The 263,273-nt window shown below is 41.6% G+C and overlaps 1 protein-coding gene across 1 annotated transcript; it reads left to right on the forward strand.

The window, feature by feature from the left end:
• Positions 1-47,262: 47,262 nt before the first annotated feature.
• Positions 47,263-237,089, forward strand: ADAMTS2 (ADAM metallopeptidase with thrombospondin type 1 motif 2; the record flags this gene model as incomplete). Its single annotated transcript, XM_082323849.1, is given in 23 exon segments — positions 47,263-47,292; positions 47,296-47,515; positions 48,494-48,855; positions 118,491-118,650; positions 179,915-180,117; positions 191,893-191,976; positions 202,548-202,704; positions 203,657-203,762; positions 205,420-205,563; positions 207,493-207,625; positions 209,093-209,206; positions 216,110-216,255; positions 217,592-217,767; positions 221,845-221,978; positions 222,806-222,929; positions 223,573-223,653; positions 225,107-225,270; positions 226,454-226,613; positions 227,304-227,436; positions 229,545-229,752; positions 231,055-231,184; positions 232,199-232,288; positions 236,626-237,089. Coding segments are annotated over 23 exon segments (3,723 nt in total).
• Between the last annotated feature and the right edge of the window lie 26,184 nt (positions 237,090-263,273).

Below are 263,273 nucleotides of genomic sequence, written 5' to 3' on the forward strand. Positions count from 1 at the left end.
GTCATTTTAATGGTACTATTTGCTAATTTTGATAGAAGAAATGATTCCTGTCAATTTTAAAATTACTTTTAGTAAATATGAGGTCATGGATTATCCCTTGTTACTGAATCTGTTTTTCTGATTCTGTTGAAAGCAGGATCCTGTTGATTTTTATGGGAGCAAACAAGGGTTCTTTCTGGCTGTTAAAAGGATTTTTCTATTGTTCACCATTGTTTGCAGTAGATGAGTTTTTTGATGATGGGTTAAATCCAGTTGACAACTTGCATTTTCTCACTTAGTTAGGGAAGAGGTGTAAGTGTTGCAACTAAAGTCAGTGGTTTCTGTGCTGTTCCTTTTCTCAGACATCAAAATAACAAGGTATCTGTTATAATGTCATTAGAACAGAATAACATTATCAGTATATTTTCTTACAGATCAGCTTTTTGTCACTTGCTTGGGTCATGTAGTTAGTAATGTCTTTGTTTTGTTGGGAAAGTAGCTAGGAATCCTGACACTGAAGAAAATGAGAGATTAATCTAATGCAAATATTTTAACCAGCTATCTGCTGAGACTGTGCCAAACCTGTCAAGCCTTATGCACCATGAGGCACATGGCTTGGCTCTCTTCTTGTGCCTTCTTGCAGCTAGTGTTGTATCTGACCCAACACTGAGGCCTCTTCATGGTTCTGTACGGCAGATTGGATCTGCTTGACCTGACTCAGGACTTGCATCTGGCTTGTGGGGTTGGAAAGCAGAAGAGACACTAAAGTCTTGCTTACATGGTGGAAGCTCAGGCTCCTAAGAACCCTAGTGAAAATTACAAACCTCAGCAGCAGCGGAGGGCTGCGAGTGCCTTCCTCCTCCTGTTGCATGACTGAACACATGAGAACGCTTTGAGAGAGATGAGTCTTTAGCAGTCTGCCATGTTTGCACATTGCTAGAGAGCTGTTTACCAGGAGCTGAGTCTGTTTGACGCATGTTCTTCCCTGTGTTCAGCAGAAAGTAGTGTTAGCATGAGTTCAAACTGTTAGTACAAGGAGTTGAGAGAACAAACCAGTAGCAGTAATCTTGGAATTGGAGCTGCACTTTCAGGCACAGAAAGGAAGAGACTGGGCTGCTGCTTCATACTTGCTTTCAGTTGATTTTCAGCTCACTGTAACTAAACAGAGCAATATCTTCAGCCCTTGTACTTTACCTTCAGCTGCATATGTCCACTGTTCTCCAGTGTCAGCGCCTGTAGAGCTATGCAATGATTTGGATCAGGGAGGTAATTTGACTAAAAATGAATATTTGGGAGGGTTTTGCTGGCTTAGTTTGCAGTTGCATCAGTTCCCTCATCATACTCACTGTGCAACCTTGGGAGAGCTAAAGCCAGCATTAGAGAGGCAATGAGAAGGAGTAGTTTCATAGTGAGGGGAATTTAGAAGTACCCCATTTCACTGGCAGACTAGATTTATGCTGGATTAAAGCAGCTGTGTAACCATGGCCACAGATCTCATAGGATAGCTAAAGGGTTTTACAGTTGCTCTCTGTGCTTTTCTGCAAAGCTTGTAAATACCTGCTTTGCAAAGGAATAGTGCTGCAAGAACCTTGTGTGTGAACTTCTGGAGGTTTATGGGACTTTTTCATTGTTTGTATGATAAAAGAAGAAGGAGTTTTGGGGAGATATCTTTGCATAAACCAACAGTATAGCCGTCAGCTGAATGTGTAAGTGGAAGAATCTTGCCTGTTCTCCATCACAGCTTCCTTCTTATTGACTTATTGCAGAACAGAGCTGGGAGGTCTTCAAGGATGCTTTCCATAGGGCACAAGAGCTCTCGATCCCCAGGTGCAGGAAATTGGGCATGGAAGGGAAGAGGCCGGCATGGCTGAGCCATGACCTGTGGGTCGAACTAAAGGGCAAGAAGAGATTGCACAGGCAATGGAAGAAGGGACTGGTATCTTGGGAAGAGTACAGGGATGCTGCCCGGTTGTGTAAGGATGGGATCAGGAAGGCCAAGGCTTGGCTGGAGCTGAACCTGGCGAGGGATGTGAGTAATAAGAAGGGCTTCTACAGGTACATTAACCAGAAGAGGAAGGTTAAGGAAAGTGTACCCCCTCTGATGCGCAGAAGTGGCAAACTGGTAATAACAGACGAGGAGAAGGCTGAGGTACTCAACAACTTTTTTGCCTCAGTCTTCACTGGCAACCTCTCTCCTCACACTTCCCAAGTCAATGGGCCATTTGATGGGGATCAGAAGGACAGAGGTCCTCCCACTGTAAGAGAAGATCAGGTTCGTGACCACCTGAGGAACCTGAACGTACATAAGTCTATGGGTCCTGATGAGATGCATCCCAGAGTCCTGAGGGAATTGGCTGATGTAGTTGCTAAGCCACTCTCCATGATACTTGAAAAGTCATGGCAGTCAGGTGAAGTCCCTGGGGACTGGAAAAAGGGAAATATTGCAGCCATTTTTAAAAACAGTAAAAAGGAGGACCCTGGGAACTACCGACCTGTCAGCCTCACCTCTGTGCCTGGGAAGATCATGGAACAGATCCTTCTAGAATCTATGCTGAGGCACATGGAGGACAGGGAGGTGATTCGGGACAGTCAGCATGGCTTCACCAAGGGCAAGTCCTGCCTGACCAACCTAGTGGCCTTCTATGATGGAGTAACTACATCAGTGGACAAGGGAAGAGCTATGGATGTCATCTATCTGGAGTTCTGTAAGGCCTTTGACATGGTCCCCCACAATATCCTCCTCTCTAAATTGGAAGGATATGGATTTGATGGGTGGACTGTTCGGTGGATAAGGAATTCACTGGATAATCGCATCCAGAGGGTAGTGGTCAATGGCTCAATGTCCAGATGGAGAACAGTGATGAGTGGTGTCCCCCAGGGGTCCGTTCTGGGGCCAGTGCTGTTCAATATCTTCATCAATGACATAGCGGGATTGAGTGCACCCTCAGCAAGTCTGCAGATGATACCAAGCTGAGTGGTGCAGTCGACATGCCTTAGGGACGGGATGCCATTCAGAGGGACCTGGACAGGCTGGAGAGGTGGGCCTGTGTGAACCTTATGAGGTTCAACAAGGCCAAGTGCAGGGTGCTGCACCTGGGTTGGGGTAATCCCCAGTATCAATACAGGCTGGGGGATGAAGGGATTGAGTGCAGCCCTGCTGAGAAGGATTTGGGGGTACTGGTGGATGAAAAGCTAGACATGAGCTGGCAATGTGCTCTCGCAGCCCAGAAGGCCAACCGTATCCTGGGCTGCATCAAAAGAAGCATGGCCAGCAGGTTGAGGGAGGTGATTCTGCCCCTCTACTCTGCTCTGGTGAGACCCCATCTGGAGCACTGCGTCCAGCTCTGGGGTCCTCAGTACAAGAAGGACATGGACCTGTTGGAGAGGGTCCAGAGGAGGGCCACAAAAACAATTAGAGGGATGGAACACCTCTGCTATGACAAAAGGCTGAAAGAGCTGGGCTTGTTCAGCCTGGAGAAGAGAAGGCTGTGGGGAGACCTTATTGCGGCCTTTCAGTACTTAAAGGGGGCTTATAAGAAAGATGGGGGCAGACTTTTTAGCAGGGCCAGTAGCAATAGGACAAGGGGGAATGGTTTTAAACTAAAAGAGGGTAGATTCAGACTGGATGTAAGGAAGAAATTTTTTACAATGAGGGTAGTGAAACACTGGCACAGGTTGCCCAGAGAAGGTGGTAGATGCCCCATCCTTGGAAACATTCAAGGCCAGGCTGGATGGGGCTCTGAGCAACCTGATCTCATTGTAGATGTCCCTGCCAATTGCAGGGGCGATGGACTAGATGGCCTTTAGAGGTCCCTTCCATCCCAAAGCATTCTATGATTCTATGACTCTCTTCTCATGTGCTCAAGTCAATATAACGATTAGGGATCAGTTTTAAATTAAAAGGAGAGAATATTCAACCCCTGGAAGATGAAAAGAAGGAAGTGCTTGAATGCACCTGCAGAACACAGAAAGCTAGAAGAAATGCTTCGGCAGTCATTGCAGAGGAGTCAAGGAAGAAGAGCACAGCAAATAACGATCAAAAAATGTTGACTACCACATTTTTAAAGCTGTGAGAGCTCCTTGAAAATGTTGACCCAAGCAATGATTACATGTAAGAGAAACAAAAGGTAATTACTTAGGAGCTAATAAATCCAAGAAGGAAGACAAAAATAGTATCAGGGGAAAGTGTTAAAATGATGTGAAAGGATGAAAGGATATTTTAAGTCCAGATGTTCCTTTATGAATTTATGGGAAATGAGCCTGCTTTTGAATAGCACTTTGAAAGCTCTCCAAGGAGAAAAAAAAATGCATTTTTAAATTCTGTAATTCTAATATAGCTGGGAGAAATCGTTTCATTAATCAGGTCTCAGAAGGATGCCCTCAAATACAACTTTGTATTTTTCTTTAAGAATCTGATTTCCAGTGATGCTTGTAAAAAATACTGGCTGCAATTAGGTCGTTGGTGTACTTACACCACAGTTTATGATACTAACAGGTAATATCTGTATCTGCTTGCTTCACTGTGGTCTGCTTGTGGTTATTTGTATTCACTTGTCTTCTGTTTCTTTGCATGGATGGTAAGCTCTCTCTGGACAGAGACCATTTTTTGATTCTGTGTTGCTACACACGTCACCTGGCTGGGTCCTAGCCCTTGGCTAAGAATCCTACTTAGTGGCACAACAAGGATAATGCCATTCAAATACAGCTAAACTTTGCCGTAAGCTTCAGAGCTTTCTAACCTCTAACCTATGCCCATTACAGTGAATTTATGCTGCCATTTCTGGGCTAAGTTTGTCTGCTTTGGACTCCTGACCCTCACTGACCCAATTTATCAGAGTGACAGTAATTCCATTAAATTGAACAGCTAGTTGGAGAAGAGATGTGGACTAAAAAGTGAACCATAAAGACTCAAAAAAGCATTAAAGCAAATGAAAATAACTCAATGTTTATTACAAAAAAAAAAAAATCAAAGATTTTTTAAGTCAATCTCTTTGTAAGATATTAAACATAAGCAAATGCTATGTGCTTTGCTGAATCATGGCAGTATGGGGAAAAAAAAAAGAAAAGCATAAATCCATGCAGTGGGCCTGAGAAGTGACATTGGTCACCTTCCTCAGGATAAAAGACAAAGTTTAGTATACTCTCTAGGTTCTAAAAAAGTGTTTACAAGCTGACTTGTATTTAGTTTCCTTCTTATTAGAGCATTGAAGGTACTTGCATATGGCCAAAATCTCAGTCAGCACCTTTCAAAAGATGACAGTTTTCCTGGTGTCATTTGTTTACATTTTCACATTATCACCATACAAAGTCTTGAAGAAAGACCCTGGCCAGTTAATTAACAATTTAGTAACTGGAAGAGTTAACTGAGAATGGATGAAATTTTTTTTTTTTAATAAATGAGGCTGTTTTTCTTTACTCGGTTGTCAAAGGGATTTGAAGCTTCTGGCATACTGATGCACAGCCTTCAGCAGGTCAGAAGAGGAGGTCACTAGTTTTTTCTAGTGTACTTCAGCTCTTATGAAATCAAATTGCATCCACTCAGCTAAGTGAACTTATGCCTAACTTAAATCATATTGCAAAGCATTCAAGAAAATATTTTTTCCCAATTACATGAAAATGAAGCTAGCAAAAGTCTTGAGTGATGAAGGATTTTTAATGATATGCTTGAAATTTCAGAATCTTTAATTCCAGTTTTTGAAAGTCACAAGTAGCTGTGAAAGCCGTACATCATTATCTAAAACAAACACTTCATGATTTCCCTGAGCACATCCTGGAAATAATGATCAGTTGCTGCCTACAGAAGATAACAAACAACAAATATTGTACTGCAGAAAGAATGAAATTTTGCACTGAAGCGCTTACCCTATGCCTCTTTTAATTTGCACATTATTCAGATGGTATCTAAAAGAATATTTATTTATACACCAAAAGTTAAACTCATTAAAAAGCACCACCACACAGACACCTCAAGATGTATATTTTTTTTTCCAAAATCTCATTAAGCTCAGGTACTTCTTCTACATTTCCTTTCATAATAATGAAGCACATACAGAGTTTCTTTCTGCTAACACTGAACAAGGAAATTTTTAAAACAAGGTGTACAATTCTTGTAGACAAAACTGTTACGACAAATGTATTCTTCCTCCCCTTCTGCTTTTGCTTTAGCAATCTGCCAAGGACTCCCTTTGACACCTTGCCTGGTCCCCTTCTTCAGATGTAAGTACAACTTGAACACCTTGTAAAAGTATACATTATTAGTTGTTGGAATGTAGCATGGGAAACAATAACAAAGGCTTCAGAGTATAAAGCTGCTCCTTGTATTGGTTTCATCTTAATGTGGAGTGTTTTGGGGGTTTATATAATGCAAAACAGCACTAGATCGCAGAAAGGCAGGTTGAAATTTGTCAGTCATGGTACTTCCTGAGCAACATCACCATTTCATTGCCCTGCCTGGGATGTGTGTGTATTTGTCCACGTGTCAGTAACTGCTTAGTAGTAAACCTGTACTAAGAGCGTTCCATCACACTGTGAGTTCTTGCAAGTGAGTAAATTCATAATTACTTAGCATTACACTGAATGGTCAAAGGTTCAGAGTTAAATTTCAGGGCCCAAAATCCTCATCCTCTTATTTGTGAAGAGTCCTCACTGATACAGCAATCCAGTTGAAATTGGAAAAGTAAATATTGTCCTGAGGAAGACTTCCAGATCCTGTCCCTTATTTTCTGCTGCTTATCTTCAGAAACGGTGAGACCTTAGTTTTAGACCTTCTAATTGTCATTTTAAGTATGCCTGTTAATCACTCTACCCTTGTAAAGTAAGACGGAGTTTAAACTGTGTGAAAAGTATAAAATTGTCTCTTTGGTTACTACATGTCCTTTACTCCCGGTGGAGTAAATGGAAGATAAAGTTCCTAACACATTGATGCACATGATTTTTAACATGTGGAGGATCAAAATTACATGGAGGAGATACTTTGCCTGGACCTGACTTTTTATCCACTGTCATCAATGGCAAAATTTCCTTAGCAGAATTGGGCCTCAGATTTCCTAGTCATTACTCTTAAATACTTTTTAAAAACATCATACAAATCCATTAGCAGTTGAAAAAATGTATGAACTTTACATACTTGACTTATCTAAATGCTTTGGCCTATCCTCAAAAGGCTCTCATTTTTCAAAGTTGTTTTAAGCTGGAATGATATTTTGAATTCTTCCTAGTATAAGTAATTGGGCTAAAGCCTGGCAAGTATTTGTTACATTGCAAAAAAAGATAAATAAAGGGTGCAGCTTCCAAAAGTTTTTTTTTTTTTTCTTTTTCTCTTTCTCTTGAAAGATTCTGTAATTTAATACAAAGACCAACATCAAAGAAGAAAAAAGTTAAATCTATCCTCTCCACTTTTAGGGACTTGTTAATATGACAGTAATATTTATTTTTGGCTTCTTGAATTCTCTGCAGAATCACCTTAGTGTTCATTTATGATAGTCTTTTGAACAGATGTTCAAAATAAAAGGACCTAGGACTGCTGGTCAACAGCTGGCTGAATATGAGCCAGCAGTGTGCGCAGGTGGCCAAGAAGGCCAATAGCATCCTGGCTTGTATCAGGAATAGTGTGGCCAGCAGGACCGGGGAAGTGATCGTCCCCCTGTACTCGGCACTGGTGAGGCTGCACCTCGAATACCGTGTTCAGTTTTGGGCCTCTCACTACAAGAAGGACATCGAGGTGCTGGAGCATGGCCAGAGATGGACAACGAGGCTGGTGAAGGCTCTGGAGCACAAGGCTTATGAGGAGCGGCTGAGGGAGCTGGGGTTGTTTAGCCTGGAGAAGAGGAGGCTGAGGGGTGACCTTATCACTCTCTACAACTGCCTGAAAGGAGGCTGTAGCGAGGTGGGGATCGATCTCTTCTCCCAAGTAACAAGCAATAGGACAAGAGGAAACGGCCTCAAGTTGTGCCAGGGCAGGTTTAGGTTGGATATTAGGAAAAATTTCTTCACCGAAAGGGTTGTCAGGCCCTGGCACAGGCTGCCCAGGGAAGTGGTGGAGTCCCCATCCCTGGAGGTATTTAAAAGCCAGGTAGACGTGGTGCTCGAGGACATGGTTTAGTGGTGGACTTGGCAGTGCTAGGTTAACGGTTGGACCTGATGGTCTTAAAGGTCTTTTCCAACCTAGACAATTCTATGATTCTATATTCCAAGAACACTTAATCGGGACCATTATGGCAGTTCCTGATTCTCTTTTCCCAGGGAAAGTACCACTAGCCAACATCACTTTCTGAAAAGTTATGGATAATTTTGTGTCATTATATAACATGAATGTTCTTTATTGTCACCAGCTCAGCATCTGTGCAGACGTCATGAAAGTGTACTTCAGCCAGTGAATTATACAGAATATGATGAGGCATCAGAATATTAACAGAGGAGAGGACTGTTACATGCACAGGAGATGGCTCTTTCTTCTCTGGATTTTACTCCCTGCTAGAATGAGAGTGACTATAGTTTTACAAAGATCATCAGCCTGTAATAAGGACTTACTGCGCAGGGCTCATGACCTTTGCTTTAAAAAATGCTATTGAGTTTCTTTCTAGTGATGAAGTAGTCACTGCTGAGAAACAATCCTGAGCATGATGATAAAATATTACAAATGCAGGAGATGTACATCTCTAAAAGTGGTATTTTCTACAGCTGAAATATGTTATGCTAAAATACTCCCAGTTGGCCTAATTAAAACTGAGAAGCAAGTGAATGCCATCTTTGCCATCTTCATGTTCTCATGCTTAACCTATATGATGTGCATTCATGCTTCAATAAAGTTCATTAAGGACCACAAAACTTGAAGATAAATGGCAGAAATGGTAATCATTGGATTATAAACCCGTGACAGTATTTTACAATAGTTATAATGAATTTCAGAAAACTCAGTCACTTTGCATTTAATCCAGAGTATCATAAAGCATTAAATGGTTTTTTATACTAACAAATATTGAGTTTTCTCCATGTTGTTGTACATGTGAGATACTGCATACAAACCACAGTAACTACAGAATCCTTTTCTCAAGACATTAGAGGGAACTAAAGAGAGAGTTAGTGATCACACATCTTCAGCTGTGTTTTTTTCTTAATCTGATTGCTGTCTGTTCATAAGAGAAGTCAATTTAGAGATGCGAAAGTTACTGTCTCCTCTGGTGTGTTTCCAGCTTCTTACGATCTCACAGAAACATCATTTAAATTTAGTTCTGTGACATCGCAGGAGCAGCATGGTGACACAGTTTTACTGGCCAGATGTAAAAGGAAGCAGAAATTGCTGTTGCAGTGCTATGTCATTTGATCGCAAGTGGAGAAAAAGGATGTTCATTCAACATTTCTCAGTAATCGGTATGTTTTGAAGTAAGGTGCAGTTGAACTGAGCACAACAGCAGCAATTTTTAGAGAGACTGAAGGGTCCAGAGGAGGGCACAGGACACCGTATAACAGTACTATCATCCTAAACAGATCCAACTCTACTCTTTCCCCCAGGAGGAATGACTTACAGGAGATTACATACCGAGGCCTTTCCAGAAGGGAAATATCCTTTTCCCTCTGTCTTCGGTGCAGGTGACTGAATGCAGTAATCATTGCTCTCCTGTTTGGTTTGAAATTGGCTTTCACATTTCCAGTTTCATGTTGGCTCTTACTGGATGGGCACACAAAACTGAAAGTCACCATCTTAATTTTTGTTATATCCCCTGTACGCGTTTAAGAAATTGCTATCGGATTCAGATCTCTTGCTGAAAGTATGGTGAGGTCTATCTTTCAAAGCTGCAAAACACTCATCAGCTCACTGATTTCCTTCTTAATTACCACCTCTTAGTTCTCAAAGAGCCAGTTCATACAAGCCTACTTTCCTGTTTCAGGGGGATCGTGCTATGGGACCAGGCAGCCATTGGGAAAAAGATGATTTCATTGAAGAGAATTGATAATTATTCAAGAATTAAAACTCAATGTTAAAAAGAGAAGCCTTTTAAAGACAATATTTCTTTGGATAAGGAGTTTTCTTAATTACAATTCTAAGGCCATCTACTCAATATCTTATTCGACCTTTAAGAACTTGTCATATTCCAATAGATATTCTTTATTTCTCTTGATTATTTTTCAATTTTCTACAGGACTTGTATATCAACAAGATTTTTTTAATGTTGATTTAAATAATGGCTTGTATCCTTACTGTTTTTAGGCTGTAAAATACCTACCCATTTGTGTACAACATCTTCTTAAAATGAAATGTAGCTAATGGTTATGCCATAAGCAGGACAGTGACCTCTAATGGTAAACAAGCAACTCACATGATGAATTGCTAAGACTTTTCTCATTATAGTTGTAATGAAGCTGCATTTTCTGTACCTTTCTTAAGGGCCCACAGGAGGCACAGGCAGAGCAGTAGTCACCTAAGGCAGCAAGATAATTAGGGGCAGCAAAAACCAGCCCTGACCCACTGCCAGAGCAGTGACAAGCTGGCTCTTCCTGCTGCCTAAGGAGAAGCCAGTGTATATGACAGTCACTTCAGGTGTGAGTGCAGGAAACCCCTCTGAAAAATCTGTCACCCTATCTTATATCACCTCATCCCAAGTTTTACTCCTTTTCCAGATCTCTGGCCAGTTTTTCCCTCCTTTCTTCCCCTTCCTGGGAAAGGTGTGACTCGGTCACTCTCCCTTCAGCTGCCAGTACTTCTTGCTTGTATTGCTGTGCTGAGAAGCGCTGGGCCAGTTTTGCCTTTACTAAAGAGGCACTGCAAGTGTTTTACAGGAGCAGGTACTGTCTAGAGTACAGCTGGCAAATGTGAGACAGACATTGAGCTGCTTGATGCCAAAGAGAGACAAGTTGGGAAACAGAGCTCTGACATCCTTTCTCTTTTTTCTGGTTAAACATGGCAAAACTTTTACCCTTCTCTGTGCAAAAATCTTTACTAACACAAATTCAACTCCGAATCTAATGTGTAGAAATGATAGCTTGGTGATAATTTTGAACTTTATATATAATGTTTCCCTTTAGTCTTCATAATACTAGATAATATTACAAATTTATCAATTGCTATTTGAATTGAGATAATGCTCTTATGGCAGATCACGTACAGATGTGCTACATATGGATCTTTCAACACCAGTTGTAACCTGGTGCAGACAGTATTTGGCAGTGCCAATACTAATGTGGTGTCTGTTTTGGACTTGCAGGGTATAATCATCAGGTCAAGATGAGAAACATTTGTTAAGGTGGAATCAGATCAAAGTAAACTAGCACATTACTTGCCCAATGTAATCATTAGCTTTCTGGGCAACAGAGTTTGAATTTTTTACTTTTAGCTGTGTGGGAAACTGGAAATGGTTTGGCCAGAAAATTTCCCAGAACACCCTGGACAGGGCTGCTCTGCTCTTCAACTTCGTTGGTGAAACTTACACTGTCTCTCAGGAATTTCTTCTTTTATTTTTTGCTGCAATTCACATCTTGATGATTCTTACAGCTGCTAGAGATCTTATTTTGTCACTTGGTGTATTACACAGATTATACACTGCAGATTTTGAAGGCTCCTAGGAACTCAGAGTTTTTTTCATGCCTATTTCCAATATTACTGTAATTTTGTGTGTTTCAGGGTTTGTTTGTTTGTTTGTTTGTTTTTATTTTCATAGTATTACTAGCTGCTTTGCTTTTATTTAATACCAGGAAGGCAGCTGTGACAAGAATATCAGTGTTCACACCTTCTGATTTCATCAGTGAGATTTTCAAAGTCAATCCAAAAATCTCAAATCTGTCACTGAATAATTGATTCTGTGCTGAAGTCAGAAGGGTTTTATTACTCCAGATTATTTTGCAGTTTGCAAATTTGCAATTTGATCTTGAAGATTTCTAGCATTCTGGGTCAAAATCTTACAAAAAAATCTGTGATTTGAGCCTTAATTTAAAAATGGATCTCAAAGAACAGACTGTTTCCTGCACACATCACTCTGTAGATAAGCCATTGGGAACAAGTCAAATGCTTGCAGTAATATTTAAGGCTGATATTTTAAATATAAATAAGGAATCTAGATGCATTAGGAACTGATAATCAGTAGACTGGAGAATCCCCATCAAAATAGCTAAATTTCTATAGTGTTTTATTTTTTTTTTCCCCTGCAGTAACAATGACAGTGTTATAGGTTGATGGCAACCTACCAAAAAGAAGAGACTAAATTATGTGAAATAATCTATGGCATTCCAGATTAGAATTATTCTGTTTAGCTTTATTGAAAAGGAATGCACAAGTGTGGTGTGAGATTCTGAAGGATGGGACTGAAATGTGGTGAAGCAGTCTAACTGTTCCAGTTTGGAGGAGTCTGGATGCATAGCCAGCCTCTTGTAAGTGTCCTGACCATGGAGTTTTAGTATCTTCTTATTGCTGCTGTTGGATTAGTATTGTTTGATTTCTTTCAAAGCACTCTGAGTCTCACCGCTTTTTCTCCTGAACTCTTCTGTCTGAGACTAAGGATACAAAGACACTGCTACTCTAAAATAATTTCTTATATGTTTGACCTGTTAAATGTGATTTTTCTTTCTGTTTTCCTCATTTTTTATATTTTGTGTTCATATGTTTTCATGGTGACTCCACTGCCACAGGCTTTATAATTGTTTGAGTAATTATACCTGCGGGGTGTTCATAGATGTTAAACTTCCTGGTGCCATAATGTTCTGCAAAGGGCTGATGATATAAACTTCCTGTATTTAGAGTCTTACTTACAGATTAACAGCTCTCACATTTAAAAATAATCTGAAAGCAATTATTTTATTTTGCATGTTTAATAAAGTTATTAAAAATTTCTGTAATAGGAACTTAGCATAAAACAAAATTAGCTAATAAAATAAATCTTCTATTGCTGGAAAAGGTAAAGGAAATGAACCATATACAAATAAATTTTTGGTGGATGGTGTTTTTGGAAGCAATGTTTGTTTAAGAATTACTTTATACGGTTTTAAACTGATGTATTCTACAGAACTGTAGCTGACTTAGCAACAGTAGCCAAAGGAGAAGGTAGCAGAGTTTATGACTTCCTAAATGTATTTCTTGGTGAAGCTGGAAGGTAAAATATTTTAAGATTCGTATGGTGGCAGAGAATAGATTGTAAGTGTGCTGAGTGTTGGACATTGGACCAGAAGGGATGGATAAAACCACATTTTTAAACTGTTTCAATAGAGTTCAAAGCAATTGCTGAATTACCTGTGATACAGATAATGAAAAATGTATTTTATTATTCTTTCCTGGTAGCTGGAGTATTTCTTTTTGTCAAAATTGCAATCAGACTACATCCCACTTCAGGCTAACATTATAAACTGAGATATAAGTTAAGGAAGCACAAGCCCTATATGAGCCTTTCTTGTCCTTGGCATAAGCATATTAAACTAGAGTGATTAACTCTGAGTTTTCTAATCTACATTAACTGGATCATATTAGGATAGAATTAAAGTTATTTGATATAATAATGAAGTCTCACAAATGTATTTTTTTTCCTGAAAACTGCTGGAAGACTTAATTTAACAAATAAACACTTTGTGTCAATTCCCCAATATTAAAAAAATCCAATTACTGTTTCATAATCCTGTAAAAAAATTGCAAAAGGTTAGGTTGTCAGACAGTTAAGTGGAGTTTGAACTTTAATATGAGCAATTACATTGAGTGCTCTTGTACAGTCAGTAAAAGAAGACAGAAATATTTACTATTGCTCAGCTGTTGTAATGTAGTTCCTTATAATTTTCTATGCTTTTTTGCCTGCAGGTTTCCATCTTTTTACATAGTGTATGTGTGTATTAGATATAAAGAAAATGTAATAGAATATAGGAATATTCTATTCTATGGAAAGTAATACATGTGTTTCTATGGTGCTGTTTCTGTCAGTTCATATTTAGTATGTCATGCTTTCTGATCTAAATACAGGGTGGACTTTAAAAGTACTTGCTGGAATGGACTATTTATACTTTGCCTTTAAAACCTGATGTGATACTTAGTGATATGGAGGATAATAATCAGTTTAATTAAAAAAAATCTAGTTTTGGTTCATAGGATTTTTTAGATGTGACATTTACAAATACATATTCCAGATTTGTGTTTTCACATCTCTGAAAATTAGAAATTAATATGTTTTATCAAGCCATAAACAGCTAATAACACAATAATAACACATTTCATCTATGTTTTGAAATGGCAATCAATGAACAATCTGAAGCTAATAACCATATAGTGTATTTGGAACTTCATAACGATTTGGGGATTTGTAAAGTACCCATGGGCTTCTTTGCAATCACTTCTGGGGACACCGATGTGTGCGTTCAGCAATGGCAGAATGAAAAGATAAGAAGCTTCCAAGTATTAGCCTGTAAAAATTAATATGCCAGAATATTACAAATATTGTAAGTGACCTGACCATTGAGGTGCAATTATACACTAACTGTGGTGGATTATTAGAATTTCCTGTGTGACTGTATCGATCCAGCTTAAAAGTGGGAATGGGAAGAGCAAACAGGAAAGCATTATCATAGATCTAGATATGGATGCATGAGTACATATTTGAAAGGCTATACAGAAATAGTTGGCTGCTTCTATCCTATCTCTGTGGTGCTGCAAGCCTTGTTCTGTGGAAGCTCAGAACCTGGAAAACAAAAAACCCCACCCAATTAACAGGTGCAATTAATGAGAGCCTTAAAGGGCTATAAATTTTCAGAAGGTATCTATATTTTTTAAGTCATTTTCAGGAGCTGCCACCAATCACAATGAGGTAGAAACAGAGTCTATGTTATAACTGCAGCGGCCTATCCAGGAGGCTAGCTAAAACTCCAGTGCACTCCTGGACCCAGTTTAATACATCCCTGTGCAACGGTGTGGAACACTGTGTAGAATGGTGGAGCACAGCCCCAGTGTTAAGAGTGTGACCCATGGTCCAGCTGCCTACAGGTCCCATCTATTCTCACAGCACACAAAGTTGGGACTATCATCTAGGAAGGTTTCCACAGATGAATTTACTACCCAATATCACCTGAATAAAAGCACCACAGGTACATATGGTGGGCCTTCAGTCTGGGGACACTGTGCCCAGGATATTGTCCTGTGTCCTCTGTAGTAGCATGAACACACAGTTTTCTCTCCCCACTTGAAGATATGGCCTGTTGCAGTGTGTGTACTGCAGGAAAGCTGCTTCCTTTTATTGGTTTTGCAGTCACTTTGATATTAATGATTGTTGTCTCTCATGGGTGGCCCATTCTTCAGTGCTTGGGGTGCGTGCAGCTGGAGAGCAGGTTGTGGGTGGTTGCCATACTGAAGCTGTGTTCAGGAACAAGCACTGGAGCTGTGCTGATGCAGGTTGTGCTGTGTAACCCTGATCTCTGGCTATGGGAAAAAAAAAACAGCAGTTGAATGGCCAAGAATACTGACAGTACCACGTCTCCTTCAGAGCTAGCTGCATGCCCACCTCCTGTCACCTCTTCCCTTGGTTACCTAAGATCAGCCATATGAAGATTTTCACACAGTTTGTAGGGCTCGCTAATTTGCAACCCTGGCTACAGTCTTCTCAGAAAAGTCTTCTCTGTATGGCAGAGGGCTTAAGCGTGTTTCTTCTGGATAGGCTTGTAGGGTGGTTTGGCCAACTGAGTGCCTAAGTCCACTGAATTCAGAGGAATCCTTCAAATTGAACTTTTCTTTAGTCTTTTTTGAAAATCAAAGCCCTGGTGAACATTTGTTGCAGACAGTGGTATCTGATTTTTTTAAATCCTTGCTATGAAAAAACTTAGCAGAGGAAGCAAAGTCTCCTGCATTTGTTCTATTAATACTAGAACTTCTACACATATCCCCAATTTTGTGACAGATGATGATCTCCTGTGAAGATTTTATAATGTGGAAGTTGAATTTTCACAGAAGGTATCTTCTAAAAGAAAGCTTTAAAAATCACCAAGAAATGTTATGACTTTTAAGATGTATTTGTAGCCATTGAATTATACAACACCCAAAGACACAAATTGGTCACACAAGATTATTTAGGCAACATGACTTCTTCTAAGTTCTTGAATTTGAAAGCCTTCTATATTGCAAGGATGGATATGCACTATTTAAAAGACAGAGAAAATTAATCTGTGATAAAACTTTTGTGTGGCTTATACCTTCAACCACAGATTCTGAGAACAGCATATACTTTTTATGTGAAAGGAAACGGAGTTCAAATTTAGGACACTAACCACTTGGAGCCTTAAACAGTTTAGATGATACAATGAAATTCTGCAATTAACCTTAAAATCTGCCTCTGTAGAACTGCAGATTAACCGGTTTAATATCTCAATCAACCATGAACAAGCAATATAATGCATTGAATAAAAGAACAGGAGATTTCAACATAGCAATGAGTTGGATTCTTAGTGTATCTGTAACAGGAATTTTAATCCTCTGTGTCACAAGCCTTAATCTCTAGGTCATAGTAAATGATCCCCATGAAATTCTTAATCTGTTTAAAACCCGTATCAAATAAGATGGACAGAAATGTCTTGTTTAACAAGTATATATTATTTAGAAACACTTTTTACTTAACTGTAAACACTGTATGGAACAAAAAGGAAATATGATAATAGCTGATTATTAAAGAGTCACTGGTGGGTTGGAAGAGCTGTTAAATTTGTCAAAAGTACTCTGAACCAGATTTTAATTTCTTTTATTGGTACATGCTTTAGAATTTCAACTGAAACTGAAAAAGGAACTTTATTTGCTGTGTCGTGGAATAGACATACATGCCGCATTGTTCCCACTTCAGTCATTACACAGGAAATTAGCACTGATTCACAAAGGAGCCAATAATTGTTTCGTTCCTCATAGTAACAGAAATTCAGGAATGATAACTGAAGACATTTGGAAAGATCTTCCTCATTGTTCCTATTCCATGATTTAAAAGTTGGTTTGAAATAAATGTGCAGAGAATAATGAGACTAACCAGACAAAGTTTTACATTTTTTCATTAATGACATCTAGATGCCACCTAGCATGAACTAAGTATAAAACAAAGGATAATAGTAAAATAGAGGCATTAATACAATTCTGCCTGAAATAAGGTGCTGATAAAGATGTCCCTGTCTTCCTGTGCATTTCTGGAATCCAGCTATGTAGTTCAGATAAGGCAATGTGAAGTGTGGTGTTGCAACCTGAATACAAATATAATGGCATTCTGTGCATGGCAAAGCTTTTCTACCAGTTCCCTCAACTGGCTAAACTGGTGCAGTTATGCCCATGGTTAGCAAATTATGCCTTTTAGCAAAAAGCATAGGTGTATGGCAAACTCTAAATGCACTAGTCTGCTTCTAGTCTACCCCATCTATTAGTACTTCTGAGAGCCCCCTTGACAAAACAAAGGGAACAGAACACCTAATAATCCAAGTAAATTAAGAAGGACAATTGACAAAACAGGGAAAAGATTTTTTTTTTTCTAAAATAATTTCCAGGAAACCATCATGGGAGCTGCAGTTTAAAATACATGCAGTCAAGAATTGCAGTTTTATATACCTTAACTTCAAAATTTTATTGAGTTTGGAGGTGATGTATTTAAGGGTTAGCAGTGTTCAGCACATCATGTCCACTGCAGCTGTGAAGTCAATCAAGTATGAATTTGTAGGTCTCATGCTGAAGGATAGGTGCGATGTGATGTGACTTTTTCTGCATTTCTTCTTGAAACAGTTGGATTTATTTGAAATGGGCAAGCTATTATATTCCATCTGTTCACAGTACCTCTCTTCCTACTTTCATACTTCACTGCCATTAACATTAACGGGAGGTATGCACAGAGAGAGGAAATTAAATGTCTTAATTTTCTTGCACCTGGTAGACAGCTGTACTTTAAAAGCACACCATACAGCAGAGTGAGTAAAGGATAGCACTTCCTTTTATATGCTGATTCCTACTGTCATAAATACAGGCTAGGGAATGAAGTATTACACTATCCAACTACTGCTGAAAATTTTACAACTAAACCCCTGGACAGCATGTTTGACAGAAATTAGCTGTATTGTATCCCCAAACTACTATTTTTGGTTTCTGTATGCAAATTACTGTTCAAAACTCACCATGGACAAATTCAAATAGTATGTGGCAGCTTGGGAACACCCCAAGCAAACAATCAGGCAGACTTAGTCTGGGAAAAGGTGCTCTTTCTCTAGTCTGTGCATATTTATGGTGAATCTGTGGTGTTCGTATTTTTTTCTGAAAGTGAAACAGCAGCATAATTTGCCTAAACCACCTCTGTACCCAAGCATCTAAAATTAGTTCAGTGTTATTAAGCATTGCCTGTGACAGTATAAGATTCATAGCACCAGAGATCAAGCCTGCTGGTTCATAGAGAAAAACAGGTTAAACAGTGAGTGGTGATACAAACTGTGACTGATCTGCCCACAGCTGGTTCAGAAACTTTGTCTGTATGCATATCCATGCAAACACATGTTTTATGACCAAATACATAATACAGATCACAATACAACAAGTTAACAGGGTGATCTAGGACCCATTGAAGTTAGTGTTTACTACTGATATTGGTGGAGCCGATGTTTTACTCAAGATGCATTTTCATGATCAGGTTGAGGTGATCTACAACGAATTGCCACTGATCTGTCTTATTCTTCAGCCAGCCCAGGGCAGAAGGTGGGACAGCCCTTTTCAGTGACAATGCAGTTTTAGATTGGCTTAAAATGATTATGAAACCACATGCTTACACAGCAATGACAGTGTAATAGGGATGTACAAAGTGATTTATTGCACTGCCATATGAAAGAGCAAATTATTTTATTCAATAAAGATACCAAATTTCAGTTTGTCCTAGCACATGTCTTTCCATGGCCTGCAGTCTACCATTCACTTTAGTACAGTTCCAGCGACATTCCTAACATCCCGGGTAGTATGGATGTATAATAAAACTTTTTCCCGAAAGATTCCAAAATCTGATTAGGAAAAAATAGGCTTTAACCTCAAATAATCCTTTCCTCTCAACTCCTCACTTAGATAAATATGCATAAATTCCCTCACAGAATCCCTAATTCCTTCTAATTTTTTCCTTCTGTGGACACAATTTTCTTTCACTTTTGTTTGCTGTGGCAAGCTCATTTTGGTGTCTGTATTTTCAGTATGCACAAATACTCCTTGTCATTGTTCAGTTTCTGCATGGTTTTGAAGAATGGCCAATTTACAAGTGGTCAGTCAGACTTTTACTTTAGACGGTAGTCAATGTGTGCTCTCTAGTTGACTGTCATCTTTTTTGCAAATTATACTATATGAAGATTAATCTAAAAGGGAAAGTGGTCACTGACAATTCCTCAGAGTGGTATGTGGTTATTTTTGCTTTGAACTCAAATAGGCTGGTCCCTAGCCACAGTGGCAGATATATCATCTGAGTTACATAATAAATTTGTCACTTTTAATTCTATTTGGGAAGATTTATAGAATTTAGGGCTTTATGATTTGGGTCTCATTCCGTACATAGTGTTCTTTTTGCACAGAGGGAGGAATAAAAGTCTTGTTTTATGACGTGGCTGGTTGTCCTGCCTGTGATAGTTTTCTCCACTGCGCGCGTTTTTCTCTAGTAGAATTATGGATGATAAAAGTGAAACAGAAGTAGCAAATTGCCAAATGGCAACTTGACTTTAAAGACCAGAACTGACCATGAATGAACTGAAAACTGTTTCTACAAGTGTAAACCACCTAATTCTTCTCTCACATGGGTGTCAATCAGAATAACTCCAGTGAAACTGTAGCGATTCAGATTTAACAAAAAAGTATGTAGCAGCATCAAGTTTTCACTGTTTCCAATATGATGCTGTGTTTGATGGGACACGGTAAGTGATCTGTCAGATTTAAGATGTTCAACAGCAGTGGGTAATCTCAAGAACTGAATATAAACAGAAGTACAGCCCAGAAATGCCTTGTTCCATTTGAAAGATGGGATTCTTAGTGCATTTAAACTTGCTGTGCAAAATCCAATTACTATTAATATTTACCATCACAATTTTGCTGAAGCTAGTTTGAGCATCTTTGAAGCAGGTCTCAGTTGACTTTTCTTCCTTTTCCTTGTTTGCATCATACATTTTATTGTCCAGTCTTGTTCTGTGCGTAGTCTGAGAATCACAGTCAGCTGACAGGGATTCCTGCTATAAACATTTTTTTTTTCATTGAGTTTCCAGAGAGTATATGGCTTCACTGCAGCAAGGGAGACCTTCCTAAAGAACAGGGCACTGCAGAGATCAAGAGTATAATTGCTTGGCTGCTGAGCACCTGAACATTTCTACAGAGATTTTGAATGCCTTGACATAAGGTGGGGTAAAACATAGGCCATGTTTACAGGGTGTTATTATTCCTCTGTAATGATGCCATTGTGCCTCTGTTTTCCTGTCGGAATGCTCTGTTCCAGAATAATCCTTTAAATCCTTTATTCTAACATAGAATGTCTGCAGAAAGGAGATACATGACAATACTTAGGGTCTGATACTTGTTAGTCTGCAGTTATTCTGGTCAATATAACCATGCAGACAAGATTTTAAACAGTGTGGAAAAGCCAGAAGGGTTTCTCTGTTTTGAACCTATATATCTGAATCTTACAAAGATTTTCTCCCCATGTTAGAATATGTATGTGATGTAGTAGGCAATGCTCTTTTAAAATATACTGTTCTCTCACATGCCTAATGATTTTTTTGGAAATCCTACTACAAAAGACAAAGTCACACCATTACAGCTTCCATCTTATCTCTCTTAAATCTCTCAGAGATTCTTTTCAGCCTTGATGTATCTTCTGGGCCATGAGATTCTTTTCAGAGATTCTTTTCAGCCTTGATGTATCTTCTCACCATCCAGCTGGTGAGCTTTGACTATCCTATTCATTCTTTGCCTTCTTTTACTTTTACCTCATATTATCCTAATTCTCCATGCCAGCTATTTGTAATACATCCCTATTAAGGAAACAAAACCTAACAGAACAAGAAGCGTACTTCTTACAAATATACTCTAACTTTTCATGCTGTTCATTTGCCTGCATGCTATCGCCTTGTACCTGCTTCTCTGTTCACACCTTGCTTGACGCTAAAGCCTTTTGAAGCAAGAATGGTTTTCATTCTGTGTTTGCATAGCACAGGGATAATCTTTCCTTGCACTCCAACTACTGCTATCACATGTATTTTCACAATAGTAGTGAAGAAAGGTTCTAATACTCCAGAGAATAAAGAAAGAGGAAAAAATGTAGTTAAAAGCAATGACTGTAGTGATGCAGGATTCATACAGACTGAAAGTAGAAAGATGGAAGAATATGCCGGACTTCATAAAACTCCACTGTTACATAACTTCATATAAATTTCAGAGGAGTGTGAATTTATGTCCATATCATTATCAGATCATTCTACTTTATTATTCACTTTTAATTAAAAAAAAAAAAAAAAAAGCTCCAGAAGGGTATGTTTATCCCTGCAGAGATCTTTCAATAAAATAAAAAGAAAGGTAACAGCTAAATCAGTATTCTGTATCTATCAGGTCTACTCTGGTCAGAAAAAGAAAAGGAAAAAAGGGATAGAGTAAAACTCTGTCTGATCTCATTTTACACTCAGACCTCGTTAAGGTTTTACATAAGATGATAAAAGGCACAGTCACTCTACACAAATATAATAAAGTTGAAGACTTCTTATGGGCATAATAAAGAGACTTTTAAATTTATATTGCAGTCAAATAGCCACTCTCACTAAAAACATCCCCCTGACTGAGATTCACTAATACCAGATTAAAATCTGAAGTACAATTAGTAGAAATTAAAATAAAAATCATGATTATTGTACTGGGATAGGACAAAACACAGTTCTTTTTTAAATGGATTGAAGCTGCTATCCAAGATAAGGTTGTGACTTGCTCTGGCCAGGAACAAGTGAGCAATGTTCATTTTCATTGGGCTTCACAAAACACATTGGGGAGATCATTTAAATCAGATGAATCCATCTGAACCCAGCTCTCCTTTTTATCCCTTCTGAAGTTAGTTAAAAAAAAAAAAAAGTAATGTATTGAAATGAAACATTTTCAGTACATTTGCCAGTGTGATTCATGCCCTCTCTAGAAGAGGCCGAGCCACAGAAATAAGAAAGCCCTTCTGCTGATCCCATCACTCTTTGGAGGCTGGAGGTAAAAGTCACTGGCCATGGTTAGCAAGATTCCCAGAAACTTCACTGAGAAATTGATTGGGTTTGAGAAGAAAAAATGAGGACAAGACTAATTCAATAGGAATTCTGTCACCACTTACTAAACCGAGCAAATAATAGGAGTCCTTCAGTTGACTTTCATTACATTTTATATCTGGCCTTACAAAAACATAGTGTTTCATCTGGGTATCACAAAGCACTTAAGTAGATCTGCCTTTGAGAGAGTGTTTATACTGCTTAAAATACACTACTGACAGAAATAGACTCTGAATTATAGCTGGCTTAAATGAAGAATTTTCTGTATCTCATCTCTTTCCTTATGGAACCATTTTACAACCTTAAGTGAAAAGCTAATCTCTGTAAGATTTTTGAAACATCTTATAAATTTTAGTGAGGAATTATATCCCTATCAAATTCCATAGAAAAGTTAAAAGGCTGACTACAAATGTAGAATTCTCTGGCAAAATCAATAGTTCTCCAAATATGCTCTACAGAGCCCAGTAAAATTTCCATGAAATCTTGCTGTTTCATCCTACTTGGAAATCTTTGGTTGCTCAATTAACAGAGCAAAACTGTTTTGCAATGCTGGTCATCCTTCTGGTAGCTGCAACCTGTAACAGAAATTGTTGAGCTCCAAGGCAGGAATAATAGCATGACATTCTAAAGGCTCTCTCTTACAGTGGCTGTCAGACTGCAAGCCTCAAGTAGCTTTGAAAGCTACTACTCCAGTCTTTAAAGCACATGTATAAACTGATCTTTCTTCTGTAGGAGCTAGACTCTACTCCTGATATATCTAATTCAGCATTTTTATGTGTTCTTCTGAAATATTTTTCACTGGCCGTTTCAGGTCAGGTCTCCTGGATCATAGGTTCTGATCCAACTATTTAAATTCTCAGATTTTCTTATGGAAAATTTATTTCTATTCATATAGCTTACCATTGCTAAGGTTGGAGATGCCAGCATGGAAGTAGAATTTTGCAGCACTTCTCCAGGTTTGATAGATGCTGATTTGCCCAGAACTGAAGCAATGGAAACTGTCTGCACAACCTGTTCTAACTGAAAAGGAAAGTAATAGAACATAAAATATAAAAAACTAGTCTGTGTTATGTTGCAGCTTTGAAAATCAGGCAGTAAAAATCTATTCTAAGAGACACTTCGAAAATGTGATTAAAAGTTATCTCATTTATTTAGTTTTTGTTCGGGGCCAAAATAGAGTTATACCTGAGTGTGACTACCTCTGCTGTGATACTTCCTGTAAAAATAGTCATGGATCAACTTGATCTCTGGTATAATTATGTGGTATTAAATTCTGTCAAATACGCTTAGCACAAACACGCAAAAGAACAGGAGGTCATTTGTGGTATCAAAGCTTTATAACATGCAATCCTATGCAAAGGGTTGTTATTTTATAAAAGTGATAGTTGTCACTTCAATAGCTCTTCTGTTTTCTAGACTTTTGGTTGAAGCATCTGAAGTAATTCCTTGCTGGGTTCAGTGCTGTTTGTTGACTGGGGGATTGAGTGAACATGCTGTTGCTGGGAAACTGAGAGTGAGAGGCAGAAGTAAAACGCGGCAGGTGGAAGCAGCATGTGGAAATGGTGGTGTTCCTTTTTGTTTTTAACAAGATTTCCCTGGTGTTTTTTTAATATGTACCTGTTGTAGCAGTCTATCAATAGACTGTTTGAGGAAGGAGGTGCTTGGCTGTAACTGGGAATTTAGAGTGCAGTCAAAGCACAATGAAGTGAGATTTCAAATAAAATATTGTATTATTGACAGAATATTAGGGAAGAAAAACGTGTTCTAAAAGCAAGAGAACTATCTAACTAGTGATTTTATATTTTCTCCGCCTATTTTGGGTAAAGATGTACCCTTTCAGTGGACTGTGATGTAGCAGAGCAGAAAAAAAAAAAAAAAGAATAGACTAACTTTTGGGGGATGGAGAACCTCAGGATTGAGCGGATTGTCAAGAAAATGTCATGACCATCTTTGCAGACAGAGGTCTGCGATGCTACTGGTGCATAAACAAAAAATAACAGAAAGATAAAAAAGAGGGACAGAAGATGTATTGAAAGCTATTTATATTGCCAAGAGGAGTGCATAGTGTTGGTGCATCATGTTTGTGCTAATGGAGCAAACATTTTTAAAAAGAAGGTAGTAGGAGATAAAGAAGACAAGAATTTTCTCTTAGAGTAAATATGTATACGATGGCTGGCATCTTGCTATGGACTAAATCAAGGTCCTTCAGAGTGAAAAAAACAGATAAATTTGCCTGAAAGACTAAAACACCCTGCATGAGGTTGTAGGATTTATAGTCTCTACAGGCTGGACACCAAGGGAAACCTTTAATACATATTCCTCAATGGCAGAACCCAACATAAAATGGCAAATAACATTTTTGGGTTAGAGCCAGCTGAGTTTTCCTCTCATACCCCCACCTAATGTAGGATCTACAGGGAGTATGTTAAACCTAGAAGTCAATACATTTGTTGCTGCATTTGGAATAAAACCAGCAGAGAACTGTAGGAAGGATGAACTTTAATTTTAGATATCCATTCCAAAGATAAAAAGCTTTACTATTTTCCAAGGGACAAACTGACCTAGGATGTTACAGAAACTTCCCTGCTTTTTTAGCACTTACATAATAGTGAATGAAAAGTTCCTTTTTCAGCGGTGGAGATTACAGTAAAATGCTGAGAACCTTCACATGGGAAGGAGTATGTTAGAGCAATTTAAATATACCATGACTTCCTTCATGTGCTGCCAAAGAGGTAGGCTGTTGTTTTTTGTCTTCTGAGAATTGACGATGTAGTATTGCATAAGCTGGCTGCTGTAACTCATTGCTATGGTCAGATGATCTGAGACAGTATTTATGCCAACAGGTACAATATAGTAGTATATAAGAGGTATACATTGAACTACATAATTGATACTGAAAATCAAGGATGTGACACGGAAACTGATTTAGAATTGCTTCCCAAATTAATATGTGCATCAGATGACAAAGACGAGTATACTTCTAGTATGGTATTAAGTAATAGTGGAGGTACAATTGACTATATAATAGGGGAATCATTAAAGCAAGGATCATAGCAGCAATAGATTTGGGATTAAAACAAAAATGAAAGTGAGGAGTGTGCTGCCAGAAAGTTAAACTTGGAAAAGAAGAAACATGCCCTGAAAACATGCTGTGTTTTATCCTGCAGAGCTTTATTAGAAGGAAATATTTCATTAATGAAGTCCAGGGCAGACAAATGGTGAAATATGTCAAAGATGACTATAGTAGGCAATAATACCCAGAGAATAAGGGCAAAACCCTGCCTTATGGAAACCAATGAACTTTTGCCATTGATTGAGTGGGATCAACATCTTCCAACAGAAGTCAGTGGGAAATAACTAGGAGAGATGTCCAGACTAGATGCACTGACGAGATTTACATTTGCTCTGAGAGGAGACAGATCCTCCTTTAAAAAAAAAGTTGTCAAACATGGCCCAGTGAATATAAATTAAGAAAGGAGTTGCTGTCCATCTGCAGTTGCTAAGTGGCCATTCTGCCAACCTTACTCTGAAATAAAATCAATAGGACTATTCAAAGGGGAAGGTACTGCTCACCATAATGCAGTAGCTTGCTAAAATACATTAGAAGCCATTTCTGGGGGCCTGTTTAATTTGTGCAAGGGTTGATGACAAATAACTTAGTGAATAAAATGTCATTTTACACACATTTGCTTGAAATCATTCTAGTTTTCAAGCTTCACTTACTACGTAGAGTTTCTATGATCCCCTTGGTGTATTACAAATATGACTATAACTTAGCTAGTGTAGGTACTCTTACTCAAACCTTCCATTTCTATATACTAAGAATAACTGCAAAACAAGTTAATGTCCAAAATTCAAGAAACCTTATGAGGTCATACATATTTGGAGTGGTGCCCAGCATATGTATTGCAAACTTTCAGTATGTTGGAAGTGCTAATACATGTAAAATATATTCCGTCAGATTCATCCAAGGCATGCCTATGAGCACAGAATGATGCAAAAAGAAGTATGTGCCAATTAAAGCTAGTAGTAAGTCACTTCAGTGTAGGCAGTGCGCTGCTTTCTTCCAGGTGAAAACCCAGCTGAACGACATATCCACAAGTCATCTGCTCGTTAGAAAGTATGGCAAGAGGAAATCTGGCTTGTGTTGTGTTTTATTGGCAAAATTTCTGCAGAAAGTGAATCAAAGTGGCATAGGCAAGCATTAATGGAAATGTTCTGAGTTTCCTTTGCTTTGGCTTCTGAAACAGTGCAGCCTTGAGCAATGTCAATGGAAGCATATCAGAAATATCATCATATGTAACATGGGAGTGGATGTAATGCTGCGGTACAACCTTTCTGTGCCATCTAGCAAGACCATTTGAAGAAGCTGTTCCAATAGAAGCTGCAGTGCCAGGTTCAGTGCTGTGTCCCCTTCCACGCCCTGTGACCCTGGACACAAACGTGCCTGGCAGATAAAGAATACATGGGGTCAGAGAGTGGGAGAGAGGCTGCAGCACCATTGCTTGGAGTTGCCCTAGCTATGGGAGAATCCTGGTGTGAGGCTCACACTCAAGTTAGGTTAGCTGGCGGATCTTGGAAACTAAATTATAAATTTAAATGGCAGATATTTGAATTGCAAATATTTGCACTCCATTTTGGGAATTGAAACAATAGTATACAACTTTAGCTGACTGCTTCCATGATGGCTGTTGTCCTTTTCAGATGGAGACAGCAAATACTTGTGAAGAAACTTCAATTATTCAGCTATAGGGAATCAGAAGAATTGTCCCCAAAACTTACAAACCATGGGTTAGAGAAAGTCATAATCTTTTTAGAGAATATTTTTAAGCAGTGGAATTTTTCACCATGGTGCATGGTCTCTCAGCCTTACATTATTCTTTTAACAGAGAATTCCACCTAGAAGCTTTTGTAGGTAAAAGGTGAGAGAGGAAATAACACTATCTACATTTTGTAAATGGAAAATTAAAGAATAGAGCTCAATGGCTAGATTTGCAAAGTTACTTAGTTAAAATCTCCTGGAGTCAGATGTCCAGATGCCCATAAAAATCTTGCCCTGAGTGACTTGCCTAAGGTCACGGGGGAAGTCTGTGGCAGAACAGGAATTCAAATCAGCTCTCCTGACTCTTAAACAACATCATATTTCCGCTGAATTAAGCCATACTTTTTCAGCTAAAGATTGCTGAGCATTTCTGGTTTTATGAAGACCCCAATTCTACAGTAAAATGCATGTCTCCCTCAGCTTCCTGTATGGCAAAAACAAGAGGTTAAGGTTAACCTACTCATACCATCCAAATGAAGATATTTAATTCAGTTGCCTGCAATAGGACCTCTGAGTCTGTATATAATCAGGAAATTATACTGTGAAGAGAGTTAAGTAGTAAGGATGCTCTGAATTGCCCTCTCCAGGCTCCATTGACTATATTGGGTGTCCATACTACTGAGGTTGCCTAATGTTAGATAGCTGCCTAAAATGAAGAGTCATTGGAAATGTGGGAGTTGTTACTGGGTCTCTAACGAAAAGTGAGGCAGAAAGAAAAAGAGATCTCGTAAAGTGAAATAGGTTTTTACTCAGCATGTTTTAGAGGAGCTGTCTTATCTGCCACAGTCACTATTTAAAAGGAAAAGAAAATCATTAATAATTTTTAAGAACTAAAAGAATTTTTTAAATGTCACTTTGTGAAGTCAGGCTAAAAATCAATTAAAAGTAAGGGCCCTGTTTATTAAGTAACTGTTCTTTTAGCTTAATACTGATTAGAGAACAATTCATTTCATATAATCACTATAGTAAATTATTGAATACAAATAATGGGAAAGAAAAACTCAGGGGAAATCCTTTTAATACTACAAAGATATTTATTCTAATATATAAATATATACATTTATTACAGATGGATCATTTTAGGAGTTGAGCTCTATTCACCATCTTTATGTATAGGTATGCCATACCATGTACTGTACTTTAATTAGGGTAGATGATTCAGTTAAGTGATCAGTCAGATAATTTATTTATAAAAGCTGTTATCCAAACTGTGAAAAAAGAAGGACATGAACAATTAGAGCTTTTTTTAGCTTTTCCTTAAATGCTCTATTTTTGAATGAGGACTCTGCTGTTAAGGGAATGGTATCATTTCCTCTATTTTGTCATTAAAGGGGACATTTTACACATAGTCCTCAGTTCTCAAGTAGTCTGATTCTAAGCTTATTGTTGTCAATGGATCAACATCTTTGACTAATTTACTCAGGCCATAATTACAGCCAGTGTAAAGAATAAGGGAGGGGCCCTGACTGCTTATTGCAGGGCTGAGAAAGGGCAGGGTGCAGGCTTGTCCATCACAATTACATGGTTCCGAAAAAAGCTCCTGACAGGCATTACTCACAGCAAATTCTGACACTGAAGTTTGCTTTTTATAAATCTAAGGTTTTCATATGGAAGAAATGGCAGCTGAAATTACAATTGATTAGAAAACTGATTCAGTAATTTACATTTCTGTTTGGATTAGTAAGATATAGAAAAGTGATATTAAAAAAAACCCTGATCATATCCTGAATAAAATGGACAAATGTAAATTTTGGGGGAGACATTTGTTCAAGGCAGTATTATGAATTCACTGAAAAGGCAGCTCTCTTCAGAGAGAGCTAATGTGCATGTTTTAAACTGAATGACTTTCCTCAAAGGTAAGCAAAATCACTGCACTGCCAGGTGAGCTGCTGCTTGCAGCTGGTTAGATAAAGTACCCAGTTAGTCACATGTATAGAAACTCAGTGCTCCCTGGAGGTAGCTGTCAGTATTATAATTTAATCACCCTGAGATCTGCCATGGGAAATAATAAGACATGAGGAGAATAGTTAATTCTATGTAAAATGTCATGGAAAAACTGAAAATCGGGCTTCAGATAAGAGTTAAAAATTCACAAAGCAAAAGGAATGTCTGTACTCAGTGTGAACATAATCTCCCAGACTTTTAATCCCTGTGCTTCCATTTCAGAGTTAAATAGCACTGGAATTCAGAATATCAATACCAGACTTACAGGCTGTTCCAATTTTTTAAGTCCTAAGTGTCCTGAAATGTTTTAATGTCTACAGAGAAAAGAAAAAAAAAAAAAAAGGTACACTTGAATCATGGCTTCAGGGAACTGTCTAGTAGTTCAGTGCTCCCCAAAGAGGAGGCAGTGGGAGGATGCAGAGGCCCACCTATGTTATGGGCATATGCCAACACCTGGCAGTGTTCCCTGGGTAATGACCAGGCTTCAGATCCCTCACATCTGTGTAACATCATACTCAGGCAACAGCAGCTACTTCAGACAAAATGATGGCAACAGACACTCTCCGTCTCTCTGAAGCAACACTGTACACCATTCATCTGCAGGCAGATTATTTTAAGCCCCAGCTCAGCTACACCTGTTCCCGGTGCTTCCTCTCTGCCATGGGTAAATTTCCAATAGTTTAAGACCCAGTATTGCTTGGAGTTTCCCTAGGGCACTGTGGCATTGCCTGCCCTGCAGCTGCCCTGCTTTCTAATGGTGCAATCATACTCTAAACTGACAGGTGTTGCAAACGTAAGCGAGCAAGGAGAAATAATAAAAAGGGATCTAAAGAGCTCAGAAATACGTGCAGGAAGCAAAATGAGATTCAAGCTGGAGAAGTGCAAGCTAATATATCTGGAGGAAATAATAAATTCAGTTCTGGCCAGCTCAAGAGCAGAAATATGAAAGGAATTTAGAGACGACCAACAAAAATGATTAAGAGGTGAGACAGAGTAACTTCTGCAGAAAGATGAATAGCACCAAGTGGGCAGTCCTGAAGCCCTTACTTAGCGAATGTTAGGGGATCATGGTATTCCAGAATCTATTCCTATTGTCAGCCCAATAAATAATATAATTAGTGTTCAGATGAACAGGTCATGAGGACAACCCAAAGAGAAAGAAGGTTGAAAGACAGGAACTGCCCGAACTCAAGTGCAGGAAGCCATGGGAAATGCACTATTTCCCATGGAACAAGCCTGCCTCAGCATCAGGACAGTCTTGAAAGAAAACCATAACATTTTATCTCTAATTTCTTATTCCATGGGTGTTTGGGCCGTTTGTGTGTTTATTACCTAGAATTTACTTTGTTTCTAATGGCTAGATGAGATAAAGGATTGTAAGTGCTCAGAAACGAATGTGAGGGAAGGGTGCGGTTTTGAAACAGAAGGTGGAAGGTTCTCTTGCACATGTGATCAAAATGGCACGTTTGTTTGAGTTTGATTGTAAGGTATTGCTTGTATGTGAAATGGTCTAAAGAGATTACTATGTTTATATTTGATCAGATTAAAATTTACATAAATTAATTCCAACTTCTCCTACTAAAGTTAGACTATATTTATAAAATGTTTAATAAAAATGAGCACAATAAACATTTCTATAATCGCATATATTGAGTAATTCCCTATATTTTAAAATTGCATATGGACAGTAGAACAGGTTATCTGCCATGGTCATTGTGTAATTCAAGCCAAAAACTTGGTGAATTGAAAGGTAACATTTTCCAGGGCACCTGAGCCTTGCGAGGTATTTAATTTTGAAAATTCATTTATAGCTGGTACTTTCAGTGTATTCTTCAGTATCAAGTGCATATATTTCACAATGATATATATTTTTTTCACTATGGCTATATCCTTTGTTCTTGGCATTTATTCTTGTCCCTTGTCATTAAAAACATCAGCAATTCAATATACTTTTCAGTAATTTCTTTACTAAGCACATAGATACAAAAATAACAATTGCTGTCTTGTGTTGTGAACTATTTGAATTTGTTAATGATTCCACTATCCACAGACAGCTAGATATAAATTATGTGTTCCTGGAGGATGATTTTAGGTGACTAGGAAGCTGAACATCTGTTCTGTAGGTGAACAGAATGGCAGCTAATCTCATATTGTCAGAAAGGCAGTGTGTTTATTCCCAAACTTTTCATATGATGCTTGGCTGTGTCTCAGCGTGGATGATGCAAATGACATCTTTTGAGAAGTAAGTGCACACAAGTATTTGAAACACAGGCATGTCTGATTTAAAATCTTTTGCCACAAGTTGATCATGCCAGCTGTTGGGAAGTGCCACCCAGTAACCATATGTTGCAATCAAGATAAGCAATCACTGTATGTCATACATGCTTTAAACTGAACAGGAAAAGCTTGTGTTTTTAAGGTAGAACTCCTCAGGAAAAGTACTATACCACTCACTCTATCTACGCCAGCTATTAGAGGGCTTCGTTGCTAATAAATACTACTTTGCAGTAATACTTCTTCGTTTGTGAGACCACTGAGCCAAATAACAAAAAGTCATTGCATACCCTTGGCTTACAATTCCATGCCTCTGCAGGAATAACTTACCCCAGCAAGAATTGGAAGGGGCTGTGTTTGTGTTATTATTATTTCCGCTTCACAATTGTTGTTTTAATTGTGACTGAGACCTCAGCCATTTGTTAACAATTTGTTTTTTTGTCAGAGGTGTGGCAGTGAATACGAGTTGTTTTGGAAGAAAACAGTTGGAACAAATTACTTTGATTGCTCTACAGAATTAATCAAGATGCCAATAAAAACAAGAGTCCAGATTCAGACTGTGCTCCTACAACAGTGGGAGGCAGGACCAGAGTCTCTTTGTGGAAGTTTTCTCCATGTTATTCTATGAATTTGGTGAGAGCTGTGTGTCTCATGCTGTTGCTCCACCAGCCTCCAGTAAAATGAGGCATAGGCTTGCTCAACAGTTGATTCCTGCTGTTTGTGAGCCTCTAATATCCTTTACCTTTATGTGAGTTTTAGGTTCCCTCTCTCGCTTTCCTGACAGCAGTGCACTTCTGATAGATAAAATGAAATGTTTTAGTTCAGAAGGAAGAAACTGTACACAAATGAAATCCAACTAAAAAGAAAATCAGTTTCAAGGGTGTGTGCATGTTTTTAGCCAGTCCTCACCCAGATCTCCCTTTCTTTTAATGCAGAAATGTAAATCAGCTTCATGATAATGTTCTGAAGGCCCTGAGCAGCCACTTGCAGGTGAGAAAATATGGGGAAAGTAATATTCTGCTTGCTTTTAAGAAGGAACATAGGATTTGGGATTGTAATGTGGTGTCCCAATCCAATGTTGGGAGAGGTTTTGATACGATCCCAAGGACGAGATTAAGACGCAAACCAAGTCAAATGCCGTACAACCTTTTGACTTTATTTTGGCGAATGAAGGGGTGAGGACCGGGTAGGGAGATGGGGGAAAAAAAAGAAAGAGAGAGAGAAAAAGAGAGAAAAAGAGAAAGAGCATGCTCAGGCGGGTGAGAAAAGAGCCACGTAGGGGAACTAGCTACCGCCACTCCGAGTCCGGCATTGTCCCGTCGATCAAAGGTCCAGTCAGTCCAGTCTCTGTGTCCGCAGGAGCAGCTTCCAAGGAGGTGCGCGGGGTAGGACGAGAAGAGACAGAGAGGGAAGAGGGTCTCAAAAGGCGCATGCAGTCCTTTTATAGGGCCATGCACATGTGCAGAACGGGTCTGCGTACATGCAGTTTGCGCTTCTGCTTTTCGCGCCCTGGTCTCTGCGCAGGCGTGCGTGCAGCCCGTGGCCCCGCCTTTCGTGTCCTGCTCTCTGCATGGGCGTCCTGTGATGGTTTCGTCGGGGGCTGGATGTCGAAACCAGAAGATGGCGGTAGAACGGCAATGTCGAGACAATTCTGGTTCCATAACAGTCCTCGACTTGTGGGATGTTCTGTATTATAGAGGATATCTAGCAACCTTCCCCATAGCATAATTTTTACAACAATAGCTTCCAACAAACACTAGAGACTCTATGAACAAATTATTTCTGTAAATATTGCAGTATGGACAATTCAGAGATTTAAGAATCACTTCTTGGTTGAATGCAATTGCTCACAATTGATGGTGAAAGTGGCTGTTCTTATCTTCCAACCATGTGCATATCTCCCTTGAGCTAAAGGAGAACTTCCTCTAGTTAATATGCAAAAGCAGGCACACTGCTGAGTTGTCCTTAATCTATCTATCTCGTGCAAGGCCATGGGTCTTGAAGAGGGTCAATTCAGTACATACTAGCTACCTTCAAAGAGCTGACTGACCATATGATATAGTTTCAGCTACTAAATTACGTTCAGAAGATGTATAGAAGGTGTTTTTATTTCTGTGTGTGTGCCAAGAGATGTACAAAATTACCTTAAAAGGAATAGTAGATGCTGATGAGACCTTGTGGTCCATGAGGAAGACTGTGAAACCTTATGACTTTTTATTTTCATAAGTGGTGAATATTCTCCCCTGCAATAACTATTCTTTGCATTTAGTGTATGGTAAGTTTGGGACTTGTTTAATAAAGAGCTCACAGAGCTGCTGAATTTTGTATTTTGCATTCATAGCATTTCTTCTTAATTTTGAGATAATCATCTTAGATATTCAAACGGATTAGGGAGGAAACAATTTCTTTTCATACAATCATACTTTGAATGTGTATTTTTACTGCAAGGGATTGTTTGGGGCTGTAACCAGTCAGCAATGCCTGGATTTGTTATATATTGATGAAAACGAATTGGATTAAAAAGCAGCTTGCCATTGCCTTGGAGAAGGCTGAGGACGTCAGGGTGCTGGACAATTTGGAAAACATGGCTATTCCACTGAGACTCTGAAACAGAAGCTGAGCTATGCTGAAAATCTAGCTCCGTATGTAGGTGCTGTGAACTCCTAGAAATCAGTTCCAAAAAAGTCCCCAGAATGGGGACACATTCTAATCACAACACACTGAACCCCAGCCATGATCATATTTGATACTTTTGAACTGTTATGTGCAGTCCTGTGCTACTGCATCTGATTTGTTTTGAGGCTTCTGATAAGCCATTGCACAACAGTTCAGAATGAGAGGCTAAAAATGCTTGTATCAGGGATATCTCAAAAGATTTTTTAGATAGTTACCGAAGAAATTCCTCTCCCGCCCTCCTGAAATGTGATCATTACAATAACATACATTGCAAAAGAAAGCATCTGTATCAACACCTCCTAACATAAATGAACGGAAATACTGACTTTGCCTATTATTATTATAAAGGTTGTTAGTACCGCTAATAAAATGTTTCTTAAGCTCCACAGCTAGATGGGTTTCCTGTGGAATTGTCTAAACCCTTCCAATGCTAACTGTTTTCAATATTAAGAAAAGTATTTGCAGAAGTGCTGTACCAGAACAAGGCCACCTTTCCCAGGAAATACAGCTCCAGTTACAGTTGTATTGAAAAAAAGGCTGAAAGGGCCAGAGCAGAGCACTTATAGACACATTTCCTTGTCATATGTGGAATGCTAAGTTACTGCTGACGTGCAGCACTTGTGTTTAGAATTGAATTTACAATGGAAGTTTACTGCAGCAGGACCAAAAGGATGCCAGCAAAAATGCATGAAGGCAGACTCCTACAAGCTTTTGCCACTCAAAACCTTTCTGCCCCACACATACTGAGCACTTTATTTGCTCTTGGGTTCTTGTCTCTTTTCCAAAGCCCACAGGCTGCCTCGCCCTTCATCTTCCTGAATTCTTTACCATTTTCTGGCAGCCATCTGCTGTGTCTCAGTCAGAAATGTCTGCTCCTCTGTCTTAATTTAAAAAACCCCAACATTTTCTTCCAGTTCTTTTGGAGAGGAGTGCATATCATAGACTTGCTCACAGTAAGCTGTATCTTTGTCTCAATAGCTATAACAGTGTGCACAGAAAGAAAACAGGCAGATGCAACATCAGCTTGCAGAGTAAAAAGTAGATGAGCCTCCAAACAATCTTGTGTTCAAACCCAAATTGATTGCTCAACTTTCAGCTCAATTTTGATTTCCCTTGATGCCATATTTTAAAATAAATATGCAGGCCTTTTTTCATTAGTATTATCCAGCTTTCTATTACTGCTGTTGCCATGATGTTCCAAGCAGCCATGTGGTGTCTATGTGAGAGGTCTCAATATCTGCAGATTGGTTACAATAACAATCTCTCTGGTCCCTCAGTTTAAACAATTTAAAATGTCATGTCAGGAATGAAAAATATTAATCACTGCACAGCTAAAAAGAGTTCCTAGGAAGAAGACTGAAATTGTGGATTCAGAAGCCTGTTGAATGAGATGGGGATGGTGCTGAGAAGGAGGTAACCTTTGCCTTGAAATCCCATGTCAAGTTAGCATGATGTGAGACTCTCTAGTTTCTGAGTGCAGGTCCATGGAGCTCAACTTCTCTTTTGTTTTGAAGAGAAACACCATGTAACATGTAGGAGCATTAGTACATAAAGTGGTAATATTTGGATATTTTGGGATAACTTAAATATAAAACTAAGCAAAATAGTTTCTTTTCATTATGACATAAGTGGCAGTTTGTCTAAGCAGCATTTAATGATTATAACAGCAGGGACTAACTTTTTTCATTTGTAATTAGCCATATTAGAGTGAAGACATGCACATGGTTGACCTTCAAACAAGAATCAATATTTTTTTTTCTTTTCTCAGTGTATAAGTATTTAGCATACGAGGGGTACATTTTCCCTTTTTCATTTCTTGCATCATTTAAAATACTGTTTGATCAACACCTAACATGAAGTAATATCTAAGAAAGGATTGAATACAAATGTTTAAGTTGCATGTTCTTTCACTGCTCTGATGTACCAAATTACCAAACCTTGTAACAGTGAACAAATGTTTATCCAAGTGTAATGCAGATTCATTAAGGTGATGTTAGGTTATGTTCTGAAGTAATGCTTGCATGGTCCATTAAGACTTGGGTTCTATTCTTGATTTTTCAGCTGCCCTGCTGTATGAATGTAAGCAAGTTATACCTTTAGTCCCTGCCAGTGATTTTCTTACCATGTTTATCATGTCTTGTTTATGTAAACTGTAAGATGTTTACAAAAGAGTGAGTCATTTACTGTATTTAATAGGATTTAGCACAATATGATCTGGTCTTGTTTGGATCTGTTTGGCATTTCAGTGATTCAAATAATTACTTATAATCATGGCTCTTAATTCACTGCAATCGCTAATGGCACATTTTATTTAGGGAATCTGTACATTAATCCTCTCTTACACTGATATTGCTGTAATGATATTAAAGTTGTAAGAGGTTGAACTGCAAAATTCAAATCTAGTTATCTAATGGCCTCAGTGAGCTTTGAGAACTATTTGGTTTAGGTGTCAGTAAAGGTCAGAGGAATGGGAATATCAGTTCATGTAGTAACACTGGTCACCAGTAGCTCAGGTTGCACTTCAGTCCTCCCTTCAGTTTGAGGGCAGAATTTTTAAGAACTTGCCAGATATTGCCCACCCTTTAGTTTCCATCAGATTTGCATTTTGTTTTGAAGACTATTTGCCTTTTCCCCTCCTGCTTGCAATGTCCAGTTGAAAATAGGAGAATATCAACTTCATGAGAAGCTTCAAGTTTGTACAATATCATATCAATGTCTGTACTAAAATTGCATTTAAAGGATGAAGCCAGGTAGAACACCATCAGTAAGCAAGACAGGTGTAACACTGGAATATGGAAATTTCTAAACAAACTTGGAGAAGAATGAAACAACTCTTTGTCTTAGTAACCTTGGAAAAGATAGCATTTTAGAAATACTTAGTCTGGTCATAAGGAGCATTTGCTTTTTTCTCTTCTCCCATGGAACGTGGCAGCTACTAGCTATGATACAATGCCAACCGGAGGAAGAAATACTGTAAATTTCTTTAATACACTAAAAACCAACTCTCTTTCCCTTGTCCTTCAAAACAAGAATTGCTCATATTTTTGATACATACATATCCAGTAGCAAATAATGTTTGAGTAATGACTTAGAGTGAAGAAATGAAGGAGTCATGGAGATGATATTCGCAACTCTCTAGGAAGAGATTCTTTTTCCATGTGGACAAAGTCAGATTCATGTATGGTTTGTGCTACAGCTGCATTTCCACTTTTGCTCTTGGTGTAATGTGTTTCATAATCAGCATAATTTACAGTCAGAGTTATTTCTTCTTCAGACAGTGGGCCAGGAATCTAAAAAACTATTCAGAGACAACCTGTAGTATGGCTCTGCGGTTAAGAAAAGAATTGCTACTAGTGGTACTGCCTGAATGGTCTGTAAGATCCCTGAACTACAATAAACTAGGGAGAAGATTTTTGAAAGTGTGTACTTTTGATCAACGTCTGTAAAATAGAATAGAGTTTGGGCTTTACCATTATTAGGAAATGGCTATAATACTGAAAAATATAAAGATCCTACATACATTTTAGCACTCTATATGTATATGAGAAGCCCCATGATTACCGTCATAATAAATTATTAATTTAACTACTGCCAGTTGACATGATAAATATGAGATTTCTATGGAATATTTCAAGGGTATTTCTAAGAGAGGATACAATTCAGAAGAATATTTGGCTCTTGTTAAAATATTTAACTGGGGTCACTTCTAGAACCAAAGGAGTTGATGCCTGTTCCTTAGTCTGTTCATCTGTATTTGTGTGTACACAACCAGAGTGAAGGCAGGTTTTACAAAAGGAAGGTATAGAGATTAAAAACTGATTAGTTTTAAGAATCCTCCCCAGTATCACTCACATCGGTACACGCATATTCTACAGAACATGTACTTCTTGCAAAACCTGCCAGGCACAGAATGAAATCCCTCTTACGAGGACAGCTGGAGAGTTATGCAACTTCAGGAGGATTATGCAGATGTGTATATGCTGTGAAGTTGCCTGATGGATTACGAGCCTGTGTAAATTTGATTTTAAAAGAAAAACAACTTAGTTCTCCTCCGTGGTGAATGGAATGTTTCCAGAGAGGGCCAGAAGCCTGGGATCTACAGAACTGATAGAGTCTGATGCATAGGCCTGTTCTGGTGTCTTCAGTCTGACCAGCAATGAGAGACTGACCATGTTTAGGCTGAAGGCATGTTATTCTGTACTCTATTTAATGGAAGTTGTGTTCTCAGTCTCTACAGAACTCGCCCAAAGCTCAGTGTAGAGAGATGATTTGTAATTTAGTCCCATTTAAATCCTTTTGTAATATGCCATCTAATGATGATGGATATTTTATACAGTTTTTATTAAACTGTAAAACATTGAATAGACATGTTCTATCAAGAATTGCATCAGGTAAGTAAGAGGCAGATGTCATTTTACCTACTGTTTCATTGGAAGAGTTTGATCATCTTTGTACTCGGGCACTGCCGTAGCAGAACTGCACGCAACAGTATCTTCAACATTTGTAAACAGGAATGCTAGGAGCAAATACACACAGTGAAAGGCACAGCTATTTCTGATGGCTGATGGCTCTGTCCACTCAACCAAAACATGCCTTCTAGCTGGAGAAAGCTGCAGGGAGTCCTGCAGGTCTGCCGTGCTGTTTTTAGGAGTGCTTTGGAGAAATGACCAGGCCTCACACTCATGAACACAGACAGATCAGAAATTAAAGAGTTGTTCCTGCTTTTAAAGAATTCGTCTTTGACATAGGCAAGATACATGGTCTGCTTTCGAAGTTCAGTAATTCATGTATAGCACTGCCTAAAGAAGACAGAACCCAGAAGTTATTATAGGTGGAAAAGGTTGTCAGGGAATGCAAAGCACATGCATTTTGGTCATTGATACAGTATCCCTTATGTAGTATCACATCATTACTGTGAGCATGAAAACAGATCGATAAAATACTACACTGCAGTTGGTTAACTATTTTGAAACTCAAGCAGCCCCCAAACCCCAGATTACCACACGATGGCTGACGAAATAAACTGTAGAGTATCACATTCAGTAGATATACTTCATGTTTTTCACCTGCTTCTGTGTTTAGGGTTTCTTTGCTATCTGACTATGATATGCACTTTAAATAATTGTCAAAAACTACTACTGTTAGAGGCTGTGACACTATAAGCACAGCAGGCTGGTATAATTCAAAAACGCGTTGCCAGTAGGTGATTCTGATTGTATTAACATCCATTTCACATGAGGGTCACAGCTCTGAGTTCAGTGAATTTACTCTTGATTTATATGTCTATAAAGGACAGGAACAATCATAAGATACTCCCTGTGATACTCTGAAATCAATACAAAGAACCAAAGAACAAGGAAGGCTGCTAACAAGCTTTCAGGTCATGGACTGAGCGCTGCAGTCTACTTGTCAGCCATTGGTTGAAAGTGGAGCAAAAGCCAGCTATAAATTTGCTAAACATTAGATATCTGTTTGAAAGTGATTTTATTACATTTGTGAAATGAAGAAGGTCATTAGGAACATCCAGATTTTCCCTTTATTTCCCTTGGGGAAATGCCTGACGCCTGATTTGCATTTGCTGCACCAAGCCAGCTTTCTACAGCTTTGAATTTTCAGGTGAAAGATGTTTCTTACTATGCTTTCTGAATGTGTTTCCTTAAATTTCCATTTCTGTGAACTTGCTTTATTATTCCCACTAAACTGGACTTCCTTAAACTGCAACAACTTTTTGTATAACCCAGGTTTTATTAGTTTATAAGGCAAACATACAGTGTTCCTACCCAAGTTAGAGCCATTGGTATTACAGACTGGATCCTAACGTGGCATTTGAAGAATAAGCTGAAGAACAGCCAGAAACATTCAGTTGTTTTACTGCCTGTGTTTCAATAACAGCCCTGGGCTTACTAGAGATTTTCCATGCTATTTTCCTTTGATGCTAGTGTGACACAATTTACAGTGCACTCTTAAAAGTGCCAGCTCACATTCAAGTAAGTTCTGTTCTGGGGTTAAAAAGAAGGTAGGGATGGGATTCAATTTCTGTGCTACAAAGGTGAATAGGAATTATCCTAGTCCTAGACCTTGTTTTGAGTTTTTATTAGTGACAAATGATGCAGGAGGCTTGCTTTCAAATATTCGTAAAGAATCCCTGTCCTCATTCCTTCATCTGAATGAGTGAAGGATTAGGTAGAGCTTCCATGGGCAATGTTGCGTAATTTGGCAGGTTTGGAGACTGGAGCTAAAGAAAATGCACAATTCACAGGTTCCACAAAAAACCTCCTTTTGTAAGGTGGAAAATGGACATTCCCAAAAGTTTTGCATCTCCTGACTGCCTGAGAAGTGTTTTTCCTTCTGTTAGGCACTGTGATTGTGACCTTCCCCCTGAGTTGGCAGTTCTCACTGACTCAAATTCCATGAACCTTCTGAGCTTGTTTGACTTGAGGCTGCAGATACTCTGTATTGGACAGGATCCCAGTAATCTGCTGTGCTTTTCCTTCTGTGTTATTTATATACTTTAACGACAGCTACAGAAATTATATCATTTCTGTGACTGATGAAAAACGTCTTAAAATGTAGGATCCTGGATAGTAGCAAATTTTCCTTAACATAATTTGTAAGGACTTCTCTGATCAAGCGTGATGCTAGTATATGAACTCAGTATTTCTGCCACTGCTTAAAGCTTAAACTCTTCTCTGAAGATGCAATTATTTACAGTTTTCTCCCTTTCAGCTTTATGGCTCCCAGAAAGCATGATTAAGAAAAAAAAAAAAAAAAAATGCATGGCATCTCTCGAGGTTGTAGTGTAGGTGGTGAGAAGGGAAATAGCTTGAGACTTCTGTTGTTAAAGGGAATAATTATTCAGATAAATTGTTTGTAAATGTAAAGAATAAATACTATTTGAAAAGTGTGTCTACAAGTAATAGATAAGGATTGCAGGGATGACTTTTTGAAAGATTATACCACCTGTCAGGATTTTGGGATGGGAATCCTTGTATTTCTACTTGTTTCACTGAACTGCTGCGTTGAACTTTATACTTAGGCAGGTCACTTTCTTCACTGTCTTACTAACTCAATAGACCTCAGTCTCCACTGGGCCTTCTAGGCATTACTTCAATACAAATATACAAATAATGATTCTGAGGTTGGAAAATCTCACGGTCTATTTTAAATGGGTATTTGTTTTTAGTGAAGATATAAATTACTAAGATGTCCTATTATCAGAGCTGCAGCTGTGAAACAGGCAACTGGACAGTAGAATTTGTTTTACTGGACGTGAGAATTGAATTTGAAGATCTTGATAAGGCTTAATTTTAAAAACTTCTCATGTTTCTTAACTCTCCTATTTTGGGGAAAATCCTGCTTCTTGTCTATACTCAGATTTATAAATAAATATTTGAGGCATTTTCTAGTAGTTGTAAAGAATACTTTCGCTTTGTTTCTTAATATATACTCTTTATGTGTATCCTTACTCACTAAAACAATACGTAGACTGAACAACTGATTAATGTTGTCAGCAGTGGGTGAATCAGTAAAACTGAGTGGTGTGGTTTTTCTGGAGGGTGAAGAAGTCTGCATGGCTGAAATGCTTCTGAGACAACTTCTTTCTAGCAGAACAATTTGTAAGTATGGCTGGTTGAAACTGCTTCATCAAAATTGTTTCTCAACAATAAATTAGTACATTGACTAGAAACATGTTTTCCCTCCAGAAATGTTTCTTCTGGAAGATGTTGATTCTTCTCTTTTTAAAAAGTCATGGTGCACAAAGCCAAAATATTTGGGCCAAACTTGCTAAATGTTTTTCAGGGAAAATTATGTATAGCTAGATTTGCACTGGGGAAAAAAAAAACTTGACTGGGGCCTAGTTGCCCTCAGCTTCCTTTATAGGTAAAGCTGACAGTGAAACTGATGCCCCAGAGGGTGACAGATCTTCGAGCCATCTAACTTTTGTTCTGTCTCCCAGATCTTGCACAAATCTGAACTTGGTGACTCACCCAAATCTGTGGCTTAACAAGATGTTAAATAAGGCCTGTCTTTCTGTAAGGACCGAAGCATGTTGATAGGCAGGATAGGAATGCTTTATTGCCACTGCCTGTGCATTTGATGTTTCTGAGATTTCAGACCTAGAAGAGTTATTTTGGAACCAGACTGACATAAACAATATGAAGAAGGGTAGAACAGTATTGAAAAAGTGTTTGGTTCATTCTGTGACTCTATTTTCTCCCCTCAAAATAGATATCTCATAAACTGGAAAGGAACTGGTTAGTAACAAATGAGAATTCTTCAAGAGGGAAATCGAATGTCCCAGTACTAATTAGTTGAAATTAAGATCATTCAAATATTTATATAGGGAAGGCAAGTATTCTGGGAACATGCTGGGATAAATCACATGGCTGGAATATTAATAGCGAGGCAATAAATCTGCACAGAAAGAATCAAGGTGAAAACGTAGGGGAGGTATTGTACTATTTATCAAAAGACAATTACACTAGCAGTTAAATACAGATGGTTAGTGAAAGAAGTGGTAACAATGAAATTTTATGTGTTATGCTGACAGAGAAAATGTAAAGGGGAATTAAGATGGAACATTTACTGTGGGCCACAAAATCAAGACAAAGTGGCTGAACCAAATACAGAAGAAGGTGAAGGAAGCTTGGATCCATCCCCCTAGTTCTGTTACTTCCTTTCCTGAATGCAAAGTCGCATGTGTGTACAGTTCAGCTGCAAGCCTGTGGTCAGGTGCTTTGGGCCATGTGCAGAAGGAATTTGAACCTGTGCTATCAATGAGCATAGACCCAAGAAGGTGTCCACAGCTGGTCCCTATGTGGCCAGCATCTGGCAGATGAACCTCTTGGCCTGTGCAGTTTGCAGGCAGCCTGACCATTTTACTGCCCAGGCTGCAAGTATCCTGCATGGGTAGCACTGACACATGGAGCGAGGCCGGGAAGAATGCCTGCTGCTCTGTTCTGTCTTGGAAGACTGTACACTTGAATCTTAGATAGCTAAAGTGAGAGTTAAGTCTCATAGTGCAACAGTGACAGGCTTCAAAACTACTGTCTAACTGCTTAAGTTTTTGTCAATAAAGTTCCTTAAGCCCCTGGAGTTCTGGGGCATGTCCTGTGCTGCTCCTGTCTCGGCAGAATCACCCAAGTCTTCTGAGGACCTGCCTGCCTGGGCAGTCCGAGTGTGTCTGGTAAGGGCCGAGGAGCTGGTTTTCAGAAATCTCAGGATGAGCAGGCAGAGGAGATGCTCCACTTTTATAGAGTCAGTCAGCAGCTCTCCTGTTGTAGGCTGGATTTTATTAGTTACTAATTAAAGTACATATTTTTGTAATATTACTTCCTTTCTTACTCCAGGAATCGAAGTGACTAGCCTGGGTACTTCTGCTTTAATTTAGTTTCTTGTCACTTTATTTTTCTTAGAATATTTCTTTGGCACTTTCTTTCTTAAAAAAAGAGTGGAAGTGAAATTATTAAAAAGAGCTTGATATTTTGGTAATTTATTAATTGTTTCATTGGTCTGGTTTTTTGTGTGACGGATTGTTTTGTTACTGTGCTGAGGTAAAGGGGGGAAAAGGCAGGACTGTTCCGGTTTTAGTTACTGCTCTTTAGCATATACTGCTTCAAAATCAGCATTTTTTTTCTAGGCAGTATATAATACTGCCATGTAATGGCAAAAGGGTTCAACCAATACAGAGTCTGGAAATGTCAAGTGTGGAAGAAATGAACTGGCATGCTATTTTCATTTTTCTTCTTTTTTATTAAGCTTTATAATGTTGCATAGCCACGAAGTATGCATACCAGTTAAGGGTGAAAGCAAAGACAATGATCTGTGTAAGAAACATAAAGCAGGCAATGTACAATCCTTTTGCAGAAAGGTATCATATTCCTCATAGCGAGGTCAGAAATGAGAACTCTCCTTTCTGGGGAGCCTCTCGCGTAAGAGCTTGGACCACTTTGGATCGTGACGGCTGTAAGCAGACTGTAAGTTACGTGCTCAGGTGATGGCATGCCCTTTGGAGAAGGCACAGTGCTGCAGCCCAGCATCTCCCCTCACAGCGCGACTAACATAGGGAAAAGACTGATTTTCCCTTGAAAATAGCAAGAGATCTTAGAAATCTCAGACACAAGGTTTTTCATCGCAATGTGCAGTTATATGTGTTTTGAGTACTTTCATAGCAGTAGCCAGTGATTTAAGCTTAGGATCTTTTCATTTTACTAAGCAAAATTAAATGTTGAGAGAACATGCCCACAGGGAAGGTCTGACTGCAGTTTATACAGATGTACCCTAGCTAGAACAGGAACTGATAGCACAAACTTGGTGTGGTCAAGAAGATCTGTAAATCCAAGTAAATATTCAGGCAGTCTGTGCTGAACTCCATATTGGTTCAGTTACAATGCTGTTCGTAGCTCAGCTAGCTTGTTTAAAGCTACTTTGGGTATTTCAGCATAAGCTGCTAGAAACCTTTCCTTCAGTCTGGATATTTGTTCAAGACACAGAGCATCATTTTCTCCTTTCTGTATGCCTGTCTCCAGAAAAGGCAAACATCTGTGTGATTGTAGTCATGTTTGGCAGCAGCATAGGCATACCCTGAGATCAAACTATCAGAGCACAGTTGCAGTATCTAGTCCTCCTCCCTTCATTCCAGTAAAATAAACGTGATGTGACTTCATTCACACCAATTAATTTAGAGGTTTGTGGACTGTGAGTAATGCAGCATACATACATTTCATGTTGAGTTTTTCTAGTTAATTCTAAAAAAAAATTTGAAGCATCCTGCTAGAGACAGCCATGGCAAGGCCCTACCATGGAAACCCAGGCAGCGACCTTGGCTGCCTGCATCAAGAATCCTGGGCAAATAGTTTAGGATATGGGGAAGAACTAGTTTTGAGGAGGGTATTCCCCTGAATTGCTCTGCTATAGTGGTGTAAGAACAGGGATGTAAGAACTTCTCTTCTTGAGTTTCACTCATTCAGACTCTGTGGTGGTCGGCATGCTTTCGACCACCTCCTCAGGGTCAAACATGGATCCGTTTTTTCTCTGGAAGGATAACCGGCTCGTTGCTGCACCATGTGGCGCATCCTTGGTAGGTCTAAATTGTCATCGTGAATCTAGTGCAGAAAATCTTGGCTCTGTTGAAGTCAATGGCAAAACTCTCACTGACTTCAGTGGGGAATCAGGATTTATTCCAGCGAGTTCAGTGGAAGCACAGTTTTTACCAACTGCAGATCTGGCTACATTGTTTGACACTTGTTCTCAGTTTGGTTTTGTTTAAGAGAAAATTTTAAAGAGGGTTGTAAAACAGCTCCATCAACCCCTGGAGCCTGTGGAGCTTTTGGGTCTTGGCCCCATGGGATAAGATAATAATGTGCACAGAGAACTTGGTTTTTGTATAGAAATAAACTTCTACATGAAGGCAGTTACTGATTCTTTTTGTTTATATCATTACTCTACAGTACAGCTCTTATCCATATTAAAGCACATTTTCTAACCTCCATTTTTTTCAAGAATAAAAATCCATCTTAATTAGTAGAACTGTTGGCTGAGTTGTTTTGTATTTCTACAATATATTGTCTCCTTATTTTTTTCTGGATGCATCATATACAAATAAGAACTTTGATTTCAAATATAGGGCCCACCCCTCTCCCTTTCAAGTTTATGAGCAGAAGTTATTTCAATTTGAGTAGGATGGGATGGATGGAACATAAAAAAGCCACATCATCAGCTTAAAATACAAGTCAAATAAAAATGAAGTTGGAACTTTACCAGCTGTGTACTGATGAAAGTATATGAGATTTTAAGTAAGAGAAACTGCTCAATATGGACTCACAAACAAAACAAAACAAAAAATGAGCCAACAGAAAAACAAACCAAAAGTAGGAACTGGGAGAAGCCCGGTGCAGACAGCAATCCCAAGCAGAGGTCATTTGAAAAGATAAGTAAAGGGATGTTTGAATGTAATGTACAAATTGATCTGCTCCATTATTCAGAATAATCTTTCCCTTTTTATCCTTAACCTAAAAAGTGGGAAAACCAAACCAGGACAACAAACCGAGCAAGCAGAAAATCATGTACTGCCATAACTGATCAGGCCTGGGGTCAGTAAAGCCCAGTCACTGGCATTCAGCAATACTAGCTAGCTGTTATTTTTCTTCTATACACTTCACTTGTGTCCATAATATAGGGGTGGAAGGTAATAATTGGACTCTTAGTCATACAAGAGCAAGAATAGTTAAGGATACCCAGGAAAATTCCTTGGCAGAGGACCAGCTTCCTGCAAGAAGCCATCGCATGCAAATTTCCAGAGGGGTACAATACATGCGGATAGAGCGCGAGCCAGTCTGCGCTAGGTCAGGCTGTGGACTGGTGAGGACAGCTCGAGCGCAAGAAGGGCTATTAGGATTCTGCAAGGTTAAAGAGTAAAGTGGTGAAAACAGCAAATGATCCCAATAATTTAACAGCTGAGTAAATACATACATTATCTGAAAGGAATAAGCGGTATGGCATTTATCCTGGCCATATGGAAACAAATATAACTTGTTTTTTTCCATAAAGGCCACTCTCGATTATTTAATTATTTAAAAAAATCTTGTTCTATATCATATTTATAGTATTCCTGAATGCTTTCAGGGTCTATCTCTCCATTTGCAGATATTTAATGTAAGATGGTTTTGCAGCAAGTAATTTCAGTCTTATTAGCAAATAGTCCAAACAATTTTTCCTGTGAAATGGCTGCTTAGAGTAATTTATTTGATCAAATGAAGATCTTTGATGAATGGCTTGCCTATGTTGGGGGCACATTTTCCATTTGGGTCCTTGCTTTCAACGGGAACCCAGGACTCCAACAAAACTCACACCGAGATGCCTTAAGTTTGCCTAGTGTGGCTCCGGTTCTCCTTGACCACCAGTTTCTATCTGCATCCACAGACGGGAGCCGGGACGGCGCAGCCCGCGGGCACCGACGGCGGGGCGCTGCCCCAGCGCCGCGGAGGTCCCGAGCCCGGCGCGGCCCGGGTTTCTTCTTGCTGCAAAACGCTTTTGGGCAACTCCCAGCCCCGCTCCCCGAACCCGTCCCGGCGCGGGGCGGCGCCCCCGGGGGCGGAGGGTCCCGGCCGGGGAAGCCCGGCGGCGGGGCGCGGCGCGGTGCGGTGCTCAGGGCCGCCCGGCGGGGCGGCGGGGCGGGCAGTCCCCGCGCTCCTCGGCCCGGCTGCGCCGTGTGGCAGCGCCTCTGTCAATCAGCCTGACTTCACTCCTGCACGCCCTGTGTTTCCAGTATTATACCCCCGCCGCCTCCTGGTGTCTCTGCTTCGCTGCGAGCCGGGAGCGCGGCCGCCACTGCCGCTGCGGCTGCGGCTGGGCGAATGCGCGGGCGGCGGGGCGCGGGGCAGCGCTGAGCGGCGCGGAGAGGCGCGGAGAGGCGCGGAACGGGGCTGCCGCCTGGCCCGCCCCGGCTGCGGGCGGCGCGGCGCTCGGCCGGCTGCGGGCAGCCCGGGCGCCGGCCCCCGCGTCGGGCCGGGGCCGCCGCGATGGACCCTCCCGCGGGCATCGCCTGCGTCCTGCTCTGCTGCGCGCTCTCCCTGCCCGCCGGCGCCCTGCGGCGCCCCGGCGACAGAGGTAGGTCTCCGCCGAGATGCCTCGGCCGCCCCGCCGCCTTTGGGCTGCTCGCTTTGCCCCGCCGCCGGTGCCTTGCAGCCGGCCCATCTGAAGTCGCGGCTCGTCGCCCCGCGGCTTTCCGTTCCCCTTGAACTTCTGCGGCTACTTTTGCCGGGTTTCCAGTTGTTTCCTGCAAGCGGCAGGCGGGGACGGGGGCTCCCGCGCCGCCGGCGGGGAACGGAGGCGGGAGCCCCGCCGGCAGTGACAGCGCTGCGCCGGTGCCCGCAGCCCCGCGGCCGCCCGCTGCCTGTCCCACGGAGGGGGCGAGCCCCGGCGGGCCGGCGGGCAGGGCTCGGCGCCTGGAATTCCCCGTGCGGGATGAAGCACATGGCAGCTCGTCTGCCTCCTCCTCCTCCTCCTGCCCCGGCCATCGCCGCCGTCCAAAACTCCCGGGGCTCCCGCTGGCACCGCTGCCGATCGCTGCCCGTGGCGTCCCCGTCACCGGCCGACTCATCCCCGCCGCATCGGGGATAGTTTGAGGGACGTGCCTTTCCCTTACAGGCTTGACACCTGCACACCAACCCCTACCCCTGCCGCTCTGAACGGTCCCGAAGTGGATCAGTGCCCTCTCGGCATCGCTGGCCTCCTGGGTAGCCCCAAAGTTCCCAAGACGACCCGGGCACTGACTGGGTGGCCAGGGGTGCAGGGTCCCGGCTGGGTGGGCAGAGGGTGCCGGGACCCTGCTGCAGGGGCAGGAGTGCGGGGTCCCTGCTGGGTGGGGAGGCTCACGCTGCTGTCTGGTGTTTTGGGGAGCAAAAGGCAAGTTTGAATGAACTCTGCACACTTCTGCCGGTGAATGAAGTGCCTGCGCAGAGTGCAGTGTCCATCTGTCTTATGTAAGTGTCTGCTGTGCTAATGAATAATGGAATAAAAATCCCACAGCATGAGGATATGTATAGTTCTAGTATCTCTCTCCTCTCTTGCTTTCTCCCTGTAAAGATCCAATTCTGAGGAATATAGAGGAGTACAGCCTTGTCATCCCCACCAGCACCGATTCAGAGGGCAGGTTCCTATCCCACTTGGTGTCTGGACCACCAAAAGCACGCTTCAGGAGAGCTGTGGAGGACTTGCAACATGAAGCAGCAAATGAGCAAATATTTTACAATGTCACTGTTTTTGGAAGAGAGTTTCACTTCAGGTTGCGGCCAAACTCCAGGCTCGTGGCCCCTGGAGCAACAGTTGAATGGCAGGAGGACTCTGACGAGACTCACATTGAACCTCTCTATGGGAATTGCCTCTATGTTGGGGATATCACTGATTTGCCAAATGCTTCAGTCGCTATCAGCAATTGCGACGGGCTGGTAAGTTACTTTTGTTATTATATCAAAGATAATTACATTAATTTCCTACAGTCTTTAAATATAAAATGTGTGGACTGTCAGAAACTCACACCTCATATGGTAACTGTGAATGCAAATTAACTAATGTTCCCTTGTGTGGGAATAGCTGCGCTGCACCAGGCGCTTCTTTACAGACAGTGGCACTAGAAGTTTGAGCACATGCTCTGTGGTAGCTACTCTGGAACAGAGCAGCTGAAGCCAGGATTTATGTTGATTTGTGGTAAAGTTACTTGAGGTGTCTGACGCTTTGAAATAGAGGATGAAATGTTCTCAGCATCCTCTGCCACTTTTCACTTCCAGTCTGCGAAAGGAAATTTTAGAAGAGTTAATCCCGAATAATGGGCAGGACTGCCCTGGAAACAAATTTCATAGGTAAAATATGTTTTTGCCCTTCAACGTTTTAATTTATTCAGAGCCTGTTTTCATGGATCTTTCACTTGGTGACTTTCATTGCCTAATCAAGTGATTGATGGAAAGTTGCAAAAGAGTTTGAGTTCTACAAGCAAAACAGCTCCCTGTGATACATTTTGCAAGGCTGTGTGTTTTAAAACTTGCTGCAGCTTCCTGTTCAGCAGTCAAATTATAACTGTTTGTCCCTGGCATCCTAAACTGTTATACTATCCTTTGAACAGTAATTACTGCACAGCAATTTGTTAAGTGAGAAAAGGGCTATATTTTTGATAATGAACAGTTTATCCAGCCAGTATTTTCTTGCTATACCCTTAAGAATTTATAGTTTTGAGTTTACTTAATTTTAATGCATTCTGTTCTCTGCGTAAAAAGCCAGTATGAGCCAGTTGTATTTCTATTTATTTAATCATAGAAAGTTGTTCATTTGCTGTGCCAAGAAGGTAACATGTACGGAGATAGTATGTTGGCTGAGAATGGAAGGGAATCAAATACTTTTCCCCTTACTCGTTCCTTTCCTGTGGTTTCTCCTAGCCATGTGCATTCCTGTTTTGAGAAGCAGGTTTTAATGTTGTGATTGTTTGATGTGGGCAGCTGTCTGAGGGCAAGAGAAACACCAGAACTGAGCAACAAGAGCAATTCAGAAAGCAGAATATGAGCCTGCAGGTCGGCCTCTGGTGGGGAAGCAGAAGTACTTGCTCTCCCCATACCTAGCACAGATCATTTTGTGTAAGGCAAAATTTACTTGCCCTGGGCATTGCAGAACTGCGGTGGAGCCAAAGCTGCTCTTCCTGTTCATCTGTGCTGAAAGGTGGAGGACGATCCTGTTGATGGCTGCTGCTTGCCTCGTGCTGGCTCTTCTCATCAGCACAGGGGTTGACTGTAAGGGCAGCAGGGGAGCTTCTTCCTTCTTCCTCCCAGTGTTAGCCAGAGTGTTGGCTCCTTATATTTGGGGAAGAGAGTTATGATAAAAGATAACAGGAGTTAAAGCCAAAGTATTGATAAGACTCTAAAGGTCCAAGGCCTCATGTTGCATGTGCAAATGACAAAAAGTGTTTATAAAATGCTGCTCTTTTCACATTTGTAACTTCTCAAATGCACAGGAATGAAGCCAGGCCTCAATTCAATGGCACTCAGAAATAGCTAGAATCCAGAAAGCTACCAAAAGAATTTTAGTTTTCAACCTGTATCCACAACCTGTGTGCCTGCCTCTTTCCCGCATTCTTGTTTTTCTTAGAAGAAGCACAAGAGTTGGTCTAGCATGGGAGCTGCCATATTCTAATCTGGATGTCATGCTGTTTCTCACATGGCACTACAACTTCTGTGATTCTGCTAATACATTTGGAAATGGCTTACTGTTTCCTCCAGTGTGTATCTACATTGTAAAGGTTGCAGGGCAGAGACCATGTTTGTTTTTGCCCAAGTCACTGAAGCATTCCTGCAGGAAGCATTACCTTGATACCTTTAAGCATCTGGCCATGATGATTCCCCTGAGATTGTGCAGTAAATCTGTTGTGGAACAACAAATTGAACTCCAGTCCCTTGGGTACTATGTTCCATCTCTACCCATTCCCTCCATCTCAGTTTCTTTCTTTCTTGTGGGGGGAGAGTTTAAAACAGATATCAATAGAATTACACAAACACTAAGAAATGATACTGGTGGTTCCCCAAAAGCCACTGGTCCATGGACAGCAATAATGAGCAACTAACCCAACGAAGTTAATACTGCGCTTAACTGTCTCTCGGTTTACCTTTTTATTTCTTGTGTTTGTAAGGAGTATTGATGAGTCTCTGGAGCAGTGTATTGCTAGCAAAACATTCTTAGAGACCACTGGGCTGTATGTTACTCTCAGGTTTATTGGTATTTCAGATGTGAATGAAGACATGGAGAAGACTATTCTCAACCGGTTTTCTGTTTTTTTTTTTTTTTTTTTTTTTTTCACACCTAGTTTACTTCAGTGTAAAAATTCCATAGTATCATGGATTTTCTTTTAGTTGCCTAACAATATACATGTCATGGCCAATGTTCCTAACATACCCCACGTATTTCCATCTCCTTTTCTAGATTACTCTGGAGATAGGGATGGTGGAGCTCTCTGACAACTGAGTTGTCAACTGGCAAGTGTTAGAGTTTTTTGTTATAAACTTACTTCATTTAATTCCTAGTATTTTCTTGAAGTGCTTGCTTTTGAAGGTGGTTTGACATCTGTCTATGCTTCTGATGGGCTTCCAGCTTTTGCATCCAGACATTAGGGTTGAAATAATATTTGAATTGAAGTTTCATAGTTTGATCTTTACATTGCAAACTTTTGTTGACTGTATCTGGTTCAAGTCAGTGAATGCATCTACCACCTTGCCAACTTCTGATGTTATTTCCTCTGAATATCCCCTTTGGTTTGCACTTTACTGCCAACTGTATCTTATTTTCCAATTCTTGTCTGAGAAGAGTCTGTCTGGTGGTGTCGGTATTGCCAAAATGAGAAGTTGTTGGGAGGCATTTACATGAAAATAGTAGATCTGCAAACAGATTTTTGAACTGTACTGTAAATGATGAAGGTTTTTAAACTGCAATAATTCTAGAAAATGAAAAGGTACAGTGAATGCATATACAAAATTATCTGCTGCCTTGATTGAGGAGATGATACACAGTTAGTTTGGGTCCTCCCAGTTTTCTGTAACAGAAGTCAGTGACAAAATTAGTTTTATTGACCTAAAAATCAAATCAGAGACAGATGAAGAGAACTTCTGAAGTAAGCAATCTAGGTGTGTTTTCAGAGCTGAAATGGGTCTTTACAAATAATTGGAAAGTTAAAGCTAATCAATAGCTTTTTTAATAGCTCCCTGAATTATGGATGTGATTTTTACCATATTAAAAAAAAATTTTGTGAAAGCTTTTCCACTTAAGGTAAAAACACTCTGGACAACGTGGTACCATCTTGGTTGGCCTGATAGCATTCAAACTAATTTTCCACTGAGTAGGCAGAACCAACACGGTCAGCTGTCAGTGGCCTGCAGACTGTTGTGGAAGATATTGAACTTTGAGTACATTCTTGGTCCTTGGCCAGATCCTTACTTGTGGACACAGTTGGAGGATGAGGGAGCTGGCTGTCCTCTCCAAGGGTTAGCTGTGAAGAAGTGCTTGGAGGCTGTAAAAAAAAACAATAAAGAGTTAGGATTATGGCAGTCCTTCCAGATTATTGCCTGAACTACGGGAACTCCATGAACCTGCCATTGTAGAACTCTTTGTGCATCTGGATTTCTTATTTTTAGAAATACTTCTGCAATGCTTGAGGCAGATGTGCCAAAAAATGTCTTCTTCTGTTTGACGGGATGGCAGTGCGTTGTGGTTTAACCCCAGTTGGCAACTAAGCACCACACAGCCACTCGCTCGCCCTCCCTGCCCCCCTTGCAGTGGGATGGGGGAGAGAATCGGGGAAAAAAAAAGTAAAACCCATGGGTTGAGATAAAGACAGTTTAATAGGACAGCAAGGAAAGAGAAAATAATAATAATAATAATAATAATAATAATAATAATAATAATAATAATAATAATAATAATGATGAATGATTATGATGATGATGATAGAACATATAAAACAAGTGATGCACAATGCAATTTCTCATCACCTGCTAAACAACGCCCAGCCAGTCCCCGAGCAGCGATTGCTGCCCGTCAGCCAGCTCCCCCCAGTTTCTATACTGGGCATGACGTCATACGGTATGGCATAGCCCTGTGGCCAGTCTGGGTCAGCTGTCCTGGCTGTGCCCCCTCCCAGCTTCTTGTGCACCTGGCAGAGCATGGGGAGCTGAGAAGTCCTTGACTGGTGTAAGCACTGCTTAGCAACAACTAAAACATCAGTGTGTTATCAACATTATTCTCATCCTAAATCCAAACCACAGTGCTATACCAGCTACTGGGAAGAAAACTAACTCTATCCCAGCTGAAACCAGGAGACAGTGTTTGGTTGTGGAACTTCAGAGACATAATCTCTCTCTCAGTCTCCTTATAACATTTCTAGTGTGTGGGCTAGGATGTGTGCTTAAACACAAGCAGTTACAGGAGAAACACAATATCAACACCACATCTGGTATGGGTAATGAGCACATGATTTAATTAGGCTGCAGTGCAGAGTCAAATTTACTGACAGGATCCTAAAAGACTGAGGATCACACCTTCATGTGGAATAATCAGTATGATCTAGCACCCACTGAAGCAAATAGAGGAACATCAGTTTCAATAACACAACATGCTCTGCTTCATTAATAATCCTCTTCCTTTTTTAAAAGTTAAAATATCAGCTGTCCAAAAATTTCACTATAGTATCATTAAAATGGGAAGTTACTAGAAGTGGACTTATAGAAAGCAAGCTATTCAGGACATTTATGGTTGTATGTTTTCTTATGGAACCGTAAGCATTACATTTCTTCTATGATTCTATTATGCCAGGGGCGGTTTAGGTTGGACATTAGGAAAAGGTTCTTCACCCAAAGGGTAGTGGAGTGCTGGAACAAGCTCCCCCAGGAGGCAGTCATGGCGCCAAGCCTGACAACATTCAAGAAGCAATCGGACAATGCCCTCAGACATACGGTGTGATTTTTAGGGTTGTCCTATGCGGGGACAGGAGTTGGACTCGATGATCCTTGTGGGTCCCTTCCAACTCAGGACATTCTATGATTCTATGATTCCATGTTTTGGGGTACCAAGCCGTAGTCACCTTACTAGTATAATGGACATAAGTGTTTCTTCTTATGTGGTGAAATAGGCAGGGTTTGCCCTACAACATTTCAGTCTTCACTGTATGCTGTAATAACCCTCACAAACTGTTTGAGAGAAGCCTTTCGGTTGGCTGCTTGCCCAGATGCTATTTCTTCTAGAAATGCTTCGGAAGCCAGCAATGCATTTTAGACTCATGCCCAATACTAATAGTAACTGTAGTACTGGGCTGACCTGGGTGGGTTTCTGGTGATACGTTCACTTTACTAGCCAGTCATGAATTTTCAGGAATTGACTGGTGCTTTGACTACTGTTAATGTAAGTGCACGTCTGTCAATTGTCCCAAGAATTTATTATATATTATTTGTATTAGTATTTTCCTCACTGTTTTAAAATCAGATAATGGAATATTTTTATTTTCTGCAGTCTTCATTTTACAGGGAAGTATTCATACAATCTGTTTTTAGGCACATCATGTAAATTCTAAATGTAGGAACCCAGGTTCCAGATTCAGTCAATGGTGTTTCCTGAGACCAATTCCAGCTACCCATGTGAAATGCCCACTTTTTGCCTTTTTGGAGGAATATTTCCCCCCCTTCTTCCTACCATGTTCTGTGCATTCCTGAAGACATTTAAACACCTTGTGAAATCTATCCTTGTTTAGGATAGATCTAGAATCTTGCTTCACTTTGAGTTTGAGCTTGAGCTCTTTGAAGTCAGTGAGTTTTAAGGTTATATTCTTAAATACCTTCTTGGCAGAGATGCTTTCTTGGAACTGGCCACAGAACTGAAGTTGAGTCTAACTCACCTTAGGTGGATCATGTAATTTACCTGGATAAGAGGGTGAAGGATCTGCTCACAATGAATACACCAGGAGAAGACAAAGATGCTTATATAACTGTGTTATTTTTCCTTTTAGACATCCGTCTCCTGCTTTCATATGGATTTACAATTTAGTTTAGTTTCTGTTTTATCTGTTTTTTGGATTACACTAGTTTGTGATGTAGCAAAAAAACAGAACTCAAGGTAGTACAGTATTGTCTTCAAAGTCTGGTCAGGTTGAGTGCCTGACAGTTAAAACAGATGCCTGCTATAAATAATTCCAGTAATTCTTTTTTTGTATTCTAAGTTCTTAGCATTTACATTATGATCAGGTTGCATCCACTTTTAGTGGATTAAAATTTGGCATATATAATCTCTTCATTTGGGAGCACTTTCTCTTTAAATTAAAACAAAATCAAACCAAAGTTGCCATCTGTTTTTTGTGTAATGGCAAAAACTACTGTAGGCCTTTTTCATTTTGGACAAGTAGAACTATAATACAATAGCAGGAGAAATTAAAATAATTCCTGTGACAGTACAGAACAAAATTTAAAAGCCATTCTCTTTAAGAAAACAGCAGCCCTTCCTCTGCGGATGATTAGAGTGGGATCTTCATTCACCCACATGGTCTTTTGAATTCAGCTGGAGTCTCTACATGTTTAAGCCAAGCATGTGTGTAAATTTTAGCACAATCAGAGCCTGACTGCACATCCACATCCGCACACATGATATAAAAGACCTGCATTGCCTGACAGAAAGCAATGGAGCCATTGATGCCTGACACTCAAGCATATCCACATATTTTCACAGGACAGAGAATTTGCTTCATAACCCATTCTCTGGGTTTCTACTGTTCATGTCCCTGGCCAACACTAGCCTAGTTGGACAGCCCCTTCTGCTGTGTAAATTGCAGAGACTTTCCCTTTTAAATGTTATAGTCTGAAACACAGAGAGTGTGAACACTATGATTCAGCCTCTAACTGGAGTAAATGATCCTCATTTTGCTGTCCTTAAAAGAGACTCTGTCATCAGTAACTACTATTTTTTTTCTTTGCATCTTCTGTGCATGGATCATCTCACCTACATTTTATCTGAGAGCAGAGTAAGTCTTTTCCTACATCATACAGGTGGCCACCATCTGGACAGAATATCCTCAGGCAATCAAAACCGGTATCTTTGTGGTATGTTATAGGCCTTTGGATAAAAGATAGGTATTTCCTTATGTCCTATTTGACCTTGTGTTGCATTGTCCGCATTGTGGTAGTATCTCAGCTGTACTATTCTCTTCGACCACACAAGAACTAATTTTCCAACCAGAATATTAAACCATGTACATCCAAGAAAATGTGCCTAATGGCTCCTTCTACATTCCATCTTGAAAGATCCAAATATAGTAACTAATTTTGATAAGGTCATAATTACTTTCTGGGGTAAGCAGAACATCTATTTTGAGAAGTCTGTCCCTCTTCAGCTTCCAAAGGTGTGTCCCTTGAAAAATGCTATTAGCTTACTTAGCTACCAGCTCAGTGCTTCGTCATGGTGCGGCATGGCGTTCCAGTATTCTCTGAGAATTTAACAGTACAGACTCCTGCCAATGGCAAGACGTTCCCACATTTTGAGTTAATTACATGTTTACCTTTTGCTACAGAAGGTTGGAAAATATTTTTTTGGATCAACCAGAATTCCAGCTGTTGCATGGAGCAGGATCTTTTCTCCACAGATCACAGTAGTATTTCATTCAACCTACTTCTGAGCACTTTTTATTAATGGTGACTGTTGCTTTGTAAGCAGGTCATGCCATTACTTAATTGCGCACTAGGACATTTCTCATACTGGGTCTGATTAAAACAGAGAATTGGGGAGCAGCTCTTCAGTCTCTTGTAGGGGGTTGCACAACCTTGCATTTGCTTCCCGTGAATAGCTCTGATGTGCACACCCTCTTTTTCAAATCACCTTCTCCCTTTATTGCTTTCCTTCTTCCAAAGTTTCAGTAAGTTCTTTAACACATCACGTCTGGTTTCTTTAGCCTCTTTATCTGTGTGTGTTTTAAATTCATCCTTGTTTGCAGAGTCTTGACACAGCGGGTTCCCAGTTTTAATAGTCTGCAAAATGAAAGGCCCACATTTCACATGCTATTTTCAGCACCGTTCTATTAAACTGTAACATTGAAAAGAAGAGTGTCCTCTTCAAGTGCTGAAGAGCATGTTGCTTCCTCATACCTTCAGTTCCTGGAGTCGTAAGTGTGAATCTCAGCATCAATTTCTTAACATTTTCTCCTAAAGTAAAGTGTTTTTAAGAGTTTCCCTCAAGCAAAAGACAGAGAAACATAAGTTGTGTTTCTTGAAGTCTCAAAAATCAGCAGGCCAGTGAAACTCATCCCAAGTATGTTGTTTTGAAGGTGTCACTTTACAGTACAGATGGGTCTCTCCTAACACCTCATTGCTAGTGAGAGGGGTAATCCTGTTCCCCTCGCTGCTCCCTGTGCTGTGCTCCCATTCCTCCCCTGCTCCAGCATCCTGCTCATCTTACTCCACCATATGTTAACCCAGTGGGTGAGTGGCCAAACCAGTGAATTGCTGCCTGCCAGTTTAGCTGCTTGAACTGGTTCTCTGTGGGGTGAGATGAACATTTGTATAGGCAAATGGATGAATGTGGAAACACCCTCAGCTGGGCTCGAGGAGAAAAGTGAGATTGCTCCTTCAGTAACAGATAGACTCAAGCTGTATTGTAAAACCACATCCTTATTCTCATGATTTTGAAATGGGTCTATTTAAGGGAGCCTGATTTGTGCCTTTGAGCATCCCAAGTTGGAACCGCAGCTTTGGACAAACAAACTGTTCTTCTCTGCGGATGATGGCTTTCCACTTTGTAGCTCTGCTTGATTTTTTATGTACTTTGCAATAAAATTCCACCTCCATTGGAGGGTAGTGTTATGGGATCAGAGAAAGGAATGGAGTTTGCTGCTGTGGGGAGGAGAAGAATCATTCTGATGGCAGAAGGGAGGGTGGGAGAAGCAGTTGGAAGCCAAAGGCAAGTTGCTGAATGGTAAAAACAAAGCAAGAGACGGGGATCTCTCCTGCCCTGCATGTACTTCTGAGAGAGTTTGTCCACTGGCATGTGTTATGTGGGCTGGCTGCCCCTCAAGTGGGGGAGATTCAGTCACTGAATGTGGTAACTTCGGTATCATTTTAGGCTCTCTGGTGGCACAGGGAGAACCTGCCCTGACCGCTAATTTATATACCTGCATTTTTTTTTTTTTTTTTTTTTTTTTTTGCTTCTTGTCCCTTGCAGGACAGTATCTACTAATGTGTTTGCTTTCCAAAACTTTGCCTTGCTAAAATTGAAGTCCCATTTGTACAACTTGCTGTTGCTCTTTGGTCTTGATATCCTAAGCATGTTATAGTTTGTCAGTGTTCCCTTCAGGCTTATATTCTTTCTTATTCCCTTTATATTGGTTTATATCAAATTTAATGTTTTGCCTCTTTATTGCTGCACTCATGACCTTTGTCTTCAAAATAAATAATTACAATTAATTCTTTACTTGCGCATCTCTCTATGGAGAATGCAGAGGTTAAAATTGCCCAGGGTCCATGGTGCTTTCTGACTCTTACACCTGCAAAGCACAATATTATCATTTTTCTTCTGATGTGGTGAACTATAAATAAAGCTACTTCAACTTTCTTCCTACTGTCATTTCCTTTATTTGTTCCTGTTGTTGCCACCTGTGTTTGAATTTCATTACATGGTCAGACCACTTTTTCGCAGCATTTAACCTCTAGCCCAGTGGACCTCAGGGGACAGATTACAATCCATTTTCTACTGAAATTAAGCATGAAACCTACTAATCCTGTAATGAGAAAGAGTCAGTGAACATCATTGGTATCTTTGTGGAGAAGAAGACCTTCTATCTGTAACTAAATAAAGCTAATTTAATACATATAAGTTACTTCTCTTCACTAGGTGTATTGACTATAGGTAGCTGCTGTTATTGCCCTTTAATGAAGGTGAACTATTTCTACAGGATTTTTGAAACAAGAAAACTAGAAGCAAGTAACCGGTCAACATTTAAACTGGTCTTTAAAGACATAAAAGCAAAATATCTTTCTGAGGTTTTAGGATGGCACAGTGCCACATCTTGATGTAGGCCCTGAGTCTTTTAAGCCCTTATTAATGTGTTTTCTGATTTACTACCACTGTAAGAATAATGAAGTTGACATGTGGAGGAGAAGAAACTGCATGGCTAACTAGCAGGCTGGCCAGCAGCTCTTCCTGACCTCTTTTCTTTTACCCTGTCACTTGCAGTGCTTACAAGAAGCAGTCCATGAAACGGCAGCAGTGACTGGGTTTTATATCCACTACAACATGTTTCTACAGGAGCCCCAGGTGTAGATCTCTCAGCCTGCTGTTGTGTCTGCTTGCCTCTGTTGCTGGGTAGTCCCTCTTTCATGCCCACCTCCTTGCTCTGTGCCTTGTGGGCTGCTGGGCAGCAGCAGCAGCTTCCAGCATGTCCGGTGGGCATGTATTAGCCACCTTCGGCAAACTCATCCAAAGGTACCTTCACACAGGGACTGCAGATTCAGTGCTACTCTTGCACAGTTTGGCCTGTAGGAGGAGTTTCTTTTTCAAGTTGTGCTTCTGAACATGTGTTTTTTGGCATGATATAATTAATATTGTACTCAGTATAGGATGGAGAAAGTCAAAATAATATAGCAAGTCCAACAGGAAAGAAAAGGCTTATTTTCTTGGGAGTAAAAATATTTCAAGAACTAAACATAGTAATAAATCATTCAAATTTTAATACAAATAGAGTAAAACGATATAATTTAGAAGGGAAGAGGGGAAAGCACAGATTTTACTCCAAAGACTTGCTAATTTTGCTGGTATTTACCCCACATGCAAAAACCAGAACCACCATCCAATACTTGCTCTAAGTAGATGCATCTTGCATGTTCTCCCATTGTCAAGTGTGTGGCTCCCAAGGCTGGTACAAGGGCCAGTGTCCATGACCATTACATCAGTTGAAGGGGAGACCTGTTTGCAGGACAGAGCCTGTAGTTTGGAAGTGGAAAAAGAGTCTGCAGAAAATGCAGAGATTAACTAAGGATAGGTGGCAGCACAGGCTGTGGTTACTGTTTTAATAGTGGTTTTATTTGTTTTAAATCATGGCTTTTGGGTAAACCCTGTTCATCCAACTCATATGCAGAAGAATATACTTCTTGATTCTTTAGAGTGTTAAAATTGCTAGGCTTATTTCTTTCCCCAGGCAGAGGAGCTGTGGAAGGAATGTGAGAGATGTTGTTTGGAAAGCATTCTGCAAACCAGAATGTATTTAAAAACAGTCTTTGAGAAATAATCACTACCTGATGATGAAGCCAGCTGAGCTGGGCCAAATCTTTCACGTGCCAGCGCTCTCTCACATGACAGGAGTTATATTGGAAGCTGACAGGCTTTGAAGCTTGCAAGGCTGAAAATGTCTAAAAATTTTCATATACTTAAACAAAGTAAGTAATAGCTAGATAAAAATATGGCTTTGAAGCTTTTCAAAACACCTCGCAGTAGAACAGTGTGAACCTACCTAAGGTCACAATCTTTTACCTATTGGGAACAAAAAAACCCAAAACCCAGAAGCACAAATTTTACACCACCTGAGTTCAATACCCATAAAGAGCTTAGGGATGAAGAAGTTTTAGGGATTAATTTGGATTGATTTCAGATTTATAGCAAAGCTTGATATCAGAGTTTCCCAATAGTTTTACATTTCATTGTGAAAATGGCAGATCCACCATTCATCAGTAAACCAAAATATTTAATACCCAAAAAAATGCTGGAGGTGTCTGTCAATATTACATTTGTTTGCAAAGTTATGGCACATTAAGGCTGACATAAACAGTAAGTGTAAAAATGTGATTAATCAAAGGCTGATTTACCACTCTGAAAGAGCAATATGAAGCTCAGTCTGGATAAGTAATAGACAAGCAAAGAAAGACAAGACAATTTACAAGATGTTTTGAATTCATATAAACACCTCAGTAGGAAAGGGTAATGAATTTACTATGAAAATAAAGTTTTTAATTCACTGTAGTTAAATTAAGGCCAACAATAATCATACGCATCTTATAAAATAGAATAAAAATGCTGAACCTATGAAAATATACTATAATCTTGCATTTATCTAAACAGAGAATCACACAGAAAAAACAGATATATGTCAATTTTTATGCCATGGTCCAGCATCATTTTGCATAAAGGCCTGGGAGGTCCCATGGCAAGTGGCTGATCTTTGGGTTTGTTCCAAAGCTGTTGAAGGGACTGTGTTTAATTTCACTGACTTCATTTGGCTTTGTATGGGCACGTTGATTAGCAAAGAATTTGGGACAAAAAGCAGGCCGCGGAGTATTCCACATCATAACCTTGTCTTTCACCTTGTTCTCTGTCCCATGGTGCAGTGGTGGTGGTGAGGGAGGTGAGTACGAGAGACTCAAGTGCAGCTTTTCCACTGCTGTTTATACCCCGTATGCTGGATGGAACAGGACAGAACTGCATGCTTCTAAAACTGAAATAGCTCTGCTAAACCTTCTTCCCCTTCTGCCTCACACCACATCCCCACCACAGAAGAGGTGATGCATTAAGCGAGGGGAGAGATCAGGAGAAACCCTCCTCTTGTCCATGCCAGGAGGATGAGGCAATTCCAGCTGCCTTGAATTTGCAGGCTCATTCTGACAGCTCTTCTGTCTCTTTATTCCTATGAAGATGGGGCCAGAAAGGAGAAAGATTTTCTTGCTTACTGAGGTTGCCCCTCTTTGCTTCTGCACTGCTGGAGGTGTGATGGCAGGAACAGCTTTCTCTGCCTATCCGAGATTATTAGCTCTGACCTCAATAAAACTAGCATCACTTGCAAAAAAACCCAAAAATGTCAATCCAACCCCCCAGCCAAAAAAACCCAAGTCATGAGAAAGAGCAACATGAAAAAACTCTAATTGCACATCTGCTCAGCAGACTTTTGTGATAATTCAGCAACAGCTAATTGAAACTCCTGGATCGTAAATATGCTTTCAGCCAAACTGGAGTTTACTTTCTCTGATGCAATCTCCTTTCAACTCCCCATTGCTCTCTGAGATTCTGGTGGTCAGGACTCCAACAATCTGTCACTAGATGGGAAAATTAGAAGTTGGGCCTATTCAATTATAATGAGTCAAACCTCTGCTAATCTGCATCATTGTGTCTCCATGGATTTCTGGGAGCTCTGTCACTTTGCATTAGCCAAGGACCTGGCCTTATGTAATTAGATGTTTTCACACTCTTCTGGTGACATGCCCTCCTCCAACAGTCTGGATTGCAGGCTACCATGGTTTGCAAAGAGATATGCTCGTTCCTGGGAGGCAGCAGGACACACAAGATCTGTGAATGCATATGCACTATTAACATGAGATTTTGTTAGGTAATATATTCAGGATTTGTTTACATACTTGGAAATAGCAAAATGCATTGGAAGAGGAGACCAGGGATCCCGGCATCTTTGAAGGTTCTCCAGGTCCTTCATCATGAATAGGTAGATGGGTTAAAGACACAGCTGTGAGCACTGTTTGTTCTCACGCAAAAGTGTGAGCTTACTGAAAGCCTCATGGCTTCCTCTCTCTGAATTACCATTCTGATGTAATTTTTGTGACATTTTCATGTTATCATGCAAGCCTTTAGAAATCATGACGGCACTGGCAAAACTATTGAATAAATACGATGTTAGTAATGTGAAATTCATCTATGGTGGATATACTTAGGTCTCTGAAGGGTTTAGCTGCTTCTGGCAATTTTTTGTTCTTTTGGGGTGATTGAAAGAGGTGTTTGCTTTGACTTGTGGATTTAAGAAGTGTTTGTGCCTAGATAACATTTTTATAGTGCACTACCAGAATGAACTCTATGCAGTCTTTAATGCAAAGATATAATTTTGGAATATTGAATCACTGCTTGCAAGTCCTATAGTATGTTCTAGCTATCCTACTGTGGGAAACTGCTCTTTTTTCTCTTTTCGTTTTATATTTGTTTACATTAAGACCACTTTTCACTGAGATTTGAGACCTATCAGGTCAAATTTAATCCTCTATATATCTCTTCTATGCCACTGAGGCCATTGCTTTGACTTAATACAATGTTGACATTTGCAAGGAGTCTACTAAATCCTTAAGTTTAAATTTTATTTTGTTATTAGGACATCACATTCTTAATTAAAAAAGGCAGTCACAGGCAGAACCTCATATATAGAGGCTGCTAAGTGACCTATATGCTATTGGTGACAAATCGTGAGATGCTTTAAAATATCCTTGGAAAGAATGATGAAGATAGACTGACCCCTCTCTCCTCTGAGGAAGTTCTGATCTTTCATAGGCTGCTTTATGGAGGAGTTGTTAGCACTCAAAGAAGGCAACTGAACATGGATTAGAAAGTGCTGGAACATTTTACCAAGCTGGAAACTCAGAGAAGTTTTGAAATTGCATTGAGATGCTTCTGTGGAGTTGCACTTCTGATTACTTCCAATTAGTAGAAGTGACCTTACAGCTTTGCTGTGATGCTGCAGTGTCATGAGGGAGCAGAACACAGTGACAGAGACACATATTGAGCATCTTGTCATAAAGCTTCCCATTTGGCTCTGTGCTACCTTGCCAGCCTTTTGTCCAACCTTCTAAAAAAGCACTAAACAAAGTTCTGTTAACCTTTGGTGAACCACCTAGTGAATATTGCTGGGGGCATTCTGTCATACTGATCAGAAAAATATCCATCACCACTGGCATTGGCTATAGGAGGAGTGCAGGTTGCCTGAAGTTTGATATAGAGAGTCCTGTTGTTATTCAGTAGCTGGTCTCCATAAGGTTCTTTAGCATCCATGCAAGTTGGCCCTGTTCGTGTTTCCCAGCCTTGTAAAGTGATGGCAGTGGGGGCAAAGCAGAGAGACAAAAGTGGGCAAGCAGCTACCTTTGCTCCAAACCCTTCACGTATTGATTATAGTTCGAATATCACTAAAAGAACCTGGCTTAATCCCTGATGAAAAGATTTCTTTTTTTTCTTCCTGGACTGCTTTTTCTGCTGCATTTGGCTACAGTGTCAGAGGACAGCTACAGAGAACAATATGGTTGATGCTGGGAATAGACTTACTCTGAGAAGAGTGCTGCACAGGTAATCCAATATACTATTTACAATTGTTGGTGCTTCTTGAAACATGAAAGCACTAGGCAGTGCCAGAGGGCAGCACGGTGCACTGGCTAGATTAGCCCTAATACTTGTGTTTTCTACTCTGTGTGGAGGCAGCTTTCTCCTTGTGATGATGTCCTCCCTGAAGCTGGTTCTAGGTGGTAGCCAAGCCTGTAGGTTCTCACTCCTTGCCTTCACAGAGCCAGGGACCTTGTCAGCATCGCTCCTTTGCCGAGGAATGTGGAGCAAATGGCCATCTTTGAAATTGCTGCCAAGAAGTGGTTAATGTGCTCCACCACAGTTAACAGGTTTGAATTCCAAAGCTCTACAGATTGTTTGAAAGTCTACCTTCCCACCGGCTGCTGTTGGGCGGGTGCGCAGTACCACTCTCCTTTTCACGAGCTGGCAATACTTCCTTCACTGGAGAAAAATGCACTGTAGTTGCTGTGGAGGAGCATAGTGTTCAGAGCGGTGAGATGGCTGTCTCTGGGTGTGATTTGGGGGAGAGGAAGGGATGGGTCCGAAAAAAGGCCAAAGGAAAGAGCAGTTAGAAATGTCTGATCAGTGTCAACAGGGCAAGATGCTGCACTGGAGTGCTGAGGTGACGAGAATACCTTATGAGTAGCGCATGCAGCAGGAATGAGCAGAAAACACCATATTTCTTGGCTATTCACAACAAAATCCTTGTTCAGTGAATATTCTCCTTTAACAAGTACCTCCAGAAGGGAGAATGAAGCAAGAAGCGATGTCCCCATTTCTTCTCAGTTGCTAGTCTGCAGGGCAGGGCTGGAATACTGACTCCATTTGAGAGCAAACTGAGTTTCTTGCACCTCACAAACCAGTACATGTGATGGTATAAGGTGAGTCAGGGCTGCCCAGAGGCACTAGGCAGATGGGAGCAGAGAGCTGGAGCCACGTGCGCACATCACCAATGTGTCCCACGTGCTGCAGGACAGTCCCCTCCAGAGCTGCTCTGATTAATTCCACGCGAAGGGTTCACAGCTCCAGCCCAGAAGGGACTAAAGCACCTCTCATCCTCATCCTGAATTTTCTTCCCTCTCTATTAACATTCTGCCAAAGCTGTTTTCAAGGAAAGTTGTCTCTTAGCGTGCTGTGCTGCTTGGCTGGACTAGTGTGAAATAAAAAAACCCTGTCCAAACCAACAGCACAGGTTTGGTTCTTCTGTTTGGGCTTTTGGGAATTTAAAAAGTATTCTGTGGCTCTGCTGCTGAGTCAGCACTGGTGGGATGTGATTTCTGAATGCGATTTCTGTGGTCAAACTTTGCAAAAAGCTTTGATGTTTAATGTGCTGGTCAATTAAAGCATGCTGCTATGTAAGAAATGATGCAGGGGATTTGAGCAGTTGGTCGGTGTTGCCAAAATGGGTCAAAAGTATCAGAAGAAGGTTTAATATCCCTGTTTACATAGTATCAGTTTGCTTGCTTAGTGGTTCATTAATTTCTGCGGTGACTAGGGTATAGTCTAAGAGCAGAAAGCCTCCCCTCTCTCTGTATGATAAAAATAGCTGGTGTTCTCTCCTGCTAATTTGATTAAAGTGGTTACGGAAATTCAGCTGTGTTACGTATAACACTGACTGCTCCACTGAACAGAGCCTTCTTCAGTCGAGCATTGACTGTCTTAATGGTTTGGTCCGGTTTGGATGTTGTCTGGCCAAATAGCCTTAATGGGTTAATCACATTGGTGAGTTTTCTTCAGAGCAGCCCAACAGATAAGCTGTATTGGCACAACTGAGGTGGTGCCAGAGAAATAACAAGTGTCTGGGGCAGGACCTTTTAAATACAGTTGTATTGCCAAATCTATCTTCCCACAGGGTGAACTCTCACATCCTTGCACAATGTAAGAGCCTCAAAAATAGCTTCGGGAAGATGTAACCTTTTGCTGTCCTAATCATGGGAAGGTTTTTCACAAAGAAGCAGTGCATATGTTTAGATTCCTTCTGATGCTCTAATCAGACTGGTAAAAAAGGGCTGTCCAGCTGGTTTTATGAGATGTTCAATAACGAGATTTACTTTAAAGCAAGTAAAAACCGTAGGAAGGTTTTAAGATTGTACTTTAAAGTGTAAGCTTGGTGTATCTATTCTTTTCCTAAGAGTGTTTTATTTGATTCTGGTACTAATTCAGGAGTTGGTCCAAAGCCCATTAACATAAATGAAAAGAGTTTCATTGACTTTGATGGGATTTGGATCATGCTGCACTAATTAAATAGTAAAGTATCCATTAGCAGTGAAGAAAACAGAAGAGAGAAGAACCAAATACTGTTGTGATGAACACTGTGAAGTTGAGTGAACTGCAGCCAAAGTCTCAATATCTTCACAGAGGAGCTTTTCCGTATGTCTCTGCCTCAGTCCTTTTGAAAAAGATAGAACTGTAGAATTTTCAGAGGACCAAATTTATAAAGATCCTTACATTTGTCCTGCCTATTTACAAGTTTCCATAGACACATTTATTCAGTGAAGGTAATAATAAGAAAAAAATGGGAAGTGAGGTGTGACAGAAGAAAAAGATAGGCTTTAAACAATATTGAAGTCAGGTGCTAATAATTTACATTTACTTTACTTGAATATTCTTGTAAGGTTTTTAAGGAACACAGAGTTTCTCAATTCCAAAGAAAAGAGAAACAATTTTTCAGTGCTACTGATGCTATAAGTAGAAGGTAAGGAGAAAAGTTTGTGTGCTACACATCTGGAAGGTCTACATAAAGAGAGGGTTACATTTAAAAAAAAAATTTTTTTTAAAAAGGCTATTGTGGAACTAGCCACACAATCAGTCATGTACAGACAGATTAAAAATACAGTAATAAATGAATTTATGGGCTCTGCTGGATGGATGCAGAAATGATCTGGCATTTAAAACTCAGAAATGCTGTTTCTCATTTTTTTGCTGTGACCCATTTTGCCTGGGTGGCAGCAGTAGCCCTTGAATTCAGTAGCCTACAGCACTGTTGAGACACCGAGGTCAGCACTCCACCAAAAAGCATTTACAGGGGTTTGCTTGTGACAATGGGATGGTTGGAAAAAAACCCACATTTTAAGCAAGTTGGATGTGTTGGAATGCAACTGTAACCATGTAAGCTGAAGTTCTGAGGAGACTAGGTGCCCATCTGTGTTTGGATGTCAGTTCTCCTTAGGCGTCTTTGAAAATACAACCCTAAATGAGAAATTTTCTAAAAACTTCTTTCTGGCATTGTTTGCCTGCTCATGCATTTATGATGAAGGGTGGTGCTCTCAGGCCAGTTCACAAGGTTATTTCCATTTCAGATGTTTGTCTTCAGGCTTGCTAATGTCTACTGAACATCCTCTCTCTTAAACTTAGTTAGCAAAAAAGAGTTTTTCCCCACCTTTGCTGCTCAAGTATTTATGAAGAAATATTGTCAGCAGTTTGTTTTAGATTTTTATTAAAGTTATCAAGAAAAAATGTTGATGATGACACCATGCTACCATGGTGCTATCTTCTGTGTTTGTAAGCATATCTTGGCCTCCAATTTGCAAAAATCATGAAGGTTGCATCAGCTGCAGATTGGAGATATTTAAATTGAATTGTAGTTTTGTAGATTTGTCACTTCTGTGGTATCCAAAAGTCCCAAACAAATAAATGACCTAGTAAAATGAAATTTCCTAGAGTACTCAAAATAGGAAAGGATAGAGGAATCAGTCTCAGGCTTAACAACTCAGACTTTATTCTCTGCTTCTAAAAATAAAGTGGCTGAAGTAGAACCCCACATCCCCTTTTTTTAAATCTCCCCTTTCAAATCCAGTGGTTACTTAATAGAAAGTTTCCAGAAAAAAATTCTTCTGGCTATATGTTTTATGTAGGAAATATTAATTGGAAAGAAGTGTTTTCTTTTGAGGAAACAGGTGTGTGGGAATTGTGTCTTAAAATCAGGCTTTTGATGGAGCCTGCAGACTGAAACTGTTGTTTGGGGCAGTTAAAATTGTTCTTGTGCTTGTTGAGAGGGCAGGGGAATGAAGCAGAAGAGATTGTCATTGAAGGATGCCACTGCACAGGGGTACCCCAGAAGGGCAGGCGTCAAATTGTAACAGTGACAGGTTTAAAGGGGGTTTATAAAGTAACTAAGAGCCACTTGGCTGTTCAAGGATGCAATTCTGTGCATTTGTGTTCAACTCTATTCCTATATTAGTTCTGTTGGCCAATGTAGGTACACAGACAAGTAAGGTTATAGAAGAGCTACAGGATTAACTCTTCAAAGAACATGACCATTCACTAAAGTGATTTCATTAATTATAAAAGGAAAATTAGATGGAGACTCCAGGACAAGGGTATATAGAGATGGATTTGCTGTATATGGACTGCAAAAGAAAGTCTTTCCATATAAAATGGCTTTTTGTTCTGAGGTGAGGGAAACAATCCAAAATATAATGTAAATGCTTTCATCATATTTAGCTTCATTGTTTCTAAATTAAAATATTTCTGTCTGAGAACAAATGACAAACTAATTTTTCCCCACGCAAACCCTAATTTGGCAACTGTTGGTCCAAATTTTTTTTCCTTTTTTAATGTAAAATGTTGCCTTATGTTCCAGGCAATACAGCATGTGTTTCCATAGCAACCTCTTCTCGTGTCTTGAACTTGTCAGCATCAACATATGACATTTTAAACTATAAAGCATTTACACATACTGCTACCTCTTTGGACCTGAGTGAGATTTGCCAAAAACTGCGTTCTTGCAGGTAGTTGAAGTTAGGGAAAGGTGATGGAGTCAGACATTCTTCATACCTCCTGCTTGTTTACAAAGAATATAAGAAGTCCTGTTTCACTAAACTCAAAATAAATCAAGCAATGGGATACAGATTCCTGCTCCCAGCTCAAAGGCTGGTTCACCCAACAGCTAATTCGAAGTCTAGTTTTTTTCCTAGGGCCGTTTGTCTGTGGGTTCCGTGTCTGATTCTCTGCACTGTGTGTTTTTGGGCTGTCTCCCTGACTTTTCTCGGGTACACCTGCTTCTCAAGCTGTACCATGTTCAGTGGAGTTGTTCTTGACCATGGACACACATAGGCTTTGGACAGTGATGTACACCAGATCTCTCTCTCCTGCTGAGTTGCTTCGTATTTTAAACCCAGTGAATGGTGAACCCTTTTCAGGTTAAGTGCAGTCTAATCCAACTGACAATGTATTTGCAAAACATTTATGAAATAAAAGAAGTGAGGAAGGGGGATGGAAAAGACCTAGTTGGCTGGGAGGGAATAGAAGGGACGGTATTCCAGTGAGCTATACAGAGGAATTAGTTTGACTGGCCAGACATAATTTTAAAACTTTCTCTCACAGGTAGGAGGGAGCACTAATAGAATTCTATGAGATGTGCTTTTACTGTCTTCCCTTTTCTGTATGTAGCATGGCTTGGTTGCTGATTTGAGTTTCTAAATTATATATTTGCAGATATGGGCAAGCTGCCAAAAATGTGACTAATAAAAAAATGCCTATTGATCTCTTTTTAAAGCCTATGTTAACATTACTCTTTGGAAGACAGTAATTAATTCTCTCTTATCGTAGTATTTATACAGACACCTTCCTGAAGGATAGCTCTATTTGTTCCAAACAGAGAGGAATACTGCTCTCCTGTTTTGGCTGTCAGTGTATATTTGTATTTATCTTTCACGTGATTACATAGGAGGGAGCTGATTTACCCAGAAGAACTTCTCATGGCCTTTAACCCTTACTCCAATGGTATATCTCCACATTAAAATAAAAACAGGTTAACGGCTTGTTTTGTCTTGATTTGTGACTTTACGGCTTGGAGCAGGAGACTCCTTTCATGGATGACGCTATGCATTCAGAAGATGTGGGTGTGGATTCTTTTCTGTGTATTTACTGAAAATACATATCGCAGTGACGTTTAACTATTAGGAATTGTGCTCAAGCACCCCACCCATACCCTGCTCCTTAGAGGGTGTCCCTGTGCCATTAGTTGGCCTGCTGGCCAACTGTGTAAGTTCCTGTGTAAGCTGGAGCCCTCCGGTCCTCATTAGAGGTGGTGGTATTTTCAGGTACGGAACAAACCTTTCCCCATGAGACCTAGGAAGAGAAGTGATGGTGTAATTAACTTTGGTGATTTATCATCTAGGACTGGACGTGGACTCTGCTCCAAAAGCAGAGCAGGTACTGTTTGTGCTGAACGAGTAACAGTGCAACAAAAAGGAGGTATAAAACTATCTGGGCAGGTATCTGGCCATATATTACATATCCAGCCCTATGTTTACATTCCAGGGTTGATAACTTTATCAGGAGAGATGAGAAGTAGATGCTTGAATTTCTCCTGGACTTTCTCAATAACTAAACTGGTACAGTATGTTCTTGGGCTCGTGCTTTGATCCAGCTGGGATACAGCCAGGGGGAAAACAATTTCATACTTTTAGTTTGCTAATCAGGAAATGAGATAATTCATATAAAAAGTCTTTTTCTGGAAAAAATAAAAGCCTTCTGGTCACTTTGCAGACATTAATTTTCAGATAAAGAATTTCTATTTTGCTTCTGACCCAACCAAACATTTAATACAAATAACATAAAGCTTTGTGTTCTCTGTGTTTCTTAAATCCTGTTTTAGACAAGAGAGTAGCCTTTCCTTCCTTTCAAAAGACAGCTGGTTGTCTTGAAATTCTAGGCGTGTAAATACACACATTGCTCTCTTCTGTTAGTTTTCTGCATCTTTTGCTCACTGAAGTGTAATCCAATAAATACCGCCTTCAAATCCTCTTTGGAGGACTGGGAAAGTTCTGTTTTGTTGTTGCTGAGGGAATTACTGAGTTTCAGTATTCCCTTTTTTTGCCCCTGGTTTGTAAGAAACGTTGCCTATTCTCCAGAGTTGTCCTTACATGAACTCTTCTGAAGCATTTACCCCTTCTTTGATTCGTGTCATTTCATTTATGCCTCTTCTGCATACTGAGTCCCAAACTAAATATAGCATTACCCACCACATTCACTGCTTCCGAGTGAAGGAAATCAGACTGCCTCTTCCAAAGGACTTAACGTGTCCCAGCATTTGTGTCTGTTATTGTGTGTCTGTTATGCTTTCTTGCTGGTACTGTCACCCTCTGAGCTGTTGATGAGCTGCAGTTCCCCAGGTTCCTTCTTCCCAACCAGCCGCGGTGCATGGCGGTTCCTTGCAAGGCCTCCTCACATAAAGAGGGGGTAAAGTTGGGGGTGTGGGAGAGAGAATTATTAGGTCGCAAGGGAAAGTGCTCCAAATGCAGCATATACACCTTCCTCCCTCAGAGACAGTGTTTTATCTCCCTCTTTTAAGCTTCCCCAGACTGTAGATATGAGCTGTTTGAGGAAGAGGTAGGTAAAGCATCTCTCCCTTTTCCCATATGTAGAAAATCAGTTGAAGTGGCAATGCAGTGCTGGCTCAAAAGAGGTTAGCTCGGCTGAGTTCAGCAATAAGTGACTGTAATATTATTTTACTTATATAAAATAGTGGTTGCATCAATTCTGAAATTGAGAATTGCTCAAGTATTTGGGCCAGTACAATTAAAAGCTAACAGATGAAAGTGAATGTAACAATAATTTTCTTTTTATCAAGTGTCAGGTTCATGTTTTTCTTCTTGTATTTGTGGTTGCCTTGGGTCACTACTACTCAGCTGGTTTTTAGAGAATGCTATCAGAATAATTTCACATTAAGAGAGACCGAGAAGGGCTTAAGAGAGCATAAAAGCTGCAATACAGCAATGTATTTGTGTGCATCCTTTATTTTAATCCTCTGCGTAGTTACCTTACCAAGTACATATTGCTCTTTTCTTTGGAAAAAAATAATCTTTTTGGTTTCTGGATTAAGATTTATGGAAGCTACTGGAAAAGAGAGGTTTCCTGGAGTAGTCTGTGTATATCATTATATTTCACTATACTTGTAACATTATATTGTATTTTCAAGATAATCCAAGTACCACCTTTTGCAAAAGACAGTTGAATCTTTTTGTGGAACTCACAGAAACTGAACATAAAATATTGATTAAATGAAATTTGGGCTGAATAGTTTTGATTATTGTACATTCAAAATGCCTAAAATACTTAAAAAATTGAGTAAATAATTGGCAAATGGTGCTAATGCACCTCTAGAGCATATGGGAAAAATGGGTAAAATAAGTAAATCTTTCTTAGTTTCAGTACTTACAGGGAGCATAATATCATTAAGAAAGGAAAATGTAAAACATGTGATAGCAGATGCCAGACTAACCACAGTGCTCAAGCTCTCATGAGGAGCCCCCTTTTCAAGCTGTACGCGGCTTTGGCCAAAGCATTCTTTTTGGACTGAGAGTTTTTCATTCCTGGTCTTAGGCCAAAGGTAAACTCTCCTCTGTGTGGAAACTTTCAACAAAATCGATTCAATCATTTTTTTGAATTCTTCCTCTCATCAGTGCTCCTGCCACTTTACCACCGCTGTGCAAATGGTACAACAACTGAGAGAGGTGTGGTGAGCATTAGCTTCTTCTGTATTGTTCATAGTCATCAGCTGAAGTTAGTTCAGTAGTTTAAATTGTCAGCAATGAATGTTTTTGCAGATCTTCACAAAAATATTGCTATGGTCCTTTGCCTTTTATTTTTGATATCACCAAGAATGTTTATGACACCGATGACTGATCTCTTGTACGACACAAACTGCATGTAGCTGTGCCTGTAGCCAGCCTAATAAAGTGTCTGAGACCCAAAACAACCTTCTCAGAAAAATAAGATTTTGAAACATCCGCTGATACCAAAGGCTATGATGCATTTTTCTGAACTACTCCGTATATACCTAACCTCTCCATAATCCAGTCCAAAATGCAAATTTTAGTAGAGTTATGTAGGGAACTAAAAAAGATACATGGCACCTAGTGAAACTTCACATGCACCTGAGCTATGGTTTAACTTGCTTGATCTCCCATGAGTTTAAAGTATCTAACCCACTGGGGCTGGGGGGCTTTGCATATTCTACTAACTGCCTCTTTGATATGTAAATACCTTTGGATATGTAACCCCACACAACTGAGTTTCTGAACTGTGAACTGTTGGCTTTTGTTGGATCTACTTTGTAGACTCCTGAGGAAGTGAAGATATTCTGGACTTCACTGTCCTCTTCTGAATTTGGTTCCAACCCCTTTCAAAATGTTTTGGAGTTGTTTTAATGCTTTTTAAAAGAATGATTTATGTTTCCCACGTGCAATAGCAGTGATGAGCATCCCTGGTCTAGCAAAGAAGGAAAAGTGGAGCCAAGGACTTTGAAGAGGCCAGAACTCTTGCATGAGGCAATGTGAACAGGTCAGGCAATTGAAGAGGAGCTAAAGTGCATTTCTAGTGCTGTTTGAAGGTAATTTTCAGTTTTATTAGGACTGACTTGATTGAAACACGTTCACTTGTGAACTTCCTTGAGGTTGGATGTTTCAGAGCTGTTTTCAGTTGCTCTTATTTGGGTGACTTGATACCTTGGTGTTGTCTTTCTGTTGCATAGACCTTCCCCTGCTTGCTTCTCTGAGATCTTCCTTAGAGGTTCAAAATGATCCTGTATCATCAAAAGAAATCCCTTTTGCAGTTTAACTTTTGGCCTTTACCTTTCTTTTGGCTTTTCTTGGCAAGATGCTGGCTTTATGTACCTGGATTTTTCTAACCAGGCAAGAATGGTGGATGCAGAATGGATCAGTTTGGGATCCTTGATAGGCTTAAGTGTGTATGAGGCTGAATCTAAATAGTCAATTGCTTGCTGTGGCTTATTTAATTTCATTCATTTTTTTCTCTCCTGATGATTTATAAGGTATTCATACTATGTTTTGCCTAATGGACTTAAGTTAACTAACTTTTCCAAAAGGAAATACGCCAAACTATACGGTTTCAAATGAAGACTGTAGTCACACTGGCATTTTTGCCTCATCTTGATTACAACATTTAGTAGTGGAAAAACTGCTGATAAAACTACAAGATAAAACGCTATCAGACTTCTAAGGAAGACAAAAGCTAAATGGAGCTGGCGGGAGACAAATCTGGCCACTAAAGCAGTTATATATCTCATGGCAAGTCTCTGCTGTAGTCTAGGTTTCCATTCATTGAATGGGTAATAGCAGATAAAGAATGATCTCTTCTTTAATGTAATAACGTGGGCATTCATATTTTTTTGAGAATTCAGACTCAAGTTCTGAAGAAACAAAGGCTTTATTTCAATTTGGCTGGGTACTTTGGAGATTTTAATTAAAAAAAAAAAGGAGAGCCTTTTAATGTAAAGAAATAAATGCTGTGTTTCTATTGAATACAGAGAGACAAATTTACTGTTTCTTTTTCTTTGTTTTTTTTAGTTTTGTTTTGGTTTTTTGTTTTGTTTTGTTTTTTTTTTTTTTTAAGTGCTTGTCTGCTGAAGGCTGTAATTGGCTCTGGAGAAGGCCTTTTACTTGTGTTTCCCAGTCATGGATGTCTGCACTTATCTCATTCTTGGCATCCTCCCATTTCAAGACGTGGCAGTAAAGTATTCTGAGGCTGTGCCAGACAGCAGATTGTTGTAGGGAAAAAAGTGTTTCTTATATGTTATGCTGAACTCTTAAGCTTCTAAGGAATTGGGCTAACCCATTTTCCCTATAACATTAAAGAAGAAGGTAGTTACCACCCAAATAACAAGTTGCTTATCGGTGCCTCCGAGTACAGCACACATATTTGGGTGATGGATGACTTTGGTCTGTTAAAGAATAACTTTACCTGTCCCATTCACAGAACCTGGCTCGGTTGTGTTGGAAGGGCTCGCTGTGGGATGCAGGGAGGTGTCTGACATCACCCATGTGCGGTCTGGTCTGCTTAGACTCTGAGACAGTTGCTGGTGTGAGAAAGGTGGTCACCTTGTAAGAAACCCTGTGCAAGTCAGATTTGCTTTTTTTTTTTAATTTGATATTTTTGTTTTTTGAAAGCTATATTTATGAAGTGGAAGTGAAAATGAATGAGGGGTAAAGGAGGAGGAAAAGCTGCTGATTCTAAACATGTGGTAAGTGTAGATCAGCCTTCCTTACCAGCAGGGTTTTGCAGAAAAAGAATCCTCTGCTAGTTTTCTGTGGGATGGATTAAGGCGTTAATTAATGAGTTTGGAAGTAACTCTTTTTCTAATGCAGTTCCTGTAGCTGAGAATGTGGAGTGCAGTTACAGAAAGAGAGGGCAAAGGCAGAAACTTCTCAAGCTAAACCTTCTATGTGTTGATTCATAAATCCACATGTATTAATCTGTGGGAATCTACTTTGGAAATGGAGGGGACTAAACCATATTTCGTTAAAGTGTTAAATCTGAGTTGGAACAGGAGAAAGTGGTGGAAAGTCTGTAGCTGGCCAAAGGAGATTGCTTTGCTTCAATGTCACGTGGACTAACAGCAGAGCTAGGTGTAATGCTGCAAGAGGGCAAAGGGGACCATCTACTCAGAATTAAAGAGATGAAGGGAGAACAGCATTTTTAATCATGTTTCATCTGAGGCGTATGTTCATTGTCTCAAGACAGATTTTGAGATTTTGTCCATATTTGAACTGGAACAAGAAAACAGTTTTTCTCAAGCTTTGGATCTGACTTGCATCCAAAGCAGATTTGGATGGGAGCCCCACCTGAATTGTTAAGGACTTGGAAGAAATGTTTTAGTCTTGGCCTAATTCTGGTTAAAATACATTCTTCTGCAGTGGAGCAAAAGTATTTTTTTAAAAAACCTTGAAACAGACAGGAGGAGGTTATAATCTCAAGAGATGAGATTAAGATTTTGAACATTTTTTAAGCCGATCTGCCTTTGGTAGGCAGATTTCTAAGACTTGACTGTTGGGCAGGTTTATTTAAACTCACAGTAGTATGTGGCATTGAGAAAACTGTACCATCTATGCAGGGTAACAGGAGTACGAACACAGCGTTTGCCTGGTTTACTTGAAAAATCTGACAGTGCACCCACTACACAAAATGGTTCTCCCTCTGATTATGTGTTTCCTGTTCTGTTAGTTAGGATGTCTCTGCTCTTCCATATCTCATTTCTTGAAGTAATTTCTTAATGAGTCAGTTGAAGTTTTTTCAGGCATGGGAAAGGATGGGAAATTTGGTGAACTGGCTAACGTTTTCCTCTGATATCTGTTTTGATATCAATTATGATTCAGCTTCCAATTAAGCAGGTCAGGGTGTGTTAGCAAGTCTCCAGTTCATGGCTAAATACTACATAGAGAGATGGCATAAGGCTAAATTCAAGATTATCCAAAGTAATTAGGACAGAAAATTATTTAGTTTGCCTTGCTGGAAATAGTCTGACTTATTGCTGAAAGTATGCCAGCCTTAGTTCAGTCCTGTGTGTAGTTCCAGGCAGAAGAAAGCCTTTTACAGCAGATTGTAATCTTTAATAAGGTTGCATTATGCAAGTGTGTAAACTAGGATGAGGAAAGACTAGAGCAGAACTCCCTGAAATAGTATGGACTTAAAATGCAAAAGAGACGAGCTTGCAACTAAAAGGCCAAAATTACAAATAATCTGTTGGACAAGATGCTCTGATGTCAAAAAATGGTGGATAAGAATACGATTTGGGGGAAGAAAAAGAGATGTTTCCTATACTATTGAGTTTACTTACATTGAGTTATTCATGTCCATGTTTTGTACCTTCATTTCTAGATATTTCTAGTAGCATCATAGGCAACATTCATCCTTGTCATATTGACTTGCCAGGACAAGTGAAAACGGTATCTGCTAAGCTTTATTAGACTATCTTAATTTGGCCACGCTGTGTAGGATGTGCTTGGAATGTAGCAATTTGTACACTAAGGAAAAAGATCATTTTTTCAAATCAAGTTATGAAATCTGGCAGCATTTCTTAACACAAAATGTATGCTGAGTTGGATCTAAAACAAAAACATTAATTTTAATTTGAAAAAATTGCTTTGCATTTATCAGAGGTGCTTCATACATCTGGTCACATTCAGAAATGATCAGAAAAAAAACATCTGAAAAGCAAAAGTTATACTGTAAAGTTCCAGAGTATCCACTGTCTTTTTTTCTTATTTTTGTGATGACTAGAATTCTGCAGGATCAATCATATGCATTAGTATTACTCTTAATAATAGTATTTATCTTTGGCTCAAGTTCTCCCAGAGTGATAGAGCTCTTCCCCCTCCTCCCATATGAAAAATGAGTTTTAAATCTATCTATCTGAAAGGTTGCTCCATGCAGAGTTCCTGTTCTTCCCTCTCACTGTACTGCAGCTCTTCAGACCTTGATCACTGATGCCAAGTGAGGCATTCCACAGTTGTCTCCAGGCTTTGGAGCAGATCCAAAAAAAAAGACAGTGAATTTCTTAACTACTTATATAGAGGTTTCATATGTATGATACCTCTTTTTTTGTGCATTTTTGAAAGCTGCCTTTTAAAACCATGGCCAAACATGTCCAATTATATTGCCTTAAAAGCTAAGGCCCTATTATGCCCATAGTAAATTACTGGATGCTGTTCTACCAGATCTGCACGCACCAATTTCTCCTTTTTTGGAGCCTGTCTTCCTGCACATCTGACAAAAATCTCTGGGCTCCAGCCATCACTTAGCACTTTGAAATCGAACCATCTTTCATTACAGTTGGTATTTCTGACCTTTAAGACCAAAATTCTGAACGTGCCCCCTTGTTGGCAGTGGGGTTTATGCTGTGCTCTAGGCAGTAATTTGCTGAACCACTCCTGTGTCTTCCAAAAGCCATTTTCCTTTTGTAATTAAAAAAGCCTTCAAACAAGATAGCTGCAAGGAAATTATAGTATACAGTAGACTCCTAAGGCTTTTGGCTTTTTTCTGAATTAGGGAAAGGTTTTGGAAAAACTTTGATTTCTAAGGCTTAAACAACAGCAATAAGAAGTGAGAGAAAATTTATGAAAAATTTATATAACTCATGAGAGCCATGTACTAAACAAGGTGTTATCCTTAATAAAGGAAACAGTTCCTATAGATAGCACAACCTGATGCTGTGTAAGGTCCTTGTTGCGTGTCACCACATTGCTTAATTTTCTTGTTCTTAAATGATGAAGGGATAGAGCTTTCTGTGGTATCCTGGTGGTCCTACTTAGCAGATATATTCATGCATAGCATACTGACAATGGATTTTGCTTGGTGTATGCTTTGCTGCGTGAGATAGGATGGCGTTATTTTACTCAAGGATAAAGTATCTAAGGTATCCTGAACCCCTTCTTTAATTGTCTTTGAATTAGAAGTGCTGCTTCAGATCAGGGCTGTAATCTCTTCGGGCTGATGATACAGGTAGCTGCAGTCAATGTAATGGCTAATCCAGCTTCACAATTTCAACAGAATGAAAGCAAGTTGGGTGTTCAAGCAGCTTTTAAAATTAGGTCATTTTTAAGTGCTCAAGTAGGGATTTGAAGAGCCAAACTTACACATGCACAGTTGAGTGTTCCAGTTTTAGTTTAACTAGGGGTGATGGTGTTTGTTTTGTTTTCCTCACAAGATGTGAAAGGATTTTAAACCATTGCTGCTTTTGTTAAGAGAGGAGTAAGGGATGCTCAGGACACAGGCATGCAGGCAGAAAGGAGAGGTGAGCAGGGATGTGTACAAGGAATATAATGTTCGGGGTAAAAGTCTTTGTCCTTTTCTCTAAGGATGAGCCCTTCTGGACTTAAAAGGCTCCTTTTTGTTTCTTAAGGCAAACCTTTGCTCAGATGGCAATGGTATATTTCTTGTGCTAATCTAAATCTTCTATGTCTTCTCCTGTGAGGTCTCTTTGCCATCGAATTTTTATGGCCCCCTAAGTAAAAGGGGAAATTAAAAAGCATCTATTTGTTTACTCTGGTCCTGTCATCTGGAATAAATGTCCCAATTTATCCCAAGCCCTGCTTACACTAAGGAAGTTCAGTTAACTCATGGTAAATGAACCAGGGTCATCGTTCATTAGTCTCCATTGCTGGACAAAGCTTTCTGCTCTACCTTTTTTTTCCTCTTACTTTGATATTTAAATGCTCTTACTTGGTCAGGATGGGTGTGTTTACTCTGTCCCCTGAGGCCTCTCATGAAAATGAGATGTTGCATCTTAGAATATCCTGTTAAGCAAAACTGCCTGAATAAAATACAGATCCATGTTTTATGACAATAACTGACTGTGCAGCAGTGGGGAACATGGGTCCCTCAGGACTCGCATGCTCCTTTACCTTCTCCTTTGATCAAGATGAAACAGATGAAAACTTCCTTTACTTTTAATTACCCTTCCCTTGCTCTGCTGCAGTTTGAAAGGAGATTTCAGAAAGACTTTGAATAAACGATATTAAAAAGACCACAGTGAGGCACTGCCAAATCCATGTGTCCCTCCCATTGCCTGGGGCTGTGGGGAGCATCTGTACTACTAGCAAAAGGAGCAGGAGAGCCCCAGCTCGGCAACCTGCACAGGAGGCACTAGCAACAGAGCATCGCTGGAGATCAGTGCTGGAATTTCTTCTCCCCTTGGTGTATTTTGCCGTTTGGCTCCCAGAGGCAAGGTCTGCCTCTTCTGTGATGATGATGCCTCCTGCTGTAAAAGCCACAGAGCAGATGAGAGCCATTTGCTCCTGAAATGTATTTGCATACCCTGCAGATATGTATATAAAAAATGGAACACCCAGGAGTGTGGGAGGAGCATGGGAACTGAAAGCCTGTTATGTTAAAACTAATTTATGGCTAGGGCAGAGAGTTGTGGTAGTAGGCTTAGGCAGTGGGCTTGCTGTCCCAACTAATGCATTTGTGGCTAGAGCTGTTTTGATATATTCTGTTGCTTCCATCATGATTATAAATGCACCGTGTCTTTCTTCACTGCTCCCAGCCTACAATTTAAGAGAAAGTCTGCCTGAAACTTAGGAGAAGATGATGAAAGAGGGAGGGATTCTTCTCTCTCCAGTTATCCATTTGTTTCTTGGCTTTATGCGTGAGTTTCTTTTTTTCCTTTCCTGTTGCACTGAGATTTGCAGGCAGTTTCTCATCCCAGTTCCTCCTCCTTTGATCCTCCTCCAAAAGCAAAAAAAAAAAAAAAAAGAGCCATGCTTTTTTAATGCTTATTTGTAATCCAATTGTAAGAACTTAATCTATCCGTAAGAATCACAAAGTAAGATTTCACAACCTCTAGCATTACCTATTTTATTGTACCTGCTAAGGCTTTCATCTCAAGATATTTTCCTTTGCTTCTGAATTTTGAAATAACTGCTGTTATGGCCAAATACTGCATATCACAATGCTGACATTCAGTCCATGCAGATTACTCGCAGTGCACAGAATGTACTATTGTGTTGGGTGTCATCTTCCAGCGTGACACATGGAGCTCGAATTTGCTCTGTGCAAAGGAAGTTTCCTTGTAAACTAGAAGAACTTCTGAAATTGGATTAGCCAAAACTGAAGCTGGCCCTGGCTTTTATAGGAGAGCAGCTGAAGGACAGTGTTTACCACTTTCTCTAAATTTTAACTTCTCTGCGTAGCTCAGCTTACTGCGATGGAACTTCACTGAAAACTACTGATGTTAGGAAAGGCTTGTGAATAGGTTGGAAGTGGCACCTGGAGTAACGATAGGTTGCATATATATCCATCTTGGGTTTGGTTTTTTTTATTAAACTGTAACTACAAAGTTAAGTTCTATTTTGTATGCCTACACTTTTCCAGTGCAATAGAGTACCTATTTTATCGGTCTGCTTTGAACAAGGTAAATGTGGATAAAGTTAGAATAGTAAGAACATTAGTCAGATTATATTCTTATTAATGTTTCCAAAAATTGTTTCTTTCCCCTTTATGCCCCATAGGGAACTGATGCTAAATGCCCTATACAAAGAGCTTCAGTTAAATGATGTTTTTTACTTAATGCAGGCAGTAACTCTGCTGTGATCAGTGAAATCGTTACATGAACATGAAGAGCCTAAGGGCCCATTTTACGATCTCATGTCTGTTTAGGAAGCATGGGGAGCTGGAGGATAGAGTTCTGTCTGGTAGACGTGAAGCCACAAGTCATTATGAGCTTCCTGCTCATTCAGAAACTGCAGTAACTGAAACCCACTGTTTCCAGCGCTGCGTTGGTTTTGCAGACTTTGTGCATTGCAAGAGTCTGACAGAAAGAGAAGATTAAATAAAAGTGGCATCCGTTCTCTTTACAGGTAAACTCATTGTTGTGAAAATAGCAAAGAATAAATATCCAAAGGCAAAGGAAGTGTTGACAAACATCATGGAAAGCTGCAGAGAATGAAAATGAACATGCAGTGATAATTACTGGCTGATGTCCTTTCAAACCAAGAGATTTACTTCTTAATTAGGAGGCTGCCTCTTGGGCTGGGGATAATTAGCAAATTTAAGTGCAAAAGAAGGGAGAGATAAGAATCTTTTGTAGTTCATTTGTTCAGTATTAGAGCTTTTGGAAAACAGCTGAAAATTATCATAAATTTTTGCAAAGCATTTAGTAAGTAATTTTTCTGATCGGCTTCTTTTTTGCAGCTAGTTTACCAGTATGTATATGCTCTTTTAACAGCAGTCAAAGCTATTGGTAGAGCTCCTGAAGGGTTATCACCCTGATTTGTGACTTTAAATGGATTGCTAACCTCTCAGCACAACACTTGAGTAGCGTGGAGTAGGCTAGAGGAATTTCCTTAGTCTCTGAAGGTATAAATGTTGACATTGGACCTGATTTTAGGAAGTGTAAAGCACTCTGAAATCCCATGGATGTTAATGGAAAAAATATGGAACAAAATTTCTTCTGTTCCTGCACAGTCTCCCTCTGCTAGAGTCGTGTGGAGCTGATTGGAAAAGGGACTGAAAGGCAGGGGGGAGTATGTTTGTTCTCCAGTATTCTCAAATTAAGCAAGATGCCTTTTCAGGTGGCACTGTGACACGGTCCTCTTTCTCGCCTGATATCAAGGTAAAAATGTGATGAAAACCATTGATCTTAAAATCCACTTGGATAAGATGGAAGTGACACTGAGGAATGAGAGTGTTTCATGTGGTCAGAAGGTAGGAGGTATGAGGAGAATGAAAAACTCTGGAAGGTGTTTGCCCTTTTTTTTGGGTTATGCAGCTAACTTTACAGAGTGGTTTGAAACTGTTATGGTTTCATTCATCAGTACTAGAGATGACATAGGAAAAAAGAGATAACGTTGCTGGCCGTTAAAAACACAGAAAAAGATGTCTTCTCTTAGGCTGATTTAACTCTGTTGAGACCAGGAGGGATGCCACTAGTGTAACTGATGGGATTTGGTTCTAGTAAGCAGATTAATGGCAGGGTGTGACTTTGAACCAGTCATACGATTTTGGAAGTGCAGTTGTGTGTATGGTTGGTCGTCTTGGCTTTTGTAGCCAGCACAGGCTTTCCAGATATTTCTCAGCTGCGTTTGCAATATGCAGGGTTTGGTTTGGTTTGACTAGTGAGGGTGATCCTGTTGGCTGTGCCTCCATGAAGAGAGAGATCTGCTTGGTCATATGTGAACTCCAGATCAAATCCATGTGTGCCCTATTAGAGTGTATGTCAAGGTATGCTTTCTATCAGCTACAAGACTGAGTGCAGTGTGCCACAGAAACTGTGTCTTTTGAGCTCTTTTCCATGATCTGATTTCACTTGCCAGTTGATTTTTAGTTTATGTCCCTCTGCGACAGTAAATCCGTCGAAAATCTTTGTTGTATATTGTAAATTCTAGAGTTTGGATAATTTACTGCTATTTTAATCTTAGAATGAAACCTGTCAGACGCTTCTTTCTATCAGAATTGTGCTGAGATCTGGTCAGGACCTGACCCCACTATCCCTCACAGTCAGGCATTTCCAGTATGTCTCAATTTTGAAAAATAAAATGTTCTCGAAGTGGAGCATTGTGATGTGGCTTTTTCGCTACTGTTTAACTGTGGCCCAAGCTTGCATTTCTGTATATCAAAATAGTATATAGGCTAATAAAATAGTATATAGCCTTTCCATTTTCTCTTAAATGCTACTGAGAAACTCTTGAGGGGTAACAAAACAACGAAAAAATCGCCAGAGGCTGGCTGTATAACACACACAAAACTGTTCCAGCTCAGCAAAAGCAATATATAAAATGAAGGGTGTGATAATTTATTTCAGATTTAGGATGAGAATTAGAGACAGCCTTCCTGAGAAGCAGTCACACTGAGAGGGTAAAAAGTAAATGTGGTTATGTCAGTATAAAGATGTTTCTTGATTTATTATAAAAGTGTTGGAGAAGTACATGTGTCAGAATTATGATGTAAGAGTATAATATACCTGTTAATGTATACATACAGTATAGTAAGTGGGTGGCATTGTCAATTCTAGGGCATATAAAATGAATTATCCCAGTGACCTAAATAATTTTCTGTCAGAATGCTTCTTTCCTCTTTCAAATAGTTTGTAGTAACTCTTCCATGTGTTTCACTGAGATTTATTCTTAAATCCTCACACTGTTTACCCCTTAAGGTTGAAAGCTTGAAGTTAAGACAAGCTGCCATAGAAAAATGCATGTTTCACTTCCAGACAAAGCAAGCTGCTCCTAACGCTTACCTGACTTTATGGAGAAGGATGTGGGAGACATGATACTTTGCCATTTAGGCTCCATTAAACATATATACTTAGTGCTATAAACAGGATGTTTAATATTGTTCTCACTGCTTGCAGTTTGTTGTGCCTTGGCAGGTGTATTTGATGGAGTTCTTTGTGCCGTAACCTTGTCACCAAGCAAGCGTGAAAAATAACTGATCAAAATTCCAACACAAATGGGTGTTGTGAAATAAGCTCATCATGGCATGCTGGTATTATTGGCCTATAATTAAATATTCTTTTAAAGTATGCAGTTCCATAGAGTAACAGGGGTCATAGACAAGAGCGAATTTCATGAGTATAAGATATTCCAGTACTCAAGCAAAACATAAAGGAAAAAAATATGCTAAAACAGTTATTATTTGGTTGTAAAACAAATGGAAAGATTAAGATTTTTCACATTTTATAGATATCATTACTGTTAACAGTTATTTTGCAGAGAATTTGGGCAGAACCTGGTCTAAGAGAGGTCCTGCATGTCAAAGTACAAATGCTTATGCGACCTCTTGATATCTTCTGTAGCCTTTGATCCAGACGGCTCTTGGGCTGAGCACCAAGGCTTCTGCTCTCATTTGCTGTGTTTAAATCCTTCTGGAGATGTGTTGCAGTAAAGCCAACTTAAAGCATTCTTGCTCAGTCCTGCTCCACCACCCCTCAATTACAGGATCATGTAGAAAAAATTTTTAAAATACCATTTTTTAGTTATTCACATTCTCTTTTTGTTTCTTGACCCTGAGCATACTTTTTCTGTTGTATTTTCAAGTTGTTGTTTACATATTGTGACTGCTTCTTTATTTAAATTTTTCTTAAAAGCCCGCTGTATGAATATGATCGTATATGTTTAAAGACAGGAACTGAAACTTGATCCTGTGAGGCTTCTGATAAAACCAGGAGAATAAACATACAGTTGCTTACAATTAAAAACACAATAGATTTCAAATACTTCAATAACTGGAAATCGATTTTAGGTCTGGGAGTCTATTAGATTCCTTCTGTACCATATCCTGGCCCACTGGGAACGGGAGAAGCAAGCACTCTGGTGGATACTCAGTTCCCCAAAAATACCTCTGTAATTTGAATAATCAGTAAGGGCTGTAGAAGAGTTCCTTCAATGTGATCTCCAGGGTGTGCTCCCACCACGGGCTGCCAGACACAGCTCAGTGCTGCCCAGTGCTCAACCCCGCAGGCAAGGTCCTTGCAGTGGGAGTTTCTTCTTGACATTGTGATCTGTCAAGCGTCCCAGAGCTGTGCTTTTTTAAGAGTCCATCGATGGACAGTGGCACTTCTCAGCCTGCCAGCAAATATTTGGGATATGGTAGGATTTTTTCCCCAAGTTCTCATTTGTTTGCTGTGGATGGACAATACACAAAACATCCCACCATAATATGTTGTTTAAATATTTAATGACATAGAGAGAACTATCTGCTTTTAAATATAAGTGTTTCAGTTCACATTGTGAGCTTAAGGTGAGAATCCAGTCTGACTTAGGATTTTGATTGCCTTCAAGATCTGGGCTTTTGGGATCTGTGATTCTGATCTATCCTGTTTTAAGCCTAAGATTTTCTTGTAAAATTTGAAGTGCTCAGAAATAGTGGTGTGTTAAGCAGCAAAACCTGACTTAATGGTGGGAGAATGAAATGGCTTCATACTTGGATCTATCCCATGAGACATAGAAAGCATGTTTTTTTAAAAAGCACTAATAAGTATTACCAGTATAAAAACGATTTAGAGTAGATAGAATGGAGCTGTAGGGTTATTAAGGGCTAGGCTCTGTGTCTAGAATTGTGTGGTTTTGTGAATGCACTGGAAAAGTCTCTCTCCCTGCGGTCCATCATCCATTGGGATCTGTGACCTGTTTTGAAGAGGTCCACAAAGGTACTAAAACCAGCAAACCTATGAGCAGGAAGGTTATTTCTGTGTCATCTGACCCCCTGTTTCCCTGGAAAGTTCTTAGATGCATGCATTGGAAAATATATTGGTAATAATGATAAAACAAAAATTAATAACCACCTCAGCCTTCACCAAACACTAAAATAAGTATTCTGTGCTTTCCACAGTCCTTTGCTTGTTGGAATTGATTTTCTGCTGGAGTGTGCTTGCTGCGTAGCATTGGAATGAATTCCTGTAGTCTTACAAATTGGCTAGATTAGAAAGTCCAGCTTTACATGTCAGGAGTTGTCACATTCTCCAGATAAATGGGGTACTGCCTGGCTCTGTTTTTCGGCTGGTTCTTAAGGCGTATGTGTGTATGGGGGTGTTGGGTTTTTTTCTTTCTTCTTTTTTACTTACTAAATGAATAGAAACTGTCAGGGATCATAAGTCATATATGGCCACTCAGGACAGATGTCTAGATTGCTTTGACTGCAGCTCATGCACCTACTAAGAGCTTCTAGGTGACGATATGCTGACACTTAAACCAAAGCAGTAACACATAGGAGTGTCAGTGCTGACATTTGTGGAAGATGGATGGGAGAACTCCTCTTCCTCTGGTACCTTCAGAAAGGCACACCAGAAAGTCTTCAGGAAAAGATATTCCTTTCCTTATCCTCTCCTACCAAGCAACTCCATGAACATGACATTCTCCTTCAGAAGGACCAAACAGGCTTTAAAGTGGTAAAATTGGAGAGTAGACTTCCCTTTCCAAATATCAATTTCCCCTTGACATCCTGTGGAAACACCTTCACGTGAACTCTGGGCTCAGGGAGTGGGTGCAGAGAGCAGCTGCAAAATGCTGAATGCCCCCCTTGTCTGCTGGAGAATATCCAAATGAAATGTATTTGACTGAATAAGTGTTGTACGACATAGCCTTTTATACTTTTTGGGAGCCTGTGATGGTATGAGTTTAGGCATGGTATGTCAGACTGAGGATCTTTTCCTTATATGAAGAACAGTATTTTTATATTCAGTTCAAGTGGTCTGGTAGTCCTGTTTCCTTGAAGGTGGCCTGTTCAGCTGAGGTCCCATTCTCCTGTACGTTTAGAAGCACACATGATTTTCCAGCAATCATAGGACCTGATTAGGGATGGTGGTGTATTGTCTATGACCTTACTTTATGAAGAACCAAATTTGAACAGTTTGTGGAAATTGCATTTAATGCTGCTTCTGACCTGCAGCATCCACTCATCAGCTCACTTGCTTTAGTGATATTTCATTCAATTTTTTTTTTCCTAGAGAAGTTATGGTCAGCTGCCAATCCAGCTTATATTTCAACATCCTACCTGTAAGTATGTATACCTAAAGACTTTCTTTAGGTTATATTACAAAAAATAAAGCAGTCTTCATCAAATAGTGGAAAGGCTTCATAAAGAGGTTGTTTTTTTTAATGCAGTCTTAACTGTTGAACATTTTGTGGCTTTTCCTAGTGAGCTGCGGGTGAGATGCAAATTTTCTGTACAGCTTAAAGAGCTGTTTGTAGGCTGTGTTTCCATCAGAGCTTTCTTGAGTCTAGGCTGTCTGATCAGTGAGAGGGCACTGATGTGTGTTCAAACACACAATGTTTAAAGTGAAGAAAAAAAAAAAAAAAGCCTTAATTTTTAGTGGAACATATAGAATGTAAAAGCCTGGTGTGAGAATAGGAGCTGGGCAGAGTTGTCTTCTGCCAAGTCACAGTGTATCTAGAGAAGGGAGACAATTAAAATAAGTGATGTGGGAGCACTGAAATGGGATCTGTATTTAAAAAAAAGGCAAGAAAAAAGAAAAAAAGAATTGCTGTCTCACAGCTGAAGTATTTCCTCAGAGAGCTACCTTGAAACATCTGAGGGAATTTCCCAGTAGCATTTGTGAATGCGTTCAGACGTGACTGGAAACCAGAAAATAAGCAACAGGCTAAGAGTTTGCCAAGTCACAAGCCAAAAACAAATTAAGAGAGCTGGGTAGGGTCAGTTCCCAGAGCTGGGCGTGAAACGTAGCTGGTGAATGTGCCGCTGATCTTGCTGAGAACAACTGTAGAACAATTTTGTAACACTGAATGTTTGAAGCTTTTTACCTTCAAACCCCATATTTTTTTCATTTGCTGTAAATAAGTTTTACAAATGCCAAGATTGTCAGATAAATGCCTGCTTGATTCAGCTAAACATGTATTTAGCTGACTTCTAAGCCATTTTGTTCAAATGAGTGCATATTGCCATTTATATTCTCAAATTGAGAAGATGATTGTGAAATCTGTCTCCAGCATAACTCAGTCCATGATTAAGTTTTCAGGACAGAGAATGTTCTTTGTATTATTTGTAAAATGATCTGTATGCTTTCAACATTGTATAAAAGCTGCTAATAATAATTCAGAGAAGCTTTTGAAAAGAAGATCTGAATCAAATGTAAACAAACTGTAAGTGAATACCAATTTCCTAGAGCAGCTTTTAGCATTTCTAGGTTCCTATCTTATGTGAAGCCTTAAAATATGCAACAATTTCATATAAACAGGCATGAATACATGGAAGTTGGATACAAACTACAACAAGAATTTCAGAATACATGTGAATTTATTTTGTAACTTGGTTCAATGTACAGAATGAAAAAGATGCTTCAGTTGTACTCTGAACCACGGAAAGCAGCGGAGGGAAGCGCTGAGCTGCTAAATCCAACCTGGGATCCTCCTGAACTCCATTTAGGTGCATTGCTCTTGAGTCAAAGGTATGATTACAGCTTGTGTAGACTACATATGCACTAGCTTTAAAATAACTGTGTTGAGAATTGGTAATAGTATTGCTGAGGCAGCAAGAGCTTGATGGTGAGGCTTCAACAAAACAACCTGTAACTGCAACTTCCCTCCTCCCAAAAAGGGTGATAAGCCTGAGCTGAACTTCATGGTGAAATAAATAACCAAGGAGCCTGTTTTAAACTTACTCAGTCTTAGCCTGCATGAGCTGTAGGCACAATGTTAGGAAGCAGGCAGACAATCCCTAGAGTGTAGAGGGAGGTTCATGCACTAAATCCAATTGCTCAGAAAATGAGATTTGGTTAAAAATCCTCAGATTTGTTGTTTAATTTCTCATCATGTTTGGGTTTATATCTGCTGCCTCCTCTGAGCTTCTAAGATTGCATTAAAGTTCAAACATTTCTTTGCAACCACAACATCTAGAGCTGTTTTGTTTTAAATGCAGGGAGAGAATCACAGGGAGTTATGCTCCTGCCAGAGTAGGCTTTAAAAGAAACCCCTGCTGGTATCATAACAACAGTGATAAAATTGTGAAATGAGTTTTTTCCTCTAAGCATGAATTGCTTGAACTTTATAATGGTAGAAAAAAGACTTCACTGGGATAGAAGAGACTGTAGTTGTGTAGGATAAACCGCTAATTTTGCTGTCTGTCACTTTTCATCTACTATAGTGTTCTGTCACCTTGAATTATAACTTGCAAATCTTGTATTCAGATTGGAGCTTAACCTTGAATTGAGACTAAACAAGTAGATGGGATCTTTGCAGTGAGTTTGCAGGTGGTATGATGTGTAATACCAAATAATATAGAACAAAGCTATGAAATGCAGCACTATTACAAAACTTAGCATGTAGACAGGAACAGCTAGTGAGTCAGAGTGATAATATGTAGCATTTCCACAGAACCCTTACTCATTCAAGCCTCTGGAAGGTCAGACAGTACAGCAGTATGGGAATGAAGTAAAACTGTGTTCTTGGACCCTGGGAGCAGGATGGGGACTACCACGTACCGGTCTCCTTTTAGGGCAGTTGACGAATGCTGCAAAGGGCAGAATTCCAGGGGAGGGGAGGTGGAAAGAGATATGGAGATATTGAGGTCTATACAATCATGAGTGGTCAGGAGAAGGCAAATAGGTAATCACTGTCCGCTGTTTCTTCCTACGTAACAACTAAGGGACATCAAATAAAACTTCTAGAAAGCAGTTTCAAACACAAGGAAGCCAACACAGAGCACAATAAAGCCATGGAACTACTTGCTGAGTGATACTGTGGATGCTAAAGTGTTGTGTGAGTTCAAAAAGTCATTAGAGATTCACAGAAGAAAAATTGATTAAGGGCTGGGAAGTATCCAGTCACCAGCACTGCTTCAGGAAATCCCTGGCTAGCACTTTGCTGGAATTAGGAAGTATATTCTGGAGAACATCGCTACTTGCTTGCCTTACTCATATATAGTTTCTTAAGAAGCAGTTATAGAACACCTTTGGAAACAGGATATTGAGCTTTTATCTCAGGGTCTCAGAGTACTGAGAATATATGTTCTCATGTTATTGCAACTGGGGACCCTTGGGGCTTCGCAGGCAATCAGTAGGCTCATGGACACTGCTGTCATATCTTTCTCTAGCATCCTCTGTTTAGACAGAAATACTTACAAACTCTGTGTCTGTCGTTGGTCCAGTAAGCACAGACGTTTGATCTTACTCATCATATATTATGAAAAAAAATAACGTATTTCTCCACAGTCCCATCAACACACCCCATTGTTGCTGCTACGAGTGGCTTGGAGCTTTGCTGTTAATGCGAAGTTTGTTAATGCAAATTAGTCAGTAGCTTTCCTGTATTATATTGTCCAAATATCCCATCATTCTCCATGTATTAACCTTTCTCGGTGTCTTATTATACTACTTCTCCCATCTTCTGTTAGTTGGCATCAAAGCTTTTCAGACATTGGAGAAGATGTTTTCTTTTTCTAACTCACCATTTGCTTTAGCAGAATGGGATTTGTGTTCGTTGTGATATTTTTAAGATGTTTTCTTGGCATAATGACTGATTTGCAAGAAGTTGAGAAGATGCAAAAAATCCCAAGATGGGAAATTAAATTTGGTTTAATTTCTTGGCAATGTGCAGATTCATTTCCCCAGTCCCTCTAGTTAACAGTGCAAAATTTCAGCCTATTCCCAAGCTATCAACATTCTTGGGTCTTTTTGTGGCTGAAAATCTGTTTCTCATGATCCATGTCATTGGGACAGGGCAAGAAGTGACTATGTAGGCTGCTCCATCCCATGCTTTTATTGGTGCTCTGACTAATGGATGTTCAGAGACCCCTTGCTAACGGGATGTTTTGCTTATTCATAAAATTTCATCAATGCCAATTTCTGAAGAAATTTCTTGGTCTACGTGCAGTGTTGTACCCAGAGGCATGAATTTGGCAGGCCTGATAATAAGTCTGAGTATTGAGAATTGTTATGTCTTCCTCACCAATATGTCTAAATAATGGTTCATAATTAACTCTGGCAATGTCTCTTGTCCAAGCAAAATTCATCATTTTGTAATTCTCTGGGGCTTTTGCCAGCTTTCCCGCGAGGAGTGTTTGGACTGTGTGTGAAGAGGTTGCAAGGTCAGCTAAAACAGCCAGCAGACGATTCTTCCAATTAGCATATAGCGAGTGTGATGCCCGTCCTTGCTGGGAGCGTGCCTTTTCCACTCTGGCAGTGGGGCAATCATCAAAGAGTCCCTGTTTGTAGTAAATAGTGCTTGGCCTCAGTGGAAAATGAAGCCATGAGGCTTTTCAGATCTTACTTGATTTTTGTGGCATGCATGAGGCTTGAAAATTTAGCGGAGATTGATATGAACATTTTCCTCAAGGAATACAGACCGTAGATTCAATTCCCAATATTGTAAGAATTTACTTCCCATCTTTCTTACCATCTTGTGGTTGCAATGTAGACTATTTGCCATCTGTAGAGGAGTCCTCCCACTTTTATTCTAACCCTTATGCTGGGAACAGAGTAGATGAGATCATTCACCATTCTCCAAGAGAAATACCAAGTGCTATGTTGCAGGGACATTGGCCTCAGACTGAGAAGATACTGTGTGTTTCTTAGGATGGTTCATAATAGCTATGTATTTCCATCTGGTCTGCATTTTTCTCAGGGTTGTTCCTACAAAACAAAGTTACCGAGGCAGACTAGTCCCACATGCCTTTAGAAGGGTGGATTGAAAAAAAGATTGCCATGTCTTAGAGTTTCTATCCCCCTTCCTGGAAATCGCCATTACAGGAAAATGCTGGGCCCAAGTTCTGACCCGGGATGGAAAATCCTAGGCGCTTGGGTCATATGCAAAGGATTTGTGAGTCACATGGAATTTACACGTCACTTGCTGAACTCAAACCTTGGAAAAGACTCATCTTCTATTAATTTATGTAAACAGGAAACTCTGTTCAGCCATTCAGATGTTCTGAAGCTGCATACTCTACCCTCTTATAATGTTAGTTTTCCCTAGAGAATAGCAATGTCCTGTCTGCATGCCAGTCCTACTTTATATTTCATACCTGTACGTCGACTTTGCCTGCATGCCTAATTCTCCTGCCTAGGTTTGCATTACTTTATCTTTCAATTTGAAAACTAGGTACATCTGTAAAAACAAAGTGTAATATATGGCAGCGGTATGCTACTGTATTCATTTGAATTAATGTCCCTTAAAGTGCAAAGGCTGCACAATTCATGTATCACAGGATAGTAGAGCTCTGTGCATTTAAAGAAAACAAATCCTGTTTTTATAAAGGCCAATTTATAACTGGCTCCAGCTCCAGGTTCATTTAATTTTGGTGGTGCAATGAGAGGAAAAGTGGTGGCAAAAACCAAGATTGTACAGTCTGTGAATTCAGACTGATAATCTTGGTTTTGTTGTCTCTCTACTAATAGGAATTCTGCGTGTTCGCATTCTTGATCCTTCTCCTCTTCTTTGAGGAAACACAGCTGTTGAGCAGGAGCCGTGATTCTAATGCGCTTCTGCAGATGGCAGGGGGAGTTGGGTTGCACTGTATGTAAATGAGATTGTGTCGTTTCTGTGCGTCAGGAATAAGTGCTTTATCATATCAGTTAACATCTGTTTTCCCATTAGTCAGTTTTTCTGCCCTGAAAATGGCCAAAGCCGAATGTCCCAGTTGCACATACATGAAGATTAATAGCAGGCATAAAGTCATCCCACTTTGAAGCTGTGAGTGGTTACTTTTTGCCCTGAAATCCGGTGATTTATTTACTTGGTGTAGTAGCCTTAAGATTTCTTTAACAATGCTTGTGGATTGTTTATTGGAAGAACCCAAAAAATTGATCAAAACTCACCAAAATTGTGAAGTTACTGGGGCTTAGCTAGAGCATATCAAGCCTCTGCCAGAATGGTCTTGTCTGGCAGTAAAGTGAGTGTAGTTGCTGTATGTTCATCTTCTGGCTAGGATTAGGTTATGGCTAGGAAATGCCTGTTCCAGATGAGCATATTCCCTAGGGCTTAATGAGCTTTAATTTATGTGCATCAACTTTGTGGCACTAGATGCATTTACCTCTGCTTATTCTGCTCACCCTTCTAGCTTTGGATTGTGAAGCCTCCTTATCTGGTAGGAAGCCTGCTAAGCTATAACTTTTCTCCAAACTACTCCAAGCACCTGAAACATCTCTCACATAAATTTTGCCCTTACACATGTTTTGACATCTCCTTTCACGACTGGTGCCCACAGCTCTGTTAAATCAGTTGCAGCAACATCTACATGGTGCCGTGGAGTGGTCCCCTTGCAATGCCTCCACACTGCCCAATGTCCACTGTGCCCCTTCTGTTGGGCTGTTGAGGCTCAGAGCCTGGTTAGCCTGGGGGAAGGAGGCACGGCTCAATCACAAATCGGAACACACAATTTTACTTTTTTCTAAATAATCTGGTTTACAAAAAATGCCGGCCTAGATGTGACTGATGGCTCTGAATGGGGTCACATCAGCCTCTCACCTCTCCGCTCCTCTGATCACAAATGAGAGGCTCCTCTGGGTTAGAAGCCTTCCCCACCTGCTCCTTCAGGTAGCACAAAACTCATTGCCAGAGAGGAGATAAGACCTTCATCTCTGGTCTGTGAAGCTTTCCAGGGAAACTGGTTTTGTACTGTTAATAATGTAAGTTGACTGTTACTTACAGATGGTCTTTTCCTCTGTCTCTATGTGAACAAATAAGCCATGGAGTATAATAACACCCAGAGCAGATGTGTGTTAGAGAGAGAATGGTGGCAGTGGAGAGTATTGACCTGAAGTTGTGAGTTCCAGGGCTGATACCTACCATGAGCTGGAGTATGTGATACACATATGGGATCCCATATGTGGTTTCAATTTACATGGTAATTTTCTTCTCTTTATGTATTTTTTTCCTCCTCTCCTTTTGCTTTCCATCACTATCTTTTAAAGTTCCTGGAAGAAGGCAGACAAACCGTTTTCTTTGGAGCCAACAGCAATACCACATTTTTTTACTTTTGGCAGTCTGCTAGCACTTTGGATTTTGATTTCCTTTACCTACTAGATATATTCATATATGTAGATATTAAAATAACACAAAATGTATTTTGTCTGTTTCTGTTCATCTTTAAAACAATGTGCAGCTGTTGAACTGCACATGAGTGTTCACTTGCCACGGGTAATTCTTGCTGGATGTGTTGTATTGCTGCACCCAGGCAATGATCTCAGAGAACAGTGCGATGGGCTTGGTTGTCTCTCCCTCTCCTTTAAAAAAATAAGAATAATCAGAAATAATTACAGGCATGTATGCGGTGAGGAAGAAACTTTGAATGATGTTTTTGGCTTGGTCATTTTTCATCACCTCATATTTCCTGTGATATAAGTTTCTTGTTTCTAAAAATTCATTGGTGGCAGCTGGATAGCAAACCACTTGTGACATTTCAGTTGAAACCTTGTTCTCCATCTCACTGCTCGATCCTTTTCTGTTGGACCTTTTTGCCCCTTACTGTAGGTTCTGCTTTCTCTTCTATTCTGCCTTTCCCGTCTCTTCTCTTTTCTTTCCTCCTCTTGGTGTTTTGAGTCACAGGCCTTCCCATTCCATCTTCCTTCTTCCTCAGAGCAAATAGATCCTCTATCTTAAGCGTTTCTCAGCTGCAGGTTTACTGAGACTCCAAGGAAAATGTTTTCTGGGCACGGTGTGGACAGAGCAGCAGGGACCAGGTCAGCAACTTAGGGGGCCTGTTTTCCTTTTGCTCTGCTAACTGCCTCTGCAGCTTGTCCTTGTTCAAGAGATGCATGACCTGTTGGTAGCTCAGAGCATGTGCTGTGTTCAGACTATACCATGCTACCCTGAGAGGTCACTGTCCAGAATTTTGAGTCATCAGATTACTCCTCCAGCATGTTAGTCATGTTTCTTGGATGCAAACTGGAGGCTGGGGCTGCGTAGGGTCAGTGTGGTGACATAGCAGAGGGAACACAGCTGTAGATCCATTAGGGTTAGTTGGACGTTTTTGGTCCATTTTTCCCTCTGAAAAGAACACTTCCCCCCTCCCCCCCGCCCAAACTGTAAATTTGCTCAGAAATGTCTATGTAAAATTTAGATTTTCCTTAAAAAAAGCAACTTTTTTGAGATTTGTAGAGAACTCAGATATTGAAAATGTCTTTATTTAATTGAGAACAGAGGTAATTTATTTGTGACATATTTCGCAGGAAGTGGATGGGGAGCCCCTTTCCAGCCTTTCAAAGAGCCACCCTTCCTCTCTCCTCTCCTCTCCTCTCCTCTCCTCTCCTCTCCTCTCCTCTCCTCTCCTCTCCTCTCCTCTCCTCTCCTCTCCTCTCCTCTCCTCTCCTCTCCTCTCCTCTCCTCTCCTCTCCTCTCCTCTCCTCTCCTCTCGTCTCCTCCATTTCTGCATGATGTATGCATAGAAGCACCGAGCACAGCAACATCACTCATCTCTCCTCTGTGAGCACAGGCTTCCCCCTCCGTCATGGTGACCTGGAGGGACAGAAGTCTCTCTGAGGTACATCACGACCTGTTCTGGGTCCTCTTATTTATTCTCAGGTAATGCAGAATCGTGTTTCTTTTCCTGCTTCCATGGGTTTCCTTGAACTACCAACAAACCATTGACAATCTGGCTAAGATTCTGGGAAAGAATCGAAATATTAGATTTGCATCATGAGTCTCATTCCTTCAATGCTGTCTGACCTTTGGGAGCAGAAACTTCTCTGCTGGCGTACGGTCCTGTCCTCTGGTATAGTACTGTATTTTGTTCTCAGGGCTGGGACTACAGCGATGCTCTGTAATGTGCTGATTTGCAATTCCCTGACATATGCTAGTTACAATGATACATCAGGTTTTGGGAAAACAGCCCTCCTAATATACTTGGGAGATAACACACCAGATGACTGCTATGAGAGAGATCTGAGACATCTTATTTAACTTAATATCAAACCAAATGGAGAAACTTTGCAACAATGACTGCCAGATTATCCTCTGAGGACCACAGCCTTGGCTGCCAATAAAACTACATATTTTTGTATTTACTAATGGGGGAGAAGTGAACTGTCCGTGGTGAGTAATACAGATAACAGCAGCTCCAGTTCCTCTTCATTCATCACTATACTGCTTTCCCCAAGCAAAGGTCAGTGAATATATTTGGTTTGCTTGCCTCCGTTGTAGGATTTACGTTCATGAATCACCGGAGGGTCTGTGATTGCATCCTGGCAGTGCGGACCAAGAGAGTTGCTGTTTCAGGAGCCTGTATGCCTCTTTCCTTCTCTTGCTGGAGGACAGACCCAGGTGGTGGTTTAGTGCAAGGGGAGGGTCAGGACACGGAAAGTTTACTCCCTTAGCCCTTGACTCACCTTACCTTAAGCATGTTCTTTCACATGGCAAGGGAAAAGGTCTGTGATCAGGGCTTCATCCCGAGATTTTCAACGGCCAGCTACTGTTAGGCGAGAGGCGACATCTTTTAAGTCTGCCAGTGATTGTCTTGAAGTAGGTCAGTAGGTCATGCCCAGATACCTTTGGTTTCTTTTGAAGGATAGTACTTGTAATCCAGGTGTTGATATGTCTTTTAAACCGCAGGTCAGATGATAACACGTTCTGCATTTGTGTAAAACAGGAATTCAGATGCAGAACAGTTGGTTGTAATGACTGATCCTTGTACACTTTCCTTCAGGGTTCTGTTCCGTTAAGTTTGTTTTAATAAATATGGTATTGAACTTTCCACAGTAGGGTTTAGTGAACAGATTGGAAATTCTGAAAAAGATATTAGAACTGAATGAATAATTTATAAAGAGTAATTTATTTTATGAATGTCACCTTTTTCTGTTTGTGAATTGCCTGCAAATAAAGCATGACTTGTTGAATTTAGTTGTTAATTAAAATTATGCATCAAATAATTTCTGTCAGCAATCCTTACTTTGTAGCTCATTCACAAGCAATTTGTTGTGAGCAGCCGATGTTTAGAAGCTCAGCTGTTACACTGGACACAGAAATTTCAGGATTTATTTTTCCATTTTTTTGATTAGATCATTGTAACTTGCTGATTTTTGCTTTGTTGAAAGAGTTGACTCAGATTCCAGAGTATACTGGTTCATGAGCATATAAGAATATTGCAGTATTTGCCAGAATTTCCTGTTCTGGCCAGCTGTTCTGCCAGAACATTATTTCATTAGAAGGCAGATGAAGAAATTGCATTAACAAATATAAACTGTCAAATTTCTTCCTGTCTTCTACCTACTCTGAAACTTAACTTCTGATTTTCATAGTAAGGAATATACAAAGGCTGTCTCCATCATGGCAACGTTACCGGACTCTACTGTTGACTTCTTTCAGGCCTAAGTTTGCAGAGTGAATGAAGAGGAACTCTGCCTTTTTTTCTCTGTTTCTCTATTCCTAATAATGGGTCAGAAGAAGTCCATGTCATGCCCAGAGATTATAAAATTTTATATAAGTAGATTGCTGGTGTGTGGTTTGTTTTTTTTTTTTTTTTTTTTTTTTTTCAACAATGTTGATGCAGTCACACAGTAGCAAGAATTAGTCACCTTCAAATATCTTTTCTGTAATTTAAAAAAAACTCATCAGCTAATGAGAACCATGTATCTTTGCACTTTTTCAAAACTGGAAGCTACTGTAATACTTCCAAGCACACTGATCTGTAGAAATTGCTCCAATCTTTCTTTTGCCCGTTATAATAGGGCTTTATTAATGCACCAGATAGATTGCAATATACAAAATTAAAGGCATTAGACATGTATACTGCTGCTTATTTGACAAGGTGCTGCATATTGCCTACGCCAGGTTTGCTGGCTGTAATCGCTCTGGCTGCACCTCTTTATTACACTGTGCTGAGGTTGGGGACTCCTGCAAGGTGGGAAGCAATGCTGACCTTATGAAACAACCTGTTTTGTTGCCTCTCTTTCTAGTCTGTCTCAGTGATCAAGTTGTCATTATAAATGCAATTTAAAATACCATAAGAACTTCAAGAAACATGTGTGATTTACCCCAACTATATTTTATGTTGTTGGATGAGCACTGAAAGTGCAACTCCAGGAAAGCACAGCCTGGCAGCCCACGCTCTCGGACTCGGCTGCTCCCCTGCCAGGTAGACGCTTCTTGAAATAGCATTGCCCACAGGGATCGTTTGTCGCATTTGAATTGATAATTGGCAGTCTGTTGTAACCCATGTTGCTTTTTCATCATTTCTTGCACAGTTATGCCCTCAGCCTGACATGTGTCTCCCATATGGAGTCAGCCTCTGGGGCTCTGTGCCCTGGATTGTGCATATTACAGTTGGACTTGATGATCTTAAAGGTCTTTTCCAACCTAAATGATTCTATGATTCTATGGTTCTATATGCAGACTGCAGCAGGTGGGAGGCAGGCGCCTGAGCTGCAGCGTCCTGGGCTGCGTAGCAGCGCGTAGCTGAATGATGCGGTCTCTGCCATGTGCACCTGGGTAACTACACTTGGCTTATGCGAGCTCAAGTTCTCCAGATGCTGCGTATTGGCAGATCAGAATTCTTTCTAATTACCTGATGTTTACCCCACTCCTGGTTTGTTTTTTGTATCTAGTCCTTTTGTGCAGGGTTGTAGTTTGATTGATTGTCAACAACTTGTGGGATGCATATTTGTGCAATGCCTAACTCTTTACTCCTGAGCTACTTCAGCAAAAATAAGTACTGCATGTTCAATATTTATTCTCCCTTTTCCACTGCAACAGAGTCAGAGCAATATAATAGAATCTATTTAGCATTTGCTCATTTGCTTTGCAGAACTCTTACTGCCTTTTCTCTGTTTATGTAGGTGTCTAGTATTGCTCTTAACTGTAGATTGCAATATGTAGGTTTTCACAGGGTAAACATATACTCAAATCTGTACAGAAGATTCTTGGTTAATAATAGATGAGATGAACATAACCTGTTTTGATTTGACATTATACATCCTTAAATAGGGTGTGTAGGGGAGGCACACTGCGGTGTCTGAAATGCATGAAAAGACAAAAATATTCATATCCATATATTTTTTTCAGTGCACAGTTCTTTACACTTGGGTCAAAGGAAAGAGGAAGCACAAATTCCAATAAAACCATGTGTATTATTAATGAGCATTAGTTCCCTCAAGAAGACCTAGATCTTATCTGTATTGCTCAACTAAAAAGATGCAAAACAGATCAGTGGAGAACAAACGGAAAAAATTCGGCCAATTAACTCACTCATCTTCTTCTGTAGGGTAGTAGAATGAGGTCAGACACCCATAGGTGTGTACTGCGTGAAGGGACGTGCTTTTTGAAGCACAGTGTCCAAGGTCTTTGTTGCAGCCATGTGTCTTGATATTAAGAATGTTGGCTATTCTGGTTTAGGCATTGCCAGCAAGAATTAAGAGTATGGTTAATGCTTTCCTTGCTAAGAAGAGTTGCAGGCTTAGCATGACTAGTGAGTGAGACAGGAGTTACTGGAAGAGAAGGTGGCAGATGGGGGAGTCCCTTTCTAGGCTTCTTTATCCACATGTTTTCCGTATGAATCAAATGCTTTTAAAAACATTGTAGGCACATTAGATAGTGTGATGACATGGTCTGTGCTGATCTGTATATGTATTTGCACTGCACAGTTGGTCTGATATTCTAAATTAATGATTTTTTTTTCCATTAAATTAGAATCATAGAATCATAGAATCGTTAAGGTTGGAAAAGACCCTTAAGATCATCAAGTCCAACCATTAACTTATCACTGCCAAGTCCATCACTAAACCATGTCCCTAAGCACCACGTCTATCCGTCTTTTAAATACCTCCAGGGATGGAGACTCAACCACTTCCCTGGGCAGCCTGTTCCAATGCCTGACTGCCCTTTCGGTGAAGAAATTTTTCCTAATATCCAATCTAAACCTCCCTTGGTGCAACTTGAAGCCATTTCCTCTTGTCCTATCGCTTGTTACTTGGGAGAAGAGACCAGCCCCCACCTCGCTACAGCCTCCTTTCAGGTAGCTGTAGAGAGCAATAAGGTCTCCCCTCAGCTTCCTCTTCTCCAGACTAAACAACCCCAGCTCCCTCAGCTGCTCCTCATAAGACTTGTGCTCCAGACCCTTCACCAACTTCCTTGCTCTTCTTTGGACACGCTCCAGCACAAATTCACAGGGGCTTCCTAATATCAGGCCCTAGCTGTCATTTTAGAAGTACATGCCAGATATCTGGCTGTGCTTTGCATGCGTGCTTCACTGAGGAAACATTAAGTCCAGGTTTGAAAAGCAAGTTTACTTACTTTGTTATGCATACAAATATTTAATTATATTTCAGCTCTTTTTTAATGAGGTGTGGTTAAAAGTCCCTGCATGTTAATTTTAGCCCTCTATAAAATTTGTACAGGTACTGAACAGAAATGTACAAATGCCCAAGTTTACTTTGGCAGAGCACAAAAAGGAATTCGAAAGTAAAGGGGTCTTTCGGCAATTTTTCCTCTATGAATCACTTGCAAAATAGAAAAACCCTCTGTTTGCACACATCTTTCACTTGTGCCAAGTGTCTTAATTGCTGTAGAGTCACATGCAAGTCTCGGAGAAGAACAGACTCCCAATTGCTGCTACCTGAATTTTATAGTTCTTGAGGTTTTGCATTTATAGCCCCATGACTGTTCCGGCACAGGAGCTGAGCACTGAGAGCTCTGGCCATAGCAAGTGAATTTGCTTTCCGAAAGGAAACGTTAGGAGAATTTTTAAGGTGTGATTTAGTTTCCCCCATGAGACAGAATCAATAAAAAAGGATGGTGCAGAATCTGAAGAAATGTTTGTTCCTGAATTGATTCCTTTCCAAGGAAGTTAAAAAGGAAGGAAATTTGAATAGCTGCTGAAAGGAGAGTTCTGTTATCTACTTCTGTAACCCTTATTTTACAAGGTTTGGCCAGTATTTATACATCTCTCTGCTGAGCTGTAATTTTGGCACCAAAATATTGGTTGTGGTTTGCATAATCATGTGATTCACTTCAGTAGCTGCCTACAAGAAAGCTGAAGTTATTCTTATTTTTAAAATGTGATTAATTTTAAAGCATTATGCTAATTTTTTAAAATCTCTGCAGGCTGTGGAAAAAAGCAAAATTTTGTTCATTCTTGAAAGATGCGTAAAGGGACTTGGAGAGAGTCAAATTAAAAAAAGAAGTTTTCAATTCCTGTGAGATTGAACTAAAATTACTTTTTATTTTCCTCCAATAAACTATAAAAATTGGGTGGAAACTGTAAGAAAACCCTTGATAGAAATTGATTGATAGAAAAATGTTGACCTTCAGTACTCTGCTCTCTTTTCTTCCTCCTCTTTGCCCAAGGTAGGAAGTAGCTACCAAAGATTGTTTCTGTCAGAGCTGTGGTTAAGTGTTGTTATCCATGGTCACTAGTTTTACCAATACAACACACTTGTGAATGTAGAAGTTAGTGAGTGGATGAACAAGTTGGTGCATGCTAAAACCATTTTGTGCCCATGAATGTACTGATGCATTTATAATGAAGGATGCGTTAGTATGTTTAAAATTTTGTCTGTATTAATGTTGGCTGATAAAGTGATCCCAACGTAGTACGTCGAGGATCACAACCCCAATGTAAAACTGAGGGGTAAAACTAGGGGGAGTCTGAGCTCTGGGAGCACACAGGTGTTTTAATAATCCCTCTCTTCGTGTTGTATGTTTTTTCCCAAAGCAAGACGTCAGGGCTAATTAACCTTCCTTATGCTTCCTCTCTTCCTCCTCTGAGATTATCCCCATGGGTTGAAAAATGACATCTCCTTCTCATGGTAATTTACCATATTTCTAAATGGATATTAGCCCAAATGGAAACCAAAAATCGGTATCTGAAAATTCTTTAATGAATGGAAGTGGGCTGAAGTACTTCCCTTTGGTCCCTCTGAAATGGGCTGGGGATTTTGTGGAGAAGGAGGACAGGCTGATAGTCCAGAGTAAGAGGAGGACAAGCATCACATCTGAGAGCTAGAAGAATTGCCATTTAATTTTAACCCTTTTTAGGAAGACCAGGCAGGGCTGACCTGAAATGTTGTCATAGCCCAGACCTCTTTCAAACACGTGTCTGGTTACTGATGTGGTCAGTTGGAGATATGAACTCATCATCATCTTCTCTCTCATGAGGCACTCTGGTCCAGTTTTCTTCTGCACATCTAACTGAGGGACACCCCTGGAGATACCACTGTGGGCCCTATATGTTTGTGCTTCGTGGGCACATGAGAGACCACTTGAAGAATAAGTGGGGTCCTCTTTATAATATAGGCATGATGTGACTGAGCCATACCTGGATTTTTAAAGAAGAGATGGATTGTTTCATCCATCACCAGTCAAAACTTTCAGGGGTGACTTGCTGCATGTGTCTGCCACCACGGGAGAGCACTTGGCAGGCCAGAGGTTAATTCCCACTGCTCTGTACTCTGTGCAAGAAGCTAGGTCTGATCACAGTCTGCTGTCATGAGACTAAGTGGCCTCTGGCCACAAGATGGAACAAGTTCCTTCCACATACTGTAATTCTGACTGATGGAAGGCTGCTTAAGAGGTTGAAATATGGCTAAAAATGACAGTACTTGTCCTCAGGCTCTTCTGGGAGAGTCAGTGTATCTTGTTCTTTTGTGATCCTCATTCTCCCTACCTCCCCTTGCACTTTAATGCTTTCCCAAGGTTTCTTATTCCTGTAGACCTGGGGCAAAGGCGGCCGTTTGCATTTGGTTCTTGTGCTGCCAACTGGGAGATGCTGTGTCTGCGCCCACCCATGCTGCCCAAGTGCTGGTTCAGGAGATTGGGCGAGCGCCCGGTCCTGCCCCACTGCCAGCTGATGGCCACAGCATTGCTGCGTCGCTGTCCTTGGCCACCTGGCTCGCAGAGGCAGACTTCTCCACTGAGCACAGATGCAAGGGGAGAAGAACAAAGGAATCGCATTTGTCTGTTTACTAAAGAAAATCTAAGTGTTGTGCCATCTAAGTGTTGTGCCAACTACATGAAACCCAGTGAGGTCTTTGGTAAAAGGCAGAAAATATGTTCAGAATCTGGGGAAAAGATGGATGTGAAAATAAGATGCTGAGAGTTGGTAGGAGCCTGGATAATACCAGAACAGACCAAAAGTAACAAAACAAAACCTTGAAGTATAAAATACAAGAAAGAAAACTGCCTTAAAAAGGGGGGAAATCCAACACTCATTAGATTTTTCTCCTATATCTTCCCCACTGCCCTTCATATGTGTGTTCATTTTCTCACATTGATTCTACTCAGGAGAGCAGATCCAAATTGGTATTTAATAGTTCAGAAATGTCGTGATACAGCAGGACCCCACAACACCACACCCTGCCATGCTGGTGAGGGGGACCGTCCCTCCTCGCTGATGAGAAATGCTGAGCAGCTCAGGGTGACGCTGGCTACCCCAGCCTAGCATCGGGCCTCCTCCGCCTGCTGCCAAAAGGCACAGCTGTGATCCAAAGCACAGCTGTGTGTCATTTTTCAAAAGCCAGGGAGGAGAATTGCAGACTGTGTGAAAAATGATAAAATCTGGAAAACTTTTTAAAACAACCTTTATAGCTTTGTGAAATTCCTGCTTCCCCAGAGTTCAGATGAATCCCATGAAAGTCTAATTGCATTAAGCTCCTCATTGCACTGCAGTGACTGGCCCAGGCTGGTGGCCGTGCTGGTGGTGAGCAGCTGGAAGAGAGGGTTATTTGTTGACTGACTCTTTGCAGCAGAGTAGCAAAGGGATGGCGCATGTAATGATGTATCCCTTAAGGCTCCTGCTTTGTAAACTGAGAACGACGGTATGGTTGGAAGTGACTCTGATGCTGAGAGCTGCTTGGAGCGTGAGGTTTTGCTGGTAGGAGAGGAAAGAGTATCTTGTGGTTCATGCTCTGGACTTGGCCTTCAGGACATCTTGTTTTCCTGTCTCTGCCACAGAGTTCCTGCATGTCCTTGGGCAAGTCACCCAGTTTTCCATCATCCCGCTTGCCCAGCAAGGGATGGGGGTTTGCTTTCCTCCAGCATGGTGCTGTGAGGCTCCGTAGGGTTGGCAGTTGCCATAGATATGAGGTACCTAAATAGAATTTGAAACCTGTTGAAGGAGAGCTATGAAACTTGACGGTGTTACCAGAACAGCTCAGCTTTGGCCATGTTGTGTGGGGCAGCTACAACAGGTTGTAAAACTGTCACAGTAGGTGTAAGTACTGTGAAACCAGGGTCAGCTGGAACATAGACTTGTAAAAACAAAAAATCTACCAGTACAAACTCAACCTGTAAATATGAAGTAATATCACTAGTTAAACAAATAAACTAAAAGAGATTTTTCTCTTTAGGATCCTCGGGGCATTTTCGTTTGATAAAGTCTTTTGGTCTGGCAGGAGTCCAACACCAAGAAGTCCAGACCTGCTTCTGTTCTGTCTGGGGCACCCTGGAGGTTCTGAGGCTCCTCACTGTTTGTATTGAAAGTCTTTAATTTGCTATAAGATGTCAGCTGGAGAATGAAAACTGTGGAGTTACGCTGTGATTTGTTTTAGGCAGAGGGAGGCAGGGGAAATCATATTTTAATTTAATTCATACTCTCTTACTCTTTATTGTGAAATGAAGAGGTGACTTTCAGGTATTCCATATTGCACCATTAATTATTTTCCTCTGCCTTTCTCATTCATATTAAAACAAATATTTAATGTCTTCAGTATCCCTGCTGAAATGAGAGTGGTTTTGAGGTCCTGGTCATTCCCATTCAAATTCTTTGGAAACGTTTAAGTTTGATTGTATTTGCAGGCATCCTGAATCCAGTGTTTTCAATGCAGCTATGCCACTGACTTGTGTAACAGAATAATAATGCCATCTGTCTTGTCTTTTTTTATCCCATATTTAAACATCCTTTTTTTTTTTTTCCTTTGGTGCTGGTTGACTTTGACTATAGAGTGAGAGGAAATCTTCATTGAACTTGTTGCAATAGTCATCCATCCCTCACCTGAGTTGGAAGTAGCTAATTTAGGACTTTTTAAGATATGTAGGCTGGTTAAATGCTCCTGCCAAAGCATTTTAGTTTTTTGTCAGTGTTAGCTTCCATTTGATGGTTTCTTGTGTGTTCATTCCCTGATCTTCCTGAATTGTGTCTCTTTGGCTCCTGATAGCGCTATCTCTAACCTGAATTGTGTAGTTAGCAGTGAATTTAAAGTGGAAAAGTGAGGATTTTGTTGACCTCATTTGTAATTTTTCAGTAATGTTGGAAGTTCATCATGAAGCTCAATGGCTCACTGGTCGTATGGCCACATCTTACCACCAGTGTGTTCATCTGTGTGGTCTGGGATGCACATGAGTTGATAGGAATCTCTGTTTTCTGGATGAGGGACGTTTCACTATTGGGCCCTAGATGCCCCCATGTCACTGATGGGTATCCTCATCAGCATTCTGGATGCCCTCAAGAAACACAGAGGAGCTATGTTTTGCCCTGTGCTGGATATTTGTTCCTCTTTTAGGCAGGAGCTAGAGAGATGATTGCAATAACTGACTTTGGCTTGAGTGGTGGAGCTGATGCAGATTATCTGATAATTTCTTTCAAAAACTAACATTTTTTGGATTTATAAGGGGAGATAACTGGCTTTCTTACAGTAATATTTCCTCTGATCCAGATTGTTGGCTTGTAGTTCTTGTAACTATGTTTGGACAGTTGACTTGGAGAAGTTTGTAAGCATTGTTGTTGTCTCAAGAGCTACAAATGTTTTTTTTCTCTCTGCCTCCTAGTCTAAATTAATAATGTCTGTTTAATTATAAAGCAATCTCATGAGATTTACAGGCAACTTTAAATAAGAAAGCCACACAGTTTTATAGAAGACAGGTAAAGTATGGAAACCACCTCTTGAAGAATTCCCTTAATAACTTTTGTGGTAATAGTATTGTCCAAATAAACACATGGCACTTGTAAACTTACCAGAATGTGTGGTGGCCCTAACCCAGCTCTACTGGTGTGAATATATGAGCCCGCTGACATATGGTATGTAGTTTGATTTTTAGTAGTTCTGAAAGATTTACAGGCTGATTTATGCTTCTTTCTTTGCATTTATTTTCTGTACTCTCTTATTTTCAGGGAGTGTATCCTTTATAGGCTCCACTTGACTCGGTGTATGTTGTGTCCAGCTTCTGACTATCTAGTTGCTAGTTGCTGCAAAAAGGTTGGAGCTTCATTTTTATTTCTTTGAGAAAATGTGTTTTTCTTTTGACTTTTGCTTAAGAGCATAGGCGCTTTTTGTTTTCCAAAATAAAATGTTATTAACAGTCTACCTTCTACTTCAACGCTTGCTAATTTTTCATGTTTCTACAGTTATTATCTAGCTGTGGTTGTATCTGTTAGAGTTTTGTGTGTGCATGTGAGCATTTTAAGTTCTTTTGTGCTGCTTGGAGTTTGGTGAAAAGTTTATGGTTACTGGAGCCATAGTCTAAGGAACAGGCAGAGGGAAGATTCTTGTTCTTCAATTCAGACAATATTAAATTGTTTTATTAGTAGCTGCAGCCTTGGAGGCAGTGGAGGAGAAAAACATCAGGAAAAGCACAAACAGCAAAAAACATAAAAAAACTGGAGGTGATCAAGATGAGGGAAAGACAAAATCACATGAGCCATACTGTGTTGGCCCAGATGTCCATGTAGTCCTTATCTTGTCCTCAAAACTGGCCAGTAGTGAGTGATTGTCTTCGATGTCTTAGCATTAGTAGCCTTCTGTTTTCTTAGTAGACACTTCCTGTGGCAAGGGGTTCCAAAACTGAAATGTGTGTTGTATGAAGCTGTACCCCCCTCATCTGTCAGGCTTATTGGGGTTTGTACCCAAGTTCTCTTTAGGAGGTTTTCTTAGAACCTGGCTTTGCATTTTCATTTGCACTCAGTCCTCTGGTTTTGAAGCAGTTTTGAGCAAACCATGACACACACAGTAGCTAGACTGTTTCATTTCTTACTTTTGTCAGGATCAAGTCCTCTTCTTTATTGTAGATTTTATTCTATAACCTCCTCTTCTGATTTTTCAGTTTGAGGCAGATCCTTCAGTTCAACCTTAGATGGGGAGAGCTCTTACATAGGGGCCTCTTCCAGGTTCTCCAAGGTGAGCATGTTTTGAAGAACCTTACTTAATTTTGCTGTTATGGTACTGTCTCTGAGTGCTCCTTTAAACCTGGATAATCTGTTGGCCTTCCAGGTACCCTGATGAGTTTTCAGCTCCTGATATATTTCAGAAAGGTTTTATGATTAGTTTTTACGCTTTTTGCAAGTTATTCCTCAGACTTTCTTTTGGCTTGCCTTATTGTGATTTTACCTTTAATCTGCCAGTTTATGACCCGTTCAATTTTCCTAATTTGGGTTTGTTTTTTTTTTTTCTGGAAGGGTGCCTGTGTGCTTCCAATAGCCCTCCCTTGCCTTGCTGACTTTGATTTGCTCTTTCTGAACTTGTTTGGTGGATGGTATACACTTGTTCTGGGCCTTCAATACACTGTCTTTAAATAGTTCAATGCTACCTGCAATGAGGTTCTCTTTTAGGTGCCCATTTAATTCTTCTTTAACAAGTTTCTTTCTTCTTATGTACTCATCCTTTCTGGAAGCGAACACTGCAGCAGAAATATTACAGGTTTTGTTGCTCTTGCCAGGACATCAAACACAAGCACACTGTGGTCAGTGGTACTGAGTATTCTTCAACAGCAACAGTTCAGCCGCACTGCTCACGCAGCTGAGGGCTGCATCCGTTTTGCAGGGCTTGGTCTCAAGAGCTTCCTGAAGCAATCATTAATGATACCTACAAATCCATCCTCAGCACCACTCCTCAAGATGATATTTGCCCAGTCTCCATAGGGGTTGTAGACATCTCCCATCACTATGTGCTTCCTGCCCTTGTGGTGCTTCTGTTCTCCCTTTGTATATATCTCAGTTGCTGTTGCTGTCCTGGTCAAGCAGTTGACAGTATCGCCCTATACTATTCTTTTCCTATATACACCTAGAAATTTAATCTAGAGGGGTTCTAGATTCTTCTTTTACATGATTAAATGGTTAATCTGAGTTAATTCTAGGCTCTGTTCTCCACTGGCAGGCTGGTATGTTCCTGTGTGCTTCCTATCCTGCTGTTACAGTGTCCCCAGACTGTCTTCTTTTCACTGAGTGTCTGATATGCTCTTATCAGTACACATCAAACTTGTCCTTCTGTACCCTCCTCTCCTATTTTTTTTAAAGTACTCTTTACAACCTTTCCAGTACACAATACAGTGATGACATGGGAGAAACTGATCTCTCCTGTACAGGCTTTATCCAGTCCAGAGTTTCTCACAATGCCTGGTGAATCCAAACTCTTGTTTCCATACCCACTGAATCCACAGCTCATTTCTTCAGCCATGCACTGTATCTCTGACTTGTCCTTTCATCAGACTGGGAACATTAAAACAATGCCATGATGAAACTCCTGGTTTCAACTTGCAACTTGACATCCAGAACCTCTGTCTTCATGCCCACAATAACCATGAGCAACAACTCCTCCCCAGTGCTTCCTAAGAGACCCTCTAGACATGCTGTGAGATCCACCATTTACTGTAGCAATCAGATTGCCATATGGACGCATATATATTGCCCTTAAGGAACAGTATTCATTTATATGAGAGTGCACTTTATTTCACTTGTAGAGGTGAGGAGGTTGCTTCAGGTGTCTGTGGGTGGTCTGTCTGGCTTCTATTTTTGTGGCTGGCCTCTGAAGTTAGGGATGGAGAGCCTCCAGCTTCTTTCCAGCAACAGCCAAGCTCCCACAGCCCTGAAACTCCCCTTTGCCTTGCCAGGACGAAACAGAGCCTTGGGACAGGCTGGGCTCCCTTCGCTCAAGCAAGGGGCTCACAGAAGAGGCCCAGCTCATGTTTGATTTTGCTTTTCCAAGGACACAGATCACCAGCTACTGCCGAGTTCCCTGAGCCTGGTTTGGGCTCAGCTGATGTTCTTTATTTCTTCCTCTGAAGAAGTCTGCTAAAATGTGTTTGTTGTTGTGCAAACAAGAAACCTTGTTCCTTGAACTGTAGGTACTAGTCCAATGTAAAGAATAAGGAATAGTAATTTAAAGATTTTTAAGGACAAGCTTTTGAGGTTGGTTTTTTTGTTGTTTTTTGGTTTTGTTTTTGGTTTTTTTTTAAGCTGAAGAAGACTGCCTGTAACATTTCAGGCTAAAATTTCTACCAGTTTTTCTTTTTTTGTTTGTTTCCTGGTATGTCCAAGCTTTTCTCATCAGCAATTCTTATTCTCTCTATGCTTTCAAATCTTGGAGAGTTTTCATATGCCTCCCTTCCTCTTTGTCATATAGACAAATAGCGCACATTAATTCTTTGATTTAATCCTTCTTAATAAGCCTGTTCCTCCAGGGATTAATTATTTTAGTTTCTGTACTGAATCTTGCAGTTTGTTGACATCTTGTACTGGGAGCCTACAACTGAGTGCAGTCTAAAATTGAAAGCTCATCTCGCATTAGTTTTTCATGTTCTCATTTGGATAACCCCTTTCCAGGTTCATTCCTCCAATAGAGAAGGAAGGTTAAAATAAGCTGGTCTATAGGATGTGGAAAGGAAAACAAGCCCCAGCTGTAGCAAACTTTTGGTCTTTTGTTTCCCCTCACCCTTAAGGGCAACCAGATTAAGTAAGACTTGCATTTAGCAGAAAAGGACCCTATCTGATTTCCAATCCATAACTGGATTGGTCACCCCTGGACCTGTGGCCAGATTTGGGGTTTGAGCCGTTGCATGGAACAGCATGAAGTGGGTGTGAGATGCTGTCTCTCAGGTAGGAATTTTTACCTGCTGGGGATCTTGCTTTCACTGGAGTAGCTAACATCAGAAGCTGCAGACCAGGAAGACCTGTTCTGCCAAGGTGCATGTCTTTCTAGGGTGGTGATTTTGGGGTAAGCTTCCTGAACCTGCTCACTGTGTGGTTGCGTGGGCACCAGGGCTGCTGTGCGAGAAGCGGTGGTAGAACACAGCGGAGGAGGAGGAGATGGGAATGACCCAGGCCAGAGCTGGCTCCTGCTGTCCTGCAGCTTGCACTCTGCAGCTCACATACTCCTTTGGAATATGAAATGTTGCTGCCATAACATCTTCTAAAGGGAAGATTCAGGATTTCTATAATGTAGTTTTAAATTACTTTAAATGCTAAGTTTCAAGTCAGATTAATTTAATATATTAAACTTTTTTTTAATATATTACAAGGTAAACCTTTTTCTCCAGTGTGTGGTCTGGATCGTTTTATCTGGTTTACCATAGCAAAGACCTAGACTCCGTTTCCTACCTGTTAATGGATCTGATCCAGCCCTGCTGAATTCAGGATGAAGACTGTTTTTGGGAGGCTGCAGCAATGCTTTGGTGAAAGTCTTCAGCCTGTCTTATACAGAAGGTCAGGCTAAACTGCTTTAATATTTATGAATCCATTTATGAATTCTGGCGTTGAGATTTATGAATGTGACACCTGCTGACTTCAGTGGGTGGTGATTTGGGCCTTAAGCAAATATATTTTTGAAAAGAAACTTGTGTAGTAACCATCCCATTTTGTGAGAGTTTGAGCTGAAGAGCTTTCCAGTCCGACTGGTTTTGTTTTGTTGCAGAATCATAGAATCATGGAATGCTTTGGGATGGAAGGGACCTCTAAAGGCCATCTAGTCCATCGCCCCTGCAATTGGCAGGGACATCTACAATGAGATCAGGTTGCTCAGAGCCCCATCCAGCCTGGCCTTGAATGTTTCCAAGGATGGGGCATCTACCACCTTCTCTGGGCAACCTGTGCCAGTGTTTCACTACCCTCATTGTAAAAAATGTCTTCCTTACATCCAGTCTGAATCTACCTGCTTTTAGTTTAAAACCATTACCCCTTGTCCTGTCGCTACTGGCCCTGCTAAAAAGTCTGTCCCCATGAATGTCAATTCATTTTTATTGCTGAAAGTAGGACTCAACTATGCATTTTGTCAAAGTGACCTCAGAAATGCTTTATTTCAAATGTTTTCTTGTGTTAAAATTGAGAAAGTTAATCCTTTTGGATCTTGTTGTTAGCAAATTCATGGATTTGATATTCATGCTTTTCCTCCCTGAAAGATTAAAATTGAGAAACTCTGTTGCAGGGAACTACAATTACTATTCCCTGCTTGCAACAACAGCAATCAAGTTTACAATCCCCTGAGTCTGCAAGATCTGCCACATTTATCATTTTCATTCTTAACAGCTATTTAATAACTCACCTCTTTCCCACTTGGAATTACACATACCTGTGGACATCATGCCTAGAGACTTCCCAAAAAGTTCTTGCTTAAGCATTATTTTAGGTAAAAGAACTGTTTGTCTCTGTTTAAAAAGCTACAGAATTGTAACAGCTCTTGTAACTGAACTCTTAGGAAACGAGGTTCCTGGTGGTGGTGGCAGAGGTGTCCGAAAGGTGGAAGCCAACCTGGCAAAGGTGCGATGCTGTTTCCCTGTATAGCAGCTGCAGGGAAGTGTGCTCTGAATTTGCCTGCTTCGAAGTGTCTGTTGTACTTTTGCAGGCTGTACTCTGTATTTGCTGCAGATATTCATTTTGCAGAAAGCCATGTTTTTGTGTATTACCTAAACCTTTTGAAAATGAGCTTTACCTCTTGTGATCTACCACAATTCAGAGATGAGTGGCTGCTAGGGTGGGGTTGGTTGTGGGGGACAGAGGCAGGAGAGTTACTGAAGGGAAGTGGTGCTCAGGGTCATGGCCCTGGTCTCCTGCACTGCTGCTGGCCCTCGCAGGCACTGAGTGACAGAGGTGAGAATTTGGTAATTTTCTTGTAAAGGCAGAGAAGATGGAAGCAATCTTTTTACTGTTGTCCACTGGTAAAAGCCAGGCACTGTGGCCAGGATGCTTGTCTTGAAATCTGCTGGCATTGCTTTGTGAAATGATTTTAATTGTGTCTGTTTTCTTGGTGGTTCAGTGAGAATGAGACACAGTCTGTCTCACTATTGTGTCTCTTAAAAACCACAAAAAACCCTTTTGTGAGTTTCTAAAATAAGTTATACCATACAAATGCAAGATTTGGGTCCAGATTCCCATCTGCTATAAACTAATGCAGTTCTCTTAACTTCAGGTTGTATCAGCTGCAGATTTGTCCCACTGCTATTATTAATCACACCTGCAATTGTGTAGTGACTAAGCTGGGCTCCAGGGACAAAACTTTATTTTTGGTAGCAGTGGAAGCATATAGATGCATGAATGGATGGGATACCCATCCTCCCTTGAGCTACAAGGACTGTAGGAAAGCAGCCTGTCATGAAAGCACTCTTAGTACGAATAGCTGTTGTATGGCGCTTTTCATTAATAGATCTCAAAGTGCATTAAAAATGTGACCTTATCCCCATTCTGCAGAGGATAAATAGGGGCCCTAAGTAACATGCAGCTTTCACAGGGTTACCCAGCAGGCTCTGCCTCTCTGTCAGTCTATGTAATTCCTGTGTGTATATACAATTATTTCTCCCCTTAATTTTTTGAGGATATGTGAAAATAAAGCACCTTAATTGCAAACTGACTTGAAAAAAAGCTGAAAAATACTCCCTTAGACTAACAGTAATGAAAATATATATGCGCAGTTAAAAACTTTCTTTTTCTCCCCTTCCCCATCCAGCCTGGGACTGAATAAATCAGTGTAGCTTTTGGGCAGCAGCAGCATGCAGCACAATAAGTGGCAACATGTTCCAAATGTTTGCTGCAATTCCTTCAGTACCTCCATTCGCTGTAAGGAAAGATGAATTTGCAGCACTGCACAATTCTTCCTCTGCAATGCTTTTTCTCAAAAATCAAATGCAAATATGACATAAGAAGCTCTTTTTTTCACTGTTGTCTATATGAATGAAGCTAAATGGAAGTAAAACGCCAAGTGTGTCTGTTCCTGAATCAGTGTACTGTATGACTGGGAATTAATGCTTTGCAGAACTGAAAATGTTGAGGGATCCCGTATGGGCAGGGATGAGTTTGGAAGGTCTGTGTTATGTCCTTACTTCTGCCGCAGACTTCCTGGGTGATCTTGCTCCATCAGACCTCCTGGTGCATCAGGTCCATTCTAACGGAACTGAACTAATAATATTTCTGTACTTGACTTCATTGTTGGGAGGACACATCTGTTGCTGTTTGGAAAAAAGCATGTTCCTCTGGTTCTAAGATCTAGAGAAGGATCGTAAATAAAAATAACGTGGAATTTGCTTTAAAATTCTCTGCTATACTAGTGCCAGTTTTAGTCAAACGTATAGCAGTTCTGTATTTAGGGTATAGGCACATTGATATAAAAATAGAATAAGACCTTATCCAATATGCTGTCCTGTAAATATAAGTATTTTCTCTTTCAAATCATCTACAGAGTATTTTTTGGCAACTATACAGTGAAATGCAAACCTCCTGTCTCTGCTTCTCTGTGAACTGATTGTTGGGAGGATCCCATATTGCAAATTCCTCTCTGGAGGCTTCATTGACATCATAGGGAGTGCAGGCTCCTAACCCAGGCACTGAGGTTAAATATCGGATAGTTTGAACCTCCTTTTTGCCTCAAGAAAATCACCTGAAATTCAGGACTGTATTTAGGGTTTGTTCATGCACAGGTATGTCATGTGGCTGGTTACCTTTTTCAGAATCAAATACTCAAAAAAATAGAGCACTCTCTATTGTCAGAAATACTGTTTCTAAGAGTTTCTGAAAAACTCTGTTTTTCTAGGTTACTGATTTAATTAACTAAGCAGGTACTTGGATTTTTTATATTAATTTCAGGTTTGTTCACATTTAATTTTAGCTTCCTATCTGTATCATGTGCTTGGAGACTGGGAAGTAAATTGCCTTTATATGGCAATGAAAAACTTTGTAAAGCTGTACTAATGAGGAAGAAAATCAACATTAATTAAACTTGCAGTTACAGGACGGGCTGAGGCTCTGGAGTCCTGAAGCAGCAGCTAGATGGGTTACTTCATTACAGCCTAGAACAGGGAGCTGTGATGGGAATGGGAATGAGGAGACAATTAAGTCGCTCACCAAGTGCAGAGCCAGCGAGACATTTAATTATCCACAGGAGCTAACGCTCTAAAACCTGGAGTTTTCTGTAGATCTAAATATGCCAGGCGGTTTTTCTGTCAAATTAGATTTTTAAAGAATGTCTTTGGAAATGCAAGAGGGTTTGTTGTTCGGGGATGTTAAGGAGACTGGGGAAGAGACCTGCTTTTCAGCTGAGCTCTGTGATGCAGTGGCAACCTGTTGGCAGGTCTCCTGGGCTGGAGAGGAGGTCTCCATCATGGTGGATGGGACTAGTGTAATTACCTTGGGCAGAAAGCCCCAAGTGGAGGTGGTGACCTGATGGTACAGTGGACTTGCCTTGTAAAGCTCGAGTGGTAGAGAGGGTTCCATGTGGCCACTGCCATTGCCAGTATCTGTAGATCCTGTGGTCCTTGAAAGCCTTGGAAGCAGGTCTTCAGGGATGCGCAGGAGCCCTGTTACCCCCAAAAGAGATTAGTGGAGCTCTAAACCCCAGCCCTGTTTATTGCAATGGACTAATTTGTAGCTTATCAATGTAATTCTTGTCTTAATTAGACAGGACAGTCACTCTCTGCCTTCCTTGTGAATTTTTTCCTGTGTGGCTTTCACTTCTAAATAACTGCCTTGTGAACCTTAGCAGAGGTTTTGATTCTCTGAACTGCAATTTCCTTTTGATTAAGTGTCTTCTGCTCTAGTCTTTAGTGCATATTAATGAGTGCTAAGCAGTACTTGACTTGAGTAATTTGGAGCTGGGATCTAAAAACCCTTAGAAGGAAGGCCTGGGGATGTCCCGCTTTGGGAAACAGTGGGATATTATAGGCTCTTTGCTCCAGTTTGGTGCATTCCAAAGGCAAACACTTTTTCAACTAAGTTATGTTTTTATTAGGCACAGGACACAGTCGCTGCTGCCATCGTTATTTATCAATATTCCCATATTCACTTTAGTTTCAGTCTAGTCCCGGAAGAGGAAGGGAAGAGGTAAAGGTTAGCTCAGCTTTTTTTCCAGAATTGGAAGTCCTTTCCACGGGGATGCTCAGTCCCACACCTAGTTCTGAATTACACAGCACATGTGGCTGCAGGGTCGTAGTGCCAGGGAGGCACTGCTAATCCGTAACTCCTGGAAGTGCAGCAGTCCTGGGATGGGCAATGAGCAGTATAGGATAGAAAAACGCTGTTGCTAGCAGTTACTTTTGAGCTCTTAGTTCATGAAAGCAACGAGTGTTCTTCTGTTCAGAACTTGGGGAAACTGGTAATTCAAAGGCTTAATTCTGCTTTTGCATCCCTTGGTGTAAATGTCCAGACAATGGCCCAAGGATTTTCTGAAGACCTTCTAGTCTAATCTATGTTGAAGGGAAGGCGTAGATTTGCTCAAACAATATGGCATTTCTGTTTCAGTCATCCAGAGACATTCTCCAGGAAATTGCAGCAACTTTAATGCTCTCTGTTGTCATCATAAACTTGGTGGTTGTCTGACAGTTGTCTTGGCATGACAGGCTGGCACAAGGGTGATGGCATCCATGGATAAGAACAGGACTGATGGGTGAAGGGCATGAGCAAACCCGTGCTGCTGGAGCAATGCCTTTATGTTGCTTGTTTGGCTGTGTGCAACACTGGTGTTGAGTTGATGACTAAAAGCAATCTCCCTTTCATGGTGGCTTTTTGAGGGTATTCTGAGTAGTATCAGAAAAAATGCATTAGGCAATTCATGTTGAGCTTTTCATGTTCAAAGCACTTGGCAAAAAAATAACAAATCAGCCCTTGTAATTATCCTGGAAGACTGTTGTTATGCTGGTTCAGAGGTGGAGAAATGGAAGTAAAGAGGTTAGATGTCTTGCTTAGAGCAGCAAGGAAGTGTGTGGTGGAGACATTCAGGAGCCCCACATATTTCTTAATGAATCATTTATAACTGTGGGTATATTATTAGGCAGATGACTTGAACTGTGGATTGCTGAAGGAACTCTGCCTTGCCATCTAAATGAATTTTCTTCTTAAAGTCTTAAACAGCCATTTTTTCTTATTTTATTTCATGAGACTATGTTAGCTAAATCAAAGACTGTGTAGGTTATACAATATATAAAAATATATAATTCTTTTATAATTCAAACACACACTAACTCTTTCTTAGTAATTCTGATCAAAAATAATTGATGTGTCTCTCAGGACTTAAAGAAAGAGAAATTCCAGTGCAAGAGACAAAGTTATTTTAGTCCAAGATTAAAATGACAAAAAGAAATATTCAGCCATGTTTGAAGGTTAAATTCCTTCCTTTCTACACTCCAACAGAATTAGGGAGGATACTGCCGTGAGGATGTACAGCCTGGTGTCGTGTCTATCCGAGAAGCAGAGTGTGAAATAAGAGCACCTGATGGATGGCCTGCTGTTTGGCAGTATTCAGTGCCACATGAATCCCCCTGCACGCAAAAGGGCCAGTACCACGCACAATGATCTGCAGGAAACGTCAGCGTTTGACTGCTGGTTTTGTGTCTTGGGAACCAGCATTTGAATTTCTCTTTCATTTAGTCTTGCAGTCTGTCCCAGGGTGTTGCCTTCATCTTCTCAGGGGGCAATCTTTACTCTGACCAGATGATTTCTTTTCCAAAAGGCCATCATGCCCTGGAAGCTAAAGTTCACCTATAAAAGTTGTTCTTCTGTCTAATCAGTTCAACTATTGATTGTAGAATTTGCCTGTTTGTTAATTTTCTAAGAAGATCTAAATTCCTCCAAACTCCCATCTGCTGCATACAGTGTACAGCAGTGTTTGCCCCAGGATCCTGAAGTATGGTCTGCATTTTAAACTAAGATCTGGCATTAGCTGCCTAGTTAACAGTAGGTTTAATAAATCCAGAAACACATATGAACATGTGCGCAACCATGTAGCTTACTCGCAAAAAGCAAAATCACTTTTTTTTTTTCACATGACAGTCAAGCGCTCTGTGTATTTCTCCTGGGCGTATGTATGGCGTGTGCATCGTACTCTGTGCAGCTGAGCATGCAAATGCTTGTTCCTTCTTGACCTGTAGTTGTGCATTTCTCATAAACAGACTAAAATTTCTGGATATAATATTTAATATCCAGAAGAAGTGTGTGTGTATACAATTAAAATATATATTAAAAGGAGAATAACATCAATTCTGAATTTTTCATGTATTCCCCTTTACAGTAAAAGATCAGTTGCTGTCTCTCTGGGTTCAGCACTTATTTTCTTGGTTATCTTAGCTTCCTTGAGCTGCTGAGCCTGTCTCACCTTTTTTGTGTCTGATGTAGAATCTAAATTAGATAAGAAGAAACAGGACAGGATTTCAAATTCAGTTTCCTATATACAGGCAGGATGGCATCAGTTTAAATTGCTTTGATATAATTTTGCTTCTTTAATCCTTCCCCTTCAATCTGTTTTTGTATACATTATATATATGAAATCTGGGACTGGAAATCTTGCCTAATGTAAGTTAAGACATGACAAATGAACCTGACATTTTTCCAAGGAGGGAATCAAAGAACATACCGTATTTATAGCAGTAGGAATATAGTTTGCTGCTTGTAGAAGAAAAATATGCGTTGTATGAGAATTTTAGTGCTGGGTTATGAAAAGAGTATTTAGATGATACTTGTTTCAAGTGAGGATACTGCTTTCAAAGGAGCCAAATTGGTTCTCCTAGAAGCTTGAGGTAGGGCTTCACCCAGCAGAGGATTTAGGCTCCCAGAAGCTCAGATAGCAAGATGAAGTGTGTCACAGTGTCAAGATATTCTCCTGTGCCCAGTTTGAAAGTCCAATGACTCCAGGATCATCAGTGGGCAAGAGTGGGAAAAAGCGTGATGAAGGAGCTTCTGAAGGTTGGATCTGGGGCTTCTCTCAATAATAATCTAAACAATTTCTTTCACGTTAATAGTAAGACTTTCTGTTTACAAGCTAAGAGTTCGTTAGTTTAAGTTCTCAAACACAGATGTGCAAACATATGCAGAAAAATTGATTCAAGCCAACCATCTCTGCAAGCCAGCTACTGGCTGCTGTGACCTTCTGCAGCAGGGCAGAACTGCAAGAGGAGACAAATGCAGGTGGTCCAGGTGCCCAAGTTGTTTCACCTGCATGAAGATGATGAAAAGACTTTTTAAAGTTTTCAGTCTTCATGAGGGTTTCCCCTGAACACAGTGAGAATTGCTTGGTTCCTTTGAGGTGCTCTGTAGAAGTGCAAATTTCTCTTTTTTTCATACCAGAGTATCTGATCCAGTCTGAATAAGTTTTTATTTCTTAGCAATGCACTACTGACACCTTTTTTTAAACTAGTTGTGGCTAATTCTTGAAAGAGTACTTTGTCAGCTGAACCCTTTGTGTCAAGGGGGAAATAATCACAAAGCTTAGCTGCCTGCGTGTAAGACGTAGTACTTTTCCTCTTGCTTCTGAACAGAAAGGCTGACTCTACGTTTTTTGACTGTTGAACTGCGCATCAGGACCAGCTTATGGCACTGAATTGATCCTTTATTTAGCAGAGATAGTAAACACTGGAGCGGTCTGGGCCTGACAGATAGCTAAGGTCATAGTAACTTTCATTGTAGCTGTTTTCTAGTGGGGAGTGTATTTCCTAGACAGGTTCTTAGACCTGTGCTTTGCTCACGTGGTTTGAGGAGAAGTCCTTTTGGTTCAGAGTTGTACCTTTTGTCCTTTCTTGTCAAGTTGGGGAAGTGATGCTTCATTTTGCTCTAGTAAAGAATTCACCTGGCTTCCTCTCTGCATCCTAATTGTTCTCTAGAGAGCACTAAAGTGTGCTTATGCATATTGTAACTGTTTACTCACAATGTCTGCTGTATGTGCAGTAACACAAAATGTTCGATCTCTGCCCTGTCGCTGCAGGCTGGCATGATTCGCACAGACAAGGACGAGTTCTTCATTGAACCTCTGAAGAAGGGGGTCCAGGAGGAGGAGGAAGGAGAAGGCAGAACGCATGTGGTCTATCGCAGAGCAGCTGCCAAGAAGCAGCTTCCTATTGAGAACATGGATACCCTGCATAAAGGTAAGGCAGAGATGTTAATGCCAGCTGATGTATAAAGTGTAGCTGAAGGCACGTAGCCAGTGTGATCTGCTATCTCTGGCTTTTTTATCCTTGAAAATGGAAATGTGTTCTTCTCCCTCTGCGGATGAAAAGGTAGGGAAGGAGTTGAGCACTTTACCTGGGGTAAGCAAGCATTTCAGCAGCTAAAACCATCTCCAGGATGGTGGAACTGTGTATGCTTCAAGCAGTTTCCTTGGCCCTGGAGTTAGCCAGCATAAAGTCGTGTGTTCCACTGAGTCCCCAGGTCAGACCAGAGGAAGGGGATGGTGGATGGAACAGCGGTGCAGAGGCGCCTGTGTGCGCTGGGGACAGGTACCAGTGCTGGCTTTGCAAAGGCTGTGTTAGAAGGCTGCAGCAAGGACACCAAGGCTGATGTGGTATATGGGCTTCTCACTGCACTGTCTTCGCTGGGCTGGATTTAATTTCAACAGGGAAATAATGGTATCTTCAGATATGAACACAAACTTTCTTGATTTATTTATGTGTTTCCAAGTGTGGAATTTAACTTACTAAGTATGTGACAGACAGTGATGGAATAACAGGAGCTAAACATAAACACCCGTTCTGTGTAGTATTTTCTATTTCTCTGGTAACTGCTCGGATATTGCACCTTTTTTTCTGAATAAATAAGGGATGCAAATCTGGTAAGTGGATGTTTTGACAGCTGATGATAACACTGAGATTAACTGGGTCATTTGAGTGGAAACAACAAAATCACTACATTTTTGTTCCAAATGTGTGTACCAAACTGCAGAGTTATTTGCTACTCATACCCTGGTATTATCTTATTTCCATATAATACGTTTTCAAGTATAATGCAGTGTGTTAGATTGTCCTTTATAGAAATCTTCCCAGTGATCCACAACCCTCTACTATGCCACTTTAATAATTTTCAAAAGACAAAGAGTATGGTACCTGTTGTAAAAATTCTACTCTGTGCTTGCATATTGTAATCCCCAGAAACCGGTTGAAGGAACAGATAGTCACAGAGATGAGGCACTGAAATTAGGGGCAAGTGAACAATATAAACTTCTCAACGTTCAAGTTGGAATGGAGAGGGAAAAAAAAGCAAGCAATAGCATTCAACTAACTTTTTTTTCCCCTTTGGCCATCAAAATGACCCATGAATTTTATGACTGACACAGTGCTGTGTTGGGCTCTACTGGTTGCCTTTGTACTCGTTCTGGAGCAGAGCTGGGGGACACAGGAGTCTGAGCGCCACAATCCCAGAATCATAGGATGGAAGTTGCTCTGTTAGTAGATGTTTATGAAATTATTGCAGTGTTGGAAAATATCAGCCAGTCACTGTGTTTCCTCTTAAACAAAAGAGGCTTGATTTTATTCACACCTTATGGCAGTATTTTTGGTTTTGGATGGTAAATATTCCTCAGGAGTAGGAGTCTGGTACACAGAAAAGCATAAATTGTAGATCAGCTCCAGTTATTGGCATGCGGTACCTGCTAGAGGAAGGCTCTGACAGCAGTATCTGAAAACACCTCTCTCAGATGCAGCACCATGCTGCATGGCTTCTCGTGGAGCTGACGGCAGGGCTGCTCGTGGGCTGCCCGCTGTGACTGGCAGCAAAGCTACATGCGGTGTGTGATGCCACCAGACTTCTGCATCTGTCACCTCACCTGCGCTGTGTGCTCATGTAAGGACTGAAGTTTGTAGGCCCTGGTACAAAGGCACAAAAGTAATAATAGCCCTCAGCCAGCACGGTGGGATTAAAAAGCAAAAGCGAGGCTGAACTTGTGCAGGCCAGGCTGAGATGTAGCACTGACCATGTCCGGAACAGCAGGTGTCGGTGGTAGGTAGGAATAGTCATGATTTTTCATATTTCAAATTTTAAAATAAGGAAAAAATGCAAAGAGTAGTGATCTTCCCTTCCATCCACCATCTTTTGATTTGTAAAATTGATTAGAGATTAGTTTTTATTTTGGAAAAAAACCTGATATACTGTACATGTTTTTTTTCCCATGAAATTCTCTTTGCCTTTAACAAAAAAAGTGAACAGCCACTCCAAAACGGGTCTGTTCTCCTCTACTTTTTATTAAACCTGGCTTCCCACCTCTGATTTGCTCTAGGCAACAAGCATGGAAAGGACATGCTTTCAAGAATTGTAATTCTTTTTTCCAGTTTGTCTTTTTCCAGAATGCATCTAGTTTTGGTTAACAAACGTCAAAATATTTAGTGACTGGGCATTGATAAGCATGCTGTGCTGTGTGTTTCCATAGTGGTCTAAATTAATCAATGGGCTTATTTAGGAAATACTTAGTAGGGCACTTTCAGCATGCTGTATCTATTTAAAAAAAAAAAAAAAAAGAGGTTAACCAAGAGCACTCCTCCTCTTCCAACATCCCTGGAGACAACTGCATTGTTGCCAAGTCCCATAAATTTACATGTGATGAATTGTAACACTTGGACTATTTTTAAATGTCCAGCCTCCAGGAATCTTATGAATATGTGATGATTGCTTTTTTTTCTTTCCCCTAGGTGAGCTTCTGGCTCTTTTAACTGTTGATAAATACTTTGTAGTTTCTGACTGTGTAAGTATTTTAAAGTAATGAGTAACACAAAGTATATAGTATTCCCTAATTTTTAAGACAGCATCTTTCAAAATCCCATGATATGTTAATTTAATCCTATGATTTGGGAGAGGATTGTGAGTCATGATTTTTGAATGTTTGGGTTTGGACAGATGATAGATACAAATTCCTTATAAATATTCCTATCTCTGGCACTCTTTTCACAAGAAATAGGACAAACTGTTCTCTCCCCAGTGAAACAGGAGCTCAAGAAATTGAAAGCTCCATGAACTAGGAGTTGGGTGGGTCAGTCGTCATTTCAAGGACCTGGGACTTGTTCTGGGCAGTGGTCATGCCGGACGTCACACAACACAAGGGCTTTGGGATTTACTCCCACAGTTGGTGGGTCCCTTTGGATGCTGCTGTTAGGGAAATCTCCCCAGACTCTCACTTGCAGAAGTGGGGCTTGGTCTGTGGAGCAGAAAATCCCAGGTGGGTGCAGGGGACCTCCTGCAGTGCAGTGCTAGGGGGACTCTTCACACCTCCTGTCTCCACGCAGATGTGAAGAGCTCTTCATGCCCAAGGTGCTGCCTAAGAAGGTGATCTTGTTTAGTCATTTGAGACTTCGGGGGCAAACTTGCTCTAACTTTAGTTATTCTGGTAATGAATTTATACAGGGACATAGTCTCCTAAATGCAGTTATTCTGGATGGTGGTTTGTTGGAGATCTCAGTACCCCGAGTCAACATGCATGTCCCCATGGCTGCCCAGGCAGAGAGCTCCAACACGGAGCTGCAGGACAGAAGGAGGGAGGCCCCTGAAGCTGATGGGCAGCTGATCTTCCCCAAAAGACAACTAGGACTAATGGAAGATCCATTGACTGATTGTGAGGGTGGATTCATGCATAAAGAAAAATAAATGCATTTTCCCAATCGTGGAAGTAAATTCTAGTTTGTGCTAACAGGTACAGTGAGGTGGTCCTGACAGCAGGGTTTTTCTAGCATTTTCCATATGCTATTATCTATCTTTATATTCTAGTAAGGGAAACAGAGACTTTATTCCATCTGTTTAAAAAATATGAACATAAAAAAGACACAACCTCCTAAGCCCTGGAGAGATCAAGGTATGTATCTTCTTTTATAAAGCCTCTGCCAACATGCTGCGTTTTAGGAAGTGGAATGTGCTGGGAGAGAATGGGCATGAAACGAGCAGCAGAGCGGTAGTCTGATTTCAGGCTGTACCAGGTTTGCTTTTGTGTTTATGTAAAACTCTATCAGAATATTGGGAAAAGTAAATACTTGTTTTGGCAGCCTGAATCATTGTGTTTTGACTGGTGTAGGATTATCTGGTGTTTGCGAGAATCACAGAGTAAAGGGTATAATATTTCTAGCTGTTTTTCCTCTCTCAAACAATACTATTTGTTAATGTACTGGAGAAATGTAAGCATCATATTTTAGGCAAGTAATAATCTGCAGCAGAGTAGTACTGTGAAAGTCTGGGTGAGCTCAGTACAAATTAGGCTAATTGTTTTGGAAAGAGAAATATTTTCATGTAGTGGTTGATGTACTGCAGGTATGGTGGGAATAAACCCTATTTTTTCTGGCAACTGCATTTACTACATGCATGCATATAATAATTTATCTTCCTCTAGATAAGAATAATCAGAATGTTGAAAATATTTTAATATTTCCAGTGGAATTCCTTCTTACAAAGATGAGAAATGTTGCTTGACAGCAGTAAGACTTCCTACATGATAGAACTAGAATTAAATAGGCAAGCTAGAGGAGGTTGTTTTTTCTTGAAACCGCTGGGTTTTTGCTTAAATATTCTTTAGATGTTTAGTGAAGAGATGGTAAGTATTTAATAAATGGTTATGGTGAGGTCTGGAAAACCAGCTTCATTTTTATCTCTAAAGGCAATCTGATTATCAGGCTTGTAAGCTTTAATATCACATTTCCCCAGCTAAATTACTGTGTCTGTTATGTTGATCAACTGAGAGGAAATTATTATACTAAAACTTCCTTAAGGTTTGCCTTCTCTCTCAAAATCATTGTCTAAATATACTGCTCCAAGTTTTATTGTATTGCTTGACTGATGAGAAACAGAAATTCAACTTTAGTTGACAGTTTTATTTACTGTGCAGATGAAAGATGACCTTAGCCAAGAACAGTTTATTACTGAGGAAGACAGCAAGGTAACTCTCCAAATGTACTTAAACCAGGCAGATTGTTGTTTCTTTAACTGCTAATTAAATCCTTTGGAATGGCCAAGCCCAATCTGACACAAGTCTCATCATGAATATACTCGGGGCTGACGGGATGAAGAGAGTCACAGCCTCTGCTGGAGAATTGTGACCCCTTCCCACGGCAATACTTGGGTTTGCTTGTGGTCAGACCTTCAGAGGGGTGGTGGCCTGGTGCTGAAAGATGTGATCATTTTGCATGACCGTGTGATGTTCTTCTTGGGGCAGAAAACATCCTTTTCTTTATGTTTTTTTAATTCTACTGCTGTTTCATTTTTTTATGGTGAGGGTGGCTAACGTCTCTCCACATACCAGTCAGGTAAAAGGACAGAAATAAGTTGCTGCTTCTACTCAATAGAGGCAACCAGCTCCTTTCTGACAGATACTCAAACCTCATCAGAGCAGAGATGGTCCTCAGTCCTATTACTGACATCTCCTGCCCCTCCATGATGCAAAAAGACAAAAGCCTTTCCTCCTCCTCATGCTGATGGGACGGCAGGGAGTCCTGAGGGGTTGGGGGCCAATTCAGCAGGAGAGAAATCCATGTTGATACAGGCTGAAATAACCAAATACTAGAAGATGTTGAAAAAGATAAGAAAGTTAAAAATATGATAAAGTTGTAACAACTCAGCTGCCAGAGCTTTGCAGGTTTTAAAGATGATATTTCAGAGGAAGACTCCTCCATCATAGTCCGTCAAACTGTCAATGCCATTGATTTACTGATGTATTTAAATTACTTTTTAGAAACCAACATGCATCTGGTGTATATTTTTCTGGATTGTCTGAAACGACACTCAAATTGGCTGCAGGCTGGCTGGTTGCCATTCTAATTTACAGAAACTTTCCTGGTTACCTTTGCAGGGAAACAGTTCCTTCAGGAAACTGAAGTTTCTCCAAATCCAATCAATATTTCCTCTCAGCGTGTACTCCTGCTGATTAATTACTGTTCGCTTATTTTGCAGTCAGTAAGGCACTGATGACAATATTTTTTGTCTCCTTCCTACATCATCTGTGCATGATAAATACATCTGTATTTCTCCTGTCTTGGGTTTTCTCTGAATTTCACATTGCAGATTCATGGGGCTTTTCTGGGAAGAGAAAGATTGAGAATTCAGTTGTGATTCAACTTTTGAATAAGAAGCAAGGTTATGCACTCATGAAAAAACAAGTCTCCAGAGAGTGGTATTAGGCCACTGGATGTCACCTTTCCCAACCATAGGTGCAGCTGATGAAGCAGTTCTTTGCTAGCACAGGCAAATAAGACTCTTGCAGCAATTTTAATATGAAACTTTAGGACAAATCTAAAGGTTTCTGTTTTTGTAACAGTGCAATAAATCATCTGGGATGATTAGCTGAATGCTAATGAGCAATGCTCTTACATATGCTTGGTGTGAAATACAAGGAATAGCCTCATTTTTCCAGAGCTGATGGAATTTTCTAGCATAGACCTCCCCAGCGTGTGGCCTTAGCTGGGCCACAGAATGGTCTCAGGTAAAAAGTCAACCTGTCCTGTGCTTCTGGGACAGTCAGTTTTCTTTTGCCTAGCAATAAAACTATAATGAAGATAACTGAACTTTTTTTTTAATACTAGTAATTTTGCTGTGTTTTTTGGGGGAGTGGGGGGAAGGGAAGTGCTCATGTAAGTAAAGATGCGTTTTTATGTGCATGCATATCAGGACCACAGTAAAGCCGTGTGGGCTACTTTTACACTGTGCTTTTTCGAATTTTCAAGTGCTTTGGAAAGTATATTGCAGCTTCAAAGGATTTTTGCTTTTATTTAAAAAACATCTTCTTTCCCAGATGCTAAAAATCGCTTTCAGAATGGTTGAACGTGCATGAAATACTTTCGCATTATTATTTATTCACGGTGTCAAATGCCGTCGTTGCTGCAGCACTGTTTTATTTCACCAGTAACAGAAATCCCCTTGTAGATAAGTAAAATTGGTGGCATGGCGTGGAGCGGTGCAGAGCGCCGTGCTGCACGGCGATGCTGTGGCTGGGACAGGGAGCAGGGAGAGGCCGGAGCGAGGGCTGCCGCATGGGCCAGCTCTGCTACGGGTTCCTGGAGCTGCGCTGTCATCTCCCTCTCCCATACACTCCACAAAACTGCAGTCATTCCTGTAATAAACTGTTGCTAATCATGGAATATGGGAACATAATAACATGCTAAGAAGCTCAGTTTCTATATTTGTCCCCGCCTTTCTCATTAGGTAGTTTGAGATCCACGTAGACTTCAAGGAAACACTTAAGGGCAGGACACTTTAAGCAGGCAGTTAACTCAAACTGATTTCTGTGAGATTCAGATATGTACCTTAGGCTAAATGTTTTTTATTCTGAATGGAGGTAGGTTCCTGTTTTGGTTATGAGGCAAGTTACTGGAGCAAGTTACTTCCATTCAGATATGCATGAATTAAAGGTGAACAACTTAATTATTTGTGCTTATTTAAATACCACCGATTTGCTTGTATCATTAGCTAAAGTAAAAATAAAATTAATTTCATTCTCAACTGATGAGTTCATTTTAGCCTCTCTACTAACCTCAGACACTATGATAAGGCTCTCCTAAGTGATCATTATGAACAGCTTACAGATGAAGCTGAATATTACCAAATGTTGCTAAATGTAACAAAATGATAATAGAGCTGATACCGGTCTATAAAACAACAGTTTCCACTTCTTATACAAATACTCCTGCAAAATTTTTGTGAGAAGCTCTGATGAAAGCATGTGGAAAGCGCTCATTTTATTTTTCACATTTTTCTATCAGTTAATTCAGCACTAGGGGTGTGTGAAACTAAGCTTGATTAATCACTTGTTTGTTGATGTTTACATTTAGTCAACACTTATTTGTTTATAGATACATTTATAGAGGCAAAACATTTTACAACAGATTTCATTAAGGTTCGTTTTTATTCTTCCTTATAATATCCATTGATCTCACAATCCTTAATGAATTTAGCCTCTCAGTCTCCTGGGAGGAAAGAGAGAACAAAATATTTGCCTTTTGGACAAGAGTAACATAAACCTTGTTTTTACTGAAAGCTGATCCTGTTTCTTGCTGGTAATAGCCCAGTGTAAGAGCAGAGTTCAGTGGAGCAGCAGTTCATAAGTCAGACCTTGCCTTCGGAGCCCACGTGAGTGCTTGCATGTGTGAGTGTGTGCAGCCGCCCACAGGCATGTGAGGAGTTTTTGCTTATGAAAATGTATGTGCACACCCACACGGTTTTTGCAATTTCACATTTACTGGTGAGTTTTTCTGCAAAGTGTTATCCTATCGGGGTTTGTTTATTTACAAGCTGTGTTCATGTTGTTCAACCTGCTGAGAAAGACAGAGGATGGCAATGATCCAGCGGGTTCCAATGTCTCTGCCAGGCACAAAGGAGGAGAAACTTGTTCACAGAAAGACCTTAATATTCTGTCCTGACAAACTGAAAGTGTTCTGCAACCCATATCTCCATTTAGGAAATGGATTCTGGAACTGAGAATTCAAAAATATGGGTTCCATGTAGTGTTTTGTACCATGGGATTCAAACTCTCTGTTTAATAACAATACACAAAATAGCATCTGGTATGCGTCACTAAAATAAGCTGTAGTAGAAAATGCCGATAAACATTTTCTGTTTAAAATGTTTTCTGACTAAAGGCGGCATAAATTTTGTCTGCTGTCCATGATAATGATGATAAGTGGTTTGATCAGGCTAAAAGCCTCAGGCATCATCAAATGAAAGCAATGGGCAAGCCCAGAGTTGCAAGGGAAATAGATATCCTTCAAACATCTACATTTCTGTCATTTCTTGCAACAGAAGAGCCACATGTGAGGCCTCATGAAGCGGTCCAAGGATTAAAAATGTATTCCAGCTGGTTCTGACTGTTCTCAGCTGTGTGAAATCTGCTCCTTGGTGGCTGGCCACTGAAGCAATGCTGTGTGCTGGTGGTGGTATCTTGGTGCTTGCAGAGGGGCACTGGAAGGGTCGCTGTGTTTATAGCAGTGCAAGACCCAGCTGGAGAACGAGAAACAAATCGCTTGGTCTTTCTCTGCACTAATTTAATTCATGGTGGCTACTGTACACCAAGCACGTCCCTACAACCAGACGCTGCGTTGCTCATGAGCTCAACGCCGGTTAAAGGGAGAGTATTTCAGTGCCTCAGAGCTGGTGCTGTGTAGACAGTCGTCATCGAGCACATTCAATGAGAACACCTGGGAAGCTAATGCCTGAGCTAAAGGGCTGGTTTCTTTAGCAGACCGTGTATATGGTAGGTTATGCAGGATATAATGCATTTAATCACTGCATTATGCACTGTTCCCTTTAAAGGCTGTTCATCCCACTGCCCTAAACCCATCTCCCGGTATAACCACCACCGCTCATCCTGCCTCCCTTCCCCGTTGCAATCACAGGTCCCACGTGGCTCAGTGAGATGCAGCAGTGCTGGGGAAGCACAGCAGTACAGACATCTACTGCTCGCCACTACTACCTGCTGGGTGAACTGGCCAGAGGGAAAGGATACAGAGCGTTTTGCCTGCCTTTTGTAGATAGGGTGAGAGGGGGATGCAGCTCTTTGGGCCTGATTCTTCCCGTGGTGTGTGCAGGTGCAGTGATGAGCAAGGAATCACGTGCTGCTTTGATACTTATGCTTTAGCAAAGCATGTGTTACAGTCTGCAGGGGGCTGGGGAGGACACCTGCAGTAACCTGGTGGTTGGTATGAATTAGGTGCCTGGACTACAGAGCCTTGGCTTGTAGCTAGAGCCTGTATTGGGTAATAACTTTCTGTAGCCATTTTGTAACTCTTGCTTATTTATTCTCTGTGTTTTGAATTCCCTAAGCAATGCTTGGGGCTGCCTGGACTTTTTAGGTAAAAATAACTTTCACTTGAAAAGCAAGCAACAGCAGTGCTAACTTTCTTTTCAGCTAGTGCAAGTCTTTCCCCTGTGCTTTCCTGAAATTATAAAAGGCAAGAAGATCTTAGCCCAGGAAAAAAAAAACAGTAAATTTTTTTCTTTCAGTTGCTTTGAATCTGCACTTTGGTACAGTAGTAAATTAATTTCTTCTTGAAAATTTGTGCTTTTCTATAGAGCAGAAACACTGTTTTGAAACAGCGGGATAAGTGGGATAAAGCAGTAGCAGAAACTATGTTATTGCAAACTATGAGCGCAGACTCTGTTTTTTCTAAATGATCATGTTACAAATGATTTATCATTATTTTTCAAAATATTTCATCCCAAACTGTGTATGGCATAAAGTCCCACATGCATGTTTGCTGGTAATAGTTTGAATTTAATTGTCTTTGCTCATTTGAATATAAACCTCAGGAGTTGTGTTACCTAACATTTGCATATTAGATTTAAAATGTTCTATCTGAAGGACTGACTTGGACCATGATATACTCTTAAGCCAAAGAATGACTATTTTGTTAACACAGAGGTGCCTTCTGGGATTTGAACCATTTCTGTTAAAGGCCCGCAGGCGAGCAGTAGCCACTAGCTGCTTCAGTGACTATCACATCCCAGACGTGGTGTGATGCTCTTGCCTAGTTCGAACCCTTGCAACACTGCCTGCACAGACCTGCATCCTGGTACTCTATTGCTGAAACTCTGCTATCATCGTAATAAGAACAAGGGCATGGTTTGGTAATTGGTTTAAACCAATCTAACACTGTGCTAATGACAGACTAGCCCTTCTCTCTCTCGCTGGCCACGCGGTCCCTTTGCCAGCTGTTGCTATCATCTGAGCCGCATTGCTGAAAGGGATGCAGTGCCCAGCTGGAGGCTATTGCATGGTCCAACAATGCCAGAGCAGACAACTGAATCATTGCGCTGCTTTCCTCAGTGCCCGTGGAGACCCTGGTCTCCACTGGCTGTGTGTCTCAAAAGAGACCCTCACAGAGAGTGACACCCGGTTCTGTTGTTCACTTGTCCCATCCCTGTGCAAAGGGTGAAGTCTCGCGCAGACCAAGAGGTTCCTCTTTTACTATGTGATGTTGCACGGCTCTTGGAACTGCAGTGCTTGTTAATGGGTTAAACACTGTGTACTTTATTTTTCAGCAGGTTCTTTGATTAAAAGCCTGGTATGCATCTTTGCTCTTCCTTTTATCTGTGAGTTTTTATGCAGTCACTTACTTGTTCCAGCTCTCTGTGTGTGCTCGGACCATCTGGCACGGCTTGCCTGCCTGGCAATGTGGAGTGCTTTCAAGGGGAAAAATTATTAATCACAATCTGGATGGTGAGGGGGTTAGGGATCAGTTTTATTTCAATTCCAGAGCTTCCACAGGTAGGTAGTTCTTCAGCGAAGGTTTCTCAGCAGCCCTTTGCAGTACTGCCTGATGGGTGTGTGAGGAAAGGCGGCCAGAAATCCTGAGGAACCAAGCGTCAGGGAGGAGTCAGGAGCAGCGGTCCTTGGCTGCTCAGCCTCCGCAGTCCCTCGCTGCTGGCCCGCCCAGAGGCTGTCATGCTGCAAGAGCCTTGCAGTGCTAAGGATTGCTTTCTTTAGCACTGCTGGGCTTCAGACAGTTGTCCTTGGAACAAAATTAATTTCCCTGGGCTTTGCTCCATTTTGCAGGGTTTGGCCACTACAGAGTGTCAACTTTAAGAGAGACATGGATTTTTTTTTTCCCCAGTAACCCTAATATTTTAACATTGCTTCAACAATCGTAGCTTTTTAAAACGTGGAGTGATTATTTACAGAACGTTTGAGGATGGATTCTTTTATCCAAAGAACAAGTCGCACATAAGACATGCTCAGTCCTAAAAGTAACCTGAAAAGCCTAATAGTGGTTTCTGTGAAGCCACCTGTGGGAATTTTTTAAACTTATAATCTTGTCAGGTATCTGTGCACTTCGTGACCATGTCTGTTTGCCTGTCAAGGAGATCTTTTTTCCTGTTGTACATGTGGAGGCATATTACAGTTGTCGAAGATGCTTGCTGACTTTGGTGAGAGACACTGAGAAATGTTTTATGCCTGAAGCAGCTGCCTCCAAAATGCCCATCCCTGTGCCTCCCTTCAAAAACCACCTCGCATGCTTAGCAGGGAAGTCAGCAGAGAAAGTTAACCTTGGTGGTGTAGGGATTTTTTTTTTTTTTTTTTTTTAAAGAAACATGAACCATTGCTTTGTTTCTGTGTCTGATCTCTTTTTTTGTGAAGTATCTTTGGAATAAATTGGCAGTGTGGTTTAAGTGACATGGGGTTTTGAATGAGTCCTTGAATGTGGGAAGTGGTGACATTTTGGAAACGTCGTTCTTCCATAGGTCAGCAAACCCAGGTCACTTCATGGGAAAGCATCTGGTATGACTGGTAGCAACAGTAACCGACAAGTGACATGAGAAATTACCCTTGCCTGACTATTAATATATATGAAATTAACAGACACTGAGAATTTCATCTATGAGCTGTGTTTTGTTGTTGCTGAGTGGGCAGCAAACCTGTTTGTCTAATTGAGCTTCACTATATCATAGTGTTCAGAGTTCATTCATCCTACTGGGTTTCTTTCTTTCTCGGGGTTTTCCTTTTTTAGCGAGACACTGTTATATATAGTAATGAACACATCACAGTCGTGCATGTCTTTCTCCCTGTGGAGTAGGGCAGAAGTTTGGTTCCCATTTTACAGAGATCTTCTCTGCGTCTCAATGCTCTCGTACCCATTTATTCATGTTGAAGCTGGGTATGCCAAACCCTAGATATTTGGGGCTTGAATATATTTGTTAGGTGGCTTTTAAAGCAGCTTTTTTTCAATACATCAAAAAACGGATTTCATGGGGATTGGGGAATCAGTTCTTTCAGGGATCTGAGCTTAAAATGATATATTGTCTAAAGCCATAGATTATATCTGGGCTCGAATCCTTGTTCACAGGCTCACTGGCCATTCTTCCTGTCAGTTCGACTTAGCCTTTTCACAATCCCTCTTAAGAAAGTGCTGACTAAAGAGCAGACTGAAAATCATACATTTTAACTTTATAATCTACTTGCAAGCTGAAATATTCTTTTGCTTTGTTTTTCTTTAAGCAGAGCATCTGGAGACTTGTTAAACTATGAAATGGTTAGAAAAAGGCAGCCCAAAGGCTAGGGATATTAAATGTCCTAGGCAGCCCTAAAATGCTGCTCAATCTGCAGTGTAAAATATAACAAAGGGGGAAAATCTGATTTTGAGTAAGACGACTTGAATATAATTTCTAAATTTCCAGGTATTTTTCTTGGATATCCCAGTTACATGTGTGCAGAGAAATGGATTGTATTGACATTTCCATGGCAACCCATTGTAGCATTTCAGATATTGACCTGCAGGTCATAAATTACTGAAGCAGAATATTTTTGGAAGACTGGCAAAATCTGTCAGTCTACTGCAAAATGTACGGGCAACAGCATAGCAACAACATGCAGATGAGAATAAAGGCTTCGGAATACAGTCTGGGCTAAAAGTTAAGTGGAAGTTTTCTTTAAGACTCCACTAATGGTGAGTAACATCAACTAACAGCCCCGAGGGGTTAGTTTCTGCCATTTTTTGGCTGTGGATCTGGTTTGTGTTTGTGGCTGGATGTGTGATAGAGGTAGGATGACTGTAAAAAAGTTTTAGTAACTCCTATTACGCTTTTATTAGAGGTGCTAACAGACTTCAAGAGAGCCTCACCTGGCTGCCTTCATGCTACTGTTATACCGGCTGTTGGCGATGATGGTAGGATGTGGGTGGGAAGGGTGCACAGCCTGAATTAGTTAAGACGTTACATCTATGTGGAGGTGTTTACTGGTCCATAATAACTCATTGCTTGCTGTTCCATTTGGGACCTTCTTATCAGATGTCCTGAAGAGAATTAAATGGTCTTCTGTGCTGCTGAAACCCTGGTGGAAAGCACGGGCAAAGGGCAGAGCGTTCTTTGCAAGAAAACTGATACATCTAAGCTCTGAAGATTTGCAGCAGATAAGATTGATTGCACTAGTAGGATTTACAGTCCCTACGGGTCTCAAGTCAGACAACTGGAAAGCCTGATTGTCTCTGAAGTGATGGCGGGGGCATTTCCAAGAATCTCTGGGAGAAAGAATCCCTTAGCTAAAAGGCCGCATTTCTTCCTTAAGATTATTTCTTCTCAATTTTTTGAAGTTTTTAAAGGAGAGCTCAGAGTCTTTGCAATGAGAGACGGAACTGTACTCCCACCAAATAAATTACAGTGTCGCTTTCAAAATCCCCATAGGCAACACATGTTATGTGATAGCTAATTCGCACAGACCTTACACGAATGCCTTTGTAATAATAAATTACTGGTTGGCAAGTGGACAGGGTTCAGGCAAGCCATGCACTTGACCCCGTTCACACTGATTTTAATGGAAAAGTTCCCAGTGAGTTTAGTGGGGGCAGACCCGATGCAAGGCTGTGGGAAACTAAGTGGCTGAATTTGCCTGAATTGCAAAGTGTCTTTGTCTGCTTCTGTTTTGATTAATTTTGTACCTTCTGGGTTTCATGATTTACATTGAGATTCATTTGAACACATTGAAACGAATCTGTAACTTGAAATTAAGTTAAGAATTCAGCATTGAGAATGTGACCTGTGTCTTCCTAATGATGGAGTGTACCTATGGATGTGATGGAATGGACCCAGGTATTCCTAATGAAGGCGCACCACACGGTTCCTCACTCCCTGACACCCCTTTTTATGTCTGTCAAGAGACAGCAACATCTTTCATTGTTCATGAAAAATTATCAGAACCCCTTGGAAAATATTCTTATTTTTTACTGTTTTTCCACTGTATTGCATGCATAGACTGTGTGCTTTTATGTGCTATTTTACAGTTGCAACAGATGTGCTTAGCACACAGGCTTATGACAACGTCATGCACATTCACATAATTTGATCAGCATTCAGGCAGAGTCTTTTTCTGCCTTCAGCATCTTGGCCACCATGAGATGATTTTTTTTTTTTCTCTCCCCACTTATGCTTTGTCGATACCCTTCCTCATCTCAAGAAACACATCATTAGTTTCAACCAGTTCAACCAATTTGGTGTTATTGAATCTGATAAGAAGCTTCTAGATCATAAGCGACCAAGTTACATGACTTGGGCTTTCAGAGCAAGCTGCTCCTTTTTCTTTTGAATGAGCGCAGTCTTTCTTCCTGTCACCTGGGCAGGTACGCCTTCCTCCAGTGTTTGTTACAGATAGATACATTCAGAGCTGGGATGTAATTTTGTTAAGCTCTGTCAGTAATAATTGTGCCTCCATTCCTTCTGGTGCTTTCTGATTAAATAATTTTCTGAATTTTCTTTGTATAGCCCTCTTTTGGGATATGCACTTCACTGTGCTTAATCTCATTATTTCATTCCTACTTTGTTTTTAATCCAATTTGCAGGACATACATAATGCCTTCCTTTTCCCATAGTACTTTCCAAAAATCCCTGCTTTGTGTTCATGTAGCAGTACCTTCTTCTCATCCCTCTGCTCCAATTTTCTAAAAACGGACCAACTGATTTCAATAACTAATTGAATTAGCATTGGGCAGTTCTTTTGTATATTTCTTCAGTTCACCAAAACTATCTCAACTTCCACAGTGTAACTGGAAGAAGTCTAAAATTTTTACTCCTCAGCTCTGTTGTTACTGGTTTGTTCTTCCAGTTCCTCTCTTTTTGTCTCATCCAGCTGAGCCACTTCTTTTTTTTTTAACAACCAAGACTAATGTAGGTCTCCAGGTGATGTATTGGTGATTTCCATCTTTCCCAGATATCCTAGTATCTTTCAGGCTTCTCATCCACATTTTTTCAAGGAACCAGTCATACCCCCTCAATATTTCGACCACTGCATACCAAGATGTCATGTTGGATGAGGCCTTTGCTGCTCTCATTTTCTTCAAATTTATAGTGAAATTGTTGTAAGAATTTGATATCACTGTGTTAGCAGTTAGGAGAATTTCTCCTTCACGGAAAAATTTGAGTCAAAACACAAAATCAAGAGGCAATCCTTGTTCCCCAAATCCTAAAATATCCATTAAACCCAAGCAAAGCACCTGTCAGTTCTGTTAGAGCTGAAAAGGATAGAAACACACTTCCCTGTGCACTAACACCAAAAGAATCTTGCAGTTTTGATCTCTCCCCATTCTTCCAAAAGTCATTGTCACATGCAAATACCTTTCTCACTTCCTCTATAATAAATGTAAATAGTTCAAGTTTTTCAAAACAAGTTTCAAGTTCTTTAGAAACACAGGAGAAATTACTGTCTTCAGCCTCTCTAGAAAGGATCTCAAGAAGGTAATTTTATTGGTTTCAGGATCTGAAGGGAGAATCAATAAGGCCCGTACACACTTTGAAGCTCCTGGTCTGACCTCTGTATACCTGTTAGCTGCTCTTGTTTCTCCCCCTCAGAATCACCTTAATGACAAAGTCAGGGTAAGCCCTTGGACTTCATTTCATTTCACTTTTTGCTCTTAAAAACCGCCAAGTGATTAACAGGATGTTTCGGAAATGCTGCCAAGAGCTCAGGGTGAATTGCCTTCTTTGGAAGTGCTCAGTCTGGAGGAGGGGGCTGCTGTGCAAATCTAGGCTGGGATCTGCTCTCCCTTTGCGGAGGGGTCTAAAGACCCGCACCACTGCTGCAAGTGCTTTCATTCCTTGGTGCTCTTGCCCTTTGCCAGGAGAAAACTTTCCTGCTTAGAGTATAGACACGTAGTGTCCTGTCCCTGCTGGCTGAGGGGCTCCCTTGGCCCCTGGGCAGACTGGCAGGGGACAGCAGCACAACTCACCTTATTCCTGGGGAAGGCAGCTCTGGTGCATGCTCAGCGAACGATGGATCCCTGCCAGGATGGTTGGGAGGCAAGGTGGAACAGCATGTAGCAGAGTGAAGAAGCAAGAAGCAAAAAAGGAGTGCCATTTAGTGTCTGGTTGTAGAGAGAACTGTATGCTTGCAATATGTTTTGCCTTCTGCTGGCAGTCCTGGTGTAAAAAACAGCATAGCTTAATTAAGCAGTGTCAAAAAACTCGATTCTTCCAATCTGCCTCCCAATCTGAAGTGTTGTTCTTTGCTGATTTAGCTGTATCTTGCAAGAAGTCTATATCCTTATGGCTAAATGATCACGTTTCATGAAGAATTTCAGTGTCATCTAATTTTTGATGCATTTTAATAGGACTTGGACAAATCTGTTAGGCCCTGGGTGTCATCATTCTGTCCAGAATTTTCCAAACAAGGATCTGTGTGTGCTTTGACCAGCATGAATGTGCAGCGTCCAAGTTGTGTGGGACTTAATATGCAAGATGTGTGGGACTTGGTGTGCATGTCCTGCACTGCTGGTCCACCTACACACTGTAAACCCAGTACATACCAGTTGTGTCCTGCTTGCTGCGTGCTTGGGAAATTCTAGAGCATGCTCTGCACGTGAGACAGTGCTGAAGGACATCTCAAATCTACTGGGTATGTGTGTGGCTCACTAGATTTGCAGCTCACACATTGCAGCTGCACTCGATTTATTGCACTTGTGGAGTTGGTTACCTCATGACCAGTGCTCTTCCATGGAGGAGTGGTCCAGAATACCAGTAGCTTGGTCAGACACCTGGACATCTAGAAATGTGAGACAAACAGCCAGTGTTCTCTAATTCCACCTGGGCAAAATTTCTGGGAAGATAAAGAGCAGAAGTAGGAGGAAACCTGGATGAACAAACTGCTGTCAAAACCTTAGTCTCAAAGATATACTGTTCTCAAGAGCTTTGTTAGGATTGTGTTTGATAAGAATCAAGTTTCAGTGCTTTTTGGATTGTGTTGTTGAACAAGATGAAGCTTTCTTTGCTGACCTAAAAATGAAAGAATACAAAAGGATCTTGTTATTGGGTAAAGAATTTTTTCTTACTAGAACCATCTTCCCCTGAAATATGAAAGATCCTTTCCAAATGCAAAAGTTATGCAAACATGTCTGAATATAGAAGTGAAACTGGAAAGCAGTCCGTTTCTTTTGCCAGTTTTGCAGGAGGCCACCCACAAAGGTACATCTTTTTTTTTTTCTGTTTCTGGTTTTGGTTTTTCTTCCCCTCTGGAAAAATACAATAAATTTTGGCCAAAATCAGAGCCTATTTTCATTTTATAACCATTCTTATCAAAGATGGAGTGAAATGTAGTTTGAATTTTCCAAGTAATGTATAATTAGCTGAAAGAAAAAAAATTTAAAATGAAGTTGAAAATTTGGTGCAAATGATTTATCAGAAGGGCTCTAAGTTCTTCATTGGACAGACTCATACATACCAGCCTTTCTCTACGTAAGCATGGAGAAGCATTCAGTCAAACCGTTTGGTTGAGGGCATTTTCCTTGCTATTAGCTGGTTTTGGCTGTATTTTTCTCCTCGCTTTGAGTGTTTGATAGGTTTTGAGTGTTTTGATAGGTTTTGATTGTTTGCTGAATTAAAATGAAAGTCCCGTTTTGACTTGATATTTCCAATCTGTTTCTTGACTGTTGGTATTCTCAAATTTTACTCGTCTTGAGAGGTTGTTACTTTCCATTCTGCATATTCACTCCCTCTGACCAAACGGACAGGAAATGTACTTCATAATTTCTGTGTAACCCAGAGAAACACAGGATTCCCCGCAGAGAGATGCTTTGCAATGGTTACAAATGATTCCTCTTTCTTCGCATCTGTCTCTCTGCCTCGCGCCGCTCTGCGTACCATCTGATGTCTGATTTTTCAGTGTAAGCAAAACCTTAGAATTATGGTTAGAATGTGAGATGTTTATCATCCTTTATGATTCAGAAGCCAAATATTGCAGATCTTTGAGGTCGCTTGTGTAGCAGTATCAGTATCCTCTGTCAACTGTGGAAATAATCTCTTTGGTCCTTTGGTGCACCCTGAGCCCGTGTACCACCACTCCCTCCTGTGCATTGTTCAGACTTATTTAAAAGAATTCCAGAGGAAAAAATTCAACAATTTGCACTTGGAGCCTACATTGTAGTCTAAATGATCTCACTACTTAAAAATGTTTTCTTGGGTCTAGGTTTAATAATTTTTCACAATCTATCCTTTGTAGCTAATCCTCCCCCACTTTCTTCTTAAAAAAAATTCCTTCCCTTCCATGTGCCAGTGTTTTCTAGACACATAAGCTGTTATCAGGTTGTCTCAGCCATCTTTCAATCAAGATGTACTTTTTAGTTCCTGTAGATGATTTTTTTTAATTCGTCTTCATCTTTATGTAAATACAAAAAACGTACTAATGTAACCTCCTGTAGTTAAAATGATGCAACCTTGCTTGTGTCGTTGTGTAACTTAGTTCTGTGGGAAGACAAATTCTGCTTGTGATACCTTTATCCCAGTACCCACGCTGTTGCTTGTACTGATAATCATCACCCAGAAGGTAAGTGATCTAGGACAATAAACCAGAAGGATGCCTTTAAGTGAACAAAGATTTCCACACTCTTAAAAAAGAAAAATAAAGCAAATGGGTAGGCAGCTTGGCAACATAGTCATCAGCTGAGTAAATGTGTGTCCTTGAGCAGAGTTCATGTTCTGCTGTGGTTTGGTGGTGTTTGGAAGGAGGAATGACTCTTATTCATACATTTGTATTCCTGAATAAGCCTCAGTGATTAAAACATCCTGACCGAGCAGGGCTGTTTTTTATAGATTCGGAATTGGGACAAAGCAATATTTAAATGTGGAGGATACTGTTAATCCTGCAGTGCTGTCCTGACATTGGGTGTAGTTGTTTTCTTTAAGGGATACTTTTCTAGAAGTGTTGTGGCTGTGTGGTGTTGGAATGGCATCACATCCTGACTTTGAATTCAAAAAGGTTTCAGAGTTAATCAAATATAATCACAAACAAAAACCTTAATAATGCAGGTGTTGAATTCCTAGGTCTGTGTCATACAGAGGCTTTTCAAGAGTTACTGAGTCAATAACCTCTCTCAGCTACACTGGTGATGGTCCAAAACTCTCCAAAGCTATTGAGTTCATTGCAATTGCACTAAATATCTACCAGCACAACTGAGAGTTGACTCTAGTCCCATCTCTTTCTTTTCCGTGTGCTAGATTGCCTCCAAAAATGGGGAGAATGTCATCCTCTGCAAAGGGAAATAGATCACTGAATGTCTGTGCTGCAGTATATACTAACCAAAACATAGGAACTGGTGCCAGAAAATTCCTAGCTAATACATCCAACCTATTTCTTTAAATGGATTGCTCAGCATTTCACTGCAGTCCTTGCCAGTTAAATCATGAATGTCAGCAGGAACTGGTGGGAATTTAACATTATAAAAATGGAGCTCCACCGTTCAAGGTAATGAAAAATCCAGAAGCGAGTGGCACTTGCTAACATCCACACGTTTTCTCTCATCTCGCACTGGCGTGTTGCAGCAGTTTGGCAATGGAGATATGACTGAATCTATGAAGTTCAAAGCATTAATGTTATTCATCCAAGTGCTTTGGAAATCACTTTTTTGCTTAATAAAATAATTGGAAAGTCAAAAATTGACAATCAGAAATGCCACCATGCCAAACACAGGCATTAGATTCAACAAACCAACAAATCAATCAAACTCAACAAATATTAGAGAATTTGGGACAATCAAACCTGAGCGAAACTGTGGCTCCTCTGAGCTTACTGGGAACTTTCCCAGGGACTCCCATTCTGTAGAGTGTTATGGTATGCTTTTGGCATCTAAAAGTACATCTCATGAATTTTGCTAAGCTATTCCCTCATTTGCTGCTCTTTGTTGGTACTGAAATGACCCTGGGTCTCAACAAGAGACAAGGTGGTGAATTATCCAACAAAGTTGTGAAGGAAATAGAAGGCACTGATGGAGATGGTGTTCACTGTGCATCTCTAGAGGTCTCTGAAGGCTAAGGGAAGAGGTGCAAAGGGTAACAAAGGAGTTGAAGATGCTCAGTACCTCACAATACCAAAATTTATAAATCTTTTTTGTTTCTGTCTCCTACTACTCTTTTCCATGGCTCATCTTTAGCAATGCTAGAAGTGTTCTTCAGGTTGGCATGGAATAACCATGCCCAAGAGATCAAGGTCAGCATCTCAGCAATAGTTCTGCTGTCCTCAGCCGTTCCCAGGACACGGAGTAGGTTAGTGGGGCCTCCACAGAGAGAGAAAATAGCAATAGGCTTCTAAGGACAGGGAATATCTCAAAAATGGTCCAAAGTAATAAATCCTTTCTGGTTTCTAGAAAGGGCACAGTAAAAATCTGTGTTCCGTACTGATCGTGTATTAAGTTTTACATGTTTTGATGTAAGTACCTTCTGGTTATCTTTGGCTACCCTGTAAGTGGCCCTATTGCTCTGACATTGAGAACCAGCCGTCCACTCGTGTAGGCCTCAATTAGATTGATGTAAGGGTACTTTCCGGTATAAATATTTTTATTATTATAAATAATAAAATAAATAATAAAAATAGAAACATGCATGTGCAATAATGCTGTTAGACAGTGCTACATCTGCATTTTCTCCCCATTAAACATTTGCACCAAGAAGTTTTTGCCTGCGGGCAGGGCAGGCTGGCTGGGGCAGGCTTGGTGGCACTGGCTTGGGCAGCTGCTGCCCGTGTAATCCTAGAGAAATCTACCTAAATCCCCCAAATCAGAATTTCATGCTCTCTGCTTGAGGCTGGGTGTGAAATTTTAATTTGCACTTGTCAGTCTGAAGTAAGGGGAAAAGGGAAAGCAAAAAAAAAAAAGGCATATGATAAATTTCACACTTTCCCATGAACAAAGCAATGCGGTACTTTCCTCCGGGCGTCTCAATGAATCTCTATGTGGGCAGTTTGAAGCTGGCGGTTTATCTTGAGAGATGGCAGAGTTGTAAGCAGAGTGGGTAGTATCAGCTGTCACTGAGTTTACATGATGCTTCCTATTATTGAACTCTGATTTAATTTTGCTAAAGATTTGCCAAACTTTACTGGTTTGGGCTGAAGTTTTTTGTGTCAGGTGTCTGCCAGGACCAAGTTACACTGGAGACTTCAGCCAGATTGGCTTTTGGCAATGCTATTCGTGTCCTACTTGATGAACAGAGTAAACAAGGCTGTCTAGGAGAGCATCTGCTCAGGATTTTGTTCTTTTTGCTGTCCAGGGTGTCCCTTCACGCCTTCATTCCTGGTCGCTTTTCAGACCCTGCTCTGATGGCTGAACTTCCTCCAGGGTTTTTCCTTGATGCTAATCACTGCTCTGCCTGAACATTTCACAGCCATTAAGGCATCTGTTTCCATAGCCCTCTGCAGAAAAAGAGTGGTTTTTTCCACATCTTACTGAGGAGGGAACTGGGTATCCAGTGGTTAGAGCTTAAACTTTCCTCGTATTCTGACTGACCCATTTGGGGCACCTTTTTTTAAGCTATTTAAACGTTCAGAAGACACTGAGCAACTGTAACGCCCAGCTGCAGATAGAAGCGCTTGAGGCTTTTGAAAATCAAAGGCTTATGTTTCAAGCCAGATGGCTACGAAATGAAGAGCACATACTTAGTGGTACCTGCAAAGAAAAACCTTTGAGGTGCGTGCAGTAGAGTGGAATTCAGTTCTCCAGCGCATCACTTTTTGTATTCCTTCACTAGACACTTTTCAACACACTTCTTATCTTTTGCAACATGTGATAAAAGAAATTCCACAAAAAATTATTCACTGCTGTCTTCTAATTCACGTCTATACATGCTTATAGTTTGTGTGGTCAGGGGTTCACTGGAAAAAAGTTAAAATCTGTATCATAATACATAAGCACTGGGGACCAGGGTTAAGGTTGCACAATCATTAATTAAGGCATTTCCAGTAAGCAACCTTTGTAGCTGAGACAGCCTTTGACACTGCTGCTTTAGAAATGCTCTTTAAACGTGGATTTCTATTTTTCTGTATTAGAGACTTGAAGGACAATCTGTACCTATTGCTGTTTCTTACTCGACTTCATGCAATCTGAGGTGTTTTCTGATGGATACTTGGGCAGTGATTGATTCCTGAAATACTTCCAGTGGGAGTTAATCCAAAGCTCAGTGAAATCATTGGTATTCTCTAGCACCAGCCTGCTGGAGAAGGCCTAAATAATCTATATCTATGCTACGGATAAGTGGTATTTAATAAATGCCAGTCTAGGCTTCTTTGACTGATTTTCCTTATTTCAAGAAATGTTATTCTTTAAAAGACAATATCAAGAGACTATGCAGTAAAATATTTAGTCACTGAGGTTTTTCTTTGCCCTGCTAAGTTTCTAGAAATTTTGATGACAGTGACTGCTACAGTCCTAGGGTGGGGCAGATATTTGTCTTCTGAGATTTGAATTATACCAATTTGTATGAAATTTCCATGATTTTAATGGAGACTAGAATTTGCCATAAGACAGAACTTGCTCTCCACAGCGTGTATTTTGAATGGTGTGATGAAAATGTACTGAAAAAATAAATCACGTCTGCTATGCTGGACAGAGTGAGGCATGTTAACATACAGTCGTTAGCTAAATGGTACATGACTAACTAACCAGTGTTTCAATCCGTTGGGTTATGCAGCAGCAATTGTAAAAATTTGCTGGACTTGAGATTATGGAAACATCACTAAGCAGAAACACAGATACTGGTTGAAAAGAAGTGATAATTGAATCTTTCTGAATATTCTGTTTTTTGAAAATATACTTAAATGTCTCAGCTTGTTGAAAAGGGCAAGTTCTGCTTTCATAATATAACACGCTATAACCAAACACACCAGTTAAGGCCCCCAGTCACACCTGTGAACGAAAACAATTGCAAAGTCCTAACGGCTGTCCAGTGAAAGCAAGTGTGGGCTGGATAGAGAATGTCTGTTCAGGTTTATTTCCTTCTACCTCCTGTTTTGTTGCTTGTAAAAACTGGGCAACCATTAGGCTGTCTAGCACTTATGCACAAATGGACTTAGTTGTCCATCAAGAAAATGATGCCATTAAGTGAACCTGTGGGGGTAGGAGAGGGCCTGGGAGGAACTTCTCTTGTGTGGGAAAAGCTGTTGAGGCTGTAGTAGGGGATGGTGGGAGTCTCTTTTGCCCAAAGTGGTGCCAGGGGCAAGGTTCCAGTGCAGCCCCAGCTGCTGGAGCAGCTGGGGAGCGGGGAGCAGCATCAGCCAGCAGTGTGGATCCCGGAAGAAGCGCAAGCATATGAGCATGGTTATTATGTATAGACCCTTTGAGTTTTGTTTTACAGGAAAATAGTCCTGCTATGCATGTCCCCAGGAGTTTAAAATGGAGGCTAATATCAGGTTTGCTATCACTATAATACAAAAGCACCCTGCGTGGCAGCCAGCTCTGACACACAGCCGCTCACCCCGTGTCCCTTGGCTTCCATCTTATGCAGTCAGTGGACACAGAGAAATTCCTCTGGAAAAGGACTCAGAGCATCTAGGGTGGTTTCTTTTTCTGAATCACCGTCTGGAGATGCCTTTTTTTCTTCGCTGACTATTTATAGGGTCTAAGGTGAGTAGATTCTTAAACAGCTATCTGCATCAGATGCTGAAGTTAGGCAGGATGACTCACACTGTGGATAGTGACCTAGTTTGAGCTGTCTGCAGGGGAAGGTATGTGAGAGATGTAGGGAGTCTTGTAAGGATAACAGCAGCAGTGGAGCTGGGCGCATCAGGGAAATTCTACTATATCTACGTAGTGTTTTTATAGGACAAACCTTTTATATGACAGGTTCCAGGATGGAAAGGAGCTTATGAAAGCTAAGGTCTCATAAATTGTACATGAGTGACCTGACCTTCCTACTGGATGTCCTGGGCGGATGGTCCTTAAGCACGGGTTGTGCAACAAATATACAATCAGGGAGATATATAAAGGGTTTCTCACGGGGGTGGGTGCCTGAAGTTTGTGCAGGATTTCAACCCAAAGGCCAGTTTCCTGGAACTACTGAGCAAAGGCCATTGATAAAGTATTACTGAAAGGACAGAGAAGTCAAACAGAAATCACTAGTGTGCAGAAAGGAATAAAGGCAAACCACCCCATCTCATTTTCTGAGTTAAAAACCTGCAGCTTCTCTTTCTTACTCCACACAGCTAATTTTGCTGAATTATGAAAGCTTACATAGCTAAGAGGGTAGCTTCCTAAATGTTTGTCATATTTACCCGTAAAGAGCTATTAAAATGCTAACTGGTGAGTATCGCTTGTGTATCTGGTTAAGCAGTGTGCAACCATTAGTTGAAGGTGAAATGAGGAGGCTCCTTACCCTGGTACCAGGTTGCTTTTAAAGACCTACACAAAGCAGAGCTCACCGGCGATGCCACCCAATTAATTTTACAGATCTGTTCTCTTGTGTGCATCCTGGTGAAACAACCAGTCGACGAATGGCAGCAGCCAGCTAAGCCCTTACCTTCTGTTTCTTTTTGCCAGAAGTTTGTTCCATTGGCTTTATTTTTCTCTCTACCTAACATCTGCTTTAGGGAGATGTGGTGGGTTTCTGAGGCCATCAGGCCACTAAGTGCCGGTTGTTGTATCACCAGAATCCCCTGTGTGCACGAACTCAGTGAGACAATAACGTAGGTCCATTTAGGCCCCCAAATAAGTAGTGTTCTGCTTACTTGTTTTGCCATGAATTTCAGTGAAGTATTTTGACTCATGTGATGCAAGTGGCAGAAGGATGTTTGGCAGTATGGGAGGGCAGTGCAGCTATGTTTCCTGTGGATATGTGAAAACAAAATTTAATATTAAAGGGTTTTTTTGTTCATTGCTAGAAATGCCATTTTTAATAAAGGTCTTGTCTGTATTCCATCAGATAAATTTGCCAACTTGCTTTCATGGTCGTTTTCCTAAAGTTAGTCTAGTTTTTGCAGATAAAAAATAATTTCTTCAAGTAAAGCAACATGTGTCTAAGAAATGAAAAGACAGTTAAAATGCCTCTATTTTCTACAGTTTAATTAGTGAAAATAGTGTATGTTGTATGCAGAGAAAAGACATATGTTGGGTTTTGTGAATATTAGTATGCTGCTAAGAGTTGACAGCTTGAATGTAGGTTACAGAGTTTCAGTTCATTAGTGATACCGAGAAAGCAATTACAGTTTCTGGGAGACAGGTAGAGTCTCCGCTGGCAGATTTTAAGGTTGTTGGCATTTGTTGCCCTGAATGGGTGAAAGACTGTTTCCTAGACATATATGGTATATATATACTAGATATATAAATATATATTTTATATGTATATATATATAAAATAAAAAGAACCTCTTCAGAGAGAGGTAAATGCACAAATTGACTACCAGGAGAAGAGATAAATGACTGCTTTGGCTCCCTTTATTATGGCCACTTGTGACTGCTAACTTTTTAGTGTGATAATTGCCATTCAAGGACTAAATCTGAATTCTTCTAATCTTTCCCCACCTTCCTCACTACAGAGTACAACAACTGAGTTTTTTTTTTTTCCTGTTCTACTTTAGAATTGCTTTGAAATATGTTTGATGGGAATGGAAACTTTCTTATGCCTCACTAGAAGAAGAGGTTCCCTAGTTCATCCTAAAGGCACTGATGAGCTGCAGGACTTTTTTGGCCTTGTACACCACTCTTCAGCTTGACATCCTCATCTCCTAAACATAAAACATGAGCCAAGCTGCAAACACGGGCTTCCAGTAAGACAACCAGTGTTCCTCCATGCTGCTATGGGACAGCCCTAGAGTACATGGCTCCTAAGTCCTGGTCAGATGGCAAATACAGGGGTAGACAACCATGGTTTTGACTTAAGTGGTCAGGATTTCATTACAGTATCTCAAAGCTTTATCGGTGTATATACTGATCTTGCGTTTTCTATTTCATCTGCCGCCCCAAAATGCCAAGCTACATCAGTTAACAAACTTTTTCCCCCTCTCTTTCTCCCTTCAGCCCCTGAAATCATGCTGAATGCCTCTTCAGATCTGAATTCAGGCAAAGTAACTTTGCAGCACGTCTTTCTCTCTCGCGAAGGACTGTGTCCTGGGATATACTTGCGGTTGAGTCCCCTTGAGCTGTTCTTAGTGCAGTCTTTCCCCACAGGAGCAACTTCAAAACTGAGCATCTCTTACACCAGAGAGTTGACTTTGTCAGTCTGTGGAAGGGAAATCATATTTTGTAGCCAGTTTGGTTGGCTTGAAGATTGGAGACCAAACATCCTGATTATTTTTCCACTGAATGCAACAGGTGGCCTACATTTTTGAAGGTAGCTGCTGTGTTACAATTTTTAATACTTTTGTAAAGGCCTCATTTTCAAAAGCTGCTGAGCCATGCTTGCTCGAGAAGTCAGGCTTTTTGAAGACATTTCAGGCACCAAAAAACACTTGCTGCCTGAGAAGATCCTAACTACTGAGGCTGTGTTTGGATTTTGATAGATAAAACTATTTCACCAGACATGGCGTAAGACACCAGCAAGGCTATAAATATAATTGGTTTAAGACTAAATTATAACATCATAATGATGAAGCCAACTGTCCTTTATCACACGAAAATGAATTTTCATTTCTGTTACTAGTCACACTTAAATCCGTCTTGGGTCACTGCAAGGTCATTAGGTTTTCCATTTAGATGTTTCCTAAATGAGTTTTAAAGTATTTTAACTTTATGCTATTCTTAACTCTCTGAATTAAAAGGAGGCATAAATCAAGCCTGAATGGGCCCTAAATATGCATTAAAAACAGTCTGGGATGTGTCTGACCTTTTCACAGTGGATGGAAGTCTGCCTGGTGCCAACTATTTCTTTATGCCAGTGATACTTGTTTTCTAGCAAAAGATACCAGAGTGGTGGTAGGGAGGGCTGGCAGGATTTCAGCCATAAGCATATTAAGCTGGTATGTGACAGGACATTACAAAGTAAATGTCAGCGCCTTTCAATGGTGAAATTTTTGATCCCTGAAGAAAATTACAAGGCTTTTGCTTGCTTTCAGTTCAGGTGCACGTACCAAATCCGGGCTGCGTTACAAAACCATCTGAGCCCTTCCCCTTGCACTGGAGTCGGGTGATCCTGAACCAGACAGGGGAGAGACCTCCCATCCCACCCTGTCTCGTCACCCAGTATTTGCAGGAGAGCTGGCACCTGATGGCTTTAGGCCTGTCAGTGGTATACCTATTCTACATTTGTAGAAAACCTTACTTTTTTAGCTTGTATTTAAAGGCCTGACCTATTCCCCAGTGGAATCAATTAAATTTTCTGCTGGATTTAGTAGGAACCAGATTGATTTTTAAAACCTGATAAATAAATATGCTGTTTTATTAACTGAGTGTTCCATTTTAAAAATAGGAGTGATATTTTTTCCCTGTATAACAAACAATAACATTAAATTATGTTGATGAAATGATGATGATAAAAACTTACGTGAAAATGAGACGAACTGCATTTGACATTTTCCATAGTGCCTTACAGTTCTGAAATTTTATTTGCTCATGAATAATAACATCTGAGCCTCTGACCGTATAAACCTTTAAATATAAAAGCATCATAGCAAGTTCTCTGGAACTCCATATGTGCCTACAGATAAGGACGTTAGTGAGCACTGTGTAGTTTTAGACCATAATATGGCAAGAAATCCACTTTAGGATTAACTTTTCCCTGTGGAGCAAGTTTTGTGCTGCACAGAGCCTCATTTTAGCCTTTTTGAGGTCTTTCTTTGATAGGACTCGGTGTAGGTGGTTCCCATCACAAATATATATTGCATATATTTAATATTGTATTGCATATTGTGTGTTGCATCTATGTAAAAATCAATAAGCAAACATCATGCAGGTACACAGAAACAGCCCTATCATAACGAGCAGCATACTGTACAGCTATCTATCTTGTGGAAAAACTTTGTAACTACAAAAAATGTGCTCATTTAATGGAATGGGCATTATTATAATATCTTGTATCACAGTTCAGATTTATATGAGCAAGTTGAAATTTCTGAAGTGAAGAAGTAAGAATAAAGCTGAACTCAGTTAGCTGGAAATGTGGTTGATCAGTGGCTGTGTGTACTGAAGTTGGGTAAACACCTTGTGTCTTAGAATTGACTTAAGAGTAAACAAAATGTTTGTTTCTTCTGGAAAACTTTGTTGGCCTAAGGTATGGTTCACCTTATTTCAACTCAAGCTCAAAATAATCTTGCGGGCCTGTTGTTGTTCTTGGAAGCTAATAGGGAAGAACATATGCTAAGCATTGGTAATGTCAGTTAAGCCCTTAATTAGTGATGAACGAACCTCAGTTTTTCCCTGTGGTTCAGTTCAGATACTGCTCAAAAGCTCAGCAATTCTCCAGGTTTTAGCCAGTTTTTTTGAAGCATCTCAAGTTTTGCAAAACTGGATTTGTTGCTCTAGTAAAGTTAAGATTTTTCTGGGATTTCTAGATTGGGACCAAGCTGTAAAATCCTCATCCGTTCCCTGGCAGTGTTTTGACACTTTAGGATGGGGATGAGGAAGGTAGAAACAGGTGTTTCAAAGATAGAAACATGCCTGCATCAGAGATTATATTCTGTGTCAGCTCCATACACTCTTCTGAATTCAGGAAAATCTTAGCTCAAATTTAGAGAGCAGCATTTGCCTGTGCTCCAGCAAAGCTGCATTCCTCCACTTTGAAGACAAGTAGATAAGGGTATCGCTGAGCTTGTGTGCACTCCAAGAAGGGCACTTGGGCTGTAGGACCTTCACTGGTGAAGCACCTGGGCAGATTTGTACCTGCTCTGTAGCAAAGCAATAATGACCAGATGTCAAATGAAAAGACAATCTACTCCTTGCTTGTCTTCTTAGTAAGCAAATAGTGGTTTGTCAGGGCTGTGTACAGCTTCTCAGTAACAGTGGGTATTTGGTGTCTGATGAGTAACTACTTTCTGAATGTCTTCAGAAGTGCAACAGGGTCCTGGGAGGAAAGACAGAGTTTGGTCATTTGTCTCTCTACTGTGTCACCTAATTAAACACAGTGCCATAAATAGCACTCCTTATAGACAGTGGAACAGGCTTGCCTCCATATCTGGAAGAGGAGTGAAAACGCATCTTTGCAGAGCTGGGATGTCTGAAGAGTTAGAAAACTGCAATTAAAGCTTCAGTTTACTGAAAAAAACCCAAAGTATTTCAGCTTTGTTTCCGAGCTTTTCTGTGCTATGTTTTTAGCAGAGTGCTTTTTAAAGCAGGACAAAAGCCTTAGGTTTGGATTGAGAAGAGCAGAACTCCCAGCGCATGACTAGGCCCCTTTCCATGTTACCTTGGCTGGCCTTTGCTGCCACGTTTATTTCATGTCCTCTTATAGGCACAGAATTAAAGGTTATTTCCATTCCTGCTTCTTATCACTTTGATCTTTTGCCAGCTCTTAACATCTTTGGCAGATTTGCTCTGGATCTGTTATTCCCATACCTAGCCTCTGCCTGCGACATTCTCTGACATTTCGATTTCTGTACCACCCCTTAGTTTCTTTCTCTCCCATTTATTCTTTAAGATTTTTTTTGTTATTATTTATATATATTTCTCCTCACTGGAACAGCTATACGAAATTATTGATATTTCCATACAATTGCTACCATGAATCCCAAAGCTGTCAGACTGCTCAGAATATTTTTGCATTTTCTAGCTGCTTAGCCAAAAAAAAAAAAAAAAAAAAATATCGCTGTTTAATTCCTTCTGCAATACATCTTCCAGGTGGCTTTCCTCTATGGTTTAATTGTTTATTATTCAGGACCTTTTCTGACATTAAAGAGAGTCAAACCAAGGACTGGCAAAGATTAAGGCTCAGTAACAATGGTATGACTTCTTTCTGTCTTTTTCTGGGGGAAAAAAACAACAACAACAAAAGGGTATGTTTGGCAGGGGGAGAGGAGGAAGAACAAGTAAAGGGATGGATAGAAGGGAGAAATTAAAAAAAAAAAGAAAAAGGAGGAAAAAGGAAAAGCTGCTCTGTTACTTTTGAGTTACTGCATGTCTATTTCTCTGCTGAATCTATTTTTCATGGGTTAAACAAAAGAATGGCATGTGTCTGAACCTGTTGTAACATAAAACAGTATCTCTGTCTAATGGTCTAAAGCCATGAGCAGGAGGTAGGAGTCCCACACTAATCATTATTCTGCTGTTTCGTCCTGCGTGTTCTCAGGCCAGTCATTAATGGCATTTATCACTCTTCTTCCCTTGCATAATATTCCTCATGGTGAGCTGGGTCTGATAAATCATGTTTAAAGAAGACAGCACCCAAAGTGATACAATTTACAGCTTTTACCCTCTGGTGTACAAAATACAACACAACTTTGTATCTGCATCTTTGAAGGAGGTCTGCAAAGCCAGTGGAACTAGAAATTAGTAAAAGGACTTATATATACTTTTCTGTGGGGAAAAACATACACTGAACTTCTGATGATGTTGAGTTTTCTTATGCTGCTTTCAGAGTATACCTGAAACGAATATGAGCTGGAAGATCTGCTGTTACTAAAGGTGGAGAATAGCTAGTGGGCACCTTCAGAGAACATGCAGTGGTGAAGGTGGGGATGTGGTGGCACTGGGCTGGGACATCAGCTCTCCATTTGGTCACCTCCCCTCCCAGGGCCACGTTTTTTCTCTCTCTGTACCATGGTGTAACAACACAAGTCTCTTTTGTAAGTATTTTGAGATCTGTAGATTAAAAAGTTGGCTGCTGCTTTTGCTTTTGCTGCTGCTGCAGATGTGCTTGTTAAATCCACCTGGAAGCTCAGGCAGAACATTACGGACTCCTTAAAAAAAAACCCCCGATACGGTTACCGTTTATGCAGAGCATCTCTGCTGCAGGGTGGGACGGGCTCTCGGCAGCCCTCGGGGCAGCACCCCAGGCGCTTAGAGCTCATCTTTGCAGTGGTGTTTGGGGACTCCTCCTCGCTGAGACTTGTCTCTCACCCGGCATGACGACATGGCAGGGACGGCTGAGCTGCAGCTCAGTTGATTTAGGAGTGAGATTTAAGACTTGCTGTCTAGACGTTCTCTGCGGTGGATTTTCAGCTTCAGACTTAACGTGTTCCCTTTTTCCAAAGTCATTCAAATCGACTGACCTTTGGGGCCTGTTGAAAAAAGAGTAATCTATCATTTCTAGAAGTTGTAGTGATATTTCTTTTGTGCATTTGTAATAAATGGCTTTAGCCTTCTCTTGTGTCTTGTTTATTCCTTATCTTAATTCACTCTCTTAAATTTATACTATATCTCCTACAGTAAAGTCAGTGTTAAGGATCTTGTTGAATATTATGATGAATATAAAAATCAGTTGCTTTTGGAGTGCTCTTTCTAACTGATAAACGAGCATCCAGGTCCTTAGAAGACTTTATCCCTTGCTTCTGTAGCAAAATAAAGAAAAGTCTCTGGGCACATATAGGTTCGAATTCAGGTATCTGGCTTGGGAAGCGGTGCAGAACATGATTTGCTGTTGGTCTTTGGGTAAATACAAGTTTTGTTGAAATGGTTGTTAAACAGAGACTGAGGTCTTCCACGGCATTACTTGCTGACGAGTCGGTCTAGCTGTCTGGTTTTGGCAGAATGAACCCGTGGCTTTATGAAACATGTTTTAATGGAAATGTCTCATAGCAGAGATTAACAAACTTTCGCGCAGACAGTTTTGCTTTATGGTGATGGCTGTATGTATGCCTCTCCCAGGGCTCATTACCCTCTGTGCAGAATACAATCTCTGTTACTGCACTTAACTGTAGGCCATTCCTACACTAAACAAAACAAAATGCTTATGCTGTTACTGAGCCAACTTTTAGTTAATATATGGGGTTGGGATAGTGCAGGATATATTCCTGGTTTTCAGTAGTGTCTCATTAGCCACGCAGACAGCATCTTTTTGCGTTTCAGGATAGATAAGTTTAACCCTGGTTTTCCCTAGCCCTGATTTAACTGACTTCAGTTACTCCCAACTCTGGTAGAAAAGAATTAGAGTATTTTTTGATTGGTGATAACATGTTGCCAAAAATGACTGTGTATTACAATTACAACTGGGAGTAATCAAAAAAGATGGTATATTTTAGCGGTGATGCAATTATCCCTAAATTAGAAGTAACAAAAATGAGGTATAGCCAATATTGAGATTATACTCTGAGAAATCGTAGCAAGTGAAGACACAGAAATGTAAAGGAAGTATAAAACATCCATTTTCCGTTGAGATAGTACCGGGAAAAGATGGAATAGATTTCTGCTGTGAGGCACCACCTGCCCATTTCCTTGGAACTGCTGCTCCGATAATCATTGTGAGCAATGAAAGGGGGACGGTTCTGCGAAGCAAGCCTGGTGTCCTGCTGAGCATCCGCTTTCTGCCTATCTGAAGGTGGCCTGTTATGCCAAGGGCTTTGTCCTGGACAGTGGGGAAGTGTTGGGCTAGTGACAGGATATAATTTGTGGCACTTGATGTCCTGTCCTGTACAGCTGGGGGTACATCGGAAATTTCCATGCTGTAAGGGAACGCAACCTTTTCTAAGGATGTGGGTTTGTCTTGGAATTACCTGCAGCAGCAGCAGTGATGATATCCATAGTGCTGCTAATCAGTCTGTCAAACTGCTGTATAAAGGAGGTCGGTGTGATTAGAATTGTTTGCTTTAGTTCTTCTATGAGGAGACTTTTGTCTTTGAAGAATAACAGAGGAAAATGTCCCTTCATATTCATGAAACAAAATAACAAAAAATGGCATAAGATGTGAGTTCTGTGTAAGTGGGAAGGCTGAAGAGAACAGCTCAATTGTTTAGTAAGAAAGAACAACTATCTGGTGCGATACGTGGTGCCAAGGGTCTTGGAGGGCCAACTTTTTGATTAATTTAAAATTGTAAGTTAAAAAATATATTTGCTTCTACATTCTCAGGGCAGGATGCTATTCTTAGAGATTTAGTTCTGTAACTTTGGGCATGACATACTGTATCCTTTATATGAAGATGGCTGGAGCTTCACTCCAAGTTCCAGACTTGGCTCAGCCTAACGTGTGGAATCACAGCTGTGACTTCTGAAATGTCCCCCAGACTGTGCAGGTATGCACTGAACGCACACAGCAAACCCCAAAATGATTAATTCATTTGCCCTTTGCCAAGCCTGAGAAAGTTTCTTACCATTTCCTTGTGCTGGGATTAAAGCATCCATATTGCCTGGGTTTCAAAATTTTGCTGAAAATTCCTTGTAATGGTTAAAGAGGAGAGTAGCTTCACTTGTTTAATTTACTGACTTGCATTCCAGGATTCTGAATGTTCCTCCAGCTTCCAGCGATTAAATAGCAGTGCTGGTGTCTGGACAGACCCAAGGGGCCTGCCTGTGCTTTTATGGGCACAAAGTTCTCTCCTACAATGTGCTCTGATAAATAGCCTTTGTGTTGCTTGCTCTTTTCCCATTACCAGGAGTTCCACAAGAGCATCACTCTGGGGTGAGCTGGAATCAAGCTTTGAAATAATCTGCTCAGAGAGATTTGAAATGGAATTTAAAAAATAGTGGGACATTGATTGTGAGCTCTCTGCTTCTTCCTGGCAAGTTAGAAGCAAAGATCATGGTTGGAGTTTTGAGCTGACTTGTCTTTTGAATTTGAGACCAATAAAATAGCATGTCATTTGAGCTAATGATATCTCCAAGTGTACTAACAAAACACTATTCGGGTGGTCTTGGGGAGCAAAAATATGGGATAAATACCTCACAGTCCTCTCAGCGACAGGATTATCTCTGGCACAGAGGATGTCTGCTTACTAATGTTTATGATGTTAGTTGCATTTTGGTTATTTTGCAAAGATTAGGATGAAACTGTGGGTCTCTAAGTTAGTGGGAAAATCTCTTATTAGTGTCAGGAGGTGAAAATGTGCTTGTAAATTTTGGAGCAGAGATTTTGTTTAAGGACTAGCACTAAACTGGGTGCAAGACAGGACTTTGACAAGAGGAAGGAAGAGAAATGTGAAATGCCTTATGGGAACTGGAGAGGCTGAGCAACCCAGGAACATCTGTGTGATGTTGTCCCTATATACTTTTCTACTGCAGAAAATTTATTTAATATATGGCGGCATGTACATAATCAGCTGTTGCATCTTTCTTTTTCTCTCTTGTGCAATTTTATCCTGAATATCAAGCATCACTCTGGAATCACAGTCTGTTTAACGTTCAGAGTACTAGATGATGACTTAGATCTCTATGTGAAGAATACTTAGCTGTGTCTGCCTGCAAGCAATTGGGTTATATCTTTATTAGCTAGTAAAATAAAAGGATGGATAACAGAATTGTGGATATTTTCCACTGACGCATAGTTTCAGTGTGACTGCAGCTCACATTCTATGATGTTTGAAATGGCTTTGGTGTGTTTTTCTGTCTCTCTCGCTCCGCTGAGCACATACCCACTTCTCAGAACTATTGACAAGGTTACTTCAATTCACCCACATATTTGGATTAGTTTTTCACTGGTCTCCATGGTAAATAACAGAACTAAGGGCCTTGGCCAAATGGAAGCTGGAAGAACAATGCAAGAACATCTGTGCTGTTTGCATACGGTATTTGAAAATCTCTTCTGTCTAGGTATCAAAAATTTGTGACAGCTGTGAAGGTCCTACAATTCCTTCAGTGCAACTAAAAGATTAAAAACCCAAAAAGGCTGGAATTGTATTTAGAGCAATCGCATCCAAGAGACTTTCTGAAGGCTTCTGCTGTGGAAAAAATTTAAATGCTTTTTATGATATCTTATGGGACAGGACTAGAAAGAAGTTAGACTGGGACTCTGAGAAATTAAATCTCTCTCTTGCTTGCCGTGGGTTGTCACCCCAACACGTGCCTGTCCCTGGAAAGATGCTACTTTAAACACTGCTGTGCTGTGGGAAGAGGAGCCAGCAAGGTAGAGAAGGGCTAAAATCAACACTGGTGAATGGAAGCCACTGTGGGATATTGCAATCACCTGGGCAGTCTGGAGGCTTTCATCTCTATCCTGAAGAATGAGAAATACCATGGAGAACAGCTGCTGAAGTGGGTGGTTGTTACCAATGGAACAGGTCTCCTCTCATCTGGTGAGGCACGTTGGACTCGCGCGTGGTGGTTTGGTGTGTACAGGGATGCACAAAGCACTGTTTGCTGTATGTCACCTTACTGCAGTAGACTGTCAGGTGGATTGCTGGGCTGGTTTTAGGAGGTGTCAGGTCCAATGGACACGAGCTTACTAGAGCTGATCACCTGAATTACTCCTTGTTGCAGTTTCTGTTCCTTGTTTCTAGTGTGGAAACCGGGTGAGAAAAAAGTTTATTGAATGTGACTGCTTCAGTGTGTCACTGCATCTTTCTTACCCATTTGTCATAGACTGTGTGTGAATATGCTGTAGATAAAAATATACAATAAAACCTGCATGATTTATGTGGGGTTTTTTGTTGATGTGGGTAATAAACTCACTGGAAACTGTGGTTTAAATTACCCGTGATATCCATTAATGCAGAGAGCAAGATGAGAAAGGTAACTCTCAAGCCTGTCTGAAGGCTTGTTGGGGTGGTGGGGCTCCTGGGATGTGCAGGGAGGGTGCTTGGTGTCCTGCTTAACTTACAGCTGCCCCAAAGCTGGGTGAGGGCAAGGCTGGGCACATGTCCACAGGCGCCACAGGAGGTCTGGGAAGGCTGGTTTCTCTCTTTGGAGTGCCCTGTGTTTCTCTCTCAAAGCAGAAGGCTCCTCTGACCCATGCTCGGCAGCACAGAGGCTCTAGGTGTGATCATCTCCCGGCTGCTGGCAGCCTGTTCTTCTGAAAGGCCAGCTGATTAATGTGAAATTTGCTGTTATTTGATATACAGCATCTTCTAACAACGTCCAAAGAAAGATGTGATGAAAGGTTTATATGTAAGTAATTATAATGCTGCAGTATTCAGTGCAAGCAGAAACTAATATATGAGGTGAAAATGTCAAAATAAAAGGTCAGGAAAGTGAATTACAAAGAAAGTTGAACATTAGCTAAGAGGCAGTGCTTGTTGGCAGAAGCTCCCTCCAGTATAAAAAAGGTTAGGAGGGGGGCTTATAAAGACTGAATATTTCACACACAATTAAAATTCTGTATCTGTTATCTTGAAGAGTCATATTGCATAGTTAAACTAGGACAATTAATATAATGAAAAATTCATGTTTATAGCTTCTGGCTTTTGCCCAGGAATACTTCATAAGCCAAAAGTGACCCTTTCCCTTAGAGGTGATTCCAAGAGCTCGACACGACATAGGTGGGGCAAGGGAAATCTATTCAAAGAAAACAGAGAATTCTTAAAATAATAGCTACCAACTATAAACACAACTGAGAAATGTTTAATAATAATGTTCTTCATAATAAACCAAGATATCCCTTTATATAAGAAAGGCAACCATGCAACATTAAATAATGATTTAGTAGGACTGAGAGTGGTGGAATCACCGTTTCTATTTTAGCAATAAGCAATAATAATAAATTGTATAGGAGGATGCTGCAAAAAAGAGTATTGGAGGAAATGCACAATGATCGATTTTTCAGAATTAAACTGTACAGACATTGAATCAATGAGCTCTTTGTGCTTAAAGCTTCACCTACTCTGGCTGCTGAAATTGGAAATTTATGTTGTCAAAAAAATTGTAATAGCTATAAATTGCTATGCTGGTGTCTTTTGAAGTTAATCCACTTGCTTCCAGTATGAAACTGATGATTGTTTTCTGGTTTTCATAAGTTGCCTCATAGATTGAGTGAGTCTTCTGAATTGCTGGTTTTCCTTCCAGGATAGATTTGCTATTAAAGCTGTTGTCCTACTGTATGTAGATTTCAAGGATTATTCATTCATTTACTTAATGTATTGTCCCAAATTACTTATGCAAAGTAATGCAATTTAATGGTGGAGTTATTGATCATTTTTGCTTTTGTAAATGTACTTTAAGAAGGCAGATTAAGTGAATCTTAACAAAATCTCAAGCTAAGTACTAAAAGGATTTCTGTTTTGGCAAGTTTCTGTAGGAAGTGTGCTCTAGACCTTGCATAACCTGGCACGGATCGATGGCATCTGGTGGTGCACTGACTTTTGGGGATGCTGCACTAGCAAAGTAATTGTGTGTGGTATTCTGCTTGAAAGACTGAAAATGACTCTTTTCTTCAGGTGCACAGAAACCTCTTGCACACAGTATTCACTTTTGTCCATCTTTATTGATAGCTGTACCTGAGTCTTCATTAATTTTTAACGTAGATGCACTGTATGCAATGCAAGAAAATTATGTCTTCTGGCTGCAGTGAGTCTGTATCCTGCCTGTGTAATGGAAGTGCTGCCCACAAACCACAGATGTCAATACCAAGTCTTGTCTGTGGTTTTACACCAGTTGCACGTACAAGGTCCAAATCCAAAATGGATGTACCCAGGCATTTACTGTGGTGTAATTCATTTATCTCACATAGAGTTTCCTGTTCTCTAGACCACCATGAATGACTAACTATCCTCCTATTAGATTCATTGCTCCATAAAATAGTATCCCCTGATTTTTTCATCTATTTTAAGGAGGCAAAGTCTGCCCATGTATATAACTCTCCTCCTCCCATTTTTCCATCATTTGCCTCTCGTCTGCTCCCCCAACATCCTAACCCTCTGCCCCACACTGGTGTCCTGAGCCAACCGACCACCAGCAGCAGGCGTAAGAGCAGGTAGTTTCTTGAATTATTAAAACATTAGTTTCAGTTAAAAGCATAATTTTTTTTTCTCTTCAGCTGCTCCTGTGTTATATGAATGGGACAGCTGTGGTATGACCTACTGGGTTTTTATTTGCCTAACATTCGCTGTGCTAGGTTGCAGTGAAGGAATTTTTTGATGGTGTGGCTCAGTTGTGGGGGTACTTCTCTTGTGAAAAATGACTTTGCAGGGAGGACATAGTGGACTCCCATATACATTGCTGTGGAAATGCTGCCAAATTTCATTGCACTGTTAGAAATAGAGCATTTCTTTGAGTGCTGAGCTATGCAAAGTCAAACTTGGATCACAAAATCAAGTTGATTTCTCTCCTGCTCACTCATCACAACAACAGAGTCTTGTACTCAGAACTTCGGTAACAATCTTATTGCATCAGTCCAAATACTACCCAGATCATTTTTCTGTACATATCTTGATCCTGGAGTAAAACAAAACCCCAGTGTTAATTATGAACAGAAATAGGTCAGCTACAAAATACAGCTAGAAAGAAAGGCATGACTTAAAATATCTTTTTAAATCAGGCATGGGAGAAGTGTAAATCCTAAATCTCCTTAAAATAGTTTTTTTTACAGGATTAATAAGCCTGTGCCTTACATTACCTTGCTCAACTTCTTTGGATGTTATATGCTCTGTGGCAGGCTCCTGGGGCAAGGATGCTGCTGCTGTTGTGTTACAGTCCCAGTGATGTGACTGGAGGCTGGAGGTTTGGAGAGTGTGGTTCAGTCTCTGTCCTTCGGCTGTTCCCAGTGTTACAAAATCACCATTTCCAGAGCAGTTCACCTCCAAGAGAAGGTGTTTCCTTTGAGTGCCAAGGCAGTCTGTGCTGAGCTCTGCCCGTCCCTCTGCCTTAGATCATAGAATCACAGATCATAGAATCGTTAAGGTTGGAAAGGACCTCTGAGATCGAGTCCAACCGTTAGTCTGGTGCACCTCTAAACCATGTCCCTAAGCACAACATCCGCACGTTTTTTGAACACTTCTAGGGACTGTGATTGCACCACTTCCCTGGGCAGTCTGTTCCAATGCCTAACCACTCTCTCCATGAAGAAATTTTTCCTGATATCTAATCTAAATCTCCCTTGGCACAACTTGAGCCCATTTCCTCTTGCCCTATCAGTTGTTACTTGGGAGAAGAGATGAACCCTCACCTCACTACAACCTCCTTTCAGGTAGTTATAGAGAGCAATAAGGTCTCCCCTCAGCCTCCTCTTCTCCAGGCTAAACAACCCCAGCTCCCTCAGCTGCTCCTCATAAGACTTGTGCTCCAGATGGTTCACCAGCCTCGTTGCCCTTCTTTGGATACGCTCCAGCACCTCCATGTCCTTCTTGTAGTGAGGGGCCCAACACTGAACACAGTACTCGAGGTGTGGCCTCACCAGTGCCGAGTACAGGGGCACTATCACCTCCCTGGTCCCGCTGGCCACACTATTCCTGATACAAGCCAGGATGCCATTGGCCTTCTTGGCCACCTGAGCACACTGCTGGCTCATGTTCAGCTGGCTGTCAACCAACACCCCCAGGTCCTTTTCTGCCAGGCAGCTCTCCAGCCACTCTTCCCCAAGCCTGTAGCATTGCATGGGGTGGTTGTGACCGAAGTGCAGGACCCAGCACTTGGCCTTGTTGAACGTCACGCAGTTGGCCCTGGCCCAACGATCCAGCCTGTCCAGGTCCCTCTGCAGGGCCTTCCTACCCTCCAGCAGATCGACACTTCCACCCAACTTGGTATCGTCTGCAAACTTACTGAGGGTGCACTCAATCCCCTCATCCAGATCATCGATAAAGATATTAAACAGAACCGGCCCCCAGCCCTGGGGAGCACCACTTGTGACCGGTCACCAACTGGATTTGACTCCATTCACCACCACTCTCTGGGCTCGGCCATTTAGCCAGTTATTTGCCCAGCAGAGAGTACACTTATCCAAGCTGTGAGCAGTCAGTTTCTGCAGGAGAATGCTGTGGGAGACAGGCCTGTAGTTCCCTGGATCCTCCTTCCGACCCTTCTTGTAGATGGGTGTCACATTAGCTAACTTCCAGTCATCTGGGGCCTCCCTGGTTGACCAGGGCTGCTGGTAAATGATGGAAAGTGGCTTGGCGAGCTCCTCCACCAGCTCCCTCACTATCCTCACGTGGATCCCATCTGGCCCCATAGATTTGTGGGCATCCAGGTGGAGGAGCAGGTCAGTGACTGCTACCTCTTTGATAACTGGGGCTTCATTCTGTTTCCTATCTCCATCTCCCAGCTCAGGGGCCTGAATACTCTGAGGATAACCAGTCTGACTATTAAAGACTGGGGCAAAGAAGGTATTAAGTACCTCAGCCTTTGTGGCGATGTTTCCCTCTGCATCCAACCAAGGATGGAGGTTCTCCTTGGCCCTCCTTTTGTCACTGATATATTTGTAAAAGCATTTTTTGTTATCCTTAACTGCAGTGGCCAGTTTAAGTTCTAGCTGGGCCTTTGCTTTTCTAATTTTCTCCCTGCATAACCTAACAATATCCTTGTAGTCTTCCTGAGTTGCCTGCTCCTTCTTCCAAAGATGGTAAACTCCCTTTTTTTTTCCCCCCTGAGTTCCAGCCAAAGCTCTCTGTTCAGCCAGGCCAGTCCTCTCCCCTGCCTGCTCGTCTTGCGGCACATGGGGACAGCCTGCTCCTGCGCCTTTAAGACTTCCTTGTTGAAAAACATCCAGCCTTCCTGGACTCCTTTGCCCTTCAGGACTGCCTCCCAAGGGACTCTGTTAACCAGACTCCTGAACAGTCCAAAGCCTGCCTTTCTAAAGTCCAGGGTAGTGGTTTTGTTAACCCCCCTCCTTACTTCTCCAAGAACTGAAAACTCTATCATTTCATGGTTGCTGTGCCCAAGACAGCCTCCGACCACCACATCGCCCACCAGACCCTCTCTGTTCGTAAACAGCAGGTCCAGCGGGGCACCTCCCCTGGCTGGCTCACTTACCAGCTGCGTCAGGAAGTTATCATCTCCCACACACTCCAGGAACCTCCGAGACTGCTTCCTCTCTGCTGTGTTGTATTTCCAGCAGATATCCGGTAAGTTGAAGTCTCCCACGAGAACAAGGGCTAGGGATTGTGAGACTTCAGCCAGCCGCTTGTAGAATACTTCGTCTGTTGTCTCATCCTCGTTGGGTGGTCTATAACAGACTCCCACCAGGATATCTGCCTTGTTGGCCTTCCCCCTGATCTTTACCCACAAGCTCTCGACCTTATCATTACCTTCGTTGAGCTCTAGACAATCAAAACACTCTCTAACGTACAAGGCTACGCCACCACCTCTCCCTCCTTGCCTATCCCTTCTGAAGAGCTTGTAGCCATCCATTGCAGCACTCCAGTTGTGCGAGTCGTCCCACCATGTTTCCATGATGGCAACTACATCATAGTTTTCCTGCCACGCAATGGCTTCCAGCTCCTCCTGTTTATTGCCCATGCTGTGTGCATTGGTGTAAATGCACTTCAGTTGGGCTATTGATCTCATCTCCAACACAGGCATGCCACCGCTAGGCTCATCCCAAGCAAGCCTGGTTTTATCCCCTTCCCCCTTCAAATCTAGTTTAAAGCTCTCTCAATTAGGCCTGCTAACTCCTGAGCTAGAATCCTTTTCCCCCTTTGCAACAGGTGAACCCCATCTGTCTCCAGCAGTCCTGGTGCCATGTAAACTGCCCCATGATTGAAAAACCCAAAATTCCACCGCTGGCACCAGCCTCTGAGCCACGTGTTAATGAGGTGAGTCTTCCTGTTCCTTTCCGCATGCCTCCCGGCTACTGAAGGGATGGAGGAAAACACTGCCTGTGCTCCTGATCCTTCAAGCAATCACCCCAGTTCTCTGAAGTCCCTTTTGATTGTCTTTGTACCTCTATCAGCTACCTCATCGCTGCCAATCTGAACAACCAATAATGGGTAATAATCAGATGATTGTACCAACCTAGGGAGCTTCCTAGTAATGTCTCTGACCCGGGCCCCAGGGAGGCAGCAGACTTCCCTATGGGATGGGTCCCGTTGGCATATCGGGCCCTCTGTTCCCCTCAGAAGGGAGTCACCTATGACAATTACCCTTCTTTTTTTCTTACCAGTGACTGTTGTAATGCGTGGGGCTGACTTGTTCCCCCTAGTCAACCCCTTGGATGGATCACTGTCTGCATCGTCATCCTCTTGGCCCTCAAGTTCCGGAGCCTCATACCTATTGTGTAAGGGCACCTGGGGGGGCGAGGTCGGCCGGGAGAGGATTCGCCTGCTGTGCCGAGCAGGGATCTGTTTCCATCCCCTTCCGTCTCTTAGGTCCCCCCCTTCTGCCTGGTGGCAAGAGGGTGGGGGAACCTCTCCTCTTGATGTTTCCATCTGGCGTGCTCGTCTCAGGGATGGTAGGGAGTGGCTCCACCAGTCTATCTCCCTCTCGCGCTCCCTGATACTCCTCAGTCTTGTTACTTCTTCTTTCAGCTCTGCCACCATGCTGAGCAGATCCTCCACCTGCTCACACCTCACACAGGCGTTGTCTTGGGTGCCCTCTGTTACCAGAGCAAGGCTCTGGCACTCCCTGCAGCCAGAGACCTGGGTGGCTGCATGTTTTAGCGGGAGCTCTGTCTGCGTCGTCCCATCCCTTCTGGCAATGGCTTTTGCCCAAGCGGAAACCATGGTGTCTCCCAGGAGGGTGAAGACCACAAGTAGAGCTCGGCGGCTGCCTGCGCAAACTGCCGCACCGCGCCCTGGTCGCTGGCACTCCCGGCAACGCCCAAGCCCCGTCCGCCTCGCTTGGGAGAGCTGCCGGGCTTTGGCGCAAAGGCCCCACTCCTGCACCCGCTCAGAGTGGCAGTAGATCTAACATTGATTTAAGAGGAGAGGACCAGTTTGGGAAGGGGAGTGGGCTCATTGAGTGTTGGGGTTTTTTTAAAGCTTTTTATGGAATCTGGAACATCTGAATCTAGAACTGCAACATAAAAAATTAATTATGAAATGATCATGCCTTTAATATGAGTCTCTTTGTTACAAAATCTGGAAATGATTCCATGTACATGCTCCTATTATTTAAATCATAAGCAGAATCAATATTTCCGGGGCACCTTCTCTTTTAGCAACTTAAATAATCCTTCCTATGATAAGAAGACCTGTTCTGAACACATCTCTTTAGATTTTATTCAGATGTTCGTCACCACAATGTTTGAAAATCTTCTACTTCAGTAGCTGTAGTGACGTGCTCAGCATCTCAGAATCTCTATTTGGGGAGAGGCGCAGTGGCCAGTCTAATAACTTGATTTCTAGTTATTTATTTTTTCTGTGCTATCATCCTGCAGATACAAAACTATTCTCGTCTTTTTCATTTTGCTTATCATTATTGCTGTTTAATGATAGATGATCCAAAGGAATACACAAAACGAGGAAATCTTGGAAACGTCTCCTCAGGGTGCTGTGGAGAATGTATACGGGAATGCACAGTTTAATTAAGACTACCTGGCAGACATTCAGGCAAGGGAGGTCATGCTTAAGTAATTTGCTGGAGTTGTTTGAGGATATAACTGCCACAAGAGATAAGGGGAAGTCAGTGGATGTGGTATATTTAAATTTTGAAGGAGGTTTCTGCATCCAGAATGAGTGTCCATGCTGTGGCCTGGCAGGAGAAGCTCAGGGCAGTGGCAGGGAGGGCACCACATGCAGGACCAGGTCCACTGGGAAGCAGCACGGGAATAGCAATGATCCTGCCTGTATTACTGTGTGCGCTGGGGAAGGTGCTGTGTTGGCAGTAATGCATCATGAAGTGGGACAGCTGAGGAAGTGGAGAGCATGCGTGGACATTAGTGGGAGAAGAGGGCACCAGTGGAAGCCACATGCAAGGGAGCCTGGAGACAAGGCCACCTGCTAACTGTAGCACGCTGCCTGCTCCCCTTCTGGCATCTGCTGCCTGCCCCATGTGAGAAGCTGGGAGTTTCTGTCTCATCCTGGTGCCCAGGAGCTGGCCCTGCTCGGTGGCTGCCAGAGCACCCTGGGGAAGGGACCTGGGCAATCCCACCCTGCCTGGGACGTACAGCGGTGGCTGGGGAGGAACAGAGCCCTTCCTAAGCCTCTGCTTGCAGCTGAGTGGGGAAGGAAGGATGTGCGATGTATAGTGGGAATTATCTATACTGTAGGTGATGTATAGTGGGAATTATCTATACTGTAGCTGGAAATCCTGGCTTGTCTTTATGCTGTGCATCGGTGGTATGCTCTGACCTGCTGTGTATAGGTGGCTCTGCAGGAACACGTCGTGGTTCCCATGCTGAGAGCCAACGGTCACTCCCAGTCAGAGCCAGAGTGATTAACTCGTGTGTGTATGTAATGCAGCCAGCCAGGAAAATCCGCTCTCCCTTGCAAAACAAGGAATGAAGCAAATGGACAGTGTAGACACTCCATGGTATATATAAACTTTTTATCCAGGTGCTTGTGCTACATATATATGGAGTGGGTTCAATCACATAGAGCAGGGAATTGTATAAGAACTATGCAGGAGGATTAACCTTGATTTAAAGGGAACAATTTTTTTATTGCTTTTAAACAAATTGACAGGTTAGCACTGGCTCCTTAGACATGGTAGCACTCATACTAAGTCTGAATGACAGAAGATTTGAGTGGTTTCAGCATTAAAACATCCAGAGAGGCCTTTCACAGCCCTGGACCCAGTTGACATGATGCTAAGAAGCCCCCAACTTCCTAGATCTCAGAAGGGCTGCGAAGTTAAGCACAGTGTTCCTCGGCTTTGAGTTTAAACTTTTAAATCCCAACTTGCCAGGCAGTCAGAGTAGGCCTCTTCTGAAGCTAAATTACATTTAGCATATGTTTTTATTAGATGAGACTTTTCTCAGCCATGTCAGGCATGAAAGACTGGGTATAAATAATGTGTTTAAAAGCTGCTTAGAACTGCTGTCTGTAAAACAATGTGTTGCTCTGAAATTGCCAATTAGAGCTCCTGTTCGTTTTGTTGTGGAAGAAAGACATGTGCTCTGACAGATTATCCTTTTTTTTTTTCAGATTAGGAAATAGAAAATCCCAGTTGTTTTTCACATTTCTAATTGACATTCTAAAGAGGCACATTCAGTGCAGAGATGTGTAGGAGCTACTGAGTTTTACTGGGTTTTAGTTATGGCTAATAAAACCCATCTTCTGCACAGTTATTTAATTTGCATCTGTAATTGCTGCAGTTGTACATAAATTAGACATGCAATCGGAAGCCTAATTCAGCTTGTCCGCTCCTTATGCTACATCCATAATTACAGAGCCGTGCTAACTTCATGTTAGGAGGCAGAGATGTACAGAAGTTTGAGGAAGCAGTTGACTCCAGGGAAAATAAGGCTTGTTGCTATCAGCTGCTTACATGATGGTTTTACCTAACGCCCAGCCTGGACTGGAAACACCTCATGATAACGCAGTGCCAGCACAGCGGGGGACGCTCCCTGCCCTGCAGAATTTACAGTCTAAGCCCATCCTCAATGAGCTTTAGCAGCAGCCACACATCATGGAGCAGAGAAAACGCAGTGCAGACCCCAGTGCACGCGTGGGCTGGCTGCGGCCCTGTGTTAGCTGCCCTGGTACAAGCTCAGTCCCTTCCTGGCTCTTCCCGGCCTCTTTCCCTTTCCTCCCAAGGTGCCAAGGGGAAGAGCTGGGAAGTGGAAGATGCTAGCTGGAATCTCGTACTCCTGTATTGGCCCCCTCCTTTCCCAGGGAGCAGTAAATCTGGGCAAACTCTGTAAACTGTGAGTTGGTGTGACTATACGTGGACATTATTCCAGGATAATGTGTGGCGGAAGCAGGGGTAGGAAGAAGGCTGTGCTGGTGCCAGCCTGGCTGTGATAATCCTGCATACACGAAATGGCTCCATTTGGCCCTGTCAGCCTGATCCTTGCCACCATGCTTGTCTGTTGTGGTGGTCTCTCTCCTCAGCATTTTTCGTCAGTCTTCCAGGATGTTTGTGTCACCACCTGTGATCCTGCCCCTTTGCAGAGGTGCTCCTGCTTTGCTCACCGCTGTCAGGAGGAGCAGTGAGACCCTGGGCACCTGCAGTGAGAACCAGCAGCCCTGGGCACCTGCTTGGGGGCAGGGGTTTAATGCTGCTCCTTCCTTTACAATTACCTGCCAATCCACCAGCTGCTTAGGTTTCCTAGAGGGAATTTTCATCCCTAGCAGATGTTCAGTTGGCTCTACCCTGCATTACCCAGAGCCTGCAAAAGACGAGCTGCTTGTGCAGGAGAGCGTGAAACCACCAGTGGTCAGCAGCCTGCACTCTGGGAACTGAGCATTGCTTCTTTGTCCCTATTCAGTCCCCTCTTCCTCCCAAATGTGTATTTTCAGACCCCTACACTTTTATGCCATCAATGCCTCTTTTTTGCCTCTTTTCTTGCAGTTCTTCACAGGTGTTTCCATCCATGGTCCAGCACTTGGAAGCATATCGAATGTCTCTTCCCAAAGCCCTCTGGCTCCGTCATCATATTCTACGTGTATCTACCAAACAGAGCAACTCTTCTCCTCAAACCCAAACAACCCTCTTGCCCCTTACACAGGTGTTTTGGCGTGAACCCTTTCCTTGCCCAGATGATTATCTACAGATGGAGTTTTGCCATCGCTTGTCTTTGGGGAAGGGTGTTGGTTTTCTGGAGGTTATTCTGGATCGCAAGGAGAATGTGGAAATGCAGCTCTATTGAACTAAGCTGCTGATACCAGTGGGGCAGGATATTGCTCAGAGGCCACCGGGCATGTTTTTGGCCTTGATGAGATAGATAATTGTAGGTAATGTCTGGATTGAGCTAGATCCAGGCCTGGAAGACTGGGAAACAAAGAGAGAGGAGCTGCATTTGCAGCTTGATGAGAAAGTATATTTTTTTATCCTCTCTTTGCCTTGACCAATGGCAACAGAGGGTTTCTGCAACAAGCGTCGGTCTGCCTCGGTGAATTCAGGACATATCTGCAAGACCACATGCTGTACTCTATAGGATTTTTTTTAATCTTTTCACAAGGAAGTTCAATGGGTTGCCTTAGTTTCTCTGTTGTGAGACTTCAAATGGACCTGAAATTTGTGACGTTAAGAAATAATCCTGGCAGGTTAATGCTTCAGACATTTTGTTCTTCGCTGACTCTCCTTGTACTTTAGGTCATCCAAGTACTGATGTTCTCTTTTGTCTCCCAGAGCATTACTTGGCTTTCCAGATGAGTTTTTTAAACATAATTTTAGTGGAATTGTCCAAAAATATTTAGCCCCCCAAACATAAAAACCCCAGTGTGGAGCCCACAGCTACAGTATGATACTCCCGCTTTGTGGTTTCACCTTTAAAAGATTTTTTCCCTTTGCTAGCTGCTTTGCTTCCCTTCTTCTCATATTGTGATTTCTTTTCATTGTGGTGGGGTTTTTCCCCCCACAGCTGGCTGCTCAGAATCAGTACTTCCTGATTTTTAGCAAGGCTGAGAAATGTTGCTAAAGGCGCGGATAACAATCTTGTGTTCAAATGGCCTTCCGGGTCAAGAAGTAGGTAAGAGCTTAAAGCTAGACAATCTCTGCAAAAAACAAGCTCTCGGGCTGGAGGGTTGAGGATCTCCCTCATATTGCCTGGTTGTGTCGAACTCCCAAAGATTCCGGTCCTTTGGCAAGGTGCAGCCCTTTGGTTCTTTCTGTGAACTGACTCCTTTAATGCACATTATATTTCAGAGACCTAAGGCATGGACTAACTGCAACATTTGCAACTTGACAAGCTAGAGCTGGCTTCTGTCATTGGAAGATAAATACCCGCAGGTGCTTGCATGGTTGCATGTCCTCCTCTCCTCTCTGCTGCAGCCTGAGCTGGTTGGGCGCTTTCATGTTGTGGAATATATGTTCACTGAAACGAAACATGAGTCCTTGCTCCATTATTTTATTTTTTTTAACTCCTCAAAAAGCCTGTGGCTCAATTTGAAAATCATTTCAAAACAATCAAAACTTGTTTTTGGTGAACCCGTTACTCAGCAAAATGTAAGAGTTGCCCAGCTGCACTGCAGTATTTCAGACTAAGGCACCTTGGACTAAAACCAGAATTTAAGAAACCTTTCTGAATGAATGCTTCAGAAATTTGAGAGAAGATTAGCCAGAAATAGATTGGAAAGAGTGAAAAAGTAGTAAATTAAAATTCTCTGATCCTAAGAGAAGTATAGGAAAGGTCAAATGGAAAATTTTGCACTGAAGGCAGCCTGGAGCTCAGATGAAGATAAGCTGGAGAACCAGGCAATGAGAGCACCTAGATACCATCAACCCTCTGCTTTCTTTTGAAGCTCAGTGGGACAGTAGCAGCTGTTGATATAATTTTTCTAATAAAGTTGAAACCAGTGAGAAAGTGATGGGTATTGATTAGTGTCAGCTTCAATAAATAAATGTCCAGCTTCCACGCTGCAGAAGATCATGCAGAGTCCTGCAAGTCCAAAATAATTGCTGGGGACTTGTGGGGGCTTCCAGGGCACCCTAGCCAAGCAGAGTCTTTATTGACTGTGGTACTTCCACGTCTTTTTCTTATTGCATAATTGAATAGCACTGTTGTCGGACAAGTAAACGCTGTGTTGTCTGACTTTCAAAAACATTACTTTTCAGCACTGATTTATGGTCTCAGATCTGTGTGAACAGACACTATAGGAGGACTGAAGGAGACTTTATTTGTGGTACGCGTGTTGCTCAGGAGGCAGGTAGGGAGCTATACAATAATCTGTTGAAGAGACCCTGACACCCAAAGTGTGCCTTCTTCAGCTACCAAAAGATACTACTTTTCCCTCCAGCCTTGCTTCCCCCATGCTACAAGGTGTCACTTTATTTCTTTAAAGTAAGTTCAGTTAGTGTTTAGCTTTGCTGTTTAGCTTTGTAGACTTCTCTTCTTTTTGGAGTAATGGGAAAATCTAAAGAATTTCTCTGTTGAACAACTGAAGGAGTAATACTCTTGCTCAGCAAGAACTGAAAGAGGATAGAGTCTGTTCTGACTTCAGATGAGGGGACCATGTTACTACTTCTGTTAGCACAGTATATGTTAATATTTTCAGTGTTTGTATGATCAGTATTTTTATCTAAACATTTACTTTTTTGAAGGAATAAATAAGAGGGTTATACTTGTGGACAGCTTTTTACCTTTTGGTTCCTAAAATGAAACATAAACTATGGTGTTATAGCCGATGATTTGTGGAAGTTTTTTATATTTGTTCCATTTCTGCCTATGGTCATTGTTTAACTGATCACAGGCATTTTTAGAATCAAGTAAACCAGGAGCAGCTTAGTTAGCCAATTCTTAACTAGGTAGAAACAGATGATAGAATTCAACTAATCCAAGTCCAGTATTTGGATAAAACCCGTAACTCACTGCAGAAACTCAGATCTTGAGTGACTCCGGTTTTACCAGTTTTAGACAGAATGTTTTAATGACTGGTAGCCTTTACTACTTAACACCAGCAGAGTGCTCAGTTAACTTCTTGATTACTCTAGCAACTGCTTTGTAAGGCGATTTGAAAGGGTTTTTTTTGTGTTGGCTTTAACATTTCCCGTTTAGTCTGCAAAAGTAACGGGTTAGAGGCTAAATGGTCTTTATACACTGTTCCAGTTCAGGAGGCAGAAACTACTTGAAGCTTTGAAGCAACTCTCTGGTTTTCCCCTTAACAGCTTCTACTGTTTCTCTAACAGCCATTGACTTGTCTAGCCTTTTTAGCATCAATTTGAGTTAGCACCATTTAAAGAGAATGTAATTGAATTTTTAAAAATTGAATATCTCCATTCACTGTTGTTTCTGATAGTTTTCCAATATGTTTGACGGCTTTTAAAAACATTTCTAATAGAAATGTTAGCTAACGAGTGAGTTGTCCACCAACCCTACAACCACCATTGTACCTTGTTAAAATACAGAGTTCTTTCTTTTTAGCAATTATTACGTGTGTGTGTACCTATGTATGTGTATACATATATATATATATATATATGTAAAAGGCTCCCCAGCCCTTCTTACTGGACATTGTGAATTTACTTTCCAAAGTCTGATTTTATTCTCTGTAGTAAGAGCAGAGTAGTCATTAATACTAAACCAATTTTATAACACTCTGCGAAGTGAATACAAATGCAATTTCTGACCACTTTAAGCCTTATTTACACAGACAGAGATGATACTGTCTTTAATTCAGGAGATAAATTCCTTGCTACGTAATTCTTGAAAGGCTTTTATTTTGAGGTGCGGTGCATTGGATTTGTCCCTATAGGAGAGTTCTCTGTCTCCTGCCAAGGAGCATTACATCCTACCAGCTACATCTCATTTAGTAGACAAACGACCTCCGTTTGATTAGGCTGGAAGCCAATCTCAAGGACGAGTCAGACGGCACTAAGTACAGCTTGCTTATCAATAATACGTGAATAACCCGACAAAAATACAGGAGTCCTGAAATGATGATCGTTCCTTTGGAGGAAGGGGGGGTAGATGGTGGAAAGAGGCAAATGGAAACTCTTTTTAGTCCTGGCACTTGCAATTGAGTTGGGTGAAATTTTTTATTGGTGATAAAAGATACTGAATTTTCACTGAACTTCACACAGATAAAGAAAGAAAAACCCTGAAAATGTTGAAGGATTTCATGGCAGTCCATTTGAAACAAACTATTTCCCTTCTTTGCCTTGAAATATCTTATATTTTGAAATGATTTTCTGAATTGAGACTTGAAGTACTTGATTTCATATCAAATGAGTAAAACGAGATTTCAGATGAACTGAAATTATTTGTTTGTTTCTTCACTTTAAAAAAAAATCAGTATTCAAGTCCATTTGACTTAAAAGGAATTAAAAATATCTTGGACCTGCCAGAAAACTAAACAACTGCATGTTGACCTGCCTCTAATCCCTCTAAAGCCACAGATATTAATGCTAAATTTATCTTGAAAAAGAAACATTAAAGCCCTGCCTGCGTGCGCTGGGGAGATGGATTACCTTGCAAACCTAAGCTCTCATCCCTGCGCTCCCTGAAGCTCGGAGGCTGTTCACAGGCTGCAGCTCTCAGGGCTGGGGAGCAGGAGATAGGAACAAGCCCTGGCTTCGCCTTCCTAGGGACAGTGGGAAACTGCAGCAGGAAGGCCAACCATGATTTCTTTTTACTTCCCTCTTTTGCATTTGTATTGTTCCATCTTCTGCCTCTTGATTTGCCTTCTTCCCAGAGGGTTTTGATATCCATGCATCCATCCATCTTCTTTCCTTTCTCCCTTCCTTCCCCCTCTCTCCATCCCGGGTACATGCTCATGAGAAATGCTGCGTTTTGGAAACATCTCTTCTCAGCCGTTGTCTTTGGGACCCTGTCTCCCACCCACACACTGCAATAGGAAGGGCAGCATTTAGCAGTTTGCCTTTTGTCTGGCCTGACAGATTCAGAGCTCTTGTACAAATGACAAAAGAAGCCTTTGCCCTTGATTTTGAAACGCCTTGGGAATAAACCTCGTGCGCTTTCAGTGGAGCAGAGACTGATTCTCTCTTTCAGGGTTTTTTACTGTCATTTTGAAGTTTAAGAAATTCCTGCGTCCTCCAACTTACTTAGTTTTGTCTTTCCTGCAGTCTCTAATCAATTGCAGCTGTTTTGGTTATTGCAGAAAGTCCAACCAGATTTAGCAACAAGGATATTTTCAAAACATAGGTAAAACTATAACTCCTTCTTGCTCTGATTCAAATCCTGCTAGTGTAAGTAGCCAAGGCATCATTCATCGCATTGCCTTTGCTCAGACTGCCTGGATGATGTTTTCTTCTTGTGAAACTCAAATTAACCTTTTTTTTCTGACTGACTGCTGATTTCTGGTGAAATATTCTGAGATGTACAAGAAGTTGGCTCAACTTATAGGTAGTTCAAATTGCATGCATTTTTCACCCTAGAATTATTAAACTTTCTTCCTATGCTTTTCTTCACAAGGTGAAATGAGCAGACCATTTACTTTGTCTAATTAAAAGATCATTATGATTATATAGAAGAACAGGGGCTGTTTGCATTGTCATTTGTGTCATACATTATTTACACTGATGAGATTTATACTGTGTTCGTTATGCTTGACCTTGAAAACATTTAATTGGATTATTTACAACTTTGTGAGACTTTATACCTGACAAAAGAGCTTCCTTTTAAAAAGAATGGGATAATTCTGCTTTGAAACATTATTGAAGGGCAAGATTTGTTGTTCTGTAGTTACGCCTAAAAAGCATTGGAAAGATACATATTTGCTTCAGCCATTATTTTTCAGTAGTACTTCCAATGATGTGTGGTTATTGTATGTATTTCTTTGTCTTTTCTCCGGCTTCTCATCTCCCCTGCCCTGACTAGGAACTTGAATTTTTTTTTACCTGGGTGTTTTTTAATGTTTGTGTGTTAAACTGTAATTAAACTTAATTTCCCCTGCTTGCAGAATAGTTGGCTTATGGAAAGACAACTGCCATCCTCAGTAACCTGTTGGTATTCAGGTCCTGTACCATGGTTTGGCATTTCATTCTGTTAAAAATGCAAGTGGGATTGTTAGACATGTCACCTACAAAGCCAGGGGGTCAGCTAGGCAGCTTACTTAATGTGCTAATTTGCTGTAATTTAATCATGCTTGGAATATAGATAGGACATTCAAGTATCCCAGTGGCAGACTTGGACTCAAATAGCCCATAAACACTTCATTAAAGCCTGGTCGGGGAAAGTAAGTGGGTCAGATCCTGATCCCTTGCTCAACGGGAAGCAAGAAGGCTCTGTGTTTGGGACTTCAGGTGGGATCTCTGGGGCTCGTACAGCGTCGTGGAGCCATGGCTCTATGCTGAGCGCCTGCACGGGGACGTGGCTGAACTCTGCAGTTTAATTAATTACGCAATAGCTGCAAATGCGATTGAGAGCACTGAGCTCCCTTTGTAGCTCCACGTGAGTCATGTAAAGCAAAGCCCGCTTTGCACGGGTGCACACATGCACTTGAGCCCTTTTCCTGGGGCAGCTGTGGGCTCCGGAAACTGGTGGGATGTGGTAAATCAGGCAACGTTTTACAAGTCACAGGCTCTGCAATACAGGCCAGTTTACAATGACTTGCCAAAATATTTGCAAGATAAGCATTTCCCAGATGCAACCAATTAAGTCAGTGAAACTTAGAAGTTGGCCCATAAATTAATTTTCTAGAGTAGCTTTTTTTGCCCCTTTTTGAGCTCTAGTTTTAAGCACTGAGTTAAAAACATCTTGCTCATTCATTATTTGGTGCTAAATTGTGAAACCTGTGTTTGCATTAGTAAGGTTGATAGCTGAAGATTTTCCAAAGGGTAAGTTTTGCTGTTAGAAAAACTTTATGCTCAGTTCTCAAAAAGCTCCATTTCAACCAGGTCACACAGATTGGTTTGCCTGGCTGGTTTGCCATTCCTTTCATTTCCCCTTTTTGACTATTATGTTGTAATATGAAAGTTAAAATTGTAACACAATATATTAAAACATTTTGAAAAAAAAAAAAAAAGTTTTAGCCCAAGGTATTCTATTACCTCGCTCTCACTTAATCTTTTAAGAGTGCAATTATCTCTCATCTATATGTTATTCATTGTGTGACTGTGGCCCTGATGAGATCAATTTAGTTTTCAACTTTTCTTTTTTAGTATTGTAATACCTTTTCTCTTTGTTGTAACATGCCAGAAAATATCTCCTTGGCAACATCTAGCTGTGGTTATTCTTAGTGCTTCTCGCCTGGCCATTTGCCATGGCATCCACCTGGCCATTGTCACTGCGCTAATTGGTTTATCCTTCGGAAAAGACAAAGTTTTTTTTCAGTTTTGAAAGTTCTCCTCTATTTTGCCACTTTGGTAGGTTTCAACTTCGTTATTCTTTATAACTGATTCAGGCAGGCACTTGAGCATGTCCTGAGATTTAAAATCATTGTGCTGTTGCATAGGTGACAAGAAAGACAGGGACCGGTGATTGTGCCTGTGTGTTTGCAAGAATGTGCATTCATCAAGTTTACAAGAATTGACATATAAAGGCCCAAATATACAGTGTTTGAAATACTGTTAAATACTTCGCAGTCCTCCTGATTTCAAATGCCACAACCAGATCGTTCCAGCAGAAGTTCACCTGCCATATCTGCTGGCCTTCTTACAGCTGGAGTCTGAGACCTATTTTTGAGAGCCCAACCCAGCTTACCCTGACACCCGTGGCAAACTTCCCTGGACAGATGAAAGGTGGAGCAGGCTCTGTGTTAAAATGTGATTTGGCTAGAAAAGGCATCACCGTAAATTAAGAGGCAGGGAGCTCATAATGAGATCATATGGTTAGCAAGGCATGCAGTCCAAAAGTTTCCTTTTAAATTACTGCTTCTTTGCAGATAAGGGCAGGATGGGGATTTGTAACCTTGGTGAGGATGCCTGGTGCATGCCTGGTCTTTAGACTGCTAGTGTGGTCTTGCTTTTGGTTTATATAAAAAAGTAGAAGAGGAGGAATTTGAACACACACCCAAAGAGAGTTCTGCTGCAATAATTGCTCTTGGTTAAGTATTTACCAAGGACCAGCCGCTCTGTTAACCTGTGATTCAAGAAATCACAAGACTCTTACGAAAACTGAGCTCCAAGTTACAATTGTGTTGAGGCAATGTCCTCCTGGGGATGCCTTTCAAACAGGGCTGACTTTGTATCATGTACCCAGTGCACTGTGTATGATTTGCTTCTCTTGTTTAGACCATTTGCAATTTGCTTTCACCTCACAGGAGCTCTCTTCCATTTTAATTCACCTTGCTAGATTTACCCACTTTTCTTATGAAAGATCTATAGCAGAAGGGTCCAAATGCAGACTGTAGTATGGGAAAGGGATTTATAAATTATGAAAGACCAATGTAGCTGAGCAGGATGGCTAAGGGGGAGAAAAAAGACAAATAGGTGACATTTGGAAAACAAAATAGAAAGCAAAGAAGAAGGTGAGCTGGGCTGTAAAACCAGCAGAAAAAAAGTTAAAAAAAAATCAGAAAAACTATTGATTAGCAAATGGACAAAACACATCACAATTGTGTGCAACTGGAATGAATAACAAAACCCCAAACTGAGGAACTTAAAAATGGGAGAAAAAATTGCCAGGGGATAAAAAGCAAGATTTGTTGACTCTTCATTGTTGCCTCCAACCTCCACGGCTTGGGCTTCAATTTACCATGGAAGACAAATGAGGATTTTTGTGGAATACACGAACAGGCTAATTGGGGGCTAATCGGGGAGTCAGCTGATCACAGAGGACAGACATGACAGAAGCCTACAGCATACGAGTGGCAGGGAGCATTACAGAAAGATGACTTGTGATTTAAAGTGCAATTCCCAAAAGAGCAGTTCTTTGTCAAGCTGTTGAGGGCATTTGGTACGTTTCCAGGGGTGCAGATGTACTTGAGCAGTGGGAAGCTGAGAGCTAAAGCAAGTCTACCCTGCCTCCTTCTGCTTGCCCACCACACAGCCTGTTCCTCCTGCGTTTGCAGCACCAAGTGATGGATGGCCTCACGCCTATGCTGTGATCGCAAGTCCCAGGCTCGGAGTGCCATTGCCACCAGCTGCAGTGCAGCTGAGCAGGGGTGGGTGCCCTGTGCTTCTGCGCTGTCGCAGCGCTGCACACGCAGATATGCTTGCCACTGCAACAAACCGGGCTTCAGCTGTGCTTCACTGGTGTTCAGTCTGAGTCACTGGCGTTAACAAGGAAAAAAAAAAAAACCAAACAAACACCAACAAAGTTCGTGGCTTGCAGCAAGCCACATGAAGGAATGGGAAGCCGGGAGTCGCTTCGGGAGTATGTCCCAGGAATGGAGATCAGTGGCAAAACAGCACGTCAGAAGTGCTGATCCATGTGAGGCTGCAGAGAAGATACTCAGCAGTCGGCTCAGGTGTTTGTCTGCTCCTGCCGTGACAGATGAAGTGTCCGCAAAAGCAAACAAGCTGCATTTGAAATGGTGGCTGGCTGGTCTGAATGCTGCACACTCATATTTGAAAAGAAATTCCAGGGAGTTGCTGTGCTGACAAGCCGCAGATGATGGCTGTGAACACCACATGCAGTTCAGTCTCCCAGCTGCCTGTCTGGTCTCTGCTCTGGGCTTGCCAGAAAGTCCCCTTCCCCCTACCAGAAAGAGGAGGTAAAAAATTAGAAACTGCTTTATTAGGACAATATTGCTGCTGTGAGATTGGGGAACCCTAAAGCTGGTACTCTTAAAGTGCAGTAGCATCATAAGGGACTCTTTAAGAACTGTAGGTGCAGCCATATTTCCCTGAGCCTTTTTGAAAGGGATCAAGAAAAAACAAAACAAGATCACAAGCCAGCAACTGTGCTTTTGGTGGATGTCCTAAAGGGAGTGACAGAAAACACAGGGAGAGGCAGTTTTTGTGGCAGGCAGCACATTCATGCTTCAGTAACTCACAGCATCTGTTTGACCTTTGCCTGCCACGATGGGTAAGGCAGAATCAGGAGATGTCATGTAATTACGTTTCTGTAAAGCACATGATATCAAAGATTAATGAGCAAGGCAAAAATTCCCAGAAAATAAGGTGGTATCAGACATCCCAAACTGTCACAGATGGAGAATTCTTCTGAAGACCTGCCAAGGCAAAACTGATGTTTGTGTCAATGTGAATTTTCCTGGTCCTAGAGATAGGGATCGGAGCCAGGCTGCATGATGCTGCTGTGGTACTGGGTGTTCACACCTCTAGTCCCAGTGAATGTGGAAGCTCAGGTAGAGCCCGGATACAAAAAGTAAACTACCAGATTGAAAAGTGGAACGGTTTAGGTAAAAGATTGGGATATTGCACATTGCTCAGGAAAAGGCAGCAGGCGAGAAGGATCTTGTACAACGTATAATGCTGTAAGCAATTTGCACCTGCATGGTATAAAGACCTGTCCTCTAAATCTCGATGTACTCTACATATATTAATGCATCATTGGGGCTGTCACAGCAAGGGACATTGTCTGGTTCTTGAGTCAGCAAACGACTAGGACTTTGCTACCTAGGAGCAGTTAGGATCACTTGCCTGCATTAACTGCAAACAAAAATGGAGGACACCCAAAAAAACCCCAGGCTGCAGCATCAAGCGGGATTGTGCACATGCTTTTCCCTCAGCGTTTTGCTACCCAGCTCTTGGCTGCCTTCTGCATCTCCCAGCACTGTGGGGAAAGTCTGTGTCAGAGGCAGGAGCACCAGCCAGGCTGCCTCGCTCCTGATTTTATGCTTAAGCCAGAAGCACAGGTTTCTCTTCTGTCGACAACTTGGGCACTTATTATTCCTTCACTGGAAGACGGTCTGCAGCATTAGGAGAAAATCACTGAAATATCACTGAGTTTTTAGCTGACTTTAGAAAAAAGAGGGGTTTTTGTGGGATTTTTGGGTGAACTGTTACAGTGCTGCTGTCCTTTTGAGTTATTCTGGATGAGCAGCACAAGAGAAAAATACAACCTTGTCTCTCAGTGGTTAATTTTCACAAATGTGAATTTTTCCTAGCGGGAGCAAGGAGAAGGTTTCAACACAGGCTATTGTTAGCCCCTGCAAATGCCAAGTGTCTGCTCTTGGGAGATGGAGAACAAAGTTGGCACCGATAATCAGTGGCTGATGCACCGATTTGGCAAAAGTTGCTGAAAATGAACATCTGATGGAGAGGTCTTGGGATGATTTAGTAAAACACAGTGCAGTTTGAGATGACTTTTGGGATGTTATTGTGCAAAGTGCAGGGGCGATCAGAAGGAAGGTAACATGGAAAATGTGAAGGAGGAGTTTGGTGTCTTAGTTCTTTGAGTTTTTCTCTCGAGCTTTTCTAGCATATTGTTAGCAGTACAATGATAGAACAAAGTCACTGATATTAACTAAGGAAAGTTGAGATGGCAAAACATGACAAATTTCTCATTTACTACAGATGCAACTTTGTTTCGCTTCCTCTTTGGTAAGATACAGGTATTAATTTGATTTGGATGTAACTGTCATTTAGGAGCAAATCCAACATCGAGTAACACAGCATGGGCCATCAAATCCAACAACTCATCATCCAAGAGACTGAGAGGCAGAGCAGCACATGAGGAGGAGTCCGTGCAATGTGTGGTCAGGCTGCATGTGGAGGCATCCCTGCCTGTCCCAGGAGAGCCTCCTGGGAAAGGACACTTGGTGGGAAGTTGGGATATGAATCAAAAATCTTGCAGCTAATGTTGTAAATATTTTGAGCTGTGCTGCTGGTCTTGGGATGATTTCAGTGCCAGCTGGAGCTGGTGCGGCTTGCTCTCTGCTGGGAAGCACGTCAGGTCGGTGTCTCAGAGGTACCAGTGCCCACTGGGCCTGTTGTCTTGAGGGGGTGACACTCGAGGGGTGAAGGTAAATGTCGATGTGGAGAAGTTTTATGCTCCAAGCAAAATTTAAAATTGTTGGTTGGCACCCACTGACAATGAGAGGACTCCCAGGGAACCTCCTGATAACTTTTCTCAAGAGCTGGCAGGACTGTAAGGGTTATAGTGTGACAGTGATGAAGGAAGGAGCAGAGAGGAAGGACAGGCAGTTTTCACTGCAGGATGGTAAATGCAGGATGGTAGGATCACATTTTGCCTCTGGCTGATTTACTCACAGCAGGAATAAAGATACCACACTAGGAGTTAGTTTGACTTCGACACATAAAGGAAAGAAATGAAAGCACAAAAGTTCCAGATACCTTGACAGCCAACCATCCACCAAAATAACAGCACCCCCAGCCAGCAGAGCTGCCTGTCTGCAACGGCAGTGCAGGGCTCAGGCTCTCCCCACCTGCCCAGCACTGCTGTTCTGCAAAAGCAGCTGTGACAGCTTTGGCCTTGCTGCTGATTACTGTAGTTTTTGGTGAGCAGCAGAGAGAGGACACGACCTGCAGCCCCTGCCAGCCTAATCTTACTTTTCTGGAGAGCTTTTAAGATTTATGGTCAAATTTACAGTAACTGTGATTTGCCTTATAGATTATGAATGTATGATTGCCCCACGATTCCATAACAAATCCCCTGAGACCACTGTGATAGCTAGGTAATTACTTCTGGGCACTAGGAAGGATTAACACTGAAGTTTTCCTGGTGGAGCAAACCATGAGGTAGGGCTGGACCTGGCTGCTTGGCAGGTTTTGAGCCCTGATAAGGAACTGTCTCCATTGCTGCAAGGCTAGACCCATTCCCCCTCCACGGTAAACCCGGGAGCAACAGCTGGGCTCTGCACGAAGAGTGAATTTTCATGCTGAATCATGGATTCTGACCAGACTAATTTTAAAAACTTGCAGCCCTACGAGCAGAAGCTGCTGGGAACCTTGAGGCTGGCAATGAGAACACGGTGGTTGTGCTTATTAGCTGCATTAAATGCTGCCCTCCCAGGAGAAGGACATTGTGGCTCCATGGGGATGTAGGACCACTGCGGGGCGCCTTCTGTCTGTCTGGAGAGTGAGGGGAGCTCTGCCAGTGCAGTGCAGTGGCCTGCGGCTGGGGGTCTCATGACAAGCATGTCCTTGAAGCTTGGTGGAGAAATGGTAAGAAGCTGCCCATGCAAAATGTGTCTCTCGGGGATTGTCCTTTGACTGGAGGTCTCTTCTAGGAGGCACAGAGACAAGCATCTCGCCACACAAGGCACAGCCTGAAGCATGGGGCAGTAAGGAACACTGTGATGGGGGCCAGGGAGGCCAGGTGTGCGTCCCTCCTGGCAGGAGGCTGTACAGGTCGGTACGTTGTTGTCTCCACAGCGGGGAGCTGCGGGGGGCTCTGCTCAGGCTGCACAGGACCTGCTGAAATGGCAGCCCGAGGCAGCGGTCTTAAGGCAGGAGCACAGATGTTCTTGTAATGAGCCCAGTGATCTGGTGACTCATTCATCCCTTCCCAAGAAGCCAGTTTTGATGTGAAAACTTCAAAAAATGAAGATGGAGAATCCACTTTTGTAACATTTCCAAGAGTTGTTTCTTATTTCTACTTTGAAGGTGATGGCTTTAGCTTCTTCCCTTTGATTCCTATTATGTTTCTGTGAACTAAGCACTGGAAGCCTTTAATCAATGAACAGCGCTCTCGCCGCCTTTCTTCAACCTCTCTGAGCAAGTCTTTTCTTGACATTCTCTGAAATCAAGACGTTCTCGGTGGGCTTCCAGGGCTCTTGTAATGCAAGTGATAACAATGATTTTAATGCTAATAATTGTTATTCTATAGGGTGAAGTGTCAAGATTCCATATTTTCATGTTAATTTTTAGTAGGTAGGTGCCACATTAACTGTATCCCATCCTGTCAGAGAACGTGCTTTTCATATCACAGGGACTATTAGAAATCATTAGTAATAAAGTTGGATACTATTGTGCCTGATGGATTGGTCTTTGACATACAATAATGCAAAGTGACATGGCAAATTGGGAATGAAGGATGAAAAGGTGTTAAAAAAAATTGAGAACATAGCTATAAAATAATTAATTTCATATCTAAAATGTGTTCCTAAGTTTTAATGACAAAGAGGATCCATGTCACTACAGTTGAATGGCATGTGTGTATCTAGGAAAGGAGCTAATGTGTTGAAGTGGGAGGGATTGATTTGTTACTACCTGCCCGGATAGAAAAAGGCTATATTGGCAACTACACTTGCCTTGAAATAGGATTCTGTGGGCAGTAAGATCAGATTTTGAAGTATGGTGTCTATCTTTAGTTGTTCTGAAATGGAGGATATCCTCGGTAGCAGAAGACCCCCAAACAGTGTATTTTTGTTACAAATACTTCTAAGCAACAAGTATTTTACTGTAAACAGCTCCATTCTTCTCATCAAGACATTGGCAGGACTTGCTCTCCTTTTGGCCTTGTATTTATTATGCAGTATTACTTTGTAGAAAGTATTGCTTTTACTTTGCAAAGTAAAAATCCTTTGGGTCAGATTTTTCTCTCGTTTAGGTCATTTTTAATTGACATTAAGTGAAACTAATGCTGTTATATAACACACAGAACATAACAAACGCTGCTACTTCAAATTTATACCAGCTTAGCTGAGACCTGAGCCTGAACCTCTCTTGGTTGATAACTCGTTTGTCTGTTTGATTTCAGCGGCTAACCTCACTAATTTGGATAGTCTCGACAGCGCATTGAGCTTTATTGAAGACCGGGTGCATAGATCGAGGCAGCGCTATCGAAGGCATGCGACAGAGGATGATTACAACATTGAAGTCCTTCTGGGGGTTGATGACTCAGTTGTTCAGTTCCACGGGAAAGAACATGTTCAGAAGTACCTGCTGACCCTGATGAATATTGTGAGTACAACCCCGCTAACTGCACTGTGGGAAGGCACTGAAAGGACAGTGAATATAGGTTGGTTTATCCATTTGAACAGGACATAACAGATTTTTCTCATGGTAGAAGATAAAATAACTTTAGGAGGAAAATCCAGGCCACTTTCAGAAAAGCCAAAAGGGGAGAAGGAAAAGAAGAAAAAGGGGCCAAGGAAGAAGCTGACTGTGGGACTCTTAAAATGTTCAAAGTCCTGCTTATGTGCTTTGGTGGATGGGGGCACATGGTCAGGGGCTCAGGTTCTTGGAAGTCATTACATTTTAGCTGTATATTCCCTTAACCTAAGCTCCCTGCTGAAAAACATGGTTTGGAGATCTGTCTTCAAATAAGGTTCTATTAGAAACTTCGATTGGCTTATACATTTTTAAAACTACTGAGTTAAATTCTTTGATTCCTCAACAACCACTTTAGGTCCCAGGCCACCTACCTACTCCTTGTTCACACTGCAGTAAAATGTTATGCAGTATGTCACTGAACTTTCTTAAATTGATTAAATACTATTTACTCCATGACTGACATCTTTAGGTTTCCTTAGTTAAATATTTAATCTTCAGAACCATAGTCTGTGCAACAGACTATATAGTGTAGCAGTGATGAAAAGAGACGCTAGAGAATATTATATTTGAAAGAACCATTTTTTCTTTCTAATATCAGCACAGCAGACACAGCAGCCCTCTATACCCCGGTCAGTAAGCAAGGACTCTATTTTGTGGGAAAAGAATCAAGTTTTGAAAAATCATCCCTATTATGGATCAAAATACGTTTTATTCTTCTGGCCAAAAAATGGAAGTGAGTGGTAGCCCCCTTCATAGGCAACTGATACAGGGATGACTTTCTTCCTTCTCATTCTCATCTGGAACAGGAGTCTCTTAATAAAACACACTTCTATAAAAACTTTAGGTTCAGTGAATGTGTGTTCTTAGTGAAATATTGTTGAATAAAAAATTGTAGGTCTGCTCTGTTTTTGACAAATTGAGTATGACTGCTGAAGTTTAAAGTTGTGTCAAGAGGATGAGCGTCTGTAGGTGACTTCTTGGCATTACAAGCCATAGAGGCAGATATGTGAACAGAAATCCAGGCTATTAGGTGCATTTGCCTGGGATGTATTTTTTCCAAGATATATTTTTTAATTATGAAGTTTGTTTTTTTCTTTCTTTCTTACATTCTTTTAACAATGTGTAGAATGTCACTGTTTTTCACTTTAAATGAGAGGTGGAATACAATTTGAGAAAATCCCTTGTGTGATACAAATTCAGTTGCACTGACTTTTTATAACAGTATTGTAAATAGTTAAAAACCTGCACTAACATTTGAGTTATAGGGTACTTAGTGTCTGCTCTGATGGCTGTAAATACATATATTCTAACAGAAATGACATAGTGAATTCCATGTATTTGTGTGGTTTGTTTCTTCTAAGGCTTAAAACAAAGTCTACAGTGAAACAGATGGTTTTATACATCTCTAAATTAACAAGCCAAACAGGCCAAACCAGGAATGTGGCAAACAGGCTGAAATAGATTAAACAGGACTCTTTACTTATCATGTCACTTAAATCTATGTTTAAGAATTAAAATATACAGTAATGGTAAAGAAGCCATAAATGTTCCAGCTCTGAAATATACTTTTTCCTAATTTTAGCAAACCATCCAACACACAAATTGTAAGAAATAACAGCTCTTCAGCATGCTGTCTCTGCAAGTGGTTTAGAAAGTGCAGCCCCTGTAACTGTACCCACAGGCCTGTGGCAGCTCTTGGCATAGGCAGTAGTTGTTTTGCTGGGAGATCTGAGGTAGTAGCTGTTTTGTTGGGACATCTGAAACATGTCTTTTGTGTCCCTTGCCTTGTGCCCAAACACGAGGAGCTGTTTGAAATCCACAAGGCCTCTTGAGGAGTCTCTGGATAGTCTTTGGCAGTCATCAGTGTTGTCCTGTCCTTTCCTTCTTCAAAACTCAGCTGGTTTCTAGAGTCTGTATTTTAGCAGAGGGATGGGTGATGGTAACCAGTTCTGTTTCCAGCTGTCCAAGCATTGCTCCAGTATAGAGAGGCAAGAGGGGCTTGTTACTGCAGATACCAGGTGATGCTGGGGGCCCATATCATGTTGAGGGTCATCGCAACGCAGAACTTCTCCTCAGCCATGTAACTCCAACTAGCAGCTCCTCTTGCCCTCATTGTTAGATGGATGCAAGGTGTATTTCTGTGTAGACCATTGCTTTGGTCTCCTTTGCTGAAATTCACAGTGACACCCCTGTTGTCCTCCTCTACCTCTTTGAGTAGTTGGGGGGGTGGTTTGCAGAAAATGGGCCCAATAAGAAAGGCCTTGGGGTCTCTAGCTGTTAGGGGTTACATGTATGCAGTATGTTTCTAATGAGATGCGTAGGTCCAAGGGTAGCTGAAAAAGAAGAGACAGCTACAAAAAATCCCAGCTGTCTTTTTAAATCTGGTGGAAGATCCTACCGTAACCATCAGATTGTGCGTACCATGCTGGTTTTATGGATGTAATCAATTAGCTTTGTACAATAACAAGGCATTAAGCATAAAATCAATTAGCTTCGTACAGTAACAAGGTAGTAAGCATAAAATCAAAGAATGCATAGTAAGTAAATAAAATAATAGTGGAAGTATTTAATGGAGATAAGAGGGTGATCAAATAGTTGAATTTCTGTGGTTCCAAAAATGAAATAAATCCCAGGCAAATCCTCCCTTATGCCCAGGCTCCTGGAGGCATGACATCACTTTCCCAGAAGCAACTCCCAGCATGGCTGCTTCTCCCCACTTTGCTTGATTTCACTGTGTGTGATGGCATGAGCAGTTGTCCTTAATTAACTTTTCCCAGGGACCTTGGGTGGGACCCTACCACGAACCCAATCAAAACAATTTTTTTTTTCAAGCCCAGTGCAATGAGTTATTCGGTAAATCTGTTTTGTGCTGCTTAAGTGATGTGTTACAGTCCACACCTAAAAGCCATAAAGTGAGAAGAAACAGGGGCTGGGTGTTCTGGCTATCTTGAATAGCTGTGCTGATATTTATCCCAAAGTTTGCAAATGAAGTCAGTCCCAAACAAATGGTGATAGACGCCAGAGGATTTTTAACGCTTTGGGCTGCAGCCACGTATCGCCTGACTGTACGCCAGCCGTTTCACCGCAGTGAGATCGGCCTCTTGCCACCCCCTTTTCATCCTCCAGTCATTTCCTCGTACAAAAACTCAGGTTTCTTTTGACACCCTCTCTTTTCTCTGCTCAGTACCATCAGGACATTCAGTCCATCTTTGGAAAATATGCCATCGTTTTCACATTAGAGACCCTCGGCTGCCTCGTTTGCATCATTTTCTTTCGTATGTCATGCTGTGTTTTGTCCTGGGAAGGATATTAGCTTGCACAGTCCTCTGCATTTCCAAGCGTGAGCCAACACATTGCACAAATTAACTTTGTATTTATAGCATGCAGGAGCATTGCAACAGAGGAGAGATATTTGGGCAGTATCTTGCAGCTCTGTAGTTTACTCAAGAACATGGAAGGTAATTTAATTTCAGCAAGAAGGAGGCTAAAAATCCCAGGGATTTTATCTGCTCGTACAAGTGTTTGGAAATATTAGAAAAGCGCAAGGCTAGAAGCAGTGTTGGAAAATTATCTTGTTCCTTGGGAAACAAAAGGATTTCACTGCAGGACGCCTTGGGAGGAGGAGCAGGGTGCTGAATGCACGTTATTGAGCTAAAGTGGGTATTGGTGGTAGCCAGCCCTGGGGCTGAAATTCTCTGATCGTTTCATAACCCTCTTTAAAATAGTTTTCGGGATTCAGCAGGCCTTTTGCCGCCTGCTGTGGAAGACCAGCAGACCTGAGACTCACCAGTACATTTACCTGGCTGGGCCTGCAGTATTGATTAGGGTGAATATTTCAGCCTCTACAACCCTGTGTTTAGGGTCACATCCAGGATGGATATCTTCAAAACAGACTTCCTAAAGAGGCAGAGGTAGAATATGTGATCTTAGAATATTTTGGCCATTCCAAATAGCAAAGTCTCATGAAATAAGCTCAATTGTAAATGGTTTTGAATGTATTAGCTCCATCTGTCTTGACTTCAAGTCTTCAACTTTCATGCCCCTCTTCAAATTGTGGGTTTTTTTCCCAGTGAGGTCCCTGTTTTAGCTTTTTCTTGTCTGTCTTCCTCCACAATATTCCTCAGTTCCTCAACTACCTCATTTTCTAATGCTGGCAATTGTCATCCTTGTATATTTTTTGGAAGAATTTATCTACAAAGTATGTACATTTTTTGATTTTTGGACAATTTCCAGGGGCAAAAAAAAAAAATCTTTAATTTCCTTTCCATTCCTTTACTGTAAAAGTGTGATATTGCAATATTTAGGACTTAGCCTCTGTTACGTATGTGTAATGGATATATGGCCAAAATGTTTGTCATGCTAAAACCCATCTCCTCAAAGTAGATAGGTGCCTAAGTGCCATTATTTCAAAGGGATATAGACCCTAAATAGGTTTTATACCTCACTCTGGCCTAGATTTATCTGAGTATTTAGTCATTTACCTGCCTTTGAAACCAGTGAGAATCAGTTTTAAAAATTAGCCCATAGGATTATGTCTCTCCCAGACTTTAAGTGAAACTTCAGCTCCAGAACAAATAAATTAAACAACTTTTCATTTGAATAACTGAAATCAGTGGGAGTTATGCTGCTGGGGGCTTTGGAAAGTCCCCGGAGTCTTTCACCTGCATCTTTCAGCACTACACGTCTTTCTTTGAAATTGTGGCCCTGAGTCACTTCTGAATATGTTACCTGTCCTCTTTTATAGGATGTACATGATACTACTATTATAGATGAGATTTCTGCTTTCGTATCTCTGGCTGATGAGGGATGAAGATTTGCAGGTACAGAACAGCAAGTCCCTAATGAGAGGAAAGGGCAGAAATGCTGTTGGTTCCTATCTGGCAGTTGGATGAAAACCTGAAAGCATGCGTAATTCAAGCTGTTAAAAAGAAACTGATGATTGAATACTTTGAAATAATGGTGCACCCTTCATTCAGAATCGTGCTTTTTAAACTAAAAAGCTTATTTTTAGGTGGGAAGGATATTTCAGTAGTATAGAATTGACTAGATTTTAAAAAATTATAACATTCATAAGCACCAATACTCATTATTTCAAATCAGTTTTTTCAATATGTACACCTCAGATCTGAACTAACTCTAAGCAGTTCCACAAATAACAAATGCAAGTCCAGCTCTGTTCATCCGAGGGACTTAAATATATTTATGTGAGTTAACTCCATGTTTAGACTGTTCGTTATAAACCGTTGGCTGTGACTAGTGAGAAGCATGTCCAGTGTGCCCAGGCAGTGTGCCCAGGTGGCCAAGAAGGCCAATGGCATCCTGGCTTGTATCAGGAATAGTGTGGCCAGCAGGACTAGAGAAGTGATCATCCCCCTGTACTCGGCACTGGTGAGGACACACCTCGCGTACTGTGTTCAGTGTTGGGCCCCTCACTACAAGAAGGACATCGAGGTGCTGGAGCATATCCAAAGAAGGGCAAGGAAGATGGTAAAGGCTCTGGAGCACAAGTCTTATGAGGAGCGGCTGAGGGAGCTGGGGTTGTTTAGTCTGACGAAGAGGAAGCTGAGGGGAGACCTTATCGCTCTCTACAACTACCTGAAAGGAGGCTGTAGCGAGGTGGGGGCTGGTCTCTTCTCCCAAGTAACAAGCGATAGGACAAGAGGAAATGGCTTCAAGTTGCACCAAGGGAGGTTTAGATTGGATATTAGGAAAAACTTCTTCACTGAAAGGGTAGTCAGGCACTGGAACAGGCTGCCCGGGGAAGTGGTGGGGTCCCCATCCCTGGAGGTATTTAAAAGACATGTAGACGTGGTGCTCGAGGACATTGTTTAGTGGTGGACTTGGCAGTGTTAGGTTAACGGTTGCACTTGATGATCTTAAAGGTCTTTTCTAACCTAAACGATTCTATGATTCTAAGAACAGTTTCTGAAGAAGCCTCATGAGATTATTTTTGTTCATTATCTTGATTGCCGCACTATAGTGGAAGATGTACTTGTGACTGGGCATTCAGGGGGTCCTGCAGGAAATACCCTCTCTGAACTCTTACAGGTTTTACTCATTTTCACAGGGGTATTATTTCCAGTGTCAATTAGGTGAGCATTGCTCATTATTATTAACTGGAATGTGCCCTGTTGGACATAGCACAGAGCATTACATAGGTTTTGGTATTATCCTTGAGGTAGAGGGTAGTTACTGTTAAAAGATAGATTTTTCCTTTACTCCAAATACCAACATGAACTTTAGCCGTAAAGTTTACAGTCAGGGTCTTTTGAGTTGTGACAGTGTGGTTCGTGTGATGGAGTATGGATAATTAGTATCAACTTTCAAATTTTGGATGCTTTTCTTAACCAAACCACTTAGATTTGAAGAGGTCACCATATTTATTGCATTGACACCACACCCCTATCCCTTGTAGTAATATAATAAATGAATCTGCTGAAGTATTTTATGATACTATAGTTGATTCTATTAAAGTGATCTTGAGACAGTAATTCAGGAAATATTGAGTCTTTTGGTGCAAAGGTAATTTACAGTGTTTAGAGAAATTTCTCAGAGCAGTGGTTTGTGGGCAAGAATAAGGAGTTCCAAGAACCTGAGGGAGGAACTAAGAAAAATAAATTAGTCATAAAGTCAGAAAACAAAGTCTATGACCTTTCTAAAGCCGATGTTACAGTCGAAGATGAGATAGAGACCCGTAACATGAAGCTACCTAGTGCCTTGCCAACACATCTGCTCTGGGGAATGTTTTTCATTTTGATCAGAAGCAGCTAACTTGGACTTGGTGACATCTACTGACTCTCACACCAGGGAAGGTAAATCAGGACTCAGACTCGTATTTGCATACAAAATGCCAGATTCTTATCTCCGCTTTGCAATGTACATTGCCAAGTTCTTCTAAAACTGCCTGTTGCCTGTGGTTTTGAGCAGAATGATAGATGTTTTCCAAATCTGAGATCACACTTTGACCTTTAAGTTTCATGTGTGTTGTATGCTTTCATTATCCTTTTTTCCTTGTGATGCTCAACAAAGATTTCAGAAAAAAAGAGTTCCTCTCTGAGGAAATGAGGAAATGCCTTGTAGGGACTAGAAAGGGAGACTGGGAGCCCTGGATTTTGCCTGATGACTTTCTGTGTGACCATAGTTTATCCACATGAGAAACTGATGTAATGTTGTTCCTGTGGGATTAAGATGAAGCTTTAGGAATGTTAGAAATGTTAGTTTGGGATCTTCAAAAGCATAAAGGAGGTGATGAAAATAGAAGAGCATAGTGGTGTTTGAAGTGGGAACACAGAAAAATAAAGTGAGAGAGGAACGCTTTTGGGAGGGTCAGATTACAAAAGTTTGTGCTCAGTATCCACCATGACATTTCTGGTTCCTATTCTGTAATTCAAAACAGCCGTTTCTTACAGAAATAGACAATCACTGGATGCCCACCAGGCACTGAGGCTTTGCTGCAGATAATTATGATCTGATGAATGAGCTGCATCTCTGGCTGGGCTCAAACAATGGCTTGCCAGGAGCTCTGCCATCCCATGGGGAAGGCGCTGATGCTCTCCAGCTCCTCCACTATCACTCTGGCAGAGATCTACACATGGTCCCTGCTCTGCCCGAGAGCACGTAGCCGTTCGTAGTTTCTGCAACAGTAGTTACGTAAGGATGTTGGGTGATCAAAGAGTAGTCTAATTGGGTCAGATGGATCAGCAATTTGTGGTGGCTGAAAAGCCAGATGCATAAACTGCATCTTGTACTGTGCCCTCTCCAAATGGTTAGATATGCCCTCTGATGGCCGCTGTAGCTGGGTCAGATCCATTTGAGGTCGATAGTAGCCAGAGGTTGAAACTATTAGATGTCCGTCAGGGGTGTGTGCTCAGGGAGCCTGAGGAAGTGGTGCTTAACCAACCATACGGTGCAATGCATGGAGCCGCAGAGGGTGCGCCTCAGGATGAACTCAGCTGCAATGATTTATGGTTCAGCAGGATGGAGCCATGTTGTGTTGAAGTGGGTTGTCTTGTGCATAGCAGATACCAACAAACTTTGCAAGGCTGGGAACTCCTTCAAACTGCATGAATGAGTTTGCCGATGACTTGCCAAAACATGCAGATTATTCTTTCTCCTGTTGCGTACTGGTTTAATTAGAGATTCAGGGAATCACCTGACTTCCCCCAAAAATCCTGCCATCTGTATCAGCAGGTAACCCGCTCTGCATGAAGACTAGCAAAACTGCAGGCCATTTATTAGTTTTCAAAATTCCCTTTTAGGATTGGACCCTGCTTTTCTCAATAATAAAACCTTTGCAGTGCTTCTTTTACAAAGCATGATGCATCTCACAGATGCTTAGCTTGTCTTTACTTGGTTTTTTGTGATGTATTCTACGTGCTTACTGTGCTGACTTGAAACTTGCTCAGGGCAGAAGAATTATAAAATAAGCAGAGAGGGACAGAAGAAAAAAATAAATAAAGACTTTGTTTTTCTTCTGTGCCAGCCTGATTTCTGAACAGAAACTTGAAATAGAAATGCATGTTTTGCTTTGATTGAGATATCCCAGAAAAATAAACCAAAGTTATCCCAAAATAGTTTGTGAACTACAATAGCTTGATGAAAGTCTCTTTACAGTATTCCACCATGCTTTGAATTCCTTGAGATTTGCCTAGCCTTCTTCATCACCCTCTATAAATGCTGAATCACTGCAGGACATCTAACAAGATTTAATGCATTCACTGCCTTCAGTTCAGGAGCTGTGATTTTGGGATGATCTCTGTGTACTTTCTTTTCCTATGCAGCAACAGAATTCTAGACTTACTGATCTAAGAACAACAGGAGATCGATTCTGATTTTTATTGTGTTCATATGAACCAGGATGTCCTACTGAAGTACATGGAGATGCACTGCTGTAAAAGTACTATGTAATCATTTTCACACCTGTGTGTATTTATTACACAGACATCTGAACATATATATCCATTGTCTGATTATCTCTGCTTTGAAACAAACATTTCAGCAGTTGTGTTGGATGAGAGCCTGGAACTTTCCTATTCCACAGGTTGGTTGGTCATTTTGTGCCCTATACAATGAACTGCACTAGCTTAACTCTGCTTTCCTGTTGAAATAACAGGTGGAAATATGGAGAATCTGAGCTAGGGATTGTGGAGGCCCTTTCAGTGGGTGCACTTTTCGTGAGCATTTGAGAGCACAACATTCAGTTAGTTGGATCTTGTATCTTTAATAACATCCTGAAACAAATAGGTGCAATTTAGGTCATGCTGAAAAAAAGAACAGCATCTATTTCAGCGTTATTATCTATGTGCAGTGAGACACTACTAGTAAAGCCATAGATTAGCCTAGAGAAAGGCATGGAGGGTTCAATTCATATGCTGTGTGAAGAGGGGTTGGACTCATCCTTATTAATGAAACCAAGACCCAGAGCTTTGAATTGACCCACTGTCTTGCAGAAAATCCAGTATCCCAAGAGAACCAAGTAGCTTTTTACAGTGCTTGTGCTTTTCTGTTCATTCACAGTTTGTTTGTTAGATGTCATTTGCATGAACAGTCAAACAGTGTTTCAATTCTGTTCCATCAACATTTTCAAGCCAAGTTTCATTTTGGCATGCAACAGCGATATGGTTGTTCTGTTACTCAACTATTGTTAAAAGAGGCTTAGGTTAAATTCTGGAAGTTAATGAGAGAGCGGTGTGCAGCAATTTGGATTATGCTTTATGAACTAATTAAATACTTATTTACATGCTGTGTTTACTGTCCTCTATACACAGGAGGTTTTGTTCAGTACTCATTTCATGTATAGGTAATTTACAGCTTATTTCAGCCTCATATCCTTGATGCGTGTGCTCTCTTCTCACTACACAAAGAGTGAGGCAAATTAATATCCTTGCCTCCCTTGACAACACACAAGGGTCTTTTTCCTGGGTGAAAGAATTTTTGTAAAGCAAAATGCATGTTTATGTCTACTTCTTTATAATCTGTGTTCAGTAATGGTCCTCAAAGTAAAAGTAAAAGACTTTTTTAAATACAGGAATATAAAGTTAGTCTTCTAAAGTTTTGTTTAGATATGTAAATAAGTGATCTGATTTCCAGAGGTATTGTTTACAACTGAACAGATCAGCTACTGCTACACCGCAATGAAAATAGCAGCCCCTGAAGCCAGTCATAGCCACAGGCTCCTCACTCACCATCTTCCAGCCAAGGTTCCGCTCATCAACCAGTAACAAGCCTGGATCCCGGGCATCCCACAGCATGTTCCCCAGGTGCCCGGGCAGATGCTCTGCAGGGTGCGAGTCTGCTCCTGGAGCCACAGTTCAGCCACGCTGTCTCCTAACCATCAATGCAGGATGCTTAGGACTTCTGAAAACTTGGACTTTTACCAGGCGTAAAATTAGGCTTATATCCAAAAATACTGATAAAATGAATTAAAATTCACTTTAAGATGTCAATGGGGATTGCTTAGCAAAACTTACACTGATGTATTTAGTTTTAATGATTTTTACAGAGATAAAAGATGGGCCATTAAAACTAGGGCTGATTGAAGAAACAGGACATTATTTACTACGTTTCTAATGAAATGTTTTCTGAAAGTTACTTATTAGCTTGTAGTAAAGAATCTCTTTTGTAGGAATGAAAGAAATTTAGGTCCAGCCAGCAAAGCAGTCCAGTTTGGTGCAACCTTTACCAAGGGAAGGAGGTTTTAGGAAAGACTCTTGCCTTGCAGGAAATCCCATCTGCCTCCTCTAATTTGTAAAGCTGAACCCCTGCCATTTGGCTGAGTCTCATGCAGTCTTCATCACCGAATACCTAAATCAGCCTCTTTAACAGTTAATATTTGCCTAGCTTGCTTGTAGCAGTGTTTCCTAAGTTTCCTGATCTTTATACATCCACATTTCATTCTCTACTCTAAATATTTACAGTTTTCTTTTCAGTGTTCCTAGGGTGATTTCCCCATGTGCATGTTCAGTTATGTAGCTCTAGTATAAAAAAAGAAGACAGCTTTTAATTTGCTGGCATTTTGTAGCTTTTGTTCTGCTTGCAAAGTTTAACATTAATTAGTTTTGACACACAATAAAGCCAGCCCATGTGGCCAACCACGCTTTTTGAGGGAGGTATATCCTCTTGTCAGAGTGTGATGTGATGGGTCCCAGATGGAAGAGTTACAGGGTGCAGCTGAGCCAATCCAGCAAATGGCTCTCAGGAGAGATCATGTCCCTCTGCTCACTCGTCCCCTTCCCCATGCATGGTCTTGCCCAGCAGAGAGCTATTCAGGATTTTGCTTGGATTACTGTGCTCTGGGCTCCAGCGGGCACACACAGCTGGGATGAGGTAGGGAAGAGCTGGGAATCTTCCTTCTTAGCCACAGTAGCTGTTAGATCAGCTCAGCTGCATCGTGTAGGTGCATCATGAGACGTATAAGTTGGTTTATACTTAAATACCTGTTAATATGAAGTCTCTGATGATGTGTTGATTTTAAATGATTTCCTGAATTATGGTCTGTCGGGAGGCTACAACAGAGTTTAGAAAATAAAACATTCCTTCTCACATTGGTGGAATTTTCCCCATTTTATATATGATCACAAAGTGATCTTTGGCTTAATGACAGTGCATAAAAGGTACTGCTGTATCACTGCTTTCGGTTATTTGTTGCCAGTACCGTGGTTAAAGTGCTGAACTCTTTTGCAGGTTAATGAAATTTATCATGATGAGTCCCTGGGTGCTCACATTAACGTTGTCTTGGTGAGGATAATCCTGCTGAGCTATGGCAAGGTAAGTAAAGGTTAATTTAAATGGAGGATATCAATATCTCTGACCTTCATTCTTTTATGAACAATGTAGTTACTGGTGACATGTATTGGGTTTGTATTTTAATTCATACATTGTCCTTACCAGTGTATGAATATAAAGAACTTTTATGTTTATATGTATTTGTGTATCATTTGAACTTCACATTTCAAATAATTTCAATTTCTTCTGGGTTTTCCCTGTGTCATTTTAAGTTGCTGCTTAGCTCTGGCAGTCTGTCTTTTCAGATTTGTTTGGAATAATCCATGAAACGTAGTGAACATTTTGGTTCCTAAAGAAAACACAAGGTGTTGTGGTAGAACTGTATGTAAGTAACAATGAACACAAGATCAGTTCTGCAAGATGCTGGGGGCTACAGCCTCATTCCAAGAACTAATTTAAACTTGGGCTTAACATTAGTGGGACTACACGTGTGCTTAAAGTTCTTTAAGTGAGTTCTTTGGGATAGCGGCCAGAAGGCAAGAGCTCTGCAGATCAAATCTGTAATTAAGAATACCAAGTGTTCTCTTGCTGTTTCTATGGAAGGGGTTACTCTACAAGCAAAACTCATGTGAAGAGGAATGAAATGCTAAATGGTTTTCAAAAGTATTGAACTGCTTAGTACCTGTGTTGCCAAATCAACATCAAATTCCATGGAAACAGGAACAGGACATTTCATGTTGATAAATGCTTTGGTTAAGGACATGCATGCCCAGCTGCTCAAAGCAGAGTGTTAAAATCTCATGTCCCTTTCTGTGACGGGAGTTGCTGGCATTTGCATGTTCATGGAATAAACCTGGGTTCTGGAAGACGCCATGTATGTTCACGCAAGTTGCTGAAATGCTGTCATTGAAGAGCCAGCGCAGATGGTGTCAGTGGTGAACCTCCACTGACATTCACCAGTTTACCCTGCTTGACACCAGCTAAGAATTTTCCTCCCTGGTGCAAATGAGGGAGCTCTGAGTTTTAGTCTGGACTCTGCTGGAGACCAGTTACCTGGATTTGGGATACCGTGTTCTGTCTGAGTTTCCCCATCTGAGAATTAAACACACCGATCCATCTCCGCTCTTCCTGCAGTGATGTAGATGGTGATGTAGTTAAGTGTTTTGGATAAGTTTAATCAGATGTGTGTCCTAAAAGAAAAGGTAAAAAAGGTCACATTTGCCATTTTGATGTTGTTTTATGAATTTTGTGATCGAAAGTTCATGGTGTGTGTAGTTAACATTAAATTACAAAATAAATTAAATATCCTTGTGATTGCTGTAATGACAGCAATTTGTGGGATTGCAGATTGACTAACAATTCTCAAAAAATTCTGATATTGCAGTAATGGTAGAAGCTCGCAGAATTATCACATGAGCTAGTCACCACTTTGCTGTCCTCATTTCATAAGTATTTCATAATTGTTATGCATGTCCATCTTTAGCTCTGCACCAGTAGTCTGAACTCTGATAACTTCTGCTGTTTTTGTGATGGCAGACAATAGCTACAATAGACCTCATTTCACCTTAAGAATCTGTTTTCTTGTGAAGAATAGTGTTGTCCATTGATAATTTGAAAGTTATTGATTTCATATTAATCTTCTTTAGAGAGGAGAGTGGGGTGGAGCGCGGAAACCTTCACTTCTTGGTGGGTCTTTGGCCACATCACAAAAATAGCCGGTGCAGGTAGCACTATATAATCTTGCTTGTGGATAGTCTACTTCTGGATTCTAGATCCATAATCTGCAGTGGATGATGTTTTCGTTCCTGAGTTATCCTGTTGGTTTCAGCAGGGCATAAAATGGAATAATTTTAGTATCACAAGCTTGCCCTAAATAACTATGAAAATAATTTTTCTTTCATTTCTATATCTGATTCTTATTTACATGAAAGACAATTTATGGCTTTCTGAAAAAAGTAAAATTAATGTAAAAGGTATCATTTCAGAGCTCCTCCACCTTATGGTGTGGGGGCCTGCATGCCCTGGATGTATAAGAATAAAGTTTTTTATGTTCATATTTTTAAAGCTCTTGATCAGAAGACTAGTACCAGGGAGTAGAAAGTGAGGAGGATTCTCTTCGGAGGGTTGGGATTATTTAGCAGTGGAAAAGCAGAAGAAAAGTTATATAGTTCTTACTTTCTGAACCTGTTCTGAGGAATTAGAACAAAGCCTTCAATATTTTAATATCACACTAAAACACACCAGCACTACCAATTTTTAGGAATATATATTGAAGTACATAATGAAAGGAAGGGCACATGTCCAAGTTAAGGCAGTGCATGAATGAAGCAGCCTGGTTGGCTTCACAATGTGAAAATATTATCTCAGTCTTGTTTGAGCAAGCATTTCTTTTGAAATGATATCTTCAGATTCATTTGCTTCACTGTAGGCAATTCATATGTATTATCAAGGGTCCTGCTTAAATATTCATAATAATTACATTATGGTTCTGTAATTGATGACGTATATACCATCAACATCAGGTTTATGACAGCACTCTGAGCTATTGCCAATTCTACACCCCTGAACAGCCCTCTACTGTATTGTGTTTTTTTTTTTTTAAAGAGGATTATATTATTTATTTTATACAATATGTCATCTGTTGATAAGAATAATATGGACAATACTTGAGTTGCATAGCAACCAGCTTTTCAGTGATTCTTGCTTGAAGGTACTCTGTTCCTTGAAATGTACTTATTTTTTAATATTTTCAAACACAGGCAACTGTACATTCAAAAGTTTCAATAATTTCAGTAATTGCATCAATTGCCCTGGTAAGATGAAAAAATGGAATCTGTTCCATGGTGATCACATGTTGAAATTGCTTCAGGGGCAAATTCAAAAGATCTGACAGGCTTTACTGAATTAACACTTTCTGTAAGTTACCACCTCTGGACCTAGACTGAGGGTATGGCAGGTTCAGACCTGCCAAGGAGCACCAGGCTTGGACGCTGGCTGGGTGGTGTGTTTGAGGAGAGGGCAGTGTGTGGCTGTGCCGTGTCTGCGGTAGGTGTGCTGAAGCTACCAGCCCTTTCCTGACTCCCCACTTGTCTCTTAGTACTTCAAACAAATGCACAACGCTATTTGACGTACCAGAGGGGCTGATATGAAGGCTTCGACCATGCCTGGCTGCTGCCTGCTTGTTTATCAATTCCATCAATAGGATAGAAAAATGTGTTCTGCAGAGGCTGCTCCATATCTGCGGTGTCTTCAGAAGCTACCATGAGTTTCTCTGCATTTTCTTTAAATTGACTCCCAAAGTCACAGGCTTTTTTGATGTGATGGGATACTGCAAATAAGTAAACAAGGTACACGCAGTGCATTTTTCTTCAAATGGGAAAAAGATGAGCTGGCTTGCTTCTGCCTTTTTGACTTCAGTAGTAGGAAGATTGGTTCCAAATTTTGGAAACTGCAGATACGTTTGAGATTAATATAATTCAACATTTGGGCAAATTATTCCATTTAGACCTATTTTGGTTGTAACGGCTCTGTAATCCAGCTAGCTCTAGAATACTCAGGGGAATAAGCAAAGCAACCACTAACACCAAGTGCAGAGAAGGTGGCAAGAGATGAGCTGAAAATGGATTTAAAAACCCTGACTGGTTATTATAAAATTTGTTTGGAAACGTTTAAATCCTGAGCACTGCATAAAATCCTCTCATTGCCTCTTTGAGGTGGATGAATAAAGACTATTATTCCCATTTTACAGCTAAAAAAACAAAGACGTTAAGTGTTATTTTCCAAGGCCACACGGAAGGCCACTGGCAGGCTGGGGATAAGGCCTCATAAATTCCTGGCTCCAGCCCCATGCTCTGTCCATCGACAATGGTGACTTTGTGTGCAGATGAGCTGCCCTTGCACAGCAGCAGAGAAAAGCACACACGTTAGCTGGGATGTGTGTAATTAAGACAGTTATTAATAAAAAAAGTCAGAAAGACTGGGGTTGTTCAGCCTGGAGAAGAGAAAGCTGCGGGGAGACCTTATTGCAGCCTTTCAATACTTAAAGGGGACTTATAAGAAAGATGGGGGCAGACTTTTTAGCAGGGCCAGTAGCAGTAGGACAAGGGGGAATGGTTTTAAACTAAAAGAGGGTAGATTCAGACTGGATATAAGGAAGACATTTTTTACAATGAGGGTAGTGAAACACTGGCACAGGTTGCCCAGAGAGGTGGTAGATGCCCCATCCTTGGAAACATTCAAGGCCAGGCTGGATGGGGCTCTGAGCAACCTGATCTTGTTGTAGATGTCCCTGCTAATTGCAGGGGCGATGGACTAGATGGCCTTTAAAGGTCCCTTCCATCCCAAAGCATTCCATGATTCTATGATTCTAAGACTTTTGCAGGAACTGCAGAGGTTTCAATAAATGCAGCCACCTGAGGATTTATGAGGGTTATTTCTTGGGAAATGTTAACGTGGCAGCGCAGGACACCCCTGAACTCTCCTTTGGAGCAACATGCACAGCTCGAGTCACCTGTATTCAGATGGAACAGGGTGGTATAGGCTGAGGGATGCTGTGTCTTCTCTGTACGCATCTGGGATGGCAACCAGTAGGGAGAGAAAATCCATGTTCACTATAAACTGGGGCCAGTGCTGGCCCCAGAACAAGTGGTTGTACTCTGACCATGTGTTAACTTGGTCAAATTGAAAGAGGAACTTGACCACCAAGGCAGAGAGCCTTTCAAAAAGATTAGGGGAGGGAAGAAAACCCAAATGGCTTTAAGATGGCACTTCAGGAAGAAGGTAGTATGGGATGGATGCCTACAATCTTATAGCACAGGACTGTTCAACTGAGAAGGATTTTTCAATTGTGTATGTCTGAGATATTAGCAGAGCTCCTGCTGCCTTCGTTTGAGATAAGATTTTACCTTCGATCTTTTCATAAAATGGTGTTCTCTTTACCTCTGCCATCTGACCTTTTCATGTCTAAGCTCAATGCAAGCAGGGAAGATGTTCTCAATTCAGCCAGGATGAAAGCAGTGGTTTAGTCTGAGCCAGGTTCTTCTCTCTGTTGCCCAGAGGGTGGCACAGGTGACACAGCTGAGATGGAAGGACAAGCTAGGTTTATCCCTTAAATCTGACAAGATCCCCCCGAACCTCCTCTTCTCCAGCCTTTCCTTGTATTAGAAGGTCACTAATGTGAGTCGAGTATCTAGTTTTCCACTGACATTGGTAGATGCAGAAGACCTGAAAGTATCAGCAGGAATCAAGCCCTGATCTTGCAGCGTGATATGCAAACGTGTCTGAAGATGGAGTTCTTGACCCCAGCCTTTGGCCATCTCCAGTAACCAATTCTGCACAGACTGAGTTGCAAGGCCAGAACCTACATATTAAATAGCATTTTGGCTGCTGTTCATATTTTTGCACTGTTTTCATACGTTTAGGGTGGGGATGGAGGTGTTATCCCTCTTATTTTTTATCTCGGTAAATTGTTGAATTGCCTTATTTATGTATTAGACTCATAGTTTATAATTTCCCAATGTGTTTTGTTGGGACCTTGAAGAGGGTAGAGCTGGCTGATAGCATAAACAGTACTTTGTATTCCTGATCTGCTTACATTTATACAGAAAAAGAGACTGAAAAATGTTTACAAACTGCTGCCATAAGAAAGCTTCACAAATCCTTTGAATGCAAAATGACAGTTTGCTGAATGAGCTATTTTTCTTAGTTCAGTTACCATGGACACTCAATAATTGTATTTATTTACTTTTTGCTTGCTTCAGGATGAGACAAGAATATAGAAGATCTAATCCAATATACAATGAACAATAGAAGTGCCAAGTAGAAGCAATGGAAACAGTGTGTCTTGCAGAGACTTTACACATTCAAGAAGGGAAAGTCATGTTAAATTTTTTTCCCGAATGTGTATACTGCTATGGTCCAACTTTTGCTACCATAGTTTGAAGCCTATTAAATTAAGCATATTTCTGCTCCTTCTGAAGCTACTGAAGAGTGGAAAAGCCTTCTCCGTTGGTACTCTTGGAGCACCACCTAATGGATGAGTTAGGAAAGGTGCTTTTCCGGCAAGCTTCTGACCAGCCTAAATTTCTTGTGTTCTTATCATCAGTGCCTACTCATTAACACCATTGCAAAGTTGTACCCAGTTATGCCAAATGGCAGATAAATAAAAGAGTTGGTTAAGGAAAGCTGCCATTCTATGTGGGATACCAGTGTGTCTTTCACATGTACTGGCAACTTGAACTTTCTTTAAAAGTTTGGGTAGACTATAGACTAAGTATGCAGTTTTCTTCTAAGGTAACTTTGTATTTTAAATTGTTAAAGAAAAAAAATTTTCCATATTTCTTACTTTCCAAACAATCTCCACGAGTATTTCAAGGACCTTCTAGTCAGCTTCATAAATTCTTGTTCTTCAGTGTCTTCATAACAGAGAACTGAACATCACACTGGTAACTACCCTTTGACAGGCAGCAAAGAAGGCTCGAAGGTCTCTGGATCTAGGGAGTAGCAACTTTCAACCATTTCTTACTGCCCTGCTTTGCCTTTTCATACTAATGGTAGTTGCAACTCATTTTGTTTAGTTTTTTCTGCTGCTTCTGTCTAAGAAGGAAGGGAGTAGAGAAGAAATGAAGGCAGAGTCAAAAAAGAAGGAAAACGGGAGGCATTAGTTGATGTTGAGTTCCCCAGAGCAAAGATCTCGGCTGGTTCTTTAGGGCAGACTGTCCTTGTAACCCTCTGTGTTGTCTCCTCACATGGGGGATGTTCTCCTAGCTGAGGCCTTTCCACTTCTTGGCCAACATCTTCATCTGTTTCCATCAGCAGTTCTCTGAAATGCTCACAGATTTTTTGCTTTTCTTGCTATGAGAAGGAAAGTTTCTCTTTCCATTGGCAGTTTTCCTGCTGATCAGCTGAGTAATGCTCTCCACAGGCCTGCTGTCCTGTTTGGAAAGAGGTCCTTCCCAGCCAGCAATGAGCTCCTAGCCAGCTGCAGGACCTGCGTGTTCCTGGCAGTGTGGGCCCTTTGCTGGCCAACAGTAACACCTACACCTCTTCTCCATATGCAGCCTGCTAGCCCCCAAACTTTCTCTGTTTGAAGTCTGACAAAGATGTATTTTACCTTTACTTATAATCCTTATTACTGTACACAGTTCATCTGTTTTCCTCTTTCTCCTTTAGCTTTGTCCATTTAATAAGGGGCAGGGCTTTTCCGAGTCTGATGAAAGCTCCTCACTGACTCCCAACAGAAAATATTATCAAGTGTTATCTGATATCTCTACAAGAGTAAATTTTTGGACAACATCCTTCCAAAACATATTACATCTGCCCTGTCTAGTAACAAGCTGTGCCTGGTCCCATGATTTCCTAAGCTCTTTTCTTGCAGGACACCAGCATTTATCTTTAAAGGCAAGGCAGCTGAAAAAGTGAATAAAAATGCTGTATAAAGATATGTCTGGCTCAGGAAATCTCTGATCCAAAGACCACTGGAGCCTTGGAGGTTATTTGGAGCAAATACTACACTATACTTGCACTCCTCTAATTCCCTTCGCTGGGCATCCCATTGCCTACTGTCAGGAGAGGACCATGGCTTATATGGCTCTTTGATCTGAACCAGTGCAATTGTGTAGCGCAGTGAAGATGACTCGGACCCCAGATTGGCAGTTCCCTGGCCATGCAGTATTCACTGTTGGAGACTTTCTGATTTGGAAGTCCTTTGCAAGTTGCAGAAAGTGGGAATTTGGGTGAAAATTTGCTACGAATCAAGTGGGTTTCTCTTTTCAGGCTGCTACATTACAGTGAAGACAGACAAGGGATTAGTGGCCAGATGATTTGAGTGCTCAGTGGACTTTGAGTACTCAGCAGGTAGACTGAGATTTTCCTCTTACTCTTTGGAAGTCCTCCTCACTGACACAGGACCTTGACTTGCTATTTATATCTGTAGCACATAAGCACCTAGAATAATTGACTTTCTACTGGATGCATCGTTTCCCAACTTAAAGAGCAGTAAAGCTCAATTTTACATATGCCACATTTTTGATGTAAAATTGTGTCATTGGCAAAGAAGTCGGGCCATCAGCTGAAAGTGTTTTATAGACTTGTGCATTCTCAGTTTCTCCTCTTACGCCAAAGGGATTTTCTTCATTTTCCCCATTGCGTTGGATGCAAAAAAACCCCCACAATGCTCCACATTAACCGATTGGTTCTCCTTTTGTTTGCTTGAAGACAAACTCCAAAATCACTGTTTTGATAAATAAGCATTGAGGTGCTCTTGGACTGAACCAGTGGTTTTTCTCTCAGAGTGGACTTCAGTATACAGTGAAAACAGTTGTCGACTCATGCCAAATGCCAATGCAGTGCCTGCACTGTGGGAGCTGCTGGGTACGTTGCGGCAGACCGATCTGGTCTCTGGCAGACTCACCGTTCATCAGACAAGCGCTGCAAGCTGCTGTGTTAGTTCATTCAGAGACTAGTCTTTCGCTTTTGTGCTGGGGTCCACTGCAAAGGTTTCAGTTTAGGGGATAGGGAAGAGGTGACATATGACAGAGGAGAGCTATAAACCAGTGGTTATTTAGAATTTACTGCCTTTTTTATATTCCATGCTTGTTTGCTGATCATGCAGAGATTTCTTTGCAAATATTTGGATACCCTTAAACAAAGCACATGTTGATACTGCGTATTTTTTGTTTGTTTTCTGATCGATGCATCTTAGAAGATGTGATGATTTTCATTTGGTAGAATGTACAGAAGGAGGTCATTATGAGACAACGAACTGTTAGCAAACGATACACATGACTTGAGATTTTTCAACTTCATTTTACAGCATTCTTTGCTTTTTGAATCTTGCAGTAAGATTTCTCACTGAGCTCCTTGAAGGGATTAGTTTATTTTGTGAAGCTCTGAAGAAATGAGAACAAGGTGGAGATGATGTAGATAGGTTTTTTGTTTGTTTGCTTGTATGGTTTGTTGTTTTGGTTTTTTTTACCACTGATGGATGTCATTAAAGACCTCAACAGTGGTCAAACCTTGTTTAAATGAATAGAATTTTTGCTTGAAGAGCCAGGATTTTACCCTGTAATAGTCACCCAAAGTTTGTTTAAGTCTGTTCTTATAAATATATGAAGATGCAATAAAGGCACCTCAACTGTCCCACCATTTTAATATGCCTATTGGTTCGGTTTCCAAGGGAATTATGGCTGGAAGCAGTATGATCCAGCGTGGGATTATATTACAACTTTTTCATTCCACAGTGGCATCAGAATCCAAACTGTGCCTCTATTTGGTTTATTAATTTGTTTTTCTGAACATTTGCAGAATTGTAATATCCCAGTTTTGCCAAAATCAGACCTCAATTTGGCAGACTTTTATCAATTCCAGTTGTTATTCCACAACCCTTTGAGGATTTTCTTTTTCATGTAGTCAATGCTCTGTGTACTCCATCATGCACTCAATTAGAGGACACGTCAAATACATCTGTATTTAAACATGAACTATATTACTTCTCTCTTATTTTTGGCCCAGGGTAGGTTTTGCTCTACATTAAATATTTTGGAATGGCAGATGCTTACAGTACAGTATAGCATCTAAATTGTAGTGGGTTTTGTTATGATTACAGTGTTGTCATGGTAATATAATTTTTGCAAATGAAAAGCCAGGGTTCACATATGTAGTTCTTTCTTACAAATCCTAGAAGGCCTGGGATGGGTCAATTAGTCATACGTTTTATAGCATCCCACATACAATAAGCTTTCTTAAGTCTTAGCAATGCACAGTATTAAGTAGAATTAGCTGGGAATTCTTAAGAAAGTACTATTTTGAAAAAAAGGAAAATGTAGTAGTTGGATTTTAAAATACCTTTCTCCTTCTTGTTCAGGAGAATAGTCCTTTGTACCACACCTAACGCAGGTTAGCTCGAGTCAGCTAAGCTGTGTTGGCACCAGCCATGTAATGTGCAGTCTCTAGGGAGAATGGCGTACCAGAGTGGGAAGTTACGTGTGCTAACGATCTTCAGATATGGAATGGCATAAAGAAAATGCACTTTAAAAGACAGTCATTGGGAAAGTCCATTTCTGAAAGTACACAGCTGAAAACAGCGCACTTAGTTTTTACACTTAAAACATCCAGTAGTGTTGCAAGGTCTGACAAAACAGCCCTAACAGCTCGGTTTCATGGCAAAAGTGGCTGGTGAACCTTGGCCATTAGGCATTACCCTTCCCCACGCCGGGTTAGTCTCCACTGGCCAACAGCAGCTGCAGTTCCAACAGACTCCAATGGAAACTCTATATCCAGACTGGAAGTGATGGTGCGAGCCGGTGCCACGGTGGCACAGAAATAATAACACACAGTGCACAATACAATAAATACAATTTTTTTTGGTCTTTTTTTATATCTTAGACCTCATGAATATGTCATGGAAATTGCATTTAATCTAACCATGAACATTAGCTATTTTCTTACTTTCTTGATCCAGTAAAATTTGTTTCCGAAGTGTAATTGTGTCTTTATTAAGAACAGACTTTTAATGGACATGGAATGTTTGTTCAAGTGCCTGAAAAAGTTGGGAAAAAAATTGCGACACATTTAATAAATAATTATTGGTGTCTTTTTTTCCTGCACATATGCAGTCTATGAGTCTGATAGAGATTGGGAACCCTTCACAAAGTCTGGAAAATGTGTGTCGCTGGGCCTACTTGCAACAGAAACCTGACACTGGGCATGCAGAATATCATGACCATGCTATCTTTCTCACAAGGCAGGATTTTGGTCCATCTGGCATGCAAGGTAAGATGTTCATCGGGGTTTTTTTGTAAATGTCAAGACTTCTGAGCAGCATTTGTGTTTATCACTTAGCAAGGCTAATTATGCAAACTATATCTTTTGCTTAGTTTTGGTCAACATTTTCTTTCTGTGAGAGCTCTGCATAGAGCCATTTTCAGTTGTAACTGTTACACTATTTTATCCTTTCTTACTGGTTACTTATTTATTGGATCACTTCTTTGCTCATGCTGAAGCCAAGCAAATGGGATCCCTATGTAAACCATCCTGAAAATGCCCAAAGATTAAAGAATAGATTTTGTGTTTAAAAAGTCTCCAAAGCTGTTGCCGTGTTCCAGCAGGATTGCCCAGAGATATTGTTACAGAGAGGTCTGGAACAGCAGGGCCAAGTGCTGTCCACTTTTTCCTTTTTTCAGGGCTCTGCCTCCTGTGAGATCAGGTTTGTTCACTGGAGGGGATAAATCTCAGAGCTTTCCCATTCCTTTTGGGTTGGCCAGATCTGCTGTCAGCACAGGGCTGGGACTTCGCTCGTGCATTCCCTGAGGGCTGGAACTGCACTGAGCTCCTCGTGAGCTGTAACATAGCAGCGTGTGGTGTCCTTTCCTCTGTTGCCTCATGCACTTGAAGAAGGCAATTGCAGGATGGTCCTAGAGGTGACAGCAGTCTTCTGTTTCATAAAATATAGTTTTAATGTATATATATATTATATATATATATAAAAGAACCTATATCTATAAAAATCTATATAAATGTAGTTTTAATTTGTTCAACAGGCTGGTTTCATCTGTTTCGTAGATGAGGGAGCACGTTATTAAATGTTCGGGGGCAGAGGTCTCTTGAGAGGACCACTTCAACTATATTTGTGTCACAACAGAAGACAGATATTTGTCCTAGAGCTTCTGACCACTTTGCCTTTCCATACTTGTTCATTTTCTGGAACACGGGGTATTTCTCACAGGCTACGCTCCAGTCACTGGAATGTGTCATCCTGTTCGAAGCTGCACTCTCAACCATGAAGATGGTTTTTCATCTGCATTTGTGGTGGCTCATGAAACTGGACATGTGTGAGTAGCACTGTGGACATCCTGTGTCCTACTTTATAGTGTCTTTGGTACTGACAAATATCCATGACATTGGAAAGATGCAGTTTATGTTAAGAATCAATATTCAGGGTTAGCCCTGGCTTCAGATCTCAGCTCTCTCAAGGCTTTCTTTATAGTCTTAAATAAGCTTTATATTTTGGTATTTTCAAACGGAAAAAGGAACGAATACCAAAATACCTTCCAGGGCTGCTGTGAGAGTAGATTGAATGATGTATGATAGTCTCCTGGTGGAAATGTAAAGTACTCATAATGATATATGAATTCATTGAGTCAGTGGAATACATGATTCTTGAAAACAATCCATATTAAATAAGCACATCATCTGTATATGTTACTGCTGGTAAAGGATACAATACTGTATAGAAATGAGGTGCCAGTCACTGAGGTTACAACTGTTCTATATATTTCATATAAAAAATGCAATCACTTTACTTATTGATGTGATTAGAACCAATGACTGGGCAGCAGTTGTCAGAGCTTTGGTTTCTCCCAGAGCATTTTAGTTTCACTGTTTGCAGAGAACACCCACTGATTTCCTATTTTCTCTTTGGTAGAATAACAGTTCCCAGAAGGCTTTTTCTGAACAGTTTCAATCTATTCTGTTTTCCCTAAGAAAGCCTGCAGGCCCTTTTCTCTTTGTTGTACCAGAATTATTAAGGGCTTTAAACAAAAAGTTTATTGAAACTCACTGTAAACGTATCTTAATGAGACAGGGACATAGAACTTATATCCAGATGGTATTTGATTCCAGAATTTTTGAATTAGGATTAAAAAGAATGCATAGTGAGCTTTAAAAGAGACACCACTGAAGAATGTTTTTAATCCCTCAAATCACATTCAGCCCCAATCTGTTAATTTGGTTTACGTTATGGACAGATATCACCCATATTAGTCAAACAGTGCTCATAATAAAAATGCAATATAAGATCCTAACAAAGGAAAAGACAAAATATATTCATAATAAAGCCAAAAAGAAAATTTAAAATATCTGTAACTTGGGGTAATTTTCTAGAAATCACCCAACACTTTCCAAGCTGTTTCACATTTAAACGATGTGGAATTGCTACTGGGCAATAGCAGCAGCTAGTCTAAACTGGCTTTCAGTGTGGCGTCTTTTTTTTTCCATGGAAAGGACTTGTTTACAATTTCAAATTATTTCAAATTACTTCAAATTAAGCTAAGGTGTGATTTTTAAAAAGTTGGATAAACTCCTGAATAGCTCCAGATTGGAGTATGAATAAATTTCTGTTAATACTCCTGGAGGGTGGACTAGATCCTTAATCCAGAAATGGATTCAATTAGCTGTAGTTATTCACAAATGTGGTTGTGCACAGAAGTCGAAAGAAGGTATTTTTAGTCTACCTTGAAAGTGGATTAAGCTAATCACATGAAAGTACTCTCAAGGGTCAGTGCTTCTATGTGGGAGCTACTACAGAGTAGCTCTTCAGCTTGTCTCACCCTGTCTTATTTCTCATGACTTTGCTCATGTGGACAAGGATCATGGGACTTAAGAACCTTGTTGCAATCAACCACTGGTGACATTTGGGATGTGAAAGGACTTGGGCACTCAGAGTTCACCTGCGATGTAACTGTGCTGGCTCTCTCCTGTGCGGGACAGTTTAGGCATGGAGCATGACGGCCAAGGGAACAGATGTGGGGACGAAGTCCGCCTGGGGAGCATCATGGCCCCCCTCGTGCAAGCTGCGTTTCATCGCTTCCACTGGTCTCGTTGCAGCCAGCAAGAGCTGAATCGATATCTCCAGTGAGTAGCTGTTAAGCAGCCTCTCTCCTTTGATTAGGAAGCATGTAAGAACAATTCTGCATCTAGCATTTGTGCTTTCTCCTTTTGTTAGTTACTCAAATGGGGTTGAATAAAATAAAGAGTCTCCCCCATCCTATTGGGAATGAGATGCTTTCCCATCAATTGCAAATAACAATGCAGGTTCTCAATTAGTTTGATTTCAGTCCATTTTAAATTGTTCTTATTTCATTTACGTCTATTCCTTTTCTGGATATTGATAGTATATATGCTGTGCTCTCAGTGGTCATGAGAAGACACTATTACAAATCTCATTGCTAACTTTCCTCCCTCCCTAATGTAATCTCTAGGTGGAAGAGTGCCTGTGCTACCCAGCAGCGTGGTGCCTATCTTACAGATACCAAATTTGGCTTCAAGGGCCATTTGTTGCTTATGATACCTGTCAGTGATAAGGTGGTGCTGCCTAAAGAAGAAAGTCTATCTTTTAAGTGCTCAGGGCTTTTCTTGACTTAGATATCTAAAGAAAAGGCGTGGTTCCAGAATTAATTCTTTAGTTGTCACTTTTCCTTTAAGTACCCTAAATACAAAAGCCATTTTATTCTCCAGTCCTTGTAATAGCTTTATCCATGTCGCCTACCTTCCCTTTGAACCTGACCCTGCGCTGGAGTTCCCTGACAAACTGATGTTTATGACCATGTTTTTGCTCCTTATAGAAAAGATCTTTCCCTTGTTGTTATGTGCAAGTTGTATGGAAAAATATGGGGAAACTACTAGGATAACCAGCAAAACCTGAAAATAAGTAGGAAAAAAATGCAGCAAAATACATGAAGTAAACATGAGTTAGTCTTTCGGTCAATATTTTTATTATGTTAGGTATCTTAGGTATGGCAATAAGGAATAAAAATCTTGTGAGAGACGTGTGATTGTTTCAGTTAGCAAAATCATTTAGAGCTTTAGTCATTCAATAAAAATCATCTGGCCTAGGGGGCTGCTTTACAGTCTTTTAAGTACAGCTATTTTTAAATATCTTATAACAAAGCAGAACGGTGGTTTGCTTTGAAGTAAATCTAACCTCAAAATTCTGCTTTCAACTATTGGTATCTTCAAGGCAACCTGAATGACTGCCAGAATAGACTCCTGTATGGTGTCCTCACGTCTGTTAAATAACTCGGGGACATTTCAGAGATACTGTTGATTGTGTTGGTCTTGTGAATTAACCAATGATCATACCATGTTAACCATTCAGTGATATTAGCATCAGTCCTCTGTTCTCTATGCGACTTTTAGTCAAACATGATTCTAGTACGTTGCAGGCTGTCCTCACTATTTAGGACAAGAGGAGAAACTCCCATATTCATCACACAGAATGGAAACTTTGTGCAAATTATGGATGGAGCTGAGAGCTATCAGGAGAAACAGACAGGGAACAAACCTGAGCGTTTAATGCAGGCAGGAAAGTACACATGCTTGTAAATGAGTCACTGCTGCTCAGCAAGGACACAGGAAAACTGCAAGCTTAGTGGTAATCTCATATGGTTACCCTGGCTTCTGCTTCTAAAACTTCACTTGAAAGACGGTTGCAGGCAGCAAGAAATTCCACAAATGGAAAATTAATTAAACTTTCTTTTCTTCTTGGTCTCATTCTCCCTTTGATTCCTTTCACATAAGGAGCCTGGAGACTGGTAGGAATTTACCTGCAAGCTAAATGGAAATTACAGTGAAAGGCCTTCAGAAAAAAAACATAGAATCCATTAAAGGTGGATACAACGTGATAAAGTTAATGTGAGTGTAACTGCAATATTAGCTGCTCTTCACGACCAGTGTCTGAGAAATCGTAGGCTCTGTTTTGTTTGGAACAAAAAGGCACTGAAACCACAAACACTGCGCAAATCTCACAGCCCCATCTGTTACGGTAATTTTTGCCTGTTGCAGTTCCTATGATTGTCTGCGTGATGATCCCTTCGAACATGACTGGCCTTCCCTTCCACAGCTGCCAGGAATTCACTACTCCATGAATGAGCAGTGCCGTTTTGATTTTGGTTTGGGCTACATGATGTGCACAGCTGTGAGTACTTACGTTTGGCTTCTGCTATTTCTCATCCAGGAGTATTGTAAGTGTCTCTGAAATACCCTTAATAGGGACAGTGTAGTGAAGCCCACAAGGAAAGATGTTGTGCCCACTTAGCTGTGAGCAAGGAATAACAACTGAATATTGACAAATATGTTATTTTAAGTATCTCTGTCTTTTTTTTTTTTTTAACTGGAGTTACAGAAATAATTATTCTGTAGTTTCATAAATAGCTGTAGACTTCAAGCAAAGAAGCTTGCTGCATTATTGAGCTGCCTATTGCTGGCAGCTAGTTATTTTGCTACAAAAGTCCCACCCAGATACGAAGGGGATGGATTTGGTGGCACATCTTTTAGTGCTAACATGGGGCAGTACACTTTTATGAACCAATTTTACGGAAATCATGATGCATTTTGATGCCTACCATGAGAAAATCAGCATGACAGTGAGTAGAGCAACTTGCAAGGACTCTTGATGACATGGTTGGCTCTCTTGTACCAGGAAAACAAAGACAAAGTCTAAATTTAAAGCAAGACAAGATTAGTGCAGTTCTCAGTGGACTGGCCTTGGAAAGCAGTTTTCTGCAGCACGGCTGTGCCTTCCACCTCCAGCTCCTCAAGTAGGACAAAATATTAAATGGAAAGCAATGTTTTCAGCTGGTGTGGCAGCTGCTAGCACATAACATTTCTGCTTTGATTCCCATCTGCAGGAATATGTGTTTCAAGTGGTGTCTCTAGATAATGGATGGGAACCTTTAAAGCATCAGCTGTAGTATTGTGTCTTGACACAATTCCCACTGATGCTGCCTTGGAAGAATGTCCCAGCCAAAGAGGGTCTTTTCTTACAGTCATTCTCCAGAGCCTGGGAGACAGAGGCTTTCTGTTCTTCTTTGTTCAGAATAGCCAAAAGCATGTCCAGACATCATGTTTTAGTATATTGTGTGGTGGGTGGTTCACAAGCTCTTGCATTGTAGGTAAAATGCCGATTTATTCATTGGATCAGGGTCCTGAGCTCAAATTCCCATCCTCCTAAGAAGGTGATTGCAACAGCTGAGCTACAGTCTGAGCAGCTCATTTCTCTCTCCCATGAGTACTCAAGTATTCTATATTTTGTTTGCCAAATGAAGCAGCACCATTTGGAGAAACTGTAAGAAAAGGCAGCGTGTGTCTTACTGGCCGGGGGAACTGGTTTCCGCCTTGCCCAGTCTGCCTTTGGTCAGTATTTTTGCCCAACCTTATTCCGTCGAATGCAGGTGGGATCTCACTTCAGAGTCACTGATGATTTTGCATGAAAGCTCAGATATGCTCAATCCACAGACACCGTGGTGTTCCTCAGGAATCAGTGATAACAGCTGGCATTTTACAGCTAGGAAAGGAAAAAGCCCACCGTGCTGCAGCTTCTATTGCATTTTCCAATGGGAGCTGTCTTGAAGCACCATCTGCTCTGATTTTTCTTGTGTTTCAGTTCCGTACGTTTGATCCCTGCAAGCAGCTGTGGTGTAGCCACCCCGAGAACCCCTACTTCTGCAAAACAAAGAAAGGGCCTCCGCTGGACGGGACCATGTGTGCACCAGGAAAGGTGAGAGCAGGTGTTGCATGTACCCACACACTCATGTGTGTTCATGTGTGTTTGTGTGCAGGTGGGGATGTTCCCCTTAAAATCAAGGGGAAGACGAGGAGAACCTATCTTGAGGACTTGAAGTCCGCTAAGATGTGGGGCAAACTCATGAGTGCAAGTAAGGCTGTTGAGGAGCGTGAGGGGAGGAGGCAGGGGCCAGGGCTGATGTGTCCTGCATGGCAGCTCTGTGACCATCTCATGCAAGTGATGGAAGTGTCTGCAGATTGCCCTGCACTTCTTGGCAAGTCTTTGTGACAGAACCAAAAAATGGGGAAATTTCCACTTGCTCACGACTTGTGTGAGGTCAGGGAGGTTGTGTTTGTATCAGTGATGTTGTAGTGATGCTGACTGGCTTCCCTGGCGCTGAGGGTGCAGAGAGCAGTGAGGTCCTGGAGATGACAGCCAAGCTAAGGCTGCTGTGGCTGCCCTGAGGGAAAGGATGGATGTGGGAGTCGAGTGCCAGCTAGAGGGAGCCAACACGATGGCAGCGAGGAACTATGAAGAGAGAAGAGCAGATTTGCGGAGGTGGATTTGCCGACTTGATGAGCGTCAAGGGAGGCATGAGGAACTGTGGAGGAAAGGCGCAAGGTGACAGCTCCAACCCCTCAGCCACCATGCTGGACCTGCTCCAGGTCTCAGTTATCCTTCTGTGGAGATCATGCTGCGCTCATAGTGGATATGAACTCCAAGTCCTTTGAAGTCTGCTGAAAAAGTCTGGCTTCTTTGGGCTTTGGATGCAGTGACTGAGGGGGAGAGGAAGATGTCGCTACTTGGAAAGAGGTTTTGTAAAACCCAATGGATGACATCATTTATGTGATAAATGAACCATATTAGCAGCTGCTGTTATGGTTTGAAATATCTTTTTTATGAAAACATAACGTAATGCTAAATTAATTCCCTAGCAAGTCATGCTCTATATAAACCACTCCCTTCTGGTTTTCTCGTCTTTGGACTATTTCTGTTGTAACAACTTTGGTTTTTGTTTAAAATATATATATATATATATATATTTAAATTACAATCCAAAACCTTAGATAGTTTCTTTGGATTCACTTTTCTATATCTTGATTTTTGCATTAAAAATATTCATGAAACCCCCAGAAAAATACAGTTTTATTCCATTTTATTGTATCCTCTTCTTCCCCAAGCCATTCAGTCATATTAGTATTTGAACAGAAATGAGAAGAAAAAAAAAACTTGTAACCATACAGTTAAGGATCTGTCAGTGCTTCCATTATAAACAGTTTGTCAGGATATTATGCAAGTCAGCTGTAAAAATTTTCTCTGGACTGAAACTTGGGATCCAAGGCAGACAGCCAGGCTTTTTAGTTCAGTGGAGATGCAAGAGAGTATGTGCACATTCTGAAGTTTCAGTAGATGATAGGACTATGACTGTTCTATTCCCAGAGGAGCTGTCCCAGTTTTTTGATAAATAAACTTATTGCAACCTTCCAGGAGAGCCCGAGAAAATGATATAAAATGAAAACCATTTTGTTAGATAAGGCTCAGCAGTCTGAGCTAAACATTTTTTTTTAAAAATAGCATGAGTTATGAAGGTTATACAACTGACTTTGTATATCTGAGCTCAGCATTTGACCAGTGTATTTATTAGTTGTTGGTGTTTTTAATAGAGGCACATCAGATCAGTCCTTTTCCACCTGTTCCTTTCCTTTTCATCCCTGCCTTTGATTTGGCCTTTCCCTGTTTACTCTCTTCATCGATTTGGACAATACCAGAGACTCTTACCTGAAAGGATGAGGACTGTTAAATGCATATGTTGCCCAACGCTGGGACTCAGTTGCAGTGTGGCAGCGTCCTTTAAGATACATCTCCCATGATACTTCGTCAGCACATGAGGAAGAGGAAAATAACTTCAAACTTGATCCGCTGTTTTCTTTGGAATAACGCCAGAAAAGAAAAGAACAGAAACATAAGTAGTTAAAGATGTTGATTCAAAAAGATCCATTTGTTTCCCACTTTAGAGACTTGCAGTTTTCATGATTTCATACCGCTAATTCCCAGGGCCTATTTTAGCTCAAACCAGTCACAACACTGCTGATGCGTCAAAGAAACATCCTGGCTTTGCAGCAGCTGAGGAGACTGAATGCCAGAAATGAAAGCGATGTTCAGGAGACTAACACGGCATATGGTGGTAGATGTTCTCACCTAAGCCTGGTGTTCAGATAACTGGTCTCTTCACTTTCCCAAACTTAGCAGATGCTATTGAGGAGAATCCCGTCCAACTGCCTCCTTCCTAACTGACAATCAAGGGGCAAGACACCTATGGAGACACAAGATCTGTAGCACATTTTCAGCAAGCACGCTGATAAGGGCTGTGTCTCTGCACGCCCAGGTTGTGTCTTGGACCTAGGCACTGACCCTTAGAAATGGAAGGAAGATCAGACTTTCTGATGCTGTCTATATGTGTGTATGAATGCATGTATGCATACATATAGGTGTATATTTAAGTAAAGATATGTAAATGTATGTAAGCTCTTCTATGCATGTTGTTATTTGAAATAAGTTGCCAAAAGAATGAGGTTCTGCCATTTCAAAGACTTTTTAATAAGTCTCCTTGTGCAAATGGAGACATTGAACAACCATTATGTTATTTGGCAGCAAACTAATAATTTGCTCAGTTTAGGGACAGAAAAATAAAATATTCTCTTGGAGCTTCCCAGCCAGAGAAGAAAACTACTATTTTGATAGAATCCTAAAGGAAATAGAATATTTTATATTGCTCCCAGCCTGATTTTTTTCAACTAGATTGAGTTTTCAATAGCAAGAGGGAAGATTCTGTCAATTTTGTGAAGCTTCAATGATGCAGCAACTTGCAATTACTTCTGTGTCTGAATGGTCACATTAACTTCCATGAAATAACTCTGGTGTGTAAAGTTAAGCACATGGAGGGTCAGAGTCTTAATGTGAAGTCAAAGACACTCCATAAATTGCTCTAGTAAACCATGCAGACGAGGCATAACTGTGCAATGCTTAACTCTGCATAACATTCTGTGGATTAAAAGAAAACATATGCTTTCAGCTGATAATTTATTTACTTGTATACAATTCTGTCAGCTCCACCGTTAGCCTCAGGCTTCTGAAGCCAGGCAACCTTCAGAAATATATCACCAGTTTTTGTTGTTCTGGTTTTTTAAAATATTACTCTTCTGTGGAGACATTTATATCGGCTGAAGTAGTTAACTGCTCTCCATAGGACAGAAATAAAGCCCAAAGTCATTCGTGCAAGGATATTGCATTCTAGAGTCCATCTGCTTGCTGCAGTGACTAACACAAAGGTTTGCACCACCTGAGCTTCCTTTGTTTCTTTTCTTGGAGAGAGGTAAGAGGTACCTGCCCCTGCCATCTGAGCTGATGTTGCTCTTGGATTTGGCTTATATGCCAAGGATTCGGCACAAACCTAGCAGGTATCCTCTTTGCTTGCACCATGCTAATGAGACAATCTGAGTCAAACTTGGAATGATTTTTCAGTCTGCCAGGAAAAGAAGGGAATGATTAAATATTGAAATAAACAGATATTATTGAGAATGGACCGAGAAAAAAGGTTTCTGAGAACACTAATGTGTACTCAAAGCAATCCAGATAATTTCCCACTGAGAAAGCTGACCTCAGCTTCTCTCGGAGACAGGAGACAGATGGGTAAGTGTATGCTGTGTTAGTCACCACAGAAACAGTGAGAAGACTTGATTCTCCACTGAAGAAACTTTTACTGGCTCACGGTACACTTTAGTGTTAGAGCTTTCGGTTTATCCCTTGCAACTAATTATTCGCAAACAGATGGAGCAGAGCAGGCCAGACTGCATGTGATGGGAAATACAAGTAAATAAGTAACCCTCTCCTGATACGATCTCAGGAGAGCAGGGAGAGCTGAGGGCCACCAGCCATGATGCAGTACAAGGGGTTACCTGTTAGACAACTGGGGTGTCAAGTGAGGAGATAGGAGAGTTGCCAGTTGCTGCCCAGTATAAAATAGGCAGAAATACCCACAGAAGACCTGCAAGTCTTTTCTTGAAAAATTGACTTGCAGATGTGTTAAGCCCACAGGAACACACTGGCTCTTTTTTTGGCGTCCACAGCAGTTGTTTCAAAGAACTGCTGAAAACAGCAGTGGAATGTTTTACTGCAAGAGATTTAAGCTTCCTCTCCTGGAAATTGCACTTGTTTTGGACTGTCCTGTTTGCCAGAAAAATAGGCGAGACTGCAAGAAGTCATCTTGTCTTCCACTAAGAAAACAATTTGCATTTACCCAGGGTTTTTTTTTTTCTCATTTAAAACAAAAATATTGCTTTAATATGCTTCACTCTTTAAATGACCCCCCCCCCGTTTATGAAGGGAGTAGTGGTTGAAATTGGCTCTTTTCCACCTCATTATGTAGTTAATGTAGTAGCGATAGGAAGGGTTGACTCTAGCTTCCTTTATTACACTGGAGATGGCTCCATCTCTGGTTTTACCTCTTCACGCATTTTCTTGCATGGGTCTGCACAGCGTAAGACTCAGTTGTGAATCATTTTATGTAGGCTCCTTTCTTTTAATCCACAAACAAAAAGGCAGAGCTGGAGATGACTCATTTTATACAAATGCTTGTCTCCTAATAGCTCTGCCTCAGCTTCCCGACAATCGGCGTATGACCAGCTTCTCCAGTAAAAATCAGTACTTCTCTTTCCTTCACGCAGCAAAGTCAATAACACTTTTCCATGTTTGCCTTCCAGTTCAGGGACCAGTCACAGTGTCAAATAGGTGGTTTATTAGTGGTTGTTGCAAACCCACATCCCCCTGTTCCTGGCTAAAACAGGCAAAAGAGACTGGAAAACACCACTATCACATGTCTCTCCCTTTCCTCCATGGAGTCTAAGCGCTGGATTGTGGATCATCGCATAATGAACATACACTACCTGGCTCTTGAAATGGATTCGGTGATTGCTGTGGAACCTGAGGGATGCAGAACCCTGATAAAAGGATGTGTAAGCAAGCACAGATCAGGAGCTGTCACATCTCATCTGCTTCCAAGCCCAGCTGAAATTTGTATTGACAAGCTGATGCATTGCCAACTTCCCCTGCGTCTCTGAATGGTCCCATTGCTACACAGGGCCCGACGACTCAAACTGTTCGTTCAAACAAATCTCTCTAAAGCCATAAGTAAACAGTCCCTGAAGGGTACAGTGCTGAGGTTCAAAACTGAAGAAAGCAAAGGACGTGTTAGAATTTTGCATTTCTTTCATGCTTTGCCGAATTATCTCTTGTTCTGTCAAACAGCTAAGAAAAATCTGCCCATTACAGCTCCAGAGCAGGATTGGTATAATTGGCTTTGTGGTAACTCATCTATTTCATAGGTTTTGACTTTGAATATTTGAAGTCATGAGAAAGAATGAATAGTTGAAACCTAATTTCTACTCTCTTTTCTGCTACTTGTCCGAACAAATCAGCACCAAAATAAATTACATGAATAAAGAGCTAGTCATTGAGCAGATTAGCGAATCAGTAAGCTGTCTTGTCACCATTTTACTAATGATTCTCTCTTTAAATTCAGCATTATTAATGATTAGCCATCACTTTTAAATTTGTCTTCCAGATCACTGATCGCTCTATGCTTAAGAACGCTCTCCTGTTATATATCTTCTGATTTTGTTTTTGCTGGCAGCATGCATCTAGCCATATGCTCGGCCTGTGCTGCCTGCCAAATTCCTGCGTTCCAGGGCTTGTTAAGCTGTGTAAAATGTTGTTGTTGACTTGAATGTTAAGGAAAGTAAGTGACTGATTGCACTTGTTGTTATAGCCATCTGTGCGCCTGAGCCAGAGCTCTTCTCCCGACAGTAACCATTAACGCAGGCAAACTGTGACAGTGTAATGCAAAGTCATTTGTTGGGCTGGAAATATTTTCCAGCACCCGCACTTCATCAATAGACTTTTATGAAAGCAGAAATAGTACTAGAAAGGGCCAGAATCTGTGATCCTTGAGAAGAATTCATCCTGACTTCAGCTAAGAAAAAATTCCTTGATTAGAAATTGGTGGAAAGGCACTGGTGGATTTCTTTGACGAGAGAAGACAGTAGAGAGCATCAGTACTGCAGCTATGAAGGCTCTTAAAGACATGCGTAAACACCATATAGGTTTGGGGAATGCAGCAAATTGCATGTTTCAACCTCTGTAGAATGACTATATTAAAAATCAGGTAAAAGAAAAGAGAAAGCCTAATAGGGCACGATTAATTGCCCAGAGTGAGACTGTCCAGGGCTGCTGCCTGATGAATGCTTCCTGGTGTTTTGGTCAGGTTTAGTATGAGATCTCCAGGGAGACTGCAAGAGTTCTTCATTTAATAGCAATAATGTCTAAAATGTGAGCTGGCTTTAATTTCATGCGACTTTGCTGACCACATTTATTGCAGGAATATGTATGCTGAGTTAGGAGCTGCTGGGAAGGGTGGTGCTGCGGCAGGAGCTCTTGCCATTGCTGCCTGAAGTGGCTGCATGCAATGGCAGAAGCAGAATTTTACATTTAGCCTCCAAGATTTGGGACTCCGCCATTTCCCTTAAATGAATCTGTATTAGTTATGTTGAGGTCACCACTGCAGACATGTGATAAAGGCATGTAATGCTGAGAGCAGCTTAGAGAACTTCGTAGGCTTGAATCCTGCGGGTATATAAGTGCACACTTAACATGTGTAAGTTCATAAAATCCGAGTGAGTTTGTGACTGTGGGCATGGTCTGACAGTGAGTCTCACTACTTTCTCCTGGAGAGGTGAAAAAAAATCCAGAATTTGTGCTTAAAATGAAATCTGTTGTACCACAGCTTCTCATATGATATAATTCGATCATCTAATCATTTTGACATCTAATTTTCTCTTTTAGCATTGCTTTAAAGGTCACTGCATCTGGCTAACACCAGACATCCTGAAGCAGGATGGACACTGGGGGGCATGGAGTAAGTTTGGCTCTTGTTCTCGCACCTGTGGCACCGGGGTGAAGTACAGGACACGGCAGTGTGACAATCCGCAGTAAGTATACATACACCCATATATTTTTCTGATGTAGAGTGAATGAATGGCGAGAATCCTTGCTCAATTACTAGTGCAGTAATGCCGTAAAGGATGTTGAGTGGCACTTGTTAAATCTGACCTACAGTGTACGTTGTCAGAAATTCTACTTTTGGCCCTTAGCCAGTCATGAACAGTCTTGCTTTAACATGTGAGCATGAAATAACGGCAATGATTTGCTGGATTTTTTTTAAAAAGTGCATATACCTTTTTAAAATTTTTGTTAAATGCACCTTTTTGGATATTTCAACAAGAAGGTCTTAAAATACTTTCAAACTATTTTCGTTCCAAGTTGGAACAGAGATCAGATCTCCAGAGATCAGAACCTTCCCCAAAGTTAATTTAAATAATATTGAATTGTTTTGCTTCAATAACTTCTATATGGCTCATCTAGATAATGTAGAATGATTTAATTTCAGTAACACTGGTAGTATAATATATTTAATATAGATTGGTATGTACAAATGATATGAAATGTATAATTATTGCTATATTGCGATACCATAAAATGTCAAGATCCTAACAGCAAGAACTGAAACAATTGTCAGAATTAAATGATTTTACCAGACAGAATATTTTTAACATTGACTTTCTCAGTTTGTGCTGATAAAGTCATTGAACTTGACTAGTGTCAAAAATCATCTTATCATTGATGAAAAAAAACACTCAAGTTTTATGAAGCAGCATTTTCTGATGGAAATTGTTCTGTTAAGAAAACATTTACCAGTTCTAATTTCAGCCTTTATTACATTGGCAACATGAAAGTGACCTTTATAATTGTGGGCACGGTTTTAGTTGTAAAATCTATTTTCATGTAGGAAAAGCCTAATGTACTATTTAAAATGTTTTCTGTGTTCCTGGAAGAGGGTGCAAACCCAGCTGCAACTCCTGAGCTCTGCGTTGCCAGACCTGCCAGTGATCTGATGCGCGGCTGCCCGGGGGATGCAGCACTGAGCTGGGCTCTGTTTCTGCATTTGCTGCTGGCTTAGGGGGTGAATGTGAGTGAGTCGCTTCATCTGCTCATGGTGTCCTTTCCTGGGACACACCAAGAAAATGGCTTTTCTTGCCTTTATCAAGTGGTTTGAGGCTCTACTTGCAGAAATTGCTTTTTAAGAGCTAAATAGCGACAGTGGGCTTTTAAAGGAAATACATATTTTCCATACCAGAAATACATCACTGGCTTCATCAAATGCCTACTGACATGACTAGGAATTAAATTACTCCTCAAAGGATTTGATAGACGCTTGATTCATGCATCAATGGCAAAACTAACAATGGCTTTCTCTCCTGCCCGCAGTCCCACCAACGGAGGCCGCACGTGCGTGGGGCCGAGCTATGAGTTCCAGCTGTGCAACAGTCAGGACTGTCCCAAGGACTTTGAAGATTTCAGAGAGGAGCAGTGCCGGCAGTGGGATCCTTATTTTGAGTACCAGAACACGAAACACCACTGGCTCCCCTATGAACACGTCGATGGTGAGCGGTCCCTTTTTCCTATGAAAAGTAAAATCAGTTGCAAACACAAGTAAAAATTATATAAGGAGGGGTAAAACTTCTTCTGGGGAAATCGTGCCTCACAAATCTGTTACAAGTTGTTTGGAGGGATTGGTGAGTATCAGTGTATGAGTGATTCAATTCATATAATGTACTTGGATTTGCAAAAAGCTTTGGGCCCTGTTCCCCAATAACTGCTCTTAAACTGTGTTATCATGAGAAAAAAGGGAATGGTCTTGCATGGGGGTGTGTGTCACAGAAGGACGGATGCTGGGAGCATGGGTGCTGCTCAGCATGGGTGGTAGTGAGCAGGGAAAGGGAGCGAATGAGGGGACAAAATCTGCTCAGGATACAAAATTACTCAGGTTAATTAAAATAAGAAAGCCCACAGTGAGAGCTGCAGAAGGACCTTGTGCCGCTAAGTGACTGAATGTGGCGAATGAAGTTTGGCGTTGATAAATGCCAGTAATGGATATGGGGATAAAAAAATGTGTGTATACGTGTATGGGTCTGTACACAAGGTGGGCTCTCAAGAGAAAGGTGTGGGAGTTGGGGATAGCTTTAGGAAAACATCGGTTCAGTGACTGTCAAGAGAGGGGTGCAGAACACTGATCTGCCTCTGTGTACCTGCATGATGTTTCCGCATTTTAAGTACTCCGCCAATGTAGCTCAGGTTGTGCCCGTCTCACTGCCGCCCCCATTGCTAAAAAACCCACAGTTGAACTCAGGAAGGCCCAAATAAAGCAAACATAAGCAGTGACTTCTGAATAAGGAGAGTTTAGATAAACCAGGACTTTTCACCCTGAAAACGTGATGATTTAGATTAAAAAGGCAGAGTTTCAGAATTGTGAGTGGCATGAAGAGCCTGAACATGGAATGATTTGTTTCTCATAACACAAGGCTGGGAAGGTCAAATTAAATTATCAGGTGGCTGATTTAAAACAAATAAGAGGAAATACTTTTCCACGCAGCATATAATTAAACTGGAATTCATCGCCACGGGAAGTTGCAGATGCCAGAAAGTTTTAAAAGTGATTTAGAGAAATTCTTGAAAGTTCTAATCCATTAAGAGCTATTAAACACCAAGCTCCAGCCATGACTTAGGAAGTCCCCAAGCTGCAGTTTATGAAGAACTTGGAGAATATTCTGAGAAAAGGATCAGGTTTGTTCTTACATCTTCCTGCAAACACTGCTGGCATTGTTGGAGGCAGGCGTTGGGTTGGATGGGTGCTGGGTCTGAACCAGTATGGTCAGTCTGATGTTCTGGCATTGCGGCAGAGATCACCTCTTAGAACAAAAATGTTCCTTTTCCTGTTAATGCCTCTGCTTAACTGTCAATGAACGTGCAGCTGGTTGATTAGGCCCATGAAGGCTGTTGCCGTGCTATTGCCATGTTGTGCTGAAAACATGCCAAGAAGAGGTTTTACCAAACAAAAAGGCGGAGGGCAATGATTCTCAACTTGTTTGGTGAGGAGTGCAGGCTGCTTGCCGTTTTTAAACCTGGTCACTTCATTAGAATGGCGGGTGCTCCAGGGCAGGGTTGGCCTGGCAAGGGGCAGGTACCAGGCGCCCGAGCTGTCCTCAGCCAGGCACCCATCTCTGCAAGGGGAAGGGTCACTTTGGGTGAATCATTTTGCATTCCAGTGAGAGGATACTCTGCCAGAAGTTAGTAGCAAATTCCTTGTGATTAATTTGCCTGACTTTCTTCCTGAACCATTCCCAGGGTTCCCTCATTCTTTTCATGCCATCTTGTGCAGTCTGAGATTTTCAGAGGCACAGACACAGCCTCACAGCTTAATTTCATGAAATAGCTTTGCTGGCACAGGGAGAGGGGATGAACACTGTGGCCTGCAGACCTTTGCTTCTGCTTTAGCCTTTGGAACAGTCTGCTGCAAAGACCACTGAAACTAATCAGATGTTTTTCTATTACATTCAGAGGCTCCTGGGTCAGAAACCAGCTCACTGATGTCTGAGCACTGATCACTGGGCACCGCTGGTTTCCCAAATAACTATGGTATAACTGCAGCCCCCTTTGTGCGAGTTACATTTACCAGTGTAGGGTTATTAGAGGGAACAGCTTTTGTGTGAAAACAAGGCCAGAGGGTGGTTTATGTTTGAACTCCGATATATTTAAAACTCCCTTTTGTAAAGATAAGGCATATCAGTGACATACTTTGTGCAGATAATGCAGTCATGGATCAAAAGCGACATAAATCCATACACTTGACACGCAGCTCAGCTGGACGTGTCTGACACATTGTGTATGTGATGGGGACAGAGAGGAGCATCTCATCCTGTGGCCAGAGAAAAGCCACCAAGCTGGGGTACACCCCAGTGTGTGCTTGAGCACCCTGGTGCTGCACGGTGCTATGGCCTCTCTCCTACTCCAAGCCCCCTGAGCACCCCATTTCCCAGCCTCCTCAGGGCTCACATACCCCTGTGCCATGCATCTGCCACAGCACTGTAGAGTGACATTGGCTATTAGCTCCCAGCCTCAATTAAATGAGAAGGAAATGCATGGGGAGCAGGGAGCAGACAGGCATATGGTCACATCCATGCTCCTGTACCTCTACTATGCCCAACACCAGTGAATAGAAAGAAAATAATTCTTTGCAGTTAACAGGGTGCAATTTAACGACACTTGCACATTTATTGTTCCCATGGAGCAATGGGAAGAGAACCCTCTCTAAAAGAAAGCCCTTGTACAGAGTTGTTGGCACCCAGTCAGACCTTCTGATATTTTCATTTAATCGCGTACAGTGAATGGTACGTGTGGGGTGGGTGTGTGTGCATAGGTGGGGGGGGTGTACATGTCTATGTCTTGTGCATAGTTTAATGTTTCTAATATATGCAAATACATTAGATCAGTGATTATTATGATCTTAATAGTCCCCTATTAAGAATCTGCAAAAGTACTGTAAAAAAAATCTGTAAAGTACCTGTTTTAATAGTCTAGACCCTACATTTTTAGAATGACATCTCTGCGTTGTTCAAGAGCAGTAACAAAGGTCTCTGATGTACCAATACCCAGTGGCCATGAGGACATCAACAGCAATAACAAGGACTTTATTAAAAGAGGGCAGAGGCCATGGAACTGTACAGGGGAAGAATGCAAAGGGCCTGTGAAGATCTGTTTTAACTGAACTGCTATAACGGAAAGGTTGTTATTGTTTTAAATGGTGGGAAAAGTGTCCCAACTTTTAATCTTGTTAAAATAGCAGAATCTTTATTTGTTTCACCTAACAGAAAGGCCATCTGATTTTCACTGCCAAGGAAAGCATAGTGAATCCTATTATGGGGCTGGGGACAGCAAGAGATATGGGTAAAATGAAATACACTGGTGGAATACAACTTTATTCAGCCACTGTCTAGTCATTTCAGCTTTATTTTTTGTTCTTAGCTCTTTGGAACAGATTAAGAGAAAGAGATATGCTTGTCTGGCTGTTTGTACATGTGTTAGCAGTAAAAAACCGTTTTTTTTCTGAATCTCTTTGACATCTCATCTTGTTTAATGATTTAAACTATCATAAATGCAAGTACAACAATGAGGGAGAATTAACTTCATGTTTAGGAGGAAACGGTATGGCCCAGCTGTCTTTGAAGACGTTTTGGATGCCAAATTCGCTCAGTGTTGAACAGCTGCTTTTAATGGCAAAATGACTTTTGCTTTTTTCAGATTTAAGTGCAGTGCAGGCGAAAATGATGCAGAAACCTGCATCTCTCACAGGTGGTCATGTAGCAGACTGCGGAAACCTCTGCCAGATTGCATCATGCGACAAAGGATTAAATAGAGGCCCCCCCATCAAAGTAAATGATCTGTTATCTTTAAGACTGTCTCCTAATGATGACACATGGGTGCTTTATGATTCAGCAGTTTCCAAATGATCACATAGCCTTTGAAAGGGGATAAATATCAATGATTTATGGGGTACCGTATTGTGTTCTGTGATATATGCAAGGAAGAAGAGAGAGCCAACACTATTGCAAGTACTGTTCACAAAGTCGGCAACTAAACTATTAGAGCTGAACACGCACAATTTGGGTCATTTTATTTTTCAGCTAAGGAAAGGTGCCACCTGTATTGTGAATCAAAGGAGACAGGGGATGTGGTGTATATGAAAAGGATGGTACATGATGGGACCCGCTGCTCGTACAAAGACGCTTACAGCATCTGCGTGCGGGGAGACTGCTTGGTAAGCTTTTGATGGCTTGCTTCAGAGCTTAGTATTGTGAAAACAATTAAAATGGTAACTTGAGTGGTTCTCTCCAAGAATGACTATTTAAGTAAGTATAATAACGCTTTGGGCAATAAGGAGATTTCATTAGGATTATTGTCACAATATTATGTGTGATATTCACAGTTGCCATCACATTGCATGTGATTCAATTCCAACAGCGCCTACCTACACAAGTAATATTTAATGCAGTATTTTAAGATGAACTCTTACAATTAGCTTTCAACGAAAGCTTTTCCTGCTGAGGTTTAGTGGGGGTGGAATGTACAATGAAACAGCAACATGCCGCAGCTTTCAAGGAAAGTGGTGTTAAGATATGGCTGATGTGCATTCTCTCTGTATTTGGTCATGCTATTTTTAAAAAATCAATGACAGTTCCTCTAAGTTGAGATCTGCCACAGGTCATCTTTCAACAGAATTAGAGGCTCTGACTTAGCAAAGCACTGGTGGAGGTGCTTATCCTCACATAGATGCTTTGATTCTCCTGGAATTTAAGCATCTGCTTTAAGGTAAGCTGAGGCTTAAGAGCTTTTCCTTAACAGTGCTGCTTTCCTTCAGTAAGAGGACCACTGTGAAGCATAATATAAAAATATAATCACCTGATTGACAGCTATAATAAGAACTGGAAGTATTAAAACCTGTTTAGATGTTGGTCATCTGGGAAAATACTACGATTTGTACTTTTTTGCTGAAGCAGAAGTCTGGGTTTTGATATCTGAAGTGAAGGGTCATTTGACTTGAAGCATGGATAAATACAAATGACTGTTTTTCTCTTTTGTGCACAGAAAGTTGGGTGCGACAGGGTCATAGGTTCCACGAAGCAGGAAGATAAGTGTGGTGTTTGTGGAGGAGATAATTCCCACTGCAAAGTGGTGAAAGGAACATTTTCAAGAGTACCAAAGAAACAAGGTCAGTGCATTCAGCGTGTTTTGTCCTGGGGAATTCAGGGTATTTTTGCTTGATCTCTTCTGTTTCATGGAAAGTACCAGAGCAATCACAAATCATTTACAGCATCGCTAATTCCAATAAACTCTCTGGACCTTACTTTGAGATGTGTCTAGAATGTGAAAATAAGACTTTTGTCCAGTGGGCAGTTAAGTCTGCTGATATCAGGGCCTGCGCATGCATAGAGGAGGGCTTCAGTGCTCCGTGTTGGAGAGCTATGGACTTACTGTGCTGCTGATGTCACTCAGCTGCTCCGTCTCAGTCACTGGAGCACTGCCATAATATGTTGTCATCACTCACTGTCAGACAGGAGCTTGCATGGTCTCTCTCTGTGGGTGCATATGGCACTTGAGGCCCGTTTTAGTCTGAAGCAAAGTCAGTTTGTTGATGATACTTAAAGCATTTTTCTTCTGACCCAAAGCCCTTTGTCCCTGTTATGTTCCATCACCTGGCACAGAAATAGGGATGGGAATGATGCTGGATTAGGTTCAGCTTGCCGTAATACACCCTGCTTTTAGAAAATAAGATTTATTTAAAAACCTAAGACAGACTCTTCCTGTTCATGGCATACTAACCAGTTACTATCTTTTCAAATACTACAATAAAGGGCACATTAAGATGTTTGAAATTCCTGTTGGTGCGAGACATTTACTTATACAGGAAACAGATGCCACCAGTCATAATCTCGGTAAGTATGTAACAAGTCGGAAAATTTTCAGTCACCATGTTTTTTTCAGCTGTTTATTTTTGTCTCTGGAGCTTCACAATGTGTTTATGCATTTGTTTACCCATTATCCTCCCACACCACATACCTCCTTTAAGTATGTTAAATTAGGAAACTTGTTTGGCAATTTGATTTCCCTGTGCTGTATTCCCCAGTGTCCTAGCCGGAAGATCACTGCATTGGCATGTGCATATATGAAAGCTGCTGGAAGAGAAGCTGAATTACATTAAGGGGTGCACCACATTATCTTTGTGTGCATCTCTCATAACATGCTTCCCATCCTCAGTCATTTCCCAGCCACATCCAAATCCGTTTCAGGTTCTGCCCCATTGCTAAGAGCATCGACACAAGGCTGCCTGATCAATCACACAGCTTAGAAAGTAATTGAAATCCGCTCCTTGCGGTGCTCTGTAATCAATGTGAAGCAGTGTCTAGTAGGCTGTTATTAATTGGAAGTAGATACACAGCGAATGGCCTGCTAATTGTATCGTGAGTCATCCCAACTCCTCACCAGCGAACACTTCCCTTGCTGCTCAGTGCAGCCTGGCCCCGTGGATCGGGAGAGCAATCGCTCGTCAATTCAGACAAGGTTCTCTTTCAGTGTGGGCTAAGCAATACACAAGGAACATGAACAGCTTGCTCTCTGTCGAGGCCAGTGCTGAGGGAGCAGGATGCTCAGGTAGCTGCTAGAGAGAGAAGGGAGTTAAAATCTGGTGGTAAATGACAAACAGTCCCCGCTTCTTCTAACAAGGAGTGCAAATTTTCCATCTCGGGAGAAAACCAAGAGTCCTTATACAAAGGTGGCTGAAGTCTCTCTGGGTGAAGGATGGGGCATTGATTACAGCTGAACCAGAGGAATCGGGCGCTGTGTGCAATGGCAGGTGCCTGCAAAGCAACAGGAGCTTAAGCAGGGCTGTGGCGGTGTCAGGGCTAGATCTGAGCAGGAGAATTTATACAGTTTCTAGCATCTCTCACTGTGGGGACCCGCTGGGGGTTAGCTCAGTAGCCTGTCTCTCATGGAGCAGTAACAGCTGCCTGAGCTGCCTTACAACATGTCAAAGAGCTGAGTAGCTGTAGGACCCCCACCAGCTGTCAAATTGGCTCGGATTTGGCCAGTGGATTCAGAAGTTGTTAGTCGGGAGCAGGCAGACGGACACACGCGGTGCAGTCGCGCTGGCCTTATTTCTCTGGCAAGGCAGGCTATGAAAAAGAAAAAAAAGGACAATTGATGTTTCTCGAGCTGATCAGGAAAGCGTTGGCAGTTCAGTGAAACACCTGAAAAAGTCTTTCCAAACCTGTGAGGGAATGGAGGGAAAATGCAGACTGGCCTTTTCTGCTTCTTCCACTGGGACAAGAGCAGAACAAAATGAGATGAGAAGCAAACCTCTTGTATTCACTTTTCTTCTGTTGTTCCTAGCAATTAAAAATCGTGAAACGGGGAAATTCATTCTAAGCGAAGACAACTATGTGCCAGACTCTAAAGTATTTATTGACATGGGTGTGGAGTGGGAATATAGGAACGACGATGATAGAGAAACCGTGCAGACCATGGGGCCACTGCGTAATGGAATAGTTATTCTGGTAAGTCAAATGAAAACCATCTTCCATGGAACACAATGTCAGGGTTACGGAGCCATAATGTGCTATAATATATTTTAGATTCCTCTTGTGAGTTACAAGAAGACATCTGCTTCAATTATAAGACAATAGGAGGTGTATTTTAATTCCTTTCTCCTAATTCATTCATTGCTCTGTACAAGAGTTGTTATAACTCAGGGTTATGCATTGAGCAACTAACTCTCCCGATTATTTCCTTTGGATGGCCTAGCAAATGGCCACTGTGTAAAGACTCTCCAGCTTACTTACCGTATGTGACGTGAGCATTAGTTAAAAAAAAGTCAAAATGGTTCATATCAGATAGATCTAATAGCTCCTCCTCCCGTCCATGTTTTGAAAATGTATCCTGCAAAGGCAGATGCAGGATTCTTGTGCTTCCAGGCTCACTTTGTCAGGGCACAGCCAGTTCGGCGCTTCCCAAACTCACCCGACTAGATTCTTTTTTCATTGCAAACCAGCAAATGATAGACTACAATGAGTAGGAGTAGATTGATTCAGAATCCCTCTGAAAGCAGCTGTAGTATGTTGATCTACACCAGCTGAATGTCAAAGGAGGAATAAATATTATGTTTTCAAAGGACCAATATTTTGCACTTCATTCACATTGAGTTCCATTTTCTGGGATTTGTCTTAGTGCAGTGTGATAGCAAAAACTCTTTCTAAATAGTTTATATTTCTGTCAGGATTAAATTACAAGCTCCACAGAATTCCCAGGATTATCATAAGAATATTTGCATTTTATCAGAAATATAAGCAATTTTCTTCACTGCTTTCAGTTATCTGTGCATTTGAATTTGCCTTGTCTTTTAGTGAACTATCCATTATCATTTTAGTACAACATTTCCTTCCTTTATGATGGGATATGGAAAAAATTTAGTATTGTGAAGTCAGTCCAATGCTGGCAAGAAAACTCAGTCTAAATCAACAACAGTCTTTCTTAATATGCAGTTTAGAAACTCTGTGTCATAAGGATAGAGATACTTTTTCATCAGGGAAAAAAAAAATGTGTTGAGTGCAGCTAAAAGGTTTAAATCCCTCTGGGGATGTTTTTATATCTGAGCCATGATGATTGCTATTTCACGTCATCTCACATAGCTTCTGATATCAGTCTTTCAAATCTTTTCCCTACATTTGTTTTGCGTACTAGGTGATTCCTCACGGTGGTGCCAAGATATCTTTGACTTACAAGTACATGATCCATGAAGATTCCTTGAATGTAGATAACAATAATGTTTTGGAAGAGGACTCGGTGTCATATGAATGGGCTTTGAAGAAATGGTCCCAATGTTCAAAACCCTGTGGAGGAGGTAAAAACAAACCCCCAAAGCATTCAAAACTGATGAAGAGAAAACTGAAAGAATGAACCCCATGTGTGGAATTCACTGCCACAAGACATTAGGGAGACCAGGAGTATGGGAAGGTTTTAAGTTAAGAAATAGATAAATAAATAGCAAATGGAGTTAAAAATCTGACTTAAGTGGTTTTGGGGGCAGATCTGGGGTGGCTCATTTCTGATTTGTGTATATGAAACTGAAAAATTGTACAAATGTGCAAGATTTGGATAAGGGTCTCCAAGCTGCAAGGGTGCCAAACCTCAAGGTGCCACGGGGCAGCACTTAGTAAATCTGCATCCTGTGATGTGGACCTTGCAATGTGAAGACCCCTGCTTTTGGGGCCAGGTGTATACCCTGATGCTGCTCAGCAGGCTGATGGGCAGGTTGCAGCCCCTGAATGTGGCTGTGCAGAACGTTTTTGAAATGTTAGATGTTATTGTTTTTCTCATGATAGCCTGTAGTGAAAAATAAAGGCAATGAGCAAGTCTGGGTGCTAAATCTACATGAATAAGTGTTTATTCAGTGCAATTTACAGTTCCTTTTGTAGTGTGTTCACCTGTAGTTCCACCTGCAACCTTTAACAGTGTATGGGCAGTTTGTTTGAAACCTGAGTCCTGTGTAAGATCTCCCAGTACTGAAAATAAGAGGAGTGTCTTTCCTCAGGCTACCAATTCACAAAATACGGCTGCCGGAGGAAGACGGACCACAAGATGGTTCATCGGAGTTACTGCGAGTTGATCCAAAAGCCTAAGCCCATTCGCAGGGTGTGCAATCTCCAGGAGTGCTCCCAGCCCATGTAAGCATCACTGCCCACCAGCACTGCTCGGCGGCAGCTGCCAGAGGCATTATACCCCGCTAGCACTTTTCAGCTGAAAGAAGGTGACTTAAGCTTCACCTCTATGCATCATTACAGAGACCCAGGACTGTGAGGATGTGATGCTATATTCTGCTTGTAGAAATAGTATTTCTGGGACTGCTGGTTCCTATTACTTCTGAAATAAGTTGGATTAGAAAAGAAGTGCTGTCTTTATCCAGACATTTGTGTTCAGGCCATCTTGAGGTAATAAAAAATAGACATAAATTCAATTTATACCCATTGATTTTACGTAGTGTGAGTTAACCATGTAAGAACAAATTTACAGAGTGCTACATAAGAAAACCAATGTCATACAGCCTCTCAAATCCAAATCTTCCTAAAGTTCACAGCATATTTTTGAACATTTAAACACAGGGAAAAATATTTGGCCTGCTAGATTTCTGTGGCTGCCATTGTACAGCATGGTATGCCTGTTGTGCCTTCACCTTTACTATACATAGTCAAGTGTTATAAATATTTTAATTCACATTTTACAGGATCTTTTTTTGACTGGCAGCAGGTTACTCCTGACACATGTAGGACTCGTATATTCCTCGTGTTGCTACTGCAACAAGAAAGGAGTATGTTGATCCCAGCTTTTATCTCTGGGGACCAAGTCTAGATTCCAGGAAGCAGAGCAAATGAGTAGAACATACCACACAATATTTCCTAACTTCCTTTCAAAAAAGATTTGAGAGAAAAGTCAAGAAACTGTGCCCCATAAACTCAGCATGGGTCAGGGTTTTACATTTATTTATTGGAAAACTGAAGTAATGACCTAACCGTATCTCAGGCTCTCTGGAAAGGACTGTATTCTTCTTTCAGCTGCAAATATAATTGGACCCAGGTACGACAAAGACTCAATAGGATCCTAAATTGTAGTTGGATTCCTGAATGTTTCAGTCACCTCTGTTTCCACAGAATGGCATTGGAGCATTTTGCACTTGTACATAGGAGAGGCAATTATTGAAGAGATTTTATGAAGCTCTGTGACACCCGCTACACTAATATGCTGCTTCCTCACTGCTGGGAAAAAGTCATCTTTGTCTCAGAAGTCTCCTTAGGATTCATGGCTTTGTACCCCACAGCACTCACCTTCCTCCACAGCTGTGTAATTTCAATAGGCTACAAAGAGAAAGTTGGGTGAAATTGCCACTTTGCTTTTTGTTTAACTCGAGCCTTTAGCGCATTGCCTTGTGTCCATGCTATTTCTTGACTATTTCTAAACCCAGGATTTTATGAGTACTTTAGGACAATTGCTTCAAACTCAGGATATTTCTTCAGACTATATATATTTTGTGGTTAAGTTTATCCCATGAATACTGTTTACATTGAACAATATTTCCTTCTTGCAGATCTCTGCAGTCTGTAAATATTTATAGACTGCTGTATATCTTCACTTACTTGATTATAACGAACCTTTCAGTAGTCTACATAAATTTCCGGTGGTCCTGTCTGTCCTTGTTGCTCTTCTCTAAGTTCCTTACAATTTGTAGCTGTAATTCTTGAGCCAGTTTGGATAATCAGTGAAGTTTTCAACTATGCCACATTACAAACCATAGGTTTCATTTTTCAGTGGCAAAACTGATTGACAGATTATGAACTCAAACCTTCTGATTTTCAGTGGAGTGTTGCCTTCCCCAAAACCAAACATTTATGATGCTGAGGACCCTGATTTGCCTGAGCTCAGCACACACAGCACTGACGGTGTAGCTGGGTTTGCCAGTGCTTCAGCAGATGGTGTCTAGCATGGCCAGGGACATGGTCCATAGAGTATCCAGATATGGGCCAGGCTGGAGCTGCATTTCTAGCCCAGATGTTTTGGATTCACTTCTGTGGGAACCAGCTGATTTTTCAGGGTCACGGTCAAATAACCCTCGCCATAACTGCTTATGGTTGTTCATATCTTCTTCTCTTTCCATATCAGAACTAGTATTAACAGCCTGTTAAACCTGTGTTTAAGAGCTACAGTTGAACAGACAGTTTGAACTCATCTAATGTAGGAGAGAGAGAATTTTGCTCAACTTATTCTCTTTTCACTAACCCAGATGGGTTACAGGAGAATGGGAGCCTTGCAGCAAAAGTTGTGGGAAAGCAGGATATCAAGTACGATCTGTCCGATGTATCCAACCCCTACACGATAATACAAATCGGTCTGTTCATACCAAGTACTGCAACAACGACCGTCCAGAAGGCAGGAGGCCTTGCAACCGGGAGCTTTGCCCAGCGCAGTGGAGAACAGGACCCTGGTCACAGGTCAGTCTCTTTCTGGAGGTCTCAAGCAACTAACTTCTTATAACGCAGGGGAGAAAATCTTGGCGTTTGTTCTGTGCTTTCTATTCAAATGCATTGTCACAATAAACTAATACCTACACAGAGGGTGTATTGCTTCCACTGCTACTAATGCCACAGAAAGTGAGTTAGATGGAGAGATGGTGGTAGTGAAACAGCCAGTAAAGCCATCCTGCAGTGATGCTGGCTGATCCAGACCCCGTGAGCCACCCATATAAGATGTCAGCATCAGAAACAGTGACTTCTACCTGCTCTTTGTTCTGTTCGCAATCATTTACCTGTTGACTTAAGCTGAGTTAAGAGCAATTAATTCTATCACTGTTTTATTTTCTTTCAAGTAAAGAAGACTTTAAAGTCTTCAGACACTATGATTAAGGGCACCTAAGGAAGTTAGGCACCAACACTCGTGGAGATTCAAAGGTGCAAGCACCTTTGATGTAAAGGCCTTCAGCAGATTTAGCTGCTCAGCCTCATAAGGTTCTGTCCGTAACCCAAAGGACAGAGTTTTTCACCTAGTTACTATGGAAATACAGGGCACCTATTCATGAACCTTTTTTTGTTTGCCATTGCTATGGGCAAAACAGGATTCAGTCACTCCCATAACAAGTGTCAAGAGCTGGGCATTTTGTGCTTTCCGTCGCTGGCTCTTTGGCTAACTCACTGTGTGAGCAAGAAATGCAATGCCACTGTCCACAGACTGTTTCTTGCCGGAGTATTTACTAGAGCAATAAGAAGCTCCATCTATTCATATTTGCAAGCCTCTGCAGTCATCAAAAGGCAAGAAATGTGAGTAGAATATTGCAACATTAAATTGTTCTTATAATTTTGATACACAGGATCCTTACAGTTCATCTCAGCATTTCTCCTTTAAATTGCTTAAAAAACGTGGCTGCATTTGGAGATACAACATTTTATTTTGGAACTGTGCCATGCAAATAAGCATAAACAATTTTTATCCTCACTGGATTGAATAGGTGTCACAAACAATGCTGTCCCTGGTGCACACTGTGAATAGATGCCTCACATTTACAGTTCTTTGTTTATTGCTCAGACCACACGCTCTTTCTTGGAGTGTTTCACAATTACTGGTATACCACAAAAAGCAGTGGTTCTCCCTCTTGCTTAGTTACTGTAGGTACTGTGGTAGTTCAAATAATGTACCATGTCGGCTCAAATCAAGGGCAGTGGTTTAAAATTTAAAATCTAATTTCTAATCCATTGTTTCCAAAGGGTGGCTGGGGGTCTAACTGGTGCGTCTCCTTTCAGTGCTCTGTCAGCTGTGGCAACGGCACGCAGGATCGCCCGGTCCTGTGCCGGACCAGGGACAATGCTATTGGCCTTTGTAAAGAAAATAAACCAGAGACCGTAAGGATTTGCAGACTACCTCCATGTCCAAGTAAGTGCTTGTCTTCTCTAGCATATATTACTTGCTGAAAAAAAAAATCTGTTGATTGTATTTATTTGAAATGCCTTCATCGAATTTATACTTGTGTGCTACATCTGCCTGGGGTGGCAGTTCTCCATAGCCCCAGTTTTCAGCAGACTTTCCAAATGTAGAGCTGTTGTGTGGCCAATGGGCTGCTTGGGCACGTGGTCGTTCTCACGGTGGGGAGCACCACTTGCCGCAGGACAGGATGAGACGCTGGGGCAGACCTCAGCCCAGCGGTGATGGCTGGATCCAGCCAGCAGACGACAGCTCCCCTGGGTGAGAAGCACTGAGACGTGTTGGGCTTGGCAAGAGGCTGCTGGGTTGTGGCTAATCAAGGGCATCGTGTATAAAGATGCCTCTTTGCTTTACCCACCTCCAGCAACAGTCCCAGGCTTCTTTTCCATTCTGTTAAGCACAAGTTGTCTTCAGGGGTTATCTAACTCAGTTTTTTTAAGCTGTAATAAATTTGTTCCTACTTAGTCCAGGACACTAATGCCTTTATCTATATTAGTTTTTCAGCTGTTCGCAAATGATACTTGTGAGATCATTTTCCCTACTCCTGTTATTAAGTAATTTGTATTTTCCTTTTATTCCTGATGTATTTCTCAGGGTGGCTTTTGATTCCTAATTAATTAGAAACAAGCTGTCAATTATGGCCTCCAATATAAAGATTTTAAAGAGACAGTATAACTAAACTAGACTGGATGTATCTTAGGACATACTTAATGCTACTGTGAGAAGTACTACTGGAGAACTGGCCTTCAGGCTGTCTTCAGTGTTGGCTGTCAAGTGCTGGGCACAAGTTGTAGCAAACTGGCAAAACAACACCCTCTGCCCAAAACTACACAGCCTGGTCATAATCCCCCTCCAGGCTCCTTCACCATTGGAGCCCGCTCACGCTCTTAGCTTATCTGCTTCTGACAGGTCAACTACTTAATGCTAACATATGTTGTGTTACATCTCTTTTTTCCTCTATTCAAGGAAATGTTTCTGATCCTTCAAAGAAAACCTACATGATACAATGGCTGTCAAGACCTGATCCAGACTACCCCATCCAGAAAATATCTTCAAGTAAAAGACCCATTTATAACTCTGCCTTTGCCCTTAAATGCATGCCACATCGAATGTGGACTTTGCCTTTTGCTCTCTTCTTCTCTCTATGCGGAAAGTTCCCTTGACTTTGCCAAGTTTAAATCTTGGGCTGAATCTTTTTTTCACACCAGGCACTTGGTGCTCGGTGTCTTTCTTCTCTGGAGCTTGTGTAGCACTGGTGGTGGAGGTCTTGAAGTGTTGGATGTGTGAAGTTGGATCTCCACAGTATGTTGCAGTCCTCTGAAAGGGAGCTGGGATCGGTTTGCTTGTTGCTTGGTGATGGTGAAAAAAGGCTCTTACTGGTTCATGATGTTCAGTTTGATAGCAAAACTGAGAACTTATTGTGAATGTGATCACATCACAATAATGACACCTTGGAGTGCTAAAGTTCTCCTTTATCTAAAAACCCTAAATCTCATAACTCTTTAGTTTGAGTTCACTGACAGGGTAGTTTGATGAGTGAAAGAATTTTTTCATTCCATTTTCCTTTGCGGTGCTGTTGCTTTACTCACCCTTGCTGCTCGTTTTTTATTCCTGACCCTCACATTTATGTTTGTAACCCATGGAGGGCTCACTGGGAAGCAGAAGCTCAGTTTCTGTTGGTACTTTCCATGCTGCTATGATGCCGTCTCCTCTTGCCAAACTCCTGGTGGTGGTTTGAAATATTTTTCCTTGAGGAAAGCTGCATTCATTTTTCCCGTCGCACAATTTTTGCCAGTTTTGCGTACTTTCACTTTAGAAACAAAACCGAAGCAGAACAGTCGTGTCCATATTGAAGGTTGCGTGGTGGTGTTTTTCTTAACCTGGCGGAGGCAATATGATGTTTTCATCAAGAACAATGTCTCCAGCTGCTCAGCATGGAGCTGTTTATACTCATTACATCTTTGGTCTTTTTTCACCATGTGCATGTCTGACTTGACTGGTACGGTTGTGTGTGTGTGTGTGTGTATACTCTATAGATGTGTCAACTGGCAAACATAACAGTGTGAACTACTACAGAATTACCTCAATTTTTATTGCTTTTTTTGCTTAGAAGAAGAATTTTAGAAAAATGCCTTAATGTTGAAATGTAAATGGCATTAATTTACCAGATCCAGCTTTAAATATAAACAATACACTGGTACCTTGAGTTAATCTTCATATGGAGTGTTTTTACTTGAATGATAACTATTAGAAGGCAGTAAATTTAATCCAAGGTTAATTTGCACAGTGCATATCCATATCTTTATCAAGACAGGATTGTGACCTGACTTACTGAAATTTAACTGGAATTCTTGCTTCACCTTCCGTGTTTGTGTTGAAGATTTGGAATTCACAAGTCATAAACCTGTTTGTGACAGTCAGTACCAATAGTAGAATTGTATCAACTTTAAAACCGCAGTCTTGGAGCAAATTACTACCTTATTGCATTGATCATATTCTTTGGAAAAGTGGCATTTTTGAATCTTCGGGTCGTCAACAGTGTAGCACTTCAAACTTGTCATTATCATGTGATCACATATTTAAATTTTGCTGTTAATATGATAATTTCCTGAAACATGTTAACAATTTACATGACAAGGTGAAAAAGCAAAGACACGTATCTGGCACTGAATACTGTTATGTAAAATAATTGGTGTTTAACTGTATAAATATATTCATGACTGTTACCTTTAAATAGACAATGTTTAGTGATGTTTCAAGAGATGGGTGGCTATAGAGAATGGTGCAATAAGGTATCTGGGCATTGTGCACTATGTCTATATGCACTTTGGTTTATCAGGGATATTTTATTAGTGTTTTGTATGTATTTAACATAATATTAAAGATGTGCCAATTCAGTTTGCTTTTCAATATTTTTTTATGAGACTAATGTGTACCAAAGTGACTGTGAAACTGATTTATTTTTTTCTTACTGATGTTTTGAAGATATACTTCCAGTCTGTCATGCATACTGCAAGTAAAAATAAATAAAAGTTCAGCAAATCTGGATATTTTGGTTTGGATAGAGGATAAAAATTTCATTCTGACATTCATAAGTTACAGAGTTTATTTATATAATTTATCAGATGTCACAAAACATATTACATAATGCAGTTTTATTTTAATGTATTTTTAAGCTTGACGTTACATATTTTTGATAGGAAAAAAAGGCATTTTTCTAAAGGTGCTTTTAGTGATTCTTGCAAAGCCAAGAACAGATCTGCCGTGTTGGAACTACATTTAAATGTTATATCTGTTGGCTTTTATTTTGCAAGCCCTTTGGAGAAGCTTGCATTAAGGTCATGGCAAAATGTTCAAAGGGGACTCTACATGGTATGTAAAAATGTATATAAAGCTGTATAGACACATGCAGTCCTTTGTATAAAGTTGTGCATGCAGATATGAACAGTTCCAGCTCTTAAAGACTGGTTTGAAAATGTCTCCAAAACCAAGGTACTATTCTTAGGTTCCTAAGGAAGGAGTTGTTCTTTATTTCCAGCAGCATCTCAGTTTGGCATTTGAAAAATATGAAAATGAATTGACACATTTGAAAATAGGAACCAGAATTTTGCTTTTCTGCAACAAATGCAACAATCGGGGCATAAATACAATGCAAGGAAGGTGTTTCCACCTTCCTCAGCCAGCACTAGCATTTTAAAGCAGCAGCAACAGTTATTAGTTTATTTTAGACTGATATGTTTGCCAATTAAACACCTATAATGCCCTATTTTGTTAACTGAGGATGAGTGAAGAGGCGACACCTACACTTTCTGAGTTCACTTGATATCTCTGAATCTGCTCTGGTTCTCTACTTTGCTGTAAGGTTGCTGACAGGGTAAGTCAGTGTTCGTAGCAGGATGGTGAAATATGAGCTCCAGTAACACGCTGACTTGAGCACGCTGTCTGCCGTCGGGTACGCTCTAAATAAAGGCGACTAATTGGAGTTACTCATCCTTTACTGTAAGAGTAGGTGGAGATGTAGTGAGAGCAGGGAGAGAGGCAGAAGTGATTTCATCTCTGTCTCAGCACTCTGGTCACAGAGAAAATATTTTGTTACTGATTATGCCAAGTGTTGGTCAGGCTGCCTTTCTCCTCAGCCCTCTCCTCTCCTACAAGCCCTCTGACTCCTCTTTCTTTCAGCATGGGCTGCGTGTTGGGATTTTTCCTTCACTGCAGTTCCTGATAGTTCCCAGCTCCATCACTTCAGCCTGGATGCACAGGAGCTGTAGAGCATGTACGTAGGAGAGGACAGGCAGCTTTCTCTCCAAGAAGCCTGCTAACCCCTCACCATCCGTCTGCCCCCAATTCATATGGTCCTTTACCTCCTCTGAGGTAGAAATCACAAGGGCTTGAGTAATTTCTGAGTAGGCTTCTGTTTATGTGTCTCAGACAGTAATACAGTTTGACCAGTTCACCTTTAATGCCTTAGCCTACATTTTGCCACCTGTATTTCAGCAAGATCAGGATCTGCCATAACACCTCTATTATAGTGCAGATTGTCATAACAGCTATTGACAGCTTAAAACCTATTGATTATCGTTTTTTCTCTTTTATTACAGTTTTTCAGTCAGTGACACAAAAATTGGGACTTGTTACTGAGTCTCCCAGTCATTAATGGACTGGCTTCGCTCCATCACACTGGAGTTTGTTGTTCTGAAAATATCAGCTCCCTTCTAGGAGGAGTAGAAAAGCCTTATGCTAAATGCACCACTTTTCTCTCGAGCAAGGGACATTCTCAGGCAATGCTGCTGTTTTCAGAACAGATGTACCTGGCAAAAATATCACTCCAATGGGAGATGGATTAATTCTGAGAGTTACATGGTACACATTGAAATAAGACTTGACTTTCTTGAGACAGTCCAGATGATAAGTATAAATTACCCCTGACCGTGGTTAGTCACTGTTAGATTGCAGAAAAGCATTAAAATGAGGAAAGGTGGGGAAAAAAGATTCCTCAATATAAACCTTGATGCCTTTCTGGGGGTTTAATGTAGCTTTAGCAACAACACAGCACTATTGGTGTGTTTTGAACTCTAAGTCAAGCCAGGAATGCAATTCATCGTGGTCTTCAGGGTAGCACTTCCAGAATGCGAAGCCAAAACTTACAGTGTTATGGTCTATAGCATGGATGGGGCTGGTACAAACAGTTCAGATCAGCTTTTGCATCCCTTGAAGTGAGTTGAGTTTTAAGTTTAATATTAAGCCTGATTCTGCTTATAGAAGGCTCATTTCCCAGTTTCCCATCCCACTTTAAATACCAAACCCTCTGCCCACTGCCAAAGCTTCAGCTGTGTTTCTTTCTCTGATTAATGTGAATATGCTCTCTATTTATCTGTTCCCTTTTTCTCTTTCAGAAGATCATTGTCAAGGAGACAAGTCAATGTTTTGTCGCATGGAGGTTCTCTCTCGTTACTGCTCGATTCCCGGTTACAATAAGCTGTGTTGCAAGTCCTGTAATATGTACAGCAACATAACAGAGGACAGCAATGTAACTGATTCTAACGTAAATAAGAATAATGTCATTGAGGAGGAGCCCCTGACAACCCTCAGCCCTCCCATGGGAGTGTCCACCACACAGTCTGCCACCAGCCCTCCTCTTGTTTCCAAAACCCATGCACCTCCTTCCAATGCAACCGAGGAGCACCCAGAAATCAATGCAGTGGATGTTCCCTATAAAATCGATGGGTTGGATAACGAAGTACCACAGCACAACATCATTACACGGAGGAGGATACCTTATGAAAGGACAAGGAATCAAAGAATTCAGGAGCTGATTGCTGAGAAAAGGAAAAAAGAGACTCTTAGGAAAATAAACTAAAGTGGAAATATGGTGCAAACAACATTTTTCTCTTATAGAGATGTTACCGACATCATAGTATTGCCCATGTCGTAGAGACTAAAAATGGGGAAAAATCAAAGTGGTGCTATGGCAGAGATGCCAAATTCTAAAGCCTACTATAAATGGAAATGACAGATTTTTTCATAAGTGCTAATCTGAACACTTTGATGGCTAGGTTTACAGGGTACGGTAGAGTGTTAGTGCAATATCATTACAGTGTTTCACTGAATCCAAACAAACTGTAATACCTAGGCCAGGTTAGCAGGTTTCTTGTTTATGGGCTCCTTTAAATCTTCTATGCCTGTGTAAAACTGCTTGGGAATAGTAATGGGAGTTACACTTAGGATGGAGGAAAACAGTCCCAAGACATACGAAATCCCTTTAACACTGACAAGCAGGTGGTCAGCAATCCTGTGATGCCTCTGTGCATTGCATAAACCTGGGCACTAACTCAGGCCCGGATCAGGAAGGTACTTAAGGACATGCCAGACTGAGTTCAGCTGACTTCAGTAGAGCTGCTCCTGTGGTTACAGCTAGGCATGTGCTTACATAGCTTTCTTAACTGGGACTGCGTAAGAAAATATATAGACTATTCTGTAGCCATATATTTATGTGTAAATTCAAAACTGGCAAACAGTAGTTTCCATATTTCCATAAACAATTTCAAAGGATTCTCCAAAACTTTTGAATACATGCAAGGCATTTAGTAGGGTAGATCCGGCCAACTTGGACTGACAACATCCTAGGCTTTCTGTTTACAATTATCCATATGTTTGATAGTCTTTAAGTTCCTGTAATGCAACAGCCTCAGTGATCTTTGTTGGTTGGTGCTTTTTTGGTTGGTCTGATTTTTTTCTACCCACATATTGTTTAACTTAAAGATGACTGGATTCTTGTTGCCTTTTCTTTGGTGCTTTGTTAAGAAAACATTTTTTTTCCTCTCATAGGATGAGGTTATTTTGGAGGAAATAATTTTGTATTATCTTCCTTTCCTTAGGACAGCTTTATTGGTGCAGAAGTGAACAATTGTTTGCTGTGCCCTTTACATATACACATACATCCACCCACCCACACATGTACTCACAGTACCAGGTCTGCTAGAAACTTTAAGATGCGTAACCTGACAACCCTTTGAGTACTTCCTTTCCTCTCAGGGTCATCATGGTTTTCATAGGTCATTTTGAATTCCTGGTTGGAGATCAGAAGATGAATTCAGCTTGGCTCTAATACCGCAGAGACGGGGAACATGCACTGGTTCCTGCTGCAGGTGGTATCTGAGCACTTTTGCTCCTGGCTCCTGGCTTGGACTCTTCCATTTGTTTCCTCTTTGCTGGTAAAGCTCCTGCAGAGACCAGGGCTTCCCTGAAATCCTCCTTTTACCACTAGGGAGGTCTGATGGCTCCTAGTTCAGATTTTCCAGTCTGAGAGTAAGATCTCATCCTCCAGCCTGAGCTGGTCAGTTTGAAGGAGCACCAGTAATAAACCTGTATATACAGTCACATAATTATTGGAAATGTGTGGAGTTTCCATCAATGTGTAAGCTATTCTGTGGCCTGGCTGCTGGCAAAGAGCTTCAGAAGTATTGCAAGGTGAATCACACATGGCTTCCTGCAACCCTGCCTTCTGCCCTCGACCACCATGGCTGAATATGCTGCTTAGTCTCCTCTTCAGAACAAGCAAGTCCTGCTGGAAAGGAGGCGACAGCCTGCAGGAGCAGCAGTCTTTGCAGCACTGAGATGTTGAACTGTTCTGGCCAGAACTGTGGCCAGAAGTCTTTGAAGGACAAGACCTGGTATAAGAAAAATACTTTATGGAGATAGTAGCCAAAGCAGAAAAGGAATGTTTTCAGCTGGTGTGATGGCATCAAGCATCTCTTCTTATAGGGGACTGGGGTGATACACTTGGGTGAGTGTTTAGGTCCAGCTCAGATGGTATGGGGGGGAGTTGTTACACTGAAGATCGGGAAGCATAACTGGCCTGGTAAAAGTCCAGAGCACTACGAAACATCTCCTGGGCCAAGTAGATGTGGCTGCAGATGTGAAAGCAGCAGCCAGCACAAGCAACAAAGTAATCTGTTCTGGTTTTGAAAACTAAAACTAAAACAGTTTGGCAACATTGAGCAGCAGTTGGCTGAGGCAGTGTCAGGAGTCTCACCTCGGACTTTAACTTGTGAGACACCAAGCATTTTCCTGCAGTCAAAGGTTGCTTGCCCACGTGGCAGCCTTCACTCACCCCAGCCCTGCTCCCTGGCCTGCCTGCCATTTCCACAATGCATGGGCAAGCCCGGTGCTGGCCCCAGGAGCCTTGTGCCGAGGGATTTGTGGCTGCCTACAGACAGGACAAGCTTTAGTAACAGCGTAGGGTCAGGTCACATCTGTGCAAAATAGAGCAATACAGTAATGAGCACCGAAGGGAAAAAACCCCACCATGCTATTTATAAGCCAGGAAGATGTGTCTAAATCAACATCATCCAGCTGCTGTGCCATGGGAGACACAAGCTGTAGCTGGGCTCCCAGCCTGTAGACATAGTGAGTATTTCTTGCCTTCCACAGTTCCTTTACACAGATGTGGTTAGTGTGAAACTCATCTTTTCCCCTTCAAGTTATTCTGCTTTTAGCTCTGTGGACAGAAAATAAACCACAACTCCCAGCTTCTTCATAGCCTAGAAGCACATCCAAGCATATGATAAACTTAGGAAAAACCCTCAGAAACCCAAGAGTAGAGAGGGGTTGGGGCCTGAAGTTACGCAGGTGGGGAGGTAGAGGCTTGCTGCCTGGATGGTACCAGTCTTACTCTCTGGGACTTTGTGGAGGCCTATTTCTCTGACGTCCAGAAGCCTGAGATAACCCATCTAATAAGTTCTGTTCTTCCTTAGCATCAGGAATAGGCTTAGTCAACCAGGCAATGTGAAGAAATGGCACAGGAGGAAGTGCCCACAGCTCAAATGGTGTCTTACAAGTAGCTTCTTCTGTCCAAAGGACTTCTAAGCTGTGTCCCAATAGCAACTGGGGCAGGAATTGATTTGGTGCAACTTCAAGTGACCTTTCTGCAAGCAGCCCAAGGTAAGGCCTGTTCCAGTGTGGAGGCCCAATGTTTAAAAAGGTCTCAGTGGTTCTGTGCTGAGCATTTCCAGCTGTGTCTCCCAGTGGCCAGGACTGCTGTAGGCTGCGCATGCACGGTCAATTCGCAGGGGTTCACTCTCTCACACATGGCATGGACACCCTGGCTGAACTTGCAAAGCTGGTTCAAAGTTCAAAAACTTGACCACTTTGTTCTTTCTCCAGAGTGAGTCAGTTCGCAATCCAACAAAACAAAAGCATTTTTCCAGATAAGGTGGAAACTTCTGCTGCATCTTGGAGCAGGAGCAGCCTCCCAGAAGGCTGGTGTGGTGCTATGCTAGGTCTGGTGTTCATTAGGGACTCAATGCAATGCCTAGTGGCATCTGCATTTGGGAAGGGCTTGGTCCTTTCTCAGTCTCACCTTTTGGGAGATTTAGTTTGATTTATTTCTTGCTGATTTTAATTCTACTGAATATTTCTCTAGCTGTTATTTGGGGAACACTGAAAGATATTTGAAGGAGCAGCTTCAGTCTAGGTTGCTCAAGACAGTGAGACATTGATGGACACAGACTGGTCCATCTCCTTATGGAGCAGAGCCACCAGCTGCTTTCTCTTTACAGTCTTACTGTATAAGGGGGGGGGAGAAGTCTCTTCAGATCAGGAAAGATGCCTTCTTTTCAAGCTGGCATGAGTTTTTCAGAAGGTTTTTCTTCAGCAGTTCCCCATGATGGTGGTTTCCTAAGAACATGTACCTCACTTCTGCTGGAAAACACAGAGCAGAGCTCTATTGATAAAGTAAAAGCAGCCCAAGGCAATAGATGAGGTTTTGCTGTCAGCTGATCTTCATTCCTTGTCATGCAGTGGAAATTTTGGTCATTTTTTGGTTGGCTGAACTTTGACAACTGTTTCCTCTTTTCTACAATGCTGTAATTGGGCAAGAGCATCATCATAGTGTGTCTTCTGTAACCATTTTGCTATTGCCCAGGTACTGCATTTTGAGACATAATGAGCAGAGAGTGGTATTTTAATGTAACCTAATCCCCAGAAACTAAAGCAGATTTATAAGTAAATATATTCCTGCAGAGAGACCATCTCAGCGATCTGGGCGCTAAAGCAATATGCTCCCATTAAGCAATGCATTTTGTGATCTAACCATGCAAGTACACAGCTTTCTAAATTGTCATTTTTCTGTTGGTCTAAACTTAAAATCCAAGTGACAGTCCCTTATGAAAAAAAAAAAAGATCCCAAACCAATTCCGGTTCCTTTGGCTCCAATCTACTGCCATTTTTTTCATCAACATTCCTTTAAAAATTTCTGTAATCTGTTATGAATGCATCACTTTTTATATTCATATATCCATTCAATATTTAGGATCTCACAACATCTCCATAGAATGCTTTCAGATATTTTGAGAATTCTAGAAATGGTGCTTTACCAGTACTCAAAGGGGTTTATGTTTTATTTTATTACGTAATGCATTTAATGTCTTATTTACTCACCTACAATGTGCAGTATTAGCTATGTTCTTCTGAATATCTATATGCAACTTCCATTCACTTACATATGCCTTAACAAAAATTGCAACAAATAGCCATTTCTTGTATATTAAAAATGTATATACAAATTAGAATCTTTAATTTTATAATTTATTAAATTCAAATGTCTGTGTTCTTTTGCAAAGCGTTTGACTTTTCCCTGTGCTTTTTTCATTGAAGTAACGTTATGCAGAGATGCTGGGGGAGGAAGAACCAGCACCTTCAGACTCAAAACCAATTCAGTTTCTAAAACTTTATCTTAATGAGTTGGGATTGGGATACTTGCTGCCAAAGTCCTACATCCTTGTTACAACATCTGTTATCCAAGGCCAGAAGTCCCGGAAGTCACCGGACCAAAACCTCAGTTGATAACTGCATGGAAATCAATCAAACTCACTTAAACCTGCTTGAGGCTCTCAGCCTTTACATTCGGCTGAAATCCATCCTGGTCCATGTATCATCTCATTAAAAGGTTCAGTTATTTGGGCTTCTGTTCAGGACTGATGAGCAAATTTTGCTTTGCATGTCCCATTGATAATGTAATTGCTCTTTTCCGTGAAATCTTTTGCATACATTTTCCTGCCATATCCTGCGTGCTCGTAGCCAGGTTCCCTTTAAAGCATAATTGAATCTCTCCCATCTAATTGAGTTTTGTTGCTTGAGGATTTGAAAGATCCCTGCTTACCTTGATTATTCAGTTAGCACCATGCAGTGCATTCAAGTCCAACATGTTCTTTAATCAGGTAACGAACCACCTCAGCATTTTCAATACCAAAAATACATTTACTTACTTAAATGCCCTGATAAAACAGCAAAGCAGCCAAAACCTGGGTTTCATTTCATGCAACAATTCGTACAATATCCAATTTAGAGCTGTGACAAGGGTTATATTTAATTGGCTTTTGCTTTCCCAACAAAAAGATTTGGAGATTTTTAGAGTGGCCATGGGAAAAGGTCTCACGTCCATACCCCAGACATGAGAAACACCCATGGTGGGTTCAAACACATCCAACACCCCTCCCTCCTCCCAGTCTTCCTCTCTATGTCTGAAATGCCTAAGGATGACAATTCCAGGAGGCCATCTCTTCCTTTCCTGGCCTACATCAGCTTTTTAGCCCCTTTGCATCTGTTCTTCAGACTTGGGCAATAACTGGTGCCCGTGTGGGAGCCTGGACAGACGTACACACACACACACACACACGTGGCCCCACAGGGGCAGCTCTGGCCCCTCCAGGTGTCAAAGCTCCTGAGCATCATTTGCCTGGCGTGGGAGTGATGCCAAATGCAAAGGGAAGCGACAGAATTTTTTTAACTTAAAAATCTACCTCATCTCTAAGGGGAAATATTGTGGTTGTCCCCTGGGCCCTGCTGAGGGACTGTCACTGCTTTGTGCAGTGACTGCCCATGACAGCTTAATACTTCTTTCTCCAAGCATATTTGAAGATGAAAGCAGGTACCTGCCATGGGGCTGGATGTGCCTGGGAAGCCATGCTTTGGGAACAGCACCGTGAGTGTTTGCTCCAGGAGCCTCATCCAGTTGAAGGCATTATGCTCATGCCCCCAAAATCGAGTGGCCCAGCTCAGGTCTCATTGCAGATAACAAATTCCTTCCAGGAAGCCTGGCGCTGCAGGCAGTGCAGGATCACAGCGGGTTAAACAGCACTGAGTACATCACTAGCTGGCATTCATTTACCCAGCTCAATGCAGTGGGTGCATTAAAGCAGAAGCTCTGGCAGCGGAAGGAAAGGAAACATTATCCTAGAAAAGAGAAGCTGCAGGGCGAGTGTTCTATCTTTTTAACACAGACGATGTCCGTACAGTATCCTACTCCCACAGCATCCATAAACGCCAGATATTGGTGTTTTGCCTGTTCCTGAACACGAAGCCATGCCTGGCTCTGTGCATCCCCACAAAAGTAAACCCACCATGTGTACTACATTGGCAGCAAGCCATAAGCTAAATGCCAAAAGCATGCATTGCACTGCAAAATGGGTCTCAACATTTGCAGCCTCTGTCTTCTGTGCCTGAGGACCAGATCCTGAAGAGGTGCTGAGAGGAGACCCCACTGTCTTCATGGGAACCACTGCTCTGGCCTTGGAAGAAATAAAATTGGCCTGTGGACTGCTGAGACTGTAAGCGGGCTGGTGCTGGGCATTATCAGGGGAATCAGCTTTTTGATATACAGCATGAGTTAATTTATGGTATGTGTGTACACCCCTCTTCCTCATGTGCAAGGGCATCCCTTACTCATGCACAGTCACAGGTGCCGCAGGATTACCTGGAGGACAGTAGTTCAACAAAGACAGGAGGAATGGGTTAGGGATGGAGCTTCCCAGCAGAGACCCTCCAAATCCACTTGCAATCCCACTACCACCAGTAGTCTGGGCAGAGCAAGGAGCCTGTGCTGGTAAACTAGAGCCTCCCTGAGCAAATATTCATGTCTTGAAAGAAGGACTTACAGCTTGGTGATGCAGAAACAAGCAGAGTCGGGGAATCCCATGGCTGGCTCTGCTGAGCCAAAAAAAGCAGTTCAAGGAGCAATTCCAGCCCAGGAAAGCAGTTATTCAGGTTATTCTCAATTACACCAGGCAGAATGCAGCTCCTTCACAGTGCCATGCAAATCCAACTGCCCCATCCCACACAGCGCGGGGGGCATAGCGTGATTTCCAGCCACCCACCCGGGGGCTGCTGGCTCAACACTTGGCTTTGCTTTTAGGGGCTTAAAAAGTGGTGCAGAGCCCTTCTGGGGGCTGAATGTCTGGAAAGCCCACTGGAGTTTCATGTGGATGTGCATGGGGGGGGGGGGGGGGTGCATTGCTCTCCTGTGCTCTCCCTCCCCCTGGAGCCTTCACCACCACCCTTCCACAATGCCTTCTTCATAAGCAGCTTTCCAAAGCCGAGCGGGGACTGAAGCAATGGAGACACAGAACCACATGAAGTTCAAGCACACTTCTAAAACTCATTACAGCGAGAAGCAGAGCAGGAAGACACAGGTGGGAGAAACCTCATCATAGTTAATCTGCTGGTTTTTAATGCTTCATCAGCAGAGTGCTCCCACCAGTCTTATGCGATGAAATTGCACTTTGCATCTGTGCTACCCCGAGCAGAGCTTGAGCTCCCGGCAGACCGACAATGGAGGAGCCACTCATGCTGCTTTGCCTATCTGGATGCAGAATTTCTAGTTGAGTTACCACTAGATGGTGGCACGGCACAAGAAGTAAGGTTATGAAACAGCTGCTGGCCTTTGGCACCAGGGTGAAAAATCCCTCGATTGGGTGAGAAGGGCTCGCCGCACCCCAGTGTTGCAGGAAGGACCAGATGGAGTAAAACCGACTCAGCTCAATCCCCACCATAGCGTGAACATATTCGAAGATGCTTTTGTACTGGTCTGAAGAACAAGCATGAAGCCTGGAGGAAACAAAGAGACAGCAGCAGCAGTGGAGAAATAGAGCCATGATCAGCCCCGCTACCCAAACCACAGAAAATAGTTTAGGAATTAAGTTATTCTCTGGAAGTGCTATTTCTTAGGGCATCTAAACACAGTTCACCTCCAGCTGATGACAGAAAGTGTAGAGGATAGTAACATTGCAGGGATTTCCACTGTCGGTTATCATTAACTGGTCTTGCAATTTTTTTTTTTAATCAGGCAAAGCTCTTTTATTAAAGAAATGCAACAGCTATGGTGGGCTTGGCAGTGATAGGTTAACGGTTGGACTCGATGATCTTAAGGGTCTTTTCCAACCTTAATGATTCTATGATTCTATGGGAAGACAAACCTGCCTCAGGTGAGCCGGCAGCTTGGATTAGCAGCCAAATGCTGAGCGGTTTGTAACAAATCATTTATTCAGCAAAATGGGATCTGTTTTCTGTTTGCAACTGACTGAGATGTTCTTGCTGTTTGTGATTAAAGAACCTCTCATGCCACAGAAGTCGTTTACAGCAGGTTTACTCAAATTGTTTGGGTCCTTTGTGAGCTCTGCCATGGGACTGACTGGCACAGCTTCCAAAATAAAATTGATCTCCATCTTTAAAGGATGGAGATCCCACAGCCTGAAACATGAAAGCTGGACTTCTGTGAAGCTGAGGTCTTCAGAGCAAAGGGAAGAAAACACGGCTTTCCTGGGAGCTGAGCAGCCACCCACTCTTCTGCACAGCACGTTTTTACTCTAACCTTGATCCGTCTGGGTTTATTTTCACCACGAGGAGAGATGGATCAGTAGCATGGCACATTTAGACCCTTTCCCCAGCCAGCACTTCCAGAGGGGGTTTGGAAAGGTGCCACGCAAGTGAAGTGCAGTTCTCTGCAAGGCCTGACCGGCAGGAAACAGCTTGTTGCTTGTAACAGCATTTGCACGGCTTGCTACTTCCCTTGGTACAGATTTCTCAGATATTCCGGCCACCGCTGGCATCCCTGGGCCACACTGATGGGTTTGGGCTTCAGCAGCTGCTGCAAGCACCTCAGCACCCCAGGCAGGGGTTTTCATGGGACCCCAGATAGGCGAAGGCTTTCACGTGATGGCAGCACAGTGTCCTCACCGAGGCCTGCCATGATCGACAGCGCTCAGCTTTCCAGCATTTTCATGGGGCATGTCCAAAAGGGATGAATCTGTATCAGCATTCAGGCACTTCGGGATGGTCAGGTGTTTTGTTGGAGTCTGGCTGTGCATTACTAGAATCTAAAATGATGTATGGGAAAATGCATGCATAAAAAGATACAATGTAACCTTATGCAGACCTGTAATAACATAAATAAATATATTAATATTTATATTATTTCAAATAAATATCCCAGGCTGGATTCCTGGGGGAAGTCGCCAACAAGCAGCCACTACGGTTTGCACTTTCTGAGACTTCGAAGTACTCTAAAAACAGTCCACACTGGCACCAAGCTCTGTGCCGGTCGTGGGCAGCCAGCGCCAATGAGAGCCAGGCTGACGAACCCATGACACCGGCATGTCCTAGAAACTCCCAGCAAAGGCTCCCTGGAGTCATTTTCCTAGCTTAATTGAAATCCCAGGGAAACTGAGTGCCTAAATCACTCCGAGCCTTTTCAAAGCTTCCCAAAAGGACTCCACCCATGTTCCCAGCTGGCCGGAGAGCTCAGCTCCTGCAAACAAGCCTTGTGCTAAATGGTGATGGGCTGCAGTAACCCAGTCCTCCAGCAACTGCTTCCTTGCTTGCAAAAGACCAAGAAATACTTGGTAATTTCCAGAAAATCTGTGTGCTTTGATTATAGTGTCCGTACAAGGAGCCACCACCAGTTACTGTGTGAGCTGCAGTCAAGGCAACAGCTGTGGGTGAGACATTTCTAACCCAGCTCTGTCTGGTTAATATGAAAACAGCTCGCTAATGTTTCACAGGAATATCTTTGCTGCGTGCTGTGGCCGCTGCTTGCTGTAACGCACGGGAGATTAATGGGCTGGGGGATATAATTAGAGAACACAAAAAGCTAGAAATCTGGCACAAATCGGGTCAAACCGTTTTCCTTTCCTGAACTTTTAATGACAAACATGCAAGAGAGAAGCAGCTCACTGCACCAAGGCTTGGAGGTGCTTGGGGTCATTCTAACCTCATACCCCATCCCTGGCAAGAGCTAACGCTACAGCAAAGCCCGACAGTAACACTGCTCCCTTCCTGACACTCTCTGACATGTTTTTAGATACCAGCTTGCAGCATGGGAGCAGAGTGGCAGCATTTTCTGATCATGCATCAGTCACGATATTTGCTAGTTAACCAAAAAGCCTCGTTTCTGCAGGCAGGAGTGCGGCAGGACTGCGTGTGGGGGCTGGTGGCCGTCCCTTTGCGATGCTGGTGCTTTTGGGTGCTGCGGCTGCTCCAGGAGGAGGAGAGGGAAGAGATGAGCGGAGACATAGAGCTGCCAAGCAGGGTAAAAAGTGCTTAATAAAAAGAAAAAAAAAAAGGGTGAAAAAAAAAGGCAAAAAAAAAAAAGAATTTACAGTTCTACTGTTTACTGCGAAAGCTTGAAACTGGTACCCTAAATGTCCCTTGGAGACCTCGTAATCAGAAAGTGAAGGGAATGGACCTTCAGTTTAGTGTCTTTCTGACCTGGTTTTGGCAGCAAGCACAGGCTTCCAGTGCGGGAGCTTGAAAACTGGGATTTCTTTCAAACTGGGATTTTGCTACTGCAGCCCAGGGCAGTGATGCCTGCGTCCCAGGGCTCAGCTGTGTCACTGCAAGCACGAGCAGAGCAGCAATGTGGCATCATTGAGCTGTCACATCAGTGCCACCAGGTCTGACCTGCATCCAGCCGGTGAGCTCAACACAGCTGGCAAGCTCCCCCGGCACCCGTGGGGGTATCGGTTTGCCAAACCAGGCTGGAGGAGTTCCCCTCCCGCCCCTCAAAATAACAATCCTTGCAATACTCCACAGCAAAAGTTATTTATGAAGCAGCCTTGGCAGTGCTCGTGCCCCATCAGGTGGGCACTGGCTGTAGCCAGCAGCACTGCTGCTGTCCCAGAGCCCCCGTTTGGCATTAAGAGTATTTTTCCTTAGAACACCCAAAATGGGACTTGACTTTGATATCCATTTAGGGCTCCCGAAGATTAATTGGTTTGTTTAGCTGAACATCAACAACCTTCCAAAATGCCCAAAGGAGAGCTGCCTGTTACACTTGTGCAACTCTGCTAAACTGTTTGAATACAAGGCTTTTCCCAAAACTGGAAGCATTAGAAAAAAAAACAAAAACCTAACAAACAGAAAACCAAACAAAAAATAACTCTACAGCATTTAGATCTCAGACACTCAACCAAGCCTTGCAGAATGAATAACTCGTGTTTTCCTTGGCAGCTTGGGCACCACTGCTGTTGCTGTTTTCTTTTGCTATTAATCGCATTTGGCTACAGTTTTCATGCACTCAGGAATGCTGATTCACCGGGCTCTCTCACAGGAGTATAAGTACAGGAGACCAGGATGGTTTAACCAGAGCCGTCCTCAGAAGTGCTTGGAGGAAACCTGCAGCAGTTTTGCAAAGAGACAAACAAGCCTTCAAAGGTGCATCTTTTTTTTTTTTTTTTTAATTAACGTTTTTTGAGCAACCACTTCATGAAGGAGGAAACCAAGCAGCTGTGGTTGAGGTAAAAAAAAAAGGTATTGCTGTAAATTATATTTGGTTAATGATAGCTACTTTTTAAGCTGTATCTGGTATTTTTAAATTCATATTTTAATCTTCATATCATCAAGAATGTAAAAACGATGATAGAGAACAAATCAGTTATACTGGGGTTATCTGAGTAATTCCTATAACAGTGATTTGAATAAATGTGATTTTCCTACAGTAACACCAGATGCCTGGAAAAAAACTAATTTTAATAGACAGAAGGGATTTTTATTGCAAACTCATATTTTTAGTGTAGTTTCATAAAGAAACACCTTACCTAACCACATTTTGTGAGGACCTTGATCACTTTAGAGGCTCTTGGGCAGCTTCTCAGTGCGGGGCCCAGGTCTCCGCAGCCCCATCCTCCCAGGGGAGGCTGCCACGTCCTGCCCGACACCACCAAAACCACACAGAGGGGTGATGGTATGGAAAAGCTTCAGGAGAGGCCCTGACCCTGTTAGACACCTGATAACCCAACCCTGAGCCTAATTAATTCAGTTGCTCCCAGAGCTGCTGCCATCGCAGGCAGGGTGGCCGTGGCCAGCCTGGCGCTTTGCACCACCACGGTTCCACTTGCTCTATCAGACCACGCAGCCTTTGAGGAGACATCTCCAGCCAGGAGAAGGAACTTTCCAGGGGAGGGGAACGATCTTGAAGAGTTTTATAAAAAGAACGTATGCATGCACATCTGCACATGTAGAATTTTTTTTCCAGATCAGTGATTTTCTTCATGATATGGCTTTCCCAAGCTTTATACTGCAGCTGCTTAGAGTAGCTGGGGGTCTGAGGGGTTTTTTTCCATTTGATGGTAATTATGGTGCCTGCAAGCAAGAAAGAGAAATCTAAGCTCTAAGTTGTTACTACAGCATGATTCCAGCTGATCATTGCTGCTAGCAAATTTAATGCATGAAGGCTGAAGGTCATTTCAGCTAACTTCAGCTGTTGGGTATCAGAAGTCCAGACAAAGAGCTTAAGCTTCCACACCTTTTATATTTAAATGCTAAGTAATGGCTATTTCCAGAACACAAATAATCTCTGCTTTGAAGCATATCCTGAACGGATGCACAAGTCTTTTGAGCTGCTTATTTCTTTCCACTGGAGATAAAGAAAGAACTTGGATAATGAGCGTGAGCTTGGGCGACCAAATCAGCAGTCAAGGCCAGTTCCAGCCTGAATGCTGGTAACACTGAGAATATTTGCATTAAAACTAAAGCAGTGATTTTTAATCTAGGATTTCTGTTTTTCTCTTCACCCCTCCCAGCAGCTCAGGACAGGTGGTGTGGGGAGCAGCAAGGTTCAGAAACGCAGTCATGCTCTCTGGCCTTGGTGACACAGGGATGTTGTGCAGCATGGCTATTCCCTGGTAATGAATAGCAGCTACTGAGGCTCCCTCCAAGGACGGTATTGGGAAATAAAAGCATAAGGAATATTCTGCTGCAAAATAACTACTCACCTTCCCACCCAACGTGATGCTGCAAGAGAGGCTATGAGAGGGATACTGGAGTTATACGAAATTGCAGTCAGTTTGCAGCACATTAATAAGCCAGGAAACAAAGACAAATCCCTGCTGCCCAGAGACCTGCAAGGTCGGATGCTGCCAGTCCTCCTGGCAAAGCAATTTGCCTTAATGCACTTGTGTGGTCTTGCTCAGTGGGCACCAGCTCAGCGAAACACAGAGAGGGGTGATGCTGGGGGCAGCAGGGAGAGGGGGGTTAGAGGCGCGGAGCTCGGGGAGGGACAAGGCTGCCAGAGCCGTGGCAGGGCTGGTTGCCACTGCGCCTCCGCAATGGACGCACGGCTCAGCACAAAACTGGGAGCAGGGAGGAAGGAGAGCAGTGATAACGATGCTGCAAGCACCCCCTGCTTTCTTGGGCAAACCTGGTGAAGTGGCATGAATTTGCTTGTGAAATAAGGCAAAGAAGGAGCAAAAGCAGCTCAAAACCTAAGGATTCACCATTCAGCAATGAAATACGATGGTTACTACAGCTCCTGTTTTCACACCCCCCAACTCAGAGCCTCTCCAGCAGCACGACCATGGCACCGCATTCACGTCTCACATGGGGAAATATAATAAAGCAGTGGAGCAGCAGGGATTTGTCATGGACCATCCTGTCGGAGACGGGGTGGCCCTGCCTCTCTGGTGCCTGTTTGCCATCCCGATGCTACACAGCATTTGTCAAATGCGGGCTCTCCGGCAGGGCAGGCAGCCAGCTGGCTATATTTAGCAACAACAACAAAACAGGCAGCCGAATCAGCTGACTGGAGGCAGGGAGCCTGCTGTACGGTTGAGTTTTAGACAGCACATACACTGCACCGAAAACAGGGAGGGAGCCAGGGAGAGACGCAGGAGCCGGGGGAGCTGAAAGCCGCCCATCCCTTTGCACCAGGCAGCAGCGCAGGTAAGGGGAGGGCGTCGCAATGGCTGGGGTCCAAATGCGGGCGGTGTCCTGGGTATTGCTGGGAAGGAGCCAGGATGGCCACAGCTGGTGATGCTCCAGGCGTGGCCAGGAGAGGAAGCCACAGGGCAGGGGGGTCGTGCTCTCCGGGGGCTGCTGGAAGCCAGCAGGATGGTGGGTGCCATCGGGCGGGCAGGAAGGTGACCTTGGCACGGCCAGGCTCCAGCAGAGCAGGGCCACACCAGCATGGTGCCCAGAGCGAAGTGGATTGCATCCAGGCTGGAACCCAGCGGAAGAGTTTTACTGTAAATAGGTAATTTAATTCCTTTCCGGAGAAAGGGCACATGAACAGGACTGAGTTAATGATTAGAGCTATCATAAGTTAACACGACATGCCCGTGCCCATTATCCAAAGCATCTGGCTGCCCCCCCTCGACGTGGGGGTCAGAGCAGGCCCAGATCCTGACACTGCTGAGCTCGCGCAAGAGGGCAGGAGGGAAGGCAGAGGAGCAAGCCGCTTTCTTAATGCTTGAAGAAATGAGAAAAAAGGAGCAGACAGAATAGAGAAAGGGAAATAAAAAGGTCATAAGGTTTAAAAGAAGCATCTCCTGCTTGTTTTTGGTTCAGCAAATCCCACCTTGGCTGACTTTACCAGTAGCACCTGAGATGAAAACCAGTAAAAGCCAGCAGCAGCTGGGGAGGGATGGACACCCCGCGAGCTCTACCCTGGGTTCAGCGTGAGCTGCTCACTTGCAGTCCGTCTGTGATCTGCAGCTTTGCAGAGAGGTTCAACAAAGGCAGATTTATTTCCAGCAATGACAAGCAAGACATAAAAATAGCTAGCAAAGCACTTTTGTGTTTAATCACACAACAAAGCTATATTGTGTCGACAGATTATTCACATACAATTCCATTGGGGGGGAATAGTAAAAAAAAAAGAAACTGGATCCGGGCTATGTGGTCATTTCTGCCAGAAGCAGAGATAAGCAAAGCACAGGGGAGAGAATTTTGAGGGGGGAAAAAAAAAAAAATCAGTACAGTTAGCAAACACTGCAATGTGAAATATTTGTAAAAATGTTTACCTGACTAGTCAGAGCAGTTTGATGAAAACTCATCCTAAAAAAAGTTGAGGATAACTGTTTGAATATAAAGGACATGAATTAAATCCCTTTGACCCTATGTAAGCATTCAGGAAAGGCTCTAGCACTCCATAACTACACTTATGAACCACTGGCAGAGATGAAAAATGAACAAGTTTGTACAGTATCACCTACAGCTTCTAGAAGAGACCAGCTGTAATGTCACTTTATTTACGTGACGCCTCCCACGGGGGTAGATCAGCTCCTCTCCTGTTGAGATCAGTTTTTGCCTGTTCGGACACAACATGAAGTCAGAGTCCTGTTACAGTGAACAGGCCAGAGGAGTATTAAATAAGGAGGGTAGTTTGTCCCTTGCTGCTACAACCCGGACAATGAGACAAGCTGGTGCATCTGCACCACGCTGCTTCAGCCGCTGACCCCTTGCGCTGCTTCAGAAAAAAAAAAAGAGATCAGCAGCACCATTGCTGATCTCTTTAACGAACCTTTTCTTTTCTACTGCACTTAATCACTTGGCTTCTTTTGTATATATGGGCTCTTTATGAAGCCATGGATAGAAAAGTACTGCCAGCAAACTTTTAAAATGCAGTTTCTGTAAACAGCACTGTCTGCCACAAGAAAACATCAGGTGGCTCAGGTAGCATGGACTTTGCAGAAACAAGCCCAGAATTTCTTTTCCACCGCTGGCTTTCACATGCTGATCATGTCTGCTCTGTTCTTTGCAGCCATGGCACCCCGCATAAAGCTGAGTCTTTCAAAGCCTCTCCCAACCATACGCGAAACCCACGAGGAAGCAATGGAAGATTCAACCAGCAACCCGAAATGCACTGGCAGCACTGCAGCCAGCCCAGACTCGTACTCCAGCGACGATTACATTCAATCCATCTGCCACCTCGCCAGACCCACCTTCCCAGGCCTTCCTGAAAGCAGCCGTAAGGTTCAGGACAGAAAGACCCTGAAGATCCCTGAAGACAGGTCACGGTCTCCGTCCCTTAGGGGGACACAGCAGCAAACGTCAAAATGTAAATTGGCTGATTTCATCTCAAATGTGGTACCGCTGGGAAAAGTCACACCTGCAGAGGCTGACTTCTGGTCCAGAGAGGACCCCCTGGCACAGATTTACACCCACGCAGGAGAGCTCTGCTCCTCCAAGGCTTCTTCATACGGTAAAATCTCCAGCATGAGTTACTCACAGTGCAACTCTTCCTCCCCAAACAGTGAACTTCATCCCCCAACCATGATAGAAAAGGCCACAGGGAAGCCCAATTTGCTGCGAGTGTTCAGTTTTCCAAGGCTTCCCTCCCCAAGACCGGTGCAGAAAGAAGCAGTCTGCTCAGAGCTGAAGTATTTCAGAAGAGATGAGGGAGCAGTTTTAGGGAGTAACCACACTCAGAAAGAAAATGGCCCTGTGTTCATTACTGGTGAAGAGCTATCACCATGCTCAGCCAGAGGGAAGCTGCTGGGAAACCCAGCCTTGCCGTGCTCTGTAAGAAGGCAGAGTTGTTTGTTCAATACAGCAGGCACTGATGAAAAAGAAGGGAGAGAAAATTCTCACTGTGACAAAAATGTAATGGGTGATGTCCCCACTAAGCAGAGATACTCTGAGTGCTTCCAGGCAGCTAAAAAACCCATGATCCATAACTGGATTTCAGAGCACAGATGCATCTGGAAAGAAGCAAAGGTAAAAGCTTGTTTGCTCCCAGCCATTGCTGAAGTATGAAGAATTAGCTGTTCAGAATAACTTTATTCACAATAACCACCCTGTGTTCTAGAAGCTCTCCCTGGAATCCTTACACAGAAAACATGGCTTGAATGTACATGCAAGTCAGGCAGACTTTTGTGACCCATCATATCCCTCATCAGTGGGCAAAGGGACAATTCAGAGTCTTATCCACCAAGGAAACAGCAACTTATTCTCATTTTGGAAAGACAGCAGTTCACAAAGCATCTCCCCACACCTACTGCCTAGAACTGCCCTGAGCACAGAGAAAAGCTGATGAGAGTACAAACCCCATCTGTTCCGGAGGAGAAGTGATCTGCGGGAACATCACACTACTGGTGTTTTCCAGCAAATGCCAAACAGCCAGATGTTGCTCACACTTGGGTACAGTTATTCTGAAAGGAACATTTTGACTGGTGCTTGGACAGTACTAAATGTGCTCTCTCTGACATACACATTTACTAGGAGACCCATTATAGATCACTGCGTCAACACTAGAATACCACTGGATAGGTCACCTGTTAGTGCAGTACCATAAAGAAATACTTTTTAAAAATCATAAGAAGTCTTTTATGAGGATTCGCTAGAGGGCAACATGGAGAATATTACAACTCCTCTGGGTGGGGATTTTCCTGTTGCTTACCCTGGCACAACCCTGTTACCTTTACTGCTCGATTTACCCTCGGCAGGAGAGCTTGGAGCCCTGGGTGGGCATTGCCATGCCAGCGCTGCGGCTGTCCTGGAGCTGTAACAACCTGCGATGCCAGCTGTAAAAAACCAGATGTCACGCTGGTCTCTGCCCTGTCACACCCGCACCAGCGAGGCTGCACACTGTGGGCACACACAGAGTTTGCTGCTCAGGTGCAGGAGCCCCACGAGCTCGCACGCAGCTCTGCAGGCTCAGCGGCACGACAAGAGCAGCTTTGGCTGAGGGGCAGCCTGGGGATGCTGGGCTGGTGTTCACAGGATCTGAATGCAAAATAATAATTTCTGCATTTCCCTTCATATCTGTGCTTCTGTGTTCTCACCTACCTGACCATGCTAATGAGGTTGACTGTGTTTTGCCTGGTGCTGTGAGACTGAAACACAAAAAACCCACATGTGCATGTTACGACCATCCAGTACATAACATATATAAAACAATTCAGTTGCTGTTAATGCTATGTGGGATGTCTGCAGGAAGAGGAGCATTCCCGCATTGCTGTGAGATCCTGGCGTGGTGTGGCGTGGTGTGGTGAGCACGCAGCCAGGTCATCCCCTGCTGCTGCACGGAGACATCTCAGTGCAGAGAAACCGTCTCTCATCGGCACTTTCTCCTGCAGCCAGAGCAACCTCGCATACCTGCGTCTGCTACAGCACTCTCCATGGCCAGTCAAGAGAAGTAGGTGAGAAAACTGCAAAGCAATACTAGCATAATTATTATTACTACTACTATGAATAAATCTTTTGGCACAGAGGAGAGGAGAGGGACCAGGCTGTTTGTACAGCTGCAGCTAAGAGGGGAAATACCATTGGAAAGCTGCAATTATAAAAATGCTCACAAGTGATTTCTAAACCGCCCTTGAGCAGATTAAATCAGAAGGCAACTTCTACTCAGTACCAACATGAGTGTAAATACGTTCAAGGATCAAAAGGTGAGCATATTTGAGCTTCTCATTCTCACATCTCTTACCTCAAATATTTTTTCTGCTGTTGAAACTCATTAGCGCTATGGAGCTGAACTGCTTCTCATCTTCATTTTTGAACTAACCACACAGCAAGAACAAAAGTGAAGATGGCTCCAGCTTTTATTAGAGCTGATGGAGAGAGTTGGATCAAGGAAGGTGCCAGCCCGCTCTGCCTCCTCCACATCTTTCCCTTCCATCTCAGGTTAATGCTGGGATTTAAGTGACGCTTGTCCCCATTGCCATGCTGACATTTTAATTTCTCTCCATGTGAATATTTATGACACTAATCCCTAGCAAGTCTTGTGCCAACTGCATGTATCACTGCTTTTGACAGAGGAAACAAATAAAACCTTTACATCGAGCTGCTGTTTCCATTACTGCAGAACCATGGATGATTATTTTCAGTGCAGGGCCAGTCCACAGCACATGAGCTTGTGACTTGCCACCCAAACACCCTCTCACCCCACCAGGTCACTGGGAGCCAGCTCCCGGGCTCTTTCCCTGCACATTCAATGCCTTGCAAAGCTTTTCTGCCTTGTCAGGCTCAGGACTCCTGTGCCTAGGACCCAGGCAATTGCTTCTCTTAAAACCAGACAACCTGCACCAGCAGGTTCATCTGGGACAAGCGCTGTAAGGGGGGGTGTGGCAGCCCCTTTGCCCCATTGCTGCTGGCATCGGCTGCTGCAACAGCCCCGCTGCTCCCCTGCCACCGAGGGCTCTCCAGAAGGTGACTGAGAGCTGCCGAGGGAGCCTGCAGTCCTACCAGAGGAAAATAAATGAGATGCATTTGGATGGGGTGACATGGCATGCAGTTATACAGCACTTTTCTCCCTGTTCCCCTCTTTGGTGACCGTACTGCCCCATAGATATACACCTGGGGCCACTGGGAAATGCTCTCCCTCTTCTCTTCTATACAGAAGAGTGGTTGAGGAATCACCAGTCGGGATAAACCTGCAGAAGTCACAGCCTGTTCAGAAGTGCTCCCAGACAAGAAAGAAAACCTTATATAGGAATTTAGGTCACGGAGTGAGATAAAAGCCATGCTGCTTCCTTGGCCAATCTCATGGCAGCCTCTGCATTTGAAGTCACTGGCAGAAAAACCTCATTTATTGAGATCATCAGAACTGCCGAAGGGATTTGGATTAATTTGAATAGGGAATTGGTATCCAAATCCCACTGGCAGTTTTCAGTCTCAGCCTTCGCAACTGGTTCACAAGCAATCTACAGACTAACGTACAATTTTGCTTGCATGATCATGCAGCCTTTTACTGCTGCAAATAGTAAATGCGTTTGGACACAGAAAATCACGACCAGAATTTACAAACCAGAGATGGCGAGGTAGAAGCAAAACTGTCCCACCCTTTCCTCAAATGCTTGTCTTTTAAATGAAAAAGATACAGATTAGCTCAAACCAAAGGTGAGGAAGCAATGGCTCCATGAGCCTCACTAATGAGATCTGGTGATTAGCCTTGTATAATGCAGGAGCAGCTCAGAAACTCTTCCAGCAGCCACAGCACACAGAGACCCTCATCCACCGCAGGAGGGGCCTTGCTGTGCCGACACAGCCAGCCAGGAAGACAGATGTTGCTCAGAAAATAAAACATGAGCCAGTGCAACATGATTACAGACAGGGATAGGTCACAAATGGGTCTCTCTCAGCGAGGGAACGTAATGACCAGAGACAAGCTGGAGCAGATTTAAGGGCTGCACACAAACCGGTAGATGTAGGAGGTGCGTAAGTGAGGTTAGCAAAACCAGTTTCTAAAAAGGTCTTTAAATGTAAGCTCTGAAGTTAGGATAAAAGCAGCTATTTTTATTTTTAAGAAAAAAATCCAAATCTTAAAGCTCCTAAAGGCCTAATTTAAGGGGATGAGACCCAAGCCCAAGGCAGAAGGCAGAGTCCCTCCACTTAAAGCACAGGCCTTGTGGATAGTGCATCAGGCTTTCCCCATGCCCTGAAGTGCCTGCAATTGGATTGCTTGGTGAGGGCATATTTTAATTAACTTTGAGCCTTCCTAAGTGGAGAGTAATGATAAATGGTGTACAATGAAGCTAAACTGCATTTAGTGACTAAGCAGGAATCCCTTAGCTTTGAATGAAAACCTCATATGTCCCATCAGCAATGTGATTAATGGCAAAGTGTTTTGCATTTGCAGCTGTAACCGCAGGCAGAAGAGCGATCCGAAATGATGGCTGAAAGCTTTTCTGCTTGTATTTGAAGAGTCAGATCATTCAAGCACAGCTCTCTGCCTTGCTCACCAGAGCCCACGTCTGCTTTCGTGGCTGGCATCACTTATGTGGGCCACAGTTGACAGCAGTGATGACTCCTGAAGCACCGCACCTTGGGCTCATGGCCTTTTCCCATGCTCTGGGATTCTCAAGTATAACTTAATTTGCCTGGCACAAGCTAGAGCTGCTGCAAAATACGTGTTGTGTAAATACAGATATAATGTTCCTGGCAATCGCAGCCTTCCTGGAATTAATGCTCCTGGAAGCAACACTTCCGAGGACTGTTGTGAGGAGCTGTAGAAAAAGTGGGCATTTTTGGAATACCATCTAGTTGCTACATAATGTTTGACCAAATGCCATTTAAAATCAAAGGGAGCCCCTAAGTGCTTTGGAATGGGCTTGTAATGGGAATAATGTTCTGCTGCATTTAAAGCACAGATTTCTAATAGCAGCTGATGAGGGAAATCAAATTATTAGTTTATTTATTTGTGTGTATTAGCATTTTGTCAACCATTTCTTGTTTTTGCTTTTAAATTAATCTAGCTGAAAGCCCATCGGCCTGCTGTGAGCTTAGCAAAAACTGTGTCTTAACCATAATGTTTTATCTGCCTGCACTTCACACAACTTGCAGTGACTTTTCCCCTCTGTCATCAGCAAGTCTCTGTTCTGCAAAGTGGGGTGGTCACCCAAGGTGAAAGCAGAACTAGCCAGCAGGGAGGCTGCCACATCTCATCTGGTGGTGGAATATGACATGTACAAGTCAGTTGAGTTTAGCTGAATGTTTTGTTATTTGTCCCTTGGTTACAAGCATAAAGGAGAGAAAAGGGCTTCTGGTTTATACTAGTGGTGCTGGGCAGCCAGTTTTATATCTTTCCAACTCACTTGATGGAGCATCAGGTGGAGCTAACCTGGCTCGTGGCTCAGCTTCAGAAAAGGGAGATGCCACACCTTGAGTGTCCAGACTCCAAAGCAATTACATGAGAAATACCAACTTTGCTCAATATGCTCTTCACATTTCCCCTCAGCTCATGCTATAGAAGCATCAAACTGCACAGAAAAAAGCTGTGACATTTGCTCACAGGTGGCTTTCATGGGTTAGTAATGCCAGCTACCCACCTGGTCCTGTTCAGCTGGGTGCTGTATGAATGCACGGAGAGCAGCCGTCCCCGACTTGCTGAGCCTATGAGCCATTCAAACCTCATTAGTGAGATTAGCTGGGTGCTTCAGAATAAGGCTGATTTGCACAAAGAGCAAAGGAACCTGTGCGTGGTCCTTGCTCACAGCAGAGCCAGTGCTGTTAGTCAAAAAATATTCCTGGTCTTTAAGGCAAGCAAATATAAGCACAGGCTTAATCATGCCCAGTTTTGAATCCAGAAACATCCAGGGCCCAAATTAAGGACAGATGGATGTCTGAGCAGCTGACACTGCAGTTAGCAGCAATTTAGTAGTGATGGCAAAACTAGTAGTTTCCACTCCTGCCCAGGAAGAGCAGGTACAGATGAGCTGGAGAAGCTGCAGCTGGGGCTCTGCTGCTGTTCCCAGGCCCGGTTCGGCCCCAGCACTCCCTGAAACATCCGTAGTGCCACCTCCGCGAGGTGCTACGAGGTGACACGCAGCATGGCCAAGGCACCGTGACGTTCGAGCTGCTCAGTAGCGGTGCAGCTTTCCTCCCTGTGCGGCTGGGTGCAAGGCACCCCCCAGCCCTCGAGGGACGGCAGCACAACCTGCCTCTCTGGGCTCAGGCGCTGGGTGCTGCACGCACGCTCAACACTGCTCAAAACCAGTTCGTTGGAACAAGTGTACACGGATGGAAAATGAAAAGTAGACGAGTCAGAGAGAAAGCATCAGGCCTTCTTGCTGTGCAGGGTCAGCTCCTGGAATTAATTGCTGCAGGGTATCAGCAAGATAAAATTTAGCAGGATTCAAGAGAGGATTAGACAGTCTTGTGATGAGAAACAGTTGTGCAATGCTAACTGGGTCAAAGAAATACAAGAGAAATTAAGCGTTGTGCTTCCCTGAAGGGCTGAGCTGGTACCAGCTGGATTTAAAACACATTCCTCCCCACCTCCCCTTCCCAATCTTTTTATAGAAACAAGCAAATAGCAGGATCTATTGCAAAGTCTCTTCTCTTTCCTTAGAATAATAAAGCACCACCTGCTCTAGGAGGTCCCTGAGAGCCACAGTGATGACTGGTCCATGCCATGGCGTGTGGTGAAACCCTCCCCTTGTAATTTTAAAGATAGGAAATGGAAGTTTTAACTTCTCTGCTGCCTCTATGCTTCAGATCAAATTGTGTATCAAGGAGAGAACAAGCTGCACAATAAAAGACCAAAGCAGAAACCCCAGTGAAACATGGACTTCACTCTTCAGGTGGGCAAATACACGCTAGCTGCACCATGGAGCTAGCGCCTGGAGTTAGCTACCATGGTGGTAGTAGCTGGCAGCTGGGGTGCCCAGTATAATCTTTTCCAAAATTTTCTTTTTCGTTAGAAAGATGCTGACAAAGATCTATAGTCTTTGCACATTTTTCTGACACCATAAAAATCGTGCAATATGCCAGAAGGCATGGAGCACTGTGTGTGACAGCAAGGGTAGTAAAACCCCCTCCAAGCTCATCAGCTCACTTGATTAAATTTCACTGTCTTCAACAAAAGGATTCTGAGAGAAAAGTCTCGCTAAGCCTAATGCTGGCAACAGAAAATTACCTGGTAATCTCAGTCCAGCAGTGGAAATCTTTGGATTCTGTGCCCAGAGACAAAACCTTCTTCCTACAGTCCATTGCAAATGATACAGGATAGAAAGGAAAATATGCCAACATTTAAATATCATCCCATTAGGCTTGGCAGAAATTTGGGATGCCCATTGCCTTTGAAATTTTGGTATTTGAAACTAAGGATGAAAACAACTGCTGCCAAAATTGCCAAGGAAACAAACCCTCCCCAAACCTCCCCACCATATTCTGTTGCATCCAATGCCATTTGGTGAATTCTAGTGATTTAATTTCAAAATGAAGTTCAAACTCTTTTGCAAAGTTGTACTGTGTTTTCTGTTTTCCTTACTGCCTGCTCTTCCAGGAATAGCAACGCTTAATACGATCTGTCACAACTTTGTCAGGCTCTGAGACACGGCAGGGCCGCGAGGACCCAGCTATCAGACAGAACGCTCTAATTAGCATTTATTGGAATACTTTTCTTTCTCATTAACAGTATCAAGGGCTACATTTATACAGCAGTTTGTCACATGTATCTTTTTTTTTTTCTAGAGAAGCGTTTCTTGCTTGGATCATAATAAAACATATAAGATTTTACTGCTCCTGGTACAAGCACTTACATCCTGATTGGCAGTAGCTCCCAAGTTATTTCAGCTCTGTTGTACTTCAACAGACAACACAGATTTGTTGTCTGATATCTTTATGGATCAGGGCCTTTGCAGACATATTTAAGGAGCCACTGCTTTCAGAATCTTAGAGTATTTTTAAAGTCACTATGAAAACAAAGTGCTGCACTGCACATATTTCTCCCACTGGGGACAGAGGAGGGAACCAACCCCCCTGACAGACCGAAGGCACGTTGCTCAGCCTGCTGTGGGAGGTACTGCAGGCAGGACATGGTCACAGCTCTGTACTCTTCTCATACCCTTTCATCTACCTGAACGCAGAGCAATGGCCCCCTTGTGATGCTCCCTCCGAATGATTCGGCTCATGGGAGGTGATGCTCACCTGCAGCACACGAGGGAGCAGAAACCACCGAGGAGCCTGAGCTGAGGACCGCAGGTGTCATCTGCTCCGCAGACCAGATACCCAGGACCTTCAGCAAGTTATTGGCTTTTTGATTATTTTTGCATTCTGTAGAAGGGGAGTAATTCTTACTTGGGGGAAGAAGGAGGATTTGTAAGATCAGCCAAACCTATAAGAAGAAATAATTATACAGAAACAGATTTTTCATAGCCAGCAAAGAATTGCAGTGGTAGAAAAAGAGCACGTGCTGCAGCGCTGGGTGGGTTCTTTCTCTTTATTCATTTCAATAGTTCCTGTAGGACATGAGTAATACAATGACAAATGTAACGACAAGGCTGGCTACCTACTGAAGATGATGTAAGTAGATGAAACTGCAGTTTTCACACTGTCAAATGTGAAAGCTTAATTAAATTGTACAGCCATACCTAAGACTCAGGACTGGACCCAGCAAAAGAAGTAAACCCCGTTCAGTGGAATGTGAATTCCTGTGTTTGGTGCTGCAGGTCAGACACTCGCCCTCCCCGCCTGTGATGTTTCAGTGAGGTAAGACAGATCTCAGGGAAGACACGCTATTCTACACGCACATGTGGTAACTTCATTTTTTGTACTCCTGGAATATCTGTTTTCCCAGTGAAAGCCCAGTGGAGTTAATGGAAAATTTCCTGTTGGCTGTCTTGGGCCAAGACCCAAATTTCTACCTTTTGTTCATCACCGTCCTCCCTCACTGGTCCCTGGATGAAGGATTCCACCTGAGGGAGAAAATGTTACCCAGAGTAATCCCAGCCCTTCCTGTAGTCTATTACCTAAACTTACACCAGAGATACTTCTAATTTAATACATGCAAGTGTTTGCAGGAATAGCCCACACTAATACAGAGGTACAGCTTCTCAGAGAGCAGCTAAGGAAGTATAGACCTTCAGCTGTTTTACACGCTGTCTTAAAACACTGCAAAGGGAATGAAAATACTCATGAACTGAGAGAATGACAATCAAAATGGACTTTGAAAGATAAGCATGTTTGGCTTGCTCCTCTCTCACTGGGCAGTGCACCTAGGCTTCTTACTGAATATAGTTGCCGTTATTCACTGGAAAACTCATGACCACACTGAGACAAAGGAAGCTCAATCTTCAGAGGTGTGAACCACGACAGATATTAAATATCTCCATTCGCTTCCTTTGCATGGTAACCTGTAATGCATATTTCTGAGATTTCAGCTCTTCCGTGGATGGCAGCATATGCCCCACGACCTGTGTGAGTCCACAAGCCTGACTAACAAGAAGTAGGTTTGCAGCAGCCCAGCACCACGCAACCAGGCTGTGAAGCACCCTCACGTGCCACTGGAGCCTGGCTCATGTCCCCACAGAGCCCAGAAAACTGCAGAAAACAACTAAACAAGAAAAAAAGGTGAAGCCTCATCAAGTGACTGACATGTAAGAAGCAACAGCCCTGTCCCGGGGGATACCACGGTGCCAGACACTATGTCAGGCAGGATGCTCCCCTTCACCTTGTGCACGACTGGTATGCAATTCCTGACACTCTCCTTTCCCACTGCTTTACCTGGGAGGGGTGGTACGGGAAGAGATGGTTAAAAGAAACCCTTGTGCAT

This window comes from Platalea leucorodia (assembly GCF_965183815.1).
Source record: "Platalea leucorodia genome assembly, chromosome: 11".
Taxonomy (NCBI): domain Eukaryota; kingdom Metazoa; phylum Chordata; class Aves; order Pelecaniformes; family Threskiornithidae; genus Platalea; species Platalea leucorodia.